Genomic DNA, 288,358 nt, shown 5'->3' with positions numbered 1-288,358 from the left:
TACAGTGACTCTAAAACCTGTGAGGTCCCCATACAGGCTGAGACACATTTCCCCAAGCAGCAGCTCTGCTCAGTGTCAAGGCCAATAACACCCTGGAGAGCTGGAGCCTCGGCCCTCCTCCACCATCTACAGCAAAGCTGTGAATTCTGGAGTAAATAAAAAGTGCCTGTGAGCCATGGGCCGCTGACACAAAACCCATGTGCTGAACTTCTCCAGGAGAGAAGAGCCCTTGCCAAGTCCTTACTCCTCTGTGAGAGATAAGGCTGTGGATTAGAAGCCACAGGACACGTGGCAGCAGGGAAAAATGAAAGTGAAGAATGCAAAATGTCCAGGGAAAGAAGAGCTCACGACACTCTAGATATCAGGAGACAAAGGGCCAACTCCACGTGTCTCAGCCGCCTTGAGACTAACGTCGGCTGACAACAGTGCTGCACAATCTCTGGTCCTGATTGTCTCAAGTCATTAAAATAAAAATTATATTACATTAAATATGTAATATTTAAGAAACCAAGACTATACTACAAAAGTTTAAAATCTAATTTTTAAACGTTTAAAAATCAATTTTTTTACTTCAAGAGGTAAGTTTTAGATACCAGAAAAAACATGCTATTTGGAATACATTATTGCCTGAGAAGGCTAGAAAGTTGGAAAAATAGAATGTTACCATATGAAAGAACTGGCTCGAAATTTCTCCCTTTTTGTGCATCCTTACAGAAGTAATTAAGTATTAAGGTGGTGATTACTGCAAATAAGAAAACGAAAGTTTTACACATACAACACTGATGGTGATACATTAACACTGAAATTTCATAAGTATTCTGGATGTTGTATATAAAAACTCCTCTGAAGAGCTAATGAGAGGCCCTAGGGAATTCTGGTCCTAATAAAGCATCAATAAAACCAATAGCTACTCGCCAGGTATCAAAGGCTATGAACTCCCCACAGGGGGTGCCGATAGCCAAGCCTCTGAAAGAGCTACCAAAATCAATACCAATCGCTAGACAATGACACTTAGAGGACACTGAACACGAGAATAGTTGTGTCAGGGCACCGTTTGCCAAAGCCAAATGCTTGCATTTCCAAATGGCAAATCCTTGTCAGGAGCAGATGTATGACCATGCAGGCCTGGCAGAGCTGAGAGCCATGGAAACTGTTTTGCAAGCTGCTATCATTAAGCAAGTAATAATGCTACTCAAGCCCACTCCAGTTCATAATTAAGGCAGGTTTCAACTCATCAGCCACCACACCTATTGTCTGAAAGCATCACAAAAAGGATAAGCATGCATGCATGAACTAGGGCAAAGTTAACAGTTTCAGGTAAGCGACGTGGCCAGAAACCTGGGCCAACTAGAAGCAGTGTGACAGAGGCCCAATCCCCAGCGCCCCAGACACCAGCTGCCTTCCTCCCTCTGAACGAGTGGTCCAGTGGGCACGTAGTGGACTTGCTGCATCCCCAAAGTACAAGAGGGGAGAGGGACCTGGGTGTGTGATGAGTCTGCCCCAGAAAATAAATTCATTCCTTTCCTGAGCTCCTCCACAGATCTGGGAACTAGGGACATGCAGCCTCCTACACAAAAAAGGGTGGGTTCCGCCTCAGGTGGCATTTCAGTCAAAGGCCAAGGAAAAGACACGGCACCGTGTCCACCACCACCAGCCTCAGCCACGTCCTCGGGTTGAGTGTGAGCACCACCAGTGCTATGCTGGGCACCGTGCACGCCGCAGTCACATTTCCTGCTGGGAGCTGCGTCCTCTGGGCAGATTCCACTCAGCTGCCCTCAGAAATCTAAGAAGAGTGGCCAGCAGTGTAGTGGAAAGGGTATGGCTTTGGGGTTGGGTGGACCTGAGTTCCAATCCTGGCTCTACCACTTGCGTGCTGGGTCCCCTCTACCCTTTCCACTCGCCTCTCTAAGCCTCAGCTTCCACAGGTATAAAGAGGGATTAATAATGCTTATCTTTCATATCTGTTTTAAGAATTCAGGATAACATCTAGCAGAGTGATTGGCAAAGAGGAGTTGGTCAATAAATAGTAGCTATTGTTATTACTACTAATAAATTATCATATGTGGTGCATGTCTACGTGGGGATGATTAGAAGGGAGGTGGGAAGAAAAGAGACATTGGTACAAACAATGAAATGGGCTTCACTTGTCAAGACAGGTTTTTCAGACCATCACGTATCTCTCCTATAGAAATCCTGCCTCCCTTGTAGGTATTACGTGTATGTAAACACTCTACTTTCTTTCAGCAAGTTTCCCAAAGCCTTGTGACCTGCTGCAGGCAAGTTTCATCCTGTTTCGATGGGTAGGAGAAACTGAGGTACAAAAGATCACCCGATGCTCTGAGTGAGTCAGAGGCATCACCCAAACATAAACCCAGGGGCATCTCCACTCCTTCTGGACCCAAACTATTCTAACAAATGATTCATATTGGTAGAAATCCCAATTTAAAAAAAAAAGAAAAGAAAAGATTTAGTCCTACAATGGAGAGCCCTATGTTTGGGGCAACCAGGGAGTTAATGTGCAGAAGCCCCAGGCTGGGCTTCCACAGCACATGCTCCAGCACCATCCTGTGCCAAATTCTCCTCTCTCGGTTATGTCCAGTTCTCAAAGGAGTTGAGCAGGAGCACAAACAGAGGGATCCTGCAGCATACCTTCCTCCCCACGGCCTTCTGGACTCAACCACAGGGGACCATGTCCACGCTAGGATCTGCCCATCCTCAGATCCTGGCTCTTGGACCCCACTTGCTGGTTCTTGGGCTCACACCTTTCCACCCAGCAGGCTTGTTCAGATTAGGTTCACCCAGCCTGGGCTGAAGACAGGCAGAGTGCCCTGCTTGCTGCTGTAGAAGGAATCAGCTTCATCAGAGGCAAGTCAACTTCCACCACTTTGCAGGATTTGACACTGGGTTTTGTTTCCTGCTTTGTTAGATTATTCTCCCACCTCTCTTGGTCTAATTGCCTCCTGCATACACAGCCCTGGACAAGGGCCTTTCCTTATGAAACTCGGTAGCCTCACAAAGACTGGAGGGGGATGAGGCCAAATGGCTACCAGAGACTACTGAAGAAATCCCTTCTCTCATGTCCTTCTATTAGATGGACAGTTCATGCTTCCACTGGAAGAACTCAAACCTGGAATTCCTTGCTCATTTAGTCGGGTAGTGTCCTGATCTTGTGTATATAAGAGTATTGTGCAAGGAAGGCATTTATAAATAGGCACCTGGTTTTGTGCCTAGCAGAGTGACTTGACCATAATAGGGACAAAAATATCTGCTGAATGAATGAATGAATATTCATTTTATTGGTACGTCCATGCTCTTATTTCGTGACTTGCTACTTTTTAATTGTACCTTTAAGTGATGATATACCAGCTTTTAGAAATGCAAATTCAAATTAAGTTCCTTTAGAGAAACCACTAGAATTTAGCTACGTTTAAGAGCAAATGCAAGGACCCAATCACCTATCTCATTAGTAATTTTTGCTGCGAACATGACGCAGAGCTAAGTCAACTGTTATTCTATTTCAGGGACCACAGGCATTCCTCTGTAGTCAGGGAGAGGAAACCAAAGCAACTTCTTGAGACAAGTTCAGAAAGCCAAAGAATCCAGCAACCTAGAAATGTCTCGCCAGGCCTGTATGACTTTGCTGCACGGTCACTGAGACATAACAAATATCAGGGGCGTCAGCTGACTGGAGCGTTTGCTGTTAAAATGCATCTGGGGTCAGCCCCTGCTATCTTCTCTTTCTGCTTTTGCTAAATTCACTGCAGCAGTTCAGAAGCTCTGCAGCACGGAACTACTCCCTCTCCGTGCACATTCCTCATGCCAATCCTCTTTGTAAATGTTTGCTTTAAACGTAATCTGCAGCTTTACTAAGCTCATGTCCTAAGCACACATTTCTTTCGTCATCCGTATCTGTGCTAAGAGAGCTGATGCCTTCCTGCAGCCTCAATTCTTGCCTCCAGCTTTATTCCTCAGACTTTCCCCAGGCCTTTCTCTTCTGATGGGGGCATTTCAGAACCAGAACCCTGCTGAATCCTTGAGGACAAGGTTCACTCATTACCCTTCCTTTGTATCTTCTATGTGCCTCACACATAGGAGGCACTCGATAAATATTTTTAGCAAACCGTTCTGTTCATTGCTCCCTCGACTTGTGAAGCACATTCCCATCTCCAAGCTCTTACCGAAGCCTTGCCTCCTGCCAGGAATGCACTTTCTGCTCCTTCCCATTTATGCAAATCCTGACTGTCCCTCGGGAGCAAAATCAAGCCCTCTGAGATTTTACAATTAACACACCATGTTTTTTAAATGAGTTTGAGTCTACATCTTATCTCCTCAATTATTCTGAAGTCCGGTAAACTCCATCTGGGCTGAAGCAACTTACCAGAACCAAAACCAGCTGAGAAAGGGGATCCACTGCCAAAGCTCTGCCTAGGGGTGATGTCAGGGGTCTTTCCAAATCAGACACTGGGATAGCAAATGAAAGATGCAACCTGGAGGTGGAAGCTATGCAAATGATTTAGACTCAAAGGCAAAAGCAAAGGAATATAACAGGTGCAGAAACTGAGGTTAGGAGATGGTCAGTCCAGAAGGACGCCCTAGGACAAGGCTCATTGGCCCTGACACTGATATTGAAACTCCAGGTCCTGCCCCTTCAGGCAGGATGACCTGGCCCTCAAAGTAGTCCTCCCCAGCTCTGGCACTGACACTGCCCAGTAGGAACAGCTGGATCCCTTATTAGAACACTTCCATCCTCACCCAGGATCTAGCACAGTGTTGTACCAACAGCAGGAAGGAAGGAGAGCAAAGAGGGCAGAAGGGAGACAAGCAGATCATGGGTCCATTCCCCTCGGCCAGTTCAGAAGACCAGAGCGATCCCAGGTACCTGCCCTCCTCACACCTACCCGCTCACACCCAGTTGTCTTTAATAACTGTCACATCTTTCATGCTTTGGGGATTGCTTTAATCTCTCTGGAAGGTTTTGAGTTCCTCAAGCATGGGGACTCTATCTGCTCTTTTTTGTATCTACCACTGAGGAACAGGTGCTGGTTCCAGCCTCCAGGGTGGGCATGCTGGGGGTCTCCGTGGGGAGGGTCTCACTGCACTGCTCAAGGGGCTCTGGGCAAGATTCTGCTTCTAGTGAAGCAAGGGCAGCCGGGACATCTTTGTGGGTTCAGCCACTCTGCCTTTGCCTAGTTTGCCACAGTTGTGTCTTTCTTCCGCCCAAAATGCACAAAAACAACCATGCCAAGAGGGGAGTAGAGTTCCTCCCACCCCTATCTAATAAGGCTTCCCCCAGGCCTCTGCCTATTTATGGGGGGGGGGGGGCTGGAGGACTCTGTCCTCATGATTCTTCCCATAGCCGTCAGCAGAGGGATGGGGCCTCACCCCGGGTCCAGTTTATGGCCCCATCCAAGTCCTGCCAAACTCGTCACTGCTAAGTGCACCAAGAAGGGACATGGTCTGAGCATGACTTGAGACTGGGCCTGCCTTGTCTCCCTGCTTACTGTTTTTCAAGGCAGAATCACACCTAGGGGAGGAGACTGTTAGTATCATGATGGCCTCTCCTTCTAATCACATGCAAAGTTGGGAAACTAAGTATCAGGGGAATTCTGAGCAGTAAAAACAAAACAAGATTAAAAAACAAAACCCAAGCCCTCTTAAACAGAAGAATGGGAACTCCAGCTCTATTCAGTGAAATCTGATTTCAGATCAACTGAGTGTAGAAGGAGTAAAGAAGCCCATGTTACAGAAGAGCGAATCAAAGCAGCCAAGCAAAATCCAAATGGCAAAACGGGTGAGGCACATGGTTATTTTTACAATCAACGTGAAAGAGGCAGGACTGTGGGAGAGAGAAGCTGACCAGTCACAGCTACAGAGAAGCAGCTCCCTGAGCAGACAGGTGGGCTGGGGCTCACCTTTCCTGTTCCAGGCCCTGTGTGTTATCTCTGAGCAAACAAAAGCTTGTCTCTTATCAGCTGCCAGTGTTGACCCAGCACTTGAACACACAGAGGCTCACACAGGGGCTGCTAAATCCATTACACAGATGAGAAAACCAAGTCCTCAAAAGATTTGCTCCAGTCTTCTTACAGAAAAATAAGATAACCAGAACTTGAATTTGGCTGTTCTAACACCAAGCTTAGAGCTCCCTGCACAGGCTCAGGGGCCCTGGGGCCTCTGCTGGAAGGGAAGGAACTCAGCTGAGTAGTAAGTGAGGTCCCCTGGGCTTTTTCACCCCTTCTAAACAGGAAGTGAGAACACAGACTCCTGTCTAACCCCCAAGCTGCCCTATTATTCCAGTGAACCCCCAGGCTCAACAGACTTTGGTGGCTGTGAACTGGCCCTCAGCCAAAGGCATGAGTTCAGCCGCACTCTTTGACGCCAAAGCTGCTTCTGGTAAAACAAATCTATAAAGAGAGTTCTCCTAAGGAGTCCCCACCCAGCTCAGCCAAAGGGAGAGAATGGGTGGGTGACAGGGCTTCCTATTTTAGGAAATCTGTCAGTTCTCTATCAGCAGAGCCTGGGCCTCCAGCCAACAGGTCTCTGGAGGGAGGAAGAATGAGGAGTCGGGGGCAGCTGTAGAGAACATGTGTCCCCACTGCGGGAGCCCCAGGGTGGGGTGGGAGTGGGGGGGGGGGGGGAGTGTCAGCCTCTCTGAGCTCTCACTAATGCAACACCACTATGGCCTGGTTCCCCTTCCTCCTCCGTGGGGCAGAGACATTGCTTCCCACAGCCAGGCCTGAGGCCACTGGGGAAGTTGGGGTTGAGAGTGTGCCCCTCGTCCTAGCAAAGTTTGTCCAGAGGTCAACAAGCCCACATCTGTCCTCTACCCCTGGAGGGAAGAAGTGGTCCCCTGCCATGTGACCCTGGGCAATTTCCTCATCTTGAAAAAAGTGACAGCAGCACCTCCTGCATAGAATACTATGGTGACTAACGAGGGAATGTGCGTGAATTACCCAGCACATGTGGACATTCAACTAGCAGCCGTTGTCGCCTCCTCCCAGCAGATACTCTAAATCCTGTGGCCTCAGCCCCTCAAAGATCTTGTTCTGTATCATCAAATACAATTTTCCCTAAACCCCAAACACATTTCTCTCTACCCCAGCTGCACACTCCTGTGTGTAACTCCGGCAGTCCCATTTCTGGCCCTCAGTTCTACTGGATATTTTGTCTACCAAGCACTTATATCACATTTACTACATGCCTCTGAGACCTTAATAAATCTATTTCTCAAGATGCCCGCACAAACTGTACTGGGGAGGAGCACAAAGGGAAGATTCACACGTTGTTTGGGGCACTGTGATGGGACGAAGCAGCCCCTGGGCTCAACCCCTTTTACTTAATCATCACCCAGTTAAGCTTCCACCTAATGCTCCCAGCACCACACAAGAAGTGCTATTTTTGCAAAGAAAAATTTGGTGGCTAACCCTTATTTCTGTTTCTGAATACAGTATATTTCTTCTCTCTGGGTGTTTTCAAAGTCTTATTCTGCAGATTTCTGATGTCAATGTGTTATCTTTCTTTAAGAACTTTCCTTGGCTCAGCCCCTCCCACCATACATTCCAGGATGGAAGCAACCTCAAGAGCAGAAGTCAGACTACTGGGTCAGCAAATAAGGGGTGTGGACGCCCTCTCCTCTTAGACCTCTTAGCTCGGCTAAGGAGGACATTGGTGACAAGCTGGGGGCCACAGCTGGAGGAGTGCGTGTTAGCAGCTTCCAGAGAATGAAGCAAGATATTTCAAGTCAAAATCTCTGCACAGGCCCTGGGCCAGGGCCGCACAGCACAGTGTAATTACAGGGAACAATCTAAAAAATTAATCTTGAATGGGCAGGCAGTGCAGTGCCTCTGAAAATAGACAGCCATTGGGTCCTCTCCTCCCAGGAGCGGGCAGCCGCTACCTGAGGCAGCACAAACAAGTGAACTTTCTAAACCAAAATAGTATCCTGGGTCTGAGAAACAATGAAAGACAAAAGCCAGAGCTCAGGGAAGGGTTTTTATAAAGTCCTAAAGCACCTCTGCAAAGAAGCTAAAATAAGATAAACCTGCTGAACAGCTGTCAACCCGCATCACCTCTCTGCCCTTATTAACTAGTGATAGTGACCAGGAGGTGGCGGCTGTTGTGTCGTCATCATCCCCCTCACCCCCCTCATCATCCAACCATGGCCCATCTTCACCGCTGGACACAGCTCCTACTTAGGCTCTGGGCCTGCCTGCACGTCTGATGAGGCAAAAGAGGAGGCTAGATTTGGTTAAAGAGGTTGGTGTGGGGATGACAAGAAAGCAGGATAGAAGGAGAGAGATGCGGAAGCACAAATTCCTAGCAGACAAGGCCTACTACCAGGTATCTGAGACTCAGCTGATTCCACCAGAAACATGAGGTGGTAGGTGGACCAAGGCAAGGGCTTTGCTTGTCTGCTCCCCTACCGGCACTTGCCTCCCTGGGATCCTTGAGTTGGAACATATTTTGAAAGTACCAGGGATACCAAGTTCCCAAGACCCTGTTGCACATTTATTTCCTTTTCTATTTCAACAAGGACACTATTTTGTCCTCGTTTAGTGATACTTTGCAGACAATTTTCTTCTGGACTGGAGGCTGGTCTTATCAGATAATCCACGCATCTACTGGGTGCCCACCAACATGTCCCACTAGGAAATGAATGCTGTAGGAGGGCTGATTTATTAACTAAACAAAGGAACAACAAAATATCACACACCCAGAGGCAATGGATCCAGGGACAGGGAGGCAGGACTAACACACGAGGAGTCCCCTTCAGGACAGGCAGGGAAAGCTGAATTTCCCCAGCCCCTCTACTTCTATGCTTTTTTTTTTCTTTTTGTCTTGGGATTTTATTTTTTTATTGAAGTATAGTTAATTTACAATATTCTGTTCAAGTGTACAGCAAAGTGATTCAGCTATACATATATATATTCTTTTTCAGATTCTTTTCCATTATAGGTTATTACAAGACATTGAGTATAGTTCCCTGTGCTATACAGTACGTCCTTGTTCTTTACCTATTTTATATAGGTAGTGTGTTTATGGTAATCTCAAACTCCTAATTTATCTCTACCCTGCCCCCATGCTTCTTGCTCTGAGGTGAATGTCCTGAGAAGACATCCCAGGATTTAATAACCACGTAGCATGTGTGCCTTTCTCCATGCTGGGGCCTGGCCTCCCAAGTTCCCAGAAAGCAGAGGTTCCACTGGAAGGGAAAAGTCCTCTGTGATGAACATTAGCATATTCATCAGATGCTAATATAGCCCTGCCTGAGCTGCATCCATTGCACCTGGCTCTCTTCCTTTTCTCCACCTCCCAGAATGGGGAAGGCCTTCTTTTCTGCTGAGCCCACAGCTGGTGAGCTTCAAGGTGCAATGTGACATTAGACTCCCTGGTGACATCCCCTGGTGGTTGCCATGGTGCCTGGCTGAGCCACTCAGCTCCCTACTCACACTCAGCCTGCAGCTCCTTCGGCAAAAAGGCAGGACGTCAGCGAGACGAGAGGTAACACGCAGGGGCACTGAAATCCCATTTCAGTCAACACATACCTCATCAACCTCAACAAGCACCCGGCTTGCTCACATGCTCCCTGTCAACCCTGGAGGGCAGAGGTCAAAATAAAACCTCTCAAGGGCAGGACTGGTGAATGGAGAAGAGCATACAGAGCCCCCTGCGAGCCATAGGCAGAAAATAAGCCCCTGGCACATGGCAGGTGCTCAATAAATACTTGTTGCTCAAATAAATAAATATATAAATGAACGAATAAAAGCAGGCCGAGTGTGGTTTAGGCCTCTTGAGGGACATTTTCTGAAAAGACGCAGTTGGTATCAGCAATTGGTAGACTTGATGTGTTATTTTCTGCCTCCCAAAATGCTTTCCTGTGTTATCACACTTGGTCTCTGCAACAAGAAAGGGCACTGAAACTGGGCTGGGAAATCATTTCCATTTTGCAGCTGAGAAAACTAAGGCGCAGAGAGGTGACCTAGCCGAGTGACTCAGCACTCGGGCGGAGGTCACGGAGGGGAAGCCCTCTCCCCCCTCCTCTAATGGCTCAGCCACAGGCCCTCTTCCTTCCCCCCGACCCAGGCAGGAGCCACGGGACACCTGAGAGGGGGCTGGGGACTCAAGTGCGCACTGAAGCCCTGTCCATGCCTTGACTCACTGGGGCCTCGAATGATGAAATATTTATCTGGTGATAAGACCTTGCCCTTTAGATCAAGTGGCCGCTCTTGCCTGGATTACCTGACAATGAAGTAGAGCCAGTGTCAGTGTCTGCTGCCCCGAACTGCTGGAGCCTCACTCACTCCCGCTTGCACCCGAGCCATGGAGAACAGACCCCCGCCTCAACCCTCCAGCAGGGAAGCAGAACCACCAGGAGGAGTTAGAGACAGAGCACAGGCCCTGCGACCCTGGTCCCCAGCCACATCGCCTCCTCAGGGCTGCTGGCGTCTGGCCTTTCTGCTTCCCTTTCCTCCCTCAACGATGGCTCCTGGGAACTGGCCTGATCTTTCTGCAAATCACTGTCACTGCCCACAGCAATCCACAAGATTCTCTCCCGGACAGGACTGCCTACTGAGCAGAAGACAACCTGCTTACTGTCGGCAAACATTCAGGATTAAAAGCATAAATTACAAAGGCTGATGAGAGCAAACAAATTGTTCACAGTCACCGTCCCAGTGACTTCCTTTTCAATTGACATTTTGAGTCCCTTTGGCCTCAAGCTCCTGATGGTGGGTTTCAACACGCTTCCCTCTTGTCAGCCCATCAGCCCGAAGGCGCCATTATGCCCACAAGCTCTGGTAATTCTGAAGAGTCCCACACTCAGCCTGCTTTAGAGCAACTTTGAGGATTAAACGAGATAATTTGTAAGAAGCTTTGGAAAATGTAGCTTTATGGTAATCAGGTTAGTTGTCAGTGTACTGGTCTTTCTCCATCTGACTCACCTCCACGTGTTCTCAGCCCCAGGAGCTGAGCCCTGAGGAAGGCTCCACCTTGAGTACTCTTGCCGGCTGTCTTCTGGTTTGGCCAACAGGAGGCAGGAAAAACGGGCAGGGATTTCTTCCCCACTCCTTCCCTGCTATGGTGCCCTGTCTCTGGAAGCCCTTCCTCCACAGCCGCAGTCCCCCTGGGTCAGGCACCAAGACTTCCTTCTTCCCTTTGCCCTTAGGGAGGAAATGGCTCCCCCCAGATGCACGTCTCCAGGTACCTCAATGCTCCACGTTTGTTCCCTCAACCCTGCCCGCTACTCTGTTGATTCTTTTATTAAAGTCTTTCTATTAGAACCACCTGAGATAAATTCTGTTTTTCTGCCAGGCCCCTGAATGATAAACTCAGAGACACCCACATCTGTGTCTAATCAGCTGAAAGGGCCCACCTTGGCCTCATTCATCACCAGGAACAGAGAAAGGACAGTGTCCAATGCTGGTTAAGGTACTTCAAGGCAGAGCTTCCAAACCCCCAGAAAGGCCAGCTGGCCTTTCCTCCCTCCTCTCATCTTTCTAGTGGGTTAGCTGCACGTTCTTATAAAGCAGCTCAACATGGGCTGCCAGCAGTCTGACATCAGGATGGAAGAATACAGAGGCCTCGGAGGTTCTGCATTTTCTGGAATCTAATGATTCTGCTGACCCTCTGGTGTTGGCAATAGCTATTTCAGTTTCAAGATGCTTAAATCACGTCTTTGTTCTTTCTGCTGTGTAACTAGGGCACCACTATGAGTCTGGAGCAATTACTGTTTGGGGTAGGCGTTTTTACTGGGAGGGGAATTACGTGGGTTGTTTTGTTTTTGTTTTTTCCTTGTTCTGAAGGAGTCAAACCGTGCACTTGGAAGAAGGTCAAATTTGTTTGGGATTTCTTCCTGTAGGAGGTCCACAGATGACCTCTTCTTCAAATGGCGCTTCTTCTGTCCATTACTTCCTCCTCTGGCTTCAGGGTGGGTGTCTAGGTTGGGAGCTCCAAGGCCTCTCCTCCTCTTTTGTATTTACCGCCCTCTGATGTCCAGGTAGTTGCAAGCTTGGCTGCCAAATGCCATTCATGTATTTACTGAAGGCCTGCCGTGTGCCAGATGAGACACTAGACACAGGGAAACGATGGTGACCACTGTCCTTGCCCTCCAGGACTTCACAGTCTAGTGAGAAGGAAGACAAGAAGCTCAGGGGGAAAAAAAAAGAGGAAGCTCAGGGAATTAACAGTCGCTCCGGCGAGGGGGGAGTGGAGGGTTGGGGGCATCACCCTGGGCTTTGCTTCCTGATGTGTGTTCTCGGGCGGGATCAGGTTCACAGTTAGCCTATTTTCCACACCTCAGAGGAAATGTGCTTCATAAATAAGTAACCACACCTGAGTTACTATGCAAATAAATTCAGCTCTGCTCTTGAACAGCCAGGTTCACTTTTCCAGTAGCCTTCTCTCTCCACCTTCCACACTCTGTGCTATATTTACTCTATGCAACCCATTTATTGCGGTCTGTCATTGCTGAATGAGACAGCCAGCCTCAAAAAGAAAGAATAATTTGGAGGGTCTTTACCTGGCTCTGCTGAGCCCGAGTTCCCCTCAAGCACCAGTGTTTACCCTGGCCCCGTCTCCTGCAAAAAAACAAAGACTACAGAAAATACCAACAGTGATAGCTAAATCTACTAAGATGAAGAAAAGGGGAGGGGCCCAGTAGAATAAAACCGGTAGGAAACCTCTCTTGCTGCAGTGGACTCCCTGAGTATTTCAAATGCAGCTCAACACAAGTCCTGACTCACCTTCACTCACCTCACAGGAGAGCCGCACAGGCAGAGGCTAAGTGCAGCCACAAGTTGTGCTGCTGAGAATTTTCTGATTTCAGTTCAGACTAGTTTCCAAAATGTTCTGGGGATTCTAAACTTTCACTCTCCTAGATACTTCAGACTATGCCATAACTAATCCCATATCTTGCATTTATTTGGGAAAGGAGGCCCCAACATTCTATGCGGGTGGGATAGGAAGTGAAGACTAGGGAATCTGGCATCCCTTTTTGTTCCCATTTTCCTTTGTGAAAATCCTTCAAATTAAAAAGTCATTGAATGTTGGAGTTAAAAAGAGATGTTGGTGATCACTTAGTCCAATGGCCTCTCCTCATTTTAGACAGCTAATCCGAGAAAACGGGCGGCGATCAAAGTCCCACAAGCTAGGGGCTGAGCTAACCCAAGCTCCAGGCCAGCTGCACTACTGCCCTGGGAATTTATACACAAGGTACTGGCAGAGGGCAGAGGGGGGTTGTGTGGCCATTAAGGGAATAATGGAAAAAACTCCAAAGAGGAAGAAATCAGCTGACATTTAGCTTGCCATCCAGGCTGGCTGTCACAAGGCTTAAATTGGAAGCAGGTGAATCTGCCTGATGAGAGTTGAAGGAGAGAAGTGAGGAAGAGGGGGAGGGAGGGAGAGAAGAAAGAATACATTTCAGAATCAACAGAACCTGAGACTCTGCTTTTACTCTGTGTACTAGGGTGGCAAGGGCTGGATGGAACAAGAGTATGGGAAACGTTCCTGGAGGAGGGAAAATGCTTCTTGTGTTAATGATAAAGGATAAAGGCAAGTGGAAGGTAGGGAAAGCGGCCTGTGGTAGACACAGGGATTCACCTCTGTCTACCACAGGCAGGTCCCTTTCCTGAATGGAGGGTTTATTCCCCACCCTACCCCACCCCCAAGGTGGGAAAGCTGCTGGAAGAAGACCTCCAGCTATTGGTCCTCTTTGGGGAGTGCCTGGGCTAAAAGGAAGCTGCGCTGCTTCAGTGGCAGCCCTCATGCAGTGACATCCACAGATGGATAAGGCCCAGTCCTCTTGCCCCAACTGGGGACACCTGAGACGGGCCATCCCAGCCTCAGAGCTTACCACATGGTCAGCTGAGCTCTTCGCTGGGATTGCTTCAGAGCTTACCTTGTCCCTCTGCAGGCCTACTTTCTCCTCCCTCCTTCCAGTGTTGATACCAAGGGTGCCACCCTAACAAATAGCTTGCACACAAATCTCCATCTCAGAATCAGCTTGGGGAACCCAAATGGCAACACTGCTTATCTAAGTAAACACAAAGAGCCCCACTGAAGGCAGAGAGAAAACCTCCATCTGCTGAATCTGGCTAAGTAACTCACACCTGTGAAAGCACATGGCCTAAGTCCTGATATAGAGAATGAAGTTAAGGTTCTGTCTGGGTGACGGGTTGTCATCTCACCACCATCCAACTGTCAGAGCAGTAAGATGATACAGGCTATTCCTTCCCTTGCAAGACCACACCCTGCCTGAGCCAGCCAGCCAGAATTAAGTTCAGGCAATTCTTAAAGACATTTAAAGAAGATTCCAAAACCACCTTTGGAGCTGGCCCCATGTAAAGTTGATAAACCTTAATTAACTATCAGAAAAGTTCCTCTACAATAAATTTAAATTCCTCTCACCCTGTATATATTGATTACTTTTTGCTACCTTAGGCAGAGGTAGAAAAATAGAAAACATAAGCTTCTTTGTGTAGTGACATCTCATGATTCACCTTCAATCTCTTCTTCAAGGTGAATGATCCCATTTCCACTATTTTTTGGTGGGGGGGGGGGGGTGCAAAAGGTTATACTTTCCATCCCATCATCATGTCTGTGGCTTTCTGTAAAGGCCACAAAGGAATCTTTTTCAAATCTTGGTCAATTTAATGGCTGTCCTTTTCTCTTCGACGAGAGTCAGCTTTATCCACCTGCGTGGCAAATGACACAATAACAAGGCACCATCAACAAGCCAACAAGGGCACTGTCCTTGCTTTCTACTCTTCAAAGCCAGCATTCCCACAGCCGGGAGAACCTAACAGGGCTTCGAATTGAAGAGGTGGGAAGGGATCAAGAGGTGGGAAGAAAAAAGGTAAACCTGAGGCTGCACGGTTCCTGGGAACAGAGAAGCTACGGTCCGTCCGCCCCTCTCCCCACCCCCCCCACCCCCGCCCCGGCCCGGAGAATGCGGTGGGGGTGGGGGGTTCTGCAGAACTCTGCCAGAGGCAGGCAGCTCATGTTGGGGGGTTGTGTGCTTCTGCCTATGAGAAGAATCTGAGCACATTAGTTATTTCTTCCTTGCCAAGAATCCTTGAGATATGTAGATTTCTGAACTGAAAGTGAGATAAGGCCTATTTGCTTGCTTCCCTGCACCTATTGCAGGATGCTTCCGGATGTGTATGGTAAATAATGGTTTATGTGGGAGAGAGAAATAAAGGAGATACTCTCACTTATTTGGCTATATTTGATCCACTGAATAATTATTATGTTTAACTGTGGATTCGTAGGGGTTTTATACTCATTGGGAAAACTTGCACCAGTGGTTTTCAACCACTTGGCAAGGCCTGGAGACACTTCTACTCGTCCTGACTGGTTGGGGTGGGGAGCAGGGAGAGCTACCGCCATCTAGTGGATAGAGGCCAGAATGCCGCTAAACATCCTACAGAGCAAGGACAGCCTCGCACAACAAAGAGCTATCTGTCCAAAATGGTGATAGTGCTGGGATTGAGAAAGTCTGACTTACAAATAATTCCATGTCCTCCTAAATGTATTCACCTCTTCAAGAAGCTTCAAGCACATTGTTGTTTCTCCTCCTCTCCACACTCAATGGGCCTGGAGAAATTACAAGCTGCTTGACCAACAAGCTGCCTTATTTTTGATGGAGGCAGAACTGAAGAACAAAGACAAGTGAAACCCAACTGTGAGGTGAAAGCAAGCTTGACCTTGGCTCATGGGCTCCCTTCAAAAGCTATTTACGTGGAGGCTGAGTCAGAAAATAACAAGGAATTCTCAGAATTACTTCCAAGGTCAGGGTCCTGTTCACAGGCACAAAGAGATGCCTCTTGCTTTCAACTCTGTAATAATCTCATCCCTCCACTTTGAATCAAGGATTGAACACTGTGTAAGCAGAATAACCAGGTACTCTATTCAATTGGTTTTGAAACCATCTCAATGACTTTGAGAAAACAGATTTGGCAGTAAACTGACCAGCCTGGGATATTTTTGTGTATACATTTCTTGCTTTTCTGAAGAACAGACTGAGCATGCCAGAATTTTTCAAAGCTAAAATTATGGTACAAGCAACAGCTTTGCAGGCAGCCTGTGCATTAACGTGTATTAGCAGAAACAGGAAAGTCAACCAGGCCATGAAGGCCTGGTCAAGCATATAACAGTGTGGGATTGCTGCATAACAGGGAGGATCCCACTACAATACGGCCTTTGAAATGTCTTAAAAAGAAATCTTATGTCTAGAAAACAAAGCCCTCAACTCCAGGCCCAAATTCACCCCACTCACTCCACCCTCATTCCTACTTCAACTTGAAAAGCTCAAAAAGAGAAAAAGCACTAGAATTTAAAACATTTTAATGTAGAGTAACTATTTTTTCTTTAAAGGGCCATCTTCTTAAGAATACAAATCCCCCGATAATAGTCCTCAAAGAGGCTTCTGGGAGGATGGCAGAGTAGGAAGCACCAGGAATCTGTCTCCCCACCCAGACAACAATTGCACTGGCAGAACGTGTCTGATGTAACTATGGGGACTCTGAAGTCTACTGAATGCTTGCAGCTTCCAGGAGAAGGCTTGGACAGTAAAGTGCAGTTAATTGCAGTCAATTTTAGCTCTTAGTACACTAGCAGCTACCCATCCCACACCCCCAACCCCATGGCAGGCAGCAGTGCACCTGTCCCTGGAGCAGCTTGCACACGGCTTGCAGGAGTCAGGGTGGGTAAGAAGAACCATGTCTTCCAAATAAAAGGGATCTCTGCTCTGAGTACAGATCTGTATTCTGTCTTTCTTCTATGAGGAAAGACAAGAAAATGATGGTTGAACAAAATGAAAATGTCAGTAAAGAGATAGAAAACCTAAAAATAAACCAAAAAGAAATTCTGGAGCTGAAAAGTATAATAACTGAAGTGAAAAATTAACTAGAGGGATTCAAAGGCAGATTTCAGCAGCAGATGCAACAATGGAAATACTGAGTCTGAAGAACAGAAAGAAAAAAAACTGAAGAAAGAAAAAACAGAGCCTAAGGGACCTGTAGGACACCATTAAGAGGACCAACATATATATGTGGGAGTCCAAAAAGAAGAGTGAGAAAAAAGAGCAGAGAATATTTGGTGAAATAATGGCTGAAAAGTTCCCAAATTTGAACTCCAAACAGGATGAACTCAAAGAGACCCACAGTGAGACATGTTATAATCAAACTTTAGAAAGACAAAAACAAAGAGAGAATCTTGAAAACAGCAAGAGAGAAGTGATTCATCATATACAAGGGATCTTCACTAAGATAACTATATTTCTCATCAGAAACAAGCTTTGGAGGCCAGAGCAGTGCTATTCAAAATGCTAAAAGTGGGACTTTCTTGGTGGTGCAGTGGTTAAGAATCTGCCTGCCAATGCAGGGAACATGGGTTCAATCCCTGGTTCAGGAAGATCCCACATGCTGTGGAGCAACTAAGCCCACGCACAACTAGGGAGTCTGTGCTCTAGAGCCTATGAGCCACAACTACTGAGCCCATGTGCCACAATTACTAAAGCCCACACACCTAGAGCCCATGCTCCGCAACTAGACAAGCCACCACAATGAGAAGCCCGTGTACCACAACGAAGAGTAGCTGCCATTCTCTGCAACTAAAAAAAGCCCACATGCAGCAACGAAGACCCAACACAGCCAATAAATAAATAAATAAATTTATTTTAAAAAATGCTAAAAGGAAAAAAAACTGTCAAGTGAGAATTCTAGATCCAGCAAAACTGTCCTTTAAGAGTGAGGGAAAAATTAAGACATCCTCAGATAAATGAAAGCGGACAGAGTTTGTTACCACTAGACCTTCTCTGAAAAAAATGCTCCAGGATTCCTGCAGGATGAAATGACAAGACACTAAGACAGTAACTCAAAGTCATATGAAGAAGTAAAAATCTCAATAAAGTAAACACATAGGCAATTATAAAAGCTCATATTATTGTAACAATGGTTTGTAACTCCTTTTGTCATCTACATGATTTAAGAGAGTAATACATTTTTCTAAAATTATCAGTCTAAATGCTAGTATTATTGTGACTTGGGTTGTAACTCTAAATTTTGTTTTCTACATCATTTAGGAGACTAACACATTTAAAAGAATTGTTAGTTTATGGATTTGGGCACAGTGTTTAAAGATGTAATTTTGTGACATCAGCAACCAAATGGGTGGCAACGGAGCTATTAAAGTAGCAGTCTTTTTTTTTTTGGTAGTAAAATATACATAACAAAATTTACCATCTTAACCATTTTAAGTGTCCAGTTTAGTGGTATTAAATTCATTCATAAGGTGTTACCATTACTACCACCCATCAGTATAACTCTTTCATCTTGTAAAACTGGAACTCTATACTGATTAAACAATAACTCCCCATTCTGCCCTCTCTTGAGCCCCTGGCAACCACCATTTCACTTTCTGTCTTTATGATTTTTACTACTAAGCACCTCGTATAAATGGGATCATACAGTGTATGTCTTTTTGTGACTGGCTTATTTAACTTACTATAATGTCCTCGAGGTTCATCCATGTTGTAGCATATGTCAGAATTTTCTTCCTTTTTAAGACTGAATAATATTCCATTGTACATATATACCATACTTTGCTTATCTATTCATTGGTCAATGGATACCTCAGCTGCTTCCACATTTTAGCTCTTTGAATAATGCTGCTATGATCATGGGTGTTCAAGTATCTCTTCAAGACCATACTTTCAATTCTTTTCAGTATATACCCCAAAGTGGAATTGCTGGATCATATAGTAATTCTGTGTTTAATTTTTATGCTAAGTGAAATAAGCCAGTCACAAAAAGACAAATACCATATGATTCCATTTATGAGGTACTTGGTCAAAAATCATAGGCAGGAAGTAGAATGATGGTTGCCAGAGGCTGCAGGGAGGGAAGAACGGGAAGTATAGCGTTTCAATTTTACAAGATGAAAAGACTTATGGGGACAGATGGTGGTAATGGTAACACATTATGACTGTATTTAATACCACTGAACTGGACACTTGAAAGTGGTTAATACCACAATTTAAAAATTAGGGAAAAAAAAAAAAGAATAGTCCTTACATTACCCAAGTTTACAAACAGAATGCTGTATTTTAAAATGTGCCTAGCAACAACCAGACCAGCCTACTTCTGCAAAAAAACAATTCAATTCACTGAAAGAGGTGAAAGTCTTAGTGGCATCTCTATCGCCATCTACTGAATTGAATTTGTACTATATTCTAGCAAATCCTAACCAAAGAAAGGTCTTTGTAATATATGTGCTTTCATTTTAATTTTAGCCACTGGAGTCTCTCTGTCAATGTTTCTCCCACTCTCGTTATTGATCCTAGTATCAGCACAAACCTGTTTCTGGATGTTGGGCTCCGGAAATGATTATTACAAATACTCCCTCCAGAGAAGCTGGGCAAAAATCACATGCAAACTTTACATGCAGACTGTTTGCTCTCTGTTCGAGCCCTGCAATTCAAAACCCATGATTGTTAACCCATAAATGCCTAGATCTTTAAGCAACTTGGCAGAAATCTTTGACAATTCAGTCCCATTGCTTCCAAAATGTACACTCTCACATCGATTCTCTGTTTTCAAACTGTGTGAGCCTCTGTGTGGTGAGCAAAGAGCTCAGGAGGAAATGGATGGGATTTTATTATTAGACATCTCCATGTGCATATAACCGGAGTTCAAGGGTGACATGCACTTCATGTTAAGCACAAATCAGACTAAAGCTGGCCCTATTTATAATAGTACATACTGTATGATCTGACCCAAGAAAGCAAAATAGCAGAATATAACTCACGCAACTGTTCCTTGGATGAAAAAGGTGGATCCTCCTCAGGGGCCTTAGCATGTCAATACACATGGGAGCTTGAAGGTACAGTGTGCACTTAATGCAGGTCTGAAAACGCTTCATGGTAATGACTCCTGCAGGCCGTCTGATAACACAACATGAGAATGACAGCCCCCTACTACAGCCACAATGGATTTTCCACTGAAGAGCTAACTGAGTACAAACAAGGATCCATTTAGGAAAATCTTCAAAATTTACCTTCGTAGCCCCTTTTTAAAAACTGTAATACTGCTTCTTTACCATCCTTATGGTAATAGAGTTGGAGAAGAATACTGATAGATTAATCCTTTGGTGTGAGAGAAAAAGGTGTCAAATTTACTTAAGAATCATGTTTCCTTTCCTGTTTCTATACACAAATTATATCTGTGTTGCTTTCCAAGTTCCTCTGCATTAGAAATCAAAATGTCCTCCATTCTGGACCAGCGATACATACAGTAGCTGTAACTTGCAGGTTAAAGAATCCTGCCTTCTATTGCCAGGGCATCAGTAAATTGGGCATTCTGTAGCAGCTTTTTCTGAATGAGAAAACATGGTAGCACTTTACTTCTTTTAACCATCCAAAGAGCTTAATTTAAGGTCAACGGAGGGCTTCCCTGGTGGCGCAGTGGTTAAGAATCTGTCTGCCAATGCAGGGGACATGGGTTCAATCTCTGGTCCAGGAAGATCCCACATGCCGCGGAGCAACTAAGCCCGTGAGCCACAACTATTGAGCTTGCGCTCTAGAGCCCATGAGCCACAACTACTGAAGCCTGTGTGCCTAGAGCTTGCACTTCGCCAACAAGAGAAGCCACCGCAAAGAGAAGCCCAGGCAACACAACGAAGAGCAGCCCCACCAGCCACAACTAGAGAAAGCCTGCAGATAGCAACAAAGACCCAACACAGCCAATAAATAAATAAATAAATAAATAAATAAATAAATAAATAATTTATATAAAAAATAAAGTCAATGGAAACAAGAAATTAAATCGGGCTCCTGACTTTAGGAAAGAGGTTTTAAATTGGTGGTCTATAGGTCAAGTTTGGTTGTAGATATGTTCTATGTAGCCTGCACAGTATTCTGAAAATCAGGACTGCTCTCATCAAATCTACATTTCCAGCTTCTGAGAGGATAATTCTAAGTTCATAATCCTGCATGACAAAATTGGCTGGAACCTATCACAATTGTTCCTTTTAAGAAGTCTCTAGATCCCCCTATGCCTGACGGTAAAACATCTCATTCATTTACAGTAGGACCAGGTCTCTACAGATTCTTGAGAGTGAACTTTCATTTGGAGGCTAACAAAAGAATATCAGGAGAGACTGACATAGATTCCCAAGGTATGGAGGGTACCTGTAGATAACTGACAATAAAAAAGAAGCAAAAGGAAATCGCTACATATATAATAGTATCTTTATTATGTATCTAACTTTTTAAAATTCAAGAACCTAATAAATTGCAACTACTAGCAAACTGACAACTTTCTATGGGTTCAGTAGTGCTATATTGGTTTAACTTTGTTAAAATGCTGTTTTTTTCTGAGAAGGAATGAAAGAAATTTACAAGCTTTCTGCAAGATGGAAAAGTTGAGGGGAATTTCGTGGTGGTCCAGTGGTTAGGACTCCATGTTTCCACTGCAGGGGGCATGGGTTCAATCTCTGGTTGGGGAACTAAAATCCCTGCATGCTGCTGTGAGGTGTGGGAAAGAAGGCAAGAAAGGAAAGAGGGAAGGAAGGAAGGGAGGGAGGGAGAAAGAAAGAAAAGAAAATGAGAGAAGTTGAAAAAAAACAAATCATGAGGCCTGGACTTTGACTTTTAACTTAACTTATACTTAAGCAATCTAACAGAATTAAAAGCAACCGAAAAATAGTATTTTCATCTGTTAAGGTTAAAAAAGTGATTGAAAATAACAGTTATTTCTTAATTATCCAGGATTTAGAAAAAGTTTTAAATGTTAAGAAAATTTTTTCATTACATTTGTTTCAGAAAATCTCTAAACCTTTCCGAATGAATGAAAGTAATGGAAATTCATTTTGATAAATGCTTGACTACAATAATTAAGCAAAAATGCAACTAGTACAATTAAATCTTTCAGGCTCTGGAAGAAACATTTTCCTCCCTTCTGCTGGTATGGTGGACTGAACACCTAATTTGAATCAGAGAAACTTAGTTCATCATGGTCCTTGCTGTGTGATCTTCAGCATGTTACTTTGCCTTCTGAATTCCCTTTTCTTCACCTATGAAAATGGGAATAATAATATCTACTTCACAAAATGTTGTGAGGATTTAATAAGAATATATATCAAAATACTAGCACAGTGTCTGGCACATAGAGGACACTTTAAAAATATCTGTTCTCTTCATACCTGGCAGGCAAAGAGGTGCCCTGTATAAAAATGAAAAAAGCCATGGGAGATGAATAGGTAAAGCACATAGGACTTTTAGGACAGTGAAACTATTGTGTCTGATACTATAATGGTGGGTACATGTCATTATAAGTTTGTCCAAACCCACAGTATGTACAACACTGAGAGTGAACCCTAAGGTAAAGTATGGACTTTGGGTGACGGTGATGTGTCACGGTATGCTCATCAACTGTAACAAATGCACCACTCTGTTGGGGTGGTGTTGATAACAGGGGAGGCTGTGCATATGTGGGGGCAGGGGGTATACAGGAAATCTCTGTATGTTCTGCTCAATATTGCTGTGAACCTACAACTGCTCAAAATAATAAAATCTATTTTTTGAAGCCATGAGTTTAGAAAAATACGACTAATTTTGGCTATTTATAATCCAATGGAGAATTTCTATTACAGCTATTTCATCACAACTGTCGGAGAACAACCAAACATGAATGCAGTGCTGACCCTGAAAATTATAGCTACTAGTATGGCCTAATACCTATCAACATACAACCTAAAAAACAAAGCAGGATTCCAGCAGACATGCACACATATGTTCATGTACAAAGCATGTACAAAAATGTTTGTGAAAGCACTATGTGTATGTCCCATACTGGAAGCAACGTAAATGTCCATCTATGGTAGAACTGTGGTGTACTTATACAATGGGATAATACATAGCGGTGAGAATAAACAATTACACATGACATGGATGAATACTACAAAAATACTAAAGAACCAAGTAACCAAACACACAAAAATAAATACCTTATGATTTCATTTATCTAAAAGTCAAAGTCAGACAAAACTCACCTAAGGTATGAGAAGTCAGGACAGTGGCTATCTCCGGGAGGGGATAATAGCAACTGAAAGGGGGCTTCTGGGATTCCAGGAGTGCTGTTTCTTCATCTGGGAGTCGGCTGCACAAATGTGTTGACTTTATGAAAAATTATTGAGCTCTACAGTTATAACTTGTGCCTTTTTCAGAATGTATTATTGTGCATATGTATATTTATATGTCGATAAAATTTACCAACAAAATAAAGCAAGAGTAAAGCTAATTCACAAGATTGGCATTAAATATGAACGATTTCAGGTCCAGCCTGGTATTTATTCACTGAACTACTTGTTGAAATTTACTTTGTACCCAATACTGTGTTTGATTTTGGTGATATAATGGTAACTGTTATGGGTTGAATTGTATGTGCCCTCCCAAAATTCATAAGTTGCAGCCCTAATCCCCAGTACTTCAAGATGTGACCTTATTTGAAGTTAGGGTCTTTACAGAGTCAAAATGAGGCCATTACGGTGGGCCCTAATCTAATCTGACTGGTGTACATATAAGAGGAAATATGGACACAGACACAGAGAGCACATAGAGGGAAGAGGACGTAAGAGATGTAGAGAAGGTGGCCACCTATAAGCTAAGGAGAGAGGCGAAGGCCTGAGACTGATTATTCTGTTACAGTCCTCCGAAGGAACCAACCCTACCAACACCTTATCTCAGACTTCTGGCCTCCAGAACTGAGACAATAAATTTGTGTGGTTAAGCCATTCAGTTTGTGGTACTTTGGTTTCAGCAGTCCTAGAAAACTAACACAATAACCTTTCCCCATTTTCCACACACTCAAAATGTGCTGTCCTTGCCATCAATAAAAAGTATTGTCCCTGACTATAACCATGATAATGGCAATAAAGGACAGCCTAGAAAAAAGAAATGTGGCATAATTAAGGAAGTCATAAAAGGCTCCCCAGAGGAATTTTTAAGCAAGCTAAGACCTGAAGTAAAAGAAATTATTAACTAGGTAAAAAGAAAGGTATGACCCTTCTAGGTAGAAGAAACAGCGTATTTTCAAGCCCCTTACAAGAGGAACAGAAAAAATGCAAGTGTCTTGCTCAAAGTAACGAGTAATACAGTAGGAGATGAGGCCGCAGAGGTAGCTGGAATTCAGATTATGCAGAATTTGTTAGGCCATGTTAAGGATTTTGGACTTTATCTCAAAAAGCAATGACATGAGACAACCATTCAGTGCATGATAGTATGATGAAATGTGAAATACTCAGCATCACGTATGAAGCAGCCTTGCCAAAATAGTTGAACCTAAATCTAATTAAGTTTTTACAGCTAACTTCCATTTATAGGAAACACGGGAAAAAGAGAAACAATACCATAAGGAAACAATCAGACAAATCTAGAATGTGAAACATTCCCAGTGACAACCAAGCCAGTCCAATCAGTCAATGGCAAGAGAGAAAAAAAAGAGGGGGAGGAAGAATATTCTATATGCAGAGACACAACAACCAAATAGAATACATGAACCTTGTTTAGATGCTAACTGGAACAGCTCAACTGTAAAAAGGCATTTTTAAGCAACTGGTGAAATTTGAATACAGACTTAGATGATACTAAGGAATTCTTGTTAGTTATTTTTACAGTATGTTGTCTCTTCCCAATGAAGTTGTAATCTTGATAGCAGAGACCATACACAAAACAGGTATCCAGAATACGTTGAGGGTTTTTTTGTTTTTGTTTTTTTTTGGGCCACACCGCGCAGCATGTGGGATCAGCAGCATGTGGGATCTTAGTTCCCCAACCAGGGATGGAACCCATGTCCCCTGCGTTGGAAGCACAGAGTCTTAACCACTGGACCGCCCCAGAGTATGTTGCTGATGTTGAATTTTAGCATTTACAATTGAGGCAGAAGGTCAAAAAAGCACAGGGAAATCATTTGTATCTTTGTGGAATTACTGAATTTTTCAGTTGTAAATGACAAGAGGAATTATCTAGTCAAAATAAATTCATGAGGAAAAGGACACAAAGCTAGATCATAGTAGAGCCAGTCTAGAACACTGGCTCCTATGCCACGAGGCTCGTGTTATATCTTTCTGTGCAGCTTATAGGGAGGTTCTCACAGCTTCCAAGCCCTGTACAGCTCACAGCTCAACTCCTTCTCCTTCCCCCACTTTACTTTATATTCTTGCTCTTCCTCCCAACTCCATCTCCAGGCATTTTAATTTAGATTTACTTGACAAATTTCATTTTCCTTGGGAAAACTGCCAAAGGTAATGCTAACAAAGAAGAAGAAGAATGAGTGGAGGAAAAACATTTTAAAACCAAAGCAAAATTAGCAGTAACAACAGCAGCTGCTGTTTCAAGCTTTTTCCAGATTTATGTACCTAATTCATCCTCCTGGCTTTCATGAACACATTTTTTTTTTCCAAGTTCTGCCAGTGGATACATAGTAGCTTTCTATCATCATATAAGTCTCAAAGAAAAAAAGGAGTTAAGCCATTGGTACATGAAGAATCAATGCTGCTAAAATACCCTCTCTCTTTCCCTTCCTTTTCCCATCCTTCATCTTTTCTTTTAAAAAATCATAGCTAATATGAAAGCCAGAAATAGAAATATTATTAGTTATTATAAGCCTTTTAGAACTTATATTGCTTTTTAAATTGTGCATATGTATTACTTTAAAAAATATTACATTTTAGAAAACTGAATTATAGTTATCCAGTACAGTGTTTACCAATATACAGAAAAATTGAGAACTCAGCCAGTTTTCTCCTGGATTTATAAGCCTAACAACCCAAATATTAATGGAAACAGCTTAATATAGGCAATAAGGTATATTACATCAAACACTCCAAAGAGGGATAACTATACTAGTACAAATGGACAGATATGTAGGATTTAGGAAGTATAAACCAAATAGAGGAATATGTGTTTCTGGGACCTATTACACTGAAATAAGGGTTATCCTCTACTAAGTTCTTCCACTGTGCAATATACTTAAATTACACATGCATATCACTAAACCTTTAGGGGAGGTATTACTTCCCATATTTTACAAAGAGGAAGAGGAAGAATTTGAATTTGACTATGAAGCTGTCTGAGTCCAAGTTCACATTCTTTCTAGTATAAAATAAAATATATACATTCGATTTAAATTTAGGAGGGGAAAACTTATGCTCTTTTATTCTATCTAACAGCAGCTCACCTTTACCATGTTCCATGATCAAGGCTGACATTCAGCTGGTGTGCTCTGCTGTGCTCAAAGCTGTTCTGATTACTTAGGTATCTGTTCTGTTTGATTGGTGCCTGTGCCCCGCAGATCATTAAATATTTTGCATATCACACCTGTCCATGATACAGAACTCTTGAGTTTTCAATCAAATACTTACTCAGACATTTGAAATCATCTAAAACCACTTTGTATGACATTTTCCATGCCTACAGGTATCTCAGGTCTACTTCTTTGCAAAATTTGGCTATTCTCTCTCTAGATAAGAACATGCTGAAATTCCCAAGTTTTACAGTAGAAGCTTAACATTTGCCATTTATACACACCAAACTATAGAGCACATCTTTGAGGCCGTAGTACAAAATTACTATTCTCAAGGTTTTCACCAGTGAAAACCTTGAAATGACATCCTGTCTTTCTTGTTAAAAGTCAGGCTTATAGCATATGACATTTGGGAAATCAGTCTAACAGACAGGATACTACTCACACCTTCCTCAGTTCTTGCTATTAAATTAGATCACCAGAAAGGAATATATCTAGACATTAACTTATGCCCTTAGATAGAAATGCCTAAACTGAGATTTATACAGACATAGTCTTAGAGTTTATCAAGATTCAATATACAGGAGGGAAAAATTAGGAGTCTGGGATTAGCATATACACACTACTATCTACAAAATAGATAATTAACAAGGACCTACCATACAGTACAGCGAACTCTGCTTAGTATTCTACAATAACCTATATGGGGAAAGAATCTGAAAAAGAATGGATATATCTATTGGGTTGCCCAAAAATTTCATTCAGTTAATGAATACATTGTTCAATAAAGTTCTTGGTGAAAATGAAAAATGTCTTTTATTTTTACTTAAAACTTAATGAACTTTTTGGGCAACCCAATATATGTATAATTGAATCACTTTGCTGTATACTTGGAACTAACAAAATATTGTAAACCAACCATACTCCAAAATAAAATTAAAATTAAATTAAAAATCTAAAAAAATTAAAAAAAAATAAAGTAGGAATTTTTTGAAAAGATTCAATATACAAAATGACAATATGAAAAGAAGGAAGCAATGGTGTAAATATTCCCAAGGACAAATCTAAATGTCAGCATAACAAAAGAAGCATGATTTATTTCTGAGAACTTCACACTCCAGATTTATTTATAAGTTAGTTATACCAAAATCAGTTTGCCCAACTGATATACATAAAATGTTGTACAGGCTCCCTCAACTGGTTAAGATGTAGAACTACCAAAAAACATGCTGCATTAAGTTAACTGTATCATCCTCTTCAGAAATTTCTGTAACCCCAGCCTGAGATCGAAGAATAGACATGATGTCATTAGATAATTTGTCAAAGCCATTCTGTAAACATACATTTGCTAATTCTTGCCACTTTTCTAGGGAGCAAAATGGATCATTTATCATAAGATGTTCAACTGCATCTGAGGAAATAAAATATTAATATTATAACATAGCACTTATTTAATAATCCATACTTAGCAATTCTTCAAAAATAAAGAGATATCACTTCAACTCCATTATTATTAGACCTGACGCCTTTACATGTAATGTGGAGTGCCTAGTCGAGCTTACAGTAAGTAATCACGTGTCAGTTCTTTCTCCCTCCTCCTTTTTCATGAACGTTTTCATGCCTCAATTCAGCTCTCCACCATTTCTCACATTCCCTATTCCTCCACTCATCCCCTTCTTGGTGAGGTCAGCAGATGCTGAACGTTGAAAGGAAGGGAGCTCAGAAAGTGAAGAATGTGGGCTCAGCCTTATTCACACTCTATAAGGTATCACTAGGAACTATCGAACAAATCTGATGGTCAGGTTTTCATGATCCTTCAGACACTTTTATAAATGCCTAATAGTGCTAATCTAAGGGTTTAAAAAACCCTTTGGCAAAACCTCCATCCTATCTCTAGACAGAGATCTCTTAACGATGGGGCTTCTTTAACATATATTTTTCTAAAGGAATAAAAGAGGACTTTGTTTATTCAAGAAAACTAATGATATGATTTACTTTTGAAAATCAAGTATAGTGATCCTCATTGGAACTATTTATGGAACTTGTTATCTATTACCTTCATTACTTATAATACTTGATGAAAGAGGATCTCTATTCAGGTTATTGTAATCACTATTATTTTATTTCTACCATGATCACTATTTTTCTATCAAATAAAATATTTTAGTTGATATCTGCAATGATAATTTCTAAATTATCTTTCCAAGTATGTTTTCGTGTAATTTACTACTCATTCTTTGGCCCCATATGATAATTTAAAATCAAGTTGTCTGCTCAGGATTCTATGTTAAATTACAGAAAGGAAAGAAAAAACTGAGGTCTAATTAGTTATTCTTGATCCCACTGCAGAGTGAGGTTTAGAGTAAATAATACATGTAAATAGTATTTACATATATATTTGGTTTAGGAATAAAAAACATAAAGTTTATCTAAATAACATTTTAAAAATATATAAAAATTATTAAATATACACATATGTTAATATATATAAAGTTTTTAGAGTAGTCACGGCTATTATAATTATTATGATGTTCCCCTCAAGCTTCAGAAAGAGTCTCTCTTCATTCTAATCCTCTCAACAAATATATATTATTGCCAACAGAGTATTATAAACATGGTAATCTTTACATTTATAAACACCTAAAGTTAACTCTTGCCAAGAAGGAACTCTTAGGAAGATAGAGTTACCTCAAACACAATAATCATGGTTATTTATTTCTCTAAATAACCCACTACTATTTCTTCCCACTACAAAATTTTACTTCACTTACCTTTTCCACCTTTACTTATTTCTTGAAGTAGCTTAATGCCAACTTTTTTCATATCTACAGAGAACAGGTAAAGTACAGTAAGACCAAAAGATAAATATGGTGGTTTCCCATTCCATTCTTTAGTGAGACACTGAATTAATTCAGTGTGGGGACACAACTTTATTAACTGCATCAGGTCATCTGAAAGAGAAAATGAAAAACTGTCTCAACATCCTAACATGATACATCAACTAGAAACTGGGACTAGCTAATGTCTATATCTGACAATCAACACTTCTTTTTCCAAATCTTCCAAAGCCCTAAATGAATTCACCATTACTATCTCCAATCCAAAAAAAAAAAAAAAAAAAAATCACACTCAGCATATCAAAAAACAAAGGAAAATTACCTAAAGAGTACCAAGAAAAAAATTTATCAAAGAACTGTCATGGAAAGAATGTGGTATGAAAAAATGACCAGGTTGACAATCAAGAAACCTGAATTCTAATCATAGCTCAATCAGTCACTTAATCTTTTGGACCTCAGTTTTTGCCTCCTACAGTGCTAGAACTGGTATCTCCAGTTTCTAAGCATCCATCTAATGCTACATTGTTTGTCTACATCTTGTTGCTCATTTGGAGGCCAACTTCTATTGAATATATCTTTCTGTGCCTTGCACAGAAAAGGGGCTCAGTAATTTTTCCTAAAAATATCAAGTATTTAGAAATTTAAAAATCAAGATTTTAAGAAGCTGTTAGCTAGTTCAAGTAGCTAGAGGCCGAGCCATATGAAGTTGCCTACAATCATGATTTATATTCTTAAATTTATAAACTTTGTGTTAATTTCCTAAATTTTTTTAAGTAAAAATATTCTTCTTGGGCTACAACAGAGGTGATTTTCAGAATAATTTCTGAGAGACTTTCAAGAACTTCCATAAACATAATTGCACTCTAAAAGATAATACAAGGTAATCTAGTGTTTATTGAACATATATTTGCTGTACTGTGAACTTACATATATTAAATCACTACATTTAATATCAGTATAAGTCAGATATTATAATTCTCACATTACAAGTGAGGAAATACGCTTAGAGATGTTAATTTTCCCAGAATTAGACACATAGTCTAAAGAACAGTTCATCTGACCCCCAGAGTCCATGACCTTTCAATCTATGGTGCTGCTCCCCTAAAACAATAAATATAGGGACTTCCCTGGTGCTCCAGTGGTAAAGAATCTTCCCTGCAATGCAGGGGACGTGGGTTCGATCCCTAGTTGGGGAACTAAGATCCCACATGTTGCAGGGCAACTAAGCATGCGCACCACAACTACTGTGCCCACGTGCCTCAACTAGAGAGCCTGTGTACTGCAAACTACAGAGCCCGCACGCCACAACTATAGAAGAGAAAACTCACACACTACAACTAGAGAGAAGCCCAGCCTCTGCAGCAAAGAGCCCACGCAATGCAACAAAAATCCCACGGGCCACAATGAAAGATCCTGCATGCCGCAACTAAGACCCGACGCAGCCAAAAATAAAAATTAATTGATCAATAAAATAAATATTAAAAATAATATGTATGTGTGTGCATTGTATGTGTTTATGTATATACATACATGCATACGCACAGAGAGAGAGAAAGAGAGACAGAGACAGAGAAATGGTAAAAGATGAAGCAAGGAATAGCAGAATATAATTCCATATCAACAAAGTCAAATAATTTTTTAAAAATTTTCCCTAGAGAAGAGGTAGAAGTTTATGATTTGGGTCACTCAATCTGGCCTCCACTAAGGTGAAGCCATTTATATAGCACTCCCCCCAGCCTCTGACATTTCTTAAGTCATCCATCTCTCTCTATTTCATTCAATCAGGTATTCAAATACTATTCTCCATTAATTGATTAACCGATATTTACTCAGTTATGTACAAGATATGGTCTTTGACTAATTAGAAAGGACACAAATTCAAATCTTATGAATTTACCCCTCTATTTACAACTTCAGAATGCATTTCCTTATTCCTTGGTTTGACATGTAATAATAATCATTATTTATCATTTATGCTCTGTTCTAATAAGGTTATAAGGGTCTATATACCAACCATAGTACTGTTTAATTCACAAATACCTAGATACTTAGAACAGTGGTTCTCAAAATATGGTCTAGGGTCCACAAGGTCAGAATTATTTTCATAAAAATACTAAAATATGCCTTTTTGATTCTCCTTCTCTCACAAATATACAGTGGTATTTTTCCAGAAGTTACATATTACAATAGACTGAATATAGGATCAGATATGGGAAGCCAGATATCTTCTATTTAAGCAGATATTATGGAGATTTACAAAAATGTAAAACAATGTCACTCTTTTCCTGAAATTGTTTAGCTTTGGAAAAGTTATCTTTCATAAAAATATTTTACTTATGACCACACATAATGGGTTTATTGTTGTTGGGTTTTTTTGTTTTTGGCCACACAGCACCGTTTGTGGTATCTTAGTTCCCTGACCACGGATTATTGCACCTGTACTCTCGGCAGTGAAAACACGGAGTCCCAACCACTGGACCACCAGGGAATTCCTTATTGTTGTGATTTAAAAAAAAAAAAAACAAATTTCTATTGCTTTTTCTAAATTATTTTTTAAAAATTTTAATTTATTTTCTGGCTGTGTTGGGTCTTCACTGCTGCGCGCAGGCTTTCTCTAGTTGCAGTGAGTGGGGGCTACTCTTCATTGTGGTGCACTGGCTTCTCATTGCAGGGATTTCTCTTGTTGTGGAGCACCAGCTCTAGGTGTGCAGGCTTCAGTAGTTGCAGCACGTGGGCTCAGTAGTTGCAGCGTGCAGGTGCTAGAGCATAGGCTCAGTAGTTGTGGAGCACAGGCTTAGTTGCTCCACAGCATGTGGGATCTTCATGGATCAGGGATCAAACCCACGTCTCCTGCATTGGTAGGCAGATTCTTAACCACTGTGCACCCAGTGAAGTTCCTACTGTTATTTTAAGTGAAAAATAAATAATGAAATTTTGCCATTTGCAGCAACACGGACAGACTTGGAGGGCATTTTGCTAAGTGAAGTAAGTCAGACAAAGAAAGGCAAATACTGTATGATATCACTTATATGTAGAATCTAAAAAATAGATGAAACTGACTCGCCTCACTCAGCTGTACCTGGGGGAGAGCCAGCTGACCAGGCTGTAGACTGACGTGATGCTTCTCCGGCCAGAGACCCCGATCATATCCCACAATAAGCTGAGAGCCTGCCCTTGCTGGGATGGGCACTGCCAGCATTCAACACCGTGGATGTCTCCTTGCATGAGCTGGCCTCGTCTTCCGATGCCCTGAATGGCCTGAGCCACCCGCAGGAGCTCTACCTGCGTGGCAATAAGCTGAAGACTCTGCGCCCCCACCCTTCCTAACCATCTCCCACCCCCCCGCCCCCAGGCTCCTGGCGTCCACACCCCAGCTGAAGAAGCTCAACCTGGCTGAAAACCGGTTGAGAATATAACAAAACAGAAGTAGACTCACAGATATATAGAACAAACTAGTTATTACCAGTGGGGAGAGGGAGAGGGGGAGGGACAATATAGTGGCAGGAGATCAAAAGGTACAATTATAAGTATAAAATAAGCTACAAGGATGTATTGAACAACACAGGGAACATAGTCAGCATTTTACACTAACTACGAAATGGAGTATAACCTTTAAAAATTGTGAATCACTATACTGTACACCTGTAACATAAAATATTGCACATCAACTATACTCTAATAAAAATTCTTTCTCTGGTTTAATTTCTAATAGCATAAATATCAACTGATATAACCCTCATAGATACAAACTCTTTGGGATCTGCAATGCTTTTTAAAAGTATAAAGGAGACCTGCGACCAGAAGGTTTGAGAGCCCCAGATCTAGAATAACCCAGGTTCTAGAATGTTTCTAGCCTCGGAGTCTAGAATTCCAGATCTAGAATATAACCAGATAGGTACTTTTACTTGTTTAATGATAATGGGAAATGTGAACAAACAAATCATTTCAGGCTTTATTCTAGAAATCATTAAGAGGGAAAAAAACAAAAAGAATTTTTGCTTCTAAAACAGATGCTCCATGAGTCAGATTTATGCTTTGGGAACAAAAGACTTTTTTAGGACTTTACTGTTTTTGTTTTGTTTCTTTGATTTGTAAATGTAAAGCTGATAGTCTAAATCTGAGACTATTTTCTTCTGAAACCAGAAAGTATTAACAAACTGAATCTGTCCCCTGAGGCCAAGGACGATACTTTGGAAAGCTGTGGTTGTTTGTCATTAAAAAGTAAAATAAGAGTAATTTTTCAAACATTGTTTCCACCTTTTAAGCTTAATTATCCTCAGGTTATTATTATCTTATGATGTTTTGCTAAATAAATTCTGAGGATAAATATCACGGTTGTAATTATATAGGAGTGTTATTATTTCTTTTTTTTTTTTTAATTTCCTAAATGAGTACAATACACAGTTGTCCTTTGGTATCCGCAGGGTATTGGTTTCAGACACCAAAATCTGAGGATGCTCAAATCTCTAATACAAAAAGTCTCTTATACAAAATGGCATAGTATTTGCATATAACCTACACATATATCCTTCCATATACTTTAAATCATCTCTGGATTATCTAATACAATGTAAATACTATGTAAATAGTTGTAAATACAATGTAAATGTTATACAAATAATTGCTGGTGCACAGCAAATACAAGTTTTGCTCTCTGGAACTTTCTGGAATTTTCTTTCCCTCAAATATTTTCAATCTGAAGTTCACTGAATCCATGAATGTGGAACCCATGAATATGGAGAGCTGACTGTATATTTAATTATTTTATAGTGTAATGCACTACTAGAGGAACAGAATAATATGTCAATCATGTTTATATATACTCATGCAAGGCAAATTTTGCAAGCAAAAAAAGAAATTTCACATTTCATTCAATAAAAATTCCAAGAGTAATTAAAACTTTATTCTCTGTCTAAACCCTGACTAAAATAATTCTATGGAAAAATAATACTTAACACAGAAACTGAATCTGTATAATTTGGACAATAATAATAAAATATATAATTCATTCAACAAATATTGTGTCATAACTACTCTGCCAGATTCTGTTCCATTGCTGTGTGTATATAGGCAAATTACTCACCTCTCTGTGCCTTAGCCTCTCTGTGGACAGTTATTTTTCATCTATGAAATAGGGAGGATAACAAAACCTAGTTCATAGAGTTAACATAAGGATTAATGAGATAAGGCATGTAAAAAGCTGCACTATAGCTATTATTACACTAATAGTATCAGGCATGCCGTTAGATAATGAATGAAAAAAATTAATAACTTTAAAAAACAGATTCTAAGTAAAAGTCAGTTTACTCTTTGAAAATGATCAGATTCAACAACTATTCAACAACTATTCTTTTTCCTGGAAAAATATGACCTAAAAGTGCTGTATTTTGTTCTATTATGCAATTTCTTAGAACTGGAATACACAGCTTGCAAAATCAGGATTGACATAGTCCTGGGATATGGGGATATGTCAGGACTGCCTGTACATTAAGGTGACCGCCGAACTAGACTATAATAAGAGATCAGCTCATTCAACAAGGGTCACCCTAAAGTCCACAATTCTCTCAGGTCACTGCCCAACTGCAACCTAGGCACGTCAAACTTTTAAAATCAGCATTATTTCACTAATTCTTCATTTCTAATGCTTATAGTTCAGAACATTATATATAAGTTCAGCTATTTTTTAAAAATCCTTTAAATAGCATGGTCAAAATATCTGCAAGTTTACTACATGTTTATGTATTGAGGAAATATATAATGTATTGGACATCTAGCATCAAAGTCAATCAGCTCCAGGGACTTCCCTTGTGGTCCAGTGGTTAAGAATCTGCCTTCCAATGCAGGGAACTCGGGTTCGATCCCTGATCAGGGAACTAAGATCCCACATGCCACAGGGCAACTAAGTCCACGCACCCCAGAGAAGGATCCTGCATGCCGCAAGGAAGATCCTGCATGTTGCAACTAAGACCCAATGTGGTCAAAAATAAACAAATAAATATATATTTAAAAAAAAGTCAATCAGCTCCAGCTTACATGTTTTCACTAAAAATTACAAAAGAAATCTACTTACCAGTATACATAAAACAAGCTTTATAATGTAAGTCCTAAATATTGCCTACTATCATGGGTGATCTTACAATTCAAGTTCAGAATTCAAATGTATACAAATAATAGGCTTTTTCACTTACCGGAAGTAAAGTCCTTGAATTGTTGTAGGTATTCCATGGCCCCATGAACTTGACCCTGTTTACACAGGCAAAGAAGAGCTTTCTTTTGGAGGCCACATTCACTATAGATAATTTGAGCTAAAGTCAGACACTTGGCCTTGTTATAAGTATCCTGCTCCCCATAATCAAAAATCACATCCCCAGCCTCCTCAGAAAATGTCAGCCTAGAGCAAGCAGATCAATAGCGCACATGTTAGTGAGTTCTTGATGAAGAGATGAGAATGAAACATTTGAGAATTCAGCACAGTAGAACTGAATTTTCTATGGTCTGTAAGAATTTCAAGTTAGTAGGCAATTGATGAAATTAAACACATCTAAGATTTAACAACAAGAACATAAACAATCAGCATATCTGCCTTTAGGGGAAGTCATTTTGGTGAGACTGAGCTCAACTTTTTTAAAAAAATCTACAAACAAGGTTAAAACTCTCCTGAAAAGACTGGTGGGATTTAAATTTTCAAGGTAAACAAAAATTCTCTCATAATTGAGGCTCTCAATGTTCTTAGCTCTATCTAGATTCCAAAATCCTGTAGAATGTAAGAACATAATTATTAAATGTTGGTTAAGGATAGTGACAAAATTTGTAGCTCAAAATTAGCAACAGATCTTGCAAGCATTTGTGCTAAAAGGAAAACAGAGAAAGTGTGACAGCAGTGGGGTTTTTGTTTTTTCTTTTTAATTGTTACAGATTTGTAAGAAACAAGAGGGGAGAACAAACGGACTTAACTGTGTCTATTAGGAGAGACTGAAGAAACAGTTCTTTTGAGATGGCCCAACTGGAGAGATTTCACTTTGCGTCAATTTTAGCGCAGCATCTTCATACACAATTGAAGGAACAATCTGTACTACTAACTCCACCTAGAAACTATTAGCATAAGCCAAAAAACATTTGTGTATGACTAAAGACATCACTTCTAATTACTGGCTGTACTTAAATTGTGCTTTAGTGTTTTGTTTTCGTGGTTTCATTTTTTTTGGCCACGCCATGCAGCATGCAGGATCTTAGTTCCCCAACCAGGGGGATCGAACGCACGCCTCCCGCATTGAGAGCATGGAGTCTTAACCACTGGACCACCAGGGAAGTCCCATACTTATATTTTTAATTAATAGCTGCAGAATAATAACAATCACATAATATTAGTGTCTGTATACACGTAACAAAATGCCAATAACAATAAAATGAAATCCTAAAACCCCTACAAAATGTCTCTATTGAAAATTAAGTAGAGTGGACTTTCCCAATGGTCCAGTGTTTGTTGGTGTTTGTTGAGTCTAAAATCAAAAGGCAGCTTCTGAGTATGAATCAATTACTTAGTAAGCAATTCCCTGACTTGCACATTTTAATACCAAAATACAGATTTTGGCAGCTACAGCCACAACATTTCCTGAGGCTGAACAAGTCATTATTTCAGTTGTTGTAGTGACTGCATTACTGGAGCAAAGTGAAAATACCAGTACTTTAGTATTTATTTGTGTTATTAATACCATTATTTCATTATTTTTAGTGGTCACCCTCACGATGCTGTCCCATCTTAGAGAAGACCAGAGTTGAGACTAAGGTTGCTCTGTCTTCACTTGTCACTTTCCAAATGGATGATAAGAAGCAAAGAGTATGATTAAAAAGAAAACTATCCAAAGGGAGGAAGAGGATAAATCTCCAAAAGAATGGAACTGGCCCTGAAGGAAAAGGGGGGAAGAAAAACAAGGATTCTAGCCCTGGGGGTAAGAGAGGTAGTCAGACACCCTGGATGAGGCCTGGAAATGAGCCTAGGAACCTCCCTCCCCTTTTCTCCTCCTAATTACCTCATCATACCCTCTCTCTGTTCTCTTAAAGCCCTTGCTTGGCTCTCCCCACACCAACTTCCAACTCTAAGCAGGCTCTTTCCAAGACTTCTGAAAGTGGACCTGAGACAAGACTAGCTCTGGAGAACACAAATGACTAATAAATAAAAGAAAATGTGTTTAACTCCACTAGTAAACTAGGCATATTTGACTATAAACCAGATTTTAGATTTTTAAAAGTCAAAATAAAGGTAATATATAATCACTAAATCTATGCACGATATTCATTTATTGTTAACTTATAGGATTGGGTTTGTAAAGTTAATATTTTAGAGGATATTTTTCCTTTCTAGGAGCAATGTCTGCAATTTGGAGACATTAATAGCAATAAAGCACGATTTCTTAAATTTAAGTTTTGTGGGTCAAGTGATTAGACTTTTCCCAGGTAAGAATGACTAAGAGCCAAATTCAGTCCATAACCCAGGCTGCTTTAGGGCTGGCTCTGTGCTGAGCTTCAGGAAAAGCAATGAGAGGCTGGGTCATCAGAATCAGAGATCAGGGGACACAGGCTAAGAATAAAGAATGTGATTTGCTTGAGTATCCTGTTATATCATTTCTGGATCCAAAAAAAAAGAGAAAGTAAACATTCTAATCATTTATGATACTTTATAAAAAAGCTTTTCTATCTAAACAGAAATTAAAGAAAAAATGTAGATCAAATAAAGATGAAATGCCGTGCAGCTTATCTTCACACATTTTTACTGATAATTCATTAAAAACCATTGGGGATCTTTCTGTACTATATGACATGTTTCCTACATATGGTAATCATTCATGATACTTTATAAATAGGATGAAAGCTTTTTCTATAAATCTAATACATTGAGTTCACACTCTTAAAAGGTTTTGCCTTGTTTTCAGTTTGTAACGCATTTTCAGTAGTAGTCATCCAATAATTTTTTTGAAAAAGGCCGGAGTTTTGTTTCTATGAGTTCCTAATGGAGACCTGAAATGTATCAATAGGCATAATTCATAGTTATCCAAATCCTAATTTTAGTGCATAGTTTTACCACACAGTTCTATCAAAGTTTAAGAAAAAATAAAAATGCTGCCAGAAGACTCAAATCTAATATTTTAAAATTAATCACTGCCAATATGGTATGGAGTAAAGTTGTAATGATTTTTATAAGGTATCTAAACAGAAGAAACCCAAAATATAGAAAATCCAAACAATATTAATTAGCTCATGAGTGCTCTAGAGTTGAATGGGTTAAATCAAATTTTCCTATTTAGAATAAAGACATTTATGCTAAATGGTAATGTCCAGAAAAATATAGAAATACAAATACAAGTAATTCAGAAAAAAAAAGAGTGCTATTTTCCCACTTTATGCACTCAGGGAACTGCGGAAGAGTTTAAATTTTCACAACTAGGAAGTAGAATGGCCCACGTATACATAAGGAAATTAATCTTGTCTGAAGTCCTTGCACGAGATAACAGGTGTTAGTAATGAACATGCACTTTCTGATGATGTGCTCATACCTGCACCATTTCCAGTGCTCCCTGACAACTATTTTTTGTGGAAAGTGTAGAAGTGTCACCAGGCAAAGAAAGAAAGAAGGAGGCAAAGACTGAAAAGAAGGGTACACATATGAAAAAGCTTCCTAAAGCAGGAATTATGTGAATATAATTATTTATTATTATGTGAATAATTATTATGTGAAAAGTAAGTGAAGGCATAACAAGATGGGGTGAGAGAAAGTTACTTTGCACTGGGAAACAATAGTGCCATCAACTCAGGACAGCATTATGACTATCCAGAATTGTGCAGGGAAATGGTGAATCTGAAATGGGTAGCAGTAGGTAGTAGTATGCAAACTCGCCATTTTTATGTTTGGGACATTTCTAAGTCATGGATTTGTTATTTAGGGAGTGCTTACATTTGTGCATCCACTCCCTTATGATATACTTCTTAAAGACGAGAACTGTAACTACCATACGTATTCTATATCCCTAATGCATTTAGACCCAAGAAAGCATAGACCATAGGCTGCAAAATAAGCAGGCCATGGCTACTAGGGAAATGACAGGGAGGCCTTTTGTCACTCTGCCTTCCAATACTCACAAGCCCACGCAGACCCAGCAAAAGGAGCTGGTATCCATTTCCACACTGATCTTCATAAGCTGGGAGACACAGTTTTTGTGCCTCACTCAAGTTCCCTTTACTGTACCAGTGCCCCTTCTCCAGCTGACTGTTGACAGCTCAAACCTGCCCTCTTCTCCAAAGAATTGCCCTCAGCTGACTGGAGCCACCTCACCCAGAAAATTATGCCATATCTTTCAACCCCCTAGTAATCCAGAGCTCATGACTGACTAATAAGGGATACACAAAGCCAGTCCCATAATCAAGGGGAAATAACTTTGCAGTATGGCTTATGCTGCATACTCTCTCCCTATAATACTGACTGATACTAGACTTCACTTGAGTTCACATCCTTGCTTGGCTCTTCCCCCTTCCCTACCCCATCTCACTCCTTCCCTTATAAAATTTCCCAAGTAGTAAATGACATCACCCAAATCCAGGTATCATGCTCTCTTCAAGGGCATAGGGAGCCTGAGTGCCAAAAATATTCCCCTTTGCCCCATTATCTAGCAACAGTCCTACCTACTCATGATCATCAAAGTCAATCAGGACTTCCAGACTCACAGAGCCTAAAGTTGCAGGCATGGGAAACACAAACTCCCTGTGCTGATGGTTAATTCTGTGTGTCAACTTGACTGAGCGCCCAAATACTTGGTCAAAATTATTTTGGGTGTGTCTGTGAGAATGTATTTGAAGAGAGTAACATTTTAATTGGCAGACTGAGTAAAGCAGATTGCTCTCTTGAATGTGGGTGGTCCGCATTCAATCAGTTGAAGGCCTGAATGGTACAAAAAGCATGACTCTCCCTCAAGTAAGAGGGAACTCCTCCCATCTGGGACATCAGTCTTTTCCTGCCTTTGGGTCTCAAGGCTGTTGGCTTTTGGACTGGAAGTTACACCATTGACTCTCTCGAGTCTCGAGATTGCTGATTGCAGATTTTGGGACTTAGCCTCCATAATCATATGAGCCAATTTCTTATTTTATATATATATTTTTCTGTTTCTCTGGAGAAGCCTAACACACTCTCCAAGCAGGCTCCTGGAAGTAATAGTTGAGCAGGGCCATTCTTTATCTCCTAGACCCAAGTATTCTACCTGTTGGGAATACAGCACTACATAATTATCATTGGTTTGAGGAGTACACATCATCCTGAACGATGTTCCTCCACCTTCGAAAGATGAGGTGACAAGCTGGCATCACCTGGACACCATCTGAACCTTCCATGAACCAAGTTTGGGTTTTTTTCTTCTCCTGTCTGTTGGTCTTAGGTAACCCCACCTTTGCAGGAGCCCACAGGTGTAAGCTGTGGAAGTAGTATCCATCAGGCAGTGGAAGTTGACGTGGAGTCTGGGTCACTTGTCCATGAAGCTTGCTTGTGTGCTCTGGATCTGACTGAGCATGATCTTGGTGGTATTCGATTTTGCATGGCCTCTTCTGAGCCCACCTGACTTATGACTTGGTGAGTCTCTCAGAATACAATTCATGATGAGCATTTCTAGTTACACAGTCGTTGATATTCCATGGATAAATACTCCAACTTTAGCAGGACACAACAGCTGTTTTTTTGAATGGTATGCAGTTGTCCTTTACAGGTGGCAGATGATCTACTGGTATATCTCTGGGTAGTCCCATGACAACTGAACACTGTTAGTGGGTAAATCAATAACCATGGTTTCTAAATGGGAAAAGAATTTGGGGACTTCCCTGGCGGTCCAGTGGTTACAGCTCTATGCTTCCACTGCAGGGGGCACAGGCTCGATCCCTGATCTAGGAACTAAGATCCCATATGCTGCACATCACCGCCAAAAAAAAAAAAAAAAGAAGAAGAAGAATTTGAAAAAGAATTGATGCGTGTGTATATGTATAACTGAATCACTTTGCTGTACACCTGAAACTAATACAACATTGTTAATCAGCTATACTCCAATATAAAATAAAAATTAAAAAAAAAATAACCATGGTTTGATAAAGGCATGGTAACCACAGTCATTCTACCAGATAAGCCATCAAGACCAAAAGAAGTGTAAGAAGAATCTAAAATGGGTGATAAAGATAACGAGTACTAATTAATATGAATGAATCTCAAAATAAATGTAAGTGAAAAAAGCCAGACCAAGAAAAAAGAATACACAATATGTGATTCCATATATATATATGTATATAATTATAGATAATGAAAATGAACCTAGAATAACATAAAGTAGATCAGTGGTTCTCTAGAGTGGGGGCAGGGGTAGAATGAGGTGGTGGAAGGAAGGAGGAGGCATCACAAAGGGACATAAGGAAACATCTGAGGGTCATGGATATGTTTATTTTCTTGATTGTGATGATTTCATGGATGTATACATATGTCAAAATTTGTCAAACTGTACAACTTAAATATGTGCAGTCTACTGTGTATCAATTATAGCTCCATAATGCTGTTTTTAAAAAAATCATCAAATTGTACACTTTAAATATGTATAGGTTATTGTATGTAAATTATGAGTATATCTCAATAAAGTTGTAAAAAACAAATTATAGCCTTAGGACCTAGCAACAAGGGCTACAGTTCATCCCGCTAACCCTACTCTTATAAGTTTCCCCAAGAATTATGACCACAGAATCCTAGAGACAGTGTGCCTGGATGGAGTGAACTTAACGTGAGAAGCAAATAGATCTGTATTGTGCAAATGGTTGACTAAGGCAGATGCTGTTTTGGCGTCCTGTCCAAATCGTCCTTACTGGGCCAGTGTACCCTTCCCCAGCTGCTCTAGGTGTTGGCTGCTAGTGGCTCACAGGTCCTTCCTTTCCATAGGGAATTGCCCTATGCTAGCGGGAGCCACCATGCCCAGAAAGTTATATATTCCCACCTCATCCAGGCAGCCCATAGCCCTTGACTGATGGAGAAGCACGGAAGCCTGGCCCTTTGCCTCAAGTGGGAACAACCCTGTGATGAGTTTTATGCTTCAGAACCATCTCTCTATAAATAAGGCTAAGGTTAGAACTTGCCTGAGGTCATGTCCTTGCTTGGCTCTTTCCCCTTCCCTCTTCTGCTTCACTCAGTCCCTTAGAGGTTTTTCTTGAGAAGCCCTCCTTCTATCAACCATGTACACCCAAGTTCCTGTCTCAGGCTTTGGTTCCAGGGAACCCAGTCTAAGGGGACCCTGGTACAAATCTGCCACTTTATGCCAAGGCTCAACTCCAAGAAGCCACCTCCTGCCTATCCTTGCTGGCTTATATATTCTTTTAAATGCTACCTTGGGTCCATGTCCCTCCTGCTTATAAGTTTTCTCCTGGGTTTATCCTTTACATGTATCCACAGCCTGTCTGGAAGCAGGTTTCTGCCTTATTGCTCTGAGCAGCATGATACTGATCAATCCTTTTCTACCCTTACTGATCAACTTCTGTGCACCATTAAGTGGTCATGAATCATCTTGTCAACTGGCTTGAGTCAACTCCTGATCTGGGCTGACTGTGACTAGGCCCTATTACTTCATCTGTGAATGCTTAGTAAATACTTTTTTGACTAACTGCAATAGAGATCTGAAATAAATGCTCAAATAATGTATTGATAAGAAAACTATTAAAATTTTGAGAACAAAAAACTTTATTAAGCAAATTTCAAAATTAAGTTAAAAGTTTAACTTTGCTTACCTTTCCTGGGTGACCCAATTGATAACTAAATCTAAACGTTTTTCAGATAATCCACATTTGATTCCTTCCAGAGTTAGTTCTGCATCAACAGGATGTCTAAAAGCATGACTTATGCTAAAGATAGCCTCAAAAAATAAGAGTAATGGGAAAGGCTTTCCTCTAATTTTTCCAACAGCTATAAAGAGAAGAAAAGTTTTTGAGTTAAACACTTTTAAGTAATAGTTTGCTTTTTCTTATTTCATATTCTTATTTTCATCTCAATTGCATTATCTAAAAATTTTCATTTAAAATTACACATTTATAATTTTTAACTAATGCTTGTGGATTAAACTTTATATTTTGGATAATGACTAAATATCATATGCTGTGTGAAAATCGAAGCATAGGTTGGAGTGATGGGCTACGAACCAAGGAATGCCAAAGATTGCTGACAGCTACCTAGAAGCTAGGAGAGCAACATGGAATGGAAATCTACTTCAGAGCCTCCAGAAGAAACTTTTAAAAAGCTGAACAATGGGAATTCCTGGGCAGTCCAGTGGTTAGGACACGGTGCTTTCACTGCTGTGGGCCTGGGTTTGATCCCTGGTTGGGGAACTAAGATCCCGCAAGCCATGTGGTGCAGCCAAGAGAAAAATAATTTAAAAAATAAAAAGCTGAAAGAATATTCTACCAGCAGACCTGTACTATAAGAAAGGTTAAAGGTAGTCCTTCAAGCAGAAGAAAAATGACACAAGATAGAAAAACAATCTATACAAAGGAATGAAGACCAGAAGTGGTAAATGCTATGAATATAAGCATTTAGAAGTATAGTTAACCCCTGAACAATGCAGGGGCTGGGGCGCTGAACCCTGCTCTGTCGAAAATCCATGAACACACGTATCCACATGGGCCCTCCACATCCACAGTTCCGCAACGACAGATTCAACCAATGATGAGTCATGTATTACTATAGCAAGTATTTATCGAAAAAAAATCCACCTATAAGTGGACCTGTGCAGTTCAAATTTGTGTTGTTCAAGGATCAAACTGTATACTGTTTTTATACAATGTATGAAGTAGTACAATATCACCTGAGTGTAGAATGTGATAAGTTAAAGACATAACCTACAAACCCTAAAGCAAAAACCAAAGTAAGGTGACAGAGTTATGGGCTAATAAATCAACAAAGGATAAAAATGGAATCATAAAAAAAAATTCAACTAATCCAAACAAAGGTAGAAAAAGAGGGGAAAAAAGTAACAAGAGATGAGAAAAACAGAAAATAAATAAAAGTCAACCATGTCAACAATCACATTAAATGCAAATGATCTAAACGCCCCAATTAAAAGACAAAGATTGTCAACTGTATGAAAAGGTAGGATCCAAATATATGTTGCCTAGAAGACACTGACTTTAAATACAAAGACACAAATTAAATAAATTAAAGTAAAAGTATGGAAAAAGATATACCATGCTCATACTAATCAAAAGAAAAATGGACTTACAGTTCCAATTTCAAAACTTACTACAAAACTACAGTAAACAATATAGTATGATGGCACAGGATGGACATCTAGAGCCATAGAATAGAATTAAGAGTCTAGAAAAAACCCTCAAACATATGGTCAATTGATTTCTTACAAAGGTGCCAAAACAATTTAATGGGTAAATAAAAGTCTTTTCAACAAATGGTGCTAGGAAAACTGGATATCTACATGCAAAAAAATGAATTTGGACCCCTACCTCATGCCATACACAAAAATTAACTCAAAGTAGATCATAGACCTAAATGTACAAAACTCTTAGAAGAAAACATAGGATCTTAAGTTAGGCAAAGATATCTGAGATACAACACTAAAAAAACACACAGCCATAAAAAAGATCAGTACTTCCCTGGTGGAGCAGTGGTTAAGAATTCGCCTGCCAATGCAGGGGACACAGGTTTGATCCCTGGGCCAGGAAGATCCCACATGCCACGGAGCAACTAAACCTGTGCGCCACAACTACTGAGCCTGCACTCTAGAACCCTCAAGCCACAACTACTGAGCCCATGTGCCACAACTACTGAAGCCCACATGCCTAGAGCCCATGCTCCGCAACAAGAGAAGCCACCACAATGAGAAGCCCGAGCACCATGACGAAGAGTAGCCCCTGCTTGCCACAACTAGAGACAGCCCGTGTGCAGCAACATAGACCCAATGCAGCCAATAAATAAATAATAAAATTTTTTAAAGATAATAAAATAAAATAAAATAATATTTGGTGATTCAAAGGAACTACCACCAGCCCAGTAATGGTAAATTTCTCAGAAAAAAATCCACATACCTAGAAAAATGAATACAAATTGGCTGTTTTCCAATTTCACTGGTAATTACATCTATTTAAGCATTAATTGCAAGCACTGATTTTTACTGAAACTTGCAATCCACACTTTAAGCAGACCAAGTCAAAGGGAGAAGAGAAAGAAACTCAGGAGTATACTAATACCACTTTTTAAACATTTTTTAAATGTTTTAATTTTTTTTTTAAATCACTTTTCTTATACTAAATTCAGAACACATCCAAAGAAAGAGTCCTTGGGTACTTGTAAGATGTCTGAAACTTTTTGAGTAAAAATTAAACATTTCAATGTCAGGAAAAAAAAAAAAAGACCTGAACACTAAAAACTACAAAACATTGCTAAAAGAAATTTTAAAAGACCTAAAAAAAAAAAAAAATGGAGAGATACACCATATATATGGGTTCACTGGATCAGAAAATTCAAGTGTCTATTCTTCCTAAGTTGAACTACAGATTCAGTGCAATCCCCAGCAGGTCTTCTTGTAGAAATTTACAAGCTGGTTTCAAAAATTTAAACAGAAATACAGAAGACCTAGAATAGCCAAACCAAATTTGATAAAGAACAGAGTTGGGGACTTCCCTGGTGGCTCAATGCTTAAGAATCCACCTGCCAATGCAGGGGACACAGGTTCGAGTCCTGGTCTGGGAAGATCCCATACGCCTCGGAGCAACTGAGCCCATTCACCACAACTACTAAGCCTGTCCTCTAGAGCCTGTAAGCCACAAATACTGAGCCCATGTGCTACAACTACAACTACTGAAGCCTGCGTGCCTAGAGCCCATGTTCTGCAACAAGAGAAGCCACTGCAATGAGAAGCCTGTGCACCACAATGAAGAACAGCCCCGACTCGCTGCAACTAGAGAATGCCCACAGCAATGAAGACCCAATGCAGCCAAAGATAAATAAATAAACAAACTTTAAAAAAAAAGAACAGAGTCTGAAAACTAAAACTATCTGACTTCAAGACTTACTATAGAGCTACAGTAATCAAGACAGTGTAGTACAGGCATCAAGATAAACAAATAGACCAATGAAATAGAACAGATCTATGAACAATTGACTTTCAACAAAGGTACAAAGGCAATTCAGTGGAGAAAGTCTTTTTAATAAATTATCCTGGAACAATTGGATAGCTATCAGCAAAAAAATAAACTCTGACTCATACCTCACACCACCTATAAAAATTAATTCAAACTAGATCACAGACCTAAATGTAAACCTAAAACTATAAAATCCTTAGGGGAAAAAAAAAAAGGAGAAAAATCTCTGCAGATTAGGCACAGATTTCTTAGGTACAACACCAAAATCTCAATCCATAAAGAAAAAAAAACCTCATAAATTAGATTTAAACAAAATTAAAGGCTTCTAGTCTTAGAAAGATACTGTTAAGAGAAAGAAAAAACAAGGCACAAACTGGGAGAAAATATTTGCATCATATATCTGATAAAGGATTTCTATTCATAGAATGGAGCACTACTCAGCAATAAAAAGAATGAATTATTGGGGCCTCCTAGGTGGCACAGTGCTTAAGAATCCACCTGCCAATGCAGGAGACAGGAAGATCCCACATGCCAAGGAGCAACTAAACCCGTGCACCACAACTATTGAGGCTGCGCTTTAGAGCCCATGAGCCACAACTATTGAGCCCATTTGCTACAACTACTGAAGCCCATGCGCCTAGAGCCCGTGCTCCGCAATAAGAGAAGCCATGACAATGAGGAGCCCGCGCACCACAACGAAGAGTAGCCCCTACTCACTGCAATTAAAGAAAGCCCATGTACAGCAAAAAAGACCCAACACAGCCAATAAAATAAATAAATTTATTTACTTATTTATTAAAAAAAAGAATGAATTATTGATGGGTGCAATAACATGGATGAATTTCAAAATAATTATGCTGAGTGCAAGAAATCAGTCAAAAAAGGATACCTACTATATGATTCCATTTATATAAAATTCTAGAAAATGCAACTAATCTTTGGTGACTGAAAGCAGATTAGTAGTTGCCTGGGGACTGGAGGGAAGCTATGGGAGGGAGACCAATGGGAGGGGTGGGGAGTAGTGGGGGAAAGGGGGAACTGAGGGGAATGAGGGAACTGTTGGAGGATACATATATCAAAACTTAACAAACTGTACACTTTAAATATGTACTACTTAGTGCATGTATGTCAACTCACCACAACAAGCTGTTTTTTAAAGGAAGTGGAACAAATTTGACAAAATTTGACAAAATATTAATATTAATTAAAATTAACATAATATTAATAGTGAGTACATGGCTGTTATTAATGTTTCTCATACTCTTCTGTATATTTGAAATGTTTCATAATTTAATTTGGAAAACCTAATCAAACCCCTTAATGTTACAGGTAAAGAAACTGGGTACATGATAGAGATAGGCCTGGAGCCTAGATCTTGTTTCCCAGTTCAATACTCTTCCCATTCTATTGGGGGGGAAAAAAAGTATAGTTAGTATACATATGTAAGGTTCAGAGAGAAATGCTTACCCTTAAATTTATTCACTGTCCCAATGTTTTGAAGAACTCTTCTAGGACTGTTCACTGCAAAATAAACTGCCTTTTCATATTCCCCAAGTGAGATTAATTCATTGAACCTACAGCCATTGCATTTCATTATACAATAGCACACAAAAAAAGTAAAGGAAACTAATTATAGATGTCTAACACAGACTAAACATAGTAGCATAGTAATACAGAAAAGCACCTCTAATAAATATAACTAGATTCATTCATGCTGTAAGGTATTCTTTCACTTCCTTCCCTAATATTGTTTTTTGTAGCCTCAGAATAAGACTCTCACCTGCCAGGTGACTTGAACATGATCCTGTACCTTATTCTTATAGTACTTAGAGCAAGCCACAAAAAATGGAAAGAACTTCAACTGAATTTATAAAGAACTCAGATTTTTTTCTCTCCAGAAGAAAAGGGCAACCAGAGGAAAGAAGGACAATCTGCTTAAGAGGCTCAGCCTAGGGGAAATATTAATTGAACACAAAGTTGGTATTCAGAAGCCTAAGTTGCTCTGCTAGGAATCGGACTCCCAACTAAATGTGAGACTAACACAAGAAAAAAGATAATAATTCAGAAAACTTAAGCTTCTACTCCTCTTCCTAGGGCAAAATGTCTCCAACTCAGCCCTTACCTCACAGTTAATAAAACTACGGCAAACAGGATTTAAAGAGTGTTGCAAATGAATGTGGAACCCCAGAGTAATATTAAACAAAATACATAAAACTTTTATCCTCAACCAGGTTTTTTGTCTCATCTGAAGCTGATAGACTTAGAGAAGCATAGAGTGCAAGGAAATAATTCAGGCTTTGGTGCCCCTCAAAATGATCTTTACCTCTTCTTTGTATCATATCAACAAACAAATCAACAGCTGAAAACTGTTTAACATAGAAGACTAGGAATGTTACATATGTTCATTACATATTGGCCTCATAGCCTATGAATTAACCTCTTAAAGAATAAAGTCTTAGATTTCTTTAAGCCTCTACTATATAGTATATATAATAATTTAGTAAGTATTAGGGAGGAATATGCCTTCCTAATATGTCATAGGATGGAAATAATGAGGAAAAAAAGGACTAAATTGGCTAGGACAATCCAAGAAGGTGTTCTCAAAAACATCTTATAATAGCAGGTCAATGGTTAGGGAATACAAGAAAAATATAAATAAAACTTAACACTACAATCCACCTATATCCTCTGAAAAGTCTCCTAGACTATCAATCTGGTATTTTTTCCACAAAGAATTAAATTCGACCTTATTTTCTAATTGTCTACTAGAGTAGAATTTTAAAGATACAAAAAGTACAGACTACAGCTCAAAAGGATGCTAAGTAAATGCTAAACACTTAATAAGTATTTAAATAATATTAAATAAATGCTATAATATCTTAACAAGGAAAATCAAAGCTTTTTAAATATTTGCCTTTTGACGTAGTACAGCAAAATTTCAGCTTCTTTTGCCTTGCCTGGGTCTTCTTCAAGTAGTTCCTCAACAATGCCTTGTTCACCTGCAAATATTGAAAGCACCACTGGATGATATTTAAGGCTATCAATCAATAGAAGATAATAAACATATAAATGTTTAATACCAACAGCTTAATGCTATGGTTTCTAATAGCACCAACCTCTTCCTAAACTGAGTGGCCTCCCCATCCCTTTCTTCCTTATTTTCAGCTACATTTTCAGGTATTCTTTCCTGGGCTAACCAAGTCTACTCTTAACCCATTATCTGTCAGCTGTTGAAGGAAGAAGCCCACAGAGTAACAGAGACCTAACAGAAGTACATTTTTACTTTCTTTAAACTCAGCCTAGGAAAATCCCCATTATTTAGCTTTCTGGGGAAAAAAAATGTTTTCCGTTATTCATGTTAATTAAAAAATATAGATCATCTACCGTGTAAATCTTTATTTTTCTGAAAGTGCTCCACGAAGTCTTGAAATGATCTGCTCATATCAGATTTTACCCACAAAGTAAGTGCCTGTGAAATAATCTGCAGTCTTTGATGACTATAAAGAAAAAACATTAACAATATACTGAACCTAAAATCAAATAGTGGAATATTAAAATAAACACAAATAAAAGCTTCAAACTTTAAAAATATATATTCAATTTTCATACCAAAACTGTAATTCATTGTTCAAATTTTCAGTTAAATCTCGCCGTTCTAATACTAAAGTCATTTCCTCCTCTAAATCTGCTTTCCTCTGAGCTGGCACATAGTTTTTTGACATAAGTTCTTCAATTTCTGCATATTTATCTTCAAGATGTTTCAAGTATTTAGTGAGAGCATCTAAATTGACTGATTCTTGGAGAGTCATGCCTAAGGGAAAAGGGAACAAAGCAAACAAGCCAAACCATGTGTGGGACTCCAGTGCTCAAATAACAAGTCTTAGCAAAATTGGTCAGATGGTTGACTAAGTTAAGACATAATTAAGAAATGGTAGCATGAACTTGTAGATTACTGAACATAAAATTAGCATACACTTCTAAACGGCTGGCAGTTTTAAACAAAACATCAATGAAGACAATGAAGGCTGACTGTCCAAACCTTAGCATTTTAAGAAAAAAAAATTTTAATGACCTCATCACCACACCTTGCAAACCCCTAAATATCAGTCTTACTCAATAACACCAAGAACTTCTGCCTAATAATTCAGGATTCCTGTTCAATGATTCTTCTCTAACCAAATCTTCCGTTAGTCTACTACAGCTAACCCCAGGGTAATCTGTTTATTCTCTCCAATGCAGTTTATAAATGCCTGCCAAATCTTCAGTCCTTTCTCCCTCTTTCATTGTCCCTTCTATGCATTATTCATACCCCTTCCCCCAACACACACACACACACACACACACACACTCTCTTCAAATAACTTCCCTTCTCATTCAGACCAATTGTTGCCTTTAAAGGCATATTTCAAAATTCTCTTCTAGAAACCCCCCTGGATTAATTCTAATTAATTTCAATTATTCCCTTACCCTGAATCCCCTCAGTGTTGAATCAATTTGTCAGTTATTTTGTACTTATTCATTATATATCTTATTTGTAGTCTGCTAGTCATAATTTTATAGTTGAAAGTGCACCTAGTCCCTGCTTCCACCAGTCACAGGATGATCATTCAACCTCATTTAAAATCCTCTGGTGTGGGATAGCTCATTATCTCAAGACAGCTTCTTCCACTGAAACCAAATCTAACTTCTTAAAATTTCCACTTATTGATTCTGCCTCTGGATAAACACTAGTTGGAATTTTGAAAAGTTCTGAGTACATTTATCTATTCTCAAAGTCTTTCTTTACTCCAGGATGTATATTTGCAATTCCTCTATTCATTCATCATACAAATCTCTCAATATCCTGGATGAATTCCAGGATATACTCCAGTTTCTTAAAATGTGGCTTGGCTGAAAATGAGGAACCAGTGAATGCTGACATCAATGTGCCTCAACAATATTCACCAGAACTTAACATACCACAGTTTTTTTCACATATACCATGGGTTCTCAAACTTTCTAAAGTGCATCAGAGGGCTTCCTAGGTGGCGCAGTGGTTAAGAATCCGCCTGCCAATGCAGGGGACACAGGTTTGATCCCTGCTCCAGGAGGATCCCATATGCTGCAGCGCAACTAAGCCCGTGTGCCACAACTATTGAGCCTGCACTTAAGAGCCCGTGAGCCACAACTATTGAGCCCATGTACTGCAACTACTGAAGCCCACGTGCCTAGAGTCCATGCTCTGCAACAAGAGAAGCCATGGCAATGAGGAGCCCGCGCACCACAACGAAGCGTAGTCCCCACTCACCACAACTAAAGAAAGCCCGCACACAGCAAAAAAAAAAAAGACCCAACACAGCCAATTAAATAAATAAATTTAAAATGCTCAAAAAAAAAAAGTGCATCAGAATAACCTGGAGAACTTCTTAAAACACTGACTGTTGGGCTCCATCACCTGACCCCAACTCCCATTCCTGGAATCTCTGACAGAGTAAATCTGCAGAGGGACCAAAAAATTTGCATTTCTAACAGTTTCCCAGGTAATACTGAGGTTAATGCAGGACCCATACTTTAAGAGCCACTGTACTATACTCTATATAATTCAGCCAGACGAACTCTTTTAATCTTTTAGGGTTAAGTTTTCCCATTCCCTTGTATGTACCTAGAGGTCAGGCTAAAGTTGTTTGTAAAGTCTGGCTAAAGTCCTGGTACACTTGGAAGATACATACATGGTAGCACATATATATTAATTTGTGTAACTGGAAACAGTTGGAATTTCTCTCAAATATTTTAAACAAAATACTGTACCTGGAATAGGTTTTGAAGGATCTTTGCAGAAAGTATAGTATTGTCCTTCTTTTGTGTCATACTCTGCCCTAAGTTGTTTCATTTCATCTATTTGCAATTGAATCTTTGAGGAATTATTTTCAATAAGCCTCATCCTAAAATACAGAAAGGCTTTTTTTATGTTTCTGTCAACTAATTATTTAATCATACAATTCAAAGTAAAGCAGGTTAAATTACTACTTTAATTTGACTAATTAGCATTTTTGTAACATTATGAATGTAGGTGGAAGTTTACAAAACAATGCCCAGGAAGTTAACTAACCTCACAAGTGAGGAAAAATGTTCTTTCAAAGCATCAGTAACATTTCATACTGACTATGATTAGTAACCTTATTGGAAATTTGTAAGTGTTAAACATAATAATCTGGCCACAAAGTACTATGTCTGTTACATTTAGTTGAAAATTACCTTTGCAATTTAAAAATTATTTTTCTTAAGTAATCACATTAGTTTCCTGTGGCTGCAATAACAAATTACCACAAACTTGCTGGTTAAAACAACAGAAATCTGTTCTTTCACATTTCTAGAATCCAGAAGTCCAGTATTAGTATCAGTGGGCCAAAATTTGTGTTTGCAGGGTCATGCTTCCTCCAGCTAGGGGAGACTCCGTTCCTTGCCTCCTCCAGCTTCTGAGGGCTGCCGGCCTTCTGTGGCCGTGTCAGTTCAGTCTCTTCCCCCGAGGTCATAATGCCTTCTCCCTTTGTGTCTGTGTCAATGTTCCCTCTACCTCTCTGTTATAAGAGCACTTGTGATGGTATTTAGGGCCCACCTGAATAATGCAAGATAATCTCCCTAGCTCAAGATCCTTAACGTAATCATATCTGCAAAGACCCTTTTTCCAAATAAAGTAACATTTGCAGGCTCCCAGGATTAAGACCTATTTCTTTGGGGACCATTATTCAGCCTACTCTATTAATTTTAATCCTAGAGCTAGAGGAGTGATAGCACTCTGAGATAAAACTGAATTAATCCAAAAATAGAGATTTTAAAGACCAAGAAGTAGATAAAAACTCTTTTTAAACATTATTTGAAATTTACTTCCTAGTTTATCACCAATATCTTGGCCCAGGTAGGAAATAATAGGTTAAAATCAGTTAGATACATAAATGTTACAGGCTTTTTGGCAAATTAAAAACAAGTTTGCCAGCAGATAACTGCTACCTGAGTCTGATTATTATATAGAGTTCTTGGTATCTACAGATGGCTCAGAGTAAGAGCTTGCAGTATTTATGAAAGAGGGACTGTGGAAATAAAATATCCTTGTCTTTCATTCAAACAGTTACGCTTTAGAAAGATATGTTAGGAGAGGAATCAAGATGGCGGAGTAGGAGGATGTGCGCTCATTCCCTCTTGCAAGAGCACCAGAATTGCAACTACTGAACAGCCATTGACAGAAAGACACTGGAGCTCACCAAAAAAAACCACCCCACATCCAGAGACAAAGGAGAAGCCACAATGAGATGGTAGGAGGGGCGCAATCATGTTAAAATCAAATCCCATAAATGCTGGGTAGGTGACTCACAAGCTGAAGAACAGTTATACCGCAGAAGTCCTGAGGGTTCCGAGCCCCACGTCAGGCTTCCTAACCTGGGGGTCCAGCAACGGGAGGAGCAATCCCCAGAGAATCAGACGTTGAAGGCCAGCGGGATTTGATTGCAGGACCTCCACAGGACTGGGGGAAATGGAGATTCCACTCTTGGAGGGCAGACAAAAAAATATGCTCACCAGGACCCAGGGGGAAGGAGCAGTGACCCCATAGGAGACTGAACCAGACTTGCCTGCTGGTGTTGGAAGGTTGCCTGCAGAGGTGGGGTACAGCTGTGTCTCACCAAGGAGACAGGGGCACTGGCGGCAGGAGTTCTGAGAAGTGCTCATTGGCATGAGCTCTCCCAGAGTCCACCATTAGCTCCACCAAAGAGCCTGTAAGCTCCAGTGCTGGGTCGCCTCAGGCCAAACAACCACCAGGGTGGGAACACAGCCCCACCCATTGGCAGACAAGCAGATTAAAGTGTCATTGAGCTCCACCCACCAAATCGGATTAAAGTTTTACTGAGCTCCACCCACCCAGCCCTACCCACCATCAGTCCCTCCCATGAGGATGCACCCACGAGCCTCCTAGACAGCTTCCTCCACAAGAGCGCAGACAGCAGAATCAAGCAGTATCAGCAGTATTTCACCTGTGGAACTGAAAAACACAGCCACAGAAAGATAGAGAAAATGAAAAGGCAAAAGACTTTGTACCAGATGAAGGGACAAGATAAAACCCCAGAAAAACAACTAAATGAAGAGGAGATAGGCACCCTTCCGGAAAAAGAATTCAGAATAATGATGGTGAAGATGATCCAGGACTTTGAAAAAGATTGGATGCAAAGATCAAAAAGTTGCAAGAAAAGTTTACCAAAGACTTAGAAGAATTAAAGAACAAACCAACAGAGATATGCAACACAATAACGGAAATGAAAAATACACTAGAAGGAACCAACAGCAGATTAACTGAGGCAGAAGGACGAATAAGTGACCTGGAGGACAGAATGGTGATAATCATTGATACAGAAAAGAATAAAGAAAAAAGAATGAAAAGAACTGAAGATAGCCTAAGAGACCTCTGGGACAACGTTAAAACACACCAACACTCGCATTATAGGGGTCCCAGAAGGAGAAGAGAGAGAGAAAGGACCTGAGAAAATACTGGAAGAGATTATAGTTGAAAATTTCCCTAACATGGGAAAGGAAATAGCTACCCAAGTGCAGGAAGCGCAGAGAGTCCCAGGCAGGATAAACCCAAGGAGAAACACGCCAAGACATTTAGTAGTCAAATTGACAAAAATTAAAGACAGAGAAAAGTTATTAAAAGCAACAAGGGAAAAATGACAAATAACATACAAGGGAACTCCCATAAGCTTAACAGCTGATTTCTCAGCAGAAACTCTACAAGCCAGAAGGGAGTGGCACGATATATTTAAAGTGATGACAGGGAAGAACCTACAACCAAGAATACTCTACCCAGCAAGGATCTCATTCAGATTTGACAGAGAAATCAAAAGCTTTATAGACAAGCAACAGCTGAGAATTCAGCACCACCAAACCAGCCCTACAACAAATGCTAAAGGAACTTCTTTAAGCAGGAAACAAAAGAGAAGAAAAGGACCTACAGAAACAAAAACAAAACAATTAAGAAAATGGTAATAGGAACATCCATATTGATAATTACCTTGAATGTAAATGGACTAAATGCACCAACCAAAAGACACAGACTGGCTGAATGGATACAAAAACAAGACCCATATATATGCTGTCTCCAAGAGACTCACTTCAGATGTAGGGACACATACAGACTGAAAGTGAGGGGATGGAAAAAGATATTCCATGCAAATGGAAATCAAAAGAAAGCTGGAGCAGCAATACTCATATCAGATAAAATAGATTTTAAAATAAAAACTGTTACAAGAGACAAGAAAGAACACTACATAAAGATCGAGCGATCAATCCAAGAAGAAAAGATAACAATTATAAATATATATGCACCCAATATAGGAGCACCTCAACACATAAGGCAAATGCTAACAACTATGAAAGAGGAAATCAACAGTAACACAATCATAGTGGGGGACTTTAACACCCCACTTACACCAATGGACAGATCATCCACACAGAAAATTAATAAGGAAACACAAGCTTTCAATGACACAATAAATCAGCTGGATTTAATAGATATCTACAGGACATTACATCCAAAAACAGCAGATTACACATTCTTCTCAAGTGCACATGGAACATTCTCCAGGAGAGATCACATTTGGGGTCATAAATCAAGCCTTGGTAAATTCAAGAAAATTGAAATCATATCAAGCATCTTTTCTGACCACAACGCTATGAGATTAGAAATCAATGACAGGAAAAAAACTGTAAAAAACACAAACACATGGAGGCTAAACAATACGCTACTAAATAACCAGGAGATCACTGAAGAAATCAAAGAGGAAATCGAAAAATACCTAGAGACAAATGACAATGAAAACACAATGATCCAAAACCTATGGGATACAGCAAAGGCAGTTCTAAGAGGGAAGCGTATAGCAACACGATCCTACCTCAAGAAACAAGAAAAATCCCAAATAAACAATCTAACCTTACACCTAAAGAAACTAGAGAAAGAAGAGCAAACAAAACCCAAAGTGAGTAGATGGAGAGAAATCATAAAGATCAGAGCAGAAATAAATGAAATAGAGACAAAGAAAACAAGAGCAAAAATCAATGAAACTAAAAGCTGGTTCTTTGAGAAGATAAATAAAATCAATAAACCTCCAGCAAGACTCATCAAGAGGGAGAGGACTCAAATCAATAAAATTAGAAATGAAACAGGAGAAGTTACAATGGACACCACAGAAATAAAAAGCACCATAAGAGATTACTACACGCAACTATATGCCAATAAAATGGACAACCTGGATGAAATGGACAGATTCTTAGAAAGGTATAACTTTCCAAGACTGAATCAGGAAGACATAGAAAATATGAACAGACCAATCACAAGGAATGAAATTGAAACTGGGATTAAAAATCTCCCAACAAACAAAAGTGCAGGACCAGATGGATTCACAGATGAATTTTATCAAGCATTTAGAGAAGAGCTAACACCCATCCTTCTCAAACTCTTCCAAAACATTGCAGAGGAAGGAACACTCCCAGACTCATTTTATGAAGCCACCATCACCCTGATACCAAAACCAAAGATACTACAAAAAAGAAAACTACAGACCAATATCACTGATGAATTTAGATGCAAAAATCCTCAACAAAATACTAGCCAACAGAATCCAACAACACATTATAAGGATCATACACCATGATCAAGTGGGGTTTATCCCTGGAATGCAAGGATTCTTCAATATACGCACATCAATCAATGTGATACACCATATTAACAAACTGAAGGATAAAAACCACATGATCATCTCAGTAGATGCAGAAAAAGCTTTTGACAAAATTCAGCACCCATTTATGATAAAAACTCTCCAGAAGGTGGGCATAGAGGGAACCTACCTCAACATAATAAAGGCCAAATATGAAAAACCCACAGCAAACATCATTCTCAATGGTGAACAACTGGAAGCATTCCCTCTAAGATCAGGAACAAGACAAGGATGTCCACTCTCGCCACTACTATTCAACATAGTTTTGGAAGTCCTTGCCACAGCAATCAGAGAAGAAAAAAAATTAAAAGGAATCCAAATTGGAAAAGAAGAAGTAAAACTGTCACTGTTTGCAGATGACATGATACTATACATAGAAAATCCTAAAGATGCCGCCAGAAAACTACTTGAGCTAATCAATGAATTTGGTAAAGTTGCAGGATACAAAATTAACACATAGAAAGATATGTTAAAAGTAAACAGACTTTTGAAAAAATTGAAAGCAGGGACTTAAACAGATATGTATACATGAACATTCATGGTGTAACAAGTCAATAGCGAAAGGTAGAAAAAACTCAAGTACCCATCAACAGATAAGTAGATTAAATATGGTATGTACATACAATTTAATATTATTCAGCCATAAAAAGGAATTAAGCTCCAACACATGCTACAATGTGGATGAGAAGGTATCCAGTTGTTGTTCCCTTCCATAGCTTTTATGATCTCTTTACCTTTGATCATTTCACTACAATAAATCTAGTATTGAGTATTTCATATTACTTACAATGGGATTCTTTGGTCTTTCAGAATCTGTGAATTGATATCTTTTACCAGCCATTTTCTCTTCAAATAATGTCTATGTCCCATATTCTCTTCTCTGAGTTGTGATCAGACATACTAACATAACTTTCTCACTCTATTCTCCATGTCTTTTTTTATAATAGCTTTATTGAGATATAGTTTGTGTACCTTAAAACTCACCCTCGTAAAGTGTACAGTTCAGTGAATTTTAGCATATTCAAAGAGTTGTGCAAATACTACCATTTCTAGTTCCAGAACATTTCATCACTTCAAAAATAAGCCCTGGCCCTGTTAGCAGTCTGCTAAGCAGAAGGCAATTTTCCACACAGTCCCCAAAGCTGGAGCAGTTTACTTCTTGTTCACTCTTCAACCGTGTAGTCCTTTATCATCCCAGCTTTATATGAGAAGCATTTTCCAGTAGACTACACCCCTTGAGCAGATAGATCCTGGGCTATGTCTTTTGTACCCGTGTGCCACAGTAAAAATTAAAGTTTATGGTCACTAGTTTTAATAAATGCTTTCAGGCTCAAAGAAGCTTTAGTGCTTCTCTATCTTTTGTCTTCTGTTACGATTTTGCCCTAATATTTCTGTCACTATCTTTTCAGCTTCCTGTTGCTTTTGGGGAAAAAAATTTTTTTTACCATTTTATGTAGCATTTTGCCCCAATAGGAAGATCTATCCCAACATCTAGCCAGCCACATTACCAGAAATGGCGGTCAAATTTCACATAATTTTCCAGGTTGACTTGAAATTACCTATAAGAATAATTTACCCATCAGTTACCAAATGGAATACTGAATATCTGAGACTACTCAACAAAAGTGAGCATTTTATCTCTCCCAGTAGGTTACTTACCTTTGTGCATCATGGGATTAAGTGCTCTATTTCAGATGGTAATCATGAAATTGTACTATTAAACCTCCCGTGCAAGAAATTACCTGGAGCAATTATCTGCATCCCTCATTTTATGATACTACAATGTGCCTCCAATTATCCTAGGAGAGATTATAAAACTCTTAAACAGAATTAATATTATTTTTCAAGAGAAAAATATAGTAATTTCAATAGGAAGGGTAACAAAAACACTTTAAAATAAAATTGAAATTGAAAAAAACTAAGAACCACTGGTTATAGTTACAATGAATGGCTAATTAATATAACCAAGTAACAATTATCACCTTTTGGGCTACTTACTAATATACTTACTTTGCTTGAAGTTGGGTTATTCTTTTCCTGTGATATACCAATGCTGTGGGCTCTCCTGCCAAAACTTTAAGTTTCCCATGAAGATAAAATGCAGTTCTTTGGCTTTTCTTTATTGTCTCAATAAAGGCATCGTATTCTTTTTTGATTGAAGTAAGAATGGATTTGTAGGCAGTGACATATTCTATTACCTGAAATATGATTTTTCTGCCTATGTACTGAATTTTTTTCTAGAAGACTATGGATCAAAAGCCTTGCAAATAGCATTATAGATTTTTTTTTTTTTAATGAAACATCATGGGCAATTAGAGCTTTAAAATTTTACAAATTTGAGCTTGCACTTATATGCAATATGACTGGGTATTAAAGACAGTTAATCATTACTGAATGTATGCTCTTTGTGAATCATTACAATTCTGTGAGCTTAAATATAAGAAAGAAAGAAAAAAAAACATGTTTTTTGCTCTACTAGGAATTAACACATACATTATATGAGGTCAGTCAAAACCAATACCAGGTCTAATTATCCCAATTCTGGACCTTGTAAATACAATTACATATCGTCCCTCATTACCTCCAAATCTAGTCTCTGACTTCATTCAGACCTTAAAAACCTGGACTTTCTTCACTTCCCTGTTTTTCTTACCCATCTGTTCCTACTAGCTGATCAATACTCTCAATTACCAAACTGTGTGTCTATTCCAAGATGTTAAGCGCAATTGTAGAAAAAAAAACCCTTCACACATTATATTCATGGTTTACAATGGTGTTTAAGTACATAATATCTCTGGAACGATAATGGAAGAAAATATAAACCTACAGAGAAGGAAAGGAAAACAGAAACCTACAGAGAAGGAAACCTTCAGAGTATCTCTGGAACGATAATGGAAGAAAACAGAAACCTACAGAGAAGGAAAGGGTAAGTAAGGTCTAAGATGACAGGGACCTGACTTTTCATTGTATACTCTTCTTATTGGTTCTTTTACTTTTCTTTCTCTCTTTCCCTTCCTTCCTTCCTTCCTTTCTTTCTTTTTCTGGTTCATCTTGTGTAGGCATTACCCATACCAAGAAAACAAACAAACAAAAACCACAACAAAACAAAAACAATAATAACTAAGAAGCACTTTAAAGAAGTTCAAAAACAAAAAAGTTAAAAATAATTATAATTTATGGTTGCCAAATTCTGCTCACGAGGATTTCAGAAGGCATCGAGGCATATAAAGAATAGATGTGGGCTTCCTAGGTGGCACAGTGGTTAAGAATCTGCCTGCCAACGCAGGGGACACGGGTTCGATCCCTGCTCCAGGAAGATCCCACATGCCGAGGAGCAACTAAGCCCATGAGCCACAACTATTGAGCCCATGTGCTGCAACTACTGAAGCCCACATGCCTAGAGCCCATGCTCTGCAACAAGAGAAGCCACAGCAATGAGAAGCCCACGCACCACAACAAAAGAAAGCCCGCACACAGCAAAAAAGACCCAACACAGGCAATAAAATAAATAAATAAATAATTAAAAAAAAAAGAATAGATGTGGTTAATCCACAATTTTCTCTTAAAGATACAATTATGCTTTCTACCCCTGCTATATCTCTAGTCTCTGGTATATTGCACTGTTAGCTAGAAAATACCTAGAAAAAATTATCCAGGAAGATATCTGGTCTATCAAAAAATGGTATAAGGAGGAGAGTTCCCTGGTGGTCTAGCAGTTAGGATTCAGCACTTTCACTGCCATGACCTAGGTTCAATCCCTGGTAGGAGAACTGAGATTCCACAAGTTGCACAGTGGGGGAAAAAAAAAAAAAAACAAAAAACAAATGGTATAAGGAGATAATTCATCAATGCCAAGCAGCAGGAGAAGATGGCTATCTTTTTGACATGACCATATTACCTATCCACACAATTCAAGACTGCCACCCAGCAACTTTCAATAAAATAGAGACCATTAATCTGTGGTCTTTCAAATTAAATACTCCCCAGTTCCCAGCCATCCTCCACTCCACAAGCCTCTATGGTGTGCTGCAACAATTCAAGACAACTCAGATATGTTAATGGATAGAAAACAGACTCGTAGAAACATCATGATCAGATCCCATATGGGTCTGCCAGAAGAAATAGATATCAGAACACCCATAGGAATCTTTCAGAATGCACAAAAAAATGCATTAAAATAAAGGAGGCAAACTGGTATGCCAGAGGTAGAACAGTTTTGCTTGGCCCACAGAATATTTTAAAATTTAGGAAATTTCATCCAAAACCCAAATTTTCAGCTTCTCTTGAAAACTCTGAAAAATCTACCAACGTGGAACCCCCATTCCTAATGGCAGTAATCAGCTGGAGCTTTAGATTGGACTGATTTTTCATTTTACCACAGTCCCCATAATTTCTTATTCTCTTAAAGCCGGTCCACATACCTCTTTTATATGACCTTCTTGGCCTTTAGGCATTCAAGTTTCAGACTCCTGTATAAAAGTTTCCGTTAACCCCCCCAAAACAGAGTCATACTTACCAGGTACAGAGATCTGAGGGAGAAGAGGAATGGTATTCATTCCACCTCAGCTCCTACACGCAAATATACATTATTTGTACAACACGCTATCAGGAATGCAAAAGGCCAGTCACTTTCTAGAGTCCAAATGCCTTCATAATTCACCCATATCTACTGAAGCTCACTCTTCCTAGCTTTGGTCTTCTTTGCCTACTAAGTCATTGGCACTCTCTGCAACCTACCTTCAACTCTTGTTACACAAGCCTCAGGTCCTCCTTGCTTTGATGTAGGCACGGTTCTCTAAGCTAAATCCTCTATCTTTGATTTTAAACAGAATTTGGTATTTGTTCTCTGATTCTAAGTACTCAGATATGCAAGTTGATACTTTTATCTTCTGCCCAACTAGATCCTTCCAAGAGAGAAGGAAAATTAGAGAAGGCAGACATTAATAGTTTATTAACAATCAAATGTGCTGGAATAGCATGAAAATAGAAAGACAGATTATCTTATTATTATCTAGCTAGAAGAAAAGTTTCTCTAAGTACCAAATGATTTCTATTTCAAATCCCCTCTTAGTCCTGAAGAAGAGGATTCTTCACAATGTACAAATGTACATTTATAACTGTACAATGTACAAATAGTCCAAATGGAAATCTTGTGAGGTAGGGAGAAAAGAACTAAAGATGTAGAAATTATCTTTTATTTACTCCCATGTCTTTTCTCTAAGAATTAAATTTACCAACACCTCTTCCAAAATGACTTCACTATAAAACGGGGATGAGTCAAAAATTATTCGCACTCCAGTTATATTAAAATTTCTATAAATTCTACAGCCAGAGTGCATATAATTTTTGACTCACCCTCATATACTAATTTAAAGCAGAGTTCTTCATGTAAGAAAACTTCTGATTAGTGTTAGCATTTAGACATGCAAAGATAAGTATGTTACAGTTATGATAATTTTCCTTTGCTGATTTCACACAAGTAGAGTCTCAGCATGATTCTTGATATTTATAAACCTACTCAATACATATACACTACCTTTAAACACTCACCTAATACAATCCTTAATGACTAAAACATCAAAACAATTTTATTGATCATAACAACTTATAAAATGAAGCTAACCTGCCAATGTACCAGTTCCAAAAGACAGATTTTCTAGATGACTTAAAACAAAGAAAAGGGACTTCTCTGGTGGCACAGTGGTTAAGAATCCACCTTCCAGTACAGGGGACACGGGTTCAATCTCTGGTCTGGGAAGATCCCACATGCTGTGGAGCAACTAAGCCCATGTGCCATAACTACCAAGCCTGTGCTCTAGAGCCCACGCACCACAACTACTGAAGCCCGCGCACCTAGAGCCCATGTTCTGTAACAAGAGAAGCCACAGCAAAGAGATGCCTGCAGACCACAACTAAGAGTAGCCCCTGGTGGCTGCAACTAGAGAAAGCACGCGTGCAGCAACGAAGGCCCAATGCAACCAAAAATAAGTAAACAAATATAAAAATAAAATTTAAAAAAAAAGGAAGAAAAGATACTTTTTTTCCATTTTATACTTTTTATGGATATGCATCAATTTTCTTAATTCTACTTGTTGGCATATATCACTACTTTGTGCTCATTTTTCCTTAGAGCGAGGCACTATATTTTTATTTAGAAGACAAATAAGACTGAGTGTGTAAAGTTTAAAATTTAAACAAAACACTGAGTTCCTATTTTGCCTATGGCTGTTTTACTCAGAGACCAATAGTTTACAGAAGTCTTAACCTAAGAAATTACTTCTTCTAGGTAAGGAGGAAAGGATGCTGACTTCATTTATTTTACTGTCAGGGCATCTTCCAATGGGGGTAAAAAAAAAAAAAGTGAGGTAAAAAAAATGAGGATTGGTGGCCATATTGCAATTGTTTATAAGGAAAAGCAGGTATTTCTAAAACCTTGAAAAGCAAAATCAAATATCACATAAAGCCACAGCATTTTCTGACCTCCATATTTCCAATGTTCAGTGCAGTTAAACCCCTTGTTTACCCTGCCTGTCTAGACCTCTAATCTACAAGGGGCCTTAATTTAATATGCTAGATCAAATCTAAACCAAGATTTTAATGATACCACAAACCAACCCAAAACGACAAAGAACTATCAGGTTCTTGCTTACAGCCCAATTCCTAACAAATCAGATAATGATTTGAGATGGAAGGTCAAAATGATATGAGAGGGCACAGTTAGGTTGTTGCTCAAAAACTGGTGGCCTGCACTTATGCTACAATAACCGAAACACTCATTAATTGTCTAGTAAAATAAATTCAGCATTGCATTTTACCCATTCATCCCTTTCTGACAAATTGGATGAACTTCTCAAAACTGACAGACGGAATGTAGTCAAACAAGCAGTGGTGCTACTAAGGCAGGAATGTTAGTTGTCAAGACAGACCATTTCTACCACATTAAAAACTCCCTTGTCTTAGAGCATTATGATACCTGATCAAAAACATTTCGGTATATGATGTAATATTCATCAACAGGTCCTTCCTCATCACAGCCCACTCTTTCAGTTTCTATAGTTATGTATCTTTGCATTCTTTCCAAAAATTCCTTGTCACTTCTATTAATGATAGGAGGGAGAACTGCATGTTTACTTATTTCTTGGACAGACATATGTCACGGTCTGCACACCTGTTCACCAGAGAAAAGTCTTGACTTGTTTTTGTCACAAAGCCAAAACTTTGATAAGCCTGAAAGAAAAAAGACCATCAATTAATCTAAAGCTTAAAATAAAGTCAAATATTGCTCTAAATAAAATGTCTATTTGTTTCAGGAAAAGAAAAGTCTCATGGATCGCTGAGATAAATATTTCAATCTGAATTAAAAGGTCTGATCATGCTACTGCCATGTGCTATACTATACCTCAGAGACAGAAAGACCAAACACCAGTCAATAAAGAGCTCTTTTCTTACTAAACAAGCATATGTATCATATGATCAAATGGTTTCTTTGTTTAACCCAACACTTTCTAACAGAATGTTTATTAGCATTTTCTTTGTTTCATGTGGGAAAACCATTTTGGAGGCTTCCTGATGAAACAAACAAGGTCAAATATTTCTCTACCCATGTACCTACCTGGCCCAGTCACAGTTACCCAACACACGACAGCTAAAAGAAGTCATGAATTTATTTTTATGATGAACTTTATTATAATTCTTATCTTTACTATGAACGTACTAACTGAAAAGTAAGCAGTCAGGACTTCTGCTAAAATCTGTACATCAGTGATGTCAAAGATACCAAGCTGTACCTTTCTGAGTAAGGTTTCCAAGCAGCTATACTTCACTGCTCTTTTAGTAAAGAATCATTATCTAACTAGAGTTGGATACAAAAGTTGGTTCCTGAGATCTATTCACATTAACATTAAACAGAACCCATGATTTGCTTAAAAATGTCTGGCAAGGTAAAACATTTTAACTCCCCTCATTCCCATCACAGAAATACATACTCATGGTATAAAATCTGGAGGCACAGTGGTTAGGAGTCTGCCTGCCAATGCAGGGGACACGGGTTCGAACCCTGGGCCAGGAAGATCCCACATGCCACGGAGCAACTAAGCCCATGCACCACAACTACTGCGCCTGAGCTCTAGAACCCTCAAGCCACAACTACTGAGCCCAAGTACTGCAACTAGTGAAGCCTGCACACCTATAGCCCACGCTCTACAAGAGAAGCCACCACAATGAGAAGCCTGCACACTGCAACGAAGAGTAGCCCCTGCTCACCGCAACTAGAGAAAGCCGGTGCACAGCAACAAAGACCCAACACAGCCAAAAAAATTAATTAATCAAAAAAAATTAATCCCATCTCCCAAAAATAACAACTACTTAATACGGTATACTTCCTTCCAATGCTTATAATTATAAAAGTTAGGATCACACTCTACACTCATTTTTGTATCCTATTTTTTTTCACTTAATATTAGAACCACTTTTCCATGTTGTTAAACACTAATAGTTTTCAAAAACATGACTTCTAATGATTGCATAGTACGTCATGGTATGATACACAATAATTTACTTAACCATTCCCCCCGTTGGATATTTTCACTGTTATAAATGCTGTGATGAATAAATGTCTAAATCAATTTTATCATGTTTTGGCAACATAACTGATATCTATTATTTGAAATAACATATACGGCCAATAAATACTGCCCATAGGCCATATATAGGAGAAAGGAGACACCAAAATAATTTCAAAATTTAAAAGACCTAATTTATCTTTACATTGACAAACTGGATAATGAGAAATCAATTTATAAATAAACATAAAGTAGTTCCAACAAGGTAATAATCCATAAATGGATCAATGGTTTTCCCAAATAAGAAATCAATTTCTTTACTCATTCATTCAACCAATATTTAATGAGTGTCTACTAAATGCCAGGCATTGTTTTATAGCTAGAGAGTCAGCATTCCCCATTATCCTTCCCTATGCATATGCACTCTAGTGTATAATACAGTTATAAATAAGATAAAGTCCCTGGCTCCTTGGAGCTTACAATCTATTCGGAAAGACAGATTATAAATAATGTAATTTCTGAGAATTCCCTGGCAGTCCAGTGGTTAGGACTCGGCGCTTTCATTGCTGTGGGCCCTGGTTCAATCCCTGGTTGGGAACTAAGATCTGCACAGCGTGGAGACAGACACACACACACACACACACACACACACACACACACACACACACACACACACGTAATTTCTGATAGTAAAAGATAAAAGTCAAAGGAGGAAGGAATGGGTGTGATCACTGGGGAATGGGTGGTCACATCTGAACACGAGGGGCTTCTTATTACCCTTAGTATAAAAATCCAAGTTCCTTTCCTCAGTCTCTGAATGTCCTGTAGGAACCAGGGACTCTTTCTCTCTTACCAAATCTAGTCTTTTCATGCCCCTGTCCTCCTCATAACCCCCATCCACTCCCATGAACTTGCTCTCTTACCTGAGGGTCTTGCATAATTCTCTCCCATCCCTGCATTCCCTTCCTGCATCCTCATAGCTCTCCTCCTCCATAAGATACACACAGTACTTCCACTCTCATTCATTTGGCTTTGACTCCTTTTTCAGATGTCAACCTATATAGCTTCAGAAAAGCTGCCCTGGATTCCCTTAAATTTCATCAAGTGCCACTGCTATGTTCTCCCTGTACCGTGCATTTCCTCTATTACATTGTCACTCAGAATTCTGTTTATATTCTCTGTCTCTCTCAGTAGGCTTTAAGTTTGATAAGATCAGGAACTAAAATGTTCTCATTTCCCATTATCCTTCCCCACCCATATGCATTCCAACGCATAATACAGTTTCTAGCAGAGTACATGCACCCCCAACCTCCCCAAAAAAGTTGCTTATTAATCAGCAATCACTGAGCAATAATCTGGTCCACTCAGATGACCTGGGCCCTCAAATCAGAACACAGCTACAGTGATTGTTCCTCAGCATCTACAAGATGTCACTGAGTTACGCAGATCAACTCAGATTACCTTTCACTCATTCAAAACAGACACTTAGGGATACAAAGAAAACAGGTCCCAAGGGTTTCTGGTCAAGTATTGATTCTAGTTAAATGAACCTCTGCTACAGAGCGCAGATGGCAGTGTGACAGGTGGGCATGACGGGCTACAAAAGACCAGAAAGCTATCTCACTAGTGTGTGGGAGAGGGCAGGGAAATATTAGGGAAAACATCTAATGAAACAACATCCAGGACAATCCTTAAGTTGCATTGCACTTATTTGTTCAATAAATATTGGGGGGGGGGGGGAGCCGGCCAGCTACTGTATGTCTGCCATTATTCTACACACTAGAGATACAGCACTGGACAAAACAAAGTACCTAACCTCCCAGAGGTTACACTCAAGACAGAAGACACTCAAGTAAATAGTATAACAGATAGGGGTAAGTTGTATGGGGAAAAATAAAACAAGGAAAGAGGGATAGAGAGTAAGGAAGGTAGAAGGGTGCCATCTTCATAAGGCATTAAGTCAGGAAAGAGAATAGCCCTCACTGATAAAGTGACATTTTAGAAACTTGAAAAAAGCAGGTAACGTAGATTCCTGGGAGAAGAGTGGTTGAGGCAGAGAGAGTTGCAAGTCCAAAGGCCTCAAGGCAGGATAGCATATTGGTGGAACAGCAAGAAGGCCAGTAGGACTAGAAAAGAATGAGAAAAGGAGAGAAGAAAGCTGAGGTCAGAGAGGTAGCTGCCAGATCATGTAGAATATAAGGCCTTGAAGGTAGGAGCACTACCAGCCCATGGGGTACCTTTGTCCAGGTTAGAAAAAGATGCCCCTTTCTCTGGGCAGACTTGGCAAGGGGAGCAATGAGCTGAAATGTGTCCTCCAGTCATTCCAGTGTGGGAGTGACAGCCTTGCTTATAGGAACTTAGGCTTAACTTGGAATGAGATGGGAAGCCATTGGAGGGCTGTGGGCAGAAGAATGACAGCTGACCTATATTTTCAAAGAATTGCTCTTGCTGCTCTGTGAAGACAAGAATCAAAGCCAGAATAACAACTACAATAGTCCAGGCAAAAGATAATGGTGGCTTGAATCAGAGTGGTAACAGTAGAGCTGGGGAGAAGTGTTCTGCATATACATCAAAAGTAAAACCAAGAAGATTTGCTGAGGGATTTGATGTGGGTATCAGAGAACAGTCAAGGATGACCATAAAGTTTTTGGCCTCAGTGACTGAAAAGATGGAATTGCTATCTATAAGATGGGAATATCAGCTTGATAAGATCAGGAGTCTGGGCCTGCCTATTAAACATGTTGAAGTTCATGTGAGTCTGAGTGAGAAATAAATTTATAAGTCATGTGCATATAAGTGATATTTAAAAGGTATGAGACAGAATGAGAAACGATCTGGGAAATGTAAACAAAGCAGAGGTCCAAGGACTGGGCGTTGCGGGGCACTCCAAAGTTTACAGGTCTGGTAGATAAGGAGGAAGCAACAAAACTGCCTGGAAAAGAGTGTCTAGGGAGATGGAAGGAGAGAGATGGAAGTCAGGTGAAGACTGTGTTTCAAAGAGGAAAGGAATGATCAACTGTGTCAAATGCAACTGAGAGGTCAAATAAGATTACACAGCCATTGAATACAGCAACACGGAGGTGCTTAGTAACTACAAGAGCTATTCTGCTGGAATGGTTGGGACAAAACCCTCATAGGAGTGGGTTGAGTCAATGGAAGAAAAAGAATTAGAGACGATGATTACAGACAACTCTTTCAAGGAGTTTTGTTGTAAAGGTGGAGATCCGTTGGCAGACTATGGGACGAGAGTTTTCCAGAGAGAAGCAATGGATTCTTAAGTGCCAAAGCATGAAAGAGCGTGTCAGGAACTTCGATTACAGCTCAATGTTAATAAAGTGTAAAGTGAGTGATCGGTTTGGCAGATTAGGCTGTAAGGAAGGCAGATGTTGACTATCACACTAAGGAATTTGGATTTTATCTTGAAGGTGAAGAATTGGGTTGGCCAAAAAGTTCGTCCGGTTAGTGAATACATTGTTCAATAAAGTTCTTCGTGAAAATGAAAAACGTGTCTTTTATTTTTACTTAAAACCGAACGAACTTTTTGGGCCAACCCTACAGTATAATAATATCATTTTTACTCTTTAGAGTATGTTGGAGGCAAAAGTGAAGATGGGTTAGAAGACGACTGGGGACAGAGAAAATTAAGGAGCCTGCATTTGGGGATGGGGATGCAGAGAGAGATAAAGAGAGAAGGCACTAGGGGGTACACATAAGGATTCGGTGGTTGTGCAGCGGAGAAAGGACAGGGGAAGGGCTTGACTCGCTAACTGGCCCGCCTTGCCAAGAGCGCACGCCACATATTCCAAAAACTTCCTCTCAGGACTTTCACCACAACTCCCAACGTCCAAACTTGAAAATTCTACAATAACCTTTCCGCAGGTTTCTTTCCCACATGGCTTCATTTAAAAATTTAAAACTCCTGAGATTTTCATGATATTAAACCGTTTCGCACTGCGTAGTGCCATACAAGACAGAACCTTCCTTAAACTAGGAGCGCCTCGGGGGTCGAAGGCGGGGAGGCGCTACAGGGCGAGGCAAGGACGGACCCGAGGTTTCGAGGATACCACCTATTTCTCAGCCTGCCTGCAGCTGGCCACGGGAATGCCCTTCCCTTGAAGGCCCAGAGAGCGCGGGTGGTAGATGGCTGATTATCCGCCCCTCACCGCCTCCGTAAGTGGGTGACGACACTTTCGGTCCCCCACTCTTCTCCAGCCTCTTAATCTTCCCTCCTAGTCACTTCCGACCTGTTTACACCTTCCCCGAAACCATTACTGCGCTTCACCCTTGCTCCCTCCTCACCTTAATCCCTTTCTCCAAACCCCGACTCCAGCCTTAGGCGACAGTAACTAGGGAACCCGGGGGTGTGGAACTGCATCTTGGGATGAGTAGTCCTAGCGAAAAGGAAGCAGCGGGAAACTACAATTCCCAGAAGACATTTCCATTTCCTCCGTTTTCTTCACGAAGCCTTCTCAACCCCCCCCCCCTTTTAAAGGCCCTCTTAGCCACGTCCACTACGGTGGAAAAGCCGTTTAAAGACATTTTAAGTTGCTTAAATCTCCTATTTCAAGAGCTTTCTCACGGGTTAAAATGAGAAATAAGCCAGCCTAGATGGAGGAGAAATGAGATCACGACCTGGTCTGGCATGTGGCCGGACGGCCGCGGCGACAGCGCTCAGGCATTTGGCGTGGCCGCCTAGGAGGCGGGGCCTCCGGGGCGCGCCGGGAAAGCCCGTGGGCCGCCGCGGTCCCCTTCCTTTCGGATCCGCCATCTGCGGTGAGTGTGTGCTCTAGGCCGCTCTCCGGCCCGCGGCCGGCCATCGTCCCTCTGTGCGCCCCGGTCTCACCCGTCTCCTCCTTTTCCTCACTCTCAGGTGGAACCGCCGTCAAGATGCAGATCTTTGTGAAAACCCTGACGGGGAAGACCATCACTCTCGAGGTACGGCCCCGGCGGTGGGCGAAGCCGCGGCCTGAAGGAGGGAGGGTCTGAGGCGGCTTTCGGCACGCGCGCCGCTTTGCGCTTCAGAATACGTTTCCGAGCCTGGGTTCTAAACCCTGGTTCCGAGTGAGGGTTGTTGGCTGCGCTGGGGGCTACGGCAGGTTTTCGGTGCCTGGAGCCCGAGCCTGTCGCCCCTAGTGGCTCCGGCCAGGTAGCCGTAGCCGGGGTCACGAGGTGGGAGGGAGGCGCTCCGCGCAGGGGGGCGCGAGCACGTGTGGCCCGGCCGCCGCCGCCGGGGGCTCGGGGAGGAAGCGTGCGCGCCGGGGGAGCCTGCCTCCCGCTGCGGCGGCTCAGTCCTGTAGGCCTAAGCCCCCACCGGGTCGGTCCCTGGGTAGCCTTAAGATTGAATTGAGCGTTTATTTCTGGTTCCTTATTTTGTTGCCAATACATTTGCTTTCTAAAACTCATAGGTCGAACCCTCGGATACAATAGAAAATGTAAAGGCCAAGATCCAGGACAAGGAAGGCAAGTTAACATTTTCTAATTCAGAAAAACTAATCTGTAGAGGCCCTGTCAGGCGCTAGACGTCAGTTCTTTGTGGGGTGGGGAGAGGTCAGATTGACGAAAATGCTTTTGGAGTAACACAGTAGACAAACGTTTATCAGCATGGAGCCAAGCTGCAGCACATTTTACGTGTGTGAGTTTGGACCAGCTAGTTAATACAGGTGTAAACCTGTATCCTCATCTGTAAAGTGGGTATGTTAACGTGTATTAAGATTAAATGAGATAAGGGACTTCCCTGGCGGTCTGTGGGTTAAGACTCCACGCTTAGGCTGCAGACGGTGCAGGTTCGATCCCTGGTCAGAGAAATGAGATCCCACATGCTGTGCAGCCTGCCAAAAAATTGAGGGTGGCGGGGGGTGGGGTGGATAAAATGAGATGAAATGTGTCAACATTTGCAGTTACACCTTGCCTGTAGTTAAGAAGTCATTGATGGTTGTTCGTACCATAATTTGATTCACGATTATAAATCTGGAGCAGATATACTTATTTTGCAGTCACTTAATTTGTTTATTCGATTTATTTCCTACAAGGAATTCCTCCTGACCAGCAGAGACTGATTTTTGCTGGCAAACAGCTGGAAGATGGACGTACCTTGTCTGACTACAACATTCAAAAGGTCTGTTTGGAGGAAAGCAGCCCTTAAAGTATAAATATTTGTATCTTATTTTGGAAAATTTGCCCAATACTCAGAACTGAGAATAGCATTAGATGAGCAGTAGATTCTCAGGTGATTCCTACACGAACAAGTGAGAGGTGCTGCTACAGTCTCCTACATTTTGGATTTTGCATATTGCATCCCATGGTGAATTTAATATGTTCTTTAATCTTTCCGTAAACTAATAGCTTACATAGGAATCAGATACCTCTTTTGTCTGACTCCCTCATCTTTGGGTGTACTTTCTGTCATGTCCAGTTAGAAGGTACATGATGCTGGTTGTCCATTCTCTGGAACACTAGCATTAATGTAACCATTTTTAAAGTCTGTTTCCTTCTCTGTTCAATAACAGGAGTCCACTCTTCATCTTGTGTTGAGACTTCGTGGTGGTGCTAAGAAAAGGAAGAAGAAGTCTTACACCACTCCCAAGAAAAACAAGCATAAGAGAAAGAAGGTTAAGCTGGCTGTCCTTAAGTACTATAAGGTGAGCCAAATTATTAAGTTTTTTATCTATAGGTTAATAGATTTTGTTTGCATCTCTGGTTTCAAACTCTATAATATAAAAGTTTAGAGTTTTTTTCCTGTTTGGTATTTGAATAAGCTTTATATAATGGGGTTTACCTGTAGCTACTTTATTCCAAACTAAGTTTCTGATTTTTAAGTCAGATCTGGGTTCAGTTCTTAACTCTATCCCACCACTTGCAAGGCTGGACTTCAAACACTCTGAACTTTCTCTGCTGTAGTAATTATTGCTGAGAGTTTGGGGTGCTTCGGTTTGTGAGTACTGAGAATTATCACTGTTGTGTGATTAAAAGGTTAAATATTTTGAGTCACTTAAACTAGACTTCAGTGTGTTGTAAGATAATCCTGACAGCAAGTTTATGCTTTTTAGGTGGATGAGAATGGCAAAATCAGTCGTCTTCGTCGGGAGTGCCCTTCAGATGAATGTGGTGCTGGAGTTTTTATGGCCAGCCACTTTGACAGACATTATTGTGGCAAATGTTGTCTGACCTATTGTTTCAACAAACCAGAAGACAAATAATTGTATATTGGTTAATAAAAGACATGAACTAATGAATTAACATTTAAATATTGAGTTTCATTGCAGTGATTTTAAAAGTGGGTTTTTAGCATCAAATTAATCTCATTTTCTTAGGTAACCTGTACTTCGGAGAATTATGTTGTATTTAATATCACCTGCCTAGATACAAGCCAGGGGTTTTTTTGGGGGGGGGGGGTGTATTTGTTTATTTACCTCGGCAGTATTGACATTTTTGACTGATAATTCTTGGTTGTAGGGTGTTTCCTGTGCATCATAGGAGGGTGAGCAGAATCCCTGGCCTCTACACTTGATGCCAGTCGCACCCCACCCCTCCTCACAACCAAAAGTATCCAGACATTGCCAAATGATGCCTGGGGGTAGGGAGGAACTATCCCCACCCCCAGATTGACAAACACTGGTTTGTGTGAATTGGTATTATATAATCTTGCCTAAAAAGAAGCTACAATGTACTTGTTTCCTACAAAGGAGGTTTAAAGGCTGAGCTCTAAATTGCCAGTTAAAAAATTCATCCCAAATCCCTGGGTGCTTTGGCTGAGTGTTTGCTATCTGCAGTACAGGGAACACATGGTTCACTGTTGAGTGTGAACTCTGAGGAGTTTAAATTCTAATGTTTGCTCATTGGTACTGCAGACAGTGAAAAATATGGTTTCACAGTATTTGACTAGTACCATATTTTGCCTGTGGAACACAGTTCAGGATATTGAGGATTGCTTCTCAATATCACTGAAAGTAAGCACTTACAGTTTATTAAACTGATTAGATTCAATGATATACCAATAATTAATTCCCTTTAGCCATATTCCTTACCTACTCCAGGATTTCTAGTTGCAGGCATCCTTAAATAAGGTTTCCTAATCCAATAGCATTTTTTTTTTTTTTTTTTTGGCACACGGGCTTAGTTGCTCCGCGGCATGTGGGATCTTCCTGGAGCTGGGATCGAACCCATGACCTCTGCATTGGCAGGCGGATTCTTAACCACTGCGCCACCTAGGAAGTCCAATCCAATAGCATTTTGACAGTTAAACTTGTTAATGCTTGGTAGCACTTTTTGACCAGTAGTGAGTGGTGATTACCTTCAATAAAACAAAACTAGTTGCTCTAATAAACCAAAACATTCAATCATTTACATCTTTAATTATAATTTTAAAATCCTGGATCCCAAGAAGTCTTGGCTAGAACTTCTTTTTCTTCATAACAAACAATATCATCTCCCACTTTAAATTCTATCTTTTCTTCATCCAAACTGAGACCACAATCCATTCCAGTTTTGATGACTGAAATATCATCTTTATGGTGTTTCAGTGAGATTATTGACCCTTAAAAAAGAAAGAAACTTAAGGTTCATATATTCAAATAAGTACCCAATAAGTGCTGCTATAGTTGGTAAAAGGAAAATTACACTGAAGCACTTACAGATTTTACAATCCTATCAAACAATGGGACTAAATAAATACCAGGGAAACCAAAGAAGAATGAAGTTTGCTATAAACAAGATGTGATTTGTAGTGAAAAGTACTAAATCTCCCTTTTCAAAGGTAACACTATAGGGGAAGGGGTTGTACTCAGGACTTGAATGAGTTGAACCAGGATAAAGACATTGCAGGTGCAGGGTGGTTAAGAAAGGATAGAAATATGTATAATGATGTGAATCAAGTGTAGGAGACATGGATGGAAAAGTAGTTTGGGACCTAGTTTTAGAACCTTAGAAAGTCAGATTGGGGGACTAACAATCCTGGGGGAGTCCAGATACATGGGACTGGAGGCCAGATACATGAGTTAGCAAGAAGTGGCCTGAACTAGGATTATGGGAGTGAAAGACCTCAGTTACCCGCGATCATCAGGTTTTGGTGACTGGATATGATACAGAAACGGTTTTATGTTGCTTACCCTTCCAAATAACATGTCCATTACGGATTAATTTAAATTTTTTTTGCTTTTCTAACTGCCCCTTTTGGACTCTGCAGCCAGCCACAGGAACTTTTTTCTTCCCTTCTGTTATAGAGAAGGTAGCTAGTATAGAAGCCTCACCTTTAGGAAGAAGAGAACATTAAGTATACAGAAAATAAAAATTCTGAGAAATACGTAATTTCTGACATTCTGCAGAGCAAGAATTAAAGGTGAGAAAAATTACAAACTCATGCAAAGAAGTCCTGATTTTCTCTGACTCAACGAACTATTTTCCTGGCCAATAGTAGATATAAAAACATGGAAATCCTTGGATATTCTTGGAAAAGAAAATCAACAAAAATACATGTGCTTACCAAAAGAATGAATGAAAAAAAAAATGCAATGTTTACTTTCTTGGCCGAATAAAATGCAACAGAAGATGGTAACAGTTGATAGGATTTGTATAATTCCTGTCTGCTCCATGAAAACCTAGTTTTCAGTTGTCCCTCAATATGTCAATATTTTCTCAAATGGATCATCCGTTGTTGCCTGATTTATTTTTAATCTCACCACTGGTAATTTACATACATTTAAGAGTACTAATCCTGTGATTCAGCTTAATTTTTTTTACTGACTGAAATTTAAAACAATCTCCAATAATGACATGGTATCACACACTATAATGTACCAATTTTCTAGGGTTAGTGGTTGGTGCTCACTCCTAGAAACCCTCATATGACTCCAAGTTTTCCACATTGTTCATAGCAGAAGAACATACAAATCTCTGTATGATCATGTTTAGTAGGTCAAAAAAGCCTAAAATAAATCAGTATTGTGGACCAAAAATGCAAATACTGAGTCTCATCATGAGGAAAAAGACAAATCCAAATTACATTCAACAAGGTCACTGGCCTGTCAAGATCAAAGGGAAAAATTATCCACACTCCAGTTATATTACTATAAATTCTACAGCCAGAGTGTGGATAATTTTTGACTTACCCTCACACATTCATAGTCAACAATGAATAACATTTGAACATGGACTGTGAATTAGATAAAAGTATTAATGTTCAATTTCCTGAGTTTGATACTTGTTCTGTGGTTTTGTAAGAGAACATCCTTGTTAGGAAATGCAAATATTTAGGGGCAAATGAACACAATATTTCAAATTTACTATCAAATGGCCCAGAAGAAAAAATCAAGTGTGTGTGTGTGTGTGTGTGTGTGTGTGTGTAGGAAGGGGGAGGACTAAAGCAAATAGGGCAAAAATGTAAACAACGGGTGAACTGGGAGTTCCTTATACTTTTCCAGTAATTTTTCTGGAAATATAAAACTATCATCAAAATTAAAAGTTAACCAAAAAATCTGGATGTGAGGAGGAAAAGTAACAGATAAAATGCTTCAGTCCATCTTAAATAAATTTAGCCTTTAATCTGGCCAAGGGATATGTTAAAAATGTATTTTTAAAATGTTTAATACTGAGGGACTTCCCTGGTCCATCCTGCAATGCAGGTTCGATCCCTGGTCAGGGAACTAAGATATCACATGCCGCAGGGCAACTAAGCCCACATGTCTCAACTAAAGAGCCGTGTGCTGCAAACTACACAGCCCACGTGCCCTGGAGTCCACGTGCCCTGGAGCCCACGAGCCCTGGAGCCCACGCACCACAGCTAGAGAAGGGAAAACGCGCATGCCACAACCAGAGAGAAGCCTGCGTGCTGCAACTAAGACCCGACGCAGCCAAAAATAAAAATAAATAAAATTTTTTGTAAAAAATGTTTAATATTTAAATGTAAACTTCCTTCTCATGGTAGATTTCTCTGCCAGCTGCAGGACAAAATCAATAGCTCCTTCCACAACACTGTTAATAATCTTTATGTCTCCCATCCCAGTCTATTCTGTATTACAATTAGTTGTTTATGTCTAACTAAGATGACAAGTTCTTATTGCCTTATTTGCCTTTTTATCCTCACAGCCAAAGCACACCACCTTGCAGAGGCAGGTGTTTATAATTCATGTGAAGTTATACTGAATCCTTATCTATAACAGTCATTTTTTCTAGAACACAGGATATGCGTTGGAACAGTGAACATGTTTAACCAGTGAAATATACTTCCCTTAAGTTTAAACTTTGCTTTCTAGTGTTATTTACAGCAGGTTAGATATGAATGTTTAAAAATTACATTCAGTGAATACTCACCTATTGTGTGCTCTTCCACAACACAGGGCAATCTGCTGCTCAGTTCCTCCTGCAAATCTTCAATAAGACGGTAAATGATTTTGTGAAGTTTAATTTTTACTCCTTTTTTTGCAGCCGACTGCTGGATAACACTGCCTGCATTCACATTGAAGCCATATATAACACCTGGCAAGCATAAATACAATAAAGTAGCACAAATATTGCATCAGTTTGTCTTCCAAGCAAAAACTCAAATCTAAATTTTCTGCTTCTGTGTAGATTAAAAGCAAGCAAGCAATAATTTAATTTTATTTAAATTAATAAAAGGATTTTATAAGTTCCACTGTGACTTGTTAAACAAGAAAGATTTATGATTTTTTATCCAATCATTTAAGAAACATTATTTTAAGTGCCCATAATGTGCAAGGCAATATGCCAAATGAAGCTTTAATTTTTACACCAGAGAAATAAGAAAAAAAATGATTAGAACTGAAATATTATTACATTATTTTAATAACAATTCTGTTATTAATTATAATCTTATAGTCTACAACTTCTGTGGTCTGCTCTTAAGTATACAGCTAGCCAAAAGGTGTTCAAAAATACAGATGACCCTTGAGCAATGCAGGCGTTAGGGGCGCTGATCCTCCATGTAACTGAAAATCCGAGTGTAATTTATGGTTGGCCCTCCATATAAGTGTGGTTCCTCCACATCCAAGGAATCCACCAACCTGGGATCTTGTAGTACTGTAACATTTACTATTGAAAAAGTCCATGTATAAGTTGACCTGCAGTTCAAACCCATGTTGTTCAAGTGTCAACTGTAGTTATTTAACTGGTAGAGTTCAAGAGTTATTTAACAAATGGAAGAAGTTGCGTGGAGCTGATCATTTTACCAAAGAACAAATAATGTATTTAATTGCAAATACCTTGGGGGTGGGGGAAGCAAAAGCAAAACACTCTCACCTTAAACAAGTAAAAAAAATTGCAAACGGCTTAATCAGGAGAAAAACAGAACCACGTTGGAAGTCTTACCATTTAAGAAATCATTCAATACACCACACTATCTAGAGTAATAGTGTAGTCAGTGCCCATAAAATACTTTGAAATAACCAGCAATACTGAAAACATCTTTTCAGTACTAGAGGTAACACCTAATTCTAATAAAGTTAGGTCAGGAAGTACCTCCTTCCTAAATGATTCATTAATTGCTCAATAATGTTGGTGCTTTGCCTAGATGTCAAACCTAGTTGAAGTGACAGTCATGCAGTCATGAGTCCCCTTTTAGTCTATCATAAGTTTGACTCATAAACAGTCCTCTTGTCTTTGAGGCATTTAAAGCTAAAAAGAGCTTTGGATCTAAGAAAAATATAATTTGTAAAATTATAAGTGAACCACAATAGGCAGCCAAAAGTAACAGATGAAGGACAGCACTGAGTAAGCCGACTGCAGATTTAGGAGCATTCAAAAGTCTAAATGAAAGAGAGACAGAACCAAGTTTGCGTTTGGTGGGGAACTGGGAGGGATGAGGGGGCAGTAATGGTACATTGGAAAAAACAATCAAAAAACCCTACTGGTGCTTGAAATTGTTCCCCAAGGTTTCAGTACAATGACAGCAACAGTGCAGCTGCAGCTGCAATACTGTACATCCCGTTTGCCCTTAATCACTAGCTGAGGCTGGACTGCAACAGGAAGTGGAACGCTGATGGGGGTAAATGTCAGGTGTGACTAGCCCAGCAACAAAAGACAGAAGCAAATGGTTCAGAGTGTGTTCTAGGGAACATAGTTAAACAGGAAATGGAATCCTTACCATGAAATGTTTCAGCAAGGTTAACATCATTTTCACTAATATCACCCACACCAAAATGTATTAATTCTAGTTCACACTCATGTGAAGCATCATAGGTATCCATAATGTCCAAAATGGTCTCAACAGAACCATCAACATCACCTAAATGCAGCAGAAGTTTAAAATTACTGGTGTTAGGAATTAACAGACACAAAAATGACAGTAATCTATTTAAAGCAATAACAGGAATGGCATTTACCATGAAATCCACTTTTATTTAGGCTTAATATTATAAATATCTACTTAACTGAATAAAGTATAATGAAGCACATGTACATTTACAACAAAATCCACAAGAAATATGTTTACTAAGGAAATCTTCCCTAGTGAGGGGTGGGCAAAAAGGTTGAAGGGGGTCAAAAGGCACAAACTTCCAGTTAAAAAATAAATGTCATGGGCATATACATACTATTATATGTAAAACAGAGAACTAATGAGAACCTACTGTATAGCAGAGGGAACTTGACTCAATGCTCTTTGGTGACCTAAATGGGAAGGAAACCTAAAAAAGAGTGTATATATGTATACGTATGACTGATTGATTTTGCTATACAGCAAGAAACTAACACAACATTGTAAAGCAATTATACTCCAATAAAATTTTTAAAAATATATAAATAAATAAATGCCATGGGGATGTAATATACAGTGAGAGTAGCACTGACATATACACACTACCATGTGTAAAACAGATAGCTAGTGGGAAGCTGCTGTATAACACAGGGAGATCAGCTCAGCGCTTTGCGACACCTAGAGGGGTGGGATGGGGATGGTGGGAGGGAGGCTCAAGAGGGAGGGGATATATGTATACATATAGCTGATTCACTTTGTTGTACAGCAGAAACTAACACAATATTGTAAAGCGATTATAATCTAATAAAGATGAAAATAATAATACTGCATTGCATATTAGAAAACTGCTAAGAGAGTAAATCTTTTTTTTTTTTTTTTATATTTATTTAGTTAGTTATTTGGTTACGCTGGGTCTTAGTTGTAGCTGGCAGGCTCCTTAGTTGCAGCATGTGGGCTCCTTAGTTGCAGCATGCAAACTCTTAGCTGTGGCACGCATGTGGGATCTAGTTCACGGACCAGGGATCGAACCCGGGCCCCCTGCATTGGGAGTGTGGAGTCTTAACCACTGCGCCACCAGGGAAGTCCCGAGAGTAAATCTTAAAAGTGCTCATCACAAGAAAAAAATTTTATAACTATATATGGTGACAGATGTGAAACAGACTTATTATGGTGATCATTTCACCATATATGCAAATATTGAATCATTATGATACTAATATAATGTTACATGTCAATTACATCTCAATTTTTAAAAACTCCCCCAAATATACTGAAATCATTTCGGCTTAAATTTAATGGTCCAAATTAATTGTGAGAATGACAAAATACACATATTCCTAAAATGACTGTAAAGTAAAATCTTTTAAAAGTCACCTTTAATAATTATAGGAAGTACATTTGAATCTCTTTCTTCTTTTTCTTTTGGCTTTAAGGGTTGCTGCTGTTTCTTTTCTTTGTACTTTATAAATACTCTCTCCTTCCAGTGCAAAGTGCCATACTTCTCGCGGGCTTTCTGATGTGCTTCTTGGTGTTCCTTTCGCTTTTCTTCTATTAACTTCAGATCTTCTTTATTTTTCTCCTGTTCTTGCTCATACTTCCTCCAATCAACAACTTCACGTGCCCTTGACTTTTTAGGGAAAAAAAATGGGAATTATTTAACGAAAAAGAAATTACTAACTGCTGGTTTTTTCCTCCACTATGAAATCAGCTTAACTCATATATGAAACCACTAATTTTAAAGTTTTAAGAAACTTATAAAACCTTAATATGAAGGCTTTGTGTAAATCTGATATTATTTAAACATCTTAACTCAAAGTTTTAAAAATTCTACAGCCAAACTCTAAAATGATATCACTGGCCCCTTCACAGCCCCTTATAGTACGGAATTATTTATTAACATTAATATACTTCTTTGGTATAACATTATATACTGATATTTTAAATCATTATATCATATCTACTGTATAGGAATTAAGCTTGATATACCTCAGATTCTACTTCAAGAATTTCATCTCCTGCAGAAGGGAGGTCTCTCCAGCCTATAATTCCCACTGGCATGCTGGGACAGGCCTCATTGATTGTCTTGCCATTTTCATCAAACATTAAGCGTACTTTTGCCCAACTCTTTCCAGCAACCAGAATGGAGCCTTTTCTCAAAGTTCCTCTTTGAATTATTGCTGTAGTAACAGGACTAATATGAAAATAAGAGTATATATTCTTAATGCCATAATCAGGATGTCACAGCACTTCCTCAAGTAAAGATATCTTTATGAGATTAAAAAATATATAATATGAACACACAGAGTTAATTCTATCGCTTTTCAACTTCTCAAGCAGCTGTTTATACTATAAAAACATTTCTTCGTAATTGCAACCTAAACGTCCATCAATGGAAGAATGGATAAAGAATATGCAGTATATACACACAACCTTAAAAAAGAACAAAATCCTGTCACATGCTAGAACATAGATGAACCTCCTGGATGAACATTATGCTAAGTGAAATAAGCCAGTCAAAAAGGACAATATTGTGACTTCCTTGCTGGTCCAGTAAAGAATCTGCCTTCCAATGCAGGGGACATGGGTTCAATCCTTGGTTGGGGAACTGAGAATCTAAATGCCAAGAGGCAACTAAGCCCATGTGCCACAACTACTGAGCTCACACGCCTCAACTAGAGAGCCTGCATGCCACAAACTACAGAGCTCACACACTCTGGAACCTGCATGCCATAACTACAGAGCCTACACGCCCCAGAGCCTGCATGCCACAACTAGAGAAGAGAAAACCCGCATGCCACAACTAGAGAGAAAACCGTGTGCCACATGAAGATCCCACGTAAGCCAAAAGATCTGATGCAGCCAAAAATAAAAAAATAAATCTTAAAAAAAATTATATGATTCCACTAATACAAAGTATCTAAAGTAGTCAAAATTATAGAAACAACTACTAAAAGGTAGTTGCCAAAGTCTGGGGGGAGGAAAGAGGGGAAATTAGTGCTTCATGGGTATAGAGTTTGTTTTGCAAGATGAAAAAGTTCTAGATATCTGTTGCACAACAATATGAATATACTTAATACTACTAACTGTATGTTTTAAAATGGTTAGGATGGTAAATTTAATATTATGCACCTTTTGCCACAATTAAAAAAAAACACAAAAAGCAATTCTTATAAGGTTATGGTAGCGAAGGGTGCAGATAGCTGAGTATTCTGACACAATCCTAATCCCCTTTCCATAACTAATTTGTTAAGCAGTGAAAAGACCTCTTTTGCTTAATAGGAAGGGAAATTAAAGAAAACACTATTCCAACAATCTTACTATATACTAATGGGCAAGAACATAAAGAATTTAGAAACTCTAAATGCAACAATTGCTATTTTATTCCAATTTATGCTATTCTATAAGGGTTTACCAATTTAGTTAAGTCAGTGGGGAAAAACAAAACAAATCAAACTGAACTACTAAGTCACCTAATTATGACTACTAAATGCATACACATAGTTGCTATGGGCTACTGATAACTGCAGGCTTGTGTTCTGTGCGCCAGTGCAATAAAATACTTTTAAAAACAAATGCTTTGAAAATACTGTTCATGGACTGACAATAACATGCAATAAACATAATATATTATTATATAATCAGGTTCACAAAAACAACAGAATAAAATTATTAAAAGCAAGCATTTTAACAGACCTACCCTCTTCCTTTGTCTGTGAAAGATTCTATTACTGTTCCTTCAACTGCACCAGTAGGGTCTGCTTTCAATTCTAACATTTCTGCAAGAGCAATTGTTGCCTCTGCCAAAGCCATCATATTATCGCCCTTTAATAACAAAAAAAAAGTTGATATACATTAATAAACATTATTTGTAAATGTAAATACCAGGGTCAGAAAGCCAAATAATCCTCAACAGTTATACTCTTCTCTTTAAGCATTAAAAAGATGAATTACCCTATTAGAAGGAAGGAAAGAAGGAAGGAAGGAAGGAAGGGAGAGAGGAAAGGAAGGAAGGAAAGAAGAAAGAGAAAAGCAAGAAAATCTGACCCAGGGACAGATCTTGCAAGGAACAGTGGCTATATATTTTTTTAAGGAGAGCTACCAGTGCTTGTTAATACCCTTTTATAAACACATGCTTCTTTCACCCTCTCTCCTCCATCTGTCTCTACAATTGTGTTTTCTTCCTCTTTCTTTACAATGCTACTTTACATTTGAAGTTCTATCCAATTGAACAAGATTTCACTGATTTCATTTGATCCACTCAAGAATCATGTAAAATAATTAAATCAAACACTACTCACTCATATTAAATAAATAAGGAGAAAAAGCACTGACTAGACAAAAGATATATGGTATACTCTGTAACTACCCAGCTGTGCAACCTTGGAAAATCACTTCACCTCCCTGGATTGCCTTTCCTCAACTGTAAAATGAAGGAGCTGGATTAGATGATTCTTTCACCTTTAATGATCTATGTTTACTATGCTTTCTAAGGCTTCAAGATCATGCAGCTGATTAACTGGTGACAGAACTGCAACCAATGGGCAAGGGATTTTTCCATTCTCCAAATCAGCTAAGAGATTGCTCACAGTTGTTACAAAGTATAAAACAGCAGAGACAACTGTGACAAAACTGACTAAACACTTTGCTTACCCATCTACTTATTCCTAGTACTTATTCCAATTTACAAAATGCTGCTCTGAAAAGCAGAGCTGGGGTTGTTTCTTTGCATGAAGAGTCCTCTATTCTCCCCTGGAAAAGAAGGACTCATCTTATTTCCCTGCCACTCTCTTACCTCCATTCCACAGGAATCATCTCTGCCATGCCTCCAAATTTGCCTAAGCAGCTCTACATCTATCTATCTATTCATCTGATGGTATTTGGGCAGAAAAAGTGATCATGTCTTCAAATGTTCTAACCTTGGCATCTGGTTTTCAGAACATAGTAACAATCAAGGTATAGCAGAAAGATAACAAAATAAGGTGGCATTTTATTGAGTTTCAGGGAAAAGGGTATAGTTTTACTAATAACAGAGGCATAACTTCTAATCATCTTGGAGGTAACAAATTAAGGAAAAGTAAAGATAAAACGAGACTTAATTGGAAGAAGGTGGCCAAATAAAGTACAATTTCTTCAGTGAAGGATCACAAGGAAAAAAGCCCATTTTATGAGTAAACCATGGAATATGGTAAGAATGGACAAAAAAAGAAACTGGTATTTAGCAGCAACCTGGATAGGACAAGAGAATTGAAAAATGCTGTCACAAAGCAGGTACTGAGTTTCCTTGGTGTTTTTTCATCCAGAAAATAATTGGTAATTTAAAAGAAAATGGAATTCATCATAAATAACATTATAAAACTTATAGCAATTTAATTCATAGAAACATTGAGTCAATCAATAACAAACTGAACACAAATGTTTCAAAACTGTATTGGTAAAAAGTTTTATTTGTTTAAATCTCTCTTAAATGCCCTAAGACATATTCTATAGTTTTTCACTGTAAAAACAAGCACTTTTTATTACCAACTGAATTTCTTTTCTGCTTAAAATCTTTAGCCTACTATTATCCTATCCCCACATCATTCTCTACTTACTCTCCTCATTCCAAGTATCTCATAGTAAGAAGGGCGTAGGTTTAAACCCAATCCCCTTGGACTGACCTTTCTGAGCCTAATTTTTAATCTGCCAAACTAGGATAATGATACCAGTTTTGCCTAGAACTCAGAGAATTTTTAAATTATGTGTGTCATAATGCAGCACTCTCATGTGAACACACTGTCTCTGAGGTGCGTGCACTTACTGTGAGCGCAGAGATATGCACTGCTTGAACGTCGCCTCCATAATCCTCACATACCACATCATAAGCTAGCAGTTCTTTTTTCACTTTCTCAGGATCAGCCTCAGCTTTGTCACATTTGTTTATGGCAAGGACAATAGGAACTGAAAGAGACGGATTTAAGAAGAGTGCAAGTGACAACACTGCAATTCCATGTGTTCACAATGAAAGACGCCAACGTTTTCTGGCTTTCTCCTGACTCGGTGGATGTATTTATCTAACAAAAGACTCACTTTAGACCCACTTACTCTGCTTTACACACATGAAGGATTCCAGATGAGATGTCAAAACTGCAATTATAAGATTCTGAATTAAGAACAGACAATTATGATGATTAAAACAAAAACAAAACACACAACAGTATTTAGGGTAGGGAAAGGCCTATCCTTAAATCTGAAAGCACGATCGGCAACTACTTAATCTCCAGAAGAAAAATCAAGAGAAGATTCTAATTCAATTCTAATACCATTAGATCATTTGCCTCTTCTTTACAGAAGCTATTAACTTGCTGTTAAAACCCAACATATCACCCTGGGGTGAAACTAAGTATCATTATTGTAAACTTTCTTTTAGAATTTATAGTAACTCTTTCTTCACACACACTTAGCTCAGTGATTGACACACAGCAGATGCTCAACAAATGTTTACTTAATGAATGAACCAAACAATCTTATGATCTATTTGCCATTACTAAACATATCCTCTCATTAGAGAACTCACACAAAATTCTAGAAGAGAATTCTCTGATTGCGTTTCACCAACTCTGCAATTTTCTCAGGTATCAAAGGCATAGAAATTGAAAACAGACACAAAAGAGCTATGCAATCCATAATAACCTATTTTTATTATGAAAAGGTACATTACATATCAATGAGTTGGAACTTAACAAGGCACCATGAGAACAGGTATCGAAAGCATGACATAAGGAATTCTATCTCGACCAACTGCTTTGTTCCGGGGTCCCTGACAGATTTATCACTCATATTTTTGTTATATTCCCTAGGGTCATTATGAATATAGCCCATTCCACAAAGGCAGTTTTGAGGAATTAAAGAGTAAAGAGAGGAACTAGAAGCTAGAAGACTGGATTGCAAATGCAGACATGTTGCTAATTAACTCTAACTGGGGGAAATTCCTGCCCACCCTCTAGATCTTAGTTTTCATTTTATGAGATTTAAAAATAAAAAAAATGGACTAGATCAATGATTGTCAACCCTTTTTTTTTTTTTTTTTTTTGGCCAACAAACCTAGGGAAATATGACGCATTCCATCAGGTACATTTTCTCAAGACAACAGTTATTTTCTCAGTGGGTGTAGGGTCATATCAGAATAAGAATAAATGGACTTCCTAGGCAGCGCAGTGGTTAAGAATCCTCCTGCCAATGCAGGGGACATGGGTTCGAGCCCTGCTCTGGGAAGATTCCACATGCCATGGAGCAACTAAGCCCATGCGTCACAACTATTGAGCCTGTGCTCTAGCGCCTGTGAACCACAACTACTGAGCCCATGCGCTGCAGCTATTGAAGCCCACGTGTCTAGGGCCCGTGCTCCACAACAAGAGAAGCCACTACAATGAGCAGCCTGCACACCACAATGAAGAGGAGCCCCTGCTCGCAGCAACTAGAGAAAGCCTGTGTGCAGCAATGAAGACCCAACATAGCCAATAAATAAATTAAATAAATAAATTTATAAAAAAAGAAAAAAGAATAAGAATAAATGTACAAAGTATGTGTGTGGTGTTTATCACTGCAATGTTTTTTTTTTTGGTTGCACCACGCAGCTTGCAGGATCTTAGTTCCCCAACCAGGGATTGAACCTGTACCCTCAGCAGTGAAAGCTCGGAGTCCTAACCACCAGACTGCCAGGGAATTCCCTATTATTACAATTTTTAAATGGAGAAATAAGGGAGAAGATAGCCAAAAGCTTTGATTTTATACCTTTCATCAAATAAGAATTTATTTAAAGCAGATGAGGGAAAAGTCTCTTTTTTAGAGAAGAATTCCAGATAATAAATGAATAAGGAATAACAATTAGAATATCACCACTTTGCAACTCCTAATAAATTTAGGTGATGGAAACATAGGGGTTCATAATTCTAGGCTTACTTTTATAGCTGTTTTAAGTTTCCATGATAAAATGTTTTTTTAGAAAGTCATTTGAGACTATTAAATTGTCACACCATGCCAAGTAAATAAACAGTAGAAGAAGGACTATACTTGTGGTCACAAGTCCCAAGTTGAATTCTGCTGCACTCTTCTTAGTTAATGTCTTTGAGAAAACAATTCAACTTTGTGTGAGCTTTAACTGTAAAACAGGTATAATAATACAGGAGTTGCCAGGAAAATTAAATGAGTGACATGTAAAAACAATGGTTCTATATAGTACATCCTTAAAAAAAAAAAAGGCAATTCCTTCCTGATACATGTAAGTCAGCCACACAGTACCTTGAACATCTTTGGCATGCTGAATGGATTCTACAGTTTGTTTCATCACTCCATCATCTGCAGCTACAACCAATATGATAATGTCAGTAACCTGAGCACCTCTGGCTCTCATTGCTGAGAAAGCAGCGTGTCCTGGAGTATCAAGAAACGTTATCTTTTCCCCAGAAGGCAGAGAGACTGTGGAAACAGAAATCCAAGAATACTAAGGACTCAAATATATACTTCCTTAATACAAAGCAATATACATGATCTTATCAACACAATCAATAAGTCTTCAAAATAACTTCATTCTTTCTGTTAATCTTAATCAGAACAGATCATCATTCCACAATGAAAAGTGATAACATACCAATGAGACCTTTAGGGTTTTCTTTTTGTGTAATAATTTCAAATTAAAACTCTTCCTATTTCTAGACTATAACTACTTTCATAAATGTACCAACTGAAATGTATTCTGGAGAAAAAAACAGACAAATAGTTGTATAGTCAGCCACTGCTGCATTAGCAAAAACGAGCTGTACAACTGCCTTGAGCAACAAAGGCAATTCAGTTCACAGTTAGAAGCTCAGGATTTGAGTCCAACAGCCTTGCGTTTAAATCCTAGCTTGGCCACTTTACTAGCTGTGTACTTTGAGCAAGTAACTTAACCTAAACAAGCCTTAGTTTCATATGTATGTATGAATATTAATACCTACCTCATGATGTTGTTGTGAAGATAAAAAAGATAAAGCATATAAAGTGCTCAGAACAGTGCTGGGCACATGCTAGGTGTCTAGCAAATGACAGCTGTTATTCAATTATGAGTGGTAACATTATCACAACCTAGCACTGAAGAATCTTAGGCTCATTGACCCAAACTAAGAATGGGCTAGAATAAAAGAAGTATAATTTTCTTCCTATACAATGTACAAAATATCCTTTATTAACCACCTGCTCTACATTTCATCAAACCAATGGCTTTAAGCTTCAGCCTTCCTTTTACTTTAAATTTGTATATTTCATACTACGACACCTGGTTTGTGAAAATAATATGTGGGGTTCCCAAGCACATTGTAAGGTGATTTGTGTTCATACCAAGAAAGGCACCAATGTGCTGAGTGATGCCTCCAGCTTCCATTGCTGCCACTTGAGTTTTTCGCAGTTTGTCAAGTAATGTCGTTTTCCCGTGATCAACATGGCCCATTATAGTAACAACTGGGGACCTTGGGATTAATAAAGCTGGATCTGCCTGGGGCCTACAATTAACAGCAAAGGAGTTTCATTTCTTAAATATCAGAAACACTTTACAACCAGTGAATTGATTTGCAGTTACCTCTATGAACTACCATTAACAATAAAACCCAACATTCAGCTTTAATTAGACTTAACTATTTTCTTCTTCTATACATACAATGACATGACAAAATATTATGACTGCTCACCTACTGTTGACATCTTCCTAACAATGAGCAGAACTGAATAAAATTTTAAAATTCAGGATCAATATACATACTCAGCAAACTAAGAAAAATAACTCTTACAGTTTTACAATAACCTAAATATACTTTTTGATGCTTCAAGCACTTTAAATAAAAGTTAAACCTATACTCACACATCATTTTAATTGCAAAAGAAATTTCAAGGTGAATCTTTCCATTAAAAAATGTGACTAAAACAATGTGATTTCCTTCCCCCAATTTACACAGTGAAGTTTTACCTTTTCACAGCATCTTTATTTTCTCTGACTTTGTCCTGTTTTAATTTGCTCCATTTTAACTTCATCCCTAACTTCTTTATCACTTCTTTGACCCAGACTTCATCTAAATGTGAGTGTGCTTCCAGCGAATCTACGTCAATAGCAGTGTTCATTAAAGATTCATATACACAATCTAGGTAAAACAAGACAAAACCTTTTAGGATCATGAATTAAACATTCAAGAAAGTGACCTCTATTCATAAACATCTATATCAACAATACACTCAATGAGTGGAATAACCATATAAGCCATCTGTTTCTCTAACGTTAACAAGTCACAAAAAAGTTGAAAAGAAAATAATCTTTAAAATATGATGCATTTATAGTACATTAACTGATATTTCTGCATATTCATAAATATTTGACTATTTACCATGTACTTTATGAACCACCTGAGTGATTCATAAAACATTAAACTGCATGTTGATTCTCATTTTTCAAGGTAGTTATAGTCTATAAACTCACTGGGAACAGTGAATTTGCAAATACTGAGTCATTGCTCTGAGGGGAATACAGGGTTGTGTTCCTTCAGCCTCTGGTCACAACATTTTCATCAGCTAGTCATATCTTGTTTTAAGTGTTTCTGTTCAAAGACACCTTACTCTACTAAGGTGAATCAAAAATTATCTGCACTCTGGCTGTAGAATTTATTTTAATTAACTTTTAGAAAAGACAAATACATCATTTTTGGACATAATCACCTTGCTTTTCAATACACTTTGTCCATCTGTCAACAAGCTTTCATATTCCCTCATTAAAAAAGCTTTAGGCTGAGCTGTGAGCCACAAATGCACCACTGTCTTCACTTCTTCATGAGAAGTGAATCTGACTCCTTCTTGATGGCTAACACTTGTGCAACCTTCCTTGAATTTCTCTATCCATTCATACACGCTTCTTCGTGACAAAACACTTTCTCCATACTGTGCACAAAGTCTTTGATAAATAATGGCACCAGGTACACCCTCAGACAACAAAAAATGCAAATCACAAGTGGGGCATCCATTTTTGCTCGCATCAGTTACAAATGAACTGATGTAACACGTTCACACCTTCATAGCAGTGACTGGGGAGACAGTAGCCTTGAACAGAAAGCACGGATAAGACAGTGCGGCCAACAGAAGTTTTAATATAACCGGAGAGCGGATAATTTTCGACTCACTCTCATATACATGTTGTTGATTCATTAACGTTACACTCATGGTGATCAGCACTCAGTAAAGCTTATCTAACACCTGTATTTTCTCTGTAAGACACATTACAGCATTCTTGTGGTTAGTAACACTAAACAACACTTCAGCACCATGCTGAGGGGCCATTTAAACAGCAAAATCACCAACAAAAAGCACAGAAATGCGAAAAATATGGCACTGAACCACAGAAATGACCCTTGTTTACAGTATGAGAGGAGAGAAGGCAGAGTGTGGCGCTGTTTGAACCTCAGCTAGTAATGTGTGATCAGGTCAGGCAACTCAAATTTTTCACCTCTCTGTGCATGTCCAGGAATGACTACAAAGGTGTTTCAAGTATCAATTTTAGGGCTACAAATACATTTTAGGGAATTTCCCAATAAAGAATCCCCAAATAATAAGGGCTGACTGTATTTACATATGTATATACATATATATATGCACACACACACATGCAATATCACAGAATACATGCACACGTTATGTCTCTAAGATGTCCAAAAAGTTATGAAATATATGAAAAATAATTACTTGTTATTTTCATTTTATTTAATGTGCTTTAATTTCAGCCATATTTTCCTGTGGGTAATAAATAAATTTATCACTGGTGATAACAAAATAAGTAGTTTTATGCTTCTAGAATTTCAGTCACCCTATAAACATATATTTTGAGAGACAGATATAAAAGAAAGGCATCTTCAAACAAGCAGAACATTACACTAAAAGAACTTCCTATTCAGTAGTGTGCTGGTAAATGTTTACTCACAGACATAATAAAATAAATAAAATAAAATAAATAAAATAAAATAAAATAGAAAGTCCCTAATTTATAGCATTTCCCAAATTCCATGGTACAAGTACTCCCCACCTCATTTGACTTCAAACCACCAACATGAAGTCACTGAACAGAGATGGAGAGAGATGAGCAGCAGCACACCATTAAATAGTATTTCTACCATACAGGTACAATAAACGTAAATAATCTCAAGATCATAGATCAATAGTAAAGTGCAGTAAATAATTAACAAGTGAAAATTTTAATTACCTCCATTTATGATTTAATTTTTTAAATGGTTGTGTTTAACCACCAGCTCACATAATCCTTTACAATTTAGCAACAGGCTCACAAACTGGTGCAAACCAGCCTCAGCACCTCACTGATCCTACTCCATAATAATGCCAAGAAATCCTTTCCTGTGTATCTCCCTACCACATCTTTTCTAAGAAAACACATTCTAAATTAGGAGTATGGGATTAATATATACACACTACTATATATAAAATAGATAATCAACAAGGACCTACTGTATAGCACAGGGAACTCTACTCAATACTCTGTAATGGCCTATACGGGAAAAGAATCTGAAAAAGAATGGATATATGCACATGTATAACTGAATTACACCTGAAACTAACACAACATTGTAAGTCAACTATATTCCAATATAAATGTTAAATTTTAAAAAATGAAAAAAAAAAAGATACAACATAAATTTTCTACATGGATATGCTCTTGGAGAACAATAAAACGCTTTCTAAACATAAAAATTATGAGTACAATTCTGTTTCTAATAATGCTAAAAATCCCTAATAATCCAGTAACTATAGTTTTCCAATATGTTATCCTAAATTTTGAGAGGTAGCTTATACACAGGGATAATCTTTTTCCCTCTACATTAAATGCATATAGTATTAACATATTATTTTATCTTTATCCAAGACTTAGTTACATGTAGAAAAGTGTCCAAAGAGGAGCATTTCAACCAGAAATTTTTTTTTTTTTTTTTTTTGCCATGCTGCACCACTTGCAGGGTTTTAGTTCCCTGACCAGGGATCTAACCCACACCCTTGGCACTGAAAGCTCAAAGTTCTAACCACTGGACTACCAGGGAACTCCCACATCAAGTTATTTTAACTGACCTGGAGCAGGGGGGTTAGGACATACGTACACTGCTAACACAGTAGTTAAAAATATTCACCATATGAAAACTATCTTAAATTCAAAGTATTCATGGATTAAATGATATAATAATCATTGCTGTCACCAGCTTATGCAAACATTATGCTTATCATTCCATTCTTTCTGCTTTCACATATATGTGAAAAATGCCAATAATAAAAAGTTCTAAAAATCAAGTCTCTTATCAATATCATTTATAAAATCATATCAATACAGTTTTCCTTGGAAAAATTCTGAATGATATGGCCATATCCATTTGTTCTCTTAAAGTTTTCTAGTCATAAAATGATTATATAATTCAACTGCAAAGTTAAAAAAACACAAGACAGAGTGCTAATCTTCTCACAGTGTGGGCAGAAGTGGGCGGACGTACACTGTCATGCAAGATCACAATGCCCTTGGATAGCACTCCTCTGTGTTTAATCCGAAGTTTAGGCTTCAGCTCTGCCCACGCTGTCAATACTCTGCAAAAACTTCCTTTTGAGGTGTTAAAGCATCCTCCCTAGGGTCCTGATCTTCCTCCTCAGACTTTCACCTGTTTGGTCCCCTGAAAGTAGTCCTAAGAGGAAAAAGATTCACTTCTGATGAAGTAAAGACAGCGGTGCATTCGTGGCTAGTGGCTCAGCCTAAAACATTTTTTAATGAGGGAATCCAAAAGCTTGTTGACAGATGGACAAAGTGTACTGAAAAGCAAGGAGATTATCTCAAAAAGTGATGTATTTGTCTTTTCTAAAAGTTAATTAAAATAAATTCTAAAGCCAGAGTGTGGATAATTTTGACTCACCCATATATACATATATATGTGGTATTTACTCTACACCAAGCACTGTTCAAGACTCTGAACAATGGCATTGAACAAAACAGACACAAATGTGCATGAACATTTTCAGTAAATGGAGATTCACTACTTCGGGAAATAGCCCATTCCATTTCTGTAGTATTATACCTTATTGTAGAGTGTCGGATTGACATCCAATATGATATACATACACAGAACAGTTTAATTGTCCTTGCATCATGTATGCCTTCAAGCGAGTTAAAAGCATGGGACGGGTGTACTCCTGTCTACATATGGCAGGATGTAGACTGGAGAGTAGGTTTAGCAACCATGGGAGAAAGATGAGAGGTAGATTCTTGACAAATCTGTTTCAAGAAGCTGTGTCACAGCTTTTTTGCCTACGCAGAATGACTTGCTTGTGTTCAAGAGCACCAATGGGGACTTCCCTCATGGCACAGTGGTTAAGACGCCTCACTCCCAATGCAGGAGGCTCGGGTTCGATCTGCAACTAAGGAACCTGTTGGCTGCAACAAAGGCGCATGCTTGCCACAACTAAGGAACACGACTGCTGCAACTAAGACCCGGTGCAACCAAATAAATAAATAATATTATTTTTAAAAAAAAAGATTGCCAGTGAATTACATTCAACTTTTGTATCCAAAAAAGACTGATACATCATTTTGGCACTCTTAAGAGAAAAATTAACAGCTTGCTACGTCACTGACCCTATCATTTTGCTGGGATTTTAGCTTTCATGAAATGTACCTTTTTTCTACAGCCAGAGTGCGGATAATTTTTGACTCACCCTTGTATATAAGTCCCTTATATAAAATGGCATAGTATTTGCATATAACCTACACACGTCCACCTGATATACTTTAAATCATCTTTAGACTACTTACTATAATTAATACAATGTAATCCTGTGTAAATAGTCGTGGGCGCATGGCAAATTCAAGTTTTGCTTTCTGAAACTTTCTGGATTTTTTTTTTGAAGATTGATTGATTGATTTGTGGCTGCACTGGGTCTTCATTGCTGTGCACAAGCTTTCTCTAGTTGTGGTGAGCAGGGGCTACTCTTTGTTGTGGTGCGCAGGCTTCTTATTGCAGCAGCTTCCCTTTTTGCGGAGCACAGGCTCTAGAGTGCAGGCTCAGTAGTTGTGGTGCACGGGCTTAGTTGCTCCGCGGCATGTGGGATCTTCCCAGACCAGGGACTGAACCCATGCCCCATACATTGGCAGGTGGATTCTTAACCACTGTACCACCAGGGAAGTCCCTGGATTTTTTTTTTTTTTTTAATATTTCTGATCTGCAGTCAGTGGAATCCATGGATGCAGAACCCATGGATACAGAGGGCCAAATGCAAATCAATGGTGCAATGAAGGAATAAAAAATAACAATGATGCTATACATTTCTAATAAAAATAGTGTTATTAAAAGCTGTAGTTATTACTACAAATATACAGATATTGTCAAAATGAGTACAAAAAGGAAATTAGAGAATTACAGGACTTATTCTAATATCCCACAAGATTTCTGAGAAAGAAAGGTTAGTTCAAATTAAAAAAATCTTTTCCACTTTCATTAAAAGCAAAATCTTAAGAGAACCATATTTGGCAAAGCGCCAAGAAACTAATTAGGATTTGTCACCTCAAGTGGAAAACACTGAAATTATCTAACATCTTTTTAAACCACCAGTCTAATTTTCATCCTTGAATGTCTTAGTCTCACTGCAAATAAAATACCAGGTATTCCATGTTTCCATATTTTTCCTTATAAAATTATCTGGCTCACCTATGTCTTTTTCCACTGCTCTGGCCAGCTCCTCAACAGTCATTCCAATCCATACCTCCACTTCCTTTTTAGATTTTGTTGAAGATAACTGAGATTTCTGTGACCTTTTTTCCTATTAAATATTCAGAATGCATAAAGAAGGAAGAAAAAACTTTGAGATTCATTCTGGAATATCTACCACAGTCATGGCTCCTGTTTCTGCCAACACTCCCATAAGTTGCTAAACCTTAGATTAAAATTTAAAATCCCGCATCCTTAATTCACTGTTATATACTGATATAAGTAATCAAATTCACCAACACTACTAAACAACTAACTAGAACCTCCCTTCCTTACAAAGATTTATCACGAAGTTTTATTGCCTGGGGTATAGCATCAAGGCATAAAGATTTCATAAATAACAAAATGGATTTCTGCTCATGGCTCTAGGCGCTTTCATCTCAGACCAAATAACAGAGAAACAGAAATCTATAACTACCTTCTTTGTCATCAGAGGCCTATGTTGAGACAGAGTAGCCCTGCTGAGCACAGCTGTTTGCCAGGGCCAGGCGTACAGCTGAGCCGTCTGCACTGGATAAGCAGATGAAAACACGTGCCTCCACTGTGCCAACATTCTTCTTTGACACAGGCTGTGCAGCTGCCTACAAATAGTGTGAAATCGTAGCAAGTTCTCCAACTTCAGCATCTTCTGGTTCATGTTTCTCCTAGGAAGAAAGTTTTAAAATACTATTTCGGTTAATATTGAAGTCAAGTTAGCAAATATTAATTGGATATCTACTACACGCAAAACACTGTGCTAGAGTTACAACAATGAGTAAAACTGGGTTCCTGCCTCTTCCGGTAAGCAGCCTGACATGACCTCAAAAAATGGTTCACTATTCACTTGACCCAGAAAACCCCACAATATCATGCAAGTCAAGAGGTTCAAATCTTCGTGTTCACTTTTCGTGAAACTGCCCAGGCCATTAAAGGTATGCATATACGAAAAGCTACCACGTATCTGATGGATGTCACTTTAAAGAATCAATGTGTGCCATTCTGCCACTACAATGGTGGAGTTGATAGGTGTGCTTATGCCAAACAATGGGGCTGGACGCAGGGTCAGTGGCCCAAAAAGAGTGCTGAATTTTTACTGCACATGCTCAACAATGCAGAGAGTAATGCTGAACTTCAGGGCTTAGATGTAGATCCGCTGGTCATTGAGCACATTCAGGTGAACAAAGCCCCCAAGATGCGGCGAAGGACGTACAGAGCTCATGGTCAGATCAACCCATACATGAGCTCTCCCTGCAACATTGAGATGATCCTTACTGAAAAAGAACAGATTGTTCCCAAACCAGAAGAGGAGGCTGCACAGAAGAAAAAGATATCCCAAAAGAAATTAAAGAAACAAAAACCTATGGCCCAGGAATAAATGCCACAAAAATAAATGAAAATGTAAAAGCAAACAAAAAAACAAAACAAAAAAAACTGGGTTTGCGCCCTGAAAGAGCTCACAGTCCAGTCAGAGATGGGATTCCACACTAAGTACTCTCCAGATATTAACTATTACTATTGTTAATGTTCCCACCATAATAACACTGAAATACAATAACAAACTTATAAAGGTTTCTTTCTTCCCCCCGAAACATCAACTAACCAAACCACAACTAGAGTGATTTTTTTTAAATGTAAATTTGAACTCATCAACTCTGCTAAACATCCTTTTGGGGGGATGGAAGGAGATTATCCCTAGTTTAATGTACAACTTCAAAACATGCTGTATAAGGACTTACTATCTGCCCTCTGTTAATCTCACTCCATCTCTTACACTCTTATAGTTCCCTCACTCCTGCCACCCAAATTTGTTATTCTGTCACATCTGTAATCTCCGATGGCTGTCTTCTAATGTTTGAATCTTTGCATATGTTCCCTCTACTGTGAATTGTCTTTCAACCCTAACATTTTCCCCTCTTCCCAATCCCCCCAAAAAAGATGCTTTAGAGTGAGAAGGCACCCAATAAATATCTACTGAGTAATGCCAATAATTACCTATTGAATAATGCCAATAAATACATATTGAATAATGCCTTTTGAATATTACTCCTGGGATGAAAGGTGAGTTTATTGAGAGAAAACCACAACAGAACTCAACAGTATAGCTCAGAACTCAGTAGGATAGTCATTTCCTCCTTGAGTCCTCTATTTCTTCTGATCACAAGACTGCATTTATACAGTCTTGAGTTTAATGGAAGGAGCAACTAAAATAACGTAAGAAGTGCAAGTTTTCTCCTCAGCAAACATTTCATGAGCACCATCTTCCAGGTACTGCAGTTTAGGTTGTTGATTCAAAGTTTAATAAGCAAGAGTCCCTTCCTTTGGAATTCACTGTCTTTAAAATGTTCCCATATAATGATACATAAACACCTCAAGAATGGCACATTTAAAAAATCTTATTTAGGTACATTTCCCTGAACTAAGAAGTAAAGAGTGCTCAGGAAGCACAGAAATCCTTAGGGGAAAAAAATTTTTTTAATGAGTCTAAAACCAGATTTAACAAGGACACAGATTAATGGAATGGGAGGAAAGGTCCTCTCTGGAGATGAACCAAAACACCGATATGTCACTGACGCAGGAATTCGAAAAACACATCCGAGGTCAATAAACCAAATATCAAAACTAGAAAGAACCTTACTTGCTACTTATTCCAAGCCCCTCATTTTACAGAAAAGGAAAATGGAGTCCAGAGAGGTCAAAAAGCCTTCTCCAATGTCATACCGCTAGTTAATGATAGTCAGGACTAGAACCCTGGCTCTCTGACTCCCAATTCGGTGTTCTTTCGCTGCTGGTATATTCTTATCATGGAACCTGAAAAAGGATACTGGAAATAATGTACTTGCGTCGGTGGAAACGTCTCAATGAGAAACAGTTGGAAGTCTTGGGAGTTATCTGAAAGGTAAAAAGAAGTCATTGCAATGACGGATCTAGGGTGGCTTCGCCTGGAAACCAAGCCCAAAAAGCCTTGGGTACAGGGGAGCCCGGGGTGTGGGGGGCACCTGCCGCGGCGCGCGGGGAGAGGAAGCAGCCGGCCGCTTCTGGTTGGATAATGCTTTCGTTATGCCTAAAGCAGGATCACGCGTGGATTAAGTGCATTATGGAAAGGCTGTCGCATGCGCAATGTTTATCATCTGTGCCGCTGACACCTTAAGCCAAACAATACACGCCTCCCGGGACGACCGGCTGAGACCCCACTCACTTAGATCCTACGTAAGGCCCGGGGCGTCGGAATTCTCAGACCGGCTGCAGATCACCTTCCGGACCCGGGAGGACTGTCAGTCAGCTAGTCCATTTCTGAAACGGTCCTCCTCGGGCTTCCGGTGCCGCCGGAAGCGGTTCTACCCGGAATTCAGAAGTCCGACTTCTGAACAGCAGCTATTGCTGCTGGTACACTCGGGGGTGTGTCTCCGCTGGAAGCGGCGCGTCGGTAATCGCTTCTGCAAATCCCTTCCCTTTCTAGGAAGTAAATGGCTGATACTCTGGGGCTGTGAGCGGCCTCGATGTGTACACTCAAGGGAAAGCTAAATGGGAAAATGTGGGAGAAATGCTAAGTCCTTAAAAGACATACTAACAAGAAGAAGATGCAAGGGAACGTGGCGATAGAATCAGTTAGTTCTGGGCGAGGAGAGCTTTCTCTTTCAAAAGTCACCTCGTCTGGGTGGCATTTGCAGTAATAAAGCTAGAGTGGGTTCCAATCCCAGCTCATCCCCAGTTGTGTCGACTTGGGAATGTTATGTGAACTTTTTGTGCCTCGGTTTTGCAATATGGTAATAAGAGTAGTTGCTTAATACAACAGCAGTAGCTGTAAGGTTTATAAAGCAGCTGGTTCATAATAAGCGTTTGCTGTTCAGATTATTAGCCTCCTCCCAGAGCATTTCCACACCTTCCTTGATTGGACATTGTCTTTTGGCCTGTCTGCTTGACCACAACCAGTATTCTTAAGAGTCTAAGTATTGTTTTATCTCTGTCCTTGAGGTCTAACACTACCCTAGGTTAATGATGTGGTAGGTATAGGAGAGTTTCTTAGTCAAAAGTGTGGAGCCCTATGGGAAAGACACATAGCAAAAGAAGCCCCTGGACTGAGTCCAATAGCAGCTGTCAGCAAGGGCTCTCTTGACCTTGGCCGAACAGCCCCCCTCCCCACCCCCAAGACCTTGGCTAAATAGAGTAACCCCCCACCCCCATCTCCTTACTAGGTAAAGTATCCAACATTTAGCAACCTGACCAATCACCTAATGACACCCTTTGCCTTGTGGCATACTGACCAATCAGTCAATGCCATTTTCCCAGCAGGAATTTTCTTTGTCTTGAGGGTATAAGAATTGGCTACAAGCCCACAAAAGGGTCGGCTCTCCCTGGTCCACCAGGAAGTCGTCCCGTTGTCTTTACAGTGTCCCTTGTCTCTAATAAACTTTATCTTCCTTACATTCTGCCTTGTGTCTGGAAATTCTTTTCCAACCCGTGCTCAAGCCTTAACAAAAAGCATACTTAACTGTTATCTGGTCTCCTAACTCACGCCCCCTACCCTTTTTTATGTTTGTCTCCTCAGCGCCACCCCAAAGATGTGTAATCATTGTTGCTGAATGACTGAATGGAAACCTCTGTCCTGAAAATCTTTTTAATGACCCTCACACACACACTTGAAAACTACTGAAGTGCCACTTTCTGCAAGAAAATATTCTTCATTCTCTCTGCCTTGCCAAGTAGTTGAGTAGAAATTGATTGGTAGAACATCAAAGTAATGGTCATACCTTTTTTCTCCAATATTAAAGTGAACATAATCAATACATTACTTTTAAATTTTTAAAATTTTTTAAGAACTTTTATTGAGATACAGTTGATATACAATAAACTGCGTTTATTTAGAGTGTACAATTTGATATTTTTTTCTTATTAGTAATGTATATATGGCAATCCCAATCTCCCAATTCTTTTCCCCCCCAACCCTCCCCCCACCGGCTTTCCCCACTTGGTGTCCATGTGTTTGTTCTCTACATCTGTGTCTCTAATTCTGCACTGCAAACCGGTTGATTTGTACCATTTTTCTATATTCCACATATATGTGTTAATATACAATATTTGTTTTTCTCTTTCTGACTCACTTCACTCTGTATGACAGTCTCTAGGTCCATCCATGTCTCTGCAAATGTCCCAATTCCGTTCCTTTTTATGGCTGAGTAATATTCCATTGTATATATGTACCACATCTTCTTTATCCATTCATCAGGACATTTAGGTTGCTTCCATGTCCTGGCTATTGTAAATAGTGCTGCAGTGAACATTGGAGTGCGTGTCTCTTTGAATTATGGTGCTCTCTGGGTATATGCCCAGCAATGGGATTGCTGAGTCATATGGTAACTCTATTTTTAGTTTTGCCAGGAACCTCCATACTGCTCTACATAATGGCTGTATCAATTTACATTCCCACCAACAGTGCAAAAGCATTCCCTTTTCTCCACACCCCCTCCAGCATTTACTGTTTGTAGATTTTCTGATGATGCCCTTTCTCACCAGTGTGAGGTGATATCTCATTGTAGTTTTGATTTGCATTTCTCTAATAATTAGTGATGTTGAGCAGCTTTTTATGTGCCTCTTGGCCATCCGTATGTCTTCTTTGGAGAAGTGCCTATTTAGGTATTCTGCCCATTTTTTGATTGGGTTGTTTGTTTTTTTATATTGAGCTGCATGAACTCTTTATATATTTTGGAGATTAATCCTTTGTCTGTTGATTCGTTTGCAAATATTTTCTCCCATTCTGAGGGTTGTCTTTTCGTCTTGCTTATAGTTTCCTTTGCTGTGTAGAAGCTTTGAAGTTTCATTAGGTCCCACTTATTTATTTTTGTTTTTATTTCCATTACTCTAGGGGGTGGATCAAAAAAGATGTTGCTCTGATTTATGTCGAAGAGTGTTCTTCCTATGTTTTCCTCTAGGAGTTTTATAGTGCCTGGCTTTACATTTAACCAATACATTTCTAATCATGAAGAAAATACATACTAATGTAGAAAATTCAAGCAATACACAAAGTGGCAGAGGGAGGGAGGGAGAGAGAGAGAGAGGGACCGAGGAAGGAAGGAAGGGCCAAAGCTGGAAATATTTGAGCAACAAAATAACATAGCATTAGATTATAACCCAAAGTAACAAACAAATGGGGGAGAAAGGACAAATCCTCCTTACAGAAAAATTCCACATAATATATGTATATAACTTCTACTAGGAGATAAAGCTTAGTCCCTGCCCTCCTCCCACCCCTTGAGTGTGGGCTGGACTTAGTGACTTGCTTCCAAAGAATAGAATATGGAAAGAGAAGAACAGTATCTTCATAATACAGAAACTTGGCAGACACCACCTTAACCAACTGATCAAGGTAAACATCACCAGCAATGTCATGTTGATACCACATACCCCCTGAAATGATGTGATGAAGACATTTCGTCTCTGTAATATTCATTCCCCAAACCCACAACCCTACTGTAATCATGGGGAACACATCAGACAAACCCAAATTAAAGAGCATTCTACAAAATATCCGAGCAGAATTCTTCAAAGCTATCAAGATCATGAAAAACAAGACAAGACCAAGAAACTATCACACATCAGAACACAGAAGGAAACGTGATGGCTGAATGCAATGTGGCATCCTGTATAGAATCCAGGAACAGAAAAGCACACTTAGTGGAAAAACTGGTGAAATCTGAATAAAATCTGTAGTTTTGTTAATTGTAATACCCCAGTGTTAATTTCTTAATTTTCACAAACATATCATAGTTACTATAATATGTTAACATTAGCAGAAACTGAGTGAAGCACATTCAGGAACTCTCCACTATCTTTGCAAATTAAAATTTACTTTTTAAAAAAGAAAGTGACTCAAATCCTAGATCCCACCTCTCTGGAAATAACCACTTTGTGTGTGTGCGTGTGTGTACAAATCATTCCATTTATCTCTGTATAAATACATGTACACATACAATTTTATATAAATTTTTATATAAATTCTTATCTACACAACAATATGTATTGGAAATCTTCCATGCTGATGAACATAGCTCCATATCATTCTTTTAAATGACTTTGAAAGATTCCATGGTTTGTAAGTGCCATACCCACACAGATGGACATATATGTTGTGTCCAGTATCTAACATAATATTGCAATGAATATTCTTGGGCATACACTTTTGTGTGCCAGTCCAGTTCTTTCTCTAGAATAAATTCCTAAAAATGGAAGCCCTATTTCCTTTCAGTCAAGAATGGTATTTATAATCTAAGCTCAGGGTGTTAGGTATGTTCATTGTTATTGGGGCTTTGATGCTCTCAAGCCCTCTCACTGGACAAAGCTAGGGAATATTATACACATGAATGCACACATTTCCATTTCCATCTACATACATTGAAAACCGTGAGTTTCCACTGATATCATCTAGTCCCACAGTAGGCTTTTCCCTTTACATGTTTGTAACTTCCTTTCCTGCCAGTGAGAGACCTGATTCCCATCAACCCCATTTACTTATTTAAGCAATTCCTGGGACCTCCCTAGTGTCACAGTGCTTAAGAATCCAACTGCCAATGCAGGGGACACAGGTTTGATTCTCGGTCCAGGAAGAATCCACATGCCGTGGAGCAACTAAGCCTGTATGCTACAACTACTGAGCCCACGTGCCACAACTACTGAAGCCTGCACACTCTAGGGGCCCACATGCCACAACTACTGAGCCTTCATGCTGCATCTGCAGAAGCTCACGTGCCCAGAGCCCATGCTCCGCAACAAGAGAAGCCACTGCAATAAGAAGCCCGTGCTCTGCAACAAAGAGTAGCCTCCGCTTGGCCCGTCGCAACTAGAGAAAGCCTGCACACAGCAACAAAGACCCAATGCAGACAAAAAACAAACAAACAAACAAATTTCCCCTGTATGAAACCAATCTCCAATCTGGCCACCACCCCATCTCCTGCATTCATGCCCTCCCTACCTCTCTCCAGCTTGGAATCCCCAGGCCATTTCACTCATCGAAGTGGACATCTTCACCCTGGTTGGATGTAAAATGTTAATATTAGGCTGAAGGAACTCTTTCCAATATCTTTGCAACTATTCTATAATCTAAATTTACAACAATACAGGGCCACTGGAGTCCCCCACTCCTGCCCTACTACATCTGTGGATAGCTTGCCTTGCTCTTGCCCCTAATGGCTCTAGGACTGAAAACTTGCGGAAGGGGAGGGATGAAGAAGGGCTCCTATTCCCACTTCAGCTCATGTCCTTTGTTGGCCTTCTAAAAATCTGATCATATTAACCGTGGAACATAATAAGTTCAGAGACAGGAGAAGCCAACCACAAATAATGTTTCATATTGTCATCTCCTTGGTGAGAGCCATTTCTCAGAACTATTAAATGACAGGTCTAAAACACACGCAATGAACAGACTTGAATCCAAAGAACAATGGAAAAAAGAAGGAAGGGAGGGAGGAAGGAAGGAAGGAAGGAAGGAAGGAAGGAAGGAAGGAAGGACGGAAGGAAAGGAAAGGAAGGAAACAGAAAAGGAGCCTTATTGCGGCTAACCCTTTCCTATCTAGAAAACGGTTTGAACTCTTGTTAGTTCTGCCTTTCAACTTGTCCCCTCTCACAACCTTTTTCAGGGGCTAGGTCACTTCAATATCCAGATTAGTTAAAGTTCTTGGTGATAATTAGGGGTAAACTGCCTTCTGCAAGAGGGATAGGGTGTGAGTTGCTGCCTGGTGCACACTGGCCTGACAGTACTATAAGGAGCTACAGTCACCTCTCTGGGCTTATTCCAGGAGGAGGAAATCACGAGGAACAACACAAGAACTAGGTATCTTCCAAAGAGAAGCTGATCAGGGCTGCAGTAAAGCAGATCAAAATTACAAGGTTTAAATCTGTTTTGTTTTCTGTCTCAACTGTCATTTGTTGCCTTCACAAAATAAAGCAAAATACCCTGCAATACAAATTGCCACCGAAATGGTACCAAGAACTTTAAAACTAGAAGAGACTTGAGAACCTGAATCATGGCAATCTAAAATTATCAGTAACAGTTATGATCATAACTATTATTTTCACTGCCAATTATGTACCAGTCACATATATATTTTGTTATATTTAATATGTTGTACAGCAGTTCTTGGCACATTAGCAGGTCTGAGGCCCATTGACAATTCAGTTTTCCTTGACTCTGATTTGATAAACCCCCCTAGTGAAAAATTGGTAATCTAGAGGTCAAATTTTAGTAAGGTTGATTTATTTTATTTTATTATTATTATTTTTTTTGCTGTGCACGGGCTTTCTTTTTAGTTGCAGTGAGTGGGGGCTACTCTTCGTTGTGGTGCGCAGGCTCCTCATTGCCGCGGCTTCTCTTGTTGCGGAGCATGGGCTCTAGGTGTGTGGGCTTCAGTAGCTGCAGCACATGGGCTCAATAGCTGTGGCTCATGGGCTCTAAAGCACAGGCTCAGTAGTCGTGGCGCACAGGCTTGGTTGCTCTGTGGCATGTGGGATCCTCCTGGAGCAGGGATTGAACCCGTGTCCCCTGTGTTGGCAGGCGGATTCTCAACCACCGCGCCACCTAGGAAGCCCAAGGTTGATTTATTTTAAATGTGTGGCTTTGTGGAAAATCGCTAAACCTTAATAATAGTAATGCTATCATTCATTTGATGTACTAAGGATGAGGCATTGTTCTTAATGCTTTATCATTATCATCTGATTCAAGCCTGCAAGATTGAATGTCTTATTTTTGAACATCGACTTTAACAAACCAGAGGGGTTGCGTTATCACTGGAGAAATTAAGTAACTTGTCGCAGTCACACCCTTAGTGATTGGTGAGATGGCCCTAAATTCAAGTCTGTTTGATTCCAAGACTGTTTATCAACTGCTACCATAATTAAAGAAGTTGAATTAAAGATCTTTAGGGTCCCATCCATCTTTGAGATTTTTACCTTTTGAACATATGAATATAAGCATTTTTAACTTAAATTTGATATCAACCTGTACTACATGATATATGGTAGATCTTTGTGTTTCTATTATTACTGAAGCTTTTATTAAAGCAACAATTCTATTTATGGAAAACAATGAGAGTAACAACTTGGTATATTTCTTGTGGAAAACCTGGCATTAATCTCCAGTAACCTCTGTATCAATACTGAGTAAAGATCTGTGCATTGGATTTTCAACAGCAGTGAGATAGTTACCTCTTTACCACTAGCATTCAAATCACACAAAGCTTTTCTTGGCTTTCCTCTTGAGTCTCATCAAATTATACTTCACTGATTTCTTCATATATGATTACATCTCTTACAAAAATTTTTTTCACTATAAAGTACTTTGTTTCAGGTTTCCCCAGCTTTACTGAGGTGTAATTGACAAAATTATAAGATATTTAAAGTGTACAAGGTGATAAGGTATACAATTTGATATATAAACACAGTGTGAAACGATTTTCCCCCATTGAGTTAATTAACCCATCCATCACCTCACATATTCACCTTTCTGTTCTTGTTGAGAATAAGTTCTGTTCTCTCAGCAAATTTCAATCATACAATATAGCATTATCATCTGTAGTCACCATGTTATACTTTAAATCCTCAGAATTTATTCATCTTATAACTGAAAGTTTGTACACACTTACTAACCTATGTTCCTTACTCCTACATTCTTGCCCCATCTCTTCCACTAAGTAGTAGACTTTGAACAAGACAGTAACTTTTCTGGTGTTCAATATCTTCATTACAAAATTAAAAAGGTTACATTCTTGCAGTATTATTTCTGAAAAGTTTAAAAATATAACTTTTAAATAAATATAAAATAAGTAGGTGTCTACAGATGTATTTAACTCATTAATGAGGGGTCCAAAAAGATGGTAAGCCTCAGTCAAAGAAAACTGGGGAGTGCCACATATTTACAGTGGCTGAAAGAGTGAATACTTGAATAAGACTGCTAATATAAGTACAAAAGTGGTTAATATCCTGCAGCACAATAAAGGATTACCTTTTCTATGGGAAGAAAATCTTTTGCGCCTCTACCAGACAAAATTCAATTATATTACTATCAATTTTCTACATGTTAAGGTTTACCCTTACAGAGTTGTACAGAACCTCTATACTAAAAAATAATAAATATCAAGTCAAATAAAGGTGTATATTCCTGGAGAATCAGATAATCCCAGGACTGCCTGCTAGACAAAACCCAGCAGGACACTGAAAGAACAAATAATCACCCTTTGCCTAATTCCAAGTTTTGGATAATTTTTCTTAATAAAACTAAGTATCCTCTGAGTTTTAAAATTCTCTTTTAGAAACCAGTGCCAAAAATGTAACGTCACTGAGATTTACAAGCACACACTGCTCACTGGTGGTGTGCTGGTAAGCATTTATTCTGCTTAGGATTGCCATTTGCCATTTTAAACTACCCAGACTAATTGAACAGCTAACTGTAATTTCCTTGTATTTATGGCTTCAAGGAAAGCTCTACAAAGAATGTGTCTCATGCCAAAACTAAGTATAGTTCAATAATTAATAAATAAATATTAAGAACACATTATGTGCCAATCACAGTTTTAAGGATAAAACAGAGAAATAAAATAGACTGACTCCTGTCTTCATGAAGATTATATTCTTGTGGTGGGAAATTCCATATGAATTAAACATTTAAATGTTAAGTAAAAATTAGGAGATGATATAAATGATATCATTCATAAATTTGGGTGGGAAAGACCTTTCTAGTCATACTTCTAAAATCAGAAACTAGTAAATTCCTTGGCGATCCAGTGGTTGGCACTCTACTCTTCCACTGCAGGGGTCTCCTAGTAAGGGAACTAAGATTCGGCAAGCTACATGGCGAAGAAAAAAAAATCAGAAATTAAAGGGGAAAGAACCATTAGTTAGACCAGATATTCCTCAAATTTGAGCAGGTATCAGAATCACCTTGAGGGCTGAATAAAGTGCAGATCGCTGGCCCACTCTCCCAGAGTATCTGATTGTGTAAGCTTGAGATGGGCTGGAAGAATAGGCAATGACAGTAACACTGGTCTGTGGACTACAATTTGAGAAACTGGATTAGAACACATAAATATTTTAAATGTCTGTACTGTCAAGACATAATAAATATATAGCTACAAAGCTACAATTGGGAAAACGTCAGCAATACGTGATCAATTAACAGTGTAAATTGGGAGCATTCCTTCTCTACTTTTTTAAATAAATAAATAAATAAATAAATAAATTTATTTATCAGCGGCATTGGGTCTTCATTGCTGCACATGGTCTTTCTCTAGTTGCAGGGAGCGGGGGCTTCTCTTCATTGTGCACGGGCTCCTCATTGCAGTGGCTTCTCTTGTTGCAGAGCACGGGCCCTAGGCATGGGGGCTTCAGTATTTGTGGCATATGGGCTCAATAGTTGTGGCTCACAGGCTCTAGAACACAGGCTCAAGAGTTGCATTGCACAGGCTTAGTTACTCCGTGGTATGTGGGATCTTCTCGGACCAGGGCTCAAACCCGTGTCCCCTGCATTGGCAGGTGGATTCTTAACCACTGTGCCACCAGGGAAGTCCCTCTACTTTTTTTTAAAAAATAAATTTTATTTATTTATTGACTGCGTTGGGTCTTTGTTGCTGCACGTGGGCTTTCTCTAGTTGTGGCAAGCAGGGGGTACTCTTCAATGCTCTACATGGGCTTCCTGGTTTGGTGCCTTCTCTTGTTGCAGAGCACAGACTCTAGGCGCGCGGGCTTCAGTAGTTGTGGCTCGCGGGCTCTAGAGCACAGGCTCAGTAGTTGTGGCGCATGGGCTTAGTTGCTCCATGGCATGTGGGATCTTCCCAGCCCAGGGATCGAAGCTGTGTGCCCTGCATTGGAAGGCAGATTCTTAACCACTGCACCACCAGGGAAGTCCTTCTTCTCTACTCTTGAAGTTCTTTTCTGTGAAATGAGCTAATTTCATGTGACTCTGGGCCTTTTTCTGCTCTTTACTCATTCCCATTCTGAGGAGAGAGGTCTAATCACTAAATTTGAGACTAACTGAGCATAATTCAACTCAACTTCCTTTCCCTCAGGGGAACCAGCCTGTCACTGGCAAACAGAGCAGACAAAAACCACTGCGCTCCCCAGCACTTCTCCTTACATTCTAGTGGAGAAGTTTATACTCTATCTTGGTGGTACTAAGTTGATATTTAACATGTACAGACATGTCATGCTACATCAGTAAACATAAAAGTGATATTGGTATTCTTCCTAAATCTTAAAAACACAATGCAAAAGCGTGCTTGCTTATTTAATAGTTTTGACTCTGGTAATCAAGTAATTGCTAATTAAGATGTGGAAAATAGAATGTTCTTGTACTTACTGCAAATTGATAAAACCATTCTGCAAGGCAATCAACAATAGTTATCAATTTAAATGTATAAACTGTGTAACTTTGCAGATTCTAAGATTTATTCTAAGGAACAAATGAAATAATTATGCAAAGATATATAGATATAGAATATAGATACTTATCATAACCTTTATAATATTATGAAAAATTTGGAAATTATTAACATGTAAGTCATTGGACATTGCACACTTCCAAATTTGGAGTTGGGTGAGTAAATGAAATACTATACAGCCATTACAAGTGATAATGTAGATCTCTACTGATATGGAAAGACATCTACTGGGTGAAAAACGGAAAGCAGATCATAAAATATCATGTTATATAATTAGATAAAACTAGAAATAGACAGCATATATATAGTATACATACACATCATATATGAGGTGTGAATATATATGTATACATACCTGTGACATAAATGCTTCTGTATCTTTTTGTGTGGTTTGACTTTTTTTTCAATAAACGTATGTTTTTATCTTCTGTATTTCTTTTTAAAGTATGATTTTAAAACATTTATTTAAAGAAATAAAGTCACGCAACTTGTTATAAAAACACTAAAAAGTATTTTTACACTCAGAAAAAGAAAGCTATTTTATGTTTTGGAGAAATGCTGAATATGAGTTTGTTTCTGATTGACCTGGCTCTTTTTGTTCTTACATTATATACCATACTTTTCAAAAATGTATGTATTAATATTTACCAAAATCAGCACTTATCACAAATAGTAAATCAAATCAGCAAGGGTAGATGAATAATATGTGATTAGGAGTAATCTGGTCTCAATCTTTCATTTTATTAAAATTTATGCAAATATATTCAACTTGCAAATTAATTTAATGCATTAAAATCACAGGAAATCTATCTTTTTAGCCAGTAACACTGGGACAGAAGTTCCAAAGTAGTTCCCATAAATGTAACCCAATCAAACTAATTATTCTGAAATGCTAGACAAAGAAAATCTTCCCAGTCCACATGCAAAGTAGGAAAACATAATCTACCTCATAGTACTTTTGTATTGAAGTCATTTTTTGGGGGGTTGAGAACCACCTACAGACCATGTAATAACATGGAGTATAAAGCTCTGTTCACTCATTTAGTGAGTCACTAGGTCCAGAAAGGTAAGACAGCTTGGAAGAGCAGCTCAGAGCACACCTTGCTGGGCTGGCCTCTCTCTGCAGGGGTTCCTAAATCACAGTAATTCCTATTCCACCTGGTTCAGGGTCAGGAGGCCTGAGCTACTCATCAGGTATTTACAGTACAGCCTGGGGCTCACAGCATCATCTGTAAATACTTCCTTGTCCAAAGTAAAGCTTTCTTATGACCACTTTTTAAAAAAAATATTTATTTATTTTGGCTGTGCCAGGTCGTAGTTGTGGCATGCTGATCCTTTTTCAGTTGCAGCATGTAGGCTTCTTAGTTGTGGCCTGCATGTGGGATCTAGTTCCCCCACCAGGGATGGAACCCTGGGCCCCTGCATTGGGAGCACAGAGTCCTACCCACTGGACCACCAGGAAATTCCCACCATTTAATTTTAAATGAGTGTTTAATGTGAACAAAAGAAAGAAACGTGCTACTTCTCTGCTTAACCAAGTTGTCACCTACCGCATGTGCTTTGTTCATGTTGTATGAAACCAATATCTTCCCAGACAAGAAAACTGAATGTCTTCATCCATTTCATATTCTAATTTGGAGGTAATTAAATTACATCTGCCCACTTGTTAAATTTTTTATACCTTACTTTTCTTCTCTTTTGAAGTCTTGTTTGAAAATACCTTCATGTGATCTTAATTATGGAAACAGTTTACATTTCCCTTTAAATTTTAATTACTTTCTTTGATCTTTTTCAGATTTGGTTTATATTTCTTTATTTTTAACTTATTGATTCCCCCTCCCTGTTATTAGCCAGAGATAACTGCCTCAAGAAGTGTATTTTTAGCAGGTAGGCACTTTAGTTCTGATGAAACAAAAATTTGCATTTTATGGCAAGACAAGAAAAATTTGAACATAAAATTTTTAATCTACTCTTTGGCCTCCTCGCTTCCTTCTAGTGTGCATTGTGCATCTGCATTATCTGTTAACCAGACGTCCCCAGTGGCAGAAATACCTGCTCAACCATGGAGATCAGTTTTTCTTATTCTGGGGCCAGCCATGTAACTCCTTAGAAGACAATACTCCTTCCTCAATACTGCAAGGGGTCACAGTGACCCACCCCTCAGCTAGTACGTGCAGACATCTTTGGTGAACAGGGCCAATATACCATTTCCCTTAAAGATAGTGATTGGTGCAGAAAAGACACTTAATGGACGTTCTTAGCTTAAATACTTACTTGTGACCTTATTAATGTAACTAGCTTTATTGCTTGTATTCTGCCTATTTTACAAGATTATTGTTTCTTGCATTACCAAGTGTGTGATGAGCCTCAGATAAAACTAATGATGATTAGGCTAACTGAAACGACTAATCAAATATATAGTTCTGCAAGATCAATGATTGTAATAGTGTAACTCTAGGTGTGGGAAGAAATAAGAGGGAACCATTTTCTGAACCATAACAAGACTAGTAAGATAGGCAGTCCAGAGGCTTTTGGTTACTATTAACAGGGTCTAGTCCAATTAGAGCATGCTGAGTGGCCGATCAATGAAATCCTCACCTGACCCGGGAATCACTGTTAGCCAAACTGGTCATGAAATACCTTCCAAACATTGCTCAAAATTAAGACCAAAAGGGAGGGGACTGTCAAATTAAGAATGCTGGCCACCACCCAGTTCTACAGGAATCAACTCATTAGCTACTGCAGTCACTGACCTACAGTATATCCTGAAAGGAATTCAGGGTGGCGATCAGGATGAGACACTTTGTATACTGGAAAACTGACAGAACTGGCCCTTAGATAGTTAGATCTTTCCAGGAGAAAACTTTATGCGCCCAGTTTCCTGCATCTTTCCATATTCAGAAAAGCACTAAAACCATTAACTAAGATCTCTCTTCCTAAGATGAGTGTTTAATAACAGCATGTACCCCTTTGCCAAAATCATACATACCGGCCTCACCCTTTACCTCTTTGGAACAGTCCTCAGAGCTTTCTGAAAGACTGCCTCTTGGGTTACAATCCTCAGATTGGCTCAAATAAAAGCTTCCATGTCTTTCTTGGATTGATGAGTGATTAATTTTTTCGTTGACAGTTCCCAGATCTATCGTGTGGGAGATGAGCCATGTCCCCAGTCCCCTTGTTCTTTGCACGCCAACCACACTGACTCCTTCCAGTGCCTCGTCCTTGGTTTGCTTCCTCCCACCCTTGCACAAGGTGTCATGTTGTTTCCTTCGCCTTGGACACTCTTCTCTCCTTGCTTTGCCCTCTTAATTTCTACTTATCCTTCATATCTTAAACTTTACTTTCTTGACCACTCTGCCCTCCCCTAAACTAGATGAGTTTCCCCCTTTTATATCCTTCTTAGCACTTGTAACCCAGGCAACTTAGCATGTTTCTGTATGTGACTAATATCTGTCTCCTCCAGTAGACTGTTTGCTCTGCCAAGGTCAGTGTCTCTGGTTTTGCTCACCACTTACCTGATCTTCAATCATATTTTATTGAATTCAATTTAATCTGGGCCAACTCCCCACATGTTGGAACTGGAAGGAAAGTTAACCTGAGGCTATTACTGAGATTTTCTCCCTTCATGGTATCATGCAGGAACCTGAGACCTAGGAGGAGCCAGGGAACTGGAATGTGGGGTTATTGTCCTCTCCTTCACGGCTCCTCATTGAGCAGTGATGTTCAGAGGGTGCTTTGGCAGGGCTGCCCCAGGTGGACTGCCTTCCAGTGACAGCAAGTTCCCAACCTGCCACCCACTGGAGGGACAAAGTGCCAAAAAATGAACTGTTCTCCATCGTCCCATCTTCCCCTCCCCAGTCCTCACCCTCTCTTCTGACTCCAAGGAAATCTAATTTCCTCCTGGATGTAAATGCTTTCCCCTGTTATTCTAGGAACTAACCTCCATCATCTCCTGTCCTGGGACGAATACTCCTCCACAGGCCTTTAGAAACTAGTACTCCTGGAATGGGGTTAGAGAAAGAGGATGCTAATAACAGGTTTTTTGGTTGTTGTTGTTTTTTTTTAAAGTTACTCTCCTCTACAGGTATCGTATTTTTTTTTAATATTTTTTTTTGATGTGGACCATTTTTAAAGTCTTTATTGAATTTGTTACAATACTTCTTTTGTTTTATGCTTTGCTTTTTTGGCCTCGAGGCATGTGGGATCTTAGCTCCCTGACCAGGGATTGAACCCACACTCCCTGCATTGGAAGGCGAAGTCTTAACCACTGGACCACCAGGGAAGTCCTGGTATGTGTATTTTGAAGCAAAATTATGGGCATATTGTCCATACTCTTCTATAATTCATTTTCCCCATTTACTAAATTGTATTTCCCTATATTCTTAAATATTGAGAGTATGATTGAAAATATAAAGTTCTCTAGGAAGAAGTCACTTATTTATTTAACGTGCCCCTTTATGGTGGGGTATTTCTGGTTCCGTAGCCTCACAGTTAGCATCCTTTGTGCCTAGTTCTAGCCTTGTCTCCTGCTGTCACACCAAATCATAATGCCCCAGGACATGTCGTGCTGCTTCTCCTCCATCCTTCCACTCCCAGAGTCTCTTCAGCTGGATCCCTTTTTTTCTGACTAACTCCTACTTATCCTTCAAATTGGTGTCGTTATCTCCTACTGCTTTCCGGGACACACCACCCCGGCCTGCTTAATGCCCTTCTGGGCTTCCAAAGCATCCTCATCATGCCACTCTCATTGCAATGGGCATATTTGTTTGGATTTACCCTCTGTGATTGTTTCAGTCCTCTTTGCTAGATTTTAAGGTCTCTGAGGGCAGAAAACGACACATATAGATGTGTCATAGTGTACCTGGCACACAGAGCTGTTCCAAAAGATTTGTTGAAGAGACACAGATTGCAGGAAGCATTTTTTTAAGTTGCCTTGCTTTCTTTTTGGGTATGCACAGTTCCTTGGGATTGCTTTCAACTTACCTGTCCTGGAACTGCCCTTTGTTTTAAGGAATTATGGGGATTTCTAACATACTTCACCTAATAAATACAGTGATGCCCAGTCCCCCTGGTGTTGATAAATATTTTCAATTTTGCCCTTTTTGTTTCTTTTGCCAGGTAGGCTAGAGTTGTAGCTGTTTCTTTACTTTGAGCAGACATAAGATGAGATCCCTTGTTTCATGGACCCTGGCACAACTCCATCTTCCAGATTTCCTTTTCAGATTCTTTCCTCATCTGCAAGTACCCACATTCTTCCTAAGGATAACAAGAATATTTCCGTCAATGTGTTCTTGGAGGAATGCCAGAAGACTTCTTTTTTTTTTTGGTTTCACCACATGGATTGTGGGATCTCAGTTCTTGGACCAGGGATCGAACCTGGGCCCTCGGCAGTGAAAGCCTGGAATTCTAACCACTGGACAGCCAGAGAACTCCCCCAGAAGACTTCTTAGTAAGTTTTCCGTTTGTAAAATAATTTGGTAACCCACATTTATCAGATGCTACGCCTCTCCTAGAATCATGAGATTTCATATTCAAGTTCTGTGACTAGATTCTCAAGTTTCTCAAGTTCATGCTGATAATTTTAGAATTTAATGTTTCATGTTATTGTTTCCACTGTAAATCTGAATTGTATTTGCTTTGAGGACAAGGGACTATGTGAAGCATAGCATTTCTTTTGTATTTGATACAATGTTGACATGTATGTTTAATAAATAAATAAGCACTAAACTTGGGTTAGGATAGTTTCTAAACAGTGATATAAGGTTCTTTTACCATAGACAGATTTAGCTCCATTTTATAATAAAAATCTTTAGTTGTAAGACTTGTTTGGAGCACAATACTTGGTGATTCAACCACAGGTAGACTAAAGTTAAGAGAACAATAGTGTAGACCAGGGGGAGATGAGAGTTGTTTGGGTTAGAGTGATGAAGGTTGTTAGAAGGATTTAAGAAACTGAACTGTGATACATTGTCTATGGGTGGGAGTAGGGATTCATACCCTGCATAACTGATGGATGGTAGTTCATTTCCAAGAAGATTTCCAGATCAGAACACCCTGTTTGCCTAGACAATGTGCTGGATGCCATTGTCAATTTTTCCTCTTTGTGTTCCTGCTCTGTAGCCGTCATGCAGACCTTATCCTTGGTTAATTATTTCCCTAACTTTGGACATGATTCACATTTCTTAGTTACAATCAGATTTCAATTTTTCTTTTTCCTGTTTATGCTCCAGTCACCACAACTGAATTTGGGTATTCTTGAAAGTCTTCAAATATATAAGGACAATCATTTGGGATATGCCGTATCTTCATATAGGTGGCCTTTGGTATTCTAATGCTTTCTACTTACATTCTTAGAGGGAAACCTAGAGAAAAAAATGAACCTCACCAATTCTTATACACCAAAGTAAATTTTTTTTTCAAAGTAAATCTTAAACGAATTAATGAATTGAGTATTCTTAAGAAGATAAAAATAGATTGAATATTCTATTGCTAGAGGTTAGCTTTCTATACTTAGATCAGAATAACTTAAAAAAATGACACTGGGTTACACAAAAATGAGTAACTTCTGTAGAGAAAACCAAACTTAAAAAAAAATCCCTTCTTGAGAATTCCCTGGTGGTCCAGTAGTTAGGATTCTGGGCTTTCACTGCCGGGGCACAGGTTCGATTCCTGGCTGGGGAACTAAGATCCCTCAAGCTGCCTGGTGTGGGGGTAAAATAAAATCTCTTATTAAATGGGAAAAATGAAACCCATTTGAAGGATATATGACAAATAAAATGCACATAACTCGATTACTTAAAAAGCTCATGTAAACCAGTGTGAAAGCTATTAACATTCACTCCATAGCTAAATGAGCCAAGACATAAATGAAGCTAATTCACAAATGGGGAAATAAAATAATAAATATGGAAAAAATGTTCTAAGCAATCCTTTCCCCCTTATCTAATAAGTTTTCTAAACACTCTGTAATGTGGTACATTGCTTTTGTTCTTGACTTGAATTTAGGTGGCCATGGACAGAGGCCTGTTTTTGTTTCTATAATCAAGGATCAAAAAATTGGTTGGACTATTTGAAGGGAAACATGGCTTAACAGTTTTAAGAGGTGGGTTAAGCTGAGAACTTTTAAAATTGCACTATCCAAGGCCAATTCTGAGTGAAATTGTGAAGTTGGCTCTGATTTCCTCCAAGTCTGTTATGTGGGTGAGGACTCAGATCTAGTCCTCCCTTGGTATGCAAGGGGGATTAGTTTCCCATACCAAAATTTGTGAATGCTGAAGTTCCTTACATAAAATGGTGTAGTGTTTGCATATGACCTACGCACATCCTTCTGTATACTTTAAATAACCTCTAAATTAATTATAATACCTAATACATTGTAAATGCTATGTAAATATTTGCTGGTGTATGGCAAATTCAAGTTTTGCTTTTCGGAACTTTCTGGAATTTTTTTTTTTTCTTTAATATTTTCCCACCTGCTGTTGGTTGAATCCATGGATTCAGAAGCTGTGGATATGGCGGGACAAATGAACTTTGCAGTGTCTTCTTAAGAGGCTTCTTCTCCAGGCCTTCAATTTGCACTCCAGAAATGACCAAAATATTTTATATTCCTACTAGAGTTAAACGTCCCTAGCGAATATCTACGTTTTATCTGGGATTCTACTACTGAACTGGTTGACTCGGCCTGCGCCGAGGTTCTGGCCCAGGCTGAGACCCCCCGTCTCAGCAAGAGAGGTTCTTTTTTTATCAGATCTCACAGTCAATAACAAAACCTACACTGAGACTGGAATAGCACGAGCTTTATTTAATGACTAAAGAATGGAGAAGTGGAAATCTCCCTTGCAAATCAACTTCTGTGCCCAATTCCAGCGGAGACACTATATATACAGGAGGGTCTGAGGTAAAAGTGAGGGAATTGGAAAGAGTGAGGAATATTCATGACTAATCTGAGAACAGGGGTGTGGTTTGGACCTGGAACTGATGCAGTTCTCCTGTTTGGGTCTTTGTATGGCTTTTCCAGTTGTTGTCATGACAACTGTCAACTGTCATTGCACTGGTGGGTGTGTCATTTAGCATGCTAAGGTATTACAATAAATGTATAATGAGGGTCTAGGTCTACTGGAAATTAAATCTTCAGCCATCTAATGCCTAATTGGTTCTAACCAGTTCTTTTTTTTCTTTGCAGCTTTCTCCCAAAACTTAGGTAAGAGCAACTGTTTCCATTCAAGGGAGAGGCAAGGGTATGATTCTGGGGCAACAGCTTCGGTAACAATTTGAGGCTTAATCTAAACTCATAAATGAAACTCTAGTGGAATTTCAAGCCTCATTCAAAGTAGGGAGTCACGGTTTTACAGGATAGCGGAAAACACCCCAACAAGGGGTAGGAAAAATGCCTCTGAAAAAGGTAGAGTTGTGGTTGCCACATCTAATTATTTAAAAGGATAGAGACCTGGGACCCTTCTCTCACTTTTGGTTCACAGCCTCAGTTCCTCAGGTGAACCCCTACTCCCATCCGCCCACCCCCGCCAGGAAGGCATGGAAAGACTGAAGAGGCAGGGCAGTCCAGATTGCTAGGTGGCGGTTTTAATAAGCAAGGGAACTTATATAGTGGTTTGTCTTGGGCATCCACTGGACAGAGTCCTTAAAGGAGGGGGGGAGGGTTTCACTTACCTAAAAAGTCCACATGGTTTCAATAACACATTACTCTCCCAAGGCTGCAGCCTTCAAGTAGCACCCAGCTCGGGAACAGTGAAACATTCCAAGACAGAAGGGGTAAGGAGGCTCTGATTGCCTCGGTTCACCTCCTGGGTCAACCCGAGACCAAGTCCAGTCGATTACTCCCCCAACACTCCCTGAGTTGTTAGGTAGCTCTGATACTGTTTAAATGGAAGATACGCTGGATTTAGGAAAGCTGAGCCGGGGCTAGAGAGGGCTGTGAGAATGCAGGCGCCTTCCCCTCGCCGGACGCGGGGCAAAAAACACTGAGCGCCTGCTAAAGCTGTCCCTGCCGACGCAGCCTTCTCAGTCTCTCGCGGAGAAGAAGCACGTGCGACCCCGCCTCCGGAAGGCGCCCGCTCTGGGCTTCCGGCACCGCCCCTGTCCCTCCAGGCTCTTCCGCCTCGGCCGGCAATCGGCCAGCCGCGGGAGGCCACGCCCAGCTCCTGGGCTGGTCTGCGGCCGCCGCCGTAGCTCCTGCCGCGAGGGCAGAATGGCGGGCGCGGAGTTGCGGGCAGCGCTGGAGCAGCAGCTCAGCGCCCTGGCCATCCGCACGGAGGTCGTGGAGCACCCGGAGGTGAGGCGCTCCCGCCAGGACAGCCCGGGGAGGGGGTGAGCTCTGCTGCAGCTGCCGTGGGGCGAAGCCGTTAAGACTAGATGTCCCGGGGTAATGTGCCGCGGAAACGTCCTAAGGCATTTCCCGGTATCCACGATAGGAAAGGGACCTGAATACACCATCAAGGGCCTCTTCACTTGGGATTCTGATGTTATTGTCAAAAAAACCTCGTTTTCCTCTTGGAGTGATTGTGTTTTGGCCGGGCCACATATAATGTGGGATCTTAGTTCCCCACCAGGGATTGAACCTCTGCCCCTTGCGGCGGAAGCGGAGTTTTAACTACTGGACCGTCAGGGAGATCCCGTAAATGCTTTTCGGATCCAGACTAGTTTTTTTGCCAAGCCGCCAGGGGTTTGTGGGATCTTAATTCCCCAACCAGGCACTGAACCGGGGCTCTCGTCAGTGAGAGCGCAGAGTCCTAACCACAGGACCTCTGGGGAATTCTGGGTGATTTTTTTTTTTTTTTTTTTTTTTTGAGAACTAGTGCAACATTGAGACCTTGCGCATCTCAAACTGACGTAGGATGTTGGTACACTTTATGCGTATATAAATAAGTTGTCAAGCAGTAAACCGCCTTTGCAGTGGCTATAGGTGCAGGACGCCAAGGTTAGAGTTTGGTATTTTTTTTGACATGATTTATTGATGGGAAGATTTTTTTTTTTTTTTGCAAATCTTACGGAGACAACATGTAACCTGAGTGGCGCAAAGACAAACTTTTTGTCCAACGCTTGAACAGCTAATGATAATTAGCTAGATACGGTGATGATATTCAAAGGGTAGATAAAAGTCATCAAAACTATGTTCTTTGACTCTCTTGCCTCCCTTATAGTCCACATATTCTTCCTCTTTTTACTGTGTATATTACCAGGTTTTCTGATTTTTTTTAATATAGTCCAGGGTCTCATTCCCTGCCCTCACTCCCTCTCTGTAGTTATCTGTTTATACCATGGGGGTTGTCATATGGTCTGGGCTGCTATAAACTTTTTTTTAATTAATTTTTACTGGAGTATAGTTGGTTTACAATGTTGTGAGGGCTTCTACAGTTTAAAGGAAAAACAAAAAAAGCATTTTAGGAATGTGAAGGCTTGGCCAGCACATTGGAATGGAGAACTGGCCTAAGAGAAACTATCAATACTTGAGGTGCTGAAATGAGATATAATGGGATGGGAATGAGTCTCTGCCACTGAAATCCAGGGCATTGAATGCTCCCTAACCTTGCTGTTTCACCCAGCAAGCAATATACATATAACTGTATGTGTGCAGTGTGTGTGTATACATGCATATTATTTTTAAACTTCTCACGTGATATTGTACAGGTGTTTACGGTTGAAGAAATGATGCCTCATATCCAACATTTGAAAGGAGCACACAGTAAGAACTTATTTCTTAAAGACAAAAAGAAAAAAGGCTATTGGCTGGTGACCGTTCTTCATGACAGACAAATTAATTTAAATGATCTTGCCAAGCAGTTAGGTGTTGGGAGTGGAAATCTGCGGTTTGCTGGTGAAACAGCCATGCTGGAAAAACTGAAAGTTGGCCAAGGCTGTGCCACACCATTGGCACTCTTCTGTGATGATGGAGATGTGAAATTTGTTCTGGATTCTGCTTTTTTGGAAGGTGGACATGAAAAGGTGTACTTTCATCCAATGACCAATGCTGCAACCATGGGATTGAGCCCTGAAGACTTTCTCACATTTGTGAAGAAGACAGGACATGATCCCATAATACTAAATTTTGATAAAAACTAATTGGGCTAATGTTTGTAGAATACATTTATTTCTGAAAGCTGTTTTCCTTACCTGTAATTATAAAAAGCATTAAAAGTGGTAAGATATATATAGCACCTTGGTTTGGTGACTACCTAAACTATTTGAGGAGGAATATTTCATCTTAAAGGAGCTGTTTTTAAAAAAGATATACTGAGGTAGTTTTAGCTCAGAGATTCCACCTTCCCCATCCCCCATGACAATTACTTGTTACAGGAATGCCTTCAATAATTGAGAATAAATTAACATTGGGAGTTCCCAGGTGACCTAGTGGTTAGGATTCCAGGCTTTCACTGCCATGGCCCAGGGTCAATCCCTGGTCAGGGGAACTGAGATCCTGTAAGCCATGTGGCAGCCAAATCAATTAATTAATTTTTTAATTAACATCAAAACTAAGATTAGTTAACTACCTAAGATTAACTATCTTACATCTTCTGTAAGGTGTTTACTGTACTTGAAAAAAGCAAGTTGCAGAAAAACAGCATATATAACATTATACATATGGTAGTGTACATAAAGAGAAAAAAAGGAATATGGGACTATATTAAATTGTTAATAGTGGTTATCTTTGGGGAATGAGGATTAGGAATAAGAATTTTCCCAGCAATATAATTAAACATGGGGGCAAGGGCAAAACCTTCCTATTACTGGCTGTTTGTTTTTAAAGCAATGTTTTTTTTTTTAGTGAAAAGCTGATTTTTAAATAAAATTCTATCTTTAGAAAATTTTAATCTAGGAAAACACTCAAAGTAGGGATGGAAAATGTTATGTCATAATCTTTCCACTGATGAAATTATATTTTAAAACTCAGGAGCAGAATATACATAGGTCATTAGAAGGATTTGCTTAGTCTTTGTTGAGAGGTTAGAAATGTGAACATACCTGAACGAATTTCTTCTGTCTTTAACAATTTACTCATCCCCTTTCAACTATGGCATCTGAAACGTTACTGTCAGTTGTCATATAGAATCTAGTTCAAAAATAGAGTGAGGAAAATTGATGTATTTTTTCACCTCACTTGGATTCAAACAAAACCCTAGTTGAGGGTCTGACTAGACCAGGCTACAAAATAGCTTAGAGGTCTTAGGAAAATTCTCGTTTCCTCTACTACTTCTTTCCTCTACTACAATCAAATGGGATATTTGAGAAATAACCATATTTTGCTATGGTTGAACACTCAAAAAAATTATTTGCTTTTGGTAGAGAAATTGTACTTAATTTGTACCAATTTGCATTACTGAAAGGCAAAAGTAAAAACTTGTCATTTCTGGATATATGTGGTTAGAAACTACAAGTCTAGTCAAGGCAGAATTTTTATAAGATACAGAATGGATTTAAGAGATGAGTTAGTAAGAAATATTTTCCATAAATGATAACTTTATTTCTGAGGTGCTATGTTAGTTTTTGCCTATTCTGTACCTTTATCTCTAAGAAAGAGGAAACTTTAGGTTGCTTTGCATATAAAATTAAGGTTTTTTTTTTTTAATGAATAGAATCAAAGACACTGAGGACTGTAGACAACTGGTCTACCTGTCCTCCATGATGAAAACAGGCCCAGAAAGACTGACCTGCCCAAGGACAACAGGCAGGTTGCCATCTCTAACATTATGCCTCCCATAGTCTTTATGTGAAAATGAGACTGTTTTGTACAATTTATTATTGTATTTAAACCTATTTTGAGGTTAAACCTATTTGACAAAACTGATAGACTCTCCTTTCTCCCAAACCTATGTCTGAAAATAGGTTTTTCTAGGGCAAAGGGAAAGGAAAGAATAACACTTGGCTAAATTATATGTTACAATTGCTAACCACCGGTTATAAAAATCACCTCTTTGTTTTATTTCTTTTTATATCAGTTTAACAAGTGAATGTTAAACCAACTTAATTTTTTTAGGAAACAAAATTAAAAACTAAAATGAAAAATAATGAATTTTTTAAAAAAAGATGAATCGGCCAAATGATATCTGTTTTGTAATGAACTGGATTTTTTGTTACGGACTGTGGCTTATATTAGGTATAACCAAGTAATAAACATTTTGCCATTCAACTCCACATTTCTCAGTAGCATTACTTTTAAAGGAAATGTTACAGCTTTTATATTATTTGATTTGGTATTTAATAACAGTTATAAGTACAATGGGAAAAGAAAAAGACAATTTAAAATCAGGTTTTGTTAAAGGGTGTTATAAGTGCAACTTTATCCATAAGCATTCCTTTTAAGGCATTTTCATTGTTGTCCAAATATCTCAACATGTACATCCAGGTTTATATTAGAAAATGGGCTCCTTTTGTATTATTCATTCAAGGCTTAAAGAAAAAAATACATCTCAGGACTAAGTTTAGCAGAAAAGAAAACACAAAAATTCACTTTTCTCATAAAAAGTAACTTAAAATACAAAAATCATTTCGCATACATACTATTCCTTATTGTAATTCCAGATTTGGTACAATATCTTTTTCACTTCCTGACATAAACTGTTAAGACAGTGCAGGCTGTAATACTTTATTTGTGAGGTGGCTGCAATTCCGTAATATGCACAGTGATTTTTAAATAGGCTCTTACCATGCCTTGCATGAAAGGTGCTACATATAAACCTGTTTCGTGAACTCTTTGGTAACCACCAGTTCAAAAACTTTGACCGAACATTTCCACACTGCCAGATCTGAAGCACTGGAGCTCTGGGCGGAAGCTATTACCCTGTATATAAATTCTTTAGTTTCCAAGGAGGTTTAGATATTGACTTAGAAGAGTGGCAGATCACTAAAAACATGTCAGGAAGGTGGCCCCAGTTAGTTTCTAGTTGGCTACAATATTTTGTTTGGCAGAAGTAGTTTATCTAAGGGAAAAGCGTGACTTCATACTAAGTTTGCTTCTGATGGTATCTTTTGGAGACAGTAAAATAGTCATATGGTTATCTAGTCCTTTCTTGAAATGGTATGAAAAAAGGCAGTGAACATAATTGAGAATCTTCCTACTTGTTGCAGTCTCATGTGTTCTCTTGGTTGTCTTGCTGCATTTTCTGAGGGTCAGCCTACTCAGGTTTAGCACTTTATAGGCTACCCTTAAGCATTTTCTAATTGAAGCAATAATGTGCTGCTCCAGTCAGCAGGTTCTCTATTTTAGGATATTAGTGTCCTGGAGAGACCAAGCTGTGAAATACACCCTCACTGGGCTACCTCCTACTCATTAATTTTCAACTTTCAGTAAATGTCCTGGGATGTGTCCTAGTTGTGCAAATTAGATGCTAGTTAATATAAATCTAAGTTACCCACTTTTTGTATTTAGCTAAAACATAATTTCTATATTTACTTTCAATTTATCCACCTAAAAATGAATTTACATTTTTTACATGTAAGTGTCTCTAGATTACCATGATACCCCTTATCAATGTAATAGCTGAATCTAGGGAGTCATGATGGAGACATATTTCAAAGTCTAGAGAATAGGTTTTAAAAATGTCTGTTGTGCAATATTTGTATTTTAGTAAGAATCCTTTGTATTTACATTTACATAGCACCTTTCATCCAAGAATTTAAAAGTGATTTAACTTTACAGCATTATTTGGTGGCAAAACCTAAGTTAATGGTGGTATTAATAAAGTCCAAGTTCTCTAACTTCCATTTCAGTTTCTTTTCAACTATACATGCTGTATTTCTTTTCATTAATGGTCTTTCTGAAAGTAGACTATGAACACAACACTTACTGGCCTACCAAAAAGAGAGAAAAAAAAGAAGGGTGTGAGGAAGGAGGGAGAGAGGGAGACACGTATCTCATGGCTACTAGGTTAGTGATGAAACACATAGTTCATAAACCACACACTATTGAATTATTCCAAAAAGATTTTTAGAGCTGGTAGTGAGAGCCTAAGAAGTATATTGTTAAAATTAAAAAGTCAGTATCTTTCTAATTTCAGACCTTTAAGATTACTCTGATATTTATGTTAAATAATGAATTTGCATTAATAAGTATCAATGCATTGTTTTGATTTCATAAGAAAATAAAACTGATATAAAATTGGAGCTACAAAAAAAATTGATGTTTCCCTAGGTTAACTAAATTTACTTTTTTTGTGCTTCTTTCAAATGTTTAAGGTAACAAATGCATACAAATATTTCAAAAGTACCGATAAAGTTACCAACTTTAATGTAGTATTATAAAGGACAAAAACAGAAAAATTCTTATTAATAAGCGATAACCTTAATAATAAATGAGTTCCTGGCAAAATGCAGATCATAGTAAATTATTTACATTATTTTTGCCATAAGAAAACTTCTTAAGCAACAGTCAGCTCTCAAGTTAAAAAAACAAACACACATACATAACCCAATACTGAAGAAGGGAAATGAATTCAAACACAATAGCTTTATCTTGGGAATGCCATTTGCTAGAAAACCACCTTACTAAAAAAAAAAGTTTCAGAAAAACACACTTTAATTACCTTGGATCCATGTGTGAATTGCTTAGTGTTGCTTAGTGGGGGATATGGAAAGATGAATATCACTGTAAATTTTTTATAACTCCTATCTTATGGATTTTTCAGAGTTATCTCATAAACTGAATTTCTTTTGCAGTGCATCAAAATAATGAGCTTAAAAAAAAAAAAGAATAACAACACATGCAGTTTGCTAATAACCAAATAAGGCTCTGACATGCCAAAACAATGTTCTCTGTATCTTGATATATAGTACATTCCACAACATATACTACAGCATTTAATTTAGGTTTACACAACTAAATATAAATGGCTAGATTTAGGCTAATACTTAGCAGAAGCATTAAGCAAACATGGATAAATTCATAAACAAATGAAGAAAGAAGTATATTGTTCTTGGAGTACTTCTTGAAACCTTAAAACACTTGGTTCTTAGTGAGAGAACATCCTTCATTCAGTAGATCTTAACAGTACAATGTACAGTAAGTCACAAAACCTTCTAAAAATTTTGGCAGTTGACTCCAGTAGTGCTCCTTGATTCAAGGAAGGAATGAAGGTTTGTATTTCTTTCCTGCTCTAGTCACGAAGGATTGTTAAAAGTCTTAAATATTTAAAAAAATGATTCCTATAGTTGGGTGTCTTGTTACTTCAGAAATAAAGGCTTCACACAGAAACTGAAGGACACTTTTCTCTCTGTATTTAGTTGAAAGGTAGAAAGAAGAAAGAAAATATAAGAAAAGCTTGAAGATAAGAAATATATAATACAGAGCAACCACTAAAAGAACAGCATGCACTAGATACTTCTATACAGATGAGAGTGACAGAAAGTCGGAGACAATTTTTCTTTGAGTGGCTCTTCATAGAAAAGGCATTTAATTTATTCTCCCCAGTTATCAAGAACATTGCATGGAAGTTGTATTCCTACCACAAAGAAAGACTTCAGACTGTAAAAGTAATTTCCAAAACATTATTCATTAGAAAAATCAAATTTAAATTGAGGGGAAAAAAAGAAAAACAATTTTTAAAGATTGGTTTCCTGTACTGATGGGCAAAAGCTTTTGGGAATCACCTAATCTTGATTTACTAGTAAGTAAGACAGAAAGTCATGAATTAAGCAAGCAATATGTACATCTGTTAATGCAATGTGCACTTGTTCTTATACTTAATGCAGTTAGTTTGTATAAATGAGATTAATCTCATTTACATTTTAAGCAAGAAACTCACCACTTGGCCCACATGTCATGTAGTGGGTAATAGAATTAGGAGCTTTGTTGCTCCCTAGACCTGCTTTTTGAATTTCTGCTTTCTTGTACTTTGTCCACATCTGCAGGAGAAAAGCATTTCATGTTATTTAATGAAAGGTTAAACATAATACAATTCATGAAGATAAGAAACTAAAGAGCTCTCATTGAACAGGGCAAGGAGAAGGAATCTAACTCTGGAAATGTTATTAATCTGATAGATGTCTATTTACTTAAAGACTGATTTTTGTATTTTAAAAGCTATAAATAATATACTCATGCCCTCTTAGTGTCAGATAGGTTTACTTACTATGTTTATTTACTAAATGATCACACACAGTTTCAAAGTAAAAAATAATCTTGCATGCAGCAGCAAAAACATCCACAACGAAATAACTGTATTATTTACTAAGAAAAGCAGGGCTCGAGGCATATTTTATAGGCAAATAATATACCTGCTTACACTGTTAGAGCTAAAATTGCTTTGATCAAAGGGGACCCAATGCCTAACAATATAAATCTACAATGTCACAAATAATAAGGGTATAATTTTTAGAAATCTAAGCTAGGAATATGAAAGCTATTCAATTTCATCTAAAATTAGGGTACTACTACAGGCATACCTCCGAGTTATTGCAGGTTTGGTTCCAAACCACTGTAATAAAGTGAATATTGCAATAAAGCGAGTCGCATGAATTTTTAGTTTCCCAATGCAGGTAAAAGTTGCTTACACTATATTGTAGTCTATTAAGTATGCAATAGTATTATGTCTAAAAAACAAGGTATATACCTGAATTAAAAAATACTTTATTGCTAAAAAGTGCTAACCATCATCTGAGCCTTTAGCAAGTCATAATCTTTGTGCAATAGCAACATCAAAGATAGCACTGATCAGAGGTCACCATAACAAATACAACAATGAGAAAGTTTGAAGTATTCTGAGAATTACCAAAATGTGACACAGAAACATGAAGTGAGCAAATGCTGTTGGAAAAATGGCACTAATAGGCTTGCTCGATCCAGGGCTGCCACAAAGCTTCAACTTGTCAAAAAAAAAAAAAAAATGCAGTATCTGTGAAGTACAATAAAGCAAAGCGCAATAAAACGAGGTATGCCTGTAATCCTCTGTGAAGCCGCAGAATATTTATGGAGCTGTCTTGGAGGGAAAAAAGTGAAGCTGCTCAATTAAGTAAGAGTTGCTTCACTTCTTCCTCAAAAACAACTTTTTTTTTTTTTTTTTAATTGGGGCATCTTTGTGAGACTTCATTTATAGGAAGTATTATGTTGATTTTTTTAAAGTTTGGGAAACACTAGTTCTATATGATTTCTGAGGTTTTACTAACTGCTAAAAATCTGATTTCAAGCGCTATCAAGAAATATAGATAAAATAGTGTTTAGGGGGAATTTAATGACTTTATAGCTGGTGACAGTTTCTGGAGGAAGCCTAACCTGTATTCTCTGACATCAAGACACATGGACATGGTATGTATCTATCTGTCTTACATGCACAATGTATATGTTCTTTTGGAAAACATGCTGTATATATAACTACAGCCATTTGGGTTAGAAATACTTCTTTCCTGTGAGTCTAATATTGTAAAATAATAAGTTTTTACTATAATAGCATATGATTTCTCAATGTATTTTTATAAATAAATATTTTAAACAAAATATAAGGCCAGACTTATGTAAAAAGTTGAAATGGTTGTGAAATAATCCTTGACTCAATGTGGAAATTACACTATTACATTTGTATCACATATGGATGTAATCTCACCTATACTTACTATTAAGTTTTATTATCAGGTTATGAAAAAAGAAAAGGGACACAAAAAACATCTGAAATGTTTGGACTGATTGAGAAACAAGTGACAATAAAACAGACTGATGTATTCATGTAGATAATACATTAAGTGGTATTAAAAAATATGAGAAATTTCTGATTGTGTTTATTTGATTACCTGCACTAAAAGCATTTTTAGTAAGAGCTGGCTGTGAGAAAAGAAGCATGGTCAAAGATAAAAATGGAAGGGACCTAGTCCCTGAAATGATCTTGTATAAGTACAAGAGAATAGCTTAATTTATAAAGGATATAAAGGTCTTTTTTTTTTTTGGCTGCACCGCACGGCTTGCAGGATCTTAGTTCTGCGACCAGGGATGGAAAACTGGGCCCTCAACAGTAAAAGAGTGGAGTCCTAACCGCGGGACCACCAGGGAATTGCCAGGATACACATTTCATTAAGCAAAGATTCTCTATAAATTCTGTTTTCTTTGGCCCAGTTAATATCAATAATAATTTAAACGTGTAAAATAATAATTTCCTCCCCATTTTTAAAGTTACATTTCAAATCATTTCTTCTGTATGCCTGGCTGCATCACTCTCAGTAATATTTAGGCTGAATCAAGATGGCAAAAACATTTCAGAGACAGAGCTAAGATATACTTCTCTAGAAGTAAATAATTCAGTGTTATGGGTTTCTTGGGGTTTTCTTTTGTTCTATTCTGGAAGTTAGAAATTCAAGTTTAGCTGATTCTGCTTTAACAGTGCTATGACCACAGCAAGGTAATTTTAAAGTTTATGACATGAGCTGGAGTTAGCAAATATTTTTGCTATCTTTTATGATTATTTTTTAGCTAAGAGTTTGCTTTTATTCTTAGTTCTAAAATTTGTTCTACTAAAAACATACTTGTTTGTTTAAATGATTACAAATATTAATTTTGCATTTTATTTTAGCACAATCTACTCACATTTTAGAAAATTCTGTTTTAAGGATAGACATATATAATTTAGTAATAAATAAATTATAGAATTATATAAGCAACAATATTCTCCACTTTGTAAACTTGCTACCCTTTTTGAACAGAAGTAAAAATGCAAATTTCTCACACATTGAGTATGATTTACTTTATTTCTCTTTGACTCTATAAAAAAAAGAATACTGAAAAAACTGTGTTAACTGATTCGAAGTAAAAAAGTCACCTTGAAGGAAAGATAGTACTTGAGCTTTTATATTTATCCAATGAAGAAAAGTGCAGAGAAGAAATAGAATACAAATGCTCCTAGTCACTGCATAAGACATTTAAATTTGACTTTTTTTAAAAAAGAATTACACTAAATTTATGAGTATTAACAAAGTTTTAAATCTGAACGATTTTGTAAATATGGGCAACAGTTCTATGTAGTCCTATCTGCTATGTAAGGTGCTGACTTATTAACTATTTCTTTGAAAATTAAGCAGCAGGGCAGAAGGCATAATTAAATGGCAAAAGAATATGACATTTTTAAAACATATTTTCCTTACTAACACTGTACACTGTACAATATGAAGTGCACACTTTGGAAAAAAATAAAAAAGAAAGGAGAGGAAGAAAGGGAGGGGGAGAGGGAAAGGGGAGTAAAAGGGAGGGAGGGAGACAATGAGCATTCTTTTTTGGAACCAATGAAGTAACTATGACTTGTAAATGCCTTCTTGGTAATTGTAGCATGCAACCACTTTAACATGCTTCTAGGTATCAAAGTAACAATCTCTTATTAGGTGACAAGAAATGTGAAAGAAGAGCATGTATTGTTAAGGTTCTTAAAGTCATGCAGAAAATGTACAATGCAATTAATATTTCATGCAAGCTCTGTTGAGGTTACATAATCACATTTATATACATGCCACAATGTACACCTGAACACTATGCCACAATTTGAAAATAAAAATATAAACTAGCCAAATGATACTTTTCAACAGCAGCTCTTCAAATCAGATTAGAGAAGCATAGTGCATATCAAATGACATCAGTATTACATTGTGCGGTTTTGATCATACACAACCATATTCATACCAAACAGTTTGATTATCCTCAGAAACCAACAATGCAGCTTCTGTGTCATCAGGACAGAGGCATGCAGGAGTGATAAGCTCACTGCTATCTGCAGAAGACTGTGGGTTGCTGTTACCGCAGTTCTGATTATCAGAAAACTGCTCATTGTCTTTCTGTGCAGCTTTACCCAAAGAAGCAGAAGCCTGGTCAGTTACCCTGGTGACTGGTCTGGGAGGTAACCCACTTATGTTACTAACTAATTCTGTATTCAGGGATAAAAATGGCTGAGATGGATGAGCCACAGTAAAGGACTCTATGCTATCTTTAGCTGATATTCCAAATGCATCATTAGACGTATTAATAGTGGCAAAAGTTTGGTTTAGAAAATGTGACCTTTCTGTTCTTGAGTTTCTGGCCTGGGCATGTGGAGACTTGGGCTTGTCTGTAGCTAAATCATTTTGTGCTTGAGAACCTACAGCATACGTTGGACTGTGAAGTGTATGAGAGGACCACTGGTGTAAACGGTACTCACTAGATGTTGCACTGATGCTGCTATCAGCAGTAGCTGGTGGTGAATCAACTGACATAGGTAGTCTACTGTCCTTGGTCAAAAAATCATGGATGCTTGTCCTTCGAGTAGTTCCTTCTGCAGTAGAGATCACACTGCTTGCACGAGGTAAAGTGGCATAGGGATTACTATCTTTTGATTGTCGTGACAGAGAAGTTTCTTTTAATACTTTTATCTTTCCTTGAGTGCCTAGTGTAGGCTTTCCTGAAGAACTAATGAAATAGGTATCTTCAGTCTTTTGTAGACCAGGTCTCACAAATTGTTCAGGTTTAGTTGTCCGTCTATCATAGAAGTCTCCTGGAGTTTTTCCACTTACTGACCTGGCCAGACCACAACTAACTGGTTTGTTTTTTCCCAAAAAGTCAGAAGAGACAGACAAACTTTTCATTACTTCATCTAAAAGATTCTCTTGACTTGAGGGCTTTATCTGTTAAAAAAAAAAATCACAGCAGATTAGTGAAGCCATGCTTTTACATTCCTGATATATTAGACTGTATAATAAAAAAAAATTGCTAACGTCTCTAAATATTCATTAACTTAAAAAAAAAAAGCTCTAAAGTTCAACCACAAAAATTTAACTTGTAGTGTCCATCTAAATTAAGGTCACCATAGATAAAACTAACCTGTATTGAGGTAAGCTTGTTGCTTTCTTCCAAAAACTGTTGTAGAGTAACAACTTCACTTCCAGGGGAACCAGTTTTGATCTTGTGATGTGCTCGACTCTTTAGTGTTTTGTGCTGGAGCACTGGGCTTGATCTGGTCTGTCTTTTCAAGTACTGGATTGGACTGCTACCACTGCTGGACCACGCCTCATGCTCATGAAGCAGGCTAAATTCTCCACTGCTGTGGCTTTGTGGCCTGCTTTGGATATTAACTGCACCTGCTTTTGGAGTAAATGGTGTGTTAAGAGTTCAATAATAGAAACAAGATTAAAACTATGTAAGTACTGACATTTGTTGACTTGGATTCCTATGAATAACCAAACTGACTTTCAAAGCTTTATTCAGAAATGCTTAGTAAACCACGTTAATCTTTCATCAGTCTAACAACTGTCTACCATAGCATGCTTCCTTATTTGTCAAGCTGACAAATATTATAAGCTTCACCAGAGCAAAGGCTTGCCATCACCACCATACCCAGAGCCTAAACATATAAAGCAGGCACTCAATACATTTGATGAGTAAATGAATGAATAAACAAGGGAGTAATACATTTTTAAAAAGTCAGGTTCAAATAACTGTAAAACACCTCACAACTTAGAACAAAACATGATTATATGAATTTTAAATTATTTGAGAATGTTAAAACCAAAAACTCTTCTAAATGCCAAAAATTCTAGTTCTTTGACTTTCTATAAGGTATGTATTCCTTATTTGAAGGCTTCTCTGTTGATCCTAAATTAATAATCTTAAAGAAATATTTAAAAAATTTAAACAGCAAGCATCTAAGGAAAGGCAAATGGAGACGATGTAACTACTTAGAAAATTCCAGTAAAAATATAAAATCAAGTATGCATTATTCTTTAATGTCTGAATCATCTGATTCTCCCTGCTTTCCACTGTTGGTATGGCAGCTACACAGCTTTAAAAGACTCATTTGAGGCTGAAACAACTACACAGAATGAAAATTACTAGTTCTGGAAAACAGCTCCCTAAAGTTTATACTATTCCTTGAGAGTGCTTATTCATTTTGATCAATTGCAAACTGTGTAGATACAGCATCAAGATAGAAAATGCAACTTCCCATGGGTCATGAGATTTTGGCTCAAGCTATAACATTTTAACAGGATATAAGAACATGATTATAAAAATGAAAAAAAATCCCTCCTTGAAATCAGATTTTTCAGATCATTGCAACAAAGTATTAATAAAATAAAATTACAACCAAGAAAAAATGATTTTATAATACAAAAAAGCAATAAAATAAATGCACTTATAATTTAACAATTCTGGACTGCAGAGAATAACTACTTTCACAAACTTTTATAATCTATTAAATAATTCCAAAATCTGAGTAGGCAGTATACCTTTAAGGAAAAAGGTATTAGTCAATACTTCCAGACATTTACATAAAAATTTCACCTTTAAATGCATATTTAAAAATTGAGGAAAAAGATATCTTGAACTAATTCTGTATATGAACCCTATTCACTTGGCTCTTGTTACACTTACACACACACACACACCTGTCTTCTCAAATTAAAAAAAATATTCCTCCTTATTTCGTGGATAAGAAAAGCTAAAAGTATTTCTAAAACACTTTCTGTGAGTTCAATGTACATGTATCATAAGAAAATTAAGGACAACCATTCTCATGACAAAGACGAAATGTAAGTAAAATAAGAACCTACGGATTTTTTGAAATTTAAAGATTACAAGAAAGATTTTATCTGTGAAGATGAAAAATGGAAACTAAAATAACTGTTCCTGTTTTTACATTTGGTCACAATGTAATACATTTGTATTACAATGTGAAAAGTATAAAATATTCCAAGCAACTATGTTCCAAACATAGATGATTTGGATTTCATACTTTACCCCAGAAACTTCATCATCTCTCACTTTTAAATCTGGAAATGGATGGAGCATATTAATAAATTTACCTACAGCATACCTTTGACTTCATGGAGTGAAGCATTATTATTGCTATTGCTAGTGGATGTTCTGCCACTATCAAGGCTGGCTGGTCTTGAAGCTAAATGAAAAAATCAGGAGACAGTGATAAAACTTCTAGCTGAAGACACTGAACTTTACATTCTGATTACAGAATGCTTTGAGGAAGCAATCATGCATACTTTCACAGGCTGAGTGTGCCCAAAGAGAGTTGAATCTGACAAATTAGAGAGCAAAGGCATTTCCAGATAGCTCAGTTAAACAGCTGAGAACAGGACACTTCTGAGACAATAGCTGAGATTCAAAGAAAAGAAGATGAAGTGCATAATTAGATTTGGAAATGGATTTCTAGATGGATACCAGGACAGTTTTAGTTGAAAAGAATGACATGCCAAAAAAAAAAAAAGCTAGTGATTAGGTCACTTACAACAGATCAGACAAGGAACTCTGCACATTGCAGAGATGCCACCAACAGGAGGAATATGAGCATCTGCACAGTTAATGTCCTGTATTCCTATCCATACAAGGAAAACAATTGCACAGTTAACATGGCCCTATCCTACTTCTTAAAGTCCTGCTTACATACGAAATTCCTTTAACATATTCCTTTACATATGAAATTCCTTTATCCATTTTTGTTAATAATTTAGTTTGGTAAGATATGACTTGCCAGATAGAAACTAAAAACTCTGAAATGGTCAACATTGCAGAAAATGTGGTTTCTTAGAGTCTGTCCTTTGCCAAAGTAAATATTTTTAAAACCAAATATAAAATGTATCTCATAACTTTAACCTTATGCCAAATGGCAACAAAATTACCTTTGAGCATTGTGCAGGTATACTTTATAAATGACCTTGACTAAAACAGAGACTATTTAGGCAAAAGGGAGGATTAGGTTTGAAAAAATGGCAGAGGTAGCTATGAGATGCAGGTTAGAGAAAACATGCTTGCTAGCAATGCCACACTCAGCAGGTCAATGCAAGAGTCTCATCATTCTCATTCTGTATGTAATATGTACTCTCTAAATAAAGTTCATTATCTTACCATGAACTCTTGATCCCGTACTAGAATCATCACTAATACCTTGTGGACTTACGTCTTCAAAGGATGTAGTATCTACATAAAATAGCAAAATGGATATAAAAATATTTTTAATAAAAAATTATAAAATTTTATTTATGTAGAATATGGAGATTCTTTTTTCAATCATGTATAATACATCTGGATTTAACATATTTCATAGACTCAATCAGAAACGAACAGTAGTAAGAAACAGAATAGCTCTGATGAGCGCTGACTTGCTTAGGGAAAACACCAGAAGCACTGAATCTCCCTGTGACCCTGCAAAGCAAAGCAAGAGCCTGGGTTGTTCTATGTGGTTCTCTCTGACGTTGTAGTCTTTCTAGGTTTGTTTTGTTTTGTTTTGTTTTGTTTTAAAGCTTTTATCACTCTCTCCTTTCTCACTCTTTTACTTGGTTTACTTTTCCATTTCTTGTTGTTAGTTCATTATCTGTTGATTATGAAAGCCCTAGGAAAGATTTTAGTTATTTGTATGATGTCTTAAATTTTTGAAATGATTTGAAAATTCCCTCAGATCAAATCTAGACTGTTTTGATCATTATTTCAGGTTGCTGCTGTCAAAAAAGTAAACACGTGAAAGTCAAATTAAAATTCCTGTTGCCAACAGTTACACCACAGTGCAAATAGCAGACGGCCTATACCTTTATTATTAACCAATTGCTTGGATCTGAAGCCTGTAGAAGAGTTGACAGTTGAAAAGTTGATGGCTGTAGTAGAGAAGGCCATAGCTCCCAATTCTTTTCTCCTTTTACCCGTTGAAATATCATCAGGAACCTCCAAATTCTCAGTACTACCTGTCCACTGTCCTCCTGCTAGGACCATGGACTGCACCAGGTCATTCATGGCTGGGATGCAAATGAAAGCAAATGAATCAGCATGGTTAATGTATTTGCTCTTATTTCTATTTTGTATTATAAATGATCTTTTGTCTATGGATTAATGCAAGTCAAATAAAAAACTAACCATAAGGTCATTTGAATTATGACATGCATTCAGCTGAATGAAATGAGTAGGCCGAAGGCGGATAAACTTCAGTAAATATTCTTATCGCCCTCCACCCCCCTTTAAAGATAGGAAAAAGAATTTTACTCTGTACAACTGCCATGCTTTTGAGCAGTGATGTGCAATATAATTAGAAGCCTTCATAATGTGGTTTTGTGGCGACAAAAATGAAATGAATAGAGGTAAGATGAGAGCAGTTCTTTACAGCATCACTATTGAAAATGATAAAGAGTCCTTGGTCAGAGCAGGTTACTGAAGAAATTATTCATTTTATGAATCAAATAAGTATACCATTCAAAAAAAAACCTGAAAGAGAGGATATCCAAAATGACAGACATTTAATGTGATTATGTAATTACCCATTCCACTTAAAAAAAGAAAAACCAGAGTATTATTATATAAAGAATGACAAACATTTTCAAGGGTTACAGGCCATTTATTTATTTATTTAATCCTAGTTCATTAAGAAAATAAATACCTAATGCTAAAGGTTTTGTTATATTTTCTTTAAGTAAATTTCTTTGGGAAGAAATCTCTATGGCATATAAAATTAAAGGTTTTTTTCTGCCAACTTTTAGAAAGCACTGGAAATTTACAAGTATGTTACGTGTATGACTAAACATATGCATGTATATGTATAAGTGAACATACATATAATGCAAATTCAGTGCCACTTTTGAAAAAAAAATATTCTTCCAGCTCCTTGTATTAGAGGAAGACTGCACTTTGCAAAATAAGAAAATTGGCACAGTCCAGAGAATGGTTAGTGAAAAATTAGTAATGGAAGCCAGTGTAGTCATTTGAAAGAAGCTGAACTGTCATAAAGTCTTACACATGGAACGACGGTAGCAGGCCTTCATTTTGTCTTTATCCTTCGGTCTGTTCCTCAAAAAGGGCAGTCTTTTCAGTGCAACCACTTTAATGTCAGAGCATGAGGAAAAACAGAAACAGAAAAATGAAAGAAAAAAGGGAGAAGAACAGATGGGAGTTAAATGTTGAAATTAAGGACAGAAATGAATGTCTGAGTTTCAGCTATGTAAACTATACTATTATTCTTGTGCTGCTGAGTGATAATGAAATATGAAATATGTACTTTGATACTTTAAAATACTTGGAAAAGCACTGAAGACAATGATGAGAAACATATACTTTGAAAGCTTGGATTGACTAAAGTCCTATAAATACAGGAACTGATTAGAACTACTTACAGAAGGAACAATTTTCCTAGTTAAGTTGTAAAGATACACCTTTATTATTAGGGCCACTCTTGGTGGATCACAGAGTATACATGACGAAAATGAAGGAGGTTTTCAGTCCTCTGTTTTCATTAACTTTTTAAATTAGAAGATTTTATTTTGGAAAAAAGTAATTTAGAAAAATGTACATCCTGTACATTTTTAGTACAAGCATTAGTAAAATGCCTCAACAAAAACTAGGGGATGTTTAAAATAATCTGAAGAAACTTAAAAAAACTTTCATTATTTTCTTAAACTTTAAAAAAGAAAACAGGGAATTACTTCTTGGTTTAAACTGAATTCTGGTGTATTACTTAGCAGCACCACAGAAATATATATTCTTCTGAGAGAAGTCTTTCAAAAGATGACATTAGCAATTATATTAATTTCATTTTGCAAAAGGTTGGCTGGTAGAAAGAAAAAAACGTATTTTTATAGTAGCTTTTAAGCTTTCCTAAGCCTAAAAGATAAGGAGGTATCCTAAAGCAAGCAAAAATGAGAGAAAAATATGCATTTATAACATTTTTAGCTATTTTAAAGGGCTTTTGGGTCAGTTTATTAAAAAAATCAAAGGTAACACTATGCAGGAAAATTATACGAATGAAAATTAGGGTTTTAACTACAGTAGGAATCATTAACGTAAAAATTAAAATGTTCACTAGAGTCACTAACATTCTTAAGCTACACGTTAAGAAGATTTTAATATCAAAAATTGTTACACCTTTTAGGAACTGCAATTTAAGAGCTAGGGAAAAAACTTGCATCAAGATTTAAAAGCATATTGTACACAGCCTCAATAACTATGCTCTTTCTCAGGATTTGCTGTCATCCTGTAAATAATAAAAAGCTCTTTTGACAAACTGACAAATATCACTCATTAAGGAGAATGAAAAGGACATACGTACAGCTTTTTAACTTATTTGATTGCTATTAAGAATAGTCATGACTCATTTAAGCTTTTATTTCATGTCTAGCTTGGTAAACACAGCTGTTTTCAATGATTAAAAAGAAATGAACTGAAAGCAATGTAAAAATGGACACTTAGCTAAAACAAAGCTGAGTGGTTGCAGCATGCACATGTTATCTTGTTTAGATACTTTTTCTGTTTTCAACTGTTTTCCACAGACTGCTTTACTGACAGACAGGCACTCTTCCAAAATGGACAGGATAAAAAGAGTTTTAATTTTGCCAGTGGTGGAATGTGATCCTTCTTATTGCAATTAGTCTGTAGATATACAATGTTCTCTTTCCAAACTATACTGAAATTACGGCAACATTAGAATGGTTCAGTTTTGTGTTTATTTTTAAAATTCTAAAACTGAACAACTACTGGAAAGGAGAATATTACTTCCTTCTGATTCTTACTCTGGATGTTTCAGCAGAGAGTATGAAGGAATGACAGATTTATATTTAAAGCACACAAGATAATCTCAACAAAGACTGTGCCTTTCTTGTGTATATTCTCATATCTGAATTGAAATATCTTCCTTTAATTAAAAAAATTAAGTATACCCATGACCATTTCTCATTAAACAAGATGTCAGATATTTTATATCCAAAGGTAGCAGATAAAATTGAATCATCTGGCACCTTTTTAAGGAAAACTTGATGATCTCTCTACAATACTCACAGGTTTCATGTAGATTTGGCTGACAAGACTAATCTTATGCGGATATATGGAATTAAACCACTTTCTTACACACACACACACACTTGTATGTATGTATGCATAAATATGTACTCAGATATGTGTATGATGTTTTTGTTGCTTACTTGTGGATTCTAGTTTTTAGGGTGCTACAGTTGCATTCTGAAATATAGCCTATAATGAATGTCTAATCTACACTCCAAAATACTATTTTTTCAGAGATAATTCCCCTGAGGACAAAACAATGTCTATGCAGTTTCTTGACTGCTGTCCATATGGAGGGTCTACCCCAGGGGGAATTAGCTGTTTTTGCCTGCTATTTACTTCAAAAGAATAGTAATGAAGTTTTCATATATATATATATATACACACACACATACATGTACACATATATAGAGTTTATATGTATATATGTTTACATGTGTGTAAACATATATACATACATATACTTTTAAATGTAGTGATTCTGGTGATACACTATCACCAGATTCAAAGTATCCTGTTTACAAATTTTATAAGAACATTGCTAGTAGTCAAATTCTTGTATATCTTCAAAGGGCCTACCACTGGATTTTCTTCTTTCTCTTAAAATACACTTCTTTAGGCTTTTACTTTGCTCTTGATGTTTAGCAAAGCACACTAATAATGAAATCAAGACAGTATTAATTGTATAGGGCATGTTACAATGTTATATTTCTACATTTGCAATAAAAAATTTAAATCACAAGTTTATACACAAACTTATATCTCCATGTCTATTTTAACTGAACCTTTACCAAGCAATACCTGAATAACTTTTATAACCTTCAGTTATTTCTAAATCATTGAATAACATTCTCTTCAAATTCATAGCTATTTTTCTTTGTTTAACCACAACGTAATTTTTCTCTAATTTGACACCATCAAAGTATGAGTAAAACCTCATTATAAAAGCCTTATTATTCTATTTAGTTATAAATAATTTTGAAAATAAGCTCTTATAAATATTTCTCAGTTGCTCCTCATAATCGCCCTGTGAAGTATGATGCTAAGGTAAAAGACTTGCTCATATTAACAGAACTAGCAAGTGGCAGAGGTATTCTGGCTTTCATTTCACTGTTCTTTCTATACTATTTTATCTCCCTTGCCAAATGATGGTATCTCTGTGTATGGTATTTCTCTAAATACACAATAGAGAAAATCATGCGGTTATGCAGTAATGCACTATGCAATGAATTTTAAAATCATATGGAGTTAAAAAGAAACACATTCATTAGACTATTATCCCAAAGGACTGTGGAAACTATGTAAAAGAAATCTTTAGTAAGGATTCTAAGTCAATACTAGAGATCACAAATGTTTAAAGAGTTTAAGCACTCACTGCTGCTTTTCTTGGTCCCCAAAGTTTGGCCATCTTCTAAAGAGTTTGAACCTACTGAAGAACTATCTTGACTATCTTGATGTGGGAGTTGAAGAAATCCTTCACTGGAGTCTGATCGGGTTGGTGTTAATGTTAGTGATTTCTGACGTTCCCGATTAATGTCTTTCTTAGACTTTATCAATTTTCTCATTTTTAGAGTAATCCAGTTGCCTCTCCTAATAAAATAATTTTAAAAATTCTTATCAGTCTAAAATTCAACATATGAGTCCCTCTCAAAATCAGGAGCTTCTTTTATTTTTTTCAAAATAAAAATGAAAAGAAAAAACTGGCTAATAGTACCTTCTAGGAGGAGATGGGTCATAAAATTTGTATTGATCCATAATTTTCTCTTCTAATTTCTCCTTTTGTCGTCTTAATTCATTTAATTTATCACTATAAAAACAAAAATTACATTTTAGGACATGCATCATATTTTGGACAGTTATGAATGATATTAAATTATTTGGGGACTATGATCTAACTTCTCTTCCAAACATAAGAAATACAGATACCATAGTTAACAACTAAGAATTTAACAGGAATTTTTTCAAGTTTCTCCTTTTCTTTAAATTTATAACTTACTTAAAATAAGAGGACATAGGACTTAAAGTTTCAATTCTTCAACAGGATTTGTGTGAAGAAAATCTTCCATATTACAATATCATTATGACAAAAGAATTCTCTCAACATCTTTTTACAGCTATTAATACCTTGTATTAATATAAAAATAAATGTTTCTTGCCCCAAATTTTACAATAAAATTTATACTTCAAAAAATGTATGCTCTATCCTGGTTTCATATGTGCCCCGGGGCTCACGATTATGTACATTAAGTCTGAGTCGCATATTATTTCATTTACTCCTTAGGATAATCCTAGAAGTAGGTGTTATATCTCTATTTTAGAGAAAAAGAAACCAATGATCAAAGAAATGAAGTAACTCGTCTATAGTCACATAACTAGTAATTAGAAGAATTGGGATTTGAATCAGGAGCTGTCTGATTTCAACACCTATGCTATTTCTATTATACTTGGTGCTTCTCATTTAGGGACCAAGAGGAAGAGAAGAATTTAGTAAAGGTGTTTCGTGGTGTAATACAAAGACTATCCACTGAGCTAACCAGGCCAAAATCTCTGATTTTACTACACTCTCAATGGAGATACAACTTACCAATAATTAAGCTCTGTCAATCCTATCTTTCACATCTATCTTGTATTGATGTTGGATCCCAACTACCACTGCTTGTGAATTATTATTCACTAGATTACTGCAACAGCCTTCTTAAAACTTATTCCTTGTCTCTATTCGCAGAACCTCCAATCTATACTCTAATGTCATCAGTGGTTTAAACAAACAAAAAGCACAAATCTGATCACATTACTCCCTTGCTCAAAATTTTCAGCAAGTCCTTTGTATGGCAAAGAAAGACCTTTATAAAGCGGCTCGTGAGTGTTCAGCCACTTCTCTGCTCCTCCTCCTTCCTCAATTTTGCTCCAGCAAGAACAATTAATTTTTAGATCCTATACCATAATCACAATACACTTGCATTATACCTCCTGCTTCCACATTTGCTGCTCTCTTGGCCTGGTATGCCTCCTCAGGCAAACTCCTACTGAACCTTGAAGCTGCAGCTCAAACAATCATTCTTAGGAAGTCCACCTTCTCTTGCAGACTAAGGTACTCCTTCCTCTATATTTGCTGTATTTCTATGGTTTCCTATACATACCTCCATTACAGAATTTATTCGTATTTCTTGCTTTATATTAATAGTTCATTAAGAGCAGGATCCATGTGTTTTTATGTTAGTAATTCTGGTTATTAACATAGTGCCCAGAACATAAACATTAAAAAAATATATACTGAAATAATAATGTTGAAAATCAAGAAAAATTAGCATTGTGTTTTCTCTGCCACCAGGTATGACAATGATAAAATCATGAGTAATATTTCAGACTGCAAAATTATTTGGTACCTACATGTACTGTCTTTGTTCAACATGAAAAAGATCCTTGCTTTCCATATTCTGCTCCAATAGTGTCCTGTTCTGTAGCATTAATGTCTGAATTTGATCTAGTAGATGTCGATTTTCTTCTTCTAAATTTCCTTTAAGTTGGCTTAGCAACTGTTTAAACACAAACATTTAATTTCAATATAAATCCCCCCAAACACTTGAAAAATATAAAGTACTTCAGAAAGATTTAAGTCTTCTGTTATTTGAACAATCAGATGGTTGTACTTTGATTAGAACATGAGTGATTATTTTAGTAATAATGATGGCTAAAGTACTGGGTTATGTGCTGGAAACGTGTTTTCTTAATTCTCACAAACTCTGGGTTTAACGTATAATAAATTATATAGTTCCAAAAATACTGCTTTCTTTACAACTGTTTGACTTAGAGTCCAAAGCTAGATTCATGTCTCAAGCCTTCCGTTTAAGTAACTATAAAATGCTGAACAAATTAGTAATTCTCTGAGCCTCAATGACCCCACCTATAAACTGAGGATAACAACTCCCATCTCCCAAGACTACTGTAAGGATTAAATAATATATATAAAGTAACTGGTGTCATGTGTATAGCACACAGTAGGTACTTAATATACCTCATTCTTCCCCCAACCACTGTTTTCAAGAAACCTTAAAAGTTTGTGTGTAATTTTTACGGCTTGATCCAAGGGAGTCAGGCAATCTTGTATCAATAAATGGGTGGTATTACTACTGATTATTACCTGTAGTTAGGGTGCCAGCATGATTGAGCTGCTTTTTCTCTGTAGTCCGCAGAATTAGAAATATGCCTTAGTTAGGCCAGAGGCTTCAGCAGAAGTCAGAAAGCCCAAAGTAGTGATTGTCAAAATTTAGTATCATTTGTAGAATATATTTTTAAGATATAGATTTCTGGGTTCTAGCATTCAAATTCAGCAGGTCTGGAGTAGAGCCCAGAGATCTGTATTTTTTTTTTTTTTTTAAAGTCAACAACAACCTCTTCTCATTAAAAAAAAGGCAACAACAAAAAAAGACGAAAAAGCAGATAGTATAATACTATGAATATCCACAAATAGTAATCTAGATCTAACAGCTGTCAATATTGTGCTACATTTGTTTTATTTATCAATATGTTATTAAATTGAAGTATATGTTGTAGATTCATTGCAAAATTGAATGCAGTTTTCCTACCTGTACTCTCTTGTGCTGTGACTTCTCACTTTTCCTATCAAGAAGTGGAATCTACTTTCCCTCCTGTTGAATTTGGAATGCCTTTGGCCAAGTGAAGGGGGCAGAAGTGATGGCGTGATAGTTCCAAGCCTATGCCTCAAAAGGCTTATGTGCTTCCACGCAGTCTCCTGGAATCCTCTTGGAGGATGAGAGACCATATGGCACAGACAAGTTATACCAGCTAGCTCTCAGGGTACATGCCAGCTAACTGCAGATACAGGATCAATCCCTATTAGGATCAGCTGGTCTTGGCCCACACATCAATGCAGATTAGCACATCTGCTCAGCTAAACCACAGACTCATGAGCAAAAATAAATGTTTACTATCCCTTACCACTGAGGTTCTCTGGTTCTTATTTAGCATTACTGCATCAGCAGACAACTGATAAAATACATATACAGAAAAGAGAACAAATTTTAAGTGTACATACAGCTCAATGATTTATCACAAAGTGAACTGGTCTGTGAACCAGCACCCAGATCAAGAAACAGCACATTAATTGTATTCCAGAAACATGTGTTGTGCTCTCTTCCAATTACCACCCCTTCTCACAAAGTTTAACTACTATACTAACTTCTGACACTATGGATTCATTTTTCCACTCCCTCCAAATCATGTTATTATATGACAACCCCTAGCCAAGCGTTAACATTTGACTCAAGTTGGGACAATCAGCCAGGGATAAGGTAGTTAGGGCCCTTTCTGATGTCTCCTGAGCAGTCTTCTAGACCACCAGTGACATGTAGGATCTTAAGACCAGTTATGGCTAGCTGTCTCATTCCTCGGATCTCCATGTTAAATTTCTGAGTAGTCTGCTGGTCTGTGACTTGCCCCATCCAACACTCCAACCTCGGGCTATCTGAGAGTTAGCCTTTGACAACCTTCCTGGCTGTGGTACTTTCCTGTTCGCGGCTCAAATCAAGCCAGTCCCCTCCAGTAGCAAAGCTGTTGGTTTTCAAGGCTTGCCCCTTGCCTGAACTACCAGGTATGGAGAAAAGGGAGGAGGGGACTAAGAATGGAATAAATCACATGATAAAATGCCTCAGACAACCATAATTCCTACCCAAAGCTGAGTAGTTTTACAGTTTAGGGATCAATCATAAAATTTAAGAATTACTTAAGCTTTCAATATCCTTTTTCTATTTCAAAACTTTTATCACTTTATAAACCATCATGGGAAGAGGCAGGGAATTATGTTAAGAGTAGAACTGTATACATAAGGCAGATGCCACTTCTGTTTAAAACCCTCTCATGGCTCCCCTGTTTTACTCACAAAACTATTTTACAGTGGCCTATGAGGCAACATATCTGGCCCAGGCTTATCTGTGAGCTCATCTCCTACTACTCTCCCCCTTTGCTCATTCCACTCCAGCCACATTAGCTTCCTTGAGTATTCCTCAGACACACCAGGATTCCCCCGGCCTAGGGTCACTGTGTGGGCTGTCTGCCTGCAATGTTCCTTCCCCAGATATCCACATAATAATACACTAATCTTCAAATCTTTGTTCAGGCATGCCTAGCTAAAATTTCAGTCTATTCTCCCTCAACTACTTTGGAGGCCCTTATCTCCCTTTACCCCACTCCATTTTTACTTGCACATAACTTATCATCTTGTAACATACGATATGTTACAGACTAATTTTCAAAATGGTTACAGCAGTATTTCCAGTCCATATGCTCTTCCAGAATTTTGGCTTTCACCATCAAGAGGCTGAGTCTATTTCTCTTTCCCTTGAACCTGGATGGGACCTTGACTGCCTCAGTGAATAGAATGCAGGGGAAATGATGCTGCGTGACTTCTGAGGCTTGATCATTAACATAGAGATGACTTCTGTCTGGTTCTCACCATGTTGTGAAAAAGCCCAAACCAGCCCATGGGGAGAGATGACGTGAAGAGGAAATTGATGCTTCTAGCTGATAGCCGGTATCAACCACCAAACATGCACTCAGCCTTTCAATCTTCCAGCTGAGGGCCCAGATGCAAGCGGAACAGAGACAAGCTGGCCCCACTGTCCCTGTCCAAGTTCTGACCCACAGAATATGTGAGCATAATAAATAGCTGTTTTATATCATCATGTTTTCGGGTAAACTGTTACACAGCCATAAGTAGCAAAACACTGAAACACTATATATTTCACTTACTTATTATGTTTATGGTCTACTTCCTTCCACCAGAATATAAGCTCCACAAGGGAAGAGATTTTTACCTCTTTGGTTTACTAATACATGCCAGGTGGTCAGTAAACAATTTGTCATTAAACAAGGGTTAATTTTTCACAGTGTCTGAACATATAAGTTTAAATAGTAAAAACTGTTGAAATTAATGATAAATGAAGAAGGAAGTTTTTCTGAATTACTTGTGAATTTCAATTATCCCTGATCAATTCTTTTAGAAATACTCCACTAAACATACACTGCTATTGTCATTTTTATGACTGTTTACTTTTTAGGCAAGTCTTGATGCCTAAAGAGAAGGGAACAGTAAGTAAACTTAAGCTTACCTCACACTGGTTATTTAGCTTGGTGGATGTGATGTCCAATTGTTGGTATTGTTCCTTTAACTTTGAAAATTCAGCTTCTAATCTTGTTTGTTCCAGTTTGGAATTATTTAGAAGACTTTTTAAGTTTTTATGGTCAGTTTGTAAAACTTCAGTCTCTTTTAAAAGCTGATTATATGTATGATTCAACCTACAATTAGAAATCATAATAGAAATAGAGTTAGAATCTCTTAATAGCTTTCATTGTAATTTACATAGTGTGAAAATGCTGTAAACCACATTCAAACACACTTAAAGAATATAAAAGATTCTCTTGTCAGTGACTAAACTCATCAAGAATCAGTTTCTAGTCTGTAAAAACTAGATTTAAAAAATTTTAAGTATTAATTAGAAAATATTTAAAGGACAAAAGAGAAAATAACCAATCCAGTTTTAATTAACCTAGAGAATTCAGATTCTACAATTCAACATGAAAAATAAAGAAAAATCAGATCAAGCGAATTAATCAATCCAGTATGAGACATGGTAATCTATTAATCTGTTGCCAGAACACAGAGATATACAAACAAATCAAATTTCTAGTTATTGAGATTTCTGCAGTTGTGGCAAATTATTCATATTTATGCAGCCTTCAATTATTAATGATAAATTCTGGATTTTTTGTAAAAATCAAACTATAACCTTTTCTACTCCTTTCCACTATTATACCTTTAAAACAAGGTCCACGGACCTCTAAGAGGGAGATCAGCAAATTCTTTCTATAAAGGACCAGAGAGTAATAAATACCTTAGGCTTTGTGGGTTGCATGCAATCTACAGCATGCTCTTCTTTTCTTGCCCCCCACCACAACGTTTTAAGATGTAAAAACTGTTCTTTGTTTGGGAGTTGTACCAAAACAGGCTGCAGGCTTGATTTGGCCTGATGAGCTAGCTGTAGTTTACCAATCTTCATCTTATGGAAGGACTTAAGATCAGGAACCCACAAAAGGTGGCAGAAGTCAAACAAAATAAACTTTTGCTCAGGATGGTACTTGTTCAGAACATCTAAAAATTTAATTCAACTCATTTCCCAAAGAATTTGAGTAAGCTTATAAGAATTACAAATAAGAAAATAATACATTTTAAAAAACCATGACTTGGTAAAAAGTAAAATGGCAAGACCAGAAACATAAAATAAATGCTTCATTAATAGGCTGAATCCATGTAGAATTGCATGCCATGTGTATAACAGCTGAGCAAACCTCACTGAGGCATACAGACAGCTAAATAATGCTTCATGGCGGGAGGGGATATAAAGAGATGGAATATACAATGTCCTTAATATCATCCCACTGGCAAATACTAAACTCACCTCTTTAAGAGAGTTTTTTACACTGTCCCTCAAAGCTGAGAACATTAACACCAAAATGCAATTCAGTGGACATAATTCTAAAGAAACCAAGATAACCTAGTCCACCAACTTTCTTGGTTTGGCATTATCTAAGATTAAAACTTAAGCTATTTAGAGAAATGGATAAACTGTTGTTCTTTAATTCTTCACAAATATCTTTTATTTGTGGAAGAGCTCTTTCAGGTTTTACTTAAAGCCTTTTCTTCCCTTAGAACACAGGTAGTATGAGTGCATAAAGCTGGGCAAGAACAGCATTGAGAGACAGAAAATACTCTACTTAGAAATACTCTACTCTTCCTTTCCAAGCCTGCATAATCTTCTGGTTCAAGTTCATCATGTTCAATTTCTTCTTATCATTTAGGCTGAGTTCTTTCTGGAGACTCTTCATTAATGTATGCAAAACAGATTTCTGGAAGGTCTATTCAAGCTCGCAAACTGTCTCAGTTTGGTTTGAACCCCAAGAAGGAAAAAAGGTTAGGTTCAAGATGGGACTTACACAGTAAATACATTCCCCAATGTTATGTATGTAATAAAAACAACTTTGTCCCTGTATCCTATAACTTGTCACACTTTGGTCTTCTATTGTTTATACTGTACAAATACATGCTCCTTGATTCTGGGAATCTATCAGCACAGAATTTTTAGTTGTAACAAGTACTAAATTAAAAATTACTGAGTTATGAAAATGAAAATGGCTCTAGAAGCTTAAGGATTTTATTTTAATAAAGGAAAAGAAATAGATGTTTAATTCTAAAAACAAATTGCATTAAATCCATAATAGGACAAATACATTCAATGAATGATTCCCACTGAATTTTGTGCGCTGCCTTTCAGCACTTCTGCTACAGCAATGTAAATGCAGTACAAATATTTAGGCTGTTTAAATTTTTCAAAGACTTCTAAAAAATTTTTGAAAATGTACCCTTATGAAGTAGGCTGATCACCAGTTGACAAGTTTTGATTTTCCCAAGGCTTCAAATTAAAAAATAATTGCCGCATGGCAATATGAGACCATTAAAACCTAAGACAGTTAAAAATGAAAGTACAAATCAATGAGCTAGAAAATGATAAGGCTGCTCATTCTTAGCAACTTCAAAGGCAAGAAATGGGATACCAGACTAGCAGAAAGAAAGACATAAAGAATTAGGTTTCATTACATTCTGTCTCAATAAAATATGTAAGTGCTATCAACATACAGAAATTTTGTTATATAATATGGTTAAAAAACTCAGTTGAATAAATCAAGAGAGAAACAGGACTTCCCAGGTGGCATAGTGGTTAAGAATCCACCTGCCAAGGCAGGGAACATGGGTTCGATCCCTGGTCTGGGAAGATTCCACATGCCATGGAGCAAATAAGCCCGTGTGCCACAACTACTGAGCCGGTGCTCTAGAGTCCTCAAGCCACCACTACTGAGCCCATGTGCCCGAGCGCGTAGAGCCTGTGCTCTGCAACAAGAGAAGCCACTGCAATGAGAAACCTGAGCACCGCAACAAAGAGCAGCCCCCGCTCTCCACAGTTACAGAAGGACCGCGTGCACAGCAAGGAAGACCCAACGCAGCCAAAATTAAAAATAAGTAAATACGTAAATACATTTATTAAAAAAAAAAGAGAGAAACAATGAGAGAATGCAGAAGATCCGGGTTTTTGTCTGAGTCATTCTATAACTAGCTACACGATTTTGTTGAGTAATTTACTTATTACTCTGGGATCTTTTTAAAAAATTCTAAGTTATGGATGGTACTACAAAGGGGCAACATACACGCTGGATATAATGAATAATACAAAACTAAAATATACAAATATTTATTACCTATCATTTTCACCACAAAGTTTCTTGTATTCTGCAGCTACAGTTTCATGGTTTTTGTTTTTAAGCAGCATTTTTTCCTGTTCTACTTTCAGTGTTTTTTCCAAATCTTCCAATTGTCCTTTCTGTTTTAGTAACTGATTGTAACTGGAAAAAAAAGTTACATAGTTGGTTTATAATATTTCCTTAGAAAAAAAGAAAATATTTTAGAAATAAAGGAAACAAGTAATTTATTAGTATCACATAAAATATGCAAATTTATATATATTTCCTATATAAATTATCTCAGATCTGTTTAACATAGACAATTTATTATATTACCCAACAAAAATTGGTTTTAAGTTGACAACACGAGAAAAGATAATAAATTACCGATCTTCAAGGTCTTTGTGTTCCATTTCAAGATTTTTGTGGGCAGACTTTAGAGTTCCATGTTTAGCAATGAGAGACTCATACTCTGAAGCCTGCCGTTCATGCAGAAGTTCCAGCTTTTCATGATCTTTGATCAGAGCATCATAGAGAGATTTCAGATCTTCTCGTTCTTTGATTACAGATTCATTTTCATTTTCTAAGGAAGACTGCTGGATTAGGAGTTGTGCATTCTGGTTCATAAGTGAGGTACTTTGGGAATTAAGGGTGGAATTTTCAACCTATAAGAATGCATACTGTATCAGACATAAGAAAAATAGCTATTATAATGTTCTTTTTTTTAAAGTAAAAGATAATGTTAACTTTAGGAAGCACTAAATAAATCACACCAGATATATTCATATTATACTGAGAAAATTTGTATTTTAGTACCCTAAAGAATAAGGCTACCATTTAATTTTGATTTTTGGTAGGTGTTGTGATATATATTTATTATGAGATATACACCACATATATGTTTTGGGTTGAATTATTTAATATAATTTATTTATTTATTTTTGGCTGAGCTGCTCGGCTTTTGGGATCTTAGTTCCCTGCCCAGGGATTGAACCTGGGCCCCCTGCAGTGGAAACGCACAGTTCTTAACCACTGGACTGCCAGGGAATTCCCAGGGTTAAACACTGTTTTAAATGAAGGTGATTAGCAACTATTCCATGAAGAAGAACAAAATCTGAAACGCCAGTTTTATTATTTTCTAGAAGTTTAGAGTTGATAGAACTGAAAAATTACTTGTGAATATTCAATTGGTAATTTTCTCAAGTCTAAATTAAATTAGTATTTGCTTTATCATTTGGAAAAGAGTTATAGAAAGAAGAACTTTTAGATTCAGAGGGGGAACTTCTTCACTGCTTTTTAAGAGGTTTCAGAGAGTTGCACTTTCCCCCACTTGACTGTTATTTGAAGACAAGATTCTCATGCTGTGTTGTTTTCCAATAACTTAACTGATAGATATGTTGCAATTACACTCTAAAACAAGGGTTTCTATCTGATTAATTTTATCAGCTGGATGAAACAGGTAAAAGGCTATAAAGTCAATACAAATAAAATCATCTCTATTTAATGAGTACTTAATTTAGAAGCTCTGACATTTTAAAAAATGCTGATATCCGAAAATCTGGCATAGTACTATATAGAAATACTTCATCTTCAACTAATTGTTAAATTATCTCACTAGGAAACAATGTTACCATGTCTAGTCATCCTTTAACAGCATAATAGCATAATTCAGGAGTTTTGTTGCATATCCCAATAATATTACATTACAACCTGAAGCTTAGCATTCTGTGTTTGAAGAGTAGTATTCTGCTCCTGTAATGATACTGTCTGCCTCTGAAGTGCAAGAATCTGAGCCTGCAAATTATTGTTCTGTGTCTCAAGTTGCTTCAGTTGAGTTTTCAGTGCTTGCTTCTCTGCTTGCAGTGTAGCATTCTGAATAAAGAAAATACATATTGAAAATAAAAGCAGCATCAAACTTATTTCTGTTTAACAGATACCAGCATGTTACACATGTGTTCATTACCATTATAATCCAAAAAAATCTCAACAATCTTAAAAGAGAAAAACACAAAACATTTCCCCTCTATACCAAGTTATAAAAAGACATTTAATCTAAGGAAAAGAAAACAACACTAAAACCTTAATATACTGTTGTGTTTGTGTTCTGCCTGCTTTATAATGTTCGAAAAATAACATATTCCACATAAATATATTTATTAACACAAAACACTAGAATGGGATTGTCAGTTTTGTGGTTTTTATGCTGTTCAAAAGTGCCCAGAGTTCATGGGGCTATGTGTAGCCAACAGAGTGTACCTTTTCAAACTGCCCAAAAGGCAAATATATATATGTGATTATATACACACACACACACACACACACACACACACATGGTGGTCCCAGGGGTAGCAGCAAAACTAAGTATTTTATAAACACAAATATTTGGAAGAGAAGCAGGAACAATCTTAACCATCTGTTTAAAAAATTTAGTCCATAACAGACCTAACAGATGTTACCTATTTTCTTTAGTGTTTTTTTTCATGGTATAAAACACTCACTAAAACTCTATTTCATCTATAGGACTTCTGGAACAAGTCCAAACAAAACATACTATTTTCAATTTTTCCAATATATATGACCATATTTCAATTTTATGGTTAAACAGTTGAATTACTATGCAAATCATTAAACTTAATGTGATACACAGTAAAATGTTTGTTATGGATAGTATACATTCAGGATTATTTCTAAATAAAAATTCATTTAAAAATTAGCATCAAAAAGTATAAACAAAGAAACCTCCAGAAAACCAAAATAAAACTTTAATACATAAGGCCGGAATTTGTATATAATTGCATCATGCAAAAAAAAGTACAACTGAATCACAACAGATCACTTATAACTATCTATGGGACAAAGACAACATTCACTTTATAGGCTTTCAAGTTATATATACTACATGTCACTGTATAAAAGACAAGTCATGATTTAACCCATATATTATACCATAAAATCAAAGCTGAGGAAGAAAAACACTTTAAAATGGGTGTTGATATTGTACTTCTCTTTTGTTCATTTGATCACATAAAAGGATGAAAAAAAATTTACACTGGAAAAATAATATGAAATAATGAGGTACTTATATACCATTTTGATACATCAAAGAAGTGAGTTATTTTTCACTTACACATGTTAAGTACTATTATATACTGTTTAGCTCTTCAGAAACCAAAATGTACAAACGCTAATGATGAGTCTGGAATAAGAAATCTCAGAACAGGAAAAAGTTTACAATGGAAAAGTATGATGTTAACAATACACGTACTAGCAAATGCAAAAAAATTATCAGTCTAATATAGGGTAGCCATCTTTATAAACCCATCATCTAAAATGGCTAAATGGCTTATGACAACCAGATAAATTTTTCCCCAAATGGAAATTTATAGAGGAAGTCAATGGAAAAAGAGATTTATCTTACAGAACATTACACATCAAATTTTCTGAAATACAATTATAAATTCAAGAGATTGATATATACATATATATCACTGACTGATGAAATACAAGTATTCATATGTGGCTGATATATACATAAAAAAAGACATAAAACAGCTTGCTAATAATTTAAAACACAAAATATTTTCTCCTATCACTTTAATAAAAATTAAAAGGCTGGTAATATTCAATGTTATTCTGGAAAAATAGGTATTCTACCAATGGGACTGAAAATTGATTTTTTTGAGAAGCTAATACAATGATATCAACTGAAAATTAAATACACACACGTACACACAGAAATGTGTGTGTATACTAATATATGCTCTTTGGCGTATCAATTCTACTGTCAGGAATTTACTACCCTATGAACATGTTATACACGGATTTTCACTGCAGCAAAATCTGAAAATAACTTAAATGTCTACTGATGTGGGATTTATTTAGATAAATTATGGTAACATGCACACAATGGAATAATATGTGGTCATTAAATAAAATGATACAGCTCTATATCTGCTAAAATAGATCTCTAAGATAACAATTGAAAAATGGAAATAAAATCTGCAAAAGAAATATACTTCTATAAACAGATAAGTCACAAACATTTTTCTGGGAAGATAAAACCATTTCCAGTGATTATTTTTGGATGAGAAAGTAGAAATCAATAGCATAGGAGACTAGGGACTTCCCTGATGGTCCCGTGGTTAAGAATTCTCCTTCCAGTGGAGGGGATGCGAGTTCGATCCATGGTCAGGAAACTAAGATCCCACACGCCCTGGGGCAACTACGCCAGGGTGCTGCAACTACTAAGCCTGCACCCCACAATCAGAGAGCATGTGCGCCACAAATAGAGAGAAGCCCGTGCCACCTCAATGAAAAATCCCGCATGCCACAACTAAGACCCAACGCAGACAAAAAAATAAATTAAAAAAAAAAGTGTAGGAGATTATTTTTTGGCTTCATGGCTTAAAATTTTCAATTAATATTAAATTTAAAAAAAATGAAAACAACCACAACTATTTTACTTGTTAACATGTAAGTGCTTTAAGCTCATTCATCTTTGAAGGATATTGGCTGTTGAATTTGATTATTTTCTACTGTCAAATATTTAGTAAACTCAATCAGCAAATATTTATTAAGTATCTGCTATCTACCAAGCATAGTTTTACATACTGAAGGCACAGTGATGTAAAAGACAAGCTACATGCTTTCAAGAAGCTTTTTTATAGTGGTCAAACAATAAATCAATGAATAAAAAAATTTCATTGGTAAAAAGTTCTATGAAGAAACTAAACAAGGTAGTGGTGTGACAGTAAATGGTTTAGGTTAGGGATAGCTACTTTACTGGGGGAAGGGGTCAAGGAAAACCTCTTGTAGAAGATATGTGATATGAGACCTGAATGCTGACAGAAGCCAGTCATGTGTGCCAGGTAGGGCAAGCAAACAGAAAGGCCCTGAGATAGGAACAACCAGGAAAGGCCAATATGACTAGAATTAATTTACTTACTATGTGCCAGTCACTGTTCTATGTTTTCCACATATTAACAGATAATAATAATATTATCCCCAGATTAATAAAAATGGTTGATGGAAGAGTAATACAGTATAAGGTCAGAGATACAGGCAGGGCAGTGTCATAAAGGATCTTATGGATGCAGTAAAGAGTATGGATTTTATTATAAGTGAAATGGGAAGCCACTGAAGATTTTAAGTAGGAAAATAACTGGGATTATGTTTTGAAAATAACCCTAGGTTACTCATGGAGAATGGGTTAGTTTGGGAGTGAAAGGGGGCAGGCCAGTTAAAAGGATACTCTAAATAGTCCAAATGAGAGATTATGGTACCTTAGACTACTGCTAGCAGCAGAGATGCAGAGAAGTAGTTTAGGTTATATTTATAAGATACAGTTGACTAAGTTTGCTGATGGACTTATATGAGGGTGATGAAGAAAAGAATATTATTAGTTTTCCAGTCTTTTTTAAGATTATAAAACAAACCAGTCAAGAAAGTATAAAATGAACAAAGCTACAAAACCAGATTAATTTTCTGAGTTATATATTCAATGATCTTTTGCTTCTAAAAAACTTATTCCTAATAAAATACTTACATTTCTTTCAACTTCAATTAATCTGTCTTTAACTTTCAGAAGCTCTCTGGTTGTTTCTTGGCTTTCTCGCTCCCACTTGTTATCTTCACCAGAAGCTGGAGGAGAGCTCTGTACCATTCTTTCCTCATCTTGTCTCTGCTTGAGAGCTTCATAATTCTTTTTCACCTAAAATTTTATTTAAAATATTTTTAAATTGAAGTATAGCTGATTTATAATATTGTTTTAGTTTATTTAAAATATTTTAATGGGGAGAAAACATATCACCAAGCTTATAATATTTATCATAATTAACTTGACTCCACAATGGTCGGGTGAATGTGAGACAGCCAATTTAAAAATATGATAAATAATATATATGAGTATCATTATCATGATCACAACTTATGCTTTGTAGAATTTAAACCCTTTCCTCTAGAAATATTAAATATACTCTGCTTATGTGCCATGTTCCTACAAATATATTTTGTAATTTCAGATCCTACTGTTTATGATGAAAATATCACTGAAGGATAGGCTAACAGGATACAGACACGCTGCTAAATACTAACTCTTTTTAGAGCTATTTATAGCTGATTTAGAGATTTCAGAGATCCCCAGGTCAAGAACAAATAAAGATTTGACATGTATTAATTACCCTTAAAAAGATATAAAGTTGAGAAAGTCTCAAAAATGTCTGGCCTTTTAAAGATTATGTTGCCCAGCATGACCTATATTAATAAATGAGTTCTTTATTCAGATATTGACCCACATAAAATTTCTGTAATTCATTTTATAAAGAGTGAGCAAGATATATCCAAGGATACATCTTACCTAGAGTTTTCTGGTGTAATTACAACTAAATTCTACTTTAAGAGAGCAAAATCAAAATTAACAACTTGATCATCATCCAAAGTTAACTATTAACTGCTCTCTTCAATTTAAATTATTACACTTATCCTGAATTACTAGTTATCCTAGGCAATGATTATCATAAATTTCTAAATTAACCCCAAACTTTCTACTAGGGTGAGTCAAAAATTATCCGCACATCTGTTGTATTAAAATCTGTCGGCTGCACTGTCTTACCAGCTCTTTCCGTTCAAGGCTATTGTTGCCTCAGTCACTGCTGTGCAGGTGTGAACATGTTACGTTACTTCATTTGTAACTGTGGTGTGAGCAAAAATGGATGCCCCACTTGTAATCTGCATGAAAGAAGAGCAGCATGCAGTGATTTGTTTTTTGTAGTCTGAGGGTATACCTGGTGCCATTATTTATTGAAGACTGTGCACAGTATGGAGAAAGTGTTTTGTTGCAAAGAAGTGTGTATGAATGGATAGAGATGCTTACTGGAGCGGAAGCCTAAACTTCAGATTAAATGCAGAGGACTGCTGTCCAAGGGGGTTGTGATCTTGCATGACAATGCATGTCTGCACACTTCTGTCCACACTATTGACACTGCAAAAACTTCATTTTGAGGTGTTAAAGCATCCTCCCTAGAGTCCTGATCTTGCTCCATCGGACTTTCATCTGTTCGGTCCCCTGAAAGCAGCCCTACGAGGATGAAGATTCACTTATGTTGAAGAAGTGAAGACAGTGGTGCATTTGTGGCTCACAGCTCAGCCTAAAACATTTTTTAATGAGGGAATATGAAAACTTGTTGACAGACGGACAAAGGATATTGAAAAGTAAGGAGATTATATCAAAAAATGATGTATTTGTCTTTTCTAAAAGTTAATTAAAATAAATTCTACAGGCAGAGTGCAGATAATTTTTGACTCACTCTCATATTAAAACAAGGATATAAATGTTTAAAATAATTCAATGTCTAATGCAACCTCAAGAAAGCTTATGGCTCAAACTTTGCTACTACTACTGAGTTAGAAAATAATGATGTAAGACTAAAGAAAAAAAGATGCCAAGATAGAATGTAATTTAAATCTTGGCAAGTGATCTAATAGGTGTTTTGGGATCCTGATTATCCACTTCTTTTTTTTTAATACTTTCAACACCCTAACAACATGGATGGATGACATCATTTCCAGTCTCTTATTTTACATTAATTTCCCACAAGATCTTTTTTCTAGGCTTATGAGAGTTATAGACATATGTCATTAAGAAGGGGATGTGAGAATAAAACTCAGAACTTCTCATTATTAGCCCACTGTTCTTACAACTAAGTTTCAAAAATGGTTCCTTTACCTTATGTATCATTAATCAGAATCTCTAATTTATGTTCATATAGAAAATGACATATTTTCCATCAAGGTTTCTCAGAGGCAGCATATAGGTGGGTACTGCCTTTTTATCTAATTTATTAATCTCTGCCTTTCGATTGGGGTGTTTAGACTGTTTATATTTAATGTGATTACTGACAGTTTGGTTTAAAACTGCTGTCTTGCTATTTGTTTTCCATTTGTCCAACCTGTCCCCTTTTCTCTCTTTTTTCTTTTTCTGCATTCATTTGAATTTTTTTACTCTAATTTAATCTCCTTTACTGGCATTTTACTTATACCTCTTTGTCATGCTGTTTTAGTGGTTACTTTACACCTATTACTCATATTTAGCTTTCATAGTCTATTTCCAAGTGGTACGCCTCTTCACATATAGTATTAAAAATTAGAACAGTGTAATTCCAGTTGAATACATGTTTATGGCAGGAAGACAGTCCAATAATAGTCCAATTATGCCAAAATGGCTGGAACTGGAAGACAATGATGGAATTTTAAATCTCTACATTTTAGACTTGAAATCATCACCTGCACTCAAACCCACTTGTTTTCTGACTTAGTAGCTTCATGAAATTGACTTTATTTGCAATGCAGCAAGACTGCTTAACAGGGCAAAAAGTTCAGAAAGTAAAGCAGATTAATGGACTCTGGCACCAAGTTTTACTTTATTTTTTTGGACCACCCTTCATGTTAACTAAACAAAGTTCCAGAATTTCTTCTGTAACAAAATGTTCTGTAACATTCCATGTTAATGTCAGACAAACACCAGCAATGGTGTTTTGGGCAAATGAGGAACAAAATCTTTTCCCCTTCCTGCATGGGAAATTCATCTTTGGGTAACTATTTCTCAGGAAACCTGATAAAATATGAATGCTCTACACTATCGGGCAAGACTGCTTATGGGGAAAATGACTTCTGGTAAATTGTATTTGTAATTAGGAGAACTACAAATACTTAAAAGGAAGCTACATCTTTGAACTTCTCTGAGTGCAGCAACTCTTAAATCTTAAGATTGTGAAGGTCTTAAGTCCATGCCTTGGAGTTGTTGCAAGAGATGTTGACTGCTGTGAAGCATGAAGTCTCAAAGCCAGGGCAGCTCCACACACACTGCACTGTCATCTGGTGAGAAGACTGCTCCCAGACAATTATGTGCAGAGGGACACCTGATAGTGCCCTACTATCAGCTTATATTTCCTACAGTGTTCTGAATCACATGGTTCTAAATGTGGCCTATAGTAAACTTGTCAGTCTGAATGTTTGGTTGACTAAAATCACTCCTGGTATGACTACAGAACTGATAAAAGGGAGAATAAGGCAGAATATGATTCTACCACTCTACCATACTCAAACCCTAAGGAATGGGCAAGCCCCTTCAATTTCAATTTATTCAGGTATGGAAAACAGACAGTAGACCCTGCCTCACATACTTCACTGAATAGTTCCAAATATCACAAGAAAACAAATTTAGAAAAGACCTCAAATTTTTCAGATCAAGTCCTTTCTTACACCACACATGATTCCCCTCCACTTGCTATCCTCATACCTGTATCTTTGTCTATCAAACTTTTACCTGGATTCTCAATAGGAAAAGAGTGATGTGAAGTGTCAGAATCACATTGAGAGCTTTACCCAATGAAATAAGCCTGCCTCTTCCCCATCCCACTCTCACAATTCTGTTACTTCCCTTACTGCTTGAGGGACACTCATAGATGAAATAGGATTGAATAATTTATAGTGTATAGACAAAATAGTTTCTTATAAACTACATGACAAAGATCTGTTTAAGAATACACTCAAATTTAAGAAAAAGGAAGAACAGACAAAATATTAATAAAATGGTTTCATTTTTACTTTATACTTTATACTTTTCTGTCCAAATATTTGACAATTAGGGAATTCCTTGGTGGTCCAGTGGTTAGGACTCGGTGTTTTCACTGCCAGGGCCCAGGTTCAATCCCTGGCCGGGAAAGTAAGATCCCGCAAGCCGTGCAGTGTGGCCAAAAAAAAAAAAAAAAGACAATTAAAACCCTTTCCAAGGAAGTCACTTACTGTTTTAAGTTCTTGGCGCAATTGCTGGTTATAATTTGTGGACTCTTCTAGTCGAGCTTCTAATGCTGCAATTTTCTCTTCTTTTATTTCAAGGGACTTCTTTAGAGTGGATTCTAATTTTGATTCCAAAAGTTTGTATCTATTATCCAAGTATAAAAATAATATAGTTCACTATTGGATGTCAGAAAATTATTTTTAAAGATAATTTATGACCACAGATACTGATATTATAATAAATAGGCTTTATAAAATAGACTTTATAAAAAAGAAGCAAATTATCTTGCTCTTACTGTCTATTACCCCTTTTAAACTATTCCTGGTAATAAAAAAACAGAAAAATCACTGAGTAAACATAGCTCCAAATTACAGTCTAGGCTGTCAAAAGCAAAAATCAGTACTCAAAAAAGCCATATGGAAGATCTGAGTTTCAAAATATTCCTTTTAGTTTTATAAGAATAGAATCTATAGAAAGAGCAAGTGGATGGATTTATCATATTATTAAGCATTTGTCTATGATATTAACATGTAATATATTTATACAAGTACATATGAATAGTTAAGACTTAGCGCTCACTGAAGACTTTACCTTCAGGGCACAGAGTACTTGCAGAATATTTTTTAAAAAAGGGAATGATATAGTAAAGACACAAAACACTGGTGACAGAACAAGAGGCAGACAGATTTCAGTATCAATATTTTAGTTATCTTTTTGAATGGTGGGTTCATGAATATTTATATTATTCTTAATCAAGATTTTTTAACAAAAAAGCCAGTTCATGAACACACTTTGAGAGTGAACCACAGACTAGGAATTACGGATTAATCTATTTCTTACACCTGAGAACCTCAATGACTAAACCAAATAAAAACCTAAAGTACATATATGAGAAATTTTTATCATATTCTGCCTCTTACTGTAATTAATTTGTGTGTATATATTTTCTGCCCAACCATATCTTAAGTTCATTGAGAGCAGAGAACAAATCTCACTGATTTTGGTATTGGCTTGAGTCAACAAATAATTTTAAAGCATGTAATGAGTATGACTTAGGATATATTAAATTTGTGATGTCTGAGTTCTGGACTGTCCAGATAGAGATATCCAGCAAGCAGAGAATAATATAGATATTAGCTGAGATGATGGACAGGAATGCTCATAGAATGGATAAGAGGCCTACCAACATAACCTTAGGAAGCTATATTTAAAGAGAGGCACAGGAAAAATAGTTGTTAAAAGAGAAAGACAAGAATGATCACACTGCACTCTGGAATTCCACCACTAAATCTACTTTGTTGCATTTAATTAATTTATTTATACATTCAATTACACAATTAAGACTATATATTCCTTGATGGCAAGAATAAATATCTTAATAATTGTATTTTCAAAGGTCAGAGGGAACGACATCAATTGAAAGATGAAAAGGTTAGACTAACAAAAGAATTAGGGATACCATCTGAGATTACAGATAATGACAGATGCAGATATACATAACTCCAAGATGGAGGGGATGGAATGTTAAGGGAATTTATGTCTGTGAACTCTAATTGTCTTTGTGATGTTAAGGCTAACTTATCTGCTGAGAAAGAAGCAGGATTAGTGGCTTAAGATACTTCTTTTCCTGATCCCTCCGATTAGATCATAGTTATTAACTGTTCTCAATTCCCTTTCCTAAAAGTTTTATTTCAATATACATACTCTTATCTCCATATCTAATGCTTTCATTATAAATGAAAATGTGTGGATTAATGAACACACTTACATCTTGCCTAGTCTATTACAAGAGCTTCCTAACTGGTCTCTGTACCTTCAGATTTGCCCCTTTTCTAATCCATCTTTAATGTAACTCAGAATTGCTCAACACACCTTTGTTCTTTATTTGCATGGAATGCCCTTCCTTATTTCCACCTTGCAAATTTCCTTCTTCAAGATCCAGCTAGAAACATTACTATTTATTTGATGCCTGATAATCAGCAGATAATAAAAGCTTAATTAACATTAATTAATTGTATGAAGTAAGGTTTGGGAAAAGATACCAGTGTGAAGGACCCTTCAAAAGCTGGGTTCATAAATTTAAAACAGGGTCAGTTAAGGCAGCTACATGCTTTACTCTACTTTTTTTGCTCTACATTTAAAACGTCTTATATATGACAGGTAGAAAATCTGTCTGAATAAAGCAGTGATGCATATTCAGTATCTATATTAAAAGATAGTCAACTAAACTGTCCCTTAACAGTATGTTTAACTCAAAAAATATTTTCTCACGAAATATCTATATAGTAATTAATTTAGATTGCTCGAATTGATTGCTAGAATAAATGCCTCAAGTTACTTCTATTTGTTATTATAGAATTAACTTTTAAAAGTATCAATCTATTCTATTAAATTTGAATATTCTCAAAATTACATAAATCCCATATAATCAGCATTAATTTTTCCTATATAATTTAATATAAAATAAATATTTACTAGAATAGTAATAACGGGTAGACAACAAAATACAAATTAATAGTTACAAAAATTCCAATGAATTAAAATCTAGTATACAAAAAACAATATTCTTAACAATACACACTTCTATTCTAGTTGGAATCATGTAGCCAACTAGATAGATGCTAAATAGTAGACTAAAATCTACTAAGAAAATCCAATTAACCGACAGACTGTACTTACCATGGGAGAATAGAAATTCTCTTTAAGCCTATTGAACCTTCTCAAATTAAAGTATATGTAACTTAATTTTTTATTCTGTTTGTCAAGCCTTAGTTTTTCACATTAATTTTTATACCTTAATTGCTTCGGTCTCGAAACTGTTTGAGCAAAAAAAAAATTATTTCCACTGTTTCTCAGATAGACTTAGTACTCACCTGTCATCAGTACTCTGCTCATCATGTAAGAGTCGCTCTTTATTTAACCCTATCTTCTCAAGCTCATGAGTTAATTTTTCAAGATCATTATTCATTTGTTGAGTCTTCAACTTTTCACTCACCAAATCCTTATTTTAAAAGCAATACAAAACTCATGTGAATGTTAGGAACATAAACATCTAAGAAATTCAGCCAAGATTCCAACTACCACCATCCAGGAATATATATAATTTAAACCAAGTAAGACAGAAATGCTGTTGCTGAGCTTTTCCTTCATCAATAAAAAACAGGCAACAAAATTATCACCTAGTTCAAAGAGTATTGTTTTCCTTCTATTTTGCTAATAGTTCGTTTTAACTTTTTAGTGTTTAAAAACTAAAAGGAGAAACTTGTACTTGTGATTACACATGTTAGGCTTGAAAACTGTGGGGAAAACAACACACGTCCATTAATTTTCTAATAATGAACTAGAACCTTAGTGCACATTTCTTCCCTGCACATTTCTTTTTATGAATATATGGTGGATACAACACCCTTCTCCCACCACAAGCACCTCTCTCCCAGTGGAAGAGGCCTAAGATATTGATCTGAATAACTAGGGGGAACTCTTACAGATGCAGGGACCAGGAACCTATTGTTCAGAAAGAAAAAAAAAAAAAGGATAATAATGGTCCCCTCTTAATGCCTCTTTAGCAGAAAGGCAGATTTCCCAATGTGAGCTTCTGCCAGAATTTTAACTAAGACAGTTTTCAATTGAACTTAAAGGGTTATCATATACAGTATATAGCACAGAGATAGCAAATAAAAGCCAAGCATGCTATCTTCTGAGCTACACCAACAATTTATTGCCAATCTACTCCTATAAATTTCAGAATTCTTCTCCACATACAGATTCAACCAACTACCAATTGTTCAGTGTTGACCTTTAAATTCAACCTGATTTGCATTCTCTAGCTTAGAGGTCAAAATTCAAGGGGCTTTGAAGTCTGAAAGATCTGGATTTAAAACCAGGAATCCAAATCTACCACTGCAGTCTTAAGTAAGTTACTTAACATCTCTGAACCTCAGTTTTCTAATCTAATGGAGATAACACCTATAAAGGACTGGTTGTAAGAATTATCCAGTATTTGGCACATTCAATTACTAGTAGCTATCACAATCAGTAAGAGTTTTGATCAAATGTTTTAATATTACTTTGGAGATCAACTTGATGATTGGTGATGACTTAGAGGGGTGGGATAGGGAGGGTAGGAAGGAGTTGTGGGAGGCGGGGGTATATGTATAAGTACAGCTGATTCACTTTGTTGTACAACAGAAACTGGCACAACAGTGTAAAGTAATTATACTCCAATAAAGAGCTTAAAAAATATTACTTTGAAATAAAAGTATAAAATCAGAACGTAATAAGTCAGATACCACATGGAAACCTTATTATGCCAATTTCTTTAAAATACAAATTTACATTTACTTCTTAGTTTAGCAAAAGTAGGAAACTTGGAAACTGTTTCTAATTCTAAATTTCTACTTTGACCCATAAATAGATTATGCAAATTACTGCAATAAAATTTAAAGAACCTCTGTGTGAAAAATATAAAAAATATTTCCTGAAATTTAAGTAACTATATTTACCTCTCGTAATGTAACCAAAGTTTTTATATCAATAGTTGCTCTTTTCACAAGCTCCTTATTTTCTTTCTCTAATTCTTTCAGACGAATGCAGGATTCTTTATAAATACCAATCTCTCTGAAAAGGGTTTTGTTTTCTTTTTCCAAATTTCCAATTTTCACATTATTTTCTTCTAATGTGGTATCTTTTATTTCTGCTTGTTGTCGGAGTCTCTTATTTTCCTTCTCTAGTTGTTTCTTATCCTTTTCCAGTTGAGAAGTCTCTTGCTCTAATGATTTGTTTTCTTTTTCTAGCTGTTCTAGTCTTTTGCTAGATATTTTTAACTCTTCTAGGTTTTTTTGCAATGTTTGATTTTCCATCTCTAAGTCTTGTAGTTCACTTTCCAACTGTTGAATTTTTTTATTGCTGTTTTCTAGAGCTTTCTGCAGCCTTTGATTTTCTGTATCTAAACCCTGGTAGCTAACTTCTAAGCGTTCTGTTTTCTTGAAAGATGCTTTCATGAGCTCTAAACCTTTCTTAAGTTGTTCTTTTTCACTTTCCAGTTCTTTGTTTTCTAGTTGCAGCTGAGCCATTTTCATGCTTGCACACTTCAAAGATTCTACATTCCTTCGCAATTCTAAGTTTTCCTCATCAAGCTGGGAATTCTCTTTTTCTAGGGATTCTAACTGAAAAGTAAGGTTTTTAAAGCTATCCAATGTTTTTTTAAATTTCCTATTTTCTCTTTCCAGCTCTGAATTTTCTTGTTCTAAGGCCTCAATTTTTTCACAAGTAATTTTTAAATTGGTTATCTTTTTTTGTAACAATTCATTTTCTTTTTCAAGATGATGCAATTCATTTTCAAGTTCTTCTGCTCGTTCTCCTTTTTCTTTATAATGTTCCAATTCTTTTCTGATTTGTCTTTTTTCAAATTCAATCTTGCTTAGCTTGCTACTGGTTTCTTTGATAGATTCATGGAGAATTTTATTTTCTTTTTCAATGTCTTTCACCCTTGCTTCAGCACTTATCTGGGAGCGCTGCCTTAAAGAGGACACGGTTTGATTCAGATGTTCATTTTCCTGTTCCAATATTTTAATCTAATTTAAAAAAGGAGAAAATTTAAAACTTAATTGAATATGAACTAAATATTTTAAATTACATAAATTTCCCCTCTAAAAACTAACAGGGAAACCACACCATAAAAAGGTGCTAAAACTATCTATCTTAATTTTAATTCTGACAAATATTTACTGAGAGATCACCATGTACATATACTGCCAGGTCTTTAAAGTTCATATCTTTAGGGAGTCCATAATGTAAAGGAATGGTTAAGAGAGATGTATTAAATATTAATCAAAATGATCTTCAGATTATTTATGGTTACATGTTTTAAATTCAAACATGAGTATAAGTGAAATGTATATACATATCTTCTTGAAGATACAAGCTTTTATGTTCATTCAATAAATTTCACAATGCATACACACAGTGAGTTCTCAGTAAATACAATATTTACTATATTATATGTGCATGTGCAGTGACGTACATTTGTGTGTATTCATTCTCTAAGAGAATTCTAATTTGGAAACATCAAAATAACAAAATCCTTGGTACATTTTAAAACTAGTCCATCCAATTTATAGCATGGCCTACTGTAATGGTTCTTAAAATTCAGTGTGTTAATCCCCTGAGAACCTTGTAAAAGTAGAGATTCATACTTAGCTCTAGAATTTTTGTTACTGTAGCTCTATGGAAATGTGTATTTTATAGGTGGCTTGAGGACTATATCTAGATGATACAAAACAAATCATTTTACTTCTTTTTTTTTTTTTCCTTTTCTTTTTGGCCACATCGCACAGCACGTGGGGTGTGGGATCTTAATTCCCCTATCAGGGATCAAATTCATGAACCCCTGCAGTGGAAGCAAGGAGTCCTAATCACTGGACTGACAGGGAAGTCCCCATTTTACTTCTAAAAATTAGAAAGTTTAAAATAGCCAGTCACTTAATCTATTCAATTCTCAGTTTCCTCACGCATAAAATGAGAATAACCAATAAACACTTGAAAGTATGAAAATATCCAAGATGTTTGCTGCCACCACTTGTCCCACTTTAGTGGGACCAGAGTAGAGCTGCATTTCACCTCAACTTCACTTGGGGACTTTCAAATCTGCAGTTCAATTCCACTGACACTTGTAAGCAATTCAAACACAGGTATCACTAAATTTTATACCAGATAATTATTAAACACACTGGCAATTTAAAAACTTCTAAGCTTTTCCTTCAACTTTCCTAAAATGCATGTGATAGAAAGTTAGGTAAAACTATAGCTACTTTAAAATCTAAAAAATTCTAAAACATTTCCATTTAACGTTTTGATGAACATTTTGTTTGCAGAAACTTTAAAATAACTTTTGTTAATAAATTTTAAAATATGTTGCTTAATAGGAAATTTACGAACCTGTCTCTCTGAATTTTCTCTAAGTGTTTCAATTGTTTTTTCAAGCTGAGCTTTCTCCTTCATTAGATCCTTGCTTAAATTCTGACAATTCTGAAGACTTTGCTTTTCTTGAATAATCTCATTTTCAAGAATCTCTACCTGGAGAAAATTAAATCACAAAACAATATATTATTAAATATTTCATAATAGTGGAAACATAAAAACAAAAGCTAATCATTGAATAAAGGATAGAATACAGTTTTAATGCTCAAATGGTGAAATTTAAGAATTTCATAGAGAAAATTCAAGTACTGATAATATTCCAAGCTAATTTTAGCAGCTGTATAAAATATACAGACATGACGATCTTTCTTACCAACTCTGCATCTTTGAGGGCAAATTTCTATTTCTAAACACAAACACAACTGAATATATACACACATGCCATATGAAGAATGCACAAATCTACTGAAAACTCTCTTGGTTTGAATGGGTTTGTAAAAAGTGAAATTTTAATTAGTCAAGGAACTTCAGTGCTCAAGAAGCAAAAGATGAGAAAATGAGGAAACAAGAAGAAACTTGGATTAAAATAAAGAGAGAAAAAAGGAGACTACTAGAGAAAAAAAGATCTGAACAAAATACCAGCAAATACTTACATTATAGGTTTAAATTTATCATAAATTACACATTTAAAGATACAATAAAGAATGAGGTTAAAAAGCATGAAAAAGCAAATTCAACTCCAAAATATGCCAAACTATTGATTTCCCATTATATAACATATTCAAACCAGGTAATAAAAAAAATAAAGAAGATTTAGGTATGTAAAATACTTCAAGTTTAAATATTACTTATATTATTAAATCCTTGTATCAATACTAAGGAAATCTAAGAAGTAATATCTCAAAAGCATCAAGTCACAAATCTTATCCAATAACTCAACATTAATTTACACAATGAGAAAGCTTTATTAATAACTAATCTAGTTCTCCCATTACTGACTGAAATATATGGGTAGTAGTTATTTAATTAAATTCATTTGTTGTGTTATGGAATTCAAGTGAAACATTCAGTTTACAAAAGATACACAATGAATTGATCAAAAATTGCTGGAATCACTAAGAATTTACTAATTAAACTTTAAAGCTAATTTCAAAATCAAATTTCCAGATGCAATTATAGTGACAACAAAAATAAAAATGTTTCCAGTTCTAAATGGCCACTCCTACTTTAACACTATATTTATTGTGAAATACTTATTAAGATTATTTGGTTAATGAACTAAAGATGATGCAAAAATGTTGTAAAAGAGTAAAACTCTTGCAAGAAAATCAAGTAGTCTATCCACATTATCTAAGGCAGTGGTTCTTAAGGCATGGTTCCAAAACGGCAGGGTGAGCATAACCTAGGAATTTCTTGGAAATGAGAATTCTTAGACCTGACCTGCCTAATTAGAAACCCTGGACATGGGGCTCAGCAATCTGTATTTTAACAAGTCCTGAAGGTAATTCTGATGCACACCTCTTTGAAACTACTAGTCTAAAAATTAAGGAGATTTTCATAACCAAGTCTAGAAACCCAGAACCCACTGAAGGAAAAATTAGACATGGCTGATTACAAATAGAAATAAAAATTAATTCATAAGGATCCATGTATAAGAATATTTATTTCAGTACTGTTCACAGTGACCAAGAACTGGAAACAAAAGTGAAAGCACATTTTGGAGAGTATATGTGATGGGAGGTATTCATGATAAAAATATCATGTATGTTTTTATAACAGAATTTCTATTTATGTATTTTGTGTGTGTGTGTGTGTGTGTGTGTAGGCAAAAAGATATGCAAAAATAAATTACTTGGTCTAATTGTTCCACAATTTTCCAATTGTGAGAATATCTCAGAGATATTGTGGGTTTGGATCCAGACCACGGCAATAAAGTAAATATCACATTTAAATGAGTCACATGAATTTTATGGTTTCCCAGTGCATAGAAAAGCTATGTTTACATACACTGTAGTCTAGTATGTGAGCAACAGCATTATGTCTAAGAAAACAATGTACATACCATCATTAAAAAATCATTTACTGCTAAAAAATGTTAACCATCATCTGAGCCTTCAACAAGTCGTAATCTTTTTGCTGGTGGAGGGTCTTGCCTAGATGTTGATGGTTGCTGACTGACCAGGGTAGTGATTGCTGAAGGCTGGGGTGACTATGCAATTTCTTAAAATAAAACAATAAAGTCTGCTGCGCTGACTGACTCTTCCTCTCACAAACAATTTCCTTGTAGCATGCAATGCTGTTTGACAGCATTTACCAACAGAATTTTGTTCAAAATTGGAGTCACTTCTCTTAAACGCTGCCACAGCTTTATCAACTTTATGTAATATTCTAAGTCCTCTGTTATCATTTCAACTATCTTCACAGCATCTTCACCAGTAGATTTCGTCTCAAGAAACCACTTTCTTTGCTCACACATAAGAAGCAACTCCCAATCCATTAAAGTTCTATCATGAGATTGCAGCAATTCAGTCACATCATCAGGCTCCATTTCTAATTCTGGTTCTCTTGCTATTTCCTCCACATCTGCAATTACTTCCTCCAATGAAGTCTTGAACCCCTCCAAGTCATCCATGAGGGTTAGAATCAGCTTCTTCCAAACTTCTGTTAATGTTGATATTTTGACTTTCCCATGAATCATGAATGTTCTTAATGGCATTTAGAATGGTGAATCCTTCCCATGAATCATGATTGCTCTTAACGGCATTTAGAATGGTGAATCCTTTGCAGAATGTTTTCAATTGACTTTGCCCAGATCCATTAGAGGAATCACTTTCTATGGCAGCTATAGCCTTACAAAATATATTTCTTAAAGAATAAGACCTGAAAGTCAAACTTACTCCTTGATCCATGGGTTGCAGAATGGATGTTGTGTTAGTAGGCACAGAAAATAACATGAATCTCATCAGAAGTCTACACCAGAGCTCTTGGGTGATCAGGTGCATTGTCAATGAGCTGTTAACATTTTGAAAGGAATTTTTGTTTGGGCAGTGGGTTTCAGAAGTGGGCTTAGAATAGTCAGTAAACCATGTTATAAATAGATGTTCTATCATCCAGGCTTTGTTGTTCCATTAAGAGAGCATAGGTAAAGTAGATTAAGCAGGTTTCTTAAAGGTCTTAAGATTTTTGAAATGGTAAATGAGCACTGACTTAAACTTCAAGTCACCAGCTGCATTAACCCCTAACAAGAGAGTCAGCCTGTCCTTTGAAGCTTTGAACCTATGCATTGACTTATCCTCTTTAACTATGCAAGTCCTAGATGGCATCTTCTTCCAATAGAAGGCTGTTTTGTCTACACAGAAAATCTACTGTGTAGTGTAGCCAACCCAATTAATTATATTAACTCGATCTTCTGCACAACTAAATACAGCTTCTACATCACTAAATACAGCTTCTACATCAGCACTTGCTGCTTCCTGTTGTACTTTTATGCTATGGAGACAGCTTCTTTCTTTCAACCTCACAAACCAACCTTTGCAAGGTTCAAACTTTTCTTCTGAAGCTTCCTCACCTCTCTCAGCCTTCAAAGAATCAAAGAGAGGCCCTTGCTCTGGATTAGGCTTTGGCTTAAGGGAATTTTGTGGCTGGCATGTCTTCTATCCAGACTACTAAAACTTTCTTCATATCAGCAATAATGCTCTTTCACTTTCTTATTCATATGTTCACTGGAGTAGCACTTTTAATTCCCTTCAAGAACTTTTTCTTTGCATACACAACTTGGCTAACTGGTGCAGGAGGCCTACCTCTCAGCCTGTCTTGGCTTTCAACCTGCGTTCTTCACTAAGCTTAATTATTTCTAGCTTTTGATTTAAAGTGAGAGTCGTGTGATGCTTCCTTTCACTTGAACACATAGAGGCCACTGTAGGTTATTAACTGGCCTAATTTCAATATTTTGTGTCTTAGGGAATAGGGAGGTCTAAGGAGAGGGAGAGAGACAGGGGACTCACCAGTCAGTGGAGAAGTCAGAACACACACACCATTTATTTGTTAAGTTCACTATCTTATATGGGTGCAGTCTGTGGCACCCCAAAACAATTACAACACTAACATCAAAGATCTCTGATCAGAGATCACTATAACAAATACAATAATGATCAGAGTTTGAAATATCGTGAGAATTACCAAAATGTGACACACAGACATGAAGTGATAAGCAAATGCTGTTGGAAAAACATTCTCATTTGTTTGAAGCAGGGCTGCCTCAAACTTTTAAGCTGTAAAAAACACAATTATCTGTAAAGTGTAATAAAGTAAAATGCAATAAAAAAAGGTACATTTGTATTTCTGTTCAATCAAAGCCTAGTTAAAATTCAAGTTTCATAATCCCTAAATTGTGGTCTCTAAATACCATTTCCCACTAAAAGGAACAAGGGCGTTTTGGAGACATGGCTTTTTCCAGGCCTGAGGCAGGAAATATTTAAGAGGAACCTAGAACACTTTGTCACGGCAGATAGCAAGGAAGCTCTCCAGGAGTGCTAAGGTCATGTTATTCCGAAAGCAGCTTAAAGAGGTGGGACAGTAGCAAAAATAAATAGTGTATTGAAATACTTCAAATATTTTTAAATCCATGAGTTCATAACGACCCTAAAACAAACAACAAACTCACTCATTAACTATCTCAGGAGGATATGAGAGAACCAATTCATTACTAGGAAACTGGTAAATAAAGGTAAAGAATCATTCATTCATTCTACTTTATCCCTAAAAGCTGTTCCTCAGAGTAACCAATGGTTTTGTTTTTTTTTAAATCAACAGTTCTTAAAAGAAAAGTTTTTTCTAACAGCAATATTCTAGCTACCAAATTAAGAAGGAATGATATAATATCAGGATTTTGTAACCTCTGATAATTAAGGGATCTAAGCAAATGATTTTCTATGACAACTGACATCACAGAGACAACCAGACATGTACCACCTGTTTGAGGTTTCTTCAACAGAAATACTGCTAGGAAAGAAGAGTAAATCTATAGACTAAAAAAGACTTCAGGGACACATCAACTGATTGAATGTACCAATATTATGTGGATTCATATTCAAATAAAATATTTTTAAAAACCTTAATAGATTTGGAAAAACTTAAATGCTGGCCAAAAACTATAATTTTTGAGTATGATAATGCCACTGTTCTTTTTTTAAAAAAATTCCTTACTTTTTAGAGATTTATATTGAGATATTTATTGGTGAAATAGCATCACTTCTAGGATTTACTTCAAAATCATCTAGTGGTTGTGAGGAGAGTATCAAGGGTAGAAGTAAGACTGGCTTTAAGTTAATGATTGTTGAAGTTGAATGAGTCTAGAGTTCATTCACTTCACATTTATATAACTGAAATTTTATATAAGTTAAAATAATACTGAGGGTACATTAAAAGCTGGAAAATAAATGTTCTATCTCAGTGCTATTTATTTATACTTTTATATATACTTTTTTACATTACATTAAACATTAATTTTTATTTACCTTCTTACTTAGTCTTTGATTTTCTTTTTCAATTTTCAGGATTTTGGAAGTGGTGCCTTCTGCAGAATCCATAGTACTCCGAAGCTCTTCTACAGTTTTTGTCAAACTCTGATTTTCCATCTCCAACTTCAATAACCTACTTGATGTCAATTCATTTACCTCATGGCCCAAGGATTTTTGTGGTGCTATAATATTGAAAAATATGTCACTGATAAAACTATGTTTACTCTTCACTATTTAAAATATTTAGTATAAATACATGAAATCATCTGGTCCTTAACTTTATAAAAAATTTATAAAGTTATGCCAGATAGACATAATAAAAAAAGAGAAATAAAATACAGGTAAATCTTGAATTTATAATGCATCCATAAGCATTCTAGTGAAAAAAAAAGTACAAAATTTAGACTGAAGTGACTAGACTTTCGATTCTAATTCCATGAGAAATTAAATTTAACCTCAATGAATCTTAGGTTACTTGGACAAAATATAGTTATTACCCTGTGTATCTAATAGAATCACTGTGTGACTCAAGAATTATAAAGCATATTCTATGCCACACCTTCAAAGAGAAAGGAAAACAGCTTGAGGGGGAAAAATCCTAATCTGATTCTGAGAAAGGCAAGACAGTACTATACACTGGTCACTTCGAAAAAGTCTCTAAATGAAGAATCCCGGCTAATTAAGCATAAATAGCAACATGCAGTCCATTTTGCCAACGGAAATCATCTTTCTAAGTAGCTTTCAGCATTGTATTTTTTAAAATAAGAAAACTTGGCTTCAACTTCTGTAAATGATGCTCTCCAGTAAGCCAAAAATAATTATTTTTTAATAAACCTAAAACAGACATTAAGTATTTTGATGATATAAAAATATTAGGATTTGCAAATGAAATGTGACACTTAGAATTTAATTTTGAAATTCCAGACTTCAGGAAGGGAAATAAACAGAAATACAGGAGGGCATTTCTGGGTCTGTCTACTTCTGTGTATGTCTGAAATCCTCCATCATAAAAAGCAAAGAAACACACACACAAACATGTATCCCCACAAATCATACATCCTTTTAAAAATCAGGTAGAGTAAAATATCCCCTAGATATTAAGTAAAGAAAGCCTCAATTCTTATTTCAGGTTTTTGTTCTAGTCAGCACAATGTTAATCTTTTATTAAAAGCTGGTATACTAGATAGTCACTGACTTTATAAATTCCATTAGCTGTCCAAGTCTTCTTAAGTAAAACTCTAATTCATGATTTGAGGTCATGCATTTCAATTCAACAAGATTAGGCTACAAAACATGATATGCCTTAATAAAACTTTCACTATTACATGCTTCGAAGAAACTTCAGGTCAGACTAAAAGACTTTAAAAGGATGCTTACAACACATTTTTAACATGGGAGATTGTCTATGTTATATTCTTAGATGAAAAAGGAACTTAATTGTATATACACACTGATCTGATGATATCGAAAATAACCATGTGTGTGTAGAAAAATTCTAGAACCAAATTTCGTGAAATGTAAAAGGCAAGAAATTATCAGCAACTTTGATTTCCTTCCTTATATTTTTCCACATTTTGCAAATTTTCTAGAAAGCCCCTTGTATAGTTAAAAAAAAATTATGCTACACAATGAATTTTATGTTCTATGACCCCAGCAAAACAGCTGTGATATAATGATAATAATAATAATAAAAACAGTCAAATGCTTACTATTTACTAGGCACAGGTTTAAAGGGCTTCATTAACAAACTCAACCCTCACAACAACCCTACAAGATGGTACTTACTATTATTGTCCCCACTTCACAGGTGAGAAAACCCCTAACAGTGTAATTTTAACTACTTAAGTAGCAGAAAACATTTAAGCCTGAATTGTTTTCTTTGTAACTCAATTCAAATAGAATACAATAAAAAAGTTCCACAAGTATTTTAAGTAACACATTTAGCAAATTCATTCTCAGCTGAATATAATCACTTACTATGAAGTCAATTTACATGGAGTCCCAGAATCTGGAACTAGGTTCTCAAGTGTAAAATTAGGAAAAGCCTAATAGTAATAAATATGATGAGTCATCTGTAGAAGTAATTATTCTTTAAGCACCAGGCTATAAGCTGTTTTAGACTTTATGTCTACCTCACCACTATCTCCTCAGGGCCTGGTATAATACTTTACATATGGTAGGTGCTTAATAAATATCTGCTGAAGGAAGAAAAACGGGTATAATAACCTAAATACTGGGTAACTGAGGAATTAAGGAACCAGTCTAATTCAAATAAATGTGACCTGGGTATAATTTCAATAAAGTATTATATATCAGTATTAGCAAACTCAAAGCTTTACCACAAAAAGCCACATTGTATGTGCGTGTGCACCTTTAATAAACAGGACAAGTTAATGTGGAGCCTAGGGAAATAGAGCCAAAAGTTAAAAATTTATCTGGGGTCTTTCATTACCTCTAGGGTATAAATGGTAGGTATAATCCTAAAATGGAGATTACACATATTGATGAAAGTAGCCATGAAGATCCCTAACTTGCTTTATTCTAGCAAGTACATATTCACCAAAGAATATTCCCACTGTATTCTGATTTCCTACTTAGATTTGCCTATAGTCAAAGAACATGCTGACCAGCTAATATGACTTTTCTGTTCTATTTAGTAGATGGCTATATCTCTCAAAATAAATTAATAAGCTGATTTCCCAGTTTATTGTGATATTAACATGAAATTTGCCTAAACAATTGACCAAATCTGCTACTGCACTCAGTTGAGTTGTAAGACATACAAAGATAAGGACCAGACCCAGGAATGTGGAAATTAACATATTACTCTGTGAAACTCTATCTAGGGAGATATGTGGCCTTCTGAGACATCTCCAGCCAGGGAAAATAAAGAACAGCAATAAAATAGCCAGAAATGTAAGCATAAATACAACTTCATTTATTCATTTATCCATTTAAATAAAACAAAATTGTAAATACCTTCAGAAAGTTCACTAGTTCTGGATATTTGTTCCAGCTCCCAGCCAAGATGTAATGATTCATCCATACTCTGTTTCTGTGCCATTTCCAAAGTCATATTTTCTTCCATTAATTCTTCAATCTTTTTTCTATCCATATCACGCTCCTTTTTTATTGGCAGGGAGTAGGGAGAGAAAAGAAAGCTAAGAAACAGTACAATTTCAAGCTAATATTTTATTACTTATAACTTTCATTTATCAGAAACTGTATGAGATAAATTTAGAGTTCCTTAAAATTTTCACAATTTGAAGCTAATAATCAATTATAATTATTACTGCTAATCATTAAACTGATCAGGTGTCTGACATCCTTTCAAAGTGATCTTTGGGGACACTGAAAACACCTCTTCATAGTCATTATATTGTTTTAACGATATAACAAATGATTTCTGACCCAATGATAAATTTTAGCAAATAGCTGTATATCTATATTCTAAAGGAGTATTTACACAATGGTTTATCAGGTTTTCTGAAAAGCAATAGTCAAAATTAATAAATAATACCCCTCTGTAACAAGAGCAGAAATTTCTACTACTCCTGAATTTATATAAAATTGGAAGGATCTAACTTATCTCTTCTCTGTTAAGGCCTTAAGGACACTAGCCATCCTTGTCACTATAGGGAAATCAGATGAATCTTAGAATTTTTACTTAGAGGCCATGTAATTGATCTACCTTATAATACTTACCATTTCCATATCATGCAATTTAGCCTTCAGTTGTAAATTCTCTTTTTCTAATTCATGTAATTTATCAGAACGAGCTCGAGTTCCTTCTAATTGGTCTTCCAACATGGTCTTTGTTTCTAATAAAACTTGATTGTCTTCTTTTAATTCCTATAAACATTTCAAGGAGGCTTTATTTGTCACAAATATGATAATATGTTAATTTCAAAGCTCTGAAATATAAAAGTTCTTAATTATAAAATAAGACATTAAGCTCTCTTTATCAATGTTCTATGCAAGAGTAAAGCTACTGAATAACAGAAATATAGTTGATTTCATTTTATTTCCCAGAATTTCAGTTATTATATAAACAAAATACTCAGTACTTATTTTAGAATGAATACTACTACTATAAGTTCACATGAAATTGTTGGGGTATATTTAAATTCCTTAGTCACAAGGATAAGGAACTCAGTATAAGCAGTCTTCCAGATACTTAAGACACCAATCTCCACAGAATCAGGGCTTAATTTATTTAATGGAACAGATTTAGATTTCTCTCTACTTGAGAGTGAAGAGTTTGGGTTTTTGAGTAAATCATAAACCAAGGCTTTATCAATAAATATTTTACATAAACATCTTAAAATTCCTACATATGTTTTGAAGACATGCTCACAAATCTATATTGCCAAGTTTATAAGCTGAAGTCAAGAGAAAGTACATTAAAACAGTGGCATCCATGAGGATCCCTTAATAGTGCCACGCATACACCTATTTAAATAATTAACAAACAACTAATATTCAGCTTATCTTTGCACTCTATTGGGCCTATTTTCTGGTAACATTCAGGCTAAGTTCTAACTTTCTCTTATAATGTTTTCAATTCTTGATTTAGCATACTCCTTCCTTCTTATCCCCTTATTGAAACTAACCAAAATCTCCTCTGTTTACAGACAATGAAGAAATCACTGAGAAAGGAAAAAAGAATGCAAGAAGCAAGGATTTTCAAATTCTTGCTGTCAAACTGAACTTCATGTAACTCAGAACTGCAACCACTAAGTAAGAAAAACTGATTTTTCTAATTTGTTCATATACATATGTGTGTAAAGAGACAAATGGGGTGGAAGGGGAGAAAGAGAGAGGGAGAGGGAGGGAGAGAAGATGACAAATATTGATTTCACCTTCATTGATCCTAATTTAGTATTTTGAGTTGAGCAGCAATCAGAAATATGTTTTGCACTCACTTCCAGAAATGAGTTTGAAATTAGTAGAGATATATATACTTTACTTTGATTTCAAAAGTCTTCCCTACCTATAATGCTAAATAAAGGAATGGAAGAAGAGCCCCAAAGAATTCAATAAAATGAATAGAGTCCAAAAATTCCTTTTCACAAATCTAAACAATATGCTAATCTATCATAAAATAAACACCTGATGCTATTTACAGTTTGCTCAATGTTTCAAGAGTTCCTTACATTTATTAAAGTGCATTTTAAATGCATTTTGAAAAATCGTAATACTTTTAAAGAAAAAAAATTGTGAATGGTTTAAATTACACAACATACCTCAACTCTTGCCTTATAAAATTCAATATCATGTAGTCTCTCTTTATATCTGCTGACTTCACTTTCAAGCTTATCAACTCTGACGGCCTTCTCCCGAAGCGCATCTAATTCATCTCGATACATTCTTGCAGAACGAGCATCCGAAAGCAAATTCATGTTCTAAATATAAACATATATTAATATTTAAAATATTATTTCTATTTTCAAACTGATAAGCCTTGGGGTGTACAATTTGATGAATTTACCCAAAAAAAAAAAAAAATTAATGACTTTTGTACTTGTTTCTTTGTTTTTGGCCCTGCTGTGCTGCGGCATGTAGGATTTTAGTTCCCTGACCTGGGATCAAACCTGCATCCCCACAGATGATTGAACTTGGTGCACCCCCCCAAAAATAATAAATAAATAAATAAAATTAAAAAAAAAAAAAACCTGCATCCCCAGCATTAGAAGCGCAGAGTCTTAACCACTGGACCACCAGTGTTGTGTACTTTAAAGTACCCTGACTTGTGTACTTTAAAAGTGTGATTTTTTGTGGGATGAGGAGGCCAAGTAGTTAAGGCAATGGACTGCAAAAAGTGTAAATTCAATGGTATTTAAATTACACCTTCAGTTATTTTTTCAAAACGGGGAGATAAAAAAGCATTTTTTTAAACGAAGAATAAGAAGTATTCTAAAAACATATGTTTCTAGGGACTTCCCTGGTGGTCCAGTGGCTAAGACTCTGCACTTCCAATGCAGGAGGTGCGGGTTCGATCCCTGGTCAGGGAACTAGATCTCACATGCTGCAACTAAAGATCCCAAATGCTAAAACGAAGATCCCACATATGGCAATGAAGATCCCATGCGCCACAACTAAGACTCAGTACAGCCAAATAAATAAACAAATATTTTTAAAAATTAATAAAAAATAAAAACTTAAAAATGTTTCTATACAAATATAAAAACATATGCTTGTATACAAACTTTTATATATAATGTTCTCTATCAAAAATGTAAAAAATATTCAGGATATTTTAAAATAAGTAAACTTCTTAACATAACAATTTGCAACAAATTTAAGGTGAAAAGTTAACTTCAAAATGCAAGATAGTAAAAACACAGAAGAGGCAAACTATTACAAAAGTTGATCATTAGTTACTTTAGAGAAATAATGTTTCTATACAGACATGTTACCAAAATCCTGCTGAGTTTTTAATACTTTCAAGTGAATGATTACTTGCATATGACTAGTGCATATCTTTACGTCATTTTAAAATAAATATTAAAATTCAAACTTTAAAAAGCCCTCTTGCAATTCTTTGAGTAGCAGTAATCAAAGTGTGATCCAGGGAAATGTGTGGGTCCCTGAAACCCTTTCAGGGAATTCATGAGGTCAAAACTATTTTCATAATAATACTAATACTAAACTTGCTGTTTTCACTCTTATTCTCTCATGAGGGCATAGTGGAGTTTTCCAGAGGCTACATAAATGGCATGTGATATCTTAACAGACTGAATGCAGAAATATTCAATAAATATGAGAATCTGGTAGTCGTCAATTAAGTGAGGCATTAAATAAAGAGATTGGCAAAAATATAAAAGACTACTATTCTTCTAATTTTTTTTGTTTTGGAAAATAATGGTTATTTAGTTACCATATAATTTTTATGTTAACATGGAATGGGTTGAATATTATTTTTAAATGAATTAATACATACTTTAAAAATTCTTAGTTTTAATTTCAAATATGGTAAATTCCAGTAAAGAGAATCCACATTAAATAATCCTCATTAATCTTTAAGAGTAAAGAGAGTCTTGAGACCAAAAAGACTGAGAACCACTACTTTAGATGGAACACAAATACAAAAACCTGGCTTCCAAGAAGTGGAACAGCAGTCAATAGTACATCTAGAACTAAAAATTGTGACCCCTAGATTCATTTCGTCTAGAAAGGTGTCAGTTATGATAACTGCAAGTGAAGTGTTCGCTGAATTAAAAATGGAAGGTTAGGCGAAGTAAGGAGAATAAATAATTGTCCAGCCTTACCCCAATCCTTATCATTTATGTGTTAAAGAAGACCTCTCGTCCTACCTCCAAATGAAAACGAAACATTGCAGAGTAATTAAAAGAAGCAAATTCTTAAGCAGTCTTGGTTCAAGATGAAAAAACACAAGGCATTAGAAAAATAAAAATAGTATTTAAAAAAGTAAAAATTTTGGATCTTATATAGTAGAAAAAGAGTGAAAAATTAAAAAGCATTCTGTAATATATAAGTTAACATAAAGCACCATCAGAGAGCAGAGACCTATAGATATTCCAGCTTCCAGCCCACAGAATTCAATATATAAAAAAGACAAACTTGGAACTGTGCCAGTCCTAGGAGGCTCCCTGGAATCTTAACAAAGTTTGAATGGCACTGATAGAGAAAAAAAGAAAACTTCAAAGATGTTTCTAATTTTGATTTCTAATTTTGGCTCTGGCATTTTTGAAAAGAGTAACATTGAAAAAGTCATTGGACTTCATTAAACCTCAGTAAGCAGTAAGGCAAATGTTATAAATTATAAGAAGAAAAATCAATTTCCAATTGATCCTATATAATAAAAGTTCCAGGTACAAACCTCTTGTTGCAGCCTTTTGAGTTCTATTTCCATTTGCTCAAGTTCTTGTTTACAGTCCAACAACTGTTCAGTTTTTTCCTCCCTTAAGTGCAAAAAATATTAATTAAATAATAAACCTAATGCTTTGAAAACTATGATCGTCATATTATCATTACTAAATATCTAATTTAACACAGTATTAGCCATAACCCCAACCTGCGGAAAAAGACAAAGAAATTGGTATTAGGAATTTATGACTGGATGTCGTAAGACTCTCCCTTAAAGTTCTCCAAAGACTAATACAACCTCAATGACTAATGTCCTCATAGTTCATAAGGTAGCTTCTCTCTCTTCATCTTTTCTGCTATCCTCTAATTCCCATTCTCCTTCATCTCTTTCTCCCTCTCTGCACAGTCAAAGAAAAATAAGCTGGGAGAGTTTTTATGCAAGACAAAACTATCTGGGTCTGAGACTTCTAAGGGTTTCCAAACTATTTTCAACATTTACAATGACCTAAAGAAAATAATACACTGCCACACAGATATCTGACACATTTTTGACAGGAGACGTATTACAGCCACAGGCGTTAGTTTCTGCAAAAATCCCTTGGTCAATAATGCGCGAAAATCTTTACATCTCTATTGGTTTCCTCCCTGTAGTCTAGACATCTTCATATTTCTCCTGCTACACACTTTTTTCTTTTTACATTGCTTTACTTCTAACTCCCATTTTCTATCTCCCCTTCAGAGCCAAGCTCCTCAAAGTAAGTCTTCACTGTCTCTACTTGTCCACCTTCTGTTCTTAAATAATAAAAAGTAAATGTTCATTGTGTAAAACAATCTGTTTCTGACATTTCATACCTGCTCATGTTTAAACATTTCTTTCACCAGAAAAATTTTTTATTGAAGTATAGTTGATATACAATATCATGTAAGTTGTAGGTATACACTAATTTACAATTTTTAAAAGTTATACTCCATAAAATATTGACTATATTCCCTGTACTGTACAATATATCCTTGTAGTTTATTTTACATATAAGTTTGTACCTTTTAATCCCATACCCTTATGTTGTCCCTCCCCCTTCCCTCTCTCCACTGGTAACCACTAGTTTATTCCCTATGAGTCTGTTTCTTTCTTGTTATATTCACTAGTTTGTTTTATTTTTTAGATTCCACACATAAGTGACAGCATACAGTATTTGTCTTTCTCTGTCTGACTTACTTTACTTAGCATAATACTCTCCTAGTCAATCCATGTGGTTTTAAAGGGCAAAGTTTCACTCTTTTTATGGCTGAGTAGCATTCCATTGTATACATATATACTGTATTGTCTTAATCCATTCATCTGTTGATGGACACTTAGGTTGCTTCCATATCCTGGCAAGTGTAAATAATGCTACTATAAACATTGGGGCACATGTATCTTTTTGAACACCATATTAACAAACTGAAGAATAAAAACCATATGATCATCTCAATAGATATAGAAAAACCTTTTGACAAAACTTAACACTAATTTATGGATAAAAACTGCAGAAAGTGGGCATGGAGGGACCATACCTCAACATAATAAAGGCTATATATGACAAACCCACAGCTAAAATCATACTCAATGGTGAAGAGCTGAAAGCATTTCCATTAAGGTCAGTAATAAGACAAGGATGCCCACTCTTGCCACTTTTTTTCAACATGGTATTGGAAGTCCTAGCCATAGCAATCAGACAAGCAAAAGAAATAAAAAGAATCCAAATTGGAAAGGAAGAATTAAAATGTCACTATTTGCAGATGATATGATACTATAGATGAAACTGAGCAGGACCCTGTGGAACCCTCCCAGGTACAAATCCTTTTCATGTCCCCCCTTTGTTGTTTGTAGGAAATAGGCTTCATTCAGCCTCCTGACTTCCCCTGAGTTCCAAAGGGCAGATTCAAACAGCTGCTAATCAGGGAAGTAAGGGAATGCAGAAACAAAGGAGGAATAGTCAAGAAACAACAGTGCAGCAATAAAGCAGGGTCCTGGTTCCTCCCCAAAGAATATACATAACAATACCTTTGGGTCCTTCTGCAGGAAACTACAGGCTGAGCACAAGATTCCTAGAACACTACCTTGTTACCTTACCACCAACCCATCAGAAGCATGTCTGCTCACAGGAGAAGATAACAAGACTCTGACCACCTCCAAACTGATTCTCCTTTTAAAAACTTTCATGGTCCAACAGAATCTTCAGAGTTGGTTTTTGGACACCAGTCCACCTTCTCCCTAGGTTGCTAGCCTCCTGAATAAAACAAACTTTCTTTTCCAACCAATACTTGTCTCTCAAGTATTGGCCTTCCAACAATGAGCAGCTGAACCTAAGTTCGGCAACACAGATAGGAAATCCTAAAGATGCAACCAGAAAACTAGTAGAACTTATCAACAAATTTGGTAAAGTTGCAGGATACTAAATTAATATACAGAAATCTGTTGCATTTCTACACACTAACAATGAACTATTAAGGAAATTAAAGAAACAATCCCATTTACCATCACATCAAAAACAATAAGATACCTAGGAATAAACCTACCTAAGGAGGTAAAGGACCCATACTCAGAAAACTGTAACACATGGATAAAAGAAACAATGACACAAACAGAAGGAAAGATATACTGTGTTCTTGGACTGGAAGAATTCATACTGTTAAAATGGCCATACTACCCAAGGCAATCTACAGATTCAGTGCAAACCCTATCAAAATATCAATAGCATTTTTTACAGAACTAGAACGAATAATCTTAAAAATTGTATGGAAACACAGTAAACCCGAACAGCCAAAACAATCATGACAAAAGAACAGAGATGGAGGAATCATGCTCCCTCACTTCAGGCTATACTACAAAGCTCCAGTAATTAAAATAGTATGATACTGGCACAAAAACAGACACACAGATCAATGCAATAGAATAGGAAGCCCAGAAATAAACTCACATGCTTATGGTTAATTAACCTATGACAAAGGAGGCAAGAATATACAATGGAGAAAGACAGTCTCTTTAATAAGTGATGCTGGGAAAACTGGACAGCTACATGTAAAAGACTGAAATTACAACATTCCCTAAGACCATATACAAAAATAAACTCAAAATGGATTAAAGACCTAAATGCAAGACCAGAAACTATAAAACTCCTAGAAGAAAACATAGGCAGAACATTCTTTGACATAAATCGCAGCAATATTTTTTTGGATCATTCTCCTAAAGCAAAAGAAATAAAAGCAGAAATAAACAAATGGGACTTAATTAAACTTAAAAGTTTTTGCAGAACAAAAATGAAAAGACAACTTACTGAATGGGAGAAAATTTCGCAAATGATATGACTGATAAGATGTTAATATCCAAAATATATAAACAGTTCATACAACTCAACATCAAAAAACCAAACAACCCAATTAAAAAATGGGCAGAAGACCTGAATAGACATTTTTCCAAAGAGGATATGCAGATGACCAACAGGCACAATAAAGGATGCTCAACATCACTAATTATCAAGGAAATGCAAATCAAAACCACAATGAGATACCACCTTACAGCTGTCAGAGCAGCTATCATCAAAAAGAATACAAATAACAAATGCTGATGAGGATGGGAAGAAAAGGGAACCCTCACACACTGTTGGTGGGAATGTAAATTGGTGCAGCCGCTGTGCACAACAGTATGGGGTTTCTCAAAAAACTAAAAACAGAACTACCATATGACCCAGCAATTCTACTCCTGGGTATATATCTGAAAAACAAAAACAAAAACAAACCACACTAATTCGAAAAGATACATGCACCTGTGTACATTTTTTAAAAATCCTAATTTTTAATGGAGAAATAGTCCCATTGATAGAGGAATCATAATTTACTAATTTAAGTGGACTCCAATTTTCACTATAATGAACAATGTTTTGGCAAATAAAACCATCATACATAAAGCCCTGCATATTTTAAGACAGATTTCTAAAAGTACATTACATGTTGAAAGGTTCTTGATATATACTGTCAAATTGCCCTGCAGAAAGGTCATTACCAATTAATAATGCAACCAGCAGAGGATAAAAGAGCCTATCTGAAACAATTTAATAACTGAAAAATGCCATGTTACTGTTCTAATTTGAATTTATTTAAATACGAGGAAAGCCTAATTTTATTTTCTTATGATTATACCAATAAAATTTCTTCTGATGAAAAGCTATTACATTTTGTGCTTTATATTTCTTACAAGTATTTCTTTACAGATTGTTAAATGCCTCTTTAAAAATTAAAAACAAATTTTTTATTGTGGTAACATAAAAACATAAAATTGCAATTTTAACCATTTTAAGTGTAGAGCAGTTCAGTAGCATTAGTTACATTCACAATGTTGTTAAACTATCATTGCTACCTATTCCCAAAACCTTTTCATCACCCCAAACAGAAATTCTATACTCATTAAGCAGTAACTATCCAATCAACTTTCTGTTTCTCTCAATGTGCCTATTAAAGATATTTCATTTTAGTGGAATTATTTGTCCTTTGTATCTGGCTTAATCTCACTTAGCAAGTTGTTTCTATGGCTCATCCATGTTGTAGCAGGTATCAACGGTTCATCTTTTTTGTGGCTGAATCATATTCCATTGCATGCCTACAGAACATTTTGCTTATCCATCTGTTCTTGGCCTCCGGGATTGTTTCTACCTTTTGGCTACCGGGAGTAATGCTGTAATGAACACTGACATACCAGTATCTGTTTGAGTCCCTCTATTCAATTTTACTGGGCTATACCTAGATGTGGAATTGCTAGGTCATATAAAAGTTCTATATTTAACTCTTTGAGGAATATTCCAATGCTTTTAATTTTACTTTTTTTCTGGATGTTTACATATTTAACATTTTTTAATACAAATAGAGCAACCACTTTTGTGCAAAGTTCTTCCCCACCTAGAAAATAAATACATACTCATCTACATTTCCTTCTGGTTATTTCATCATTATTTTGTTTTTTACATTTAGTTCTTTAATCCATCTGAAATTCACTTTGAAATATATGAAGTATGAATTTAAATACTGGAATTTCCAAAAGAGTTATCCAAGAATTCCAGACTTACTAATAAAATAATCCCTTTTTTGCACATATTTGAGCATTCTATCTACAGCAATGAGGCTTCCTTCACACCTCCCCACTGAAACTTTTTCACAGTCAGTTACCTTCTTATTGCTGAATCTAATGGATTATTTTCAGATCTTTGAGGAATTTAATGTGGTTCATGCCATTCTTCTTCTTAACACTTTTTCCTTTGTTTTCCATGACTCTACATTCTTAGGTTTTTCTACTTCTCTATATATTAATTCTCTGACCCTTTTGCTGATTTCATGTTTTGTGCCTATCTTTTGGCTAACAATCATCAAGTTCTCTTTATCTGTGCCAGGCACTTTTGCTAAACACTTCACACTTTGCCAAGCACTTAATTCTAACAAGAGCTCTCTAAAGAAGTAGTAGCCAGTGACAGCAGCTTACACTTACTGAGTATTTATGTACTACACACTGTTTACTTACATATTTACCTCACACAACCCTAGAGTGGGCACTAATATTATTCTTGTTTAACAGGCTAGGAAACTGAACAGCCTTAGAGAGCTTCAGTAACCTGGCCACAGTCACTCAGCTAGGAAGTGCTGAGCCAAGATTCACACTCAGCCAGAATGCCTCTAAAGCTCATGCACTTGATCACTGGCTGTATCTCTCCAGAGTATATATTATTACAACTCTCATTTTGTGAATGAAGAAACTGAGTAACATGGGTAATAAATAGTGAAGTTTACCCTTAACCACTTAAACACCTTTTCAATGTTTGTGTTCTTCAGATTACATCCTTCTCATTCCTCATGTTCTTCCTGAGCAGTTTTATCCCACTCCAAAGGTTTCAACTACTATGTACATACTACATGTTATTCTGAATGAATATGCTAATAATCCCAAATCTCCATTCTGCATCGTGGACCAGACAGTCAATTATCTAATTGATCACCTCCACAGAGATATTTCAAAGGCACCTCAAACTAAATATGTCAAAACTAAACTTGTCTTCTACCTTAATCTTATTCTTCTCTCTTAAGTAGTTTCCTGTCTGAATAAATGGCATCAACATCTGAACAGACACTGCTTATAGGAAACTAGGAATTATATTGAAGACTCTGCCTTCTTCCTTAACGCTGCTCCAACCTCATCCTTAAAACCCTGGATCAGGCCCACACCACTTCTTGCCTGAATTGTCCTTCAATCTATCTTCACACTGCCACCAGAATTTATTTTCCCAATTTGAATACTCACTGAAGGTCCGCTACTAGGCTAGTATCTCTTTATTAAAACACAAATCTAATCTTACTACTCTCCTATGCAAAACATCTCCAAATTTCCCCCACTGTTTAATGTCCAAACTTCTGAGTACTGCATACATGACATTCTACTTATCCACTCCATCATTTTCAACTTCATTTCTTGCCATGTCCCTCTTTCCATCCTACTGTTGCATTCTCTTCTGCTTAGAATACCCACCTGAGCCTTTTGAACCTAGTTAATGCTGAACATCAGGTGAACTGTTACTATCTCTATAAAATCTTCCTGACACCATTCCCTTTTCTCTCACAGGTCAGAAATGACCAAAATTCACTTGAGTTTCAACTGTGGGCTATATAGACTTCTAACACACCTCCAATTTCCATGTTATTTCACTTATCTATTTAAAAGTTTATCTAGGGGCTTCCTAGGTGGCGCAGTGGTTAAGAATCCGCCTGCCAATGCAGAGGTCATGGGTTCGATCCCAGCTCCAGGAAGATCCCACATGCCGCGGAGCAACTAAGCCCGTGTGCCAAAAAAGAAAAAAAAAAAAAGAAAAAAAAAAAAAAAAGTTTATCTAGGACTTCCCTGGTGGCACAGTGGTTAAGAATCCACCTGCCAATGCAGGGGACATGGGTTCGAGCCCTGGTCCAGGAAGATCCCACATGCCGCGGAGCAACTAAGCCCGTGCACCATAACTACTGAGCCTGCACTCTAGAGCCCGCGAGCCACAAATAATGAGCCTGAGTGCCACAACTATTGAAGCCCGTGTGCCTAGAGCCTGTGCTCCACAACAAGAGAAGCCACCAGACTGAGAAGCCCACACACTGCAACAAAGAGTAGCCCCCACTCGCTGCAACCAGAGAAAGCCCATGCACAGCACAGGCTTTCCCAATAAAAAAAATTAAATAAATTTATATAAAAAAGTGTATATAGAAACTCAATTTAAAAATGGACAAAGGATCTGAATAAACATTTCTCCAAAGACGACATACAAATGGCAATAAGCGCATGAAAAGAAGCTCAACATTATTAGTCATCAGGGAAATGGAAGTCAAACCACAATGAGGTATCACTCATTAGCCACTTTTTGATGGCTATAATCAAAAAGGTGTATAATAACAGGTATTGGTGATGATGTAGAGATGCTGGAGCCCTCTTACATTGCTGGTGAGGATGTAAAATGGTACAGCCAAATAGTATGACAGTTCCTCTAAAGGTTAAACATAGAGCTACTATGTGACCCAGCATTTCCACTCCTCAGTAAATACCCAAGAGAAATGAAAATATAGGTTTACACAAAAATGTGCACATGAATGTTCATAGGAGCATTATTTAAACAGCCAAAGAGTAGAAACAATCCAAATGTCCATCAACTCATAAATGAGTAACCAAAATGTGGTACATTCATATAAGAGAATATTATTCAACCATAAAAAGTAATAAAGTACTGATTATATGGTACAACATGGATGAACCCTGACAACATTATGCTAAGTGAAAGAAGCTAGTCACAAAAGGCCATATAATGCATGATTCTATTTATATGAAATGTCCAGAATAGGCAAATCTATAGAAACAGAAAGTGTATTAGTGGTTTTGAGGAGCCAAGGGCAGAGGGGGATGGAGAGTGACTGCTGACGGTTATGGAGTTTCCTTTTACGGTGATGAAAATGTCTTGAAATTAGACAGCATGTGATGGTTGCAGAACTCTAAATAAACTAAAAATCACTCAGTTGTACACTTTAAAAGGATAACTTTTCTGATACATGAATTATATCTCAATAAAGCTTTTTTTAAAAATAATTTGTGTGAGGGAAAAACTCTTTGGAAACATGGGATCCACGGAGACAGAATTATAAAGGCAGCCTTTGATAGTGTTAACTACTGTATAAAAATGAAATTTATAAGGAATTAATTCTTGTTCCATCCAAATTGCAAATTATACTTTTACTCTGTATGTTAATAAATCCAAAGCAATTATATTACGATGTACCACCCACAAGTACGCTATTATTTAATTTGAATGTTCTCATTACAATTATTTATTTTTATTAAGTATAAGGCAACCTGAACTAAATTTATCTGCCATGATTCCATACTTCCTCACTTTAGTAAAGATATATCCCAACAAAAACACTTAAAACAAATGTTAATAGAAGAAATCTATGAAGGAACACATTTTCAAAGGACAACAAAGATATTAGATGGCATTTGATGTAATGCTAGTTGCTGGGAATACTTGCTGTATCTGGCATATTTATTTACTCATTAAAGCTAATCATTTACATTTTCTAATCAGCACATGAGACCAAATTTTACTAATCTAAGTTGTTTGGAATTTTAATAACACTATGCCCAAGTAAATTTTATTTTAAAATCAAATTCTAATATAGTACAAAATGTTAAATGAATTCACAGCCATCACTGCAGTTCTAATTGCATGCTTTATCTAAAGACTGGAGAAGATTGTGCTAAATTATATGGAATGAACTAGTCTTCACTGTTTAGGCTATCCATTAACTGCCAGTCAAACTAATAACAGCAATCTCTCTTCCCTAATTTTCATGGTGCAGCTGTTTATAGAATATCCTGGGCGTGTTCACTTCAATAGATACATAATAATGCAGACATTCACAATGAAAGCTGTGTTTTTTTGTTTTCAAATTTTCCTAGGGACTGTGTATTTTTTCTACCTTGCACATTCAACCACTTGCTTAAACTAACAGCTTTAAACAATCAGTAAATAAACTTAATTGCTATATTGTGGTTTTACATTTAAAATCTATACTCTGAAGCCCAAATTCCAGGAAAACAAACCAAAAAAAAAAAAGAAGGAAAGAAAGAAAAAAGCCTAAAACACAAAACTCCTTTGTTCTTTTTTAAACTGCAATATGAAAAATCTCCAGCAGAGACTGGTTATTTCTTTCCATGTGATTTACCAAGGAATGCCTATGTGACATTTATGCTGACTTTCCTACAATGACCTTTGAAAGTTAAATAAACATTAATTTTTTATCAGCACTAACCAATCTGAACAGTTACCATTTCTAAGTATTGATACATGACTCAGGCGTTTCAATTACTCAATGCAAAAGATACACAACATTATGTTTTTTGTAACACTGTATGCCCAAAATTCAGTTTCTTACTGTATTAATTTTAAAAAAGCTAAACTTATTGATCTGTATTAGTGGTTGCCAGTATTTTGGATTTCAAGAAATGCAAAAATAAAAAAATTAAGCAGACCTCAATATGCCAAGGAAAAACATTATTTTATAAAAGTATGGACATCCTAACACTAGAAAAATAGGGCATCCTTTAAATTGATACAGAATAATGGGCATCCTTTAAATTGATAAGATGTAACATTAAGAAAACCTTACGTTAGTCTCATTTTTCTCATTTTGACAAATACTACTGAAAACTTTGACACAGCCTAGCAACTGGGAACCACGCAGCAATATTCCATAAGCCTAAAATATTGCTTAGGTCACCTTTGCAACCATATATTTTCAGTGAGCCTTGAAAAGCAGCAACTTACAATTCTTGCCTAAGCCTTCTTATCTTGGCCTTGGCATCTGCCAGTTCCACTGACAGATGTTGTCGACTTTCTGTTCGCTTCATGCCTGGAGAACCACAAGGTGACTGTGCAGATGAAGAGGCATGGGGTAGAAAGTGAAGACCATCCCGCTCTTCAGAGAGTTCGACAATAGTCTAAGAAAATAGAGTAATAAATCACAGAATTACTTTTAGTATTTTACACATCAGAGAACCAAACACATCAACACTAGTCACTAAGTCTAAGTATTATACTACAACATCAAAAAGAATTCATTGGTCAAAAATATCTTAACTTTGTCACACTTAGCTGTCATTTTTTTAAAGTTTCATTCAATAGTTCATGGATAAGCTATTTAGAAGGTAACACAAGAACAAGACTTAATACTTCTTTCCCTTCCCAGTGTTTTAATAAGAAAAAGTAAACTGTGGTAAAATAAGAACAGATAGCAACTGTTGGAAAGACATAAAAGACTTGCTGACATAGTAAAGAAATTAACTCGAGTGATGTGTTTATTTCTGTGCTGTCCAACACGGTAACCAGTAGCACAAGTGGCTAATTTCAAACTTAAAAAGTTAAAAATACAGTTCGTTTCAAGAGCACAACAGCCACAAGTAGCTAGTGGTTGCTGCACTGGACAGTGCAGAATTACAATCTTGCCATTCTTGCAGAATTGGACAACACTGCTCTAGAATTGTAAACAGAAACCTCAAAGGGACCTAAAAAATCCTCAGAAGTTTAATTCAATCTCTTAATTCTGCAGCTAAGGTAACTGAGACACAGAGAATGATTTGCTCATGATCTCACAACTGTCTCACAGCAATGTCAAGACTCCAAACCAGTCTCTTCACTCCATAGCCTATGCTTTCTCTTACAATACTAGTTCTAATCTGCTTCCCATCTCAACACTTATCTTTATTTCTTTCTCTAGAGACCTACCATGGGACACAAATCTTCTATTTATCCTAAATCTGAACTTTAAGGGCTATTTAACCTACATGTATCTCACTCAATCATATTCCTCCATTCCCCTAATTTCCCTCTTTTTGGAAAATTCTTATTCTAAACCAACTTCTCAGCTTTTCTTTCAAACTTCCCAGGCAAACAGAAATTGTCGCTGGTAGCAATTTCATCAGTCCTTCTATTCCAGACAGAACGGGTGGAGTTACCACCTAAGGACCATGAAATCACCATCCTCACTTTCACATCATCAAGTCTTATAATGCCCTCACTGAATCATTACTTTTCTTTTTTTTTTTAAACCACCCATCAGAATTAATTTATCCTTGGGATACATTTGAGCACCCAAATCAAGGTCTGTCCAACTACTGCTTTCACAGATTCTAGTATGCTTATTGATAAACCTCAGAATATGACCTCCCAGTTCCTTTTCTCTCTACAACTCTACATTTACTTCCGACTGAATACATATAGGCTTCTCCAGTGAAGGAACCATTCCTCTCTTGTGCCATGCCTCCTTTACTATAGCATCACTCCCATGTCACCATTCCTATGCCTGAAGCTCTACCTCCTTTACTATAGCATCACTCCCATGTCACCATTCCTATGCCTGAAGCTCTAATCACTCAATTTCCCCTTTTGCCCAGTTAAATAGATTATTCTTGGCTACTCTAGAGTTCCGACTCGGCCTAGAACTACAATTAGGCTGTCAAATGCCACCCTTACTTTCTAATTTAACACCACCATGCCATTTTTTGACTATGGCTCACTCTTTAGGGAAAAAACAAAAGGGTACTAATATTTATAGAACTCCTAGCTAGGGGATTTTCCAACAAGATCTCATCCAGTACTATAATTGGCAATAGAAGCTTTACATCTATTTTAGACATAAGGAAACAGAGGCACATATAGATTAAATACCTTAACCAAAGTCACACATCTAAGGGTAGATATAACAGGAATTCAAATTCAAGTCTGATTCAAACACTATGTCATTTTCCTTACCTACCATCAGTTTTCCTATTCTTGCTCCAAGGTGATAAAGAACTCTAAAAAACAAAACAAACCAAAAAAAAAAAAAAAAAATACAGCCCTACTACAAAAACTGCCATCCACTTTTCAATTAAGCTCTTTCCAATGCCCATCAATTCTTTTATTGAAAACCTATATGATTTCCTGGCAAAATTTTTCCACAACAGCTGTTGTAAATATATTCCCTTTTCTCTATATAAGCCCCCAACTACAAACTGCTATCATCACTTCCAACAAATGACCTCTCCTCCAACCTATCAAAGAAACAAAACCACCCGCGATAAACTCCTCTATTTTTATGCATCTCTTGTTCCCAACACATATTCCTTACTTAACATTTTCAATTTTTCTCTTCATATTGGTTTTTTCTCCTTGTTCTTCAAAGACATACAAGTTTCTACTATCTAGGGGAAAAAAATAACATTTTCCCTTAACTATACTTTTATTTCTCTTTCAGTGCTACTTTTTGAAGGGTGGTTTGTTCACTTGACACTGCTTCATCTTGTCTGTCTACCCAGTATGTCCAGCCCAACTTCCCTATCTCTGTGAATAGTGTTACTAATTTCCATAGTAGCCCAAGCTCAGACTTCATGGAGTCAACTGTTATTTGTGTATTTTCTTACTCTCAGTTATCTTTAATCTTGCCAACATCTCCTGTCTTTAACAACAGTACCTGCACATAGTATTCACTAAATATGTTTCATGCACAAACTAGAACTTAATTATATGCTACCTTACATTTTTCATCTATAATGTATTTTTTTTAATAAACCAGATACAATCCTTCTTAGGTTTCCTTTGTATCTTTGATGTTATCCACCATAGTAGTGAGCACAAAAAGAGCTGCTCAAAAATATTTAACTGAATGATTCACAAAATGGAAAACTCAAGAAAAGTACTGAAGACACATATTACATTTGAAATTAGCAGACAGTGAAATCAAAGTATCAAGAGCCCCCAGATGCCAACAAAGAGAGCTCAAAAGATCAACGGGCTGCAAAATATTTTTTAAAAAGAAAGAAGGAAAGAAAGAAACCTGGTATTGAGAATTAAGAGTATCCAGAGGTATTTTCCATTAAAGATTATGTGGAGGACATTTTGACTTTTCTCTAATAGTGGTAGTTTCTTGAGCTCAAGAACTTCAAACATTTTCAAAAACTCTGACAGAAAATGTTGTAAAGGCATACCTTTAATTTCTAAAGCCTTCTCTGATCCTTCCGATCCCAGGCATTCCACTAATGGTTGCAAGTAATATCTTCCTTCCTTAAATTCCTATAGCATGTCTCTTTTTTGGTACCTGCCACTTTCAATTTTTTATTACAGTTAATTCATTTATTAAAATAATTTCTCTATTAGATTGTAACAATCTTTGGTTCTTTTCTGAAAGTTTGTCATTTTGTTGCTCCCACGTACTCTAGCATAAGATCTTGCAAAAAGCAGCTATTTATTAACATATGTTGAAGAATGAACATAAAAAGACACAACAATGCTAAAAAAAATTCTGGTGACAATAATTCTACTTACAGAACTCCTCATTAAGGTAAAAAATCAGAGATATTCTCAGCACAACCATAGGTTTAGGCAAAGGTATTATCAACATTAGAACACAAGCATTGGAGTAAGACTGGGCAAATTACCTAACTTCTCTGAATTTGAGAATCTTCATCTATTAAATGGGGTTATTGTGCAGACTTACTAAGATAGTATACAATAAACTTACAACACAAAGCTTGGCATACACAGTGACAATAAATATTTGGTTTTTAGTAAAAGGAGAGGACTGAAGAGATTCTCGTTTCATAGCATTAAGAACAAAATAATGAAGAGTAAAAACAGGGTGACCAAATTATACTTTCTAGACTGAAGTGAAACAATTCTGACAAAAAATCAATAAAAACAGAAAAAAGGGCTCTCTGTTCTGACAATGGGGAGCATCCCCTCCGGATAGCCTGTGGCTGCCCAATTCCTGCCATGCCAGCAAATGGAGGATTTAAGTGCTTTAAATGCCCACTTTAACTCCCAGTGTGAGTACTACTGCTGGCCAGAATACACACTGAAATGGGAGTGGACCACAAAGCATGAAGTGGCCGACCAGCCTGTGATGATATGGAACCTCCTAGAATCAAGTGCCTAAGTATGAAAGAACACATTTCTGAACCTTGTAAGCTGACAGTTCTCAGTGTCCTGGGAGATACCCAAGGGAACAGACAGAGCAAACATTTTACTGATGTTATTCTAAAATGCCTCTCCCAGACTCAAATTTTCCTGAAGCAGATCACAAGATACAGCACACAGTCTCTGACAGAGCTGAGAACAAGGGGATCTGCAAATTTCGAGTTACAGTCAGATGCTGCAACAAAATTCAGCACTGCAGGGAAGAGTTACACGAAATGTCCAGCAGCAACAGTTACAGAGCCACATGCAAGCTGTCCTGCACTGGTGGCCACAAACCACAGGGTAGCCCTTCCTGAGTTTGTCAATTCATTGTGGCTTGGTCTGGCATGGAGCCCACCTGTGCAACCATGAATGTTAATGTGGGCATCAGAACAGCACTCATATGACTTCTGGATCAGTTTTATCAGAAAAGGAGACTTCTCATTGTGTCCACACCCATAGCCCACAATCTCCTCTGCTGGATGCAGCTAGAAATGCTACAGCAAGCAGTGTGGCCTGGATCTTCATTCTCTTCCTTCAGTATGGTGCTAGTGGATAAGCACAGCATGGACAAGGAGCACTGTGTCTCCCTGGTGACGCCTGTGGCCCTTTTTAGCCTGACTGACACTCTCCCCTTGGGAAAAGAGGAAATGGTCCTACAAGCTGAAATGGCCAGACCTGTAACATCTGATGGGATGGCTCCTCTCGCCACAATTTTCTTTCTACATAGTGCTATGTACACAGAAAGGCCTTAAAAATATCTTTAATGTACAGATTTTTGTTATTTTTAAAGTCTATTTTATTATAAGCTTTCTCTGCACTTAAAAATTAGCACGAAGCTATTTGTACTTTGAAGAGTTTCAAAAAATATGAATGTTAAGTTATTTACTCTCTCTCTTTACTCCATCATAGCTAGTTAATTTTGTAAGGAAATTAGAAACCACAACCATAAACACTGCTTTCAATATGCTATTCAGTATGATATATAACTTTCTCCTATTTTGTTTTTTACATAAAATTTTTAATTAGTAAAGTATTTTGGAAGAAAAAAGCAGAAAAAAGTAAAAGTAAAAATCTTAAGAACTTGTTTCAATCCAATTGAATGATTCAGAATTACTATATTTACATACTGTATTTACGTGTCTAATATTTTTCACAATTATTTTTAATTATCTTTTCTAACTAGTCCACTGTTGATCCAAACTGAAATTTTTCCCCCAGAGAACTGAGCTTATACCAGCTAGAAACTCTTTTCCCAATACCTGAGACAGGAGAATGCGAACCACCCTCCTGTCTCAGTTACCTGGAAAACATTTATTCCTTATTAGAAAAACAAATTCAACTAAAATGCTTAATCAGGCAGGATAATGGATTTTTAAAAGGTTTTTTTCAAATAATCACTCTATACAGTGTTTCACATTCCTTTTAGTTTTGACACAAATCATGTAATGACAAGTATTTTGTTCATATTTCTCCAAAATAACATCCTCCTTCACACCATATTACTTCAGTAAATAAGATCAAATAAATTTATACATATCCAGCAGTCACATGAAACCATAGTACAAATTTTTAGAAGTAATTCCTCAGAAGCTGGATGACACCTTATCAAAGTACTTTTAATATCTTGAAACACAAATAGAGAAATGTTGTAGAAAATGGATGAAACAGTAAAAAGACATTAACATAAAAAAAAGAAGAAACAGCATATGGTTCAAAACAGATTGAAAATAAACTGATCTAAGTATCTCAGGGTAAGTTTGATATACACTAGGGATGTTTTGCAACTCACTCTTTTCTTCCTTTGGTCTTACTGTCTTAGATTTTTTAAAAATTTAGTTATTGTTCTAAAACATTTATTTCCTATATTTTCTTCTCTTTTAATGCCTTAAGAAAAGCTGAAAATTCCTATCTGAAATGAATATATTTTATAGTGATGTGAAAGCTTTTTGTTCCAAAAATATCTTTAGAAATTTCCCCCATGTAGTCTTTCATTAGTCCCAAGAGTAATCAAATTCTCTATAAATAAGCTCAAATCTGTCTCTCTCATATAAATGGAGCAACTGATCAAAGTTTTACACTCTCCAGAATGACAGAGTACTTTGGTCTGCTATTAAGAAAATATTACTCACCACCACATGCACTAACGTCTAGACTCCTCTAAAAATTATAAGCTGCTTTCAGAAAGTGCAGGCAAAAAAATCTGGTGCAATTTTACTCTTCTTAAAAAGCAAAGCACTCTCTTAAAGGAGCTTAACATAATTCTCTTTTTTAAAATCACACCTCATTATACCAACTACAAAAATTTGAGACCTCTGTTGGGACACTTTATTCAGAACACCTGTTATTCTCCTTTTATTAACACTTATTTTTCCAGTCTCAAAATGTGGCAATAAAACTACAAAATTAACCTTAAGCAAATCCTTATACCTTGAAAAGGCAACGATTTTTCCACTTACATCAATGATATTTTTAGTTTCATACTTTTGTACTGTTGCCAGAATCATGGGGATGAGTTAAATAACACAGAAGAACAAAATCAGAGTAATTTAAAAGGAAGGAGAAAAGAAAACCTAATTGCAATATGTTTACCAGCAATTTGGGGCTCTTAGGCATCCTTTCTACTTCCTGTGCTGCACAAAAGACATATAGTACCTTATTATCTGTCCCTAGAAACAGAGTATCAATTCTGAAAAATCTCTGAAGTTATTTGGAAAGCATACTTTCATAATATACTGAAAGAAATTTACAAACCTCTGAATGTTCATCTCTCTCATCTATAAGTCTTTTCAGATGCAATACCATGTTTTTCAAGAGTGGTTCTATTTCCTCCTGAGACATATCAGTCACTTCCATCCATTGTAGATCAAACACATTTTCCTGATTATGGGTTACCTTTAGAAAGCAACCAAAGTAAACAATTTTTTAAGTTCCTAATACTTAAAAATAAATTTAATTTTAGCATAATATTAGCTTAAATATTATATACTCCATATAATAAAAATATGAAAAGCAAGTATGATGCCTAAAGAACATTCGCCATTAATGAATGATGAAAAGGCTTCTATTAAAAATTATTTTTACTAAATATAATCTTTAAATGTATTTGTTTATTTTCCAGTCAACTGAAAAATAAGATATTTAATTTCTTTCTTTTTTTTTATTTTGGCCACACTGTGAGGCATGTGGGATCTTAGTTCTTCAACTAAGGGGTGGAACCCACACCCTCTGCATTGGAAGCGCGCAGTCTTAACCACTGGACCACCACAGGGAAGACCCAATTAAATAAGACATTTAATTCAAGGCATTCCTAAGGCATTCCTTCCCCCCACAAGGAAGACCCAATTAAATAAGATATTTAATTCAAGGCCTGACAACTGCTTTAACAAAATCAATTAATCTTTTCCTTAGATAAGACTAAATTTATTGTATTTGAATTCAAAAGCAAAAGGTTTTTAATCCTGTAGGATATATGTTATTGCACTTTTATACTTGAAAAACTAAGTCTTTATAGATTCTGAAGAGGACACTGTCATAGAACCTTAGGAGAAAAGGACTCCCAATACAAAGATTTTTAAAAGAATGAAAAGTTATATAAGTGAAATACTTATTTCTGGCTTTCCATTTCTCACTGTGATTCTGATGTTTTGCTTTGACTTTCACAATAAACAGCAAAAACAACACTTTCAAGAATGGTGGCAAATTTTAGTAACTTGTGGTATTCAGCATTTATTTAAAATAAAATACAAATCACAAAGCTAATGGAAACAAACATATATATGTATATATAAAAGGAAACTACCAAGAAAACTGTATCTTGTAGAGTATTAATATGCTTACTGTTGACAACAATATTACTGACAAAAAAGTGGGGCTCCATGAATATTAACTAAGAGAAAAGATGATATATGGAACACAAATTCATTTAAATAGAGAATATTTAAACACAATTCTATTTAAAAACTCTCTCCCTTTCCTTAGTTCTCCTGTAAAATTTAACATGCTATAGTTCTAAAAACTCTACAGTACACAAGATTAAAAGCCCAAGACTAGACAGATGCAGAAATAGCAGCTTTTAAAAACAATCTTAAAAACTAAATATTAACTTCAATTATTTGACATTGTACACTATGTCCTACATTTAGGTTTTTACATGGATGTTACAAATCACTAATGTGTTTATAATTCAAGTAATATCTTCAATAGAAATTATGCTGTGCGCATTCATTAAAAACAAAATCACTGGAATGACATAATACTAATAGGTTATCATCTTACCTCACTTTAGTTTTGAATTACAGGCAGTGGTCCACTTTGTGCTGCTGCCATTTACTATATACTACTCACGCTGTGCTGTCTAACAAAGAAATATACATTCCTCAAATAGCACTTTCTGCCTATATTCCAATGGATAAAGACAACAGTACCTCTGTAGTCAGTATCATGCCATGCAGGAGATAATTCATTTAATAAATTATGTCTAAGGAAAAGACAATTTGTCTAAAAGCAGAGTTCATCTATACTTGACTTTGATTTATTCTTGCTTAGTCTATGACTAAGTATTTGAGGAGATCTATGAATAAAACACACCACAAGCTTCATAAAAGTACATAAAAACTGTACACAGATTATTACCTCTTGAATATGTGCGGCAACTGCTGCTTTTGTATCAAAATCTAAACCTTGAATTCTCTCAATAAATTCTTCTTTTTTCTGACACTAAGAGAAATGAATAAAACAATCATTCATACTTTATAGGGTATAGTTGTTAGCATGTTGTAAATAACTAAAAACTCATTAGGCTAAAAAGCTTGGCTACATTTTGAACAGCACAATGAGGGTTTTGTTTTGTTTTGCATCTAAATGATCTCTAATATACTTACCTAATAAAAAGATAACAATTTGGAAATATTTATTTAAAAAGCAAGGTATTGAAAATCCATACTATTTTTATGCTGAAAAGTTCTAACTTCTACAGCAGGTAACCATTACACAACCCATCTAAGGTCAGTACAATATTATTATGCTAACTTTACAAACAGAAGTAAAGAATCAAGAACTTGTTTCAGGGAGGATAAGTTACTTGCCAAAAAACACAGTGAGTCAGTGACAGAATTCGGAATACAGCCAAAATGCTCAGTCTTTGGCTATCATCAAACAACACAGCCTTTCTTCTTGGAAAAAAAAAATTGAGCAATTTTTACTTCAAGCTTACAATTCATTCTCACATCTTCATCCTATCAATCTCAATAAAAGAAACCTACTTCTGTGGCCCAGTTCAACACGTATAAGGTAATACAATAAATATTTGATTTGTTCCTAACACAAAGTTACCAGGGGCAAAATTTAAGAATGTATATACAAGTATACATGTATCAAGTGGAATAAAGGCAGCAATTCTTTATTGTGTACCTTTTAAAAAACTTTATATAAACTATTACAATGCAAACCTCATCTTTTTCTTTCCATTCAGTACTGAATAACAGTTTAACATGCATCTTACTCTCTGCCTCTCATCTACATCTCTTATACTGCAATCCAATTGCTAGTTTAACTGTATTCTTACAGCTAACAAATGAGAAGTGCATACAAAATAGACAGCACTGCCTTGCTTAGCTTAGCTGCATCTCTTGGGCCAATTACTGAACTACTACTAAAGACACTATACTCAAAAAAGACAAATTGGCTCTTTGGTCAATAAGAAACTTAGCAAGGGTCTGATTTATACTCTATACATTTATTACATCATGATATTTTATTTCTACTGGCATACAATTTAACTTAAGCACATTTCTATCAGTGCAGAAAGCTCCTCATACTGTAAAAACAAAATTATTAGGATGATATAAAAATACTTACAGTTAAATTATGAGAAGTGTACAGTTCCCAGCTGTGACTAGGAAGTCAGGGTTTTGGGGGGATGTGATAAAAACTACCAGGTTTAAAAACAAGAATTTTTTTGGTCTAATAAATAATACTTGACAGGCACAGTGAGAACAATTAAGAATGACTTTTGGATACTACATTTGTGACATATATAAAATAACTAACTTTTTAGGTATGGTAACACCAATATTTAAATTTTATGTTTTCAAAAGTGCTGACCTATGTACAGTTTGAGCCAATGAGCATACGTAAAGTGGCAGGGTTGTAATAACCATGACTCACGAAGGGTCCCCCAATTCAACTGCCATACCTTTCTCTGCCTTCAGTTTAAATTAAACACATACACTTCCCTTTTCGAAGTCCTAAAGCCATTGTTTATTTTTACTACCTTTAAAAGCTCACCCTTTAACACAGGCGCAACACAAAATCAATGAGAATTCTTCCTTTACCCTTAAAATGCCCACAATTTGTACTAAATCTCATCTCTATTCGAACTCTGTAAGTTTTAAGAATTCTGGAAATGTTTTATAAATAGGTTAGGCTTTCTTAAAGAATATCAAATGAAGTCGATAGGTTCTTGAAGGCTAGAAAAGAGAAAGTACCGAGATGGAAAAGAGAATGAGAAGATTCAAACTTTGAAGTTGAATAATCAGAATATCAGTGTTGTCCAGCATACTATTCACTAGCTAACTGTGTCTACTTGAGTATTGAAATGTAGCTAGTGCAACTGAGAAATTGAAATTGTAATTTTAATTGCAATTAATTTAAACTTAAATACCAACACGTGGCTAGTGGTTATTCTATTGACAGCCCAGCTCTAGAGCATAAAAGGAGTCTGGTGTTAAAAACAGAACTGCAAACAGTTTTACTTCCAACTATAAAGACTCTTGTGAAGACTAAATAATCACCAACAAATTTTTTCCACTTAAAATTAAGCTCTCTTTTATCTTTATATACAGTTCTTAAGTGTTACGGGCACTAAAGTTACTTCTAAATCTATTACAGTAATTAATTCCTAAGCCAGCAGGTTATCATGACTTCATAATTTCCGCCTCCTTTTTCATTATCAATCCTCTTCCCTTCCATAACACACACACATAAGGATGTTCTGAGAGAGATTTTTAAAGGTACCTCTAGGGAAACTTTGAAAGCGTGGGGCCTTTAAAAGCCTCTGAATTAAAAAAAAAGAATAAATGTTTTAAATGGTATGACTATCTGATAATACAATTAAAGTTTGAAATAAAATAACAGAATAATTGTTTTTCTTCAAAATCTCCTTAGGAGGTTTGACAGTTATTTAAAAATTTCTAACATGGACTTTGAACACCAATGGCCCATCCTTAAGTCTTTCAGAAACTAGAGCCTGAAAAATTTACAAAAAGTTATTAAAATAAAAATATGAAGAATTATTTTAACTTACCTGAACTGCACAACCCAGTAAAAGTAAAAGCAACTTTTTTACTTCTTCTGTGCCTTGTTCTGAAATAAAAACAATTACTAAGTATATTTTACTTTAGTTCAACTCTTTTGTAGTGGTAGAATTACTTCTAGAGGTGATATTCACAACAACTTGACCAATGGATTAAGTTTATAAGTACAGTAGGGAATTTAAAAAAGCAACTCTGTGTGCACAATGTGGTAAGAGCAGAGGTGTGCAAGATCTCAATTTTCGAGGGCTGTAGTACAGATAAAATAGCTTTCAAAGCTCTGTGTGATAAAGGATGCTAACTATAAATCCACTTCTCCGTAAGTCATTATACTACACCAGCACACCAAATTAAGAATCCCTGCTATAGTGACATGCCACCGTCAGCCAAAATGGTTCCTAACAGGTCTGGCTTCTCTTAGGCCTATTGGTGTTTTCTTTCTAAAACACAGACCTTATATGATCCATCTATCTATAAAATTTAAATGGCTTTCCACTGTGTAGATTCATGAGAATCAAAACCTTAAATGTCAATTACAGTGAGGCTGGTAAAATAAATGTATATAACAAGCTGGATAAAGTTAATGGTCTGTAACAGAACTGGACAGTACATTCACTGTCCAACAGCATTCAATTCAAATTTTCTCAAAATATTCAGCTGACAGAAAAAAAAAAGTCACTTCTCTGACTAGAATTTCACCATCAGGCCAATCTGTCTTCCTTTCAAACATTTCCTCCTCCTCTCCATGAAACAACCTCCTTCCTTAGCCACACTAATCACCCTCCCCCAAATACACATACATACACACTCCAGTGCCTTAACTTCTGTTACTCCCTCTGCCTTTCTTCCCCACCCTTTGTCCCTCTAATGCAGCGGTCCCCAACCTTTTTGGCACCAGGCACCAGTTTCATGCAAGACAATTTTTCCACGGATGTGAGGGTATGGTTCAGGCAGGAATGCAAGCAGTGATGGGGGTGGGGGGGCGGCTCAGGCCGTAAGGTTAGCAGTAATGCGAGCGATAAGGAGCGATGGGGAGTGGCAGATGAAGCTTCTCTCACTCACCTGCCACTCTCCTCTTGCTGTGCGGCCCGGTTCCTAACAGGCAGCGGACCGGTACTGATCCTGGTCCATGGCCTGGGAATTAGGGACCCCTACTCTAATGAACTACTTACTAATCTAATTACAACCCTAGGCACAGCTCTAATATCTCTGTGTAGTCTTCCCTGATTCAACCACCAATGGTCTCCAACCCTCACTAATCTGCCAACTTTAAGAATAATCAATGGCTCCATATTTGATAAGCCTTAACATTTTTATATCTATTTTACACTAATTATTATTTGATTTCCCAGTAATCTGTGTATCTCTCACCAAAACACAAGATCCTCCAGAACATAAACCATTTTCTTTTTATTCCTGGTCCCTTTAACTTCGTAAGTAATTATTAAATGCATGTGGAATTAAAAACAATTCTATTCTACATACAAAATTTTTTTTTCATTTTTTATTTGTATATTCAAATATTCTAGAATATCTCGGAAGAGTATCTAAACTCTTAATTCACCTCCATCTAATTGGTAGTCTCCTCAATGAAAACTGCTGCTTGGATTTAGTTTTTACTTTGTTTTTATTTTTGTTTGTTGTGACTGAGGGTGAGACTGGGAATTGGAAAAGATATGCTTGATTTGGATTACATGTAGTCTGTAAGAATAAGTCCTTTGTTGAAACTGTTAAGTAGCTGCTAAATCCCCCAACTGTTCAAAAATTAAAACCCTGAACACATCACAATTAAAATCTGGTAAAGGGCAGGAACTTTGAAGAAAATAATTTAAATTATATAAGAAACTACCTCTCATCTTTTTTCCACTCAAAAGTAGTTTAATATAAATTACAACATATCAATCAGTAAAACTTAGATTCAAACAACTTTGGCAATGGTAGATAGTAGCTACATGAATAGAAACCCAGAAATTATTTCAAAATCACTTCTTTTCTAAGGTTACGTTCTTTTAAGCTTATAACTACTGTACTTATCTTCTATACTTGTTTATAAGACACTAAAAATCATCACAGAGAAGTATCAATTTGGTAGAGTCGAAAAAATACTGGACTTAATGTAAAATGTATGTCTGATCCCATCTTCAACTTACAAATATTCTGTTTACTTTATATAAAATGGAATAGCACCTCCAACTTCCCCTATAGACTCACAAAAACCCTAGTGAGTTAATGGAAATAAGGAAGATCTTGGTAAGCATTATATTACGCAAAGATAAGACTTTATTATCACATTATGCTAATTTTAATACTTACCAGAAAAGGGATTTTTGCCAATGATTAAGACATTTGGCAATGACATCATAATCAACTGCTGCAAAGTCTCCTATAAAAAGACACCCAAAGGTTGTTATATGGGTAATGCTGACAAGGTAATTACTCAACAAGCTATAACATGATTTGTGCACATCTCTGTAGGCATACTATACCTACAGAAGTATATTTCAATTAAAAAGCTTAAAAAATGTGAAAAAAGATATCTAAAGTCCTAAATCTTTTGTAACTATAAGTTAATGAATTAAATAACTAAAATTATAATATCAGATAGCCTTAAGTTAATAACATATCAAATGTCCATAAAATAAAAGTGTCCAAGTTGAACTGGTCTAATACCTATTGTTTGGAAATCTGAAATTTAGGTATTAGATAATTAAACCATCTTCCTCAATAAAAGATCAAGTATGTGTACTCTTTTGGGGTTTTTTTTGTTACTTCTCTCTGAGAGAACTAAAAAAAATCAACAGTAAAATTAAGAAAGCTAGTTAGTTCATTAAAAATCTTGTCTTATGATTATTTCATGCAAGTCAGCTCTTTCTCAGTGAATTATTATTTCTCTCCTATCTACAACAGATGTTTTACTTCCTCTGACTTACTCTCAAACTTTCTGTGACAAGAATTCTGATGGTACAGGATGACTCAGAAAGAACTGAATGCTTCCAAATCACTCATTTTAGTTATACATCAAGTATGCATCTTCTGTTTATACCACCTTTTCTTTGAGGAAATGTATATGTCTATCACTACAACCACTAGCAATGACACACTACAAAGGGTCTGGGATGAATTAGACTACTGGATTGATGAGTGTAATGTGATAATACCGAATCTTTGCAAAATTATAGGAATAACTGTGTCTCTACAGTTTGGCTTTCACTACACATTCAGACATAACTCGTTGCTGAGAATAATTTTTTGTCAGTATTCAATTCTTTCTGAATCATTCTTTACATAACACTATGATGAGGAAGCAAATAAGAATGAAAAGTTAACTTGTATTGCTTTTTAAAGATGTGTGATTCTAGATCCACAAAAGCATTTCCCCATAGCCAGAGTGTGGCATGACACAAGAGGCAAGGTAGAATTGATCTTTTATCTGTAATTTGTTACAGATATGCATTAGAAAGTTTCAAAAACTTTCTTCAGTATTATACTTACCAGTTCTTAAAAAAAGAACAGCAAAAATATGCACACATTTAAAGAAAAGTACATATTTAGTACGTCACCACCTTAGTAAATACAGTCAAGAATATCAAGAATAAGTATCCAACACTGCTAAAATCACTTACTGCAAGGATTGATACTGAGTTTGGGTATTTAATAAATGAGTTTTCCAATTAAAAGCAAGTTATGTCAAGATAAAATATGCTATAGCCAAGTACGTAACAGCTAAATGGACTTGAAATAAATTTCAAATTAATTGTAATTTTTAGTTCCCTTGCCTTAAAGCAAAATTATCAGGACTATCTTTGTACATATTTAAAAGAAAGCATAAATAAGAGAGATGCATTTAAAAAAGCAATCATTGTTTTGTCTATATCATTTTTAGTGGAAGTAATCTAAGTCAAGGCAATTTATTTTATTGATTTACCATGTAACATTCTATGTTGGTACAAGTTATAAGGCAACTGTCCAAGTGGGTACTAACCTTCCATATGGTTCACTACCTCTTTCTTACATCCTCTTCCTCAGGTGGCTCCCCACTTCCTGCCTATTCTGATACCTCATTCTCTAATGGTAAGTCAGTCTCTCCACAAAGATAAAAGCAATCTCATATATTCTTTCATCATATGGTATCATCAATGACCTCCTCTGTTAATACAGCTGTTTAACCTTTACACTATGAAGTCTGATTATATCTGGATGAAGCAAATTGCTATAGTAAACTGCTAAATTCAAACATACCTCCGTGTATCTAAAGATGTACTCTATAAATAAAGTTAAAAAAAAAAAAAAGATGTACTCTAGTATGGTGGAATCTGAATGCCTAGCATAGAGTAGAGTCAAGTCAGAAAACTTAGGCTTAAATTCCGGCCCCTTGACTTTCTATGTGTGTGACTTTTGCTGAGAAGGGTAAGAAGTGAAACAGAAATATAAAGTTTTTTAAAGTGATGGTTATTAAATATTAGAGTTAATGGGAAAAAAAATCTACCTTTTACTTTATTTCCAAGTATTGATTTTGTTATGTCTGAAAGTACTAGTATTAGGTAAGGTAGCTAAAAATTATACAAAATTTAAAAAACCAAAATTATTCTACAACCTCTATTTGGTTCTATGAGTTCTTCAGAGAATTCTAACTACATTTTTGTAAAAATTCTTATTTTCCAATTCCAATCTTACAAGTAACATTAAAAAATACACAAGACATAAAAGAAGTCAGAGGCTAGAAAACTGTTATTGTTAAAGCTCTATTACATCATCCTGAGACTTCCCAGACGTCACCTAGCTCTAAAGATGTTCATCATTAAGGTGCTAAGAAATGGAAAAACAATACATAAATTAGCCCAAGATAAATACTACTTTGTAAAGCAGGAGCAACAAATTAATTAATTTGTTGTTAATTAATGGGTTAAGAATGATAATATATGTAAATGAATAAGTGAAGAGACTTCAATCTGTTAGTACAGTGATAAGAAACCTATTAAAAATGTATGGAAAAAGAAAGAATTTTAGCGATAAAACTGAAAGTGGAGAAAGTTTTGAGAAAATCAGGACAGCCACTCATTCAACAAATACTTTTTGCATGTTTATTATCTGTCAGACATTGTTCTAGATACTGGAAATAAAGCAATGAAGAAACAAAAATCCCTGCTCCCACAGAATGTACATTTTCATCAGGGTAGGAAGAGGATAAGTAAATGTTTTTGGTGATAAGGACTAATAATAAAGAGAAACCAGGGAACACGAAGGAATACTGGTGGGGGCGGAGTAAGGAGAAGGGTGCAATTTTTTAAAGGTATGCAAATATTCAAATACAGAGAATTTGAGAATTTTCAGGGCTGTTAAAGCAAAGCTTCACTGAATAGGTAGAAAATTTATCCAGGTACGAAGACAGTCCAGAAAGATTTCCAGAACGTCAATAATCAATAAAAATAAAAGAAAAAACAAGAAAGAACTGGCAGAGGTTACGTTAATAGGAAAATAATAGTAGAAGTGCTTTGAAAGATACAAGTCATTTCATTCCTATTATTTTTAATTGGCTTTGTATAACTTTTCTATAAAAATGTTATATTAACTATACTTTGTAGTTTTCATTTAAAAACTTTAAAAATTGATATAGAAGCTTCTGTGAATTAAAATTCATGTTGCTAAAGCACTGTAGGAAAGACTATTTCAAGTTTGTGCCAGACAGACACCAGAAACTATTCAAGGACAACTTAAACCAGGCTTCTCCTTCTTCCTACAAGTTATCCATAACACTTACTTCACAGTAAGAACTTAAACAACACTTCTGGCAAAAGTCTGGGCTCATTTCCCTTTCCTGAATCACACTGAACAAAATACTAAAACTGTACATTTCTAAGGTACTAAATATGGGCTTCAAAGATTTCTAGAATATACTGGAATGACTCTCTCTCCTTTGAGACTCTAAGTCTGTTTTAAAAATTCAAACATAATTACACTTATCAAGCTATTTGTATTCATCCTTTTATCTGTGCTACTAGTGAAAAGAATTAAGACTATTTTACCATATTTTAGTAGGATGCAGAAAAAATTAAATGAATGATGTTAAAAAGAAAGAAAATCTGACCAAAGTATCAAAAATACTTCAAATGTTGCTTTATTATAACAGATGTTAAAGAGAAACCTTAAAAAGTACCTGCTTTCTCTGGCAACTAAATTAATGGTACTAGACCTAATTTTTACTTCTACTATTAGTGACATCAAACATGCAAAAACTTCCTAATAAATTTAAATTTCTTAATTGTAAAGGGTTCTTATCTTTTGGGCATCAAATGACTCAGTTCAGTATTTTAACGGTGGCTCAAGAACCACCTTGCTTCTTTCAGTATTTATTTAAACTGCAGCTTGTGTAGTCATACCAAACAACAGCTTCTGACAGAATCCTAAAAATGCACTAAGATTTTTACTTGTAAACTGTGTCTCTGATAATCAAATTCACTTTCTCTCCTTCATTCACAGGAATAAAAATAACTTTAAAAAAATCAAAGTGCCAAGGTAATTTTCCATAACAGCTAAAATTTACTTATTTTCTGACTTGAAAATTTTTAAATATTTGCAAGACAAAAAGAGATGCTTGCTATGGATCAAGTAATTATTTGAAAAGGTCTGAAGTGCCACATAAACATAATGAAGTGTATGTTCAACAATCTTCCCGATAATCTAATGTTACCAGTTACTTCTCTTAAGACCTCTCACATTCATTGTCCTTATTTATCACAATCAAAATTATCTGATTTAGTTATTTACTCGTCTATTATCCCTCTACTAGAGAACAGGCCGATGGTCTGTCCTGTTTATCACTGTAGTCTCAATGCCTTGGCACTCAATGAAAGGCATCAGAACAGATGGGAAATATGAATATCATAATTTTTACTGAGCTTTTACATATTCTACATCATTAAAATAAAAAAGGAAGAATACTAACACTTAAATTAACTTATCATTACTTAAAAGATCCACTGAGATAATTCCCCCCAATAACAATCATATTAGGGTATTCTGTCAAAAATTTTCTTTCTCCCTAAGAATCATTTTTGCAACATGATCTTGATGCTTACCAACCCATTAAAAAAAACCTGGAGACATGCATTTGTGAACTTCAACCTACCCAAATTCACTCCTTCTGCAAGTCAGAACAATCAAAATGTACAAAATACTTTACCTCAAATACATTTTTAAAGGGGTGTATGAGCTATAACAAAATATTTTTGATTGTTTTAGAAAGATTTTCAGGGAAATTTGGGGTTTTCCCAACAGTCAGGTAATTTAACAGATGACAATAACTGCACTGATTTGGCCTTTCATTTGAAATTTGTCACATATTAAACCGGGTCATGTCTATCTTGGTTTTATACAAGAAAAAAAAAAATTTTAGTAAGTCAATCATGTAAATAAGACAGATGACCTACTTCTGAAGATACTTTAGAAGTGCCTTAGAAAGATTTTATGTAAGACCATGAAGTATATAAGGGAGGGAGTAGAGATGGTTTGGTAAACTGGTTCTAAAAGAAGGACATGGGAGAGTGGTACAGGCAGAATTTCAACCTTCAGTAATATCTTATGTTTTAAGTTTCTGAAACTATAATGACAAATTAGGATACTCAATCACTTTTAGTCCTAAGTTACAATAGTTCACTGGTATTCAAACTTAGATTAATGAAAAGAAAAGGGTGTAATTGGTCATCCGGCAAATGTTAATGAAATATTTACATGTTTCTAAAAGAATGGTCACAGTCAAGACAAATCAAATCATTAACAATAATATCCTCTTGTCACTATTAATAATTAGACTTCTCAATTTTAGCACAATCAACATTTTAGGCTGGATAATTCGCTTTTTTTAACATTGATACAATACAGTTTAATATATAATCCATATTCATATTTCCACATTTGCCACCAAAATATTCTTTATAGCTTTTGGAGGGCAGGATTCCAAATCCAATGAAAGATACATTGTGTCCACTTGTCACATATCTTTAGTCTCCTTTCATCTAGAGCAGCTCCTTTGCCATTAAAAAATAGTCTTTAATGACATATACATTTTTTAGAAATCAGATTTACTGAAGTAACAGTGTAAATGCAATAAAAATCACCAATTTTATGTGTACAATTTAATGAGTTTTGACAAATGTAAACAGTTTTGAAACCACCACTTCAGTCATAATACCAACACTTTCATTATTTCAAAATGTTTCCCTGGGCCCCTTATCAATCAATCCCCTCAAGTATGTTTTTGACATCCCCTCTTTTTTGAAGCACTTTATTTTGTAGGCTTTTGTGATATCATGGCTTGTCTAGTTTTCCTCCTGTATCTCCTTCTTGGTCATCCAAGCCAGCCTCTTCTCTGTGAGGACAGGAATCTTGTTTGTTTGCCACTTACAACCATATCCCCAGTACCTAAAACAGTGTCTGGCTCAAGAAACATTGCAAGATGTTCATCTCTATTAATTTATGTAATGCTCAGCTGCTGGCTAAATATTATCTTCATTTTACAGATAAAGATGTTAAAGCTGAAGGAAGTAATTTGTACAACTGCTATATAACAGAGAGCCAGGATTTAAATACACTGTATAAAATATGTTTTGACTAATTATTATATTATTAAATATTTCAGTATTAAAGACAAATATGCAAATATTTTAAATATCTGGACTCCAGAATTTATGATAGATTTTTATACCACTTTGTTCCTGTGACATAAAAGTTAAGCACATTTATTGAGAGAAATATAATTCAATGTGATATAATGTTTTGGACTTGACAGACACATGTTTGTTTGGGCTGGGTAATTTTTAATCACGAGGTACTGTCCTGCTCACTGTTAGATGCTTAGCCACATTCCTGGCTCCTATCCACGAATGCCAGTAGCACTCCTAGGTATGACAACCAAAAATATCTCCCTAAATGTCCCCCAGGTGATAAAATCACCCTCCACTGAGAATCTCTTATCCAAACTGTTGAACTGATGGATTTTACAATTCCCTCCTCTCCAAATCTCTTTGTGACTATAACTTCATTAAATTAATATGATTGATACAAAGACAATTTCAATATCCAGCCTGGGCAGGAGGAAGACAAAGAACAAAAAAACAGTAATTTAATAAAAAAGAATGAAATACTACTACATGCTACGACATGGATGAACCTTGAAATCATTATGCTAAATGAAAGAAGCCAGTAACAAAAGACCACATATTGTACAACTGCACTTTTATGAAATATCTGCAATAAGCAAGTCTATAGAGACAGAAAATAGATTAGCAGATGCCTAAGGCTGGGGGGGGGGGGCGGTGGTGGTGATGATGGTGATATGTGTGTATACAGGGTTGGGGGAAATGGGGAGTGACTGCTAATAATAGATACAGGGTTTCTTTTTGGGGTGATAAAAATGTTCTAAAATTGGTTGTGTAGATGGTTGCATAACTTTGTATATATACTAAAAACCACTGAACAGGACACTTTAAATGGGTTAATTGTACAGTATGTGAAATTATATCTGAAAAAAACTGTTTAAAAAAAAAAAGAAAGCAACAGTATATAACACAGAATTGCACCAACAACTGATTTCAGATTTTGATGAAGAAACCCCCTTGCCTTTTTTTGTCTTTTTTTTCCCAAGGAGTCTCACTAAAACTTTCAAGAGAAACTTCCATCTCCCTAAAGATAGCATGAAGCCGAAAATCTGACATCATTCTAATAAGGACAAAATTGATGAAGACTGTCAAAATGAGTCACTGCATCCCTTTACCCAGTCTTTTGTTTAATATATCTAGAAATACTGACACAAAATAACAGTAAAAGACAAAATAGATATAACATAGAACCTAAATCACTTAAGTCAAATAGAGGAAAAGGAGAGAAGGAATACTAGAAAAAAATTTTTTTAAGTTTATAAAAAACCTAGCACAGATTTTTATTTCTGGCAACAACGAATACTAAATATTAGAAAGAAAGAATGGAAGGAGTTCAAAAATGCTGGACAGATTTTTAAAAATCTTTAGAAATTTATTGACTGTGCTCAAAAGAAAATAAAAAGGTAACTGTCAAAAGATAAAACAAAATTAAAAAACTGAAGCCTGCGAATAAGACACAGAAGAAGCTATTCTTTCTGGCCTTTGGTTGAGATTGAAGAGGGTTGTTTCCCTAAGAATCTGCAATAATGTAGTTCCAGTTAAAAAATACATATGTAGACACATAAATAAATAATATACAAACACACAAATGAAGAAAGAGATCCAGAAGTACATATATTTAGGTGCTAATAATGGTAATCTCCAGGCCCTGAAATTATGTTTGTATTTTCTCATTTTTTCTAGTTTTTTATATATAAATATTGCTTCTACAATAATATAAAGCTGCTTAAAATAAATTAACTGAAAAGTGTTCAGGGTTGCCTGCACAAAAGGAAACAAATCCTCTCTGAAGCAATGCATCCTTGGCCCAGACCCAGAAGTAGTCCTACAGATAAATTTCTCCCCCAAAATGAGCTCACAATTAACACACACATGCACTCGCACACTGCCACAACAGCTACCACCACCATGAGAAATGGCAAGCAGAAAACAAAGGGCAGATTCAGATCCCCTTAGATCTGATTTCAGATTCTCTAATTATCTGATATAAAATCAAAAATACACAATTTTGAAATTTCTGAAGAAAAAAAGGAAAGAATTAACAGAATGATAAATAAACAAAATAAAAAAGCAGATGTAAAAAGAACCAAACAGAACTCCTACAAATGAAAGCTATAATTACTGAGAGACAAAACTTAAGCAGTGGGTTAAACAGAAGATGTGAAGGGCAAATTAACAAACTGGAAAGATAGTCCTAAAAAAAATACTCAGACTGTAGCACCACATTGTAAAATGTAATGTAAAAGAAAGTTTAATAAACATGGAGGATAGAGTAAGAAAGTCTAATATACACATAATGAAAATACGTGGGATGTCAGATTAACAGAAAAGAGGCAATATTAGAAGAGAGAATATTAGCAGCCAGGAGGAGAAAAAAAAAGACAGTTTAACCTAAGAACAAATATTTGACTGACAGTCGGCTTCTCCAAAACAAAAAGGACTCCAGAGAGAGAAGGTAAAAATCTGTAAAACACTGACAGAAAAGTAACTGTTGACCTAAAACTACATACCCAACAAAACTATCTTTTAAGAACAAGGGTGAAATAAAGGCATCTTCAGACAAACATTGACAAACTTTACTATCAACAAGCCTTCTCTAAACAAATAATTAAAGGATGGCTTCAGTAAAAAAAATAACACCAAAGGCAGGTCTGAGATACAAAAGAAATCCATGAGGAGGGAAAAATGGAAAATATGTAGCTTGATCTAAAAGAACACTGATATGATTTATTTAACAGTACTTCCAATATTTAATTTATGGGGTTTAAAAAAAGAACTAAAATACAAGATAAGAACAGCTTAGGGCTTCCTAGGTGGCGCAGTGGTTGAGAATCCGCCTGCCAATGCAGGGGACACAGGTTCGATCCCTGCTCCAGGAAGATCCCACATGCCGTGGAACAACTAAGCCCATGTGCCACAACTATTGAGCCTGCACTTTAGAGCCTGTGAGCCACAACTGTTGAGCCCATGTGCTGCAACCACTGAAGCCCACGTGCCTAGAGCCTGTGCTCTGCAACAAGAGAAGCCACGGCAATCAGGAGCCTGCGCACCACAATGAAGAGGAGCCCCCACTCATCGCAACTAAAAAGAAACCTGCACACAGCAAAAAAAAAAAAAAAAAAAAAAAAAAGACCCAACACAGCGCCCCCCCCCAAAAAAAAAGGAACAGCTTAAAAATCATAATAGGGAAATTAAACATTCTAAGGGCATAAAAAGAGTAAGCTATTAATTACTCTCAGCCTTTGCTATGAAAAGTATGAAAGGTACAATTTCAAGGGTAGCCTCCCAAAAAACAGAAGTAGAGTGAAAAGTTTTAAACCAGTAGAAATAAAAATATGTAGAAATAATTATAAATGGTACAATTTCTTCCAGAATAATATAACAATTTTAAACTTGTTTCCACCTAATAACATAGTTTTAAAGTGTATAAAGGAGAAGTTGACAAATCCATTATAGTAATGGGAGATTTTAATTCATATTTCTCTATAACTGATAGATCAAGAAACAAAATTAATCAGGCTGCAAAAGTTTGAATATTACAATTAACAAACAAGCTTGCTCTGACTCTGTACCCAAACAATTAGAGAATACACTCTTTTTCAAGCACACATGGAACTTTAATGAAAACTCACAACATACTGCACCAAGCCAAGTTATTAACAAATGTCAAAGAATCATTATCACACAAACCACATTATCATACAAACAATCAAAATGAAAACAGACTGCTTGAAAAATACCACATATTTAGAAATCTAAAAGCATATTTCTAATAAACACTTATAAGTGAAATAAATCATAAGAAAAATTAGAAAATGCCTAAAAATAAGCATTTAAAAAAATACAACATACCAAAATTTGTGTGATGCAGCTATAGCAATTCTTTGAGGCATGCTGATAGCCTTAAGAATGCTCATATTCAAACTCTGAAATATGCATCCAAGTTAAAAAACAAAAAGAATAAAACGTATATTTTTCAAAGGCAAAATTCAAGTAGGCTGACAAAGTGTTGCACTATATAAATTCTCAGGAAATTTAAAATTTTGAAAATTCATAAAATACAAAAGTTATTTGTAAATTAGATAACTGTGAAGTGCATGCTTGTATCTTTAATATTGCATAAGAAATAAACTATGTTATTACTACTCTACCTCCAGCAAATAGACCAGTATCTGGCATATAATAAGCATTTAGCATATATTAGGTGATTGATACTAAACAACATGAAAATGTGAATATGCAAGCAGTTATTAAAATACTAGATTAAAAAAAGAACCACTTACCTGGTAATAAAATTTTATCTGTCTCACCAAAATGGACAGATTATGAATTCTAAGTGAGGCATCATTGTTGACTTTTTTATTTACTCTCTGACTCTCCGATTTAGGATTACTATAAGAAATAAAAAAAGAAATACTTTAGAAGTTATATTGAAATATACCTATCAACTTATAGAGGACTAATTTTAAAAATAATCATATAATACATTTTTTCTTTAAACAAACTGTGTATTCATCTTCATTAACGGATGATCCAAAAGGACATATGATTACTCTGACATGTATTCTGAGCTTTTAATTAATATAAATGCATCTGATATTTCAAAGACAGTGGCAAAATATAAGTCAGATGTTGCCTTTCATTCTCATTTTGTCTCTCCACTATCCTGCAATGAATAACATTTTATTTCCTTTGAATATGTATTTTCCACCACTCAAAATAAATCTATTTAAATCAAGACTGTAAAATATGGGTGATAACCAACAAATGTTGTATCTTTTCAATGGATAATAGGCACTATATTTGAGAGGGCAATATCCCAGAGAAATTAAAGAGTGAAGTGATGACACAAGGTAACATTTTTATCTTGGGTAAACTTTGTAAATTCAATAAAAGCAAAGGGTTGAATGAGTCTGAAGTAGCAGAACTGAAAAATAATAATAGGTAGGACATGGTTAAGAATGAGAAATTCAATGACACCAAAAACAAAGGCAACAAAAGCAAAAATAAACAAGTGTGACTACATCAAACTAAAAAGTTTCCTGGACAGCGAAGGATACAATCAACAAAATGAAAAGGCAAACTACTGAATGGGAGAAAATATTTGCCAATCATATATCTGATAGGGGTTAATTTCCAAAATATATAAAGTACTCATATAACTCAACAGCAAAAAAACAAATCTGATTTTAAAATGGGCAGAGGAACTGAACAGGCATTTTTCCAAAAAAGACATACAAATGGCCAACAGGTACATGAAAAGGTACTCAATATCACTAATAGTGAGGAAAATGCTATAAGAACCACAAAGAGATATTGCCTCACAACTGCTGGAATGTCAATCATCAAAAAACATAAGACGTAAGTGTTGGTGAGGATGTGGAGAAAATAGACCCCTTATGCACTGTTGTTGAGAACGTACTGGTGCAACCACTGTGGAGGTTCCTCAAAAAACTTAAAAATAGAACCACCATATGATCCAGCAATCCCACTTCTGGATATGTAAGCCAAAGGAAATAAACAGGATCTCAAAGAGGTACTGGCACTCCTATGTTCACTGCAGCATTATTTACAATAGCCAAGATATGGAAACAACTCAAATGTCCTTCAACAGATAAACAGATAAAAACCACATGAAACACACACACACACACACACACACACACACACATACAGAGACAGAGAGAGAAAGAGAAGAATATTATTCAGACATGAGAAAGAAGGAAATCCTGCCATCTGTGAAAACATGGATGCAACCTTGAGGGCATCATGCTAAGTGTAACAAGCCAGAAAGAGACAGAAAAACACTGTATGCTCTTACTTATATGTAGAATCTAAAAAAAAGTCAAACTCATAGGAACAGAGAGTAGAAAAGCAGCTACCAGTGTCTGGGGGCAGGGGAGTTGGCTGGGAATAGGGAGAGGTTGGTAAAAGGGTACAAACTTTCAGGTATAAGATGAATAAGGCCTAAAGATCTAATATAAAACATGGTAACTACTGTATTATATAATTGAAATTTGCTATGAGTGTAGAACTTAAGTGTTCTCTCTATTACACACACACACACACAAATGTGAGGTGATGGATGTGTTAATTAACTAAATGGTGGGAATCCATTTACATGTATATATACATCAAATCACCACTATGTACACTCCAAATATATTACAATTTTATTTGTCAACTATATGTCAATAAGGCTGAAGAAAATTAAAATTTTTAATTGAAAAACTTTTTTAAAGAATGGGAAATTTAAGTAAAAGTGGTGGCACCAGAACAGAAGAGTAAGTTAATGCCAAAACATAAGTAAGAATGATCTAGTTACTCATTAGGACAAGGAGGTCAAGCCAGAAAAAGACATTGCCAGATGAAATGGCAGATAGTAAATCAGGATTCCCTACACAAGGGCTGAGTGCATAGTATCATAAACCAGAAACCTAAGAAGTTTCTGGGACAGAGTACTACCCCTATGATTATAGACTTTAAATGCAGGCACCTCCACAAGAGAATGCAGAGAAGTAAAGAAACTGACACCTATCCAACAGAGAACAGAAACTGAACAGAAACTTCTCATTCCTTAATCCCTCCCTTTTTTACATAGTCTATTGCATTCCTAATACCTTCAGTTTCTTCCCTAGACAGCACTCCATGGGGCTTTATTTCAGCAATTTTTGTTTTTGTTTTTGTGGGCTATATTTATCAATATTTACTGTATAAGAAAATAAAACAGAAAATTTCAGAATTACTTGTTTACTTATTAACTCCTTAGAAAATAATAAACCTATTACATGCTTACAAATACCACACCAAAAAAAAATTTTTAGCAAGAAGACTGGCATTGTTTTACTATTTTTACACATCTCTTTTAATACCTAGTTTAGTTTTTTAAAAAAGGCTGATGTTCATCTTTGCTTCTGCATTCAATCTACTGTGTGTGTTATTTTGGAAAGAAAATCAGCCTCACAAAGATATTTAGTTAGAAGCAGGAAGTAGGAAACCCCTATGGACCCTCTAAAAGGATCCTCAAACCATACTATGAGAACTATTGCTTTACTTCAACTATTCTCTTCCCAGCACTCCCAACATTGATCCTTATGTCCTTTGATCACATTCACACTGTCCATCCCTAGATCAGCTCAACCATCTACACTGAGATTGCTCATAGTATACTAGGTGAGAAAATAATAAACTCAGCTAAAATATCAAATAGGAAGGAATAGCTAGTACCAAATTTGCCTTTTTGCCATAAAGAATTAGAAAACTGGACAAAACATACAAAATAACTATTTTCAGACTTTGAACAGCAAGTAATGCAAGACTATAAATCCTAGCAAAGCTCTCTCTAGTGAAGCAGTAAGGTACTTTCCAGAATGAGGTATAAGAAGGGGTAGCCCACGTCTCTCTGAACTTGAGGAGACAAAGTTTGGAGTTCAAGGGTGTTAAAGAATACCAGAGACAAGGGAACCACACAAACAAAGAGCTCCCAAAATATGCCCTTAAGATATTGGCTAAATACTAAATTGTATATATGTACCCTAAAACTCCAGGAGGCTAAGCAGAGGACAAGCACAGAAAAGCTGGAAGCTAAATAACACCCAAAGCTCACAAAGCGCAGAGAGGAATTTAAGTTCCGACCAGCCAGAATAAACATCTAGAGCACTAGTAGAGACCTCAGAAGAGTCATGTCTTGGAACTAAACTAGCAGTTAAGTAAAAGCTATTCCAGAAGCTCCCTAACAAAGCTTTAAAAACAAGCACTGAAAGATCAAGCTGGGATTCCCTGGCTGTCCAGTGGTTAAGACTCTGTACTTCCACTTCAGGGGACATGGGTTTGATCCTTGGTCGGGGAACTAAGAGCAGATGAGGATTTCAAAGCAGCTGTTTTGAATATACTAAAGGACTTAAAAAAAAACATAAATATTATATGGAGAAAAATGTAAACTATTTCTTAAAAACCCAAATGGAACTTCTAGAGCTAAACAATACAATATTTGAAATGAAAAATTCATTGCTTGTGCTTAACAAAAGATCAGAAACTATAACAAAAAATTAGTGAACTTGAAGACACAGGAAAAAAAAATTCCAAAGCACACAGAGGAAAAAAAAAAAAAACCCTGAAATTAATGAAAGAGACTAAATGACCTTACAACATCAGACTTACAGAAAAGTTGCACAAAAAAGTACGAGCTTTTTCCTACACCACTTAAGAATAAATTATTGACCTGATACACAATAGCCCACAAATATTTTAGTATTTATCTTGTACAAACATAGATAACTATCAAAATTGGGAAATTGACAATTATATAATTACTATAATCCAATCTTCAGAATCCATTCAAGTTTGTTGTTCCAGATAACGAACAGATTTATAGAAAAATGAACTAGTCCAGGACCACACTTTGCATTCAGTAATCTGAACTGCAATTTTTAGTCTCTTTCAGCTGGTACAATTTCTACCTTCCCTTGAAATTCATGACCTAGACACTTCAAAAGGTTACAGGCCAGTTATTTCATAAAATATCCTTCAACTGGGTTTGTCTGATTAAACTGTATATTACTTATAATTAAGTTCAGGTTATGTATCTGTGACAGGAAAAACAGAAGAGATGCTCTGATCTCGATGCAACCTAAGAGGTGGTACATGATTTCAATTTATCCCATTACTGATGTCACTCATTTTTATCATTAGATAAAACTGGTATCTGCTGGTTTTCTCCATGACAGTTACTATTTTCCTTTTGTAATTATTATTTTGTAAAGACATACTCTGAAACTATGTCAGTAATCTGATACTTACCTATCTTCAATTTATTTATGTGTTTGTTGGTTTACATCAGTATACACTCATGGTTGCCCATAATTATCAGTGGATCATAATCTAGTACTAGAATTACATTTATAACTACCATAGATTGCCTTTTCATTCTGTCCACTGTTTCCTTTATTGTGCATTAGTTTTTTTAGCTTAATGCAGTCCTACTTGTCTATTTTTGCTTTTAATGCCATAGTTTTGGAATCATATCCATCGAGTTCTTCTTCAAAACCACTTTATAATTTTCTCTAGGAAGGCCTTTTATTAGCTATATTCTTAAATACCTTCTAGTTTTTGCTGTTAGTGTGAGTGTAATATTTAAAAAATATATTTGCTAGTAGGTTATTATTGATATGTAAATGCAATCAATTTTTGTGTATTGCTCTTATCTTTAGAAACCCTGCTAAACTCTAACAGGTTGTCTGTTGGTGCTCTTGCAGGTTCTCTTGAATATAATTTGTAGTTTTTCATATTGATAACCAATTATCCCAACATCAATTACTAAAGAGCTTATCGTTTCCCACTGATCTCTATAATCATACTAGATTCCCATGTAAGGGTGGATATATTTTTGGAGTCTGTTCTGTTCCTTTAACCCATCTGTCTACTCCTATGTCATTAAAACCTTCTAAATATTACTATACCTTTATTGTCATCTTGATTCTATTAGGGCAAGTAAGTCCCTCTCTTTTGTTTTTCTTTTCTAAATTGTCTTGCTTAGTCACATATGCTGCTCTTTTCTATGAATTTTAGAATATTTATAAGATTCTATGAAAAAGCTTGTTGAGATTTATTAGATTTTATTAATAATATTAATTTGATGAAGACTGACATTTGCATCAGTAAAATTCCCCCACAAATGTCTTTACATTTAAGTAAGATTTTTTTTCCTACTTGGGTTTTTGTTTGTGAAATGGATTTCTTTTCCATCACATTCGCTACCTGGTCATTGCTAGTGTATAACAGGAAAACTGTAGTTTTTGTATATTGCACTTATAATTAACCACCTTACAAAATTTATATTCAGTTCATTTTGGGTTTTCTAGGTTAAAAAAAAATGTCAGCAATGACAGTTTATCTCTTTTCCAATCGTATATCTCATTTCTGTTTCTTTACTTAACTGTATTAACAAATAATAATGGAGATAAAAGCAATCCTTATCTTGTTCTCAAATTTCATGGGACTGCTTTCAATGTTTTGCCATGGATGCATGATGTTCATGTAATTTTCTGATGAATACCCTCCTTCAAATTAAGTTCCTTCCTATTCCTATTCAATAGCTTAATTGGTGCTGAATTTTTCCTACATCTACTCCTGTCTGATTCTTCTCATTTATTATGTTAATATAGTGAATTATATGGTTACATCTTTAACACTGAATAATCTTTACAATCCTAGACTATTTACTCCATCAGCCCCACCCCATACTGTAACAACTAATCCCATTTTTGGGTACATCATTCTATTATAGGTGTTGCAATACCAATTGCCTTTACACCTCTCACTTTCTCACTAGAATGTAAGCTCCCTGACACCAGGGACCTTATCTTATTCTCTAAAAATTAGCATATATCCTAACCAAATGTTTGAATAAGTAAAAAGAATAAATGATCTGAGACCAAGCACAGTGTTTTAAAAATTGTTGCTTATTATTAAGAGTTATCAGATGACATCCTCCAAGCTAGAAACTCATTTGGCAGCCTGGACTAGACACTCCCTACTAAGGTTTGTGTCCCAAAGATCAGCTGAGTAACAAGAGTCCTAAACCACAATCTAAGATGTACAGAACAAGCAAGAATAATAGTAAAGTAAGTTAAATTTAACTTTCAACTGATTTATACTTAAAGCAAATAATGAGTAATGAATAGTAGTCCCAAAGCAAATGGGAGTACAAGTGGAAAAGTGGGTCTCCTAGGTAAAGGTATCAACTAGAACTAGTTACTTACAAAAAACAAGGAGACTATATTGTAGAAGTCACATCACGTATCATGGCAGACAAAAGACAAACAGCAGCATGGTCAGGAAGTCGTCGTTAAAACTTCAGAGAGCTGAAGGAAAAATCCTACTTTATGTAATCAACTGGGTACACGTTTTGTCAGTAAGTTAAACACTCACATACCGTGGCTATATTACTTAATGTATAAGAGCTTAGTTTAGTCAAGCTATCATTGTGGAGAAAAGTATATTTGTAATTGGGGAAACAGAGTAGGAACAACCCTAGTAAAAATGTTAGGTATACTACAGTTATGTAAATTTCATTTGCAATCACAGACACTCAGTAAATATCTTTTCTCGCTAGTCTTCTTCCATCTTTTTATTTCTATTTTCCTTACTCTGTATTTGAATTCCTTTAAATTACCTCTCACCCATGGCTATCTCTTTAATGATAACATTTAGACCTAAAAAAAATACTTTAGAGATTATCTTGTTTCATTGTAAATCAGAAAACTGAAGTCCAAAGTAGTAATTTGCCTAGGCTCTTACAACTTTTTCGCTTTACTCTTTCAACCTTTTCTCTTATCATTCAGGAAAACAAAGAAAAGACCGAAAGAAAAAGGTTTCACCAATGTTATCTATAAAACTCACGTGTACAATAAATCATTTTTATTGTACTGTCTGAGCATATTCCTAATTGTTTTCATAGTGATTATCAAACTAAAGAATATTTATTTCCTTCCCTGCACAGGTCATTACAGCAATATTTTATTTAAAACCTTAGGTATTTAATTCTGATGACAAATATTTAAGAAAGATTTTAGTATTTGGTTGGCCAAAAAGTTCATTTGGGTTTTCCCAAATGAACTTTTTGGCAAACCCAATATTTACTACTGAAGAGGTATGTAAACTAAAGAAAATTGTACAAATTTACAATGCAAGCCCATTGTTACAACATATAATTTGGATTATACTTTGGGATGGATGTATAATATTCCAAAAAACACATGTGATTTCATTCCCACTTTAACAAATTTTATTATGTAAATATTATCTTTGCCCTGACAGAATTGTTACCAAGTTTCTGTGTTCTTAAAGTGATTTTTTTAATTGTTTTAAAGTTTCTTTTAAAATTTTATGTTCAACATTCCTCATATGATATTTCAAAATTTATTCAGTTGCCAGAAAGGCCTATAGTCTCCTTTGCATAAAGCTCTTCTAAGAATTAGCAAGTTTTAGAATTATGGTTTGTTCAAAATCTTTTAAGAATTGTTTTCTGCAAAAAAAAAAAATTTGTAGGTTTTATATTAAGTTTCTTCAGTCTCTAAGAATACTTATAACAAAACAATTCTGAATATAAAAGGAGGGAACAGTTCAACTTTTATATACTAAGGCTATCAAATGAAATTATTTTAGAAATCTGGGGAAAAAGCAACTTAGATATGCTAGGGAAAGTATTTTGAAAAATTTACAGAAAAGTACTTCAACACCTAAAATTAACCTCACTTTCAACAGGAATCTTAAAGATAGGGGAATGAAAGTTTTCTGCATCCTTTTATAAAACTGTGGTGGCTTTATGTTTACAGATATTTGCTATGATTATATGGGATTTGAAGGGATTTCTAGTTGACTAGTAGACTCTACTAGATACTAACTAGATTTAGTAGATCTAGTAGACTCATTAGCAAATCCAATAGAATAGTGGAGTTCTTTTGTAGAACTGCCTGACATCTGGGTACTCAATGCCTCAGTTTCAGTTTCTAAACTACACTGTACCTTTTGGGAGCTTTTTTAGTGATCAATCAGAACTGGAACATTCCTACTTCTTTAGAATCATTGGATATTACATCACAGTCCACTCATAAAGTTCTGGAATTGGAGACCAGGGTAACTGCTAACCACTCTAGGCAGGGACCTAGAGAGCAATAAACTTTCAATTAAAAGGCTTGGGTTTCCCATTTGATTCATGCCTTATTTGAGTTAGGATCATACTGACATATGTTAGGATCATGAAAACAGGCCCTTTGACCCCAAGAACATGATCTTCCTACCTAAGTGAGAGGGACTTGCCTCTGGTGAAACTGCCTGAAAAGTCAATCTCAACTCCCATGAAAAACAGGTGAATATTTAAGCATGGATCTACTGAAAATTATACAAATCAAGAAAATTAGTAACTTTAGGAAAGCAGTATTTTTTTAAAAAGAAAAGTAGAATAATGATACACTACCTGACTCTGAAGGAAATATTATATGTGAACACTGATTACTGATTTAACTAAACTTGTAGTAAATAAATTAGAAGGACAGGGTAAGAAAATAAAGAGATGGGACATAAAAGAAAAAGCTAAAATCTCACCTACCATTATCAGGAAGCCAGTAGATAATGCCTAAAAGGGATAAATCAAGAAATACAAGGGTAAAAAAAATAAATTCTAGGGTAGGCATATTCTCACTATATTTGGGACTAAGTGACAGAAGAAACTGCTAAAGTTAGGGCAGGGATGGCCGTTTTCATCATGAACTTTTTGGCATTAACTAATTCTTTTAACCATGTAAAACATTTTTTTAAAAAAGAGATAAGACACACACAAAAAATTCTGTTTCATGAAGCCTGCTTATTTTATTTACTTCTAGGGAAAAATATGAAGCTATATATGTGAGATTCAATGCTAGAGATTCAGAGTTGTAAGATGTGTGAGACTATGCATAAGAAAATAAAACAATATGAAACATTTCTTCTGTAAAAAGTATGCATTCTATGTAAATACAGAAAGCACTCCATTCCTGCACGTATTTTAAGGTTTATTTCTTTACACCATAAAAGTCAAAGTACCAAAAAAAAACAAAAAAAAAGTCAAAGTACAGCAATTTAATCACACTTGGTATGAGTCCAAAATTCTCTAAAAAGAAATTGTAGTCTATTTAGTATTCTAAATATCCTGTCTTTCCTTCATGTTTAATATTTAAAATGCTAAACAAAGATTAATTCAGAATAGACAGATAATTAATGAAGTGTTGTTTAAGCTCTTTTTGAAAGCATACATTTTTTTTCCAAAAAAAAAAAAAATGACTATCTTTGGAAAGGCCTTTTTCTAAAATAAAAGATGAGCTATTGAATGATACACACATGATATGAGAGCAAGTACCTTTCTAATCAAACACAGCTATTTGTAAGCCAACAGAATCTCAAATCGACTGTTTCCTCTTAAAAGGTGAAAACTGAAAAATGCTTTAGAGGCAAATAGCCTAGCAATATAGCTCAAATCTGTCCAGCCAGAAGTTAAATGCAACATGGCAGTAAAAGATAACCTCAAGCAATTTCACATTTATAAATGACCTACTTATGACAAGATACATTAATTTCAATAAACAGGCTATAGTATTATCTGCCACTGTATACAGTAATTTTTAAATTAGAGTAATAAAAGAGGAAGGAAAAGTTAGCAATTCTGCAACACTAATATTCTAAGATTTGGTCCTTATATAACCAAGGGTTATGTCTTTACTTATTCATTGACTAATATCTATGAAAAACAGAAATCTGATAGTTTTAATGGCTTTATGCTCTTCTACCCAGACTGCAAACCTGTTATGTATCCTCTTGGACCATCTGTTTAGTGTTGGTGCTTAACAACTACATGTGCTCATGTTTTTGATAATGTCATTCTAATTTAAAGCTAGTTGTATACAGGGTTTAAAAAAAATTTTTTTGAAACGTGTAACCACATAGTATTTACATGTCACCTGGAAACATTCTGAAATAAGTTATTTGCATATCTAATTTCAAATGTACATATACCAGAATGATAGCTTTATGAAAAATTATTAATTGGGTAAATATCATCACATTTAGGGTTATCCAAGTAGTAATGTATCAGGGAAATAAGTGGTTTTAAAAAAAAGTATCCCGTCACCTTAGTATCTCCCCATTCTCACAAACTCAATCATTGTGCATGATGGCCAACAATAAAGCCTAACAGTAATATAATCTTTTAAATATCTACAAAATATTTTCACATATGTTAATTGATTTGATCTTCACAATGACTGAACAGTCATTCCTGGAGAGGTATGTGCTACATAATTACCACATAGAGATTATGGACACAGCCCCAAGCCTCTCCATGTACATTCTCATAAGATACATATATTAAGATTCAAAAGTTGAAGAAATATCTGACATTTCTAGTTAGCCCAGGATTGATCTAGCAGTACAACATGATATTCACAGATGTAACAAACAGAACTAATGCTTTGATTTAAAAATTACAAATGGACACAAACAGAATAAAACTCCAATACACTTAACTCTGGTTTTATCTGAATTGGATACAATGACTAAAGATCTACCCTTTAGTTCTTAGAATGAGCTGCCATGAGCCCTTCAAATATTAGTCTAGCAGTTATCAACTTTTCTGAAGACCTCTTTTCACTTTTTTTTTTTAAGTTTTTTTGATGGACCATTTTTAAAGTCTTTATTGAATTTGTTACAATAATCCTTCTGTTTTCTGTTTTGGTTTTTTTGGGCCAGGAGGCATATGGGATCTTAGCTCCCCCACCAGGCATCAAACCCACACCCCCTGCACTGGAAGGTGAAGTCTTAACCACTGGACCACCAGGGAAGTCCCCTGAAGACCTCTTTTCATTCTTAAAAATTACTGATAACTCTAAGGAGCTTTTATTTATGTGAGTTACATCTATCTATATCTACTATATTAGAAATTAAAATTAAGAAGTAAAAAATAATTTATTACTCCACCTAAAAATAACAAACTCGTATATTAACGTAAAGAGCATTTTTATAGTAAATAGCTACCTTATTCAAACACAGTAAAAATTTTAGAGGGTAGTGACATTCTTTCATAACAAAAAATCTCAAATTTCTTTAATGTTTGGCTTAATATAAGACATCTGAATTCTTAAACCTGCTTCTACAATTCAGTGTGTTGTGATATATTATTTTGCTCTAAGTATATGAAAAAAGTTGACCTTACACAAACATGAATCAGAAAAAGAGTAATTTAATAGCCTTTCCAGATAATTATTGATATTCTTCTTTGATACTACCAAAATTCAGTGAAGTGGTACTTTTTTTAAAGGTTGGATGCAATCTGGAATCCAAAGCCCTTATTAATGAACTTTTCTTACTGTTATACATTAAAATCTACTGGTTTATCTGGCATGTTGAATGGATCTTTTACATATGCATGATTTCTTATCAAGTATTGGTCACTCTGAAAATGTTGGTTCATTGTGTTATACAGATCTTCCAAATATTGCACATTTTACTATTCAGTATTTTAAAATTACATTGATTATTATCACCTCCAATCTCACTAGAAAAGTCTTTAAATATTGAGAAGCTACCAAGCTCATGGTTTCTATAATTCTATTTTATCACTGACAACACACAGTATTAGTTATTTTCCTTGAAGTTATAGGCTCACTTTCTTCATTTCTGAGAAAGTGCCGAATACTCAAGCCTGAATAACTATGGTTTGTCTGTCAGTCATTCTTTCAAGTAAAAACAGTATTCCACAAAATATAGACTTGTTCAGCCTTACAACTCAAAAAATCATGAGTACTTTTTCTTGAGATAATCATCATACCCCATTATGCAACAGAAGTTTTTTATGCATACTTCCCATTTTGTCCTACACAATGTAAAAAAGACACGTACAGGGGGCTTCCCTGGCAGTCCAGGGACTCTGTGCTTGCAATGCAGAGGGCACAGGTTTGATCCCTGGTCAGGGAGCTAGGATCCTGCACGCCACATGGAGTGGCCTTTAAAAAAAGAAAAAAAGATAAAAAGAAAAAAAAAAGACACATACAATACTCGAGGGTCAAGACTCAATAAAATAACTTTTACTGCTGCATCAAGGGCATTTTAAAGTGAAGCTGGATTTCTTTTTTAACCACAGTACACAGTGTGAAGAATACTGTGACTACCAGCACAATTTGGTACTGCTCTTTCATTCATGCTAAGATGTCGGCAGTTTCACCCACTTTTGCTTTCAGACCATCATTGCTTTTGCAACACGGGCAAGAAAGGCAAATGACATTTTAATATTATTATAAAAATAATTTTGACTTGACATCCCAACAGACCCCCAGGTGTCTGTTGATCCCACTTTGAGAACCACTGTATCAGGCAAATCAACTCCTGTTCTTGATTACAGAAACCTGAGAACTTAGTATTATGCTAATCAGCGCCTTCATAAACTAACAGAATCTTCATTTATTCAGTGGTCAACCACACGGCCAGTCACTGAAACAAAAACTGTTTATATAGCACCAATGAGCATCACTGATCAGCGACAAAACTTTCACCCACTGTCCTTAAGCCTTAAGAAAGGGTCACAGAAGTTTGTTTAAATCAGTATCAAAGGGCAGTATGTGCTCCAGAACCAGTCAGTCCCAGAGACTCAAGAAATCCAAAACTGAGCTGATGTGTAGTTAGGTATTTTCCTTGATCAGTGACAGACTTATTAACCAGTATGGCTTTCACTCCCACATTATAAATTCACTAAAGATACTTAACCTTAAGTCCATAAACCCTCCTAGGGTAATTTAAATAGTTCACTTAATTAATTATCCGTGACAGGTATCACTGTCATTTTTGAGAATCAATAAAGCCCTCTAAAATGAGGAAAAACTTTAAAAAGTATTTTCCAAAGTACAATCTCTTCTAATTAATGAACTAAAATATATAATCATAGAATCTTGAAGTAGAAAGTTTTAAAATTTGATAAGAAAATACTTTTTCATCATCAGTTTCTCTAATATTAAAAAAAAAATAGCCCCCATAACTCTAAGGGTAACTCTAAGAATATGAATTCTATTATAAGCAGAATTCTAGTAAACAAAACTGGTTTAAGATGCCCTTTTCAGTGTACCATAAAAGTGATCCAAAAGGATCACAAGCTAACTTTATTACAAGCCCACCAATTAAAGGCAAAATAATAGGTGCCTATTAAAAAAGCACCGGTAAGGACAGACAGAAATTAAAGAAAAAATACAGTAAAAAGAAGTAAAATAGAAGAGAAAAAAATAGCCACACATAAAACAAGTGCATTATTGAAGAAAAAAAAAAAGGTGATCAACTGAAAACCAAGTTAGAGGAAAAGCACACAAATAGAAAGGTAAGGAATGATTAATAGGCAAGATGGTCTACAAACGGTCTGAGAGGAATAAACTGTTTTGGGAACCTCCATTTTAATAATACAGGTCACTAGTTTTTAACAGAGGAACAAATCACCTAAGATTTATAATAAATATCAATCCCCAATTTTGAATAAACTCCATAGATCTTTTTGTCAGTTTCTGAGTGCTAAGCATCACTGGATAAGTTATTCAACCATGCTGACTGAACGTGTGGTTTCCAAATCTCCAATAAGCTATTAATAACCCGCATGACAAAACTTGTATTCATCTTTAACTGACTTCCTTTGTGATTTCCATCCAGCAGCCTTGTGAAATTTTCCACTTTCCTCAAACCCCCAGCCTTTTAATGTTGCTGTTTCCTAGGATATGTCATTGGCCCTCTTGTGTATTTTTTTTTGACACCCATGTCCTTAGTTTCTATTACAAACATAAAAGCTAATTCTCATCTCTATCTTTATTCTAAACCTTTCTCCTCTGAGCACTAGACCTATGTATATCCACCTGCCCACGAGATATTTCTCACTGCTCACCAAGCATAAAATAAACTTAAAATTATTTTCCACATTTCCCCTTCCCTCAACTTTTCATAATGCCTTACTTACAAAAGGCACTACCATCCATTCTTCATCCAAGTAAAAAACTTGATAACCATCCTAGAAACATCCCTCTCTCATTCTCCATACCAAACCTGTAACCAAGTCCCATCATGTCAGCATTCTCTCTCTTCCTTATCATTTCTACATCAATGTGGTTTCTATCTTTGTTCTGGCCCTTATCAGCACCAACATCAGTCCTTCTAAAATGCAAATGCTATCTGTTTCAATTCCTCTAATGTTCTATACCCTATATTACTGTTTTTCAAGCTGGAGTAAAGTAGTGAGAAATACCTTTTAAAGAAACAAACTGGATCTGTCCATAGACATCCTAAGAGTCCAAGGTGCCTGATTGAAAAAATGGCTTAAGAAACTAATCTTAGTCTATGAAAAAAATATCTTTCAATTGTGAATTAACACTGCAAAAGAAATTTATACTACCCCTTGAAAAAGAATTTAAATTACTGATATGAAAACACAAAAATTAAAATTTCTAAAGACTCCCAAGAAAACCTGTGGACCCAGTTAAAGAAACACCAGCTAAGATGGTTAATTTTATGTGTTAACTTGGCTGGACCACAGTGTCCAGATAGTTGGTCAAATATTATTCTGGATATTCTGGGAAGTTGTTTTCTAGACAAGATTAACATTTAAGTCAACAGATTTTAAGTAAAGCACATTACCCTCCATAATGTGGATGGGCCTTATCCAGTCATCCAAAGGCCTTAATGTAACAAAGACTGACCTGCTAGAAAATTGCCTTTGAACTCAGTGCATTTCTTCCCTGAGTTCATGCAGGCCAACTCCATTAGATTTTGAACTAAGGTTCCACAATCTCACAAGCCAATTCTTTAAAATAAACCTAAGTCTCTCTGGCTCTCTCTCTCTCTCCACACACACCCATTTTGTTAGTTCTGTCTCTCTGGAAAGAACCTGAATGAATATAAGTCTTTACAGGAAAAAAACGCAACCTTCTTAACATGATATCTTAAGGACAGCTTCCCACTTTTCACCTCTTCAAATTCATTTCCCATGTGTAAGAAGCATACAAGCTCTGCTTTGGCCAAACAGAATATCCTACAGTTCCCCAATTTCACCATTTTTATTCACATTTTCATGCTTCTTTTCATGCTATGTTCTTTATTTAAAATGTCCTTCCTCCTACTCCCACTAATTGTGACTCCTATTCACCCGATTACTCCTACCCAAGTTTTATGTCCCAATTCAAATGTTTCCTCCTCCAAGAAGCCTTTCCACCATGTAAATAATCACCCTTCTCTTTGTGCCAACACTGTACCAAGAACATAATTCCATTTCATAGCACATAGGTCACACTGCAATTTGTTTACGTGCTTGTCTCCCTTACTAGTGGGCAAAGACTGTATCTTATTCAGCATCACATCCCTAGCACCCAGAGATAGCTTGTCATATAGACTTTGTTATATAGTAAGCACTCACAAACTATTAAATGAATGAACTGATCTTTGAATGAGCCATCCCTTCATCTTTCTCACTAAGTACTATATCTACAGATCCTGGCAAAAGAGATCTCTGCCCTGAGTCCCACTCTGGCCCTCCTTAGGACATGCCCCTCACCACTGGGCAAGAAGTCCATGGAAATAAGAGGATTTACCCATATACTCCCCCTTCTTGATGACACTCCATTTAATGAAACTATGGAATTTCTTGTTTAAATACCTCTAAACCAATTTCAGGACCTGCACAGGCCTCTTTCCCAGATCTGTCCTTTGGATGGACTATGCTACAGATATGTGCATCCCTGGGCCAAGGAGCAGCTATTTGGAGGAGCAAGTACAACAGCCTGGATCTCACGCATGCATGCAAGATGTCTACAGGCACGCAGAGAATACAGAGCCAGGGATGGGAACAGGAGGTTGGGATCCACTTCTTCTGATATAAAACTGTGAGTTTATGAATTCTAAATTCCACAAATTCTTAATTTGAATTTTAACTGTAAGGCTATGGACAAAAATCTCAATATGTTGAATATCATCAAGAAAGTTACTGGAAACCAAACTGAAGGCTCTGTATATTCTTATACCATACAAAACCACTAACTTGTTCTTAGTACTTCACCTCAGCAAGATATAACACAGGTGGGGAAAAGATCCAATAAAGGTAATTAAAATAAATAAGGGGCAAAGGGAAAACAAAAGAAAGAAGGAGAAACAGAAGACAAACTAAGAAGTAAAGCAAACTAAATTCTACAATACTAAAACTGGAGAGTATCCTCAAAATTTTGAAAATTAACAAAACTATAAAACATCTTCATTCATTCCTTTGACGTTTACTGAAAACTTATGAGGCACCAAATCTATGCCAGGTGCTGGCGATACATGCCAGGCACCATGCTAAGTGCTGGTGATTCACAACATACAATCTCCAGCTTCCAAATGCTAACTCTCTAGTAGTAATACCACTTTAACAATTCAGTAAAGGTAGATAAGGGATCACAGGGATCATGAGTGTGTTCTTAAAGAAGAAAAACAGGGACTTCCCTGGCAGTCCAGTGGTTAAGACTCTGCGCTTCAAACATAGGTGTATGGGTTAGATCCCTGATCGGGGATCTAATATTCCACATGCCATGTGGCACAGCCAAAAAAAAAAAGCAGCAGCAAAACAAAACTAAACAAAAATTGTAGGAGAGAAACCATATCAAAATTCAGATTCAGTGTCATACTTGGTAAGACAACTTATATATTTTATAAGTCATTTTAGGGTTATTATAGTCATGAAGTTAGCACAATCTATTTTTGAATCTTAAGCACTGATAGAATGAAGATTTCTCAGTTGACTTCCTCTATTAAATGGCTTCTTTAGGTACACTTTATGAAGCTGCTTCTCAGGAAATACTTAAGCAGAAGTTGGATGACCATGTGTCATATAAGAATGATTTTCATAGTAGATGATTTCTAAAGTCCCTTCAAATTCAAGATTCTAAAAGAAGAAATGCAAGTATATCACTATTACCACATAATTCAAGTACAGATTTCTATAGCTATCTAATGGGGATGAATCATAAAGAGTAATTCCAAATATTGCTCTGATACTATTAACAATTTCTCAGTACTTAAAACCATAACTTATCCATATTTTCAACTGCTTAGGTAATATGACTAGGATTATGAAATCAATTACAATCTCACAAATTCCTTAAAAATTCACAGCGAGTAATATTCTAAATTGGTTGCAAAACTGCATGACATCTCAAACAGGAAAATGATTATTTCCACTTCACTGTCACCAAGCCCTATGTCTGATAACTAGCAGCACCGAGGAAAAAAGATTTCATTTGGTTGAAGTAGGAAAATGCCCTGCAGCATGCAGAAGAGTTAGCCCATCATTCCAGATCTCTAAATAGCTTCCTCTTCCCATTAGCTAAAGAGGACTGATGCCGTGTCACAAGCTCTTACAGAGATTCTTTGATTCAAGGAGCTACTCAATGAAATTCAGGATTCATCTCTGAATACACTGAATCCCAAATGAGTGAACAGACTCCGAAATTATAAGGCAGAGTCATAAACTGGCACGAAGAGGTCAGCTCTTTACTTTCAAATTTCAGGTCAAAAATGGCAAATCCAGAGCCACTAAACTAATCAATATTCTTACTCTATTTTAATAAACTCTTTATGTGAAAAAAATTCTACCATAACAATCCTATAACAAAATTCTATGTCACATCTGAAAGCAGGAATGCAAGACAGGGCAAAATGTAATTGTAAGTATTTAAACAGATTTCCACTTCTGGCCAAGATGAAATAAAAGGAACTAAATTTACCCTCCTGCCTGAAACAACTGGGGAAAAAAAAAGACAAAACATATGAAGCATTTTTCAAAACAACGGTCATCAGGCAACAAAGGACAGTAGATAGGTGGGAAACATACAAGGTAAGTCCTACAGTTGCTCCAGTTTATTGCCTTGAAAGAATTTCTAGGCCACAGAACACAAATGGGGAACCTAGGCAGAGCACAGTGGTCTCCCAGAGTTGAGGAGACAGCAAGGTGACTGTCATATACAAAGCAGAGTACCTAAGAAGAGCTGCGAAAGATCCAGAGATCTGTACAGAGTATCCCTCAAGTCTTCAGCTGAGTATTTTTAAGTATATATGTGTGAGGAAACTACCCACGTACAGTGAAAGAACCACCAAAAAGGATTAGAGGGAACACCATCCAGAGCTCACACAGGTCCAGGAATAGTTCCTGTTCCCCCCAGCCAGAGTACTCAGAAGGGTTCTGCCTCAACAGTGCAACAAAGCAAAGTGGTACTGCCTAACACAACTCAAAAGCAAGATCTGAAAAGATCACTGTTTCCAAGTAACTTAACTGCATTCCAGAACAAAGCTCAAGAATATTTTTAATAGGATACAAAAATATCCTACATCCAACAACAAAGCAAATTTTCAAGTGTCTGCCATCTAATCAAAAATTACCAGGTATGCAGAGTTCCTAGGTGGTGCAGTGGGTAAGAATCTGCCTGCTAATGCAGGGCACACAGGTTTGATCCCTGCCCCAGGAAGATACCACATGCCACAGAGCAACTAAGCCCGTGAACCACAATGACTGAGCCTGCGCTCTAGAGCCCGTGAGCCACAACTATTGAGCCCATGTGCCACTATTACTGAAGCCCATGTGCCACTACTACTGAAGCCCACACGCCTAGAGCCCGTGCTCTGCAACAAGAGAAGCCACCAAAATGAGGAGCCTGTGCACCACAATGAAGAAGCCCCCGCTCACCGCAACTAGAGAAAGCCCGTGTGCAGCAATGAAGACCCAACACAGCCAATAAAATAAATAAATTTATTAAAAAAAAAATTACCAGGTATGCAAAAGCAAGAAAACACAATAATGAGAAAAATCAATCAAAAACAATCAAGAAATGGCACAGCCAGTATTAGTAAACATGAACATTAAGCCAGTTACTATTGTATTCTATATGTTCAAGAAGCTACAGAAAAGACAAAGCATGAAATCTATAGACATGGAAGATATAAAAAAGACTGAATTTTTAGAGCTGGAACTATAGTATCTGAAATGAAAAATATACTGGATGGGATTAACAGCAGATTAAACATTACAGAAAAAAAAGATTAATGAATTTAGCAAGATTATCCAAAGTGAAACAGAGAGAAAAAGACTGGAAAAAAAAAATTGAATGGATATCAGTGAACATCAAGCAGCCTGATATACATGTAAGTGGACTTCCAAAAAGGAGGAAAGGGGGCAAAGAAAGGATATATATTTAAAGAAATAATGGCCAAAATTTCCAAATTTGATAAAAACTACAAAACCACAGATCTAAGAAGCTCAATGAACTCCAAGCACAAGAAACAGGAAGAAAAATACATATGCTACATTTACAAACGGTGCTTGCTCACAAATTCTATAACCAAATGTAATCTAGAAATTACTTAGACTGAAGCTAACTTTTAGATTAACTTACTGGGTACAATTTCAACCAACAATTGAATAGAGTATATTAAATCAAACATTAATTTGAGCAAAGTGCTTAACAGAAATCTTAGTGATTTCAAAATTAGCAAAATATAGCTTTTAAAACAATGTATTTTGTTGCCCTATTAGGTAAAGAATTAGGTAATATATTAAAATATATTTGTGTTGATCTTATTTTAGTAAGTTTTTTTTTAAAGCTAAAACATACATCCTCCTTTTTTTCTTAATTTTCTTCTTTAATTTACATACGTCATTCAGAACAGAATTAGGACACTGAAAAAACTTTTAAAGAAACTGAGAGGTGCAACTGAAAACAGAAGCAGATTTGAGGTTTGGAATGGAGCTAGTCCTCCCAAAAAAACAACCTGGCAACCACTATTTTGGAACACCATTACTTTCAAAATATACACACATATATATTTTAAGTATAAAACTGTACCCAAAGTGGAACAAGCTTAGGTGTCTGTTTTTAGCACCTCGGCTAACTATTCAGGATTCGAGAAAATCTAAATATTTTTTGGAAAAAGAATCATTCAAATAAAAACCATTAAAGGGGATAACTAAAGTATTTTCCTATTTTTGTGAGCACACCTGTTTTTTTTTAGTGTTCAGCATACAAATTCAAAATTTTCTGTCTAAAAACAAACAAGAAAAGGGACACAGGGGAACAAGTTCTGAGCATCTATGTAATGGCTACCCTTCCTGTCATTTGTGTTCCCTAAAAGAGAAGTCAGTTTAATTATTCTACCATTTTGCTTGGGAAATAGTGGGATATTTTGAAGATTAAAGATAGTTCCATGGGAGAGCTGCCCAAAATATACTTCTTATCCCTGGAAATAATTAATTTCTACATTCCCTTTTGCTTCTTTAAGAAAAAAAAATACACACACATTCATGTAACATATATTTCTTTGGATGCCTATACAAATAAAACATTTTTGGAAAACCCATGTAGTAGTATAATACTTCCCTGTAGGATCAACACATACATGAAAAACACAAAAATCTCTTTGAGCATATAGACTACAAGCCTCTTTGAGTACACAGACTGAGAAGTTTACCAGTGGAACAGTTATTTATGGATTCGACTTATACCTTCTTTTAAGTAGAAAAATCTAAAAAGAAAACTAATACCAAAAAAATACAGACGATCATTTATTTGCTAGATTATTAGTCTATTAACAGTAGCTTTATTCTCTGGTAATGATTATTTATTAATAATGAACTAAATTCCCACATATATAAAACATTAGAATGTCTTAAAATTGAAAATTCCAAACTACTCTTGTAATCAGGTTGTATTCAAGAGAAATAGCTGAATACACATTTTGAGCAAAATTGTAATATTCACTACAATGATGTGCTGAGAATGCACATATGCTACAATACCTATGACAAAAATGCAGTTTTAATTTCACTGATCAGCTACCAATATGATTTCGATATTCAACTGCCACCTCAAAAACACTTTCCTACGTAATTTAAACCCAATATCATAAACATAAAAGACAAAGATCTGCCTATTAAATTATCAGCTAGCTGTCATCAAGATTTCAACCACCTGCCATTTCAAAACTAGCTCTAAGAATACCTTAAAATGATTCCCCAAATATTAATCTAATAATTCACACAGTAAATCATCTAATCAGACTTTAGTTAAATGCATTTAAATTACTTCCTACAGCAACAGTCCTCACCAATCAGAACTGCTGTTTGAAATTCTTCCCTCTGAAATCTGTTATTACTTCACAGTTTTAAAATTTAAGCCATTTATTTTTAGACACAAAGGTTTAATAAGAAACATTTCAGCACCAAATGCACATAACTTCACAGTAAAGCCTTCTCCCCCCCACCCCCCACCCCCCCCGTAGGAAACTATTCTAATTCTCCTCCTCATTTTACCAAATTACCAAAGAGGACGCAATGTGGTTTGGATTTCAGCACTGAAGACAATAAGTGACAATACATGATTTGCAGAATGAAAAATTAAGTTTCACAATTTTAACAGGTATAATTACTGGCTTGTGATAAATGGGCTGGGCATGTAAGATTATCAGTCCTTTCAAGGTCCAATTCTTAAACCACCTGAATTTTTCTCGCCAAAGAACTAAATTAGGATCTTAAAACATAAAGTCTGTAAGTTCACAGTATGCAAGTTAAAAAAAAAAAGTTGCCTAGAAAAAAAAAAAAAAAAGAACACTTACATTTGGAGCATGACTTGGTTCAAGAACACCCCATCCACCAAAGCCACATATTCATCCAGGTTGGTCCCATTTCCTGCGGCCAGAGGTCCAAACGTTTTAACCTACGACAGAATGATGATCATTACGGCACGAACGCCCACTTCCATCTCCGCAGCCACAAATAATGCAGCAAAATATACAATAAATAACACCCACTTACCCAAGTGACCAAGGGGCTGGTCATGAACTGCTCCAGAAGGGGAGTAAAAATCTCGTTCTCCATTTTACAGAGAATGTACTTGAAAAAAGGAACTACCACAAAAATACGCCTAGGGAATTGGTCACTAAACGTTGAAAAAGTAAGTAAAAATCAATGAAAGCCCATTTTGGCACGGGAAGAAAATCCCATCGTGGAGGGGAGAAAAACTCTCCCTCCTCAAAAAACACCCCAGAGGGAAACAAGCCGAAATCCCGAGAAGTGGCTTCGACAGCAGCCACGAGCGGCAGCCTGCACTGGAAATGTCTGTACCGGGCGAGGAGAGGCAGAGAAAAGGCATCTGGAGGAGGAGGAAGGGAGAAGGGGCTGGAGCAGCAAGACAAAAAGCCCGTCAAGGTTGCCCAGCTCCTGGAGGAGCCAGACCAGCGAGGCTGTCGCCAATGAATTAATCCCACCGCGGGCTAAATGAAACCCCACGTTAGAGACCACGCTAAGGGTTCCGAGCGGCCGCCAGCCTCGACCTCCGCGTTCGGCTCCACACGTTCCAGTCACCAGTGGGCATGGAGCCGATGTGACCCGCGGAGCCTCCCCTGCCCGCAGCCCCTCACCAGCGACAGGCAGGGCTCGCCCCTTCCCACCGACCGCACGCCATCCCTCCGCCGACCCTGAGCCTCGCCGCCTGCCCCCTTCCCCTCCCGGGGGGGGTGGGGGCTTGAATGCGTGTCCCTAACCCCCCAGTTTCCAGAGCCCCGCCAGCCTTTTCAGGGCGCCTCTGGGAAGCCCTGGCAAAAATCACCGCCGCCCTCCAGCCTCCTCCTCCTCCGCCCTCTCTGGAGGAGCCGGAGTAACGGCCTCAGAACCGCAGTGCCGCATCACACCCCGCTCCTCGCCGCCCGACCAGCGCTTCCAGCCCGCCGTCAAAGGGGGCGCGCTGCTCCCTCCGCGCCCGTATCCTTCCGCCGACTCCCCGCCCCTCCCGCGCCGCAGCCTCTGGATTGTGGGAGAAGAAAACCGCTGCATGAGCGCGCTCCCGAGCGCGCGCCCCTGGACCGGCCCCGCCGCCGCCCAGATCCTGGCTGCGGGCGCGGCGCGGACGCGCGCTCGCTGCAGCTGCTGCGGTGGCCCGCGCCTCGCTCGCGCCCAGGATCGTTGCCAGGGCCTGTGGGGTGGGGGCGGGGAAGGGAGAGGAAGGGGGTCTGTCTTCTCGCTAGCTCATGCCTAATCATGGTTTATTTCCTCCCGGAGTGCCTTCTTTGATGTGTGAAGGAAAGGGAACGAAACTCCTCTCTTTTAAACATGAGGGATGCAGACAGCCTTTTTCGGACAGTTTGATTTGATCTGTTGAGCGTTCTTTGGCCAGCAAAACGGAGTAGGAAAACTCGCTGCAGTAAATAGCAAAGGAGGGACTTGAGCCGCAAACTTGATTTTTTTTTAAGTTTAGTTTTTTTGTTTTTTCCTTTTTTCTTCTCCTTTAAAAAATCCAGTCCATGAAAGCATGCATGCTCTTCAAAGTTGCAAGCGAATGTAGTAGGATTTTAAATAACCGAAGCTGTCTTTCAACTTGTTGGTATTCCCTAACTGGAGCAAACGTGATTTAGACATTGTTGTTTGAATATTTGGTGATTGAAAAAAATCCAAACAAAATCAAAAGCTACTAAGAGGAAACATTTGGAAGCCATCCAAGTTGGGTGACAAACAGATTACGTATTTGTTATAAATCTCAATGCTGTGCACGAATAGAACCATCAAAGTAATTTTAAGTTCCCCAGCAAAATCAAATGCTACTCCTCATTTTGAAGGAAACTAAAAACCTTTTCCCTGGGACAAAATGACATGCAAAACAAAATTTTTTGAGAAAATAAATATATTATTATAGTTTTGCAATGTGTGCTGTTTACATTTACATAAATATCTACTTTGAGTACTTATATGATATTTTAAATTAGCCGTAAAAATGTTTTTGTCATAACACGGAATTAAGAACAGCACAATTTCTTAATTAGGTTGTTGAGAGCCTGGGTTTTAGAGTCTTCTGCGGGATTCAAATCCAAGCTCTGATACTTACCAGCTGTGTGAGCCCAGGCAAGTCTCTGAACCTATCTGCAGTTCACTTTCTTCATGTGTAAAGTAGGGTTAAATGAATAGAGTTAAATGGCAACCTATAGTAAGTGCTTTATAAATGTTATTGGTGCTGTTTTTATCACCATTCACCTCAAATTAAGAATCTTGAGGAAAAAACTTGAAATGTAACCCCCCTTACTTCAGTTGCAGGAGAAAGACTCTTGCTTTGAAGAGCAGAGAAATGCACTTCCCACATCATCTTAATTAAAATTAGGATGCATTCATGTGGCACTTTGTTAGGTGGTATACATAGTAGAATCTTGCATTGCCCTGGCCAGTACACATGCTGGTTGCGAGCCATCTTTTCCTTCTGCTCTTGATGACTCTTTCTTAATCTCAACCCTTTATTTGGAAACACAGAGGGAGAGTGAACAGACACCAAGAAGGAAGCCTTGCTTTCAGGATCAACCCAATGCCTGACATGTCCACTCTTCTTTGTAATCCCTCAGAAGCTTGGCTAAACAGCATGGAAGTGTTCATACCTATACCGTGGTTTATCTTAAGACAGACCAACTTGCTTCATTCAAAAATGAAAAACCCATAAAGTTTAACACCAACTATGAGTTAAGGGCATTTTGGACAGTAATAACTGAGGGGTTAGGAGTCATATGTTAAGATATATTGTTTATCCTCTTTACATTGTTTATCCTCTAGACCTCACAGAAATGTGGATTCCACTTTAGAACCAGATGGCCTCAGATACTTCCTGGTCTATCTTTAGGTTTTACACACACACACACACACACACACACACACACACACACTCAGCAAAGAAACATGAGGAGTTAATTGTAAAAACAGGAAGCTTTAGACCAGACTGAAGTCTGGAGTAACTTATTTGAAAACGTACAAATTCACAATTCTCTAGTTTAACAGCAGCCTTAGAAATGCTTTATAATATCTCAAGAGTACAATCAGGAAGCTTCTCTGTCTGGCAAAAGAGGATTGTACATTATACACAATTTAATGGTCTTTGAATTGCAACATCCTGTAAGATTAAATCCAAAAGTTTCTTCCTATCCTCCTTTCACTTAGGAAGAGATTCCTCAAGATTTCTTCAAGGTACTTTTGTGCTTTGTAATTATTTGTCCTAAATTCATCTCTTCTTAGAATGTTAGATCCCCCAGGAAAGGACTTTGGAAAAATCATACCCATCTGATTAGTTATTAACTGTACTCTCTTCTATTCAGAAATTAAATGGTTGGAATGGACCATGGTCCCATCTAGGAATCACTAGAGAAAGATTCTCCCTGTGTATTGTAATTGAGGCTTCCCCTGCAGGTTACACATACATAATACTACCCATATGCCAAAAGCACGCCTGTTTACCTCCATCTTGATTTATACTATAGGAAATGATAGACTCACCCTGAACCAGGCTGCTTGGTGACAAATATTTGCAAAGCTAATCACATCCATAAGCTAGTATAATAAAAATAATGTAAATACAGAAGCAGAATGGCACTGTTGTTTATAATAGCCAAAAATGCAAACAACCTAAATGTCCATCAACTGATAATTGAATAAATTAAATGTGGTATATCTATACAAGGAAATATTATTTGGCAATAAAAAAGAATGAAGTGCTGACACATGCTACAACATGGATGAACCTTGAAAACATTATCCTAAGTTAAAGAAGCCTGTCACAAAGGACCACATATTATATGATTCCATTTATATGAAATGTCCAGAAGAAACAAATCTATAGAGACAGAAAGTAAATTAGTGTTTATCTATGTCTGGGGAGGTTGGGAGGAAATGGGATTCATGGTTTAGGGGTGTGGGTTTCTTCTTGATAAAATGAAAATATTCTAAATTTGTGGTGATGAATGCACAATTTTGTGACTATACTAAAATCATTGAATTTGGACATCTAAAATGACTGAATTGTCAAATATGTCTCAAAAAAAGAATGGCATCATTGCTTCATGAATATTTAAAAAGAAATGCCATGCCATCAAGAAATCCAATCTCTCATAGACTTTTCAAAACGGTGTCTAAGTCCACTTGATCTAAAGAGTAAGATTTTAAATTCACCTTAGAACAAAGGGAGTCCAACTCAAGGATGGAGGATGCCTTAGAGGACTGGGGCGGGGAGGGTGAGGGGGACTCGAGGAGGGGGGAGTCAAGGAAGGGAGGGAATACGGGGATATGTGTATAAAAACAGTTGATTGAACTTGGTGTACCCCCCAAAAAATAATTTAAAAAATTCACCTTAGAATATAGAAGGCATATGTTTTAATTATCGAGCATAGTTTTAAGAGAAACATAATACAATGACAGAGAGGAAGAAATAAGGTATGTTGCCTAACTTCTTTGAGCATTTATTTTCTTGGCTGTAAAATGGGGATAGTGGTTTCATTCCCTACTGGACATCTGCTTAGAGAGTGAACTTGTAGCTCTGTCCTGTTATCTCAACTGGGCAGAGGAAAGTAAAGCTGGAAAGAGATGACAGGACAGAGAAAGGGGTCCTCTTCTCAGCCCAGTCCTCAATGGTTCCTCTCAAATGTCCTAATGCTGTATTCCAAACAAAGTGAACCATTGCAAATCCACCATTACATTCCATGATACCACCCCCTGAAATACTCTTTCCTGATTTCTAACAAGGTGACTCCCAATCTTCAGGATTGCAGGGTCACTCTCTCTGAAGCATTCATGGATTGAGTTTGTCACTCCCTCTTTTGTGCCTGCAAATGATCCAATCCCCCTTTATTTCTGTAATTTACTCTGAATGATATGTATTTGCTGACATGTTCATCTGGGTAGATGGGGAAATCCTGGAGAGTGACCTCGTTTTATTAATCTTTGTATCTCTGGCTATTATGGGAATTCTCAGCCACTGTGTCAGAGTCTACCTTTAACCAAGGTGACCTGTTGAAATTCCTAAAAATTGCCAAGAGCTCACAGCTGAGCAACTTCCAAGAACTATTCTAGTTAACTAATGACCTAGTGGTAGCTTTAGTTGATTACCACATGCTAGTGACTTTGAAGAAGCAAAAAGACACTGAGGTCATGAAATACATGGCTTTCAAGTGTATATGATTTTTTTCTCAGGGAAAAGCATAGAGGAATACATAAATATCATGTAATCTTTTATTTCTCAGACAGCATGTTATGTCTTCAGTACCCAAACTGTTTTTCATTTGTTATCATTTTATAGAAATCTTGTAGAAAGGTGTTTTGTTGTCTAAGCTTTATTGAACAGAAATTGATGTTTTATTATAGAAATATGTCATTACAATTGACCTAAAAGATTGTGTTGTGCTTTTAACATAATGATATATTCAGAGGCTCTTGAGAAGTGTGAGGGTGTTTGACCTATACTCACAGGTCCCAGACAACTGTGTTTTGAGTTTTTACTTTACTTTGAATAGTTTTCCTATCTTCTCTCCTGGCTCTTGATTTTTGTTGCTGACAATATCTCTATCAAGAGTCCCCATTTGAATCTGCTGCTTCTAATTTTCTATGAGCAGGAAATTCATGGATTGTTAAAACAGTCTGAAAGAACTAATAATTTTTGAGTGAGGACCTGATGGGCTCTCCTATGAGTAAAGTTCATTAATTTGTGATGTGCCTAAAAGTGTCTCTTGATGTTATGTTTTGGCTGTGGTATAACATGAAATAATCTTGTAAGTTAATGGTCACTTAGGTATTTCCAGTGTATGACTATCCTATCATGTGTTCAGTTCCTTGTATTTGTATGTTCCTCCCCTTCCTTTAATTCCTTAAATCTGTGCAATAGGTGACTCATTTCTACTTATGTTGCTGCTCATGAAAAAATAGTAAAGAAATGGAAACTTCATAAACAGAGGAGAAAATATAAATATGTATAGAAAAGGACAAATATAAAATGGAGTTTTAAAAGGTAGAAAAAAGTCACTCTCCTATTCTGACTGTAAGCCTCTATGATCTACTCATTCACATCCTAGAGACATGCATTAGCAATACTTAGTTAAAACAGAACTTAGTCTGTCAGAACAAATGATGGAACATTAAAAAAATAGACAGAAATTCCATGTGACAGGCACTACCCTCACAGTGAAGGAAGACAATGGAAATATAATTAATAAATTATATACCATGACACAAAAGCTTAAGACCTTCTAATAAAAGAAACACAAACTGGCTAGTCTTGTGTATAATAATACCATTTTTAGGGCATCATTTGAATTTGTCACACAGCATTCTTTTTTGGGTCAATCAGCAAGTAAGTTTCCGCATAAGGTACCACTGGTGCTCTTAGGCTTCTGAAAACAAAAGAAGGCTAAAACAAACACTTACAATCATAGAAAAAAATCTAGATCTGCTTTCATATCAGAAAATACGAATTACAAATAATGAGCATTACAAATGAGAAAATATGAAGGCATTTTATTTCCTTCTGTTGAATGGCAGTAGGAAGATGTATAAAAAATGCATATACAAATATGAGACTATGTATTTGATGTTCTGCTGTTTAAAGTTAAAATTCATGCAAAACTTTAAAAAGATTTTAACTTGAATGTTTTTATTTCCTAATTTTCAATCAATATATGCCAGTTGAATATTTTCTTAAAATAGTAGCTTAAGAAGAGTTCTCAGACTTAATTTTATTCCATGAATTTTGTAATCTAAAGATCTGTCTTTCATTTCTCAAACTAAAATAGCAATATTAAACATTCAGTCACATGAAGCTAAACATATTTCATATTTCAAAAATTATCTTATTTTCTGGTTATAAAAATAATATGTTTCATTGTCATATTTGGAAAAATCAACAAAAAGAATAAACAAAAAAATCAAGCCTATAATTCTACCACTGAGAAATTAATACATTGCTGTGTATATTTCATATTATTTTTAAAAAACTGTACCACTCTCAAAACACAACTAGGAAATATAACAATGATCAAAGTTTGAACTGTGTCCTGGTTTAAATTATTCAATAAATGTAATTCAAGTGAATTTTTAATAATAATGTTCATTATGTGTTGTGTATAGAAATACCAGTTTACCAATTTTTAAAACATCAAACCCCAAATTTCCATAACCATGTCTAAAACTTGGCTAATAAATCTTGCAAAAGAATGAAAATGTATTCTCTGGGTTTAAAGTAAATCTGAGGTTATGAGTTCTATATTTGTCAGTGTAGTCTCACTTTCTTCATTAATCAACATTGATTGAGCTACCATATGTGTGAGATAGCATATGGAGTACACAGGATGCAGAGAAGTATCCAAATGAGGCCAAAATAAATAAAATGACAAATATTGTATTCAATCAATTAGTTTAAAGGTCAGCAAAGTTTTTCTATGAAAGGCCAGGTAGTAAATGTTGGATAGGTTAAAAAGTGCCTTCGGTTTTTTAAGTAAAACTAAAAGACACGTTTTTCATTTTCACCAAGAACTTTATTGAACAATGTGTTCACCCTTTTGTTCCACTACCTTCTGCTGTTTTTCAGGCAACTTCATAATTCCATCTTCCCAAAACTTTTTATATTTTTGAGCAAAGAAATGTTCCAGGTGCCTTTTCAGTCTTCCAAGGAATTGAAATTTTTTCCATTAAGAGAATTTTGCAAAGACTGAATCAAATGGAAATCCAAAGATTCAAAGTCTGGTAAATATGGCGGATGAACTAGAACTTCGCAGCCAAGCTATAGCACTTTTTGCCTGGTCATCAAAGAAACACTCAGTCTTGCGTTATCCTGATGAAAGATTATGCATTTTCTGTTGACTAATTCTGGATGCTTTTTGTCGAGTGCTGCTTTCAGTTGGCCTATTTGGGAGCAGTACTTGTTGAAATTAATCCTTTGGTTTTCCAGGAGCTCATAATAGAGGACTCCCTTCCAATCCCACCATATACACAACATCACCTTCTTTGGAATGAAGAACGGCCTCTGGTGTGGTTGGTGGTGGTTCATTTCGCTTGCCCCATGATCTCCTCTGTTCCACATTGCTGTACAGTATCCACTTTTCATCGCCCATCACAATTTGTTTTAAAAACAGAACGTTTTCATTACATTTCAGCAGAGAATCACATGGGGAAATACAGTTAAGAGGTTTTTTTCACTTAACTTATGTGGAACCCAAACATCAAAGCAATTCACATAACCAAGCTGGTGCAAATGATTTTCAGTGCTTGATTTGGATATTTTGAGTATGTCGGCTATTGTCCACATGGTATAACGTTGATTGTTCTCAATTATTGCTTCAGTTTGATCACTATCAACTTCAACTTCTCTACCCGACGTGGAGTATTGTCCAGCAGAGAAATCTCCAGCATGAAACTTCGCAAATCCCTTTTGACATGTTCCATCAGTCACAGCACCTTCTCCATACACTGCACAAATCTTTTTGTGCATTTCAGTTTCATTTTCACCTTTCTTGAAATAATAAAGCATAATATGCAAAAAAGTGTGCTTTTTTTCTTCCATCTTCAATATTAAAATGGCTACACAAAAATTCACCAATTTTGTTGTCTTTTTTTAAACGCAAGCTGATATGACAGCTGTCACATACAATCTAACAAAACTGTTTGAATGAAATTAAAGACAGCAAAGTGCTACTAGAACCATCTTATGGAAAAAACCAAAGGAACCTTTTGGCCTACCCAATATTTTAGGCTTTGTGGGCCATAAGGTCTCTGATGCATTCACCTCTGCCATGTTAGCATAAAGCAGCCATAGACTATGCATAAAGAAGTAGGTGTTGCTGTATTGTAAAACTTTACTTGCAAAAAATAAAGGTTTGGTTTATTAGGCCATAGTTTGTCACCTCTAAACTAGCAGTCATTGTATTTATACTGGATGTGAGCAAAACAAAAAACAGGATTGAATTTTTTTCTAGTCAATTCATTAAGTTTATAAATAACCTACTATATTCATGTATATTCTGGAAGTGCAGAAGAGTTTGTCTACAAGTTGATTGGAAACTGAATTCCATTTTTCTAGTGTATCAGATATAGTTCAAATGGCTTTTCATCTCTCATCATGTTAACATTGGAAACTTTCCCCGAGATATAAAACTATCAATATTTAGAGGACATTCTCTTAAGTCCAAGTGGGACTTTCTTAAAGTGTTAAAAAAGGAGAATTTAATGAAGGGATGACTTAGAGAGGTGTGGGGAGTTAAGTGAACCAACAGAGGGTGGCAAAGTGCCCAGGGAGGAGCAATACATGGGAGGGCTTCTACCCCTAGGCCTGAAGGGGCAAGAGGCGGAAACTGTTTCTGGAATCTTAGAAGACTGTCATCCTAGAAGAGGAACCACTGGACAGGAGCTGTGTCCATAGAGAATGGAGCTACTGCCATCATCATACTGCAAAAGAAAAAATTGGGAAAGAATATCCCAACCTCTGTCTTTCTCACTTGTATTGCCAGCAGGTGCTCCCCACTGCTGAACCCCATATGAAGCAGAGAGCAAGAGAACGCAGGTGTTGGGACTCTGGCACAGAGCTGCATGTGGAAAGTGTGGATAACACCTAGAACCATGTCTATAGATTCTTTGACAGCCATACAAGTTGGCAATTCTTATCAAATTAACAGAAGCTTGATTGTTTGGTGAAATGCCATGATGAAACAGAGGGAGTGGATAAATATATCAAGAATAAAATGCCATAAAATTTGTGACATATAATTTCATATATAAGCTCTGTTAATGCAAAGTATAAACCAAATCTCTTTTTTTAAACTGACAAATATATAGTATCAGTGTCCTGCTGTGCCTTGCACACAGATATGCTCTGTATTAGTTGAATGAATAAATTTAAGATAATTTTTCATAACTCTCACTTAAAGAACTTGATTTTTACATAGCAGGAAATGTAATTTAGTAATAGACATTCTTTTAAAAGAAAACAAGAAAATTAGGTTAACATAACTATGTGGAACTGGTGATTCTCTTATCTGCGCCCCTCATTCACAGTAAAAACTGGAAGCACTACTCACAAACCAACTTTCACTAAAACTCATACATTCAACATTTGGAATGAATCCTCTTTTGAAATCATTTGGTCATCATTTTGTTTAATAAAAGCAAAACAGATAACAAATCAATTATGCCCTTTACTTTATTTGACAAAGTTCAATTGACCTCTTCCAAAATCATTGTGAAATCAACACGGTAGTGACAGAAATAATGTTAGTAGGTAATACCAACTACATCTCCTATATTTCATAATACATTAATCATGTGAAGACTTTGACTTTAAATTAGGAAGAAATTGTTTGTATGTAATTGTTACCTTTCACAAATTCACACAAATGTTCTGTAGAAATTTGCTAGCATAAGTTTAAATAGACAAGTTTTCAAGTCCTGAATTGAGCATATTTTGATCCCTGAAGTCTTTAGGTTTCATTCCCCTTCTTCTTTTTAGTTTGAGACATGGCAATAGTATATCAATTATATTACAGCTACAAACAATTTTTGAGTTTTGGTAGTTCTGAATTAGTTACCCAGCTGTCTCCATCTCCTTTATTTTATCTTTTATTTACCATGGCCCTAACTTACTCATACTTGAATTTTTTTAAACTAAGGTCACAAGAACAATGGCCATATTTTTCCTGTAGCTCAATGTGAAAGCACTTTTCTCTTACTCATTTTGCAAGAGCATATCAAATTACATAGAATTGGCAAAAATCATCATGATTTTGTGAAGAGCAAATCCTGCCAAACTAATTTCTTTTCTTCTTCTTTTTTTTTCTAACCAACTGCAGGACCTGGCAGATGGTATAGCAATGACCACCTCTACAAAACATCATCTGTGTCTACTTACTGGTATATATATCATGTGTTTTTCAACATACTGTGGTGCTCAAGTCTGAGGTAGAATCATGAAAGGAATGCTTCTTCTCCCCTCATTGCACTCCTCAATGCTGATCTCAGCATAAAGGCGTAAATGAGACTGGAATCAGTTACTGAGTGTGCCAAGTACACACAGATTGTAGATCACCCTTGTCTCCTGAGAAGCAAGAAAGTGGAATTCCACCTGGCCTAGAAATCAAATGACCTGGTTCTTCCAGGATTTCTCCAAACTATAAATAACATAATATCCTTGTACTTCTGCACTAAAGGACCCCCACCTCAACAAATACTACAAACAAACCAAAACAACAAAACAAAAAACTGGCCACTAAGAAGTGATGAAGAAATTAAAATTCACCAAGAAATTCCTATATATTTCAAAAATAATCTTTTAGTAACATCCAATGCTTCCTGAACTCGTGAAAAGCACCATCCACATGCCTTAGCTGTAATGTCACTCTAAAATTTTGTCCAACAGGTTTTGTCCACTGTGAGAATTTCCTGTTCAGTTCCTTTTCTTTTATCCATTCACCGAATGTGCATTTTGAGTAATTATTATGAGCCAGGCATTGAGGATACAAAGATGAATAAGATATTTCCTTATGACACATGAACCCTCAGGGACCTTACAGTCAGCTAGGAAATGCAGACAAACTGATTATTCTAAATCAGTGCAATGTGTGATGGGTACTACTTGAGGAAGAAACAAGTTTCAGTTTTAATGGAAAGTCAAGAAAGTCTTCACAGAGAGGTGACATTTTAGCCAGGCCTCGAATGAAAAGTAGATGTTCTGTGGGGAGGGAAAGTCCAGGGCATTTTAGGTGGAAGAATAACAGAAGTAACACATCAAAGTTGTACTTTGAGCATGGTGTGTTTGGGCGTCATAAATAGCTTTGCATGGAGAAAGAACATAGTTTCCAAGGCGTGGAGAACAGCGGGAAATGAAAGTTGAGGTCATACTGTGAAGAAACCGAAATATCGTACTAAGGAACTGGTCTTTATCCTATAGGCAATAGGGTCAATTAAAGCTTAAAAAACAAACAAACAAACAAACAAACCCAAGGGAATGGTATCAGATTTCTCTTTTAAGAAGAAAATTCTAGCAACACTGTAGTGGGGGGATTGGAAAGAAGTGAGGCTGCAGACAGAGGAACCAGGCAGGAGTTCCTCCCACTAAAGTTTTGTATATTCAACACACACTGCTTTTGTTTGTTCCAAGTCTAACACTGATATTCTTGAACTTTGTTGAGACAAGAGGTTATGAACCCTACCACCCATCCAGCAGCTTGTTCATGTTGCCCTCTATTGGCAGGAAGGTAAAGAAATTACTGTCTGGAGCATTATTTCATATTCATTTGCTGGTGGAATTTAGATTGCCCTGAAATAATGTTTGTTCTGTTTGGTGATATAAAAACACATGCCAGTCCTGGGCATATATCTGAAAAAAATGAAAACACTAATTCAAAATGATGCACGCACTCCAATGTTCATTGCAGCAATATTTACAATAGTCAAGATATGGAAGCAACCTAAGTGTCCACAAACAATTGAATGGGTAAAGAGGATGTGATACACACACACACACACAATCACACACATGTGGGATCAAATCATAGACAACATATAGTACTCTTTTTCCCACTTAACAACACATCAGGATTATATTTACATATCAGTAAAAAAACTTTTTAGAGTACAATTTGAATTAGATAAAAACAAATTTAAAAATTTCCTGTTTTTAATTCAGACATTATTGACTTGTAACATATGTAAGTTTAAGGTGTACAATGTGATGATTTGATACACGTGTACATAACAAAATGATTACAGTGACACCTCTGTCCCTTCACATGCTGTATATTATATCCCCAGAACTTATTCATCTTGTGGCTGGAAGTTTGTATACTTTGATCAACATCTCTTCATTCCACCCACCCACCAGCCCCTGGCAACCACCAATTCTATTCTCTTTCTAAAAGATATTTTTAAATTCCATGTATAAGTGAGAACATATGGTATCTGTCTTTATCTGCTTGACTTTTTTCACTTAGCGTAATTCTCCCAAGGTCCATTTATGTTGTCATAGAAGACAAGATTTCTGTCTTTTTTATGGCTTAATAATATTTCATTGTGCCTGTGTGTGTGTGTGTGTGTGTGTGTGTGTATCATATTTTCTCTATTTATTCATCTGTTGTTGATAGACACTCAGGTTGTTTCCATGACTTACCTATCATGAATAATGCTACAATGAACATGGGAGTGCAGATATTTCTTTGTAAGATCTTGATTTCATTTCCTCTGGATATATACCCAGAAGTGGGATTGCTAGATTATATGGTAGTTTTATTTTTAATTTTTTGAGGAACCTCCATACTGTTTTCCATAGTGGCTGCACCAATTTACATTCCCACTAATGGTGCACAAGTCATCCCTTTTCTCCACAGCCCCACTAAAACTTGTTATAGCTTGTCTTTTTAATAACAGCCACCCTAACAGGTATGAAGTGATACATCATTGTGGCTTTGATTTGCATTTCCCTGATAATTCATGATGTTGAACATTCTTTCATGTACCTGTAAATGTTCTGTTATGTCTTCTTTGGAAAAGTTTTTATTCAGTCCTTTGCCAATATTTTAATCAGATTGTTTGGGTTTTTTTTTTTAACTCTTTATTGGAATATATTTGCTTTACGCACTTGTACCTGTCTCTGAGGTACACCAAAGTGAATCAGCTGCATCTACACGCATATCCCCATATCCCCTCCCTCCCGCGACTTCCCCCCCACCCTCCCTGTCCTGGCCCTCCAAGGCATCTCTGTTTGGGTTTTTTTGATGTTAAGTTGTATGAGTTCTTTATATATTTTAGATATTAACTCCTTATCAGATATATGGTTTGCAAATGTTTTCTCCCATTCCAGAGGTTGCCTTTTCATTTTGTTGTGCAGAAGATTTTTAGTTTGATGTAATTTCACTTGTTTATTTTTGCTTTTGTTGCTTTTGCTTTTAGTGTCATATCCAAAAAATCATTGCCAAGACCAAAGTCAAGGGGGTTTTTCCCTGTGTTTTCTTCTCGTAGTTTTATAGTTTGGGGTCTTATATTTAAGTCTTTAATCAATTTCAAGTAGATTTTTGTGAGTAGTGTAAGATAGAGGTCTAATTTCATTTTTTTGTGTGAATATCTAGTTTTCCCAACACGATTGAAGAGATTATCCTTTCCCTATTGAATATTCTTGGCTCACTTGTCAAATATTAGTTGACTGCATATATGTGAGTTTATTTCTGAACTCTTCATTTTGTTCCATTGGTTTATGTGTCTCTTTATGCCAGTACCATACTGTTTTGATTACTATAGCTTTGTAATAAAGTTTGAAATTAAGTATTGTGATATCTTCAGCTTTGTTCTTTTTTCTTGAGATTGCTTTGGCTATTTGGAATCTTTTGTGGTTCCATATAAATTTTAAGATGATTTTTTTCTATTTCCATGAAAAGTGACAATGGGTTTTTAATGGGATTGCATTGAATCTGTAGATCACTTTGGATAGAATGAAATTTTAATAATATTAATTCTTCCAGTCCATGAACATAGAATGTCTTTCCATTTATTTGTATCCTCTTCAATTTCTTTCATTGATGTCTTGTAGTTTTCAGTACACAAATATTTCACCTTGTTAAATTTATTCCTAAATATTTTATTGTTTTGGTGTTATCATAAATGGGATTGTTTTCTTAATTTCTGTTTCAGAGTGGGCACCCTTGTCTTCCTGAAAAAGCTTTAAACCTTTCACCATTGAGTATGGTGTTAGCTGTAGTCTGTCATACACGGCCTTTATTATATTGAGGGTGTTCCTTCTACACCTAATTTGTTGAGTTTTATCACTTAAGGATGTTGAATTTTGTGAAATGCATTTTCTGCATTTATTGAGATGATCATATGATTTTAAAAATATTTTATTCTATTAACACGGGGAATCATACTTACTGATTTGTATAAGCTAAACCATCCTTGCATCCCAGGGATAAATCCCACTTGATAATAGTATATATGATTTTTATTTCTTTATTGTGGTAAAATATAAATAACATAAAATTTACCACTTTAATCATTTTTAAGTGTTCAGTTCAGTGGCATTAAGTACATTTACATTGTTGTACAACCATTACCATCATCCATCTTCAGAACTTTTTCATCATCCCAAATTGAATTATGTAATAACTCTCCATTCCCTCATGCCCCCAGCCATGGATAACCACTATTCTACTTTATGTCTCTATGAAGTTGACTAATCTAGGTACCTTATATAAATGGACTCACACAACATTTGCCCTTTTGTTCTGACTTGCTTCACTGAGCATAATGTCTTTGAAGTTTATCCATGTTGTAGCATCTATCAGAATTATGTATCAGGAATATGAAAATCCATCTTCCTTTTCTCAATATGGGACAAAGTCTAAAGTATAAAAAATATCACAGAGTTCCCCTGAGGCATCAGGCTGAAGCTACCCTCAGCAGGACTTTGCCTGAAGTCACACCTTTGCTTGGCTTCTTCCCCTTTCTCATCCTGATCGCACACTCCCATATAGTTTTTTTCCAGGGAGCACTTTCTCAATAAATCACTTGCACTAGAATCCTCATCTCAGGTTTTCCTTCTGGGGAACCCAACCTAAGACATCAAGAAACAACTTGTGGGCTTCCCTGGTTGCACAGTGGTTGGGAATCCGCCTGCCAATGCAGGGGACGCAGGTTCAATCCCTGCTCCAGGAAGATCCCACATGCTGCGGAGCAACTAAGCCCGTGCACCACAAATACTGATCCTGCACTCTAGAGCCACAACTACTGAGCCCATGTGCTTAGAGCCTGTGCTCTGCAACAAGAGAAACCACTGCAATGAGAAACCCGTGCACCACAACGAAGAGTAGCCCCTACTCACCACAACTAGAGAAAAACCCGTGAGCAGCAACAAAGATCCACCGCAGCCAAAAAAAAAAAAAAGAAAGAAAGAAAGAAAAAGAAAAAAGAAACAACTTGTATCCAGAGTATTAAAAACAAAACAAAACAAACAAACAACAGAAAAACTTCTTCAAAAAATAAGAAAATGCAAGCTATCTAATAGGAAAAGGCTCAAAAGACTTGAGCAGTATATTTCATAAAAGAACATATACAAATTATCAATAAACATGTGGAAAGGTAATCCACTTCATTAGTCAGGAAAATGCAAAATGAAATCACAGTGGTGTAGCACTACACACCCACCTGAAAGGTTAACATGAAATTACCAAGTGTTGGTGAGGATGCAGAACAAACAGAGCTCTCATATTGCTGGTGGGAGTAAAAACTGATATTTTGGAAAACTGGTAGCATATACTAAAACCAAATGTGTACATCCTATAATACAATAATTCCTAAATAAATATTCAATAGAAATGTATGTCTGTGTATAACAAAGACGTGCTGGAAAGTTCATGCAGCACTACTTGTAATAGTCCCAACCTGGGAACTACCCAAATGCCTATCAACAGTAAAATAAATAAACAGAATATCAAACACCAATAAGCATGGTATACACCACGCTGCACAGCAGGAGGTGAGTGGCGGCCCAGCCAGCGAAGCTTCGTCTGCCACAGCCCATCGCTCTCATTAACGCCTGAACCATCTTCCCCCCACCCCCGCCACCCCCCACCCCTTCCGTGGAAAAACTATCTTCCGTGAAATCGGCCCCTGGTGCCAAAAAGGTTGGGGACCGCTGGTACACACAGAACAATATAGCTGATTCTCATAATATAATGTTGAGTGAAGAGAGGCAGACACAATTGAGTGCATATTGTATAAGTCCATTAATACTAAGAACAAAAATAGGTGAAACTAATATTTGCTCCTAGAAGTGGGATAGCAGTTAGTTACTGTGGGGTGGGGTAGGGATGGACAGTAGCAGGAAGGAAGCACAGGGGGGCTTTTGGGGTACCAACAATGTTTTGTTTCTTGACCTGGGTACTAGTTACTCTGGTGGGTTCCGTTTGTGAAAAATCATTGAGCTGTGTGTATTTCTAGAAAAAGTTTTTTTAAAAATACATTTTTATAATCAAAATAACTCCTGCTAGAATAACTGAATAAATTATTGGACAGCAACACAAAGGCATATTATACAGTTGTATAAAAGCTTGAGGAAGATCACTATAAACTAGTAGGGCCTGATATCAGGATACATTTTTTAAATTTTATTTATTTATTTATTGGGTCTTCATTGCTGCGTGCAGGGTTTCTCTAGTTGTGGTGAGCGGTGGCTACTCTCCATTGCACAGGCTTCTCATTGCAGTGGCTTCTCTTGCTGCAGAGCACGGGCTCTAGGTGCACGGACTTTAGCAGTTGTGGTTCACGGGCTCTAGAGCACAGTCTCAGTAGTTGTGGCTTAGTTGCTCCATGGCATTTGGGACCTTCCTGGACCAGGGCTCAAACCCCATGTCCTCTGCATTGGCAGGAGGATTCTTAACCACTGCGCCACCAGGCCAGTCCCTCAGGATAGAGTTTTAAGTGTAGAAAGCAAAGTGCAAAAGGGTATTTATCTTCATGTAAGAAAAAAGGGAAAATAAAATAGATCTCTATCTGCTTATTTGTGGAAGAAAAAGGAAGAGGAGTAGGAGGAAGAAGGGGAGGAGGAGGAGAATGGGGAGGAGGGCGGAGTGGAGGAGGAGGGGGAGGAGGAAGAGGAGAAGGAAGAGAAAAGGAAGAGAAGGGGAGGGTAGAGGGGCAGGGAGGAAGACTAAACCAGAAATGAATGATACTGTCACCTACATGGGGGTGGGTGGGAGCAAGTGGAAAGAATAGAGAAGTGGGATCAGGGTAGAAGGATTGAAAGGGTAATAATACTTCTGGGAGTAAACTTTTTTGTATAATTTCGACTTTTAGAACAATGTCAATGTTTCACATACTCAAAAATCAAGTAATTTAATTCAACCAGTTTGCAAGAGGCACCCCAAATGGAAAAGAAACAGTAACAAGTGAACCTAAGTACTACATTATTAATACAAATGAACAACATAATCACACTGAAGGAGTTAGGTAAGACAAAAACTAACTCAGGTAACTTTGAACAACAGTATTTGGACTCTACAGTTGATCCTGGAACAACACAGATTTGAACTTCACAGGTCCACTTGTATGGGGATTTTATTCAATAAATACATGGGAAATTTTTCTGAGATTTGCACAATTTGAAAAACCTCACAGATGAACTGCATAGACTAGAAATACTGAAAATTAAGAAAAAGTTAGGTATGTCGTGAATGCATAAAATATATGTAGATATACACATAACATAAAAAATATGTATTAATCCACTGTTTATGCTATCAGTAAGGCTTTGTGGAATCTAAAGGTAGTAGTACCTCAGAAAGAGCAACAAATAATAAAATGTTAAGCAACCAGGAATCCGGGAAATGCCTTCTCATATCCTGTCCTGCTTTTCTGTTTAATTCTCATTGCTCTGCCTAGCAACTGTCTCCACTACTCAGTTCACGCATCAAGTTACCACTGTACTCCAGCTTTGAAGTTTTAAAATTTCCTTCACTCAGAACAGTAGCTCAGTCTGAATAAGAATATTATGGTCCCAATTTCAAGTTCCTCATAGAAAGAATCTGATGATCTCAGTTTAAGTCAGATCTCTACCTGTGGTCTCGTCATCTGTGACCAAGAACGAGGTCAATAGAGATATGGTTGTCTGAGGCCCACCTTAGGCAGAAGGAAGTTAAGCTAGGTCATTGTTAGATAAGCCAACAACCCAAAAGAACTTAATACAATTGCTGAGTGGAAACAAAAAAGAGCCATGTGTAATGCAACCCTATTTCTGTAAAACAGAACAAAATTATCTATATACAAATATATGTTTATTGCTAATATATATATTAAAAGAGTCTAGAAGGACTTAAGCAGGAAAAATACTTTTTAATTTTTAGAAAAATGGTACAAATCAACCGGTTTGCAAGGCAGATATAGAGACACAGATGTAGAGAACAAACATATGGGCACCAAGTGGGGAAAGCAGGGAGGGTTGGGGGGAAATGAATTGGGAGGTTGGGATACCAAATTCTACACTCTAAATACATGCAGTTAATTGTCTGTTAGCTGTATCTCAATAAAAGTTCTTAAAAAAAAACTTTCATTATGATATAATTTCAGACTTAAGAAAGAGTTGCAAATATACTACAAAGAATTCCTGTATGCCCTTAATTCAACTTCCCCAAATGTTAAATGTTACATAACCACATTAAAATGATCAAAACTGAGAAAATAACACCAATAAATGTCACTAACTAGGGACTTCCCTGGTGGTGCAGTGGTTACGAATCCACCTGCCAGTGCAGGGGACATGGGTTCAAGCCCTGGTCCGGGAAGATCCCACATGCCACAGAGCAACTAAGCCCGTGCGCCACAACTACTGAGCCTGCCTGTGCTCTAGAGCCCGTGAGCCACAACTGTTGAGCCCATGTGCCACAACTGTTGAAGCCCACATGCCTAGAGGCTGTGCTCCTCAATAAGAGAAGCCACAGCAGTGAGAAGCCCACACACCATAACAAAAAGTAGCCCCCACTCACCGCAACTAGAGAAAGCCCAGCAACGAAGACCCAACACAGCCAAATAAATAAATAAATAAATAAATAAATAAATAAATGAAAGAAATGAGCTATCAAGCCATTGAAAAAAAAAAAAACACTAACTAATCTACAGCCCATATTTAAATTTTACCAACTGGTCCATGAATGTCATGCTTTTCCTGGACCAGGATGCAACAATCCAGGATCACACAATGCATTCAGTTATGTCTCCTTAGTCTCTTTAATCTGGGATAGTTTCTGAATCTTCCTTTGTCTTTTGTGACCTTGACACTTTTTCTCTTTGCCATTAATAAGTATCTTCTGGGGAGTTGCTTTGACATGTAAAAAATCCCATTTCTCCATACTTTTGCCTACCAATTTTACAATCCATTAATAATTCTTGCCTGAAACAATTCTTACTATAGTGTTTGGCAAATGGTGATTTTCTGTTTCTGTTACTTCTTCAACATTTATCACTTGGAATTCTACTGTAACAAAGACTTTTCCCTACCCCACCAATTATTTATTTATTTGATTTTTTATCATACGATATTATAGGCATTGGTTTTATCCATGGATTATAATATATTACTATCATTGTTTATTTTGTTGCTTAAACTGTCCCAAATTTGGCTATTGGGACCTCCTTCACATTGGTTCCTATGTTTTTTCAACATGCCCCCATCATTTTTTCGTCACTTACTTTTTGGCATTGCAAAATATTCCAGGCTCCTCTTGTTCTCTCCGTGTTCCAACCCTAGAGTCAGCCATTTCTCTAAGGAGCTTTGGTTTCTTTTTATTTTTTGGAAAATTATATTTACAGAACAAAATCTGGACACTTGGTGAGGTTGTCGCTACAACAGTGTCATTGCTTCTGGGCCCTCTCATCAGACAGAGCTGGGGAATATATGTATATATACATACATTAATGTCTATTTATTTCCACCTATCTGTATGTATATATACACATGCACACATCTCTATTTCTATATTTCTATATTTATCCAAAATCATTAGTTCATACTAATAATCTTTTCCTAGTTTTGCTGAGGTGTAACTGACAAACAAAATTGTGTATATTTAAAATGTACAACATGAATAGATATATGTATACATTGTGAAATAATTACTGCAATTGTCAGTTAGCACATACATAACGTCTTTTTTGTATGTGCAGTAAGAATGCTTATTCACTTCGCAAATTTCAAGTCTACAATACAGTATTATTAATTATAGTCACTATGCTGCACATTACATCGAAGAAGTTATGCAAGTAAAGTGAAACTTTTTATTACACCCTTCATTGTGTCTGTTCTCAGACTTTTTTGCCCCAACAACGTGCTGGAAGTTCTCCCCTGGACTCCCGGACTCCCACAAAGGTACTCTCATCTGTGGGTGATTACCAAAGTTGATGTTCTGTAGTAGTATGACAGTAGAAAGCTCCTCTGCTGCCATCTTTCTCCTGATACTTTTTATTCCAATCCAACATCATAGAGGTCATTCTAGCCTTCCTCCTTTTCTTATTTGTAATTCCTTCCTTGATGCTGCAAATACTAATAAAATGTTAGAAATGTACTGGGTACCTCTCTCTATCAGAACTGTGTTATATGCTTTACATACATACCTCATTTCATCTTCATGACAACCTTATGGTAAGTAATATTTTTACCTGAATTTTATAGAAGAAGAGAGTGCAGTATCAAGAAATTAAGTAATACTGTTAATTATTTATTAGATGTTAAAGTGAAGATTTAGACCCAAGGAGTCTGATTCCAGAATTCATGTTCTTGAGCTCTGTGCATATCTTATTTACAAAACCTGAGGAAGCTAGCACAATATAAACCAAACTCATCCATATATATGGATGTAATAGTCTAACCAGAGAGATTTAAAAATTACATGTAAAATCTCAAATAATAAAAATAGAAGGAAATGGAAATTAATATTTATTCACTCTCAGGATAAGAGAGAATTCTGTGGCCTTATAAGAGTCCAGTCCCTAGCTGCATCAGTCATTTCAGGATACATTCCCTCTTTTGGCTGCGACAGGAACCAGGTTAAAAAAGAATTTTTAGCTGTTACATATTTTTTTTCTCAGGGATCATTTTTGGCTTGTCTGCCTCCTTCCCTGTTTGAACTGTCTTTGCACTGCCTTCTCTGTCAGACGGACCAGCTTCCTTTTCTCATTGTCCTGTCTGAATTTGGCATCCTGACCCTAGACTATTGGTCTTGGCACTACTAACCCAGTAACTCCATAGGAAACTGACCTGGTAATTATCCTCTTGGCTCCACTTACCACAGCCTCATGCCCATTTCCAGCCCAGGAACTCAGGGCTCCCCCATGCCTCTCAGGCCCCCATCTGTCTAAGACAGGAGACTGGACAAAAAGTAATGCAAAATACACATGCAAACAAACAAGCCAAGACAAATAGATTTGATTAAATAGTGATGTATAAAACTTCTATTCTTCAAGACAACATACGATTCTATGATCCTATGTACACATATACAATAGCTGATTTTTTAATTGCTTACATTTCTTAGTAATAGTATTTGCCCAATACTATTCATTATTTTTTCTACAAATTTATATTTTGAAATATTTCAAACCTACAGGAAAATTTAAAGAATAGTACACTGAACACTCACATACCCTTTACCTATATTCAGCAATCAATAGTTGAATTTTCCCACCAGATCTAAATATTTATTGTCTCTATCCAAAGACATTTATGTGCATTTTGAATCTTGTTGCATGCCATGTTTTTCAGGGGTACCGGGACTGCCCCACATTTGGTGATTTGCTGGAGGATTTATAGGACTCAAATCAGTCTATATTCGTGGCTAAGCTTTATTACAGCAAAGGGTGCAGATCAAAAGCAGCCAGAAAAAATGATATGCATTGGGCAGAATCCAGAGAGATCAGATACAGGTTTTCAAGTCCTTCCCCAACAAGGGCCATATAAGATGTGATTTCTCTCTAGCAGAGGAATTGCGAAGAATGTCTCCACTCAGGTGAGTTGATTCAAGTCTCAGGGTCCAAGGCTTTTATGGAGGTCTGGTTGCATAGGCACATTCCGGTACATGACCATTCATAGCAACTGAAACTCAGGACTTTAACAATTCTGCATGTGCATGGCTTGTGGGATCCTAGTTCGCCGACCAGGAATCAAACCCGGGCACCAGCAGTGGAAGATGGAGTCCTAACCACTGGACTGCCAGGGAATTCCCTGAGAAGTCCTAATCTTTGTGCAAAGCAATCCTGACAAGCTGGTAACGCATGGCCCATTGCTCCAGGTAAATACAACAGAATAATCAAAATTAACAGAACCTTCCAAGGACCACATGCCCAGGGGTTGGCAATGGTCAGTCATGGTCCAGACTTCCTTGGGGATATGCAAGGAGAGGGCTACCAGACCTACTGTATTAACTCCTCACACCATACCTTTGCTTGTGCTGTTCCTGTCATTTGAATCGTCCCAGAAGCCTAGTGCAAGTTCCACATTCTTTCCAGCACCTGCACAAGGCCCTTCGCAGAGCATGTACTTCCTAAACATGGACCTAGTGAAGGAAACTTGAGTGAAGCCTCCTCAGACCTATTCAACCCAGTGATCTCTTCCTTTCCACTAAATTTTCCATTTATGTTACAATTAATCATACAATGCCTAGGGATAGCTCTTATATTATTATGTGATATTGTCATTAAAATATTCAAGTTTATTTTTTTCTTAACCAGATATTAAATGATGATGGTCATATATATGATATATAGTTGAGTATCATAATACTCTTGGAGCAGAGAATTGGTTGTAAAATATACTTAACAAATATTTGTTGATGCTGTTTGTTCACTGGTTCCAAAAGTACCTTTTTACAATTTAATATGTAATTAATATATGAAGAGTAAGGATTGAATTATGCAGCTTTGGCTAGTACACATGCATGAAAGGAGTTTATCCTAGTACTAAGTGACATAAAATTCAAGCCTTCCAATCTTGTGAAAAAAAATAGTTAAAAGGAAAAGTAAATGTTTAAAGAATATGTGTTACAGAAAAGAATTGCCTTAGTTGTATTAACTATTAGAGACAGCATTTGTATGTTATATGGCTATACTCAACAGCGTATAGAACTCTAGAAGTAACAGTAACCTGAGGAGTTTCTGTTGATAACCTAAAAAAAGTGATGAGGAAAATGAGACTTTCAACTTACCTAATGTGCTGGTTTAAGGTTTAGGTGAAAGAAGTCATTGCAGCACTGGAGGTCTACTAGGTTGACTTAACTGCTGCAAGTAGTGACACCAGACAAGGGAGACCCTTGCATCACATTCATCTACATTGTCAAGTGCTATTGGTGGGCAGCTGCACAAGCCACCAGGAGAGCACTCATAACTAATTAGGATGGTGCTTCTCAAACTTAAGGGTGTATCAGAAGCATGTGGAGGGCTTATAAAACACAGATTGCTGGCCCAGCTCCCAGAATTTCTGAATCAGTAGGTGCAGGGTAGGGCCAAATAATTTGCATTTTAAAGAAGCTCCCAGGTGATGCTGATGTTGCAGGTCCACATACCACCCTCTGAATATCCAGACACTATATCAGTCATGTACACGCAACAGTATGTATTTTTGGTATCCTCAGTGCAATTCTCAGCAACCAACTAGGTCCTGAATAGCAGAGCTTGGACTTTATCATTCACCCTTTCACCTTTATTTTGGTCTTATTCATCTACATGAGGGTACTATCTTCCATGTATAAATAGTAATATGGTTTTTACTAAAATGTCACTCCTCTTCAGACCATATTCAATAATGGAATTTCATGCCAGAAAGTTGCTAATCATTACACCAAAGTGTTTCTGTTAACACAAAGTCACAACTGATACTATTTGTCCATTTTGAATCAATACTGCTATAAATCAATTATAATGGTCAGATATCATACCACAATTTATTGTTCTCTGGAGAGTGTTCTCACAATTTGTTCTCTTTGTTCCTCTTTGAAGCTTTCTAGTAACTGAGAGACATGGAAAAATAATGGTGTCCACATTGCATGTGGTCAGTTTTTGACCTGGCACTTTATGTCTGACAGACAGTATGTAGAGTGAGCTATTACTAGCAATCTGTTCATTCTATCCTCCAGTAGGCACAGCAAATAGGATGTGTTCCAACTAGGCTGTAGGTCTCCTTGAGAGCTAAACACTACATATGGCATTTGTTGAGTCATTTCATTGTCCACAAGACAGAGAGATATTTATCAGGAGCATCATTCATTTGGAAAGTCCAGGAGCTTCTTACCTATAGAGAGTGATTAAATGTGTAAACAGGATGTTTATCCTAGTCCTAAATTCAATTAATATCAATGATCAAGGAAATTTATTTTGCTTATGATATTCACTGCTCTGGCATATTGGCACTTTTTTTTCAGATCAGTGTTAGCCCACATTTGCTTATAAAAACCTTCAGATTTCCATTTTAATGGTGTCACTGTGGGGGAGGGGTGGAAATCCCATAAAGTTCTTATGCCAGATGTTCTACATGGTCTTTTCTACTAAAAAATAGGTAGGAAGTGGATCAAAGTTTACGTGCTACAAAATCTTAAGACAGAAAGTTTTAATTTTTCTTGTTTTTCATAACATACATTTTAATACACATAAGTCAAAGAAAAGCAGGGATAGGACAAGAGGGAGGCTGGGGGAGGCGTAGTTACTGTAGTTTGGGTCAATTTGGCTCCATCTCTTCTTTTGCTGTCTCCTCCCACCCACAAAGCACAGGGCAAGTGCCCAGACTTAGAGTACCCCAACCTCCCGCCAGAGGCATTGTCCAGGGAGAAGGTGACAGTAATGGAGGTAATCCAAGTCTTTCTCTACCAGGTACTAAAGGGGTCAGGAACTAGATGGAAGTGAGGGGCTTGCATGCCTGGTGAAAATCCTGTCAGAAATAGAAGAGAATGAGGCCAAAACACAGAGGAAGAGGTCTGCAAGGAAGAAACACAAATCCGAAGAAGAAAGAGAGAAAGAGAAAGAAAGAATGAGAACAGGTTTCAATGTCTGTTTGAGTCTCCAGGTTCAGAGTGCCTAGGGTCAGATCCTTCCCCATTCTCACCAGAACCATGATCCACTAAATTCTGCTCTTTGCTTAAATTAATTTGAGTAAGATTTCTGCCCCTAGACTAATAATAAGGCATATTGCACTATATCCATTTCTGAGTCATGACCACTATTTTTAAAATCAATCTCACTTCCACTCGAGAAGAAAAAAAAATACTGTGGGAAACAAAATTATATTTAAACACTATTAGTTAAAGGTGTCTGATATTTTGTCTGGAATTTGCTTGAAAATACTCTAGTTTGATGTATTTGCATGTGTAAATTAATCTACATCCCAAGGACAATGATTTAACATTTTTAACAGCCAGATCAGGAGTCCACACGCCAGGTAGAGGTGATGAATTAGCAGTTGAAGGACCCTAATTAGTAGCCCATCCCTCAAAGGAGGCTTGTACATGACACTTTACAAATTGCTCTCTAAACCTACACAACAACAGATTTTTTAAATAGTCAAATGAGCATTATTCAAACTATACTGTACAAGCCACTATGGAGAACAGTATGGAAGTTCCTTAAGAAACTAGAGTTATCACATGATCCTGCAATCCCACTCCTAGGCATATATCAGGGAAAAACTATAATTCAAAAAGATACATGTACTCCAACCTTCTTTGCAGCACTATTTACAATAGCCAAGACATGGAAGCAACCTAAATGTCCATCGACAGAGGAATGGATAAAGAAGATGTTGTGTATACATACAATGGATTATTACTCAGCCATAAAAAAGAATGAAATAATGCCATTTGCAGCAACATGGATGGACCTAGAGATTATCATATTAAGTTAAGTCAGTCAGAAAGAGAAAGACAAATACTATATGATATCACCTATATGTGGAATATGAAAAAAATGATACATATGAACTTTTATATACAAAACAGAAATACACCCACAGACATAGAACACAAACCTATGGTTACTAAAGCGGGGGGGGGGGGGGGGTGGTGAGGGATAAATTAGGAGTTTGGGATTAACATATACACACTACTATATATAAAACAGACAACCAACAAGGATGTTTTGTATAGCATAGGGAACTATACTCAATATTTTGTAATAACCTATAAGGGAAAAGAATCTGAAAGAGAATATATATATATTGCTGTACAACTGAAAGTAACACAACATTGTAAATCAACTAGACTTCAATTTAAAAAAAAATTAACAATTAAAAGAAAAAAATTAAAAAAGAAAGAAAAACCCCAAATATACTGTACAGGAACTTCCACTTTGCACAAATGGAGTACAAGAATCTGGCAGCCCAGAAGCCTAACAGCCTTTGAAATAGCACTGGAAGTCTCTAGTTCTAACTTGTCCTTCTCAATACAGAATTCTTTCATGTAAGCTGATTGGAAGGTTAGCTCATGCTCCATCAGAATACAGTTGTGTTAGCTTCCAAGTGAATCTTCTGTGCAAGGCAGCTTGTTAAAGTGCAAAGAACAGAAAGTGTGAACTTCACTGAGTTCAGAGGAACCATTTGTATGAATACCTTATTTGGCTTATTTGCTAATACATGTTTGTATCTGTGGAAAATTTAGGTCTGAGACTAGCTTTCACTGTGATAAGTCACAGTGACAATGTTGTTGGAGAGTAAGCATGGCTCCTACCCATCCCTCATCTCTGGAAGCTACTGTTATTTTTATTAGAAGAAGCTGACAACTACTTAACAGGCAGATTGATTTAGGTCAGATCTCAACAGTGAGGGAAGCTGCGACATGCCCTCTTATGACTCACGTTCTCAAACATTCCCTGGGTTTTCATCCAGTTTGGTTTCTTGACTCCTGCTTCTACATTCACATTTCTACCATCTCTTCTTGCTTCTCTAATCCAGTTTAGTGTCTGGGTATTAGTTTTTATGTTTACTTGCAGTCCATCTCTGTTTTGGCTTAGGCCAATTTATACCAACATTCAAACACTGCACAGTTCTACCCCTCCTACCCCTAGACCTATTTTCATTTTGCTTGAAAGAAAATGTTCATTTCTACTTTGAATATAGAATAATATTCAAATAGAATATAGAATAATATATGTATTACTAGCAATAATATGTCCATAATTAGAGTATCCTGCACTTTCACAAAAGGCAGAATTTATATAACAAAAAAAGTCTTTAATCTAATACCATTTGACCATGCAATTTCTTGAGCTTCAGCTGTAAGTATATGCTCTTGAAGCAGAGACCTTTTTCCTCAGAGGCAGGCTAATTTATTGATGTGGTAATATCTCTGGCCCAGTTCTTAGCCACTCGCTTTAGGAAATTGAAAAGAATAAAAAGGTTTTTCCACTCCCATCAGGAAAACTACATTTGGGCTCTTGTCACCTATCAGAGGGTATTTGCAACGCCTTTGTATTGGCCTGAAGAAAAATACAGATGGAACCAATAAGTAATTAAACTGGAGCTGCCTCCAAGGGTGTGGGGGGAAGGGCTTGATTTTGGCAGACAGCTGTGTCTCACTTACACACGTTGTGTGGATGAGGAGGTGTCTGGGTGGTGTCCCAGAAGGCAGTTGGATCCCAGGCACTGTGGTTTGGGAGATTTCTCCAAACCGGTAGGCATGGAGGGAGTGAGGTCGCCTGCTTTCAAAGGATCATTCCTGATTATAGAGCACCTGAAGTATGACCACAATGGCTTTCCCGAAATGTTCTAGACTTTCTAATTCTGCCCTCCTCGTTTCCAGAATTGATCCAAGATTGTGACAATATTTACTGTACGACTGTATCATGGAGCAAATTCACACTTATCATGAGTAAATGAACAATTAAACAAATCTAGATTAAGCCATTTACAAGATATTTAAGCTGGGACTTCCCAGGTGGTCCAGTAGCTAAGACTCTGCGCTCCCAATGCAGGGGGCCCAAGTTTGATCCCTGGTCAAGGAACTAGATCCCACATGCATACCACAACTAAGAGTTTGCATGCCGTTAACTAAGACATCCCCCACACACCACAACAAAGATCCTGCATGCCACAACTAAGATCCGATGCAGCCAAATAAATATTTTTTTAAAAAAGATAAATATAATTATCTTTAATTTATAATAATTTATAAATTATCTTTTAAAAAGATAAACCAACAATAGCTTCTTGAGGATATTTTCTCTAAGTATTATATATATGGGAGGCTACATCTACATGAAGTAGATGTGTACATTGTCTCCATCAGAGAGTTTTAAGCAGCAAACTTGGTTTCAGCTGAGATACTGACTGCCCTCAGTCCTTGGGACAGCTGGTCAGAGCCCCTGGCTGGTTGTCTTCAGCTGTAAGCAGCTGCTTCTTCTTGCCCCAGTGTGCATAACAAATACTGTATAATCATTTCTATATGTGCCATTTGTGTTGAGAGACATTGGTTCATATGAACTGTAATGGTTTAATACAAGGGGCAACAATGTTTTTTAGCTCCGTCTCGCCTACTGACTAAACAATTTTAAACAGTAGCTACCTGAATTCAAGAAATACTTTATCAGATGGAAGGGCAGAGCCAGAATAAAAGCAAATCTTTGCTTTGAGATTCCTAATACAGATAGGGAGGATTTCCATTGAGAGGGAAGAAGAGGAAGGACCACACACCTCACACTTATCTAGCAATTCATCAGGCACACATCCTCCCATCCAATCCATCACTAAATCCTCTAATTTCTGTCTCTTAATCAGACTCAAATTCATCCTCTCTACTGTCACTGTTTCAGCTTAGGCAAACATCATTTTTATGTGTAGGACACCAGTCCTAAAGGATTAAAGGCCCACTTTATGACCTCATGTAACCTTAATTTCTTCCCTAAAGGCCTTATCTCCAAATTCAGTCACTTTGGGGGTTAGGACTTCAACATATGAATTTGGAGGGGAGACAGTTCAGTCCATACCAATCTCTATGCTACAGTCCAAGTGATCTTTCCAAAACACAAAGCTGCAAGCAGAGATAATTTTACCTCTTCCTTTCCTGTTTGGATTCCCCCACCCTCATTCCCAGCCCTTTTTTGCCTGATTTCTCTGGCTAGACCTTTCAGCGCAGTGTTGAAGAGAAGTGGCAAGAGTGGGCATCCTTGTCTTGCCCCTGATCTAAGGGAAAAGGCTTCAGTCTTTCACCATTGAGTATGATGTTAGCTGTGGGTTTTTCTTAGCTGCTCTTTAGCATGTCAAGGAATTTACCTTCTGCTTTATTTATACCCAATGCTGCCAATAAATGAATAAATAAATTAATTAATTACTTAAAAATAAAATACAATAAAATAATACAACACAGTATTATTGTAATAGTAAAACACTGGAGGCAATCTAAATGTCTTAAAATAGAGTATTGGTTAAGTAAATATATGCATGTAATGGAATATTATAAAGTAATTTAAATGACTGGTTACTTATTCATTCATACAAAAATAAAATTGTTGCCAAGTTGTCTCCAAAAGATTATGTTAATTCTGACCCTTCCCAGCATTATACTTGTATCTTCAATGAGAACAAACAATATCATTGTAAAAAATGTGTCAATTGTATCTTGCATTGTTTTATATATTATTTTCAAAGTGGAAAAGTGCTAATATTATATGTTTAAAAGATTGTCAATTAGGGAGGAAGTATACCTGGAGCCATGGTTGAATATCAGTGTTTTTATTTCTTTTAATTCCTGTAATTGGACATGGCTTAAGTTTTGAATTGGGTTAATTTGGGATGGCTTTTGCCTCTAAAAAGAATTATTCATTGAAGGCTTAATGATATTTTGGTTTTTTTTTCTAACTTAACCTTATATACTTGATCTATTTAATCCTGATTGTCCATGAAGGACAAATTTCTCATTTGTGTGTATTTGTATTCATCTCAATAAGGAGTCATAGCTAAAACAGATAATAAGCCTTTAAAATGTTCCACTATTTAGGCCCAGTAATTACATTTCTGAAAATAAATGCTAGGGCTATAATGCAAAATTTTGGTAATACTGAAAAATTATCCAATAGTAGAGGAAATTTAAGAAAATTATGTTTACAAGGGAACATGGGAAAATGTTAAATAGGAAAAGCAGATTAAGCTTGAATATTTATTTTGATTATGTAAAATAAGCATTTAAACTACTACAAAAATCTAAAATGCTAACCTAGTTATACTGGAAGCATGAGAGAATAGATCATTTTCCCTTTTTCTTTCTACTTATATATATATTTTCCAAATTTCTTCTACAGTGAGTATGTATTACTTTTATATTTAGAGAATTTTTAAAAATAAAAACTATTTTTATTGAAATGGACAAACACAACACAAATTAATTTAAGCCAAAACGGGAGAAGAGTTGAAGGGAGGGTGAGAAAGAAGGAAAGAGAAGTTCATGGAAGGACTTGGCTTCAGGCCCACATGGAAATGATATCATCAGGTCTCTATCTTCCTCCCTCCCTCAGCCTCCTCTGTGTTGTGACCTCATTTTCTTCCATCTTCCAAGCTGCCAGAGAATTAGGTTGCCCTCAGCTCTAGGCTTATATCATCTGCATTAGGAGTCCCAGTGTAAAGAGATCTCTCTCCCCCAATGTCTACATATCAATTCCCAGAGAAGAACTCCTATAGGCCCTGCTTGGGGCCACATGCCCACCCCTATACTAATCACAATGTCTGGGGAATAGGGTACTAAGATTGGGTGGGCTAGTGATATGTGCTCATATCTGTTCCAGAAGAGAGGATCTGGTACCAGGAGAGGGAGATAGCATGATGGCCAGCCAAATTAAGAAAGATATCAGGCAGCACAATATGCTATCACAGTTCACTGTTTTCATCTGCACTCTTGATTTTCTAAATGTGCAATTCCAAAGATGTCCCATACTGAATTTAATGCAAAACCTCCATGTAGTTCATCTCTCAAAAGACAACCCATATTGTCTTAAAGTCTAGCATCTCTGGGCCATATGGCTTCCTCTTGGTCAGGTAGAAATGGGGTTCCTCCTAGTCCTGCAATACAAATATCATCTAAATTGTTTCCCTTGCAGTGAAGTTCTTTAGTGATTCAATCCTGCTTCCCCAGTGGGTAGTGTTTTTCCATGGGCATGATTACTAATTATATTTGGCAGGGAATAGCACAATCATGTAAGAGAAAGTGACAAGGGAAATAGGGTTTCCTAATTTTTACTGAGTTTCTGGTGTGATTCCTGCTTCCTTCCTTTGTATCAATTTGAGATTGGAGCGTAGATTTCAGCTTTTTCAAATCAGTAAGAAGAATTATTATTTGACCCTCAGTGGTCCTGGATTGCTGGCTAGAGGCAGAAAGAGCCTCCCAATATGCTGTTGCCTTTCTGCTTTCAGATAAGTGAGTTTGGATTCACGCTTGTTCCTTCCTCCTCACTTAACAGGGTTCTGCCTGGCATCTCCATGTTTGCATCATCCCAGTTTGTCAGTATGTCCAGAGAAATGGGGTACCATGTTTGATTCGGCCTGGGTCATGTATCAAAGTCCAATTCAATGGGGTCTCCTGGAGAAAGGGAAAAGGGGTGGGAATGCTGAGGTAGACTACAAGCTACCTTGCAGCTTTAAAATTCTTTAAAGAAGTTAGTACTTCTTATAAAATCATCAAAGCTAAAACTGAAAATATATGAGGAGAAAAGTTTCTTCAGATCACACCCTCATGCTTAAAAATTGCAAGGTGATCTCAAACAGAATGAGAAAGAGCCAGAACCAGAGAACAGGGAAAACAACAGAAGACTGTCACCCTGTCTTCACACTATCAAAAATGCAAGAACCAATCCTGTAAATATTCAGCAGCTTTCTTAGCTTTTGTCAACCAGCAGCTTCCAATTTTTTGACAGGTAGAGTTTAAATTTCAAAAGTACTTTTAAAAGGTGCATCAACCACTGTTCTACCCATCATTCTCATCTACATATGTTTTCTTTTTATAACATTGTTATTAAAATCTCATTTCTAGACTTATATTAACATTTAGTGGCCAGCTATATTCACAACCTAGAGATTTCCCCTCCTTCTACCAACTTTGAACCTCCTCACCCAGAAGCTCTCTTTGTCCCAGCCTTTTTGGTTTTGCATCTTGGTTCTCTGTCTTGTTTTCTCCAATAGCCCCAAGTCCAATCCAGATCCCTGGAATTGTGAGCTTGGCCTCAATTCATAGAGATAGACTGCAAAATATAACTTCAATACTCTGCTAAATTTTTTTTGTTAAAAATAATCCCCCCTCCAAAAGATAAAAAATAAAACCCAACTTTAAATTTCAGAGTAATTTTAGACTTACAGAAAAGTTGCAAAGAAGAACTGAGAGTCCCTATGTCCTCCAGCCAATGTTCCTTACTGTTAACAACATACCTAGCCAGGGTATATTTGTCAAAGCTAGAAAATTAACATTGATACATTATTATTGACTAAACTCCAGACTGTATATGGATTTCACCAGTTTTCCACTAATGTTCTTTTTATTCCAGGATCCAATCCAGGATAGCACACTGAATTTAATATGCTAAATTTTAAAACAAATTATTTTCCAAGTCATTTCCAATTAAGCTATGACAATTATGAAGAATGTGGCATTTTAATATTTAAGACAAACTATTCATTAGCAAAAACAACACAAGTTGTCAAGATGTCACATGTTCTGTGATTATGAGATCCTCTGGGGAAGAGTCTCTATTATTTGGCACATTTTAGCTATATATAGTTTCATACATTCTTTACAGGATGTAGTTTTCACAGCAGTAAGAGGTAAGAGAAGTACAAGAAAATTCAAAGCAACTCTAACTTTTAGGGGAAAACAGTTTCATTCTTCCTAATGTAATTACTAGAGTTAGAATTTTATTCCAGTGACGAGCTGTAAAGGTAGTGAGAGTATAATTTATGAAAACATTACAGGTCTGATCCAATCATCACAGTCTAAGTCACAGAAACCACAAAAGACCACAGGACCAGATTCTTGTCCAATCAACTTCTCCAGGGGGACAGACACTTGCCAACAAAACCCTAAAGTTCTCTCTAAGAAAAGAAAGCTCTCTCTAGGAGTAATATCTGGAGTAATTTGGGGGAAATTGAAAGTTACTTGCTTCCCTCCCACCCTCACCCCCACACCACGTGGCTTGAGGGATCTTTAATTCTCTGACCAGAGATTGAACCCGTGCGCCCTACAATGGAAGTGCAGAATCCTAACCACTGGACTGCCAGGAAATTCCCTGTATTTTTAAATAAAGCTGTTTTCAGACCTATAGAGGCTATCTCGATATAGGGCCTATTTTAAAAAATTATGTGTCTTCCATTTTAATAGAACAATATTGTAGGTATTATAACAAAAGAGCTGTAAAGAATTCTACTTGAAGTCAGTTCAAGGACTTATCCAATCCAAGAGAAATACAGAGCTTTGCTAAGTATTATTCCATCTTGTACCTACCACAATTAATAGTTATTTCAGGTGCTGTCATCAGTTACAGGATGACATGTAAAATTCCTGTAGAAGTCTCTCTCTTTCTCTATCCAAGAAAAAAAACTGAAGACTTATCTAAGTGAAGACACATGCGAAAAGCAACAAAAAACAACAAAATATTTTGCCAAGCATTATCCTATAAATAAAGAAGGCCAATGAAGATATTATATATTCAGATTTTCACTTAGCAACTTGTTTTCTGGAGGAATAAAGAATATAGTAATTTCACTAATTAACTTAAAAAGAAAAACTGAAAAAAAAGAGAAAAGCTGAATACTTACATAGTGCCTCATTGCTTCCTAATCACTTGATCATCCACGGTACATTGAATAGTTAACTGATGATTTTATCTTTTAGGAACAGCTGCCATGGATGGTGGCACAAAGTATAGAATGTCTAATTATCCTGATGTCACTTCACATGTAACCTCCTCTGAGAAGTCTTGCTCCTAGCCCCTGCATCATGGAAGAATTTGCATTCTTTCCTCTGTGCTTCCAAGGTACATGACAACTTCTACATACTTCAATGATAGCACTTCTTGCATTGTCGCCTCTTTTAGAATCAGCCTCTTATTCAACTTTTTACCTTCATAGGTAAGTGGCAGTGTTGTGGGCTGAATTGTGTCCCTGTCAGTGCATATGTTGAAGCCCTAACCCCCTGTACCTCACAATGTGATTGTATTTGGAGATGGGGGTCTTTAAAGAGGTGACTGAGCTAGAATGAGGCCATGGGGTGAGCCCTAATCCAATCTGACTGATATCATTGTTAAGAAGAAGAAATATGGAGACATAAAGAGACACCAGGGATGAGCAAGCACAGAGAGAAGACCACATGAGGACACAGTAGGAAGGTCGTCATTTGCAAGACAAGCAGAAAAGCCTCAGAAGAAACCAAACCTGCTGACACCTTGATCTTGGACTGCTATCCTCAAGAACTGTGAGGAAATTAATTTCTGCTTAAGCCATTCAGTCTGTGGTATTTAGTTACAGCAGCCTTAGCAAACTATTACAGATGGTCACAGGTAAATGATATATAGTAAGTGCTTAAAAATAGTAGTTATTATGTGTAATCTGCAGTTATTATTATATGTACATACTCTCTCATGTATAGATTATGCATATGCTTGGCAAGCTTTAGGAATTTATGTGCATTTATGTCTGTTTTATGGTTGTCTTTAGGTTCTAGGGTTGTTTCTTTGTGTGTTAGGCAGCTGAGTGGATTATTTTTTAATGCTCTGCATGCAAGAAATTTTGAAAGGATTCTTACCCATTACAAAGATTTCTATCATGGATTAAATTGATTCCCTGAGGTAAATAATTTTGTTCTATAATTCAGTTGTGCAAACATTTAATTCAGATAAGGGTATAGAAAATTTCAGGATTCAAATTAATTCAGGAGATAAGTAGCTCTGGATTTAATTTAAATTTTCAATTATTTTTTCATAGATATTAATTTTTTCATAATTCATTTAGTTTTATCATAAGGCAAACACAGAGTAGGAAATAAAGAGTTGATAATTTTTGATAAAACCATGAGGATAAAAATTCACAGAAAAATCTTGTTCATAAAATTTCATGTCTTGCCTGTATAATTTGTGGACCAAAGAAAAAAATGTAAATGCAATCGTCTCATTCTCTGTTCTCAACACTGCAAGGGCTTCAACTCACATTTACTTTGTGTTGACGGCCATGAATGACCTGGCTCCAGACTACCTGTTATGACTTTCTACCTTGTTCCCCTTTCTTTCTATTCTTTAGCCTCAGAAGTCTCCCTGTGGATCCTGAAACAAGCTGAACTAATTCCATTTATCTGAAAGAATGCGTTTCCTGAGAGTCACATGACTTACTCTTCCCCTTCATTCCAATAGCTACTTCAGCGTCACAGGATCAGGTAGGTCTTCCTTACTCATCCAGCTAAAGAGCATCCCCTGTCATTCTCTATCTCCTTCAATTTTTTTTTCCCGGAGCACCTATTAATACCTGGGCATTATGTCTTTTTTTATCTGCTTATTATCTGTCTCCTGTCTACCAGATTTTCAACTCTGTGAGAACAGGGATTTTGTCAAGAAATGTTGGCTGAATGGAAATTTGTAGCATCAACCACTGAGGTCCGAGATAACACTTTTTGATATTTCTTAATGATATAATGAATATTGCGATGAAGTACTCAAATAACGTTGAAGAGGTGTAATCTGATATCTATTAAGTACATTAAATTGCCCCAGAAATCTCTATGTTATTTGTACTGTGTAATGACCCCTTTGAGGGTGTGTCTTCTGCTCAGAACTTATATCCTGTATCTTGGACCTACCCTTGATCCACAGAAACAGGTCCCTGGTAGTTATTCAGAAGAGCACTGTACAGTAGAAATATAATGTGCACCACGAGTGCTCTTTAAAACCTGCCAGTGGCCATATTTTTAAAAAGTAAAAATCATAGATATTTTCAAATATTTTATTTAACCCCAAATTCCCAAAATATTATCATTTTATCATGTAATCACTATAAATACAATTAACAAGATATGTAATATTCTTTTGGTTTTTTCACATTGCCTTCAGAACTCAATGATTATTTTATGCTGGCAGCACATCTCAGTTCAGATGGTAAATTTTAAGAGTTAAGTGAAATGAAGTTCTACCAAAAAAATAAGGTTGTATGTAATGGGAAAATATTTTACATTGCTTCAGTTTTAAAATTTAAGTTATAATAATTAAATAAAATGAGAGAGGAGGAATCAAGATGGCAGAGTAGGAGGATGTGTGCTCACTCCCTCTTGCAAGAGCACCGGAATTACAACTAACTGCTGAACAATCATTGACAGAAAGACACTGGAACTCACCAAAAAAGACACCCCACATCCAGAGACAAAGGAGAAGCCATAATGAGATGGTAGGAGGGGTGCAACTGAGTTAAAACCAAATCCCATAAATTTGGGGTGGGTGACTCACAAGCTGGAGAACAGTTATACTGCAGAAGCCCACCCACTAAAGTGAGGGTTCTGAGCCCCATGTCAGGCTTCCCAACCTGGGGGTCCAGCAACAGGAGGAGGAATCCCCAGACAATCAGACTTTGAAAGCCAGCAGGATTTGACTGCAGGACCTCCACAGGACTGGGGGAAACAGAGACTCCACTCTTGGAGGGCACACAAAAAAATGTGCTCACCAGGACCCAGGGGGAAGGAGCAGTGACCCCATAGGAGACTGAACCAGACCTACCTGCTGGTGTTGGAGGGTTGCCTACAGAGGTGGGGGGCAGCTATGGCTCACCGAGGAGACAGGGGCACTGGCGGCAGGGGTTCTGGAAAGTGCTCATTGGCGTGAAACCTCCCAGAGTCTGTCATTAGCCCCACCAAAGAGCCTGTAAGCTCCAGTGCTGGGTAGCCTCAGGCCAAACAACCAACAGGGTGGGAACACAGCCCCACCCATTGGCAGACAAGCAGATTAAAGTGTCACTGAGCTCTGCCCACCAAATCGGATTAAAGTTTTACTGAGCTCCGCCCACCCAGCCCAACCCACCATCAGTCCCTCCCATCAGGAAGCACCCACGAGCCTCCTAGACAGCTTCTTCCACAAGAGCGCAGACAGCAGAATCAAGCAGTATCAGCAGTATTTCATTTTGTGGAACTGAAAATCACAGCCACAGAAAGATAGAGAAAATGAAAAGGCAAAAGACTTTGTACCAGATGAAGGGACAAGATAAAATACCAGAAAAACAGCTAAATGAAGAGGAGATAGGCACTCTTCTGGAAAAAGAATTCAGAATAATGATGGTGAAGATGATCCAGGACTTTGAAAAAAGATTGAATGCAAAGATCGAAAAGTTGCAAGAAAAGTTTACCAAAGACCTAGAAGAATTAAAGAACAAACAAACAGAGATATGCAACACAATAACGGAAATGAAAAATACACTAGAAGGAACCAATAGCAGATTAACTGAGGCAGAAGGACAAATAAGTGACCTGGAAGACAGAATGGTGATAATCACTGATGCAGAAAAGAATAAAGAAAAAAGAATGAAAAGAACTGAAGACAGCCTAAGAGACCTCTGGGACAACGTTAAAACACACCAACACTCGCATTATAGGGGTCCCAGAAGGAGAAGAGAGAGAGAAAGGACCTGAGAAAATATTGGAAGAGATTATAGCTGAAAACTTCCCTAACATGGAAAGGAAATAGCTACCCAAGTGCAGGAACCGCAGAGAGTCCCAGGCAGGATAAACCCAAGGAGAAACATGCCAAGACATATAGTAGTCAAGCTGACAAAAATTAAAGACAAAGAAAAGTTATTAAAAGCAACAAGGGAAAAATGACAAATAACATACAAGGGAACTCCCATAAGCTTAACAGCTGATTTCTCAGCAGAAACTCTACAAGCCAGAAGGGAGTGGCATGATATATTTCAAGTGATGATAGGGAAGAACCTACAACCAAGAATACTCTACCCAGCAAGGATCTCATTCAGATTTGATGGAGAAATCAAAAGCTTTACAGGCAAGCAACAGCTAAGAGAATTCAGCACCACCAAACCAGCCCTACAACAAATGCTAAAGGAACTTCTTTAAGCAGGAAACAAAAGAGAAGAAAAGGACCTACAGAAACAAAAACAAAACAATTAAGGAAATGGTAATAGGAACATACATATCGATAATTACCTTGAATGTAAATGGATTAAACACTCCAACCAAAAGACACAGACTGGCTGAATGGATACAAAAACAAGACCCATATATATGCTGTCTACAAGAGACTCACTTCAGACCTAGGGACACATAGAGACTGAAAGTGAGGGGATGGAAAAAGATGTTCCATGCAAATGGAAATCAAAAGAAAGCTGCAGTAGCCATACTCATATCAGATAAAATAGACTTTAAAATAAAAAATGTTACAAGAGACAAGAAAGGATACTACATAAAGATCAAGGGATCAATTCAAGAAGAAAATAGATATATATATTTATAAATATATATGCACCCAACATAGGAGCACCTCAATACCAAAGGCAAATGCTAACAACTATGAAAGAGGAAATCAACAGTAACACAATCATAGTGGGGGATTTTAACACCCCACTTACACCAATGGACAGATCATCCACACAGAAAATTAATAAGGAAACACAAGCTTTAAATGACACAATAAACCAGCTTGATTTAATAGATATCCACAGGACATTACATCCAAAAACAGAAGATTACACATTCTTCTCAAGTGCACATGGAACATTCTCCAGGATAGATGGGTCATAAATCAAGCCTTGATAAATTCAAGAAAATTGAAATCGTATCAAGCATCTTTTCCAACCACAACGCTATGAGATTAGAAATCAATGACAGGAAAAAAACTGTAAAAAACACAAACACATGGAGGCTAAATAATACGCTACTAAATAACCAAGAGATCACTGAAGAAATCAAAGAGGAAATCAAAAACTACCTAGAGACAAATGACAATGAAAACTCAGTGATCCAAAACCTATGGGATGCAGCAAAGGCAGTTCTAAGAGGGAAGTTTATAGCAATACAATCCTACCTCAAGAAACAAGAAAAATCCCAAATAAACAATCTAACCTTACACCTAAAGAAACTAGAGAAAGAAGAGCAAACAAAACCCAAAGTGAGTAGATGGAGAGAAATCATAAAGATCAGAGCAGAAATAAATGACATAGAAACAAAGAAAACAATAGCAAAAATCAATGAAACTAAAAGCTCGTTCTTTGAGAAGATAAATAAAATTGATAAACCTCTAGCAAGACTCATCAAGAAAAAGAGGGAGAGGACTCAAGTCAATAAAATTAGAAAGGAAACAGGAGATGTTACAACAGACACCACAGAAATAAAAAGCACCATAAGAGACTACTACAGGCAAGTATCTGCCAATAAAGTGGACAACCTAGAAGAAATGGACAGATTCTTAGAAAGGTATAGCCTTCCAAGACTGAATCAGGAAGACATAGAAAATATGAACAGACCAATCACAAGGAATGAAATTGAAACTGGGATTAAAAATCTCCCAACAAACAAAAGTCCAGGACCAGATGGATTCACAGGTGAATTTTATCAAACATTTAGAGAAGAGCTAACACCCATCCTTCTCAAACTCTTCCAAAAAATTGCAGAGGAAGGAACACTCCCAAACTCATTTTATGAGGCCACCATCACCCTGATACCAAAACCAGACAAAGATACTACAAAAAAAGAAAATTACAGACTGATATCACTCATGAATTTAGATGCAAAAATCCTCAACAAAATACTGGCCAACAGAATCCAACAACACATTAAAAGGATCATGATCAAGTGGGGTTTATCCCTGGGATGCAAGGATTCTTCAATATATGCAAATCAATCAGTGTGATACACCATATTAACAAACTGAAGGATAAAAACCACACGATCATCTCAGTAGATGCAGAAAAAGCTTTTGACAAATTCAACACCCATTTATGATAAAAACTCTCCAGAAGATGGGCATAGAGGGAACCTACCCAACATAATAAAGGCCATATACAACAAACCGACAGCAAACATCATTCTCAATGGTGAAAAACTGAAAGCATTCCCTCTAAGATCAGGAACAAGACAAGGATGTCCACTCTCGCCAATACCATCAACATAGTTTTGGAAGTCCTTGCCACAGCAATCAGAGAAGAAAAAGAAATCAAAGGAATCCACATTGGAAAAGAAGAAGTAAAACTGTCACTGTTTGCAGATGACATGATACTACACAGAGAAAATCCTAAAGATGCCTCCAGGAAACTACTTGAGCTAATCAATGAATTTGGTAAAATTGCAGGATACAAAATTAACACACAGAAATCTCTTGCACTTCTATACACTAACAATGAAAGATCTGAAAGAGAAATTAAGGAAACAATCCCATTCACCATTGCAACAAAAAGAATAAAATACCTAGGAATAAACCTAACCAAGGAGGCGAAAGACCTGCACTCAGAAAACTATAAGACACTAATGAAAGAATTCAAAGACGACACAAACAGATGGAGAAATATACCATGTTCTTGGATTGGAAGAATCCACATTGTGAAAATGACATATTACTGAAAGCAATTTACAGATTCAATGCAATCCCAATCAAATTACCAATGGCATTTTTCACAGAACTATAACAAGAAATTTTACGATTTGTATGGAAACACAAAAGACCCTGAATAGCCAAAGCAATCTTGAGAAGGAAAGACGGAGTTGGTGGAATCAGGCTTCCTGACTTCAGGCTATACTACAAGGCTACAGTGATGAAGACTGTATGGTACTGGCACAAAAAATATAGATCAATGGAACAGGATAGAAAGCCCAGAGATAAATTATGGTCAACTAGTCTATGACAAGGGAGGCAAGGATATACAATGGAGAAAAGGCAGCCTCTTCAATAAGTGGTGCTGGGAAAACTGGACAGCTACATGCAAAAGAATGAAATTAGAACACTCCTTAACACCATACACAAAAATAAACTCAAAATGGTTTGAAGACCTAAATGTAAGGCCAGACACTATAAAACTCCTAGAGGAAAACATATGAAGAACACTCTTCGATGTAAATCACAGCAAGATCTTTTTTGATCCACCCCCTCTAGGGGAAATAATGGAAATCAAAACAAAAATAAATAAGTGAGACCTAATGAAACTTCAAACTTCAAATCTTCTGCACAGCAAAGGAAACTATAAGCAAGACGAAAAAACCCTCAGAATGAGAGAAAATATTTGCAAACAAATCAACAAAAGATTAATCTCCAACACATATAAACAGTTCATCCAGCTCAATATCAAAAAAACAAACAACCCAATCAAAAAATGGACAGAAGACCTAAATAGGCATTTCTCCAAAGAAGACATATGGATGGCCAAGAGGCACATGAAAAGCTGCTCAACATCACTAATTATTAGAGAAATGCAAATCAAAACGACAATGAGGTATCACCTCACACTGGTGAGAATGGGCATCATCAGAAAATCTACAAACAGTAAATGCTGGAGAAGGTGTGGAGAAAAGGGAACACTCTTGCACTGTTGGTGGGAATGTAAATTGATACAGCCACTATGGAGAACAGTATGGAGGTTCCTTGCAAAACTAAAAATAGAGTTACCATACGACCCAGCAATCCCACTTCTGGGCATATACCCAGATAACACCATAATTGAAAAAGACACACGCACTCCAATGTTCATTGCAGCACTATTTACAATAGCCAGGACATGGAAGCAACCTAAATGTCCATCAACAGATAAATGGGTAAAAAAGATGTGTTACATATATATATAATGTAATATTACTCAGCTGTAAAAAGTAATGAAGCTGGGATATTTGTAGAGACATGGATGGACCTAGAGACTGTCATACAGTGTTGTGTCAGAAAGAGAAAAACAAATATCATATATTAACACATATATATGGAATATAGAAAAATGGTACAGATCAATTGGTTCACAAGGCAGAAATAGAGACACAGATGTAGAGAACAAACATATGGATACCAAGTGGGGAAAGCAGGGAAGGTTGGGGGGATTGAATTGGGAGATTGGGATACCAAATTTTATGCTCTAAATATATGCAGTTTATTGTATAACTGTATCTCAACGAAAGTTCTTTAAAATAAATAAATAAATAAATAAAACGAAAATTCAATGTACTAGCCACAGTTTAAGTGCTCCACAGCCACACGTGGCAGGTGGCTTCTGTATTGGACAGTGTGGACATAGAGCTTGCGACCCTGCCTCCCGGCTATACTCCATTGGAGCAGCAGCAGCCTTCCAACTGCAGCTCAGCCAATCAGATTCTCCTTCCCAGGGATCTGAATCTTGAACTGAGATGTGCAGAAAAGGGAGAAGTTTGGCTCTGAGTCATGTTGGTGGCAGAATTCCAAAAGAAACGTTTGCGAGCAGCTGTTGTTAAGGTCCCCAGAGCTTCCCTGTCTTCTGCTCTTCCAGAGGCCTGGTTGGTGGTTCAATTCTTCTTTGGATTCCGTGAGAGTGCCTAATATATTTCCAATAAGTTTTTGTTTTCCCTTGAGCCAGCTCAAGCTGGTTTCTGTTACTTGTAATGACATTAATAAAAAAATAAAATGAACAAAAACTCATAACAAGTTTCTTTAAAAGGAGATGCATAAGTACATAATTATGCAGAAGGGTATACATTTATGCAACACTGCTTTGAATACCTTAGAAAAATCATAATTGTCCAGGGTGTTATCAATTCTCAACAGAACGGAGCAGGATGTAGATAATTCAAAACAGTAAATTGATACAAAAAGCGCATCTATTTGATTTTGGAATGTTTTGTGTGAGTTGGGGGTCGGGATGGGGGCAGAGTAGAAACAAGATAAAGCTTCCTAATTGTTTTACAGAGAATTTAATCAGCATGAATTCTCCAAGAATGACGTTGATCACACAGCAGGTGCTTGATAAATGCATGTTGATTAATTGACTTAGAATACACCAGCTGTCGGTGAAAGAATGTGATCCACAATCAAACCATTTGACAGAAGAAAGCCAGGATGGCTTTTAAAATTAGTAACAACATGGAATTGTACATGCAAATAACCCAGAGATGGTGTTGCTGTCTTTGGTTCTCTTCCTAGATGAGAATGAGATACTCATACTCTGCTTTGGGAGGAAGGTATTTAGTGTTTAAGGCTGTAAACCTAGGTAAATGCATTCTCCAGTCATTTACTCCCAGTATCTGGAAGGCCTTTAGGTTGCATACAGCAAGTCTGTGGGGATGGGGTGGGGGCAAGGGAGGGAGATACAATTATAAATGTCTCTCCTGATCCTAGGGAGCTTTGATTTTCATCTCTTCTTAGCATCAGATAAGCAATACTTACATTTCACGTGGTAGAAAAAGAAAAGTTAAAAAGTTTCAGAATACCACATTTAAATGGATGGAGGCGAACCTAATTAAGCCTCTAGTATTAATGCCAGTTTACAGAAAGTATCTGAATAAGAATACACATAGGGATACCATCAGCAAAATCCAGAATATAGAAAATTCTATAGAACAAATGACCTGGCTTTTTCAACAAAGTATAAATTCTATAATTACCATATATTGTAAATGGCACAATAACATTGGAGGATAGTGGCGCCTCTGGTACATGTTGTTTTAGGGTGGCTTCCCTCCACACAAATCCTAGGGTGGAGAGCTGCATGCAGACCTTTATTAGAGAGATACTTCTGAGGAGGTAAGGAAGGTGGGACTGAATAGTGGAGAACTGACCCCAGTGAGGTTTCAGCTGAAGCCTCAGTCATCCCATGGGGAATTCTGGAGGGGGGATGACCCTTCAGAGTTGTCCCCAGTTGAGGCAAGCAGCCAGACTTTGTATTCATTTGACATGGGCTGCCTTGCAGTAGGGGGTATAATTTTGGGAGAGGCAGATCCCTGCAGCCAAGAGGTGTTCCTAGCAAGAGAGGTGGCTGTGAGCCAACAGCAGTCGATGTTCCCAGCAGCTGGCCCTGAAGGACTCTTATTGGAACACAATAGTATTCAGTACAATGCAATGTGGTATAAAACAGAATTCAGTTTTGAGATTATTAGTGACATTTAGCTAATCCTTAACCCACAATTTGCACAATAATGGCTATTTTATTTAAAAATTCTAATGGAATGTACCATAAAAGTTCTGGCATTTAGTCAGTGGACATAGGGAAATAGACTATTATGTTATATTCACTTGTTAAACACTTTAGTTGCACTGTCAGTTTTGGGACCCTGGGTGAGGGGGACACTGTTCATTTGGGCCTCAGGCTGCCATACTTGTTCTCCTCATCAGCCTCTCCTTCCTGGTCTCTTATGATGACTTCTCATATCATGAATTTTGGAATGCTGTAGGGCTTAGTTCTCAGACCTCTTTTTTTTCTTTTTGAAAAAAAATCTTACTTTCATTTCCTAAATGTTCCCATCCAGACTCATGGCTTTAAATATCATGTATACTTTGATGATTCACAGATACTTATCTCCAGCCTAGTCCACTTCTCTGAACCCCAGATTGGTACATCTAGATAGTCAACATCTCTACTTGATTATCTACACACTAGTTGGTTATCAACACACATCTTAAACTTGACTTTGGCAAACCCAGCCCTTGATTTTCTCCCACTCCCATTCCCTGCAAAATTGCCTCTTCCTGCAGTCTTCAAATATCTCAGCAAATAACAGCTTCACTCTCCCAGCTGCTCAGGCCAGAAATCTTGGACTTATTCTTCAGTATTTTAAAGAAAATTTTGGACTTTATGTCAATTCACTCATAGATACTTCATTATACATCTTTAACTGATAAGGACTTTTTCCCCCAAATAAACACCATGTCTAACAAAATTAATGTTATTGTTTAGTATTTAATAACTTGTCTATATTCAAACATCCCTAATTGTCACAAAGATGTCGTTCTACAGTTGCTTTGCTCAAAATGGGGTTGAAATAAAGGAGAAACTCAGTAAACAAATACAAAATGTCAGGTGGTAATCAATATTGCAGAGTAGGGGGATAAACAGTACAGAGTAGAAGGGACTGCTTAGTTGGTTGGCTATTTTACCCAGAGTGCTCAGGAAAGGCCTCTCTGATAAAGTAACATTTGAGTTTAGAATAATGTGTTTTAAGGAAGAAATGACCAACTTTGTCACATGCTGCAGATGGGTTAAATGCAAGGTGAAGACTTGGTGAGAACTGATCTTTGGATATGGCAACATGGAGGTCACAGGGGACCTTGACCAAAGCTGCTTTGGTGGAGTGCTGGAGGTAAAAGCATGTTGGAATGGGCTCAGGAGAGAACAGAAGGAGAAGTGGGAACAGTAAGTACGGATAATTCTGCAGAGAAGTTTCGCCGTGTAGGGGAGTTGACAAGTGAGGCATTGGCTGGGAGAGACATGGAGTCAGTGGATGATTTTTTTTCCGATTGGGAGATGTTATAGTATGTTTGATACTAATGGGAATGGTTAGTAGGGAGAAATGATGCAGGAGAGAGAAAGAACAATTGCTGGAGTGCCTAGAGCGTGTGGAAGGGAAGCAATCCAGTACACAACTGCAGGGGGTGGCTTTAGACTGGAGGACCAATGGTATATCCATAGCCACAGGAAAGAAGGCGGAATATGTGGGCACTGACGCTGGCAGGCCAGTAGATGTGGTGGTAGCTGTGGACGTTCCCTTCTCAGTGAAGTAGGAAGCAAAGTCATCAACAGAGGGGTCAGATGTTGGAGAGTTGAAGAGAGAGGAAAGGAATGAAACAGCCCTCTAGGAAAGCCAGAGAGCAAACGGGCTAGGGAATGTTCTAGGATTTCATTAAAGGTCCGTTTGAGGTTGGGGCTGTGAACTTGCAGTGAGTAGTTTCTGTGTGGTTGTCTGTTTTTCTCCAGTCACATTTAGCTGCTGGGTGTGACACAGGAAGAGAGCTGGTTTTAGCTGGGGCTGGAGTTTAGACATAAAGTACAGTGGAAGGAGAGCAGGGTAAGGGATTTGAGAGTGTATGCGGAAGAGTAATTATAATGATGAACCGTGGAATATAAGCTGGGAAAGTAGAAACTAGAGAAAATGAGGGGGAGTAATGAGCAGTGAAAAGGTGACAATGTTCTTTAGGCTTCAGAAGGAGTGGAGGAATTGTGGGAGTCAAGGTATAGTGAGAGAGAGCTGGGAAAATAGGAGGTGGTGGTAAACACAAAGCAAATATATGTAGTCGAAAAATAAGGGAATTGGGAAAATAGGCAGTCTTATGCACTGATGCTGGGAATGTAAATTGGTATCACCTCTTTTGGGGGGCAATCTTGAAATATCTATCAAAATGTTAAATTCCTTTGACCTAGCAATTTTCCTTCCTGGGATTCATCTAAGAGTTGTAGTTGCACAACTGCATAAAGATACCAGGGTGTTCTTTGCAGCATTGTTTGTAACAGCAAAAGACTGAAAACAATCTAAATCCAGCCATAGGAGACTTAATAAGTTATGACATGACCTAAAGGCTGGTGTACTATGCAGTCATTACAAAAGAATGATTTAGAAAATCACCATTTTGGGACTTCTCTAGTGGCACAGTGGTTAAGAATCCACCTGCCAATGCAGGGGACACGGTTCAATCCCTGGTCCAGGAAGATCCCACATGCCATGGAGCAACTAAGCCCGTGCGCCACAACTACTGGGCCTGCGTTCTAGAGCCCTCGAGCCACAACTACTGAGCCTAGTGTCACAACTACTGAAACCTGCATGCCAAGAGCCCATGCTCTGCAATAAGAGAAGGCACTGCAATGAGAAGCCCATGCACCACAACAGAGTAGCCCCTGCTCCGCACAACTAGAGAAAGCCTGCACGCAGCAACATGGCTTTTTTTTTTTGGCCCAACACAGCCAAAAACAAAAAAAAAAAGAAAAAAGAAAAGAAAAAAAAGAGAATCACCATTTTAAAACTCAGTGTAACTGATTCAAGCAAGGGGCATCAGTGGATGCCAAAACTATTGAGTGAAAGGTGATGGGAAACAGGAATATTCAGATTGTCTTGAAGAATCACCCCACAGAATATTAATTACCAAGGGGAACAGTACCTTTGCATTGGAGAAATCTACCTGACACCTTCTGTGCCAAATGGTCCTTAGCATCATCAACAGTGGGACAAAATGGCATCATGGGTCTTCTGATGTGATGTAATGGGCACACTTTTCCTAAGATATTCTTACAAACAATGTTTAACCTGAATCTAATCACGATGAAGCAATGGGATAAACCCAGAATGTAGGACATTCTACAAAGTAATTGCCTGGGCTCTTCAAAAACGTCAGTGTCATGAAAGACCAAACAAACGAAAACTAAAGGACAATAAAGGAAACGAAAGAGATATTTCTATTACGTGTAATGAGTGAGCCTTGACTGAAATCTGGATTGGAGAAAGCTATAAAGGATATTTTGGGGGATAATTGGGGAAATTTGGATCTGGGTTATGTCATAGGTATTATAGAATCAATATTAAATTTCTTGGGCCTGATCATGGGGCTGTGATTTTGTAAGAAAATGTCCTTGTTCTAGGAGAAACATGCAAGTGATGAACTGTCATGCTGTCTGTAACTTGTTTCCAAATGACTCAGCAAAAACAAAAGAGAGAAAGCAAACCTGGCAAAAAATTTAACCATTTGTGAGTCTAGATAAAAGATATGCAGGCATTTATTATACCATTCTTTCAGCTTTTTCTGTAAGTTTGACATATTAAAAAAATAAAACTTTGCGGGGGTGGGGGGGCGGGGGGAGAGTAACATAGCCCTCTAAATTCTGACTGTAGTGTATTGTCATCAGAACCAAGATTTTCAGCATAAATGAAAAGAGATGGAAATATAAAATCAAACCAGTCAAGCAAAACTTTGTAATCTTAAATTTGAACAGTCTTTTACATGATCTGTAGAGCCCCTGTAGAGAGGAAAATGAAATCCTAGTATCTAATTTTCCTATCAACAATATTTACACAGTTATGTCAATGGTTGTTAGTAGTTTTCAATTTTTAGAAGCAGCTTATGAACGAAACAGGGAAAACTTAATTATGGTTATTAGAGAAAATATAAAATGCCAGCCTTTATAATTTGAAAGTAAGAAAGTATAGAAAGCAGGAGGAAGATTGAGGAGAAGATATGGAAGAAGAGGGGAACTAATCTTCCCACTATTTAATACAGTAATTTATAGTAAATTAAGAAATAGTAGTAAAGGCTCATTGTTTAGAATTAGGGAAGTAACCATCAAAAAGCCTTGAAACCGAAACAATTAAAAGTGATTCCTCCTGCGAAATTGAATCGGGGTGGGAGGGGATGGGGCAGGGGGCTATGGTTTCATTATAAGCCCGACTACATTATTTTTTCCATGTGTGTGATTACTGTGATAAAATGTTTTAAAATAATGACATTTTAATAAAGCAAGAATGGCTTACAATTCATAGTGCCTGTACAAGCACAATAAAAACCTGATGTTTAAATTATAGCAGTTTCACAGATATTCCAGGGTGGAATTGTTTGTTACAGGATCTACCAGCATGAACATCAGAGGAGCCTCACACAGAGGGGGAGAGGATGGCGATGCTGGAGATGGGGAGGGGGCAGGGGGAAAGAAAGCGGGGAGGAGGAGGGAGAGAGAACTAAGCTTATTGAAATAAAGGGTTTGGCTGTTAGAGTAATTTTGAGGATGGTACAGTGTATTAATCATCATTCGCTATCAAATTGTGTCTTAGGAACTTGAGCCAAAGCTCTGAAGAAAGGTGACTATTAATTTAGAAAAGAGTGAAATCCCTGGAGCCTCTGAAGGTGTGAGATGTGCAATGCAGCACTGCCTTGTAGATGTCTGGAGGTAGCAGGAAATATTGCTTATCTTTCAGCAGACTAAGGACCCAAGGTGGAGAGGAATCAAGAAGTATCCTCCTGGGGACCACAGGACTCCTTGCAGAAGCCCATGCAATACTTGGTGAATTTTGAGAGATGAGGTCTTGCATTGCTGTGGGTGTAGGCTAAGCTGGAAAAATACTGTTTTCTTAATGTGATTATAACCCATAATAGCCACAACGAGGCATGGCCTGTAAAAACATGATCAGCATAGCTGATTTTATAGCAAAAGCATTAAGGGAGACGAAAAGTATTTTATCATGATTAAAGATACATTTTAAAATGGAAACATAAATGCTATAATGGTAAGTCTAAGATATAATCCAACAATAAAATAGAGTTTTGAATTGACAGAGATGCAAGGATAAACCTTTCTGGTTGCAGCATTAAGGGGAATGACTTGGGGTTAGATTCTGCTATTGTTGCCAATTATTTATTGCCCTGCCTATGGAAGAATTATGCCTTCAGGTTTAGCCGTATGACTTGCATTGGCCTAAGGAATGCATGCAGAAGTGATGCATGCCCCACATCTGAGCAGACACTTTAAGAGACATCTTGTGGTTCAGCCATGGACCAGCTTGTCTCAAATAGAGGCTGTTCCTTCAGTCTGCGTCCTAGAATAAAGATCCTGGAACAGAGCTGTAGCCAACAGTAAAGGTGTACTAAACCATTGCTTTGTTAGCCACAAGAATTAGGGGTATGGTTCGCTTCACAACATAACCTAGTGAAAGCTAATACACAGTATAATCATCAAACCCTTTTGCTACCAATACCTAGAAAAGCTGAGTTATAATAAACATAGTTTTAAACTCCACCAGGACCCCAAATTAAGGGGATACTAAAACAAAGTGTAAGTGCTTGAAATGATACTGCAGCTATAAGTAGTAATAAGGAAAAAAAGAGAAATGCAATAAATTAACATAAAAAAATCTAGAAAAGGAAATGGGTAATATTTTAAAAGCAAGCACAAAAAAAGGGAAATATTAAAAATAAAAGCAAAAATGAACAAATTGAGCAATAGAAAGCAGAACACTAAATACATGTACTCAATGACTATATCTATTAATTTAAAAATTGTTTCGGGGCTTCCCTGGTGGTGCAGTGGTTAAGAATCTGCCTGCCAATGCAGGGGACACAGGTTCAATCCCTGGGCGGGGAAGATCCCACATGCCGCGAAGCAACTAAGCCCATGAACCACAACTACTGAGCCTGCACTCTAGAGCCTGCAAGCCACAATTACTGAGCCCACATGCTGCAACTATTGAAGCCCACATGCCTAGAGACCGTGCTCCACAACAAGAGAAGACACTGCAATAAGAAGCCTGTGCACTGCAATGAAGAGTAGCCCCCGCTCTCCGCAACTACAGAAAGCCCACGGGCAGCAATGAAGACCTAATGCAGCCAATAAATAAAAATAAGTAAATAAATAAAATTAAAAATAAAATAAAATAAAAATTGTTTCTAAAATGTACCCTCCCTGTCGTGGTTCCTCTCTCTTACTGTTAGGCTTAGTTTACAAACTGTCATGGAGCTAATACATTTTTAGTACACCAATAAATAACATTAAATAATAATGAACAGAAACTATTACGTATAGAAACTATTTAAATTCTGAACAAATTCTACTTCCTTTAAAAATGAAACAGAATTGGGACTTTGGTGGCGGTCCAGTGGTTGAGACTCTGCACTTCCATTGCAGGGGGTGTGGGTTCAATTGTTGGTTGAGGAACTAAGATCCCACATGCTGTGAGGCTCGACATGCTACTGCTGCTGCTGCTGCTGCTGCTGCTGCTGCTACTACTAGTACTACTACTAGTACTACTACTACTACTACTACTAGTACTACTACTAGTACTACTACTACAAGAAACAGAATATATTATCTATCAGAAACTCTATATCTTGACCAAAGAGTTGTCATGATCAAGGTCAGTGTTTTCCAGTTGAAGGCTGCAATCTGCTAGTGAATCATGAAATCAGTTTAGTGGGTCGAAATTTACACTAACAGAATAGAAGAGAATAGAATTGAAAATATCAGACCATAATGCATGTAGTAAAGCTAAATAACTGTTTCATGAAACATTAGTTTCAGTTATACAATTTGCCTGTATGGGAGTGTATCTATGTTCTAGGTTGAAATAAAAATGTGTATCTTGCTGTAGGTGGGCTGGAGTCAAAAAAGTTTGAAAGTCACTGATTTAGGTCCCTGATATGGGAAGTAGTGTTCAAAACATTTCACAACCGGTTAAGTTGGGTGTAGCCCAGTCAGAACTAAAGCTGGTTGCTGTGCTGGGACAGGGCTCCAGGGAACTTTGCCGTGCCAGGGGTTAATTACCCCGCTGTTACTGGATTGAGAGTCCCAAGAGGAGGGTCAGGATGGCTGAGGCAGCATTGGGCTTGGGGCAGTGGCTTTGTAGGTATGTTAGTTTTCTATTTTTGCAGTAGCAAGTTGTCAGAAACCTAGAGGCTGAAACTAACACAAATTTATTATCTTCTGGTTCTGTAGGTCAGAGATTAGGCATAGGTCTCACTGACCTGAAATCAAGGTGTTGATACAGCTATCTTTTCCTGGAGGCTCCATGAGAGAATCTGTTTCCTTGCCTTTTTCAGCTTCCCGAGGCTGCCTACATTCCTCGATTTATGGCCCCTTCCTCCTCAAAGCCATCCATATTACTTCTCCCCGCTGTCCTTCTTGCATGGTCACATGTCACTCTAATCACAGCTGAGAAAAACTCCACTTTTAAAGACTCTGTGATTAGATTGAGCCCGCTGGATCATCCAGAATAATCTCCTTATTTCAAGATCCTTCATCACACCTGAAAAACCCTTTCTTTGGCCATGTCCAATAATGCTTTCACAGGTTCTAGATGTGTAGGAAATGGACATCTTGGGGACCGTCATTCTTCCTACACCATAGGTATGGAAATGTCTCCTAACTTGAAGAAACAGCACAGCCATACCTGTGCAGACTGCCTGACTGGAACTTAAGACAGATCATCTGTGAAAGGACCTCCTTGGAATCTCTATGCAGTTCTCTATGACTGTGTCCTGAATGTTCATGCTATTACCTCCAAGAGGGGAAAGGGTTAAGTTTAAGTTACACAAATCAATATAACTTAATTCGCTGCTTTCACCTTTCTGGTATCTTCCTAGGAGAATTAACTATGAAATGGGTTGACTACTCCAGACCCAGGAGAACTTGGAGAGAATTGTGCACAAACTTAGAAAAGTATCTGACAGAAATACTCTTCTTTTTATCATGTGAAAATTTAAATACATATAAACTTATTATTTCCATATTAATTTTCATTGATTATATAGTATGCTTTCATGACGATGGCAAGTGGCAGCTTTAAAAAAATGGTTCTAGAAAGATATTTCAACTTTTATAATTTTAAAACATTTCCTAATTCTGAAAGAAGTCTCTAGACCAGCTTTGCATGTATGACAAAATTTAGTCATACATTTAAGATATATATATATAATATATATGTATATATGATACATATACACACACATCCTGGCAAGGAGGAAAGTTCATTTCAAAAGCTTATATTTTACATTCATGATTTAAAAAATTAAATGTTCTTTACTATAGAGCAGAATTTTCAAAATAATCTTTGAATTTGAATCTTTGAATTTGAATGTTTACCCACAGAGTAATCATCCTGCTTAGCACTGCTCATTGAATGTTTTTTATGCCAACTAACAAAATAGGAATTAACTCCTTTTTGAGTCATATAAGCCACAAAGCCCCAGTGGATGCTAATAACTCATTCTGAGAATGAGTGAAAGTGGAGGAAATATAAAGAAGTTAAAAAAAAAATTCCACATCAGGTATCAACTGATGGTAATGTGAACCTTTTACAAATGCTAGTGGATATGCCTGGGTGGAATATGAAAGAAAGCTAATTTGGGGACAGCTTTTAGGCTGTTTCACTTTGTCTAAAGACACTGAAGGTACTAATTTATGTAGCTTTAGTATTTTTGTTGACTTATTTTTCTCCCATTATAAAGGAGAATTTGCATATAATTAGTAAGCTAGATTCCCCCCCTTCTCATGAAACTCATTGCTCTCGCTACTCAAACAAAAAGAAAAGTTTTTATTGTTGTTGCCCTACCTCCACCCTCAATTTTAGAGGCAAAATATTTTTTAATTAGAAAGATGAAGTCTTTTTCAAAATCCATCCTGGCCTTTCATCAAGTTAATTATCTATGTGTCTGCCCCTGGACCTGTTCTGTCTTGTCCATTCTTCCACTTTTCAACCATCCTTGCCTCTCTATCTCTGCCTTATGCTACTACCGTCTTAATAAGTCTTAAAAGCAAGATTTCCCAAGAAATGATGGGAAAGAAAGTGATTATTGCTAAACACTTATCCAATCCATTCAGAAGTAATTTTCTACCTAATGTAATTGATTAAAATGATTAAGGATCTACCTGAGAATAGTACTGTGCCAGTTATTTTTCTTTTGGCACAATGCCACACTATCCCTCCTGTATTCCATAACTGTAGGGGCGGGAAGCCAGTAACTCCATTCCCCAGAATTCTTTACCCCAACGGGCTTCCGGTCAGGTTTAGCCAACGGGGGTCACTGGTGGGAGAAAAGAAGCCATTTTAAGACTGGTACTGTTACCGAGAAAAACCTGGCCTTTGTTCACCGATGCTGAATAGAAATAAAGAGACAGAGCTTTGGAGGAGCAGAAAGGAATAGCTTTATTACTTTGCCAGGCAAAGGGGGAACACAGTAGGCTAGCACCTCAAGAACTGTGCTCCCCTCTCTGGGGAATAGGGAGAGGTCTTGTAGTCGGGGCTCATGGTCGGGGTAGGCGATAAGGATCAAGGCAGTAACGGTTCTGATGGGTTGGTGGTGAGCTAAGCAGGAGTCAGCATCATCAACCTTCAGGTCCAACAGGTCTGGGGTCTACATGCTTGTGGGCAGCATATCGTCATTAATCACTAACTTCTCGCACCTGGAGGGGGTTTCAACTTCTGTAAAACAGCTCAAAGATATTGTTGTGTGTATAGCTGCTGGGGAAACAGGACCTGCCTCAAGGCTGCTCTTGCCTGTTTCTCCCAGGTCTTGTGCAACCCCTCCCTTCACTAATTAACAACTGCTTGAATCTGCCCACTGGAACTCAGGGAAGGTCATGGAGGCTGAATGAAGGCTGTTTTCCTAGAATCAAAGAAATAGGGAACACAGAAAGGCTTTGTGCCCAGGAGCCCCACAGGGCCCTGCTGGGTATCAGCACCAGTGGTAGAGGGGTCTCAACAGCAGATTCAACACTGGCTGCAGGCTGCCCCTTCTGTGGAGATGGAGTTCTGGCACTGCCCATCCAGGAACCTCAAGGAGCAAGTGCAGCTGGAGGGTTCCAGCCTAAGCATGGTGGTAGCAGCTTTCTCATCTCTGGGTAACATTCCTTCTTTTCTCCTCCTTTTTCCTCTAGCCCTCGCAACACCTTTGTGACCATTTCCTAGAATTAAATCCCTTTTATGTTTGAACTACATACAGTGGTTTCTGTTTTCCTGACTGGACTGATTGAACTGATTATAGACCAAATTATTTCCTAAACTACCAGAGCTTTGGGAAATTGCGATGTTTATAA

The 288,358-nt window shown here is 36.9% G+C and overlaps 5 protein-coding genes and 2 pseudogenes across 23 annotated transcripts; 4 read left to right on the top strand and 3 right to left on the bottom strand.

Annotated features, from left to right (window-relative positions):
* Positions 1–27,398: 27,398 nt before the first annotated feature.
* Positions 27,399–69,951, bottom strand: CLHC1 (clathrin heavy chain linker domain containing 1). 8 transcript variants are annotated; one of them, XM_057742184.1, is made up of 12 exons: positions 69,879–69,900; positions 64,187–64,245; positions 59,029–59,216; positions 52,067–52,200; positions 49,889–50,090; positions 49,664–49,776; positions 49,194–49,278; positions 47,747–47,853; positions 42,920–43,094; positions 35,320–35,522; positions 29,066–29,245; positions 27,399–27,705 (listed from the first exon to the last, which is right to left on the bottom strand). In XM_057742184.1, the coding sequence occupies exons 4-12, from the start codon at positions 52,197–52,199 to the stop codon at positions 27,509–27,511; spliced, it is 1,395 nt and encodes a 464-aa protein (XP_057598167.1). In that variant the 5' UTR covers position 52,200; positions 59,029–59,216; positions 64,187–64,245; positions 69,879–69,900; the 3' UTR covers positions 27,399–27,508. The 8 variants fall into 8 exon arrangements, with proteins under 8 accessions (XP_057598167.1, XP_057598165.1, XP_057598164.1 ...); XM_057742182.1 differs by lacking the exon at positions 69,879–69,900 and adding an exon at positions 61,535–61,587 and having other exon boundaries at positions 64,187–64,655; XM_057742181.1 differs by lacking the exon at positions 64,187–64,245 and having other exon boundaries at positions 69,879–69,939.
* Positions 69,952–70,270: 319 nt separating this feature from the next.
* Positions 70,271–72,823, top strand: RPS27A (ribosomal protein S27a). The gene is made up of 6 exons (XM_057742190.1): positions 70,271–70,352; positions 70,450–70,514; positions 70,985–71,039; positions 71,609–71,694; positions 72,086–72,217; positions 72,626–72,823. The coding sequence occupies exons 2-6, from the start codon at positions 70,467–70,469 to the stop codon at positions 72,773–72,775; spliced, it is 471 nt and encodes a 156-aa protein (XP_057598173.1). The 5' UTR covers positions 70,271–70,352; positions 70,450–70,466; the 3' UTR covers positions 72,776–72,823.
* Positions 72,824–73,892: 1,069 nt separating this feature from the next.
* On the bottom strand, positions 73,893–97,857 carry MTIF2 (mitochondrial translational initiation factor 2). 7 transcript variants are annotated; one of them, XM_057741829.1, is made up of 15 exons: positions 97,750–97,857; positions 97,189–97,442; positions 94,993–95,218; positions 94,515–94,626; positions 88,757–88,928; positions 88,135–88,295; positions 87,061–87,237; positions 84,581–84,720; positions 82,481–82,605; positions 80,770–80,974; positions 80,158–80,410; positions 78,673–78,813; positions 76,884–77,048; positions 74,684–74,824; positions 73,893–74,112 (listed from the first exon to the last, which is right to left on the bottom strand). In XM_057741829.1, the coding sequence occupies exons 3-15, from the start codon at positions 95,209–95,211 to the stop codon at positions 73,940–73,942; spliced, it is 2,184 nt and encodes a 727-aa protein (XP_057597812.1). In that variant the 5' UTR covers positions 95,212–95,218; positions 97,189–97,442; positions 97,750–97,857; the 3' UTR covers positions 73,893–73,939. The 7 variants fall into 7 exon arrangements, with proteins under 7 accessions (XP_057597812.1, XP_057597810.1, XP_057597814.1 ...); XM_057741827.1 differs by having other exon boundaries at positions 97,272–97,442; XM_057741831.1 differs by having other exon boundaries at positions 97,390–97,442.
* LOC130856867 (60S ribosomal protein L17-like) lies at positions 95,382–96,041 on the top strand (annotated as a pseudogene).
* A 19,266-nt stretch (positions 97,858–117,123) lies between the features above and the next one.
* On the top strand, positions 117,124–121,180 carry LOC130856531 (prolyl-tRNA synthetase associated domain-containing protein 1). Its single transcript, XM_057740971.1, has 2 exons — positions 117,124–117,260; positions 118,616–121,180. Exons 1-2 carry the CDS (start codon positions 117,177–117,179, stop codon positions 119,045–119,047), a joined length of 516 nt encoding a protein of 171 aa, XP_057596954.1. The 5' UTR covers positions 117,124–117,176; the 3' UTR covers positions 119,048–121,180.
* A 15-nt stretch (positions 121,181–121,195) lies between these two features.
* Positions 121,196–234,265, bottom strand: CCDC88A (coiled-coil domain containing 88A). Of its 6 annotated transcripts, none has more exons than XM_057740968.1 (33): positions 233,434–234,265; positions 233,235–233,335; positions 211,337–211,445; positions 200,713–200,782; positions 198,393–198,451; positions 195,722–195,805; positions 193,841–193,981; positions 186,923–187,095; positions 177,064–177,145; positions 174,467–174,625; positions 172,926–173,072; positions 172,200–172,344; positions 169,218–169,402; positions 163,720–163,857; positions 161,286–162,356; positions 159,657–159,784; positions 156,789–156,927; positions 152,533–152,697; positions 148,698–148,859; positions 147,375–147,652; positions 147,006–147,149; positions 143,807–143,993; positions 140,070–140,215; positions 138,394–138,486; positions 138,055–138,269; positions 134,644–134,727; positions 133,451–133,654; positions 132,774–132,845; positions 131,731–131,811; positions 129,741–129,997; positions 129,082–129,544; positions 124,723–124,822; positions 121,196–124,191 (listed from the first exon to the last, which is right to left on the bottom strand). In XM_057740968.1, the coding sequence occupies exons 1-32, from the start codon at positions 233,494–233,496 to the stop codon at positions 124,758–124,760; spliced, it is 5,610 nt and encodes a 1,869-aa protein (XP_057596951.1). In that variant the 5' UTR covers positions 233,497–234,265; the 3' UTR covers positions 121,196–124,191; positions 124,723–124,757. The 6 variants fall into 6 exon arrangements, with proteins under 6 accessions (XP_057596951.1, XP_057596952.1, XP_057596950.1 ...); XM_057740967.1 differs by having other exon boundaries at positions 121,197–124,191; positions 129,741–130,000; XM_057740969.1 differs by lacking the exon at positions 134,644–134,727 and having other exon boundaries at positions 129,741–130,000.
* Positions 190,904–191,841, top strand: LOC130856762 (sushi repeat-containing protein SRPX-like; annotated as a pseudogene).
* Positions 234,266–288,358: the final 54,093 nt, after the last annotated feature.

Source organism: Hippopotamus amphibius, chromosome 7 (genome assembly GCF_030028045.1).
Source record: "Hippopotamus amphibius kiboko isolate mHipAmp2 chromosome 7, mHipAmp2.hap2, whole genome shotgun sequence".
Classification (NCBI taxonomy): Eukaryota; Metazoa; Chordata; class Mammalia; order Artiodactyla; family Hippopotamidae; genus Hippopotamus; species Hippopotamus amphibius.
Note: the sequence above shows the minus strand (reverse complement) of the source record. Positions and strands in the feature narration are given on the sequence as shown.

Excerpts from the sequence above, each read along its gene's own strand:
- RPS27A (XM_057742190.1), top strand. The coding sequence starts at position 70,467 with ATGCAGATCTTTGTGAAAACCCTGACGGGGAAGACCATCACTCTCGAG. Across the intron at positions 70,515-70,984 it reads GGAAGACCATCACTCTCGAG|GTCGAACCCTCGGATACAAT; the intron begins GTACGGCCCCGG and ends TAAAACTCATAG. Across the intron at positions 71,040-71,608 it reads CAAGATCCAGGACAAGGAAG|GAATTCCTCCTGACCAGCAG; the intron begins GCAAGTTAACAT and ends ATTTCCTACAAG.
- CLHC1 (XM_057742189.1), bottom strand. The coding sequence starts at position 64,168 with ATGTCTGTCCAAGAAATAAGTAAACATGCAGTTCTCCCTCCTATCATT. Across the intron at positions 49,777-49,888 it reads AACAATGAATTACAGTTTTG|TCATCAAAGACTGCAGATTA; the intron begins GTATGAAAATTG and ends TTTTCTTTATAG. Across the intron at positions 43,095-47,746 it reads GACAGTGAATAAATTTAAGG|CTGTTGGAAAAATTAGAGGA; the intron begins GTAAGCATTTCT and ends TTCTCTTTATAG.
- MTIF2 (XM_057741829.1), bottom strand. The coding sequence starts at position 95,211 with ATGAACCAGAAGATGCTGAAGTTGGAGAACTTGCTACGATTTCACACT. Across the intron at positions 94,627-94,992 it reads GGCCTCTGATGACAAAGAAG|GAAAAAAGGTCACAGAAATC; the intron begins GTAGTTATAGAT and ends AATATTTAATAG. Across the intron at positions 80,411-80,769 it reads TTCTTGAAGTAGAATCTGAG|TCAAGGGCACGTGAAGTTGT; the intron begins GTATATCAAGCT and ends TTCCCTAAAAAG.
- CCDC88A (XM_057740965.1), bottom strand. The coding sequence starts at position 233,496 with ATGGAGAACGAGATTTTTACTCCCCTTCTGGAGCAGTTCATGACCAGC. Across the intron at positions 193,982-195,721 it reads TTGCCGCACATATTCAAGAG|GTAACCCATAATCAGGAAAA; the intron begins GTAATAATCTGT and ends TGCTTTCTAAAG. Across the intron at positions 147,150-147,374 it reads CACAAAGACCTTGAAGATCG|TTACAATCAGTTACTAAAAC; the intron begins GTAATTTATTAT and ends TTTTTTTTCCAG.
- LOC130856531 (XM_057740971.1), top strand. The coding sequence starts at position 117,177 with ATGGCGGGCGCGGAGTTGCGGGCAGCGCTGGAGCAGCAGCTCAGCGCC. Across the intron at positions 117,261-118,615 it reads AGGTCGTGGAGCACCCGGAG|GTGTTTACGGTTGAAGAAAT; the intron begins GTGAGGCGCTCC and ends GATATTGTACAG.